Source organism: Camelus bactrianus, chromosome 9 (assembly GCF_048773025.1).
Source record: "Camelus bactrianus isolate YW-2024 breed Bactrian camel chromosome 9, ASM4877302v1, whole genome shotgun sequence".
NCBI classification, from domain to species: domain Eukaryota; kingdom Metazoa; phylum Chordata; class Mammalia; order Artiodactyla; family Camelidae; genus Camelus; species Camelus bactrianus.
Genome location: NC_133547.1, coordinates 7,048,471 through 7,303,453, shown reverse-complemented (window position 1 = coordinate 7,303,453; position 254,983 = coordinate 7,048,471). Strand labels below are relative to the sequence as shown.

The 254,983-nt window shown below is 47.4% G+C and overlaps 16 protein-coding genes, 1 long non-coding RNA gene and 1 pseudogene across 31 annotated transcripts; 10 read left to right on the top strand and 8 right to left on the bottom strand.

Annotated features, from left to right (window-relative positions):
* Positions 1 to 8,999: 8,999 nt before the first annotated feature.
* LOC141578696 (vomeronasal type-1 receptor 40-like) lies at positions 9,000 to 9,989 on the bottom strand. The gene has a single exon (XM_074370844.1). The coding sequence runs from the start codon at positions 9,987 to 9,989 to the stop codon at positions 9,000 to 9,002; it is 990 nt and encodes a 329-aa protein (XP_074226945.1).
* Positions 9,990 to 22,974: 12,985 nt separating this feature from the next.
* On the bottom strand, positions 22,975 to 23,916 carry LOC141578746 (vomeronasal type-1 receptor 3-like). The gene has a single exon (XM_074371210.1). The coding sequence runs from the start codon at positions 23,914 to 23,916 to the stop codon at positions 22,975 to 22,977; it is 942 nt and encodes a 313-aa protein (XP_074227311.1).
* Positions 23,917 to 34,422: 10,506 nt separating this feature from the next.
* LOC141578745 (vomeronasal type-1 receptor 40-like) lies at positions 34,423 to 35,370 on the top strand (annotated as a pseudogene).
* Positions 35,371 to 45,601: 10,231 nt separating this feature from the next.
* LOC141578743 (vomeronasal type-1 receptor 3-like) lies at positions 45,602 to 46,543 on the top strand. Its single transcript, XM_074371208.1, has one exon. The coding sequence runs from the start codon at positions 45,602 to 45,604 to the stop codon at positions 46,541 to 46,543; it is 942 nt and encodes a 313-aa protein (XP_074227309.1).
* A 7,839-nt stretch (positions 46,544 to 54,382) lies between these two features.
* LOC141578744 (vomeronasal type-1 receptor 4-like) lies at positions 54,383 to 55,318 on the top strand. The gene has a single exon (XM_074371209.1). It carries the CDS (start codon positions 54,383 to 54,385, stop codon positions 55,316 to 55,318), a length of 936 nt encoding a protein of 311 aa, XP_074227310.1.
* A 7,683-nt stretch (positions 55,319 to 63,001) lies between these two features.
* Positions 63,002 to 63,949, bottom strand: LOC141578742 (vomeronasal type-1 receptor 4-like). Its single transcript, XM_074371207.1, has one exon. The coding sequence runs from the start codon at positions 63,947 to 63,949 to the stop codon at positions 63,002 to 63,004; it is 948 nt and encodes a 315-aa protein (XP_074227308.1).
* Positions 63,950 to 80,710: 16,761 nt separating this feature from the next.
* On the top strand, positions 80,711 to 94,288 carry ZNF114 (zinc finger protein 114). The gene is made up of 3 exons (XM_074369320.1): positions 80,711 to 81,119; positions 88,272 to 88,398; positions 91,400 to 94,288. The coding sequence occupies exons 1-3, from the start codon at positions 81,117 to 81,119 to the stop codon at positions 92,587 to 92,589; spliced, it is 1,320 nt and encodes a 439-aa protein (XP_074225421.1). The 5' UTR covers positions 80,711 to 81,116; the 3' UTR covers positions 92,590 to 94,288.
* Positions 94,289 to 101,753: 7,465 nt separating this feature from the next.
* Positions 101,754 to 123,632, bottom strand: ODAD1 (outer dynein arm docking complex subunit 1). 6 transcript variants are annotated; one of them, XM_010946884.3, is made up of 15 exons: positions 123,428 to 123,631; positions 122,978 to 123,070; positions 121,731 to 121,830; positions 121,380 to 121,569; positions 111,499 to 111,621; positions 111,037 to 111,150; positions 107,752 to 107,819; positions 106,257 to 106,444; positions 105,933 to 106,067; positions 105,097 to 105,179; positions 104,811 to 104,979; positions 103,465 to 103,628; positions 103,272 to 103,375; positions 102,857 to 102,935; positions 101,754 to 102,783 (listed from the first exon to the last, which is right to left on the bottom strand). In XM_010946884.3, exons 2-15 carry the CDS (start codon positions 123,045 to 123,047, stop codon positions 102,235 to 102,237), a joined length of 2,136 nt encoding a protein of 711 aa, XP_010945186.2. In that variant the 5' UTR covers positions 123,048 to 123,070; positions 123,428 to 123,631; the 3' UTR covers positions 101,754 to 102,234. The 6 variants fall into 6 exon arrangements, with proteins under 6 accessions (XP_010945186.2, XP_074225413.1, XP_074225411.1 ...); XM_074369312.1 differs by having other exon boundaries at positions 104,811 to 105,179; positions 122,978 to 123,116; positions 123,428 to 123,632; XM_074369310.1 differs by having other exon boundaries at positions 104,811 to 105,179; positions 123,428 to 123,632.
* A 3,381-nt stretch (positions 123,633 to 127,013) lies between these two features.
* EMP3 (epithelial membrane protein 3 (MAM blood group)) lies at positions 127,014 to 130,898 on the top strand. Of its 3 annotated transcripts, none has more exons than XM_045510637.2 (5): positions 127,014 to 127,298; positions 128,195 to 128,389; positions 128,666 to 128,768; positions 129,655 to 129,795; positions 130,629 to 130,898. In XM_045510637.2, exons 2-5 carry the CDS (start codon positions 128,312 to 128,314, stop codon positions 130,796 to 130,798), a joined length of 492 nt encoding a protein of 163 aa, XP_045366593.1. In that variant the 5' UTR covers positions 127,014 to 127,298; positions 128,195 to 128,311; the 3' UTR covers positions 130,799 to 130,898. The 3 variants fall into 3 exon arrangements, with proteins under 3 accessions (XP_045366593.1, XP_010945187.1, XP_010945188.1); XM_010946885.3 differs by having other exon boundaries at positions 127,015 to 127,298; positions 128,297 to 128,389; XM_010946886.3 differs by having other exon boundaries at positions 127,015 to 127,298; positions 128,231 to 128,389.
* TMEM143 (transmembrane protein 143) lies at positions 130,727 to 148,995 on the bottom strand. Of its 4 annotated transcripts, none has more exons than XM_074369315.1 (8): positions 148,859 to 148,995; positions 148,261 to 148,501; positions 146,447 to 146,551; positions 139,435 to 139,629; positions 138,261 to 138,388; positions 137,041 to 137,320; positions 133,664 to 133,853; positions 130,727 to 132,962 (listed from the first exon to the last, which is right to left on the bottom strand). In XM_074369315.1, exons 1-8 carry the CDS (start codon positions 148,879 to 148,881, stop codon positions 132,754 to 132,756), a joined length of 1,371 nt encoding a protein of 456 aa, XP_074225416.1. In that variant the 5' UTR covers positions 148,882 to 148,995; the 3' UTR covers positions 130,727 to 132,753. The 4 variants fall into 4 exon arrangements, with proteins under 4 accessions (XP_074225416.1, XP_074225417.1, XP_010945189.1 ...); XM_074369316.1 differs by lacking the exon at positions 148,859 to 148,995 and adding an exon at positions 148,647 to 148,831; XM_074369317.1 differs by having other exon boundaries at positions 132,764 to 132,962; positions 133,664 to 133,791.
* Positions 148,996 to 149,071: 76 nt separating this feature from the next.
* On the top strand, positions 149,072 to 158,974 carry SYNGR4 (synaptogyrin 4). 3 transcript variants are annotated; one of them, XM_074369318.1, is made up of 5 exons: positions 149,072 to 149,317; positions 150,291 to 150,492; positions 155,965 to 156,202; positions 157,399 to 157,538; positions 157,843 to 158,974. In XM_074369318.1, the coding sequence occupies exons 2-5, from the start codon at positions 150,400 to 150,402 to the stop codon at positions 158,074 to 158,076; spliced, it is 705 nt and encodes a 234-aa protein (XP_074225419.1). In that variant the 5' UTR covers positions 149,072 to 149,317; positions 150,291 to 150,399; the 3' UTR covers positions 158,077 to 158,974. The 3 variants fall into 3 exon arrangements, with proteins under 3 accessions (XP_074225419.1, XP_074225420.1, XP_045366594.2); XM_045510638.2 differs by lacking the exon at positions 149,072 to 149,317 and adding an exon at positions 149,361 to 149,500; XM_074369319.1 differs by lacking the exon at positions 157,843 to 158,974 and having other exon boundaries at positions 157,399 to 157,830.
* Positions 158,975 to 161,223: 2,249 nt separating this feature from the next.
* Positions 161,224 to 167,143, bottom strand: KDELR1 (KDEL endoplasmic reticulum protein retention receptor 1). The gene is made up of 5 exons (XM_010946889.3): positions 166,885 to 167,143; positions 166,115 to 166,215; positions 165,783 to 165,941; positions 162,787 to 163,039; positions 161,224 to 161,508 (listed from the first exon to the last, which is right to left on the bottom strand). The coding sequence occupies exons 1-5, from the start codon at positions 166,973 to 166,975 to the stop codon at positions 161,474 to 161,476; spliced, it is 639 nt and encodes a 212-aa protein (XP_010945191.2). The 5' UTR covers positions 166,976 to 167,143; the 3' UTR covers positions 161,224 to 161,473.
* A 5,670-nt stretch (positions 167,144 to 172,813) lies between these two features.
* On the top strand, positions 172,814 to 200,495 carry GRIN2D (glutamate ionotropic receptor NMDA type subunit 2D). 2 transcript variants are annotated; one of them, XM_074369308.1, is made up of 12 exons: positions 172,814 to 173,820; positions 177,303 to 177,922; positions 181,378 to 181,492; positions 181,817 to 182,028; positions 182,289 to 182,457; positions 183,017 to 183,170; positions 185,734 to 185,859; positions 186,062 to 186,291; positions 187,509 to 187,669; positions 196,621 to 196,808; positions 196,955 to 197,187; positions 197,349 to 200,495. In XM_074369308.1, the coding sequence occupies exons 1-12, from the start codon at positions 173,356 to 173,358 to the stop codon at positions 198,672 to 198,674; spliced, it is 3,999 nt and encodes a 1,332-aa protein (XP_074225409.1). In that variant the 5' UTR covers positions 172,814 to 173,355; the 3' UTR covers positions 198,675 to 200,495. The 2 variants fall into 2 exon arrangements, with proteins under 2 accessions (XP_074225409.1, XP_074225410.1); XM_074369309.1 differs by lacking the exon at positions 172,814 to 173,820 and adding an exon at positions 173,888 to 173,965.
* LOC141578578 (uncharacterized) lies at positions 193,616 to 198,120 on the bottom strand. 2 transcript variants are annotated; one of them, XR_012508986.1, is made up of 4 exons: positions 197,985 to 198,120; positions 196,945 to 197,177; positions 196,595 to 196,798; positions 193,616 to 195,913 (listed from the first exon to the last, which is right to left on the bottom strand). It is a non-coding gene; the product is annotated as an uncharacterized LOC141578578 (long non-coding RNA). The 2 variants fall into 2 exon arrangements; XR_012508985.1 differs by having other exon boundaries at positions 196,945 to 197,242; positions 197,985 to 198,118.
* A 184-nt stretch (positions 200,496 to 200,679) lies between the features above and the next one.
* Positions 200,680 to 206,034, top strand: GRWD1 (glutamate rich WD repeat containing 1). The gene is made up of 7 exons (XM_010946890.3): positions 200,680 to 200,977; positions 201,182 to 201,299; positions 201,447 to 201,612; positions 203,417 to 203,630; positions 203,762 to 203,904; positions 204,064 to 204,261; positions 205,385 to 206,034. The coding sequence occupies exons 1-7, from the start codon at positions 200,791 to 200,793 to the stop codon at positions 205,700 to 205,702; spliced, it is 1,344 nt and encodes a 447-aa protein (XP_010945192.2). The 5' UTR covers positions 200,680 to 200,790; the 3' UTR covers positions 205,703 to 206,034.
* Positions 206,035 to 206,170: 136 nt separating this feature from the next.
* KCNJ14 (potassium inwardly rectifying channel subfamily J member 14) lies at positions 206,171 to 216,005 on the top strand. Its single transcript, XM_010946893.3, has 2 exons — positions 206,171 to 212,293; positions 214,053 to 216,005. The coding sequence occupies exons 1-2, from the start codon at positions 211,586 to 211,588 to the stop codon at positions 214,650 to 214,652; spliced, it is 1,308 nt and encodes a 435-aa protein (XP_010945195.3). The 5' UTR covers positions 206,171 to 211,585; the 3' UTR covers positions 214,653 to 216,005.
* A 2,126-nt stretch (positions 216,006 to 218,131) lies between these two features.
* On the top strand, positions 218,132 to 226,614 carry CYTH2 (cytohesin 2). The gene is made up of 12 exons (XM_074369307.1): positions 218,132 to 218,349; positions 219,186 to 219,333; positions 219,432 to 219,498; positions 220,535 to 220,653; positions 221,750 to 221,830; positions 222,281 to 222,393; positions 222,504 to 222,652; positions 223,160 to 223,271; positions 225,729 to 225,805; positions 225,939 to 226,010; positions 226,109 to 226,263; positions 226,352 to 226,614. Exons 1-12 carry the CDS (start codon positions 218,331 to 218,333, stop codon positions 226,437 to 226,439), a joined length of 1,200 nt encoding a protein of 399 aa, XP_074225408.1. The 5' UTR covers positions 218,132 to 218,330; the 3' UTR covers positions 226,440 to 226,614.
* A 4,004-nt stretch (positions 226,615 to 230,618) lies between these two features.
* Positions 230,619 to 249,562, bottom strand: LMTK3 (lemur tyrosine kinase 3). Its single transcript, XM_074369306.1, has 15 exons — positions 249,238 to 249,562; positions 248,206 to 248,339; positions 247,794 to 247,944; positions 247,216 to 247,292; positions 246,632 to 246,750; positions 243,293 to 243,380; positions 242,796 to 242,944; positions 242,261 to 242,345; positions 242,058 to 242,179; positions 241,755 to 241,904; positions 238,697 to 241,221; positions 235,379 to 235,836; positions 233,925 to 234,060; positions 233,626 to 233,763; positions 230,619 to 230,784 (listed from the first exon to the last, which is right to left on the bottom strand). The coding sequence occupies exons 1-15, from the start codon at positions 249,311 to 249,313 to the stop codon at positions 230,768 to 230,770; spliced, it is 4,425 nt and encodes a 1,474-aa protein (XP_074225407.1). The 5' UTR covers positions 249,314 to 249,562; the 3' UTR covers positions 230,619 to 230,767.
* Positions 249,563 to 254,983: the final 5,421 nt, after the last annotated feature.

Below are 254,983 nucleotides of genomic sequence, written 5' to 3'. Positions count from 1 at the left end.
GGCATATCTAAGAGTGATTGTCAAGGTTATTGAAAGCAAAATCAAGAAAAAAGATTACTTGGATTCCTATATGCCAGCCTAAAAATAGTTTTTAAGTGCAATTTAAATAGTGACACTATTAATAGAGCATAAAAATCTGTTAAACCTAGGAGTTCGTAGATGATAAACGTGTAAAACCTGTAAGAGAAAACAATGATAAAATTCGGTCTACATATGTTTAAAGCATTTTAACTGAAAATGATGTATAATAATTTGAGATAAATGGTGTTATCCATGAAAGTAGTATAATAAATGGTGTTATCTATAAAAAGAAAATGAAAGATAGAGAAGTAAAGTGAGACAAACGGATGGCTGGAAAAAGAATGAAGTGGAATTAAGAGGCAGATTTTTATCACATGTAAATAAATATCAATGAACTATAGAGAAGGAGGAGGAAACACAAAAGAAAAAAATCATAAATAAAGGGTGGTATTAGCCAACACATGGAATGTATTGAATTTTCATAAGGTTGTTAATAATAAACTGAAAAGTCAAGATACAGTGAATAAGGTTAAGTCTGAGAAGGTTTTAATTTGATGCAAAATAGAGACAATGAAACAGTACTGGGGAGCTGTAAGAGATACTAGTGAGTAACTGAAATGAAGATTGAAGAAAATTAAAGCAACGTATATGGAAGAAACGAGCGTAGAGGTGATAATTTAAGAAAGAAGATAAAGTATATTTCTATGGACAGAAAATTAACTGAAGGCTAAGTCTGGTAAATAAAAAAGGAAGTCTCTGTAAGGAAACTCAAGATGAGGACAAGGAATATTGAAAAGGTCTCTGTACCTCCTTCTCTTCTCAAGAATGAGAGACTCCGATCTTTAAGGAAAGCAGTCGGTTTCCCCAACAAAATAAGGCATCTTGGAAAGACTGGGTCTGACCTGCAAAGTCTGTATATAAAGGATGAGATGGCAGGACTTCTGCTCCCAATGAGTCACCTTGTCACCCGCTGTCTCCGTGACCTTGTTTGTTGAAAATCATCCTGATGTGCCCAGAGGAGCAACAAATCACCCCCCACCCCCAGATGCAAAATGATTCTCCTGGGAAATTTTATTAGGTTTTTCAATGAGGATTGATAATCACTATCTGAGGTTGTACATTGGCCCCAGTGGACCTTCCATCATAAAGTAAACTTTGGATCTAGAAAAGTGATCAAAGTTAGTTTTCACTTGCTTAATGGAAATCCCCATCCATTCATCAATGGAAATCGATAAAATCTGACCTGTGAGCAGCTTCTCAGAGAACATGTTCACTTTTCCACCTGTGCCTACACCTGCTGGTGTAGCTTACTTGCCCCCAGCTTTGTTGAGATACAGTTGTCACATAACATTGTGCAAGTTTAAGGTGTACAATGGGATGACTCGATACCTTGAACTACATAGGTTGGAAATGTGCAGGTCCACTTATACATGATTTTTTTTCCCACTAAATATGTACTCCAGTGGTGAATCCACTGATCCAAAAGCACAGGTACAAGGGGCTCACTGTAAAGTTACATTTCGGATTTTCAGTGGTGTGGAAGTGGCACCTCTTACCGTCACATAGTGGTAGATCAATGGATAGTGCAAAATAATTACCATAATAAAGTTAGTTAACATCTTTTTTTATATAACATAAAGAAATGGCCTATAAATTTTAATAGGGTTTTCCCCCCAGTTTTATTATGTAGAATTATTACAGTTCGACTGCACTTACACATTATATTGCATGTAAATACATATAAACAGTACGCTGCACATTCTTTTAGTTTTCATGTATGTACTAATTATTGTTTCTAAGAACAGATTAGATCTTTAGCTTTTTAAACGTACATAGTTATTGCAGGAATAAAGCCAACTACAAAATAAGAAACAACAGAATGCACTAATGCAATCATAAAGGACAGTCAGATATGCTTACACATATTCAAGAAATCAAAATAATAATTAGTTCATTTGTGTCCTTATTATTATTTTTATTATTTTTTAGATTCTTCATATAAATGATGTCAATGGCATTTTTCTTTCTCTTTCTGGCCCACTTCACTTTGAATGACAGTCTTCAGGTCCATCCATATTGCTGCCAATGGCATTATTTTACTCTTTTTTATGGCTGAGTAGTGTTCCATTGTATATACGAACTACATCTTCTTTATCCAGTAATTTGTTGATGGACATTTGGGTTGTTTCCGTGTCTTGGCTATCATAAATAGTGCTGCTCCGAACATTGGGGTGCATGTGTCTTTTTGAATTTTATTTTTCTCTGGATATATGCTCAGGAGTGGGATTGCTGGATCACGTGGTAAGTCTATTTTCAGTTTTTTAAGGAACCTGCATACTTTCCTCCATAGTGGCTGCACCAATTTATATTCCAACCAACAGTGTAGGAGGGTTCCCTTTTCTCCACACCCTCTCCAACGTCTATCATTTGTAGACTTTTCAATGATGGCCATTCTGGCTGGTGTGAAGTGATATCTCATTGTAGTTTTGATCTGCATTTCTTTGACAATTAGCGATGCTGAGCATCTTTTCACGTGCTTATTGGCCATTTGTATGTCTTCATTGGAGAGTTGCTTGCTTAGGTCTTCTGTCCATTTTTGGATTGGGTTGCTTGTTTCTTTGATATTAAGGTGTATAAGCTGTTTGTATATTTTGGAAATTAGTCCCTTGTCAGTCACACTATTTGCAAATACTTTCTCCCATTCTGTATGGTGTCTTTTTGTTTTGTTGATGGTATGCTTAGCTGTGCAAAAGCTTTTAAGTTTAATTAGATCCCATTTGTTTATCTTTGCTTTTAATTCCAATACTCCAGGAGCTGGTTCAAAAAATATATTGCTGTAATGTATGTCCATGAGCATTCTGCCTATGTTTTCCTCTTGGAGTTTTATAGTATTTGGCCTTACATTTAGGTCTTTAATCCATCTTGAGTTTATTTTTGTACATACTGTTAGGGAATGTTCTAATCGCAGTCATTTACAAGTAGCTGTCCAGTTTTCCCAGCACCAGTTATTGAAGAGACTGTCTTTTCTCCATTGTATATTCTTGCCTACTTTGTCATAGATTGATTGACCACACGTGCGAGGGTTTATTTGTGGACTTTCTATCCTGTTCCATTGATCATGTGTCTGTTTTGGTGCCAGTACCATACTGTTTTGATTACTGTAGCTTTGTAGTATAGTCTGGAGTCAGGGAGCATAATTCCCCTAGCTCCATTCTTCTTTTTCAAGGTTGTTGTGGTTATTCAAGGTCTTTTGTGTTTCCATACAAATTTTAACATTTTTTTGTTCCAGCTCTGCACAAATGTCATTGTTAACTTGATAGAGATTGCATTGAATCTGTAAATTGCCTTGGTCGTTTTGGCCATTTTAACAATATTGATTCTTCCAATCCAGGAACATGGTATATCTTTCCACTTGTTTATGTCATCTTCAATTTCCTTCATCAGTGTCTTATAGTTTTCTGCATACAAGTCTTTTGCATCCTTGGATAGGCTTATTCCCAGGTATTTTATTCTTTTTGGCATGATGGTAAATGATATCATTTCCTTAATTTCCCTTTCTGCTATGTCACTGTTAGTGTATAAAAATGCAACTGATTTCTGTATGTTAATTTTGTATCCTGCAACTTTACCATATTCATTGATGAGTTCTAGTAGTTTTCTGGTTGCTTCTATAGGGTTTTCTATGTCACCTGCAAACAGTGACAGTTTTACTTCTTTCTTTCCAATTTGGATTCCTTTTATTTTTTTTCCTTCTCTGATTGCTATGCTAAGACTTCCAAAACTATGTTGAATAAAAGTCGTGAAAGTGGGCATCCTTGTCTTGTTCCTGATCTTAGGCGGAATGCTTTCAGTTTTTTCCAATTAAGTATGATGTTAGCTGTAGGTTTGTCATATATAACCTTTATTATGTTGAAGTATGTTCCATCTATGCCCACTCTCTGGAGAGTTCTGATCATAAATGGGTGTTGAATTTTATCAAAAGCCTTTCCTGCATATATTGAGAGTATCATACGGCTTTTATTCTTCAATTTGTTAATGTGCTGTATCACGTTGATTGATACACATATATTGAAAAATCCCTGCATCCCTGGGATGAATCTGACTTGATCATGGTGTATGATCCTTTCAACGCATTGTTAGAGTCAATTTGCTAGTATTTAGTTGAGGATATTTGCATCTATATTCATAAGTGTTATTGGCCTATATTTCTCTTTATTTGTGTCCTTGTCTGGTTTTGGTATCAGGGTGATTATGGTCTCATAGAATGAGTTTGGAAGTGTTCCTCAGCAATTTTTTGGAATAGTTTCAGAAAGGTAGGTGTTAATTCTTCTCTAAATGACCTTTGAAGCCACCTGTTCTTGGACTTTTGTTTGTTGGGAGGTTTTTAATTACTGATTCACTTCAGTACTGGTAATTGGTCTATTCATATTGTCTATTTCTTCCTGGTTTAGTCTTGGCAGATTGTACCTTTCTAAGAAATTGTCCGTTTCTTCTGTGTTGTCGTAGAGTTGCTCAGAGTATCCTCTTATGATTCCTTGTATTTCTGTGGTGTCAGGTGTAACTTATCCTTTTTCATTTCTGATTTTGTTAATTTGGGCCCTCTCCCTTTTTTTTCTTGATGAGTCTCACTAAACACTTATCAGTGTTGTTTATCTTTTCCATAAACCAGCTTTTAGTTTCATTGATCTTTTCTACTGTTTTTTTTAGTCTCTATTTCATTTATTTCTGCTCTAGTCTTTATGATTTCTTTTCTTCTACTAACAAATAAAGTTAGTTAACACTTCAATCACCTCAGATAACTACCTGTTCTGTGTGTGTGTGTCTGTGTGTGTGATGAGAACATTCCAGACCTACACTGTCAATAACTCTCAAGTATACAATGCAGTGTTGTTAACTATAGTAACCATACTGTTGATTAGATTCCCAGAAATTATTCATTTTAGAAGTGGCATCTTGCATCTCTTGACCAAAATCTTCCCGTTTTTCCCCCAGTGCCCAGCCCCTGACTCCCACCTTTCTGCACTCTGTTTCTAGGACTTAGGCTATTTCTGATTCCACATCCAGGTGACATCATACAGTTTGTCTTTCACTTTCTGACTTATATCACAAAGCATAATGCCCTCAGATTCCACCCAAGTTGTCCGAAATGGCAAGTCATGTCCCAGCCATTTACAATTGCCTGACTTTATCCTGGCTTTGCCTATTAAGGTTTTTTGGTTTTGGTTTTGTTTTCATTGAACTATAGTTTCTGTACAACATGTCTATGAAGGTTTCAGCATGCTTGAGGCTAGGTAAAAATCTTTTTCAAATGAGAGAAGATTACACATGAGAAAAGATTTTAATCTTGAAGAGAAAGGGAGAACATGGTGACATTCCTTTATCACAATATCCCTATTCCTTGGGTGTCTACTTGGGCTAGACCTCATTCTATCCACACAGCGATGGTAAATGAGGCATATGCATTGCTTCTTCTCATATTGGACTGAGAAACACAAAAAGATTCTTACAATCTGAATGATAAGACATTTTCCAGAATGGAAGCAGGACCAGGCGAGGGTGGCATGGAGAACCAATGCTTGGGAGATAGAAGTGTCCCTCTACCCTGAAATGGGACAGGAAACTGTATGTCCAGCCCCAATTCATAGACACGAACTACGCACGAGGCTGGTTTGCCTGGGGAACAGGAGCCGCATCAAGATGCTGACCTTCCATTTCTGGATGCTGTTGTGGGACAGGGGATGGGATGAGATTGTGAAGATTCAGTGGAGGAAGGATGGCCAGTGACTGAGGACCCCCAAATGGCAGCGTCAACTCCACCAACACTGTGACAATATTGTCCCATCCTAACAAAGCACATCAGCAGACATGGACAAAACTCATTTGAAAGAGTTGCAAGATATCCTAATAATGTGCATTTTGTTTTTAACTCTTCCACCATTCCTGGGATTTTAGCTGGTTTTCTTTTTTCCCTACTATATCTAATAGTTCCAGGAATATCTTTCCATGCTATTTCTCTGCAGGTAGCTGCTCTTATTTTGTAAGCTAGATTTCTAAAGGTGTCTTTTTGGGTCAAGGGACAATTTTAAATTTAATCTGTTTCCATACTATCCAAAGCCTAAGGCAATGTATAGCTCCTTTACTAATTTCATCTTACAGAAACAAAGTCTCATACAAATTGTTCCTTGCATACTAGTGCCCAAGGTGAGGAATTTCTACTTTGAAGACATTGTTTTCTCTGTGTGTCAGACAGAGAAAGGCCTTTACAAAGGACGTTGTTTATGGTTTTTGTTTTATATCCAGTGATTTGAGAACCTAGAGAAGATCTTTTGGCAAATTTCAGGGAGTTTCCAATCTTTAAGAAAGTGTGTTGATAATGTTGCATTTATGTGAAGAGAGGAAACATTTTATAAGAATATTCATCAGGTCGTCTAAAGATACATAACACCCCAAAATAAGAATGGTGAACACACACACACACACACACATACATACACATATATGCAATGAAATGGTACTCAGGTGGAAAAAAAAATGAAATAACCTCATTTGCAGTACTGAGTGAAGCAAGTCAGACAGAGAAAGACAAATATTATATATCACTTATATGTGGAATCTAAAAACTAATACAAATGAACTTATTTACAAAACAGAAACAGACTCACAGACATAGAAAACAAATGTATGGTTATTAGTGGGAGAATGGGATGGAGGGATAAATTGGGAGTTTGGGATTTACAAATACTAACTACTGTATTCAAAACAGATAATCTACCTTTTATTTAGAAAAGGCTTTTTAAAAGTTGCCTTTTATACTCAAGATGCCTGAATGAATATTTGTTGATAAAAGAAGTTAGTGTTCCAATTCTCTTCTTTTGCTGTAAGGAAAACCAACATCATTTCTTACAAAGTTCTCCCATTCCCAATGATCTGAAATGATGCCTCTTTCCTATTGATTGATTTCTGCTCTTTTCTTCTATTACATTAGTAGATTTACCAAATCCTTTGCCAGGATTCCAACCTCTAAATTTTAATAAAGTTATGCTGTTTATATCTCCTACATCTCCATTGCTGTACCCAACATACAATCCAGCAATTCAACTCCTGGGTATTTATTCAAAGGGAAAAGAAACACTAATTAGGAAAGAATAGAACATCTACGTCCATTGCAGGACTACTTACTATAGCCAAATGTGGAAGTAACCTGTGTGTCCTGCAATACACGAATGGATCATGAAGGTGTGGTATATACAGTGGAATATTATTCAGTCATCAAAGAGAATGAAATTTTGGCCTTTGTGACCACGTGGATGGATCAAGAGGGTATTACGCCACGCGAAATAACTTCAGAGAAAGACAAAATTTGTATATTTTCATTTCTGGGTGGAATCTAAAAAAGAAAACAAATAAACATAATCAAAGAGAAACAAAGTCATAGATACAGAGAACAAATAGGTGTTTGCCAGAGGGGAGAGGGGTGAAGGGAGGAGAGAAGTAGGTGAGGGACATTAAGAGGTAAAAAATTTGCAATGCGCAATAAATTCACCGTAAGTATGAAATGTACAGTGTGAGGAATACGGTCAATGATGATGTAATATCTTTATTGGTGACAGATGGTGGTGATCATTTTGAAATGTATCTAAGTATTGAGTCACTCTTTTAGGGAACAGGAGCTAACATAGTGTTGTAAGTCAATTGTACTTCAAAAACAAACAAACTCATAGAAAAAGAGATCCGATTTGTGGTTACCAGAGGCACAGGTGGGTTATAGGGACAATTGGATGAAAGCTGGCAAAAGTACAAACTTCCAGTTATAAGATAAATAAGTAAGTGGGATGTAACAACATGATCAATATAACTGTGACTGTTATGTATATGTGGTCATATATATGTTACATATTAAAGTTGCTACAAAAGTAAATGCTAAGAGTTCTCACCAGAAAGAAAAACTTTCTTTTCTGCTTCTTCAATGATATATCCATATGACATGAAGGATGTTCACTAAAGTGACTGTGGTAATCAGCTCATGATGTATGTAAGTCAGACCATCATGCTGTCCACCTTAGACGTATACAGTGCTGTATGTCAATGACATCTCAATACAACTGGAATGAACAGATAAAGCAAATGCAGCCCAGAAGATGGGAAAACTGTCTTGCTAATTTTAATGAAGAATTATGGAAAATGAAGTGACACATTTAATTGAAATTGTTATATAAGGAGTAGATCTAAAACAACAAATAACTTGAGCATAGCATGAGTGGGACGATATTACAGATGGGTTTATGCAGATGTTGCAAGCACACATCTGCATTTTACTGTGCATATGGCATTAAACTCCCAACATTCCCATTCCTCTTAACCAACTTTATTTTTATAGCTCTGTTATATTCATTTATATTTTTCCTTCTACATATTTTGTTTTTTATTTTTAAAAACAGTGTATTATCTTTTAAATAGAGGTACTGGGGACTGAACTTGAGTCCTTATGCATGCTAAGCATGCCCTCCACCACTGAGCTTTACCAACCCTCCTAAATATTTATACAATCTTCTAAGCAATTATGGTTTGTTTTTCTTGTTCATGCATGTTTGCCCTGCCCCTAAATAGTGCCTGGAATATGTAAAGCATGCAATATATATTTGTTGAATAGATACATAACTTTCCATAGAGCAGTGCAGTTTCACAGAAATCTAATTCAAGTCCTAATGTAATTTGAAACTTCCCAAACCCACATTTTAAAGAGAGCAAAACCCAAGCAGATAAAGTTCATTTTAATCATAGATTTCTATTTTGTTTAGCCCAAATATTGTACTTAAACAAGTAGTCAATATGAAAATTATTAATTTCATACTTATGTACTGTTTTGCATTGTAAGACTTCATATCTGTATGTATTTTTATTTTATAGCCCCTCTCAGTTCCTGCTAGCTCCATGTCAGTGTTCAATAGCCACACAGCATTTTTTTCTCCTATAAAATATTATAGAGGTTCCTCTGCTGCCATAGGAAGTTGTGGATAACATCGTGTATTGAATGCGTTCCAAGAAAATATAATTCTCATCTTCAAAAGGGAAGAAGTCCATTTGGAAACAATCTTATTATTTCTCATCAGCACAAAAGGGCAGATGGTTGGGTAGCAGGATGAAATCATCGCAGTCATTCTCTCCAGTTGTAAATTTTTCTCAGGTGTATGAAACAAAAAGTAAGCAACAAAGTTGTCTGAGAAATAATAGAAAATAAAGCAACTTATCAGCAGAAGAATCGTGTGGGTGGCTTTGATTTCAGGAGACGACTGGGAAGAGAGGCTGGGGCTGTGAAGATGCTGGGATCTCTGGTGGTGTTTGTAGAGGCGGTTCACTGTATAGACACTAGACCACATCATGAGGACCACAAAAAGGAGGTCTCGAATTATTATGGTAGTTGTATATGCAATGAAATGGTGGTGTTCAAACTGCTTCGTTTGGCAGTAATGTGTAACATAGTCAGAATCGACAAGTGTAAAATTGTGATAGGCTTTTACAGATTTGATGAGGTGAACATAGATGAGTACGTTGAGGATCCAGAAGGAAAGGAAGGAGGGGTAAATGCTTGTGGAGATTTTAGATTTAAGCCACACCCATTTAGAATTACTGGGACTGATGGTGATAGCTTGGAAGGCACTGAGGAGACTGGTCGTACAGATGGAAAGACCCCAGGTAACTCTGTATGTGAACAAAATTGCCTTACAACTAACATCATCCAGAAAATGGCTTACTCCAAAGGATGACACAAGATGTGGTAGCAACCTGAATATGATGGCCAAGACATTTAACAAAGTCACATGAACACATATCAAATCTATTGGTTTTGTTGGCTGATTTTGATTCAAGAAGATAAACATATATAACATGAACAGCAGTGAGTTACCCATGAACCCAATACAAATTTGAAATAGGAAGAGAATCCTCCAAATCACATCACTGGAAAACATTACTAAGTTGACTTTTATATGTTATATTGTGAAGTTGACACTAGATTCTGGGAATTCGTGAGACCCTTAGATATTGAATTAGTTTTCTAAGGAAGGAAGAATTCCACTTGCTATTTGAAATGGGAGGAAAAAAGAAAATGGCAACACCATAAAAGGAAAAGCAGATTATTTCTTAAAAGATCAGTGGAACTGATACAAGTAAAAGCAGAAATTTGTAGATCGCAAACCTTCAGATGGCAAAGAAAAAAAAGTTCAAAAGTCAGTTCCTTCAAAAGAATAATATAATTAACAAACCTATGTGAGACTGTAACACTTCCCCATAGGAAGTCACAAATGGCACTTTTATAAATTATAAACATTGAAGGGCCAGCAGTGGAATTGTTACAAATATTAGAAAAATAACATGATATGCTGATCATCTATGCCAATAAATTAGGACGTTTAGAAGATTTATGGACAAAACTCTAGAGGACTTAACTTACCCCCCCCAAAAAATATTGAATCATAGAAACACACAAATGTGCAAGTTTCCTCATGATGACATTGAAAAGTGGGAGAAAGGGTTCCAAAAGGTATCTCAAAGATGGCGTCAATGTTGAAGTATTCCAAATACATCAGATACATAAAATATCTATGAACCACTGTAAAGGAGAGAGTAACGGAGAAAATTCCACTCACCACATTATGAGCTTAGCATAACTTTGGTAGCAAAAAGTAACAAAGATAAGTATAAGAAAGACAATGACAACTCCATTTCATATGCCAAATTTTAAAAGATCTATACAGAATAACTGCAAGATTATGTTCACAACGTGTAAAAAGATCAGCTATTGGACCAAAGATATATTCCCAACATAAAAGATAAATTTAAAAATTGAAACTTCATCTGCATAATTACCCACACTAGCAGACTAAAGGACCAAAAATACTTGGTCACTTCAAAGTGTACATAAGATCCTGTGATAACATTCAACATATTCAACATATATTTATGATAGAAATCTTTAGTTATTGGCAATAGAAAGGAATAACCTTACTCTGACAAAAATATCTGCAATGTGGAGAATCATATTTCAGGTTACCTAGTGAAACTTTTACATGTTTGATGGGCTCTGAGTAAAACTATCTGCACTCACCACTTCTATTTCTCATATTTTCAGATTTCATGGGCTTTACTGTAAAGAAAGAAAGAGAAATTTATAATAGTTGGAAAAAGGAAGACTTTTTAAAATTAATGACAAGTTATATAAGTTTTAAGAAGGAAAGTAATAAAATCATTGACAAAATTATTGGAATATTTAAGAGTGATTTTTAAGGTTACTGAGAGCAAAGACAGGAAAAAAATTTTTGGATTTCTATATGCCTGCATAAAAATAGTTCTCAAAAGCAAATTAGTGGTACTATTTATACAGCATAAAAATCTATTAAATCTAGGAGTTAATAGATGATTTCAAAAATGTTTAACCTGTAAGAGAAAACAATGTTTCTATGTAATTAAAACATATTAATTGAAAATGATGTATGATAATTTGAGGTAAATGGTGTTAGCTATAAAAGTAGGATAATAAATGCTGTTATCTATAAAAAGGAAATGAAAAATAGAAAAATAAATTGAGACAAACTGATGATTGGGGAAAAAATGAAGTGAACTGAGGCAGATTTTATCACATGTAAATAATTATCAACTTACTGTAGAGAATAAGGAAAAGACACAAAAGTAAAAATATAAATGGGGGTGATATTAACCAACACGTGGAATGTATTACATTTTCATAGAGTTGTTAATAATAAACTGAAAAGTTAAGATGCAATGAGTGAGGTTAAGTGTGAGAGGGTTTTAATTTGTTGCAAAATAGAGACAATGAAACAGTACTGGGGAACTGTAAGAGATACTAGTGAATAAAAGAAATGAGGAAAGATTGAAGAAAATGAAAGTAACATAGATGGAAGAAAAGAGAAGAAGGGTGATAATTTAAGAAAGAAGATAAAATATATTTTTATCATACCAAAAATTAACTGAAAGTTAAATCTCAGCAAAAAGGAAGTCTGTGTAAGGAAACTCAGGATGAGGACTAGGAATATTGAAAAGGTCTCCATACCTCCCTCTCATCTCAAGGCTGAGTGTCTCCTAACCTTCAAGAAAGCCCCGGGCTTCCCCAGCAAAGTGAGGCATCTTGGAAAGACTGGGTCTGACCTGCAAAGGCTGTATATCAGGGACAGGATGGCAGGACTTCTGCTCCCAATGGGTCACCTTGTCACCCACTGTCTGCATGACCTTGTTTATTGGGGATCATTCTGATGCACAACATCTGAGGAGCAACAAATCACCCTCCCAGATGCAAAATGATTCTCCGGGGAAACCTCTCAGGTTTGTTGATGAGGATGCAAATCACCATCTGAGGATGTCCTTTCCCCCAGTTGAACTGCATTATAAAGTAAACTTTAGAATTAAGAAAAGTGATCAAAGTTAGTTTTCACTCCGCTGATGGATTTCCCACAGGACATGATAAACTGACCTCAGAGCCGCTCTGCAGGGAGCACGTGCACTTTTCCACCTCCCTTGTGCTTCCTCTTTTAGGGCTTGTGTTTTTCTTTAACTTTCTTACACTAACATCCAGAGTCACCCTTCGGGATTTTGTGAGATGCCTCTAGCATGTGTAGTTAAGCCACAGAAAGCTTTGTAAGTTTGAGTCACAGTTTGAAATTAATATAAGATCCTATTCATCCAAGGCGAGATGATGGATCATTTAAACTGGCTATAGTAAATATGAAGGTTTTTTTCCCAACATACCCAGCTGCCATATTGGTACTTATGGGAGGATCAAATTGAAAGGAAAAAACAGCTCTTGTAATGGAATTCCTTATGTAGATGAGAAAGGGAAAAAAAGAAATAAGATGTAAAAAAAGTCCAATATAAATTCTTCTTAGCCAACCCCCAAACGATGAAATAAATCAGCTGAAGGCCAATATTCAAGGACTAACACACAACAACTGTCTTTGTCTTGCAAAATCCTCCAAAACCAGAAGTACAACTCTAGAAGAAAGTGGAGGCCAATCTGTCTTCACCAGTCCCCAAACTGTACTGATTCCTCTCAAAATGCTTACAGATACTATACAACAGCAGGCTATTGGAGCAAAGTTGTCTGATACTTAATGAAATGCCCTATACTTAATTATCCTATAGTTCATGAAAAAAATATACAAAATAGTTACCCTGAGGTTTATGATTATAGACAAATATACTCTAAAACTCCTAGCTAAAACTTACATTTTTCTTTCTCTGTCTCTTAAAGTTACAGATCTCATCCTGTCTTTGAAAGAATTACAGAATCCCACATCCCCTGAGACATCTCTCTCAATGGATAGAACACGAATCTAAAAGGGAAGAAAGGGGAAGAGACCTTTTAAACACAAACTTCTCAAAATTCTTCCCCAAACTGCCTCCTGAGAATTGTTTATCAAGGGTAAACTAAGATGAAAATTCTTCTCCACAAATAATAAAGGCTTCAGCCATCTACACAAGTTAATGTAACTTATCCTAACAGTTAGTTATAAACCAGTCACTTTTGTATGGTTCCTGATTCATCACTAAAGTTTTCAAATGAAAACTATGGGAGCTCTGTCTATATTGGTTTGTATGCATGTTTATGAATGTACATTATATATATATGGTTCTCTACTGCATATGGTATTAACCCAATTTATTTTGCAAAAGCACTGTATTTAATTGGTTTAAACAAAGAAGATTTTATAGAAAAATTCTCAAAAACTAATAAAACTAACTCGAATTATTTTTCAAGTTCATTTGATAGAGGATAATCTTTAGTAAATAAAAGCTAGTTTTAAGTTTGTTGGTTTAATTAGCATAGACATGTCTTCAGAGTTATCAACATTACATATAATGTAGAAAAAACATCTTTTATTCAACCTTGGTTTAGTGATCAAAGGAACTCATGTATTTCTCTTGCAAAGTTTGTAGTATCATGATTAACTGCTTTATTGTCTCATGAGGTTTTCATGAAGAATCTAATTATGATTGTTAGGAAAAATGAATTAAGTAGATGTAACTGAGAAGAGTTTTTAGGTAAATATTTAATGGTAATTTTTAAAATGGTATATCTATTTACATATTCTCTTAAATCCCTTTGGTAATTTATACCTTTAGAGTTTTTCAGCGTTAAATTAAATGGTGGAAATTCATTGACCGTCCAGATCATTTCCACATAACAAAAAATACTGAAACAGTAAATGCTAAACAGGTCTATGTTTACCTACTCTTGATTTCTTATTATAGAAAGAACAAGTATGGCTAATGCAAGACTTTACTCCTGTAGGAAACAAGCCCTGTGAATCATTGATACTAATTTTCTTTTAACTGTCAGAGATGTCATAAATGGTTCTAACTCTTTTGGATGGAAGATGACTCAGAGGAGAGTTTAACTTGCTTAAAATTATTATTATTATTTTTTCATGGAGGGTCTGGGGATCGAACCCAGGACCTTGTGCATGCTAAGCATGTGCTCTACCACTGAGCTATACCCTCTCTGTTGCTCAAGATTATTGGTCACTTTGGGTTACAATTTTCCATTCTCTGTTTCTTGTTCACTATATACTGTTTTCATTGAATGAACACATTGCAGTCTGCCTACAGAATAACTGATTGCCAATATTTGCTTAATGTTCTTGGAAAAAATATTTATGTCACCGATACTCCATTAGCTGTTTAAGCTCTCATCATTTTTTGTGGAGGGGAGGGAGAAGCTCAGCATTCTGACCTGGGCTTAAAAAAGTCCTCTCTCAGGACCTTTGCACCTGCTGTTCCCTCTTTCTGGAATGTTCTTCCCTGGGTATCTTTGGAGTTCCCTTTCCTTATTTCTCTAAAGGCTCTGTTGTATAACACATTCTCAGCAGGGCCTGTCACAATACCCCATCCACTACTTCATGGACCCCCACCCCACTGGTCTCCACCTCTTCTTTCTGCCCCATTTTAAAATAAAGGACATAACCAACCTATATCACTACTTCACATGTTCTCTTCTTATTAATTTGGTTCTTTTCTCCTTCCCCCAAAATGGAAGCTGTGTGAATGCAAACATCTAATGTGTTTGTTCCCTGCAGTTTTCTCTTTGATGCAAACATTGTCTAGTTTAGTGATTATTGATGAACACTTGTACTCATGAAAGATGAATGAATGAAAACAGGTACTCAATCAATGTTAATTTCTTCGGTTGTTTTTGGTGCATTTTTTGTGGGGGGTTAATTTGGTTTATTTATTTAATGGAGGTAGTGGGGATTGAACCCAGGACTTCAAGCATGCTAAGCACGTGCTCTACCACTGAGCTATACCTACTCCCCCAATATTAGTTTGGAAAACACCTCATAGCATCACTGGAGACAACTTCCAACCATGATATGGTTTTAGGCCATGGTACTACCCCACCCCAATGATACAGGATAAATACAAGGAAATTTGATGTCTAATTTTTGATCTGCTTTCCTCCCCGACCCCCACCCTCCAGTAAAAATGTTGAGGGCTTAAGCAGCTAAAAGAGTAATGGTGACATAAATATCTTTCCCAGGAACATTTAGCAAATAATGGAACTTAGGACTAGAATATTTTATAACTTTTTAAATAAAATATTTTTATTTAATTTGGAAATATTTAATATATTTATACACTCATTTTTATGTTAATTGTATTTTATAACATAAGCCAAATTATAAGTTAATTTGAGTTTAAAAATATTTAAAAGTGGGGTGGTATACCTTTGTACGACTTTAATACAAAAACTAAAGGATGAATTAGAGAAAATTCCCAAATGGTATTATTAATGATAGATCAATGTATGTAGGCTCTCCTAAAATCCCGGTCAGCACCAGGCTACTTACAGATGAGAAAAATCACAGTTCTTTTCATCTCTTTCTCCATCTAAAACAAAATCAGCCATTTTGCACCTACCTCATCTTTGACTATTTTGAGAATTCATCAGAGACATCATTCCTTTTTCATTATTGACAGGATACGGGAGGGTGTGGTAGAGGGGTCAGAAAGTTGGGAGGGAGGAAGTGGTGGTAGAAAACTTGAAAGACAAAGTCAACAGGTAAGAAATTCAGAAAGAGAAGATACGAACACCGAAGGGAGAAAATAGGCAGTTACTGAGATAAGCAAGTAAACAAGAAACACATTCTGATGGAGAAATGAGTTGCATGATCATTGACGACCAGGCTCAGGGTCACATACACAGTTATTTCATTTAATTTCTGTCACTTCCAGTTGTTGCACATATGATTTGGCAGAGTACTGAACTGTAGACAGAAGCATGTAGAGCAAAGGTGAGATTCAAAAGTAGATCATGATATTTATCTATCCAGTTTCCTCCCTTTTACTTCCACCCTCCTATATATTTGGTGTCTCCCCCCAAATTGGGTTGAGAAGTGGATCTGCAAATGAGGCTCCTTCTTGTCCATTCTTTAGCCATTGAATAAAGCCTGTGTGTCTCCCGTCTCAGCATCGGTTTTGTTACTGGCTGCACATAACCGATCAGAAAACCAAACCCTCTGGCAGAGGCAGGGAGTCTCGGCCCAGGCCACGATGCCAGTGCAGATCTCGATGACCAATTCGGTAACAAAAAGTGATTCAGGCAAGTAACTCTACTGCCAGACGTGCTGAGAGATCCATTCATTCTAGCACTCTGGGCCAGAGGAATAAGTCAAAATAACCCAATATTTATCATCATGGATCAAAATGATGCTGTAGTAATAAATCACAAAGCAGAGCAACAGTGAAAATGCAATAACTTCGGCGACCGATGTAAACTTCTACAATTCCACAAGTACATCTTTGAGGTTAAAATGTCATCCAAGTTTGATAACAAAAGACACAGAATGATGTCACCCATTGAAAGTGAAACTAAGCCTGATTTTTAACAAAATAATACAAGTTTTAAACTTGTGAGGAAAAGCAAAGGACAATAAATAAAACATTCTAGAACGGTTGGCTCTGGCATTGAGATCTATTATATAGCCTGGTGACTGTAGTTAATAATTCTGTACTGTGTACTTGAAATCTGCTGAAAGAGATCTTAAGTGTTCTCACCAAAAATAAAGGAAAAAAATAAACTATGTGAAGTGATCGATGTGTTAACTGACTTGATTGTGCTAAATCATTTTATAATGTAAATGTATATCAAATCATCCCACTGTACACTTGAAATATATTACAATTTTATCAGTCAATTATCCCAAAATGAGATAGGAAAAAAAGAATATTAAACCCTGGTGGAAAGAGAAGAGTGTGGGCCTTGCAGAGTTATGGACCATTTTCTCTTCATTGAGCTGTGCTGAATGTGTACACATGTTCCCTTTTTTTAAATTTTTTAAAAATTGAGTTTGGTCAGTTTCCTTTTTCAATTTTTCTGTCTTACGTATTATGAATGAAATACGTAACAGTAAAATCTTTGGGCTCATTTAAATCTTATTCTGTGTCTTTCAGATAAGAAATAGAGTCCACAGCAAACTACTGGTGTTATAATCTGGAGTGATGCATGTGTTGGTTGGGCTACGGTAAAACTCACTGCCCTGTCCCATGCTTGCACTTTAGGGAAAGAGGAGAAACTAAAGGCAGGAGGCACTGAACAGGCTCAGGAGGAAAAGTGGATGTGTTCTCTGAGGAGCTGCTCTGAGGTCAGACTTTACCAAGTTCTGTGGGAATTTCCATCAGCTGGGTGAAAACTAAGTTGATGACTTTCTTGGATCATGAAGTTCACTTTAGGATGTAGCTCAACTGGGAAAATGGACCCTCTCCAATGATGATTTTGCTGCTAACTGATAAACCTAATTAAGTTTCCCAGGACAATCATTTTGCACGTGGGAGGGTGATTTGTTGCTCCTCTGGGTGCCTCAGGATGATTCCCAGTAAACAAGGTCTTGGAGACAGCGGGTGTCAAGGTGACCGCCTGGGAGCAGAAATTCTGCCACCTTGTCTCTGATATATGGCCCCTGAATATACGCGCATCAGACCTGGATTCTCCCCAATGTCTCACTTTGTTGGGGAATCTGCTTTTCTTAAGGATCAGAGACACTCAGCCTTGAGAAACAGAGGGAGGTATGGAGACTTTTCCAATATCCCCATGCCCCGTCCTAAGCTTCCATACAGAGACTTCTGTTTTCTTCAGACTTAACCTCCTGTTAATTTTCTGTTACTTTATCTTCTTTCTTATATTATTGTCCCTGTTTCTCTTTCCTTCCATACATGTGGTTTTTACTTTCTTCATTCTTTGATATCTTTTGTTTTTAAGTGCATGTTATAGCTCTTCAATACTGGTTCATTGCCTCAATTATGCTTCATTTTTTTAAACTTTTTTATTGATTTATGATCATTTTACAATGTTGTGTCAAATTCCAGTGTAGAGCACAATTTTTCAATTATACGTTAACATATATATATTCATTGTTACATTTTTTTCTCTGTGAGCTACCATAAGATCTTGTGTATATTTCCCTGTACTATACAGTATAATCTTGTTTATCTATTCTACAATTTTGAAATCCCAGTCTATCTGTTCCCACCCCCCACCCCCTTGGCAACCACAAGTTTGTATTCTATGTGAGTCTATTTCTGTTTTGTATTTATGCTGTTTGTTTTGTTTGTTTGTTTGTTTTTAGATTCCACATATGAGCGATCTCATATGGTATTTTTCTTTCTCTTTCTGGCTTAACTTCACTTAGAATGACATTCTCCAGGAGCATCCATGTTGCTGCAAATGGCGTTATGCTGTTGGTTTTTATGGCTGAGTAGTATTCCATTGTATACAGACTTTTTATTTTAGAAAATATACTCTAAAAACTCCTAGCTAAAACTTACATTTTTCTTTCTCTGTCTCTTAGGGTTATAAACCTTATCCTGTCTTTCAAATGTATTACAGAGTCACACATCCTCTGAGACATTTCACTCAACAGGCAAAACATGAAAATAAAAGGAAAAAAAGGGGAAGAGACCTTTTTAAACACAAACTGCTCAAGATTTTTCTTCCCCAAATTGCCTCCTGAAAATTGCTTGTCAAGGGTAAATATAGATGAAAAGTCTTATCCGCAAATAATTAAAGGCTTCAGCCATCTACATGAGTTAATGTAACTTATCCCAACAGTTATTTATAAATCAGTGACTTTCATATTGTACCTAATTCATGACTAAAGTTTTCAAATAAAAACTATGGGAGCTCTGCCTGTGTCTGTTTGTATGTATGCCTGGGAATGTACATTTTATATTTATGGTATTTTTCTACTTCAGATAGTATTACCCAAATTATTTTGCAAAAGAGCTGTATTTAATTGGCTTAAACAAAGAAGCTCTTATAGAAAAATTCTGAAAAATATAATAAAAACTAACTCAAATATTTTTCAAGTTCATTTGATAGAGGAAAATGTTAGTAAATAAAAGCTAATATTAAGCTTGTTGGTTTAATTAACATAGACATGTCTTCAGAGTTATCAACATTACATATAATGTAGAAAAACATCTTTTATTGTACCTGGGTTTAGCATTGAAAGGAGCTCAAAGGAGTTGCAAAGCTTGTTGGCAGCAAAAAAAATTAGGATCATGATTACCTGCTTCATTGTCTCATGAGGTTTTCATGGGCAATCTTACTATGATTGTTGAGAAAAATGAATTAAATAGATGTAATTGAGAAGAGTTTTTAGGTAAGTATTTAATAATAATTTCTAAAAAGGTATGTCAACTTAAATATTCTCTTAAATCCCTTTTGTAATTTATACCCTTAGAGTTTTTCAGAGTGAAATTAAATGCTGGAAACTCATTGGAAGTTTAGATCATTTCCACATAATATTAAATACTGAAACAGTAATTGCTAAACAAGTCTAAGTTAACCTACTTTTGATTTCTTATTATGGAAAGAACGAGGATGGCTAACACAAGACTTTACTCCTGTAGAAAACAAGCCACTTGAATCTTTGATATTAATTTTTAAAAAATCATCAGAGGTGTCATAAACGGTTCTAAATCTTTTTGATGGAAGATGACTCAGAGGAGAGTTTAATTTGCTTAAGATTATTATTATTCTTATTTTTAGTGGAGGTACTGGGAATTGAACCCAGGACCTTGTGCATGCTAAGCATGGGCTCTACCACTGAGCTACAACCCCATCTACCAACACACTCAAGATGATTGATCACTTTGGGTTACGATTTTCTATTCTGTGTTGCTTGTTCACTATATATGTTTTCATTTAATGAACACATTTTGTCAGTTGACAGATTAACCAGTTGCCTGAAACTAAATTCCTATTTAACAGTGATTGAAATGGAAGTTATGAAAGAAATTGGGAACTATAAGCTGGGAAAGATTAAGCAGTATTACATTTTTATGCCCCAGTATGATGAGAAGCAGAGAATTTTCTAGATGTTTGCAGTTGACTTTATATCTAAATGTCTATGTGAGTTTGGGAAAACCATTTCCCCTGCTTTAGGCTGAGGTGTCCAAAAAGAAGAATTGGGTACAATGAAACTGAACCCTCTTAATTCACAAATCATTGGTTTTTCACCCTTGGCCTTCATGCACCCTCAAATAGGAAAAAAATATATTTATCTATGAATATAAAACTTGGTACACCTCATTCTTAATTTAAAACGTTAAAGTTGATTGAGTGGCGATTACCTGTTCAAATGGAAAATATTTAAGTGTTCATACTTTCTTCTAGTGATGATGAAAGGGGTTGGATCATCTCAGGCTTCACTCTTGAGAAATTCTACTAAGAGTGCCTTTGGAAAGTATTTTAAAATGCAACAGCTTTGAATAAATTAACACTCCTTCAATGAATGATTTTACCTAGAATAGGCTAACCAATGAGAAAATGTGTATGCATGGACATATTTACTGCCATCTGCAATGAGAATTTAGAAGTGACTGCCGGAGAGTAATGGGATGCTTAACAATTTAAGTGCCCATAGATGGATGAATGGATAAAGATGTGATGTGTACATATGCTACTTAGTCATAAAAGTCTGTTTCTTCTTCTGGATGCTGGTTCTATGGGTTTGTCCACTGGTAAAATTTATGCAGTGATATGATTTTTTGCATATGTGTTATATTATAAAATACGTTCAAGAACTTCAGTACATAGTTTGAAGGAGAGGATGCCATTTGCGTAAAACTGATTTTGTTTTGAAAATCAAGGGGAAAAATATTTCAACTCATGTTGATCAAAGTGATGAAAATCACAATGGGGAACAGGTCACTGGAGGGGTGTGGAGAGCCAGCCAGGAGGTACCACACATGCACTAAATCAGAGTAAAAATGCCAACAGAATGAAATGGGTCAGGGGGGCAGAAAGACAATCATCAAATAATAGAAGACAATTTTGTAAGTTGAAGTTCAACGGAACCACCCACCCAAGCCACACCCTGGGTGAAGTAGCAAGGAAAACACACACCCTTTCCTATGTAAGTCTTTAAACTTTATGAAAATTTATTTAAGAATCAGGTACACATTTTAAAAGTCCTTGGAGAAAATGAACCTTCTGCAAAGGAAAAGCCATCCGTTTGGTGTTAGCAATCTACTGCACCAGGGAAGCTGAAGATAGAGGGAAACTGAAGTCCTGAACAGCAGACTAAGCCCAAGAACATTTTATCTGGGCAAAGTAGAATCCATCGGCAAAAGTGAAAAAATTTATGCCAAGATTCGAAATGCGTATCACTCACACCATATCACTGAGGTCTACTTCTGATGATTTTTTTGTGACATCTATTTATTTATTTAGAAGCTTATTTGATGTACAATATTATATGTTACAGGTGTACAATATAGTGATTCACAAACTTAAAGGTTATACTCCATTTATAGTTCTTATAAAATATTGACTATATTCCCTGTCTTGTACAATGTATCCTTGTACCTTATTTTATACATAATAGTGTGTACCTCTTAATTCCCCACCCTGATCATGCCCCTCACCTCTTCCCTCTCCCCACTAGTGACCATTAGCTTGTTCTGTGTATCTGTGAGTCTGGTTTTTTTTGTTGTTGTTGTTGTTATATTCACTTCTTTGCTGTACATTTTAGATTTCCCATATAAGTGATAACATCCAGTATTTGACATGCTCTGTCAGACTCATTTCACTTAGCATAACGCACTCCAAGTGCATCAATGTTGCTGCAAAAGGCAAAATCTCTTTCATATGGTGGAGGGATTTTTCACTAAGGTCTTTAGTTGAAAATGAATTAATAGAACTGAGATCTCCAAGTAGCACAGGATGAAAATGATGGAAAATTTTGCTGTACAGGCAGTCGTGAAAATGACATCGAGTTAAAATAAATGCAGCATGGGAGGTAAGAAATATGTCCTGCTATTGTGAGCTCTCATTTTTTCTAATTTAAAACAATTTTTAATTTTAAAGCTTCCATGGGAAATGAAGGGACACATTTAATTAAATAATCATAACAGCATGCATCTAAAATGACCAACACACCAGGGTAGCGTGGGTAAGGTTGTCATTATGGGTAAACTTTTGCAGATATTGAAAGACTCACAGCTGCATTTTACTGCACATAAGGCTGCAACCCCCAGCCCTTCCCGTGCTCCTAGCCTGCTCTAATTTTTTATAGCTCTACCAACTGCACTTTTCCTAGAGTACACATTTTCTATATAGTCTCCTTAGTAATTATATTTTGCCTGAGTTCATCACTAATGCATGCCCAGCCCCTAAAGTACTGCTTGGAATACGTCAGGCATGCAATATATATATAAGTTGAATAAATACATGAATTTACCTAGAGCAGTATCATTTAATACAAATTTAATCAAATCTCAAATGTAATTTTCTAGTAGGCACATATTAAAAAGAGCAAACCAGCAGAAAATATACTATTTAAAAGATGTATAGTTGATTTACAATGTTGTGTTAGTTTCTGGTGAACAGCATAGTGACCTCCACCCCAAAGAAATTTGCCAAAGGAAGTTGTGAGTATCAGATTATCTATTGAAAGTTCCTTGAGAAAAGGTAATTCTCACCTTTGAAAGGGAAAATGTCAATTTGGAAATAATCTTATTATTTTTCATCAGCACGAAAGAGCAGATGGTTGGGTAGCAGGATGCTATTATCCCATTGATTCTCTCCAGTCTTGGGTTTTGTCTATAAAGCAAATAAAGAGTAAGGAAGTTGTTTGAGCAATAAAAGAAGCCAAAGCAACTTACCAGCAAAAGAATAGTGTGAGAGGCTTTGATCTCAGGAGCTGGCTGGGAAGAGACATTGGGGCTATGAATACACTGGGCTTTTTGGTGGTGTTTGTAGAGGAGATTCACCATGTAGATGCTGGACAACATCATGAAGACCACACAGAGGAGATCTCGAATCAAGATGACACTTAGGAATGCCATTAAATGGTGCTGTTCCAGCTGCTTAGAATGACAGTATATTTGAGCATACGCAGAACGAGCAACTGTGAAATTGTGATTGGCTTCTAAAGTTGTGGTGATGATGACATAGATGAGTGTGTTCAGGATCCAGAAGAAAAGGAAGGAGGGGTAAATGCAGGTAGAGAATTTAGATTTAAGCCTCACCCATTTAGAACGACCGGGACTGATGGTGATGGCTTGGAAGGCGCTGAGGAAAGTGGTCAGACAGATGGAAAGACCCCGGGTCACTCTGTATACGAACAAAGTTACCTTACAACCAACATCATCCAGAAAATGTCTTACTCCAAAGGATGACATAAGATCTGGAATCAGCTTGAACATGATGGTCAAAATGTTGACAAATGTCAGGTGTATGAATATTAAATCTATAGGCTTTTTCAAGGGTGACTGACTTAAGACAGTGTATATATATAAGATGAAGAGCATTGAGTTCCCCATGAATCCCACACAAATTTGAGATATAAAGAAAACCCCCAAAACTGTATCACTTGGAAACATAATCTGACTAATACTTTAGATATTTTAATTAGGTCAACTAGGCTTCAAGTGAAACAAAATAGATTATATTGTGAATTTATAAATACTTATCATGTGGAAGAACATGATAAATGATGGTTCTGTATGCGGGACGCTGGGAAGTATTCAATCCTTCTGTATTTCAGGCCAAGATGTGTCACAGCCAGAGACTCAATTCCAGAAATACTTGGGAACCTAGGTATAGAATTAGGTTTAGGATGCAGGTAGACTTCAAAATGCTCATTCAAAGTTGGGGGTTGGGGAAATTGTGACACCAGAAAAGGAATACAGCATATTCATCCTAAATAGAAACAAATGGGATTGCTAGAACGTAAGGCAGAAATTGAGAGATAATAGCCCTCCTATGGAATGAAAAGAAACTAATTGAAAAATCAGTTCCTTCTAAAGTATAATGAAATTAACAAACCTATGAGATTGTAACACTACTGAAAGGAAGGCACAGTAGCATCGGGATTAACAGTGTTGAAAAGTCAGCAGTGGAGAAGTTTCAAACATTAGAAAATACCATGATACTAGGATTATCTATGTGAATATATTTGAAAAATTAGAAGATCTAGGGACAAAACTCTAGAAGACTTAATTACCAAATAGCGATATTGGAATAAGAGAAAAACAGAAATGTGCAAGTCTCCTCATTGATGCTATTGGACAGTGGGCAAAATCATTCCAGAAGAAATCTCAAAGAATGCTACAATGGTGACATAGGACAAACATGCTAAATACAAATATGTTTTCTAATAGGGAAGAACAAATCTGTCTCCATATTATATCTCTTCCTTAAGCTCTAACGCCGTGCTCTGTTTCCCAGGCTTAGCCATGACAGTTCTGCACTTTCTGTAAAAGAATGTTGCCTAGAGGCTGAAATATACAGGATAGCTCATTCTCAAGGCTCTGACCTTTAAGGGTATAATATTTTTTTCATTCATATAGAAATAAAGAGTTGCAGAAGAGTAAATAAAATTTTGTCTTATTGGAGGTTTACAGGAACATCCTGACCTGACCTATGTGGACAGTTGCAAGAACAAAGGATGTCAACACTAAGAAGTTTGCAACAACCCAACCACACCCTCTTCCCTTTTTAGTGTAAAAGGAGCTTGAATTCTGACTTAAGGAATATAGTTCTTCAGGATGTTAGTCCTCCATCTTCTTGGTCTGCTGGCTTTTGGAATAAAGTCATTATTCCTTGTCTAAGACCTTTTCTCCTGATGTATTGGCTAGCTGTGTGGTGAGCAGAATGAGTCTGGATTTAGTAACACTATTTCAGAACCATTGCTTCACATTCCATTAATCATATTATGAGGTTTGAGTAAGCTTGGTATAGCAAAACATGACAAAGATGGACTCCAAAGACAGTTACAAGACTATTTTATGAACCCAGAAGAAAAACAATCTATCCAAAATAACTGTAAGTTGTGTCCACAGTATGTACAGAGAATCAAGTATTTGATTACAGAATTATCCCAAACATGGAAGGTAAGTTTAAGCTTTGAAACTTTACCTGTGTCATTACCCACATTAGTAGACTAAAGGAACAAAAACATACGACCACTGCAAGATACTCAGAAGACAGTGTGATAAAATTCAACCTATATTCATGATAAAAAATTTTAGTTACGTAGCAATAGAAGGAAGGAACTTACCCTGACCAAAAAAAAATTCTACATTATTAATTATGTCATAGCAAGTATTTAATATTGAAAGCCTTTCCTTTGGGGTTGCTGTGAGTAAAATGATCTGTTTGACCTCTTTTATTGCCCAAATTGGCAGATTCCAGAATGTTATAGGAAAGAAAGAAATAACATATATAATAACGAGAAACACTATCTTTTATCATGGACAAATTCTATATATTTTTGAAGGAAATTGATAGAATCAGTTTGGCTAAATTCTTAAAAATTTTAAGAGCTGATTCCAAAGCTACTGAAAGCAAAGTGGGTATAAAGATCATTTGAATATCCATATACCCGCATACAAGTAATTTTAGACTGCAGTAGAAATAATGATAACACTTAAGTAGCATAAAAACCTGTTGAACATAAGAATTAATATAAGTTAACAAAGACGCAAAATCTCTAAGAGGTAATAATATGATAAATTAGTGGAAATGTGATCAAAGCACTTTTAATGAAAACACTGATTGTATGATAACAAGATAAAAGTTATTATATATAAAAACAGAATGATGTTGGGAGAAGCAAAAGCAAGGAAAACAGATGATTACAAAAGGGGTTAACTAGTGAGACTGAGCGGCAAGTTACATCACATGTAAACAAGTATCAACCAAGGTGCACAGAACCAAGGAGAGACATGAGAAAAACACAAAGAAGGGGGGATATCAGACAAAACATAGAACATACAAATTTTTCAAAGGGCTGTTAATTGTAAACTGAGAAGTCATACAGAGCAGAAAGTGTGATATGATTTGAAAATGAAACAGAGTCTATTGAGGCAATGAAAAGGTCCTGGAAGGCTGTACCAGCTATTAATGAGTAAACAAAATGAAGGGATGTAGAAAGTAAAAGCTACATATATGAGGGAAAAAAGAAATAGAGACAATAATAGGGGAAACAGCAAAATATACTTATATTAAACAGAACACTAACATAATGTTAAATCTGAAACAAATAAAAAAGGAAGTCTCCATTAGGAAGGTTAGGATGGGGAACAGGAATAGTGAAAAGGTCTTTATACCTCCCTCTCTTCTCAAGGTTGAGTGTCACAGAATCCTTACTAAAAGCAGTAGGTTCCTCCACAAAGTGAGGTATCTTGGTAAGACTGGGACTGATGGGCAAAGGCTGTATATCAGGGATGGTACAGCAGGACTTCTGCTCCCAAATGGGTCACCTTGTCACCCGCTGTCTCCATCACTTTGTTTATTGGGGATCATCCTGACGTACCCAGAGGAGCAGCAAATCACCCTCCCAGATGCAAAATGAGTCTCCTGGTACACTTGTCAGATTTATTGATTCAGAATGCAAAACCACCATCTGAGGATGTCCTTTTTCCCCAGTGGACCTATATCATAAAGTAAACTTCAGAATCTAGAAAAGTGATCAAAATTAGTTTTCTCTTGCTGATGGATTTCTCACAAGGGTCATGTATGCATTCAACAAATATATATTGCATGCCTGATATATTCCAGTCAGTTTTTTAGGGGCGGGGCATGTGTTGCTGATGAACTCGGGCAAAATATAATTACTAAAGAGACTAGATAGAAAATCTGTACTCTAGGAAAAATAAGTGTAGGTGGTAGAGCTATAAAAAAAGTAGAGCAGGTTAGGCACACGGGGAGGGCTGGGGGTTGCAGTCTCATGTGCAGTAAAATGCAGCTGTGAGTCTTCCATCATCAGCAAAAGTTTATCCATAATAACACCTTACACTTGCTATGCTGGTGTGTTGGTCATTTTAGATGTATGCTGTTATGATCGCTTTAACAAATGTGTCCCTTCATTTTCCATGAAATCTTTAAAATTAAAAATTGCATAAAAATGAAAAAATAAGGACTCATAACAGCAGGACACTTTTCTTGTCCCCCATGCTGCATTTATTTGAACTCGATGTGATTTGCACAATTGTTTGTTCAGCACCATTTTCCATCATTTTCATCTTGTGCTATTTGCAGGTCTCAGTTTGATTTAATTCACTTTCGATTAAAGACCTTAGTGAAATACTCCTCCACCATAAAAAAGAAGGAGATTTTGCTTTTAACAGCAACATGGATGGACTTCTGCTAAGTGACATAAGTCAGAGGAAGAAGGTCAAATACTTGTATGTTATCACTTAAGTGGGGAATGTAAAAAACACGACAAAGTAGTGATTATCACAAAAAAGAAACAGACTTGCAGATACAGAGAACAAGCTAGTGGTTACCAGTGGGGAGAGGGAAGTGATGAGGGGCATGGTCGGGGTGGACAATTAAAAAGTATTAGGCATAAAATAATCAACTATTATGTATAAAATAAATGACAAGTATACACTGTACAACATGGGGAATATAGCCAATATTTTATAATAACTATAAATGAAGTATAACCTTTAAAAATTGTGAATCACTGTATAGTACACCTGTAACATAATATTGTACATAAATATTGTTCTACATAAATAAATAGATGGCACCAAAAAATCATTAAAAACAGACCTCAGTGATGTGATGTAAGTGATACGCACTTTGAAAAATTGCATCAATTTTTTTCAGGTTGTGGATGGATTCTACTTTGGCCACATACAGGATTCCTGGGCTTGTCCTTTTCTGTTCAGGACTTTAGTTACATTCATCTTCTAGCTCTCCCTGGTGCAGAAAAGAGAGCTAACGTCAGAGGGATGGATTTTCCTTTGCAGAAGTTTCACTTTCTCCAAGGGCTTCTAAAATGTGTACCTTATTCTCAGATAAACTTTCGTAAAGTTTGAAGACTTACATAGGAATGGGTGGGTGTTTTCCTTGCTACTTCATACATGGTGTGGTTGGGGTGTGCGGTTCCATTGAACTCCAACTTACGAAATTGTCTTCCATTATTTCCTGAGTATCTTTCTTCCCCCCGAGCCATTTTATCCTGCTGGAATTTTTACTCTGATTTAGTGCTTGTGTGTTCCCTCCTGGCTGGCTCTCCACACTCCTCCAGTGACCTGGTTCCAATCATGGTTTTCATCACTTTGATCAACACAGGGTGAAATTTCTCTTTTCCTTTGATTTTTAAAACCCAATCAGCTTTAAGCATTGGGCATCCTCTCCTTCAATGTATGTACTGAAGTTCTTAAACATATTTTACGTATAACAGATATGTGAAAAATCATATCATTGCATAAATTTTCCCAGTGGATAAATCCATGGAACCAGCACCCAGAAAAAGAAACAAACTATTATGACTAAGTAGTATTCTGTGTGTGTGTGTATGTATGTATGTGTGTGTGTGTGTGTATATATATATACGTATATATATATATATGTGTGTGTGTATATATATATATATATAATATATAATATATTACATATACTTATATACAAATACATGTATGCACACACACATCACATCTTCTTTATCCATTCATTATCCACGGGCTCTTAGGTTGTTACTATCCAGCAGTCACTTCTAACTTCTCATTAGAGATGCCCTGGCAGTAAATGTGTTCGTGCACACACATTTTGCTCCTTTGTTACCGTATTCTAAGTAAAATGATTGATTGAAAGAGTGTTGACTTATTTAAAACTGTTGCATTTTAGAATACTTTCCAAAGGAATTCTTAGTAGCATTCCTCAAAATTGAAGCCTCAGATGGTCCAATCCCTTTCGTCATCACCAGAAGAAAGTATAAACACTTAATTGTTTTCCAATTGGAGCAGGCAATCACCACACAGCCAACTTTAAGTTTTAAATTAAAAGCGAGGTATACCAATTTTGATGTTTATGGATAAATATATTTTTTTCCTATTTGATGGTCCAAGAAGGCCAAGGGTTAAAAAACCAAGGATTCACAAATCAAGAGGGTTCAGTCCCATTGTACCCAATTCTTTTTCAACAACTCAGCCTAAAGTAGGAGAAATGATTTTCTCAGTCACATAGACATTTAGATGTAAAGTCAACTGCAAACATGTACAAAATTCTCTGTTTCTAAACATACCAGGGCAGAAAAATGTTATAATGCCTAATCTTTCCCAGTTTGTAGTTCTGTTTCCTTTATAACGTCCATTTCAATCAGTGCTAATCAAGAACGAGTCACCAGGCAATTGGTTATTCTGTAAACTGACCACAATGTGTTCATTAAATGAAAACGCTATATACAGAACAAGACATAGAGAATGAAAATTGTAACCAGAAGTGATGGATAATCTTGAGCGTGTGGGTGGAGGGGGTTTTAGTTCAGTGGTAGATCACTTGCTTTGCATGCACAAGGTCCTGAGTTCAATCTCCAGTACCTCCATTAAAAATAATAATAATAATCTTGAGCAAATTAAATTCAACTCTGAGTTATCTTCCATCGAAAGATTTAGAACCATTTATGACACCTCTGACAATGCGTTTTTCAAAAATTAATGTCAAAGATTCATGGGGCTTGTATCCTATTAGAGTTAAGTTATGCATTAGCCATCCTTATTCTTTCTATAATAAGAAATCAAGAGTAGGTAAACTTAGATTTTGTTTAGCAATTAATTACTGTTTCAGTATTTTATATTATATGGAAAAGATCCAGTCAGTGAATTTCCACCATTTAATTTAACTTTGAAACTCTCTAAGGGTATAAATCACTAAAGGGACTTAAGAGACTACTTAGGTAGGTATATCATTTAAAAAAGTACTGTCAAAAAGTTTACCTAAACACTCTTTACCTACATCTATTTAATTCATTTTTTTCTTAACAATCATAACTAGATTCCTCATGAAAATTTCATGAGACAATAAAGCAGTTAATCATGATCTTAATTTTTTTTTTGCCAACAAACTTTGCAACAGAAACACATGAGCTTCCTTGATTGCTAAACCAAGGTAGTCTATATTATATATAATGTTGATAACTCTGAAGATGTATTTATGTTAATTAAACTAACAAGCTTAAAATTAGCTTTTATTTACTAAAGATTATCCTCTATCAAATGAACTTGAAAAACATTTGAGTTAGTTTTTATTACATTTTAAAGAATTTTTCTATAAGGACTTCTTTGTTTAAGCCATTTAAATACAATGCTTTTGCAAAATAATTTGGGTAAAACTATGTGAGGTATAAAAATACCATATATATACACTGTACATTCACAGACACACATAAAAACAGATGGACACCCAGAGCTCTCATAGTTTTCACTTGAAAACTTTACTTATGAATCAGGTACAATACAAAAGTCACTAGTTTATAAACAGCTGATGGGATAAATTACATTAACTCATTTAGACGGCTGAAGCCTTTAATATTTGTGGAGAAGACTTAATCTCTATTTGCTCTTGACAAGTAATTTTCAGGAGGCAGTTTGGGGGAGAGGAAATCTGAGCAGTTTGTGTTTAAAAAGGTCTCTTCCTCCTTTTTTTCCCTTTTAGTTTCATGTGCTACCCATTGAGAGAATCTGGGCTCCATCTCAGGGGATGTGGGACTCTGTAATACATTTCAAAGACAGGATGAGATTTATAACTTTATGAGACAGAAAAAGAAAAAAATGTAAATTTTAGCTAGGAGTTTTAGAGTATATTTGTCTATAATCATAAGTCTTAGGGTAACTGGTTTTTTTCTTGAACTCTAGGACAATTAAATAGAAGATATTTCATTAAGTATGGGACAATTCTGCTCCAATAGCCTGCTGATTTATAATATCTGTAAGCATTTTGAGAGGAATCTGTAAATTTTAGGGACTGGTGAAGATAGATTCACCTCCACTTGGCTCTAGAGTTGTACTTCTGGTTTTGGAGGATTTGGCAAGACAAAGACAGTTGTTTTCTGTTAGTCCTTGAATATTGGCCTTCAGCTGATTTACTTCTTGGGTTAAGGGAATGGTTTAAGAAGAAGAATTAATTTTTTTTTTAAACATAAAAAAGTCTGACTTCTTTTTATTCTTCTAATTTAAATGAAGAATTCCTTTAGAATAGTTGTGATACAGTTTTTCCTTTAAATTTGATCCTCCCATAAGTAGCCATATGACAACTGGGTACATGAAGATGCCTGAAAAACATTCATCATTTTCACTATTGCCAGTTTAAATGATCCATCATCTGGCCTTAGATGAATAGGATCTTATATTTATTTCGAACTGTGACTCAAAACAATAAAGCTTTTGATGGTTTAACTACACACACTAGAGGCATCTCACAAGATCCGGAAAGCTGACTCTGGAGGTTAGTCTAAGAAAGTTAAAGAAAAACACAAGCCCTAAAAGAGGAAGCACAACAAGGGAGGTAGGAAAGTCAGTGTGTTCCCTGCAGAGCAGCTCTGAGTTCAGAGTTTATCAGGTCCTGTGGGAAATCCATCAATGGAGTGAAAACTAACTTTGATCACTTTTCTTAATTCTGAAGTTTACTTTATAATGCAGTTCAACTGGGGGAAAGGACATCCTCAGATGGTGATTTGCATCCTCATCAACAAACCTGAGAGGTTTCCCAGGAGAATCATTTTGCATCTGGGGATGGGGGGTGATTTGTTGCTCCTCTGGGCGCATCAGGATGATTTTCAGCAAACAAGATCATGGAGACAGTGAGTGACAAGGTGAGCCATTGGGAGCAGAAGTCCTGCCATCCTGTCCCTGATATACAGCCTTTGCAGGTCAGACCCAGTCTTTCCAAGATGCCTCACTTTGCTAGGGGAGCTGGCTGCTTTCCTGAAGGTTGGGAGACACTCAGCCTTGAGAAGAGAGGGAGGTATGGAGAACTTTTCAATATTCCTAGTCCTCACCCTGAGTTTCCTTACAGAGACTTCCTCCCCCCACCTAGATTTAGTCTTCAGTTAATTTTCTGTTCATAGATATATACTTTATCTTCTTTCTTAAAATTTAGCTCCTACACTATTTTCTTTTGTATACATTGCTTTCATTTTCTTCAATCTTTCATCATTTCTCTTATTCACTAGTATCTCTTACAGCATCCGAGAACTGTTTCATTGTCTCTATTTTACATCAAATTGAAACCATCTCACACTTAACCTCATTCGCCGTATCTTTACTTTTCAGTTTGATTATTAACAACTTTATGAAAATTCAATACATTCCAGATGTTTGCTAATATCACCCCTTATGTATGCTTTTTTTGGTGTCTTTCCCTTATTTTCTACAGTTAGTTGATAATTAATTACATCTGATAAAATCTGCCTCAATTCTACTTCATTTTTTCCCCCAATCATTGGTTTGTCTCACTTCTATTTTTCTATTTTTCATTTCTTTTTTATAGATGACACCATTTATCATCCTACTTTTAAGGATAGCACCATTTATCTCAAATTCTCATACATCATTTTCAATTAAAATGCTTTAATTACATAGAGACATTGTTTTCTCTTATAGGTTACACTTTTTAAACTCATCTATTAACACCTAGATTTAACAGATTTTTATGCTCTATTAATAGTATCACTATTTAGATTGCACTGAAAAACTATTTTTATGCTGGTATATAGAATTCCAAATAATTTTTATCCCTGACTTTGCTCTAGGTTACCTTGAAAATTACTCTTAAATATTCCAATAATTTAATCAATGATTTTATTGGTTTTCTTCTTAAAACTTACATAACCTGTCATTAACTTTAAAAAGTCTTCCTTATTTACAATTGTAATAAATTTCTCTTCCTTTACAGTTAGTCCTACAAAACCTGAAAATATGAGAAACGGAAGTGGTGACTGCAGTTACTTGTACTCAGAGCCCATTCTCAAATGTGTAAGTCTCCCTAGGTAAACTTAAATATGATTCACAACATTGTAGATATTTTTGTCAGAGTAAGATGATTCCTTTCTATTGCTAATAACTGAAGAGTTCGATCATAAATATATATTGATTATGTTGAACATTATCACATGATCTTATGTACATATTGAAGTGACCATGTATTTTTGGTCCTTAATCTGCTAGTGTGGGTAATTATGCAGATGAAGTTTCAATTTTTAAACTCATCTTGTATGTTTGGGATACAACTTTGGTCCAATGCCTGATCTTCTTATGTACTGTGACCATACTCTTGCAGTTGTTCTGTATAGATCTTCTTGAAATCCGGCTTGTGAAATGGAGTTGTCATTGTCTTTCTCATACTTTCCTTTGTAATTTGTTGCTACCAGAGTTGTTCTAAGCTCCTAATGCGACGACTGGAATATTCTCCATTATTCTCTCCTTTGCAGTGGTTCAGAGATATTATATGTATCTGGTGTATTTGGCATTCTTCAACATAGACGCCTTCTTTGAGATACCTTCTGGAACCCTTTTCCACACTGTTCAATGTTATCATGAGAAAACTTGCACCTTTGTGTGTTTCTATGATTTCAACATAATATTTTGGTAAGTTAAGTCTTCTAGAGTTTTGCCCTTAAATCTTTTAAATGTCATAATTTACTGGCATGGACTATCAATGTATCCTATTATTTTTCTAATATTTGCAACGTCTCCACTGCTAGCATTCAATATTTTTCATCCTTTTGTCATTTGTGCCTTCCTATTGGTAAGTGTCACATAGGTTTGTCAATTATATTATTCTTTGAAGGAACTAACTTTTGACCTTCTTTTTCTTTTCCATCTGAATGTTTGCTATCTACTAATTTCTCCTTTAACTTGTATCAGTTCCAATGATCTTTTAAGAAATAATTTGCTCTTCCTTTTCTGGCGTTACCATTTTCTTTTTTCCTCCCATTTCAATTAACAAGTGGAATTCCACCTTCCTTACAAACCTAATTCTATACCTAAGGGGCTCATGAATTCCCAGAATGTAGGATCAACTTCACAATATAATTGATTTTGTTTCATTGGAAACCCGGTCGACTTCATTATAACATATAAAACATCAACATAATAATGTTTTCAAGTGATGTGATTTGGAGAATTGTCTTCCTATTTCAAATTTGTATTGGGTTCATGGGTAACTCACTGCTCTTCATGTTATATATGTATATCTTCTTAAATCAAAATCAGCCAACAAAGCCCATAGATTTGATATGTGTCCATCTGACTTTGGTCAATGTCTTGGCCATCATGTTGAGGTTGATACCACATCTTATGTCATCCTTTGAAGTAAGCCATTTTCTGGATGATGTTGGTTGTAAGGCAACTTTGTTCACATACAGAGTTACCTGGGGTCTTTCCATGTGTTCGACTGCTCTCCTCAGTGCCTTCCAAGCCATCACCATCAGTCCCAGTAATTCTAAATGGGTGTGGCTTAAATCTAAAATCTCCACGTGCATTTACCCCTCCTTCCTTTTCTTCTGGATCCTCAACATGCTCATCTATATTCAGCTCATCCGAACGGCAGAAGCCCATCACAATTTCACATTTGTTGATTCTGAGTATATTACATATTACTGCCATAAGAAGAAATTTGAACACCACTATTTAATTGCATAAACAACTACCATAATAATTCGAGACCTCCTCTTTGTGGTCCTCATGATGTGGTCCAGTGTGTACACGGTGAATCTCCTCTACAAACACCACCAAAGATCCCAGCATCTTCATAGCCTCAGCCTCTCTTCCCAGTCATCTCCTGAAATCAAAGCCACTTACACGATTCTTCTGCTGATAAGTTGCTTTATTTTATTTTATTTCTCAGACAACTTTGTTACCTACTACTTATTTCATAATTCTGAGAAAAATTTAAGAGTAGAGAGAATGACTGCAATGATTTCATCGGGCTACCCAACCATCTGCCCTTTTGTGCTGATGAAAAATAATAAGATTGTTTCCAAATGGACTTCTTCTTTTTTGAAGATGAGAATTATCTTTTCTTCAAAAACATTCAGTAGATGATGTTACATCCACAACTTCTTATGGTAACAGAGAAATCTCTATAACATTTTATAGGAGAAAAAAATGCTGTGTGGCTATTGGATACTGACATGGAGCTAGTATGAACTGGGATGTGCTGTACATTAAAATATATACAGGTATGAAAACTTACAACGCAAAAGAGTACGTAAATATGAAATTAATAATTTTCATATTGACTCCTGTTTAAGTACAATATTTGTGGTTCCATTAAATATTAATCTATGATTAAAATGAACTTTATCTGCTTCGTTTTGCTCTCTTTAAAATGTGGGTGCTACGAAGTTTTAAATTACACTGGGGATTGAATTAGATTTCTGTAAAACTGCACTGCTCTATGGAAAGTCATATATCTATTCAACAAATAGATATCGCATGCTTTACATATTCTAGGCAGTGTTTAGGGGCTGGATATACATTTGTGAACAACAAAGGCAAAATATAAGTAGTGAGGAGTTTGTATAAAATGTTTAGTGGAGTAGGTCAGGTGGTAGAGTGCATGCTTAGCACATACCAGGTCCCATACCCGAGGTCCTGGGTTCAATCCCCAGTACTTCCATTAAGAAATAATAAAATTAAAAAAAAAATTTTATAAAAAGTGTGTGCTGAAGGAAAAATATAAATGCACATGACAGAGCTATAAAAGGAGAGCAGGTTAAGAGGAGTGAGAATGCTGGGATTTAATGCCATATGCACAGTAAAATGCGGGTGTGTCTTTCCTCAACTGCATAATCCCACGTGTTATAATACCCACTTTTGCAATGCTCAGGCATTTGTTATTTTAGATCCACTCCTTCTGTAACAATTTCAATTAAATGTGTCCCTTCATTTTCCATAATTCTTCATTAAAAATATCAAGACACTTTTCCCATCTACTGGGCTGCATTGCTTTATTGTTTTTTTCCCGGTCATATTGAGACATAATTGACACACAGCGCTCTGTATGTTTAAGGTGGGCAGCGTGATGGTTTGACTTACATATTTCATGAGATGATTACCATAGTCACTTTAGCGAGCATCCTTTATTTCATATGGATATACCACTGAAGAAGTAGAGAAGAATTTTTTTCCTTGTGGTGAGAACTCAGCATTCACTCTTGTAACAATTTTCATATATAACATATATATGAACACATATATACAACAGTGCTAACTATATTGATCATGATGTATGTTACATCCCATCTACTTATTTATCTTATAACTTGAAGTTTATGCTCTGGACATCCTTCATTCAATTTCCCCTTTCCCCCAACCCCTGCCTCTGATAACCACAAATCTGATCTCTTTTCCTATGAATTGGTTTGTTTATTTTGGAAGTCCAAGTGACCTACAACATGTTAGTTCCTGTTACAGAACAGAATAATTCAATACTTTGATACATTTGAAATTGTTTGTGTGTGTGTGTGTGTGTGTGTGTGTGTGTGTGTGTGTGTGTGTATGCCACACCTTCTTGATCCATTCATGCATTGCAGGACACGTAGATTACTTCCACATTTGGCTATTGTAAATAGTCCTGCAATGAACATAGAGGCTCTATTCTTTTCTAGTGTTTCTTTTCACTTTGCATAAATACCCAGGAGTGGAAATGTTGGATTGTATGGTAGGTAAAGTAATGAAGTAGGACATATAAGCAGCATAACTTTATTAAAATTTAGAGGTTGGAACCCTGGCAAAGGATTTGGTAAATGTACTAATGTAATAGGAGAAAAGGGCAGAAATCAATCTATAGGAAAGAGGCATCATTTCAGTTCATTGGAAAAGGGAGCACTTTGTAGGAAATGATGTTGGTTTTCCTTATAGCAAAAGAACAAAATTGGAACAGTAGCTTCTTTTATCAACAAATATTCATTCAGGCATCTTGAGTATAAAAGGCATTTATAAATCCTTTAGAAAATAAAGAGTAGATCAACAATTTTATATTTTGTAGTTATTATCTGTAAATCCTGAGCTCCCAACTTATCCCTCCACCCCATTCTCCCACTAGTTGCCATACATTTGTTTTCTATGTCTGTGAGTCTGTTTCTGTTTTGTAAATAAGTTCATTTGTATTATATTTTAGATTCCACATATAAGTGATATATAATATTTGTCTTTCTCTAACTTGCTTCACTTAGTGTGATACTCTCTAGGTCCATCCATGTTACTCCAAATGACATTATTTCATACTTTTTTCCAGCTGAGTAATATTTCATTGCATATATAATAAGTGGTCACCATTCTTTTTTTTTTTAATAGACTTTTTCCTATTAGAGCATTTTCAGGTTCACAACAGAATTGAGCAGAAAATACAGAGTTCACACTTGGCCCTCCCCATTGACACAGAAATACTCCCCTACCCTCAACATCCCTCATCAATGTGGCATATTTGGTACAGTTGATGAACCAGTATCGATGTATTATTATCAACCAAAATCTATAGTTTACATTAGGGTTTACTCTTGCTGTTGTACATTCTATGGGTTTTGACAAATGCATAATGACATGTAGCCACCACTATAGTATCACAGAGAATAATTTCATTGCCCTAAAAATCCCTTGTGCTCCACCTATTCATCCCTCCTTCCCTCTACCCAAACCCTTGGAAACCACAATCTTTTTATTGGTTCTGTAGCTGTGCCTTTTCCAGAAGGTCATTTGGTTGGAATCATACAGTTTGTAGCCTTTTCAGACTGGCTTCTTTCATTTAGTAATATGTCTTTTAAGTTTCTTCCATGTCTTTCATGGCTTTTTCTTTTTACTGCACATATATTTTTAAATTTACATATATGTACTGTTCATTGTTTCTAAGAAAATTTAGTGCTTTAGCTTTTTAAACTTACATAGTTATCAAGGGAATAAAGCCAACCACAAAATAAGAATTAACTCAAAATGATACATATACCCTGCTATTAAGAGCAACATTATTTCTAACTGCCAAGATATGGGAGCATCCTAACTGCACATCAATAGTTGAATAGATAATGGAGATGCAGTATTATGCACTGTATAATGAAATACAACTCACCCATAAAAAAGGACATTTTGCCATTTGCAGCCCTTCATTCACTTTTTTTCACTTCAAAAACCAGAATTTTATAACTGGCAGAGACATTTCCATTACATCAAAAACAACAAAATACATGGAAATTAACTTAACCAAGGAGGTTATCTATACTCTGAAAAATGAAATGACACAATGAAATGGAAACATTTCTTGTGCTCTTGGATTGGAAGAATCAACACTCTCAAAATGGCCACACTACCAAAGCAATCCACAGATCCAATGAAACCCTCATCAAAACACTGATGACATTCCTCACAGAAGTAGAACAAAGAACTCCAAAATTTATAAGGAATCCCAAAAGACCCTGAACAGCCAAAGCAATTTTTGTAGGTCTCTTTTTTTTCCTCTTTCTTCTTTTTGTTCTCTTTTCTTATGATTTGATGACTAGAGAAGGTCCTTTAACATTTATTGTAAAGCTGGTTTGGTGGTGCTGAAATCTTTTAGCTTTTGTTTATCTGTGAAGCTTTTCATTTCTCCATCAAGTCTGAATGAGAGTGTCAGCCGAGGGAGGCTGATGTGGAGTTCTAGGAGGTGAGCGGCCCAAACAAAAAAAAATGCACAAGGAGTTGCCAGACAGACTTCAGCCAGAGATGCCGTGGGGTTAACAACACTTTATTGCCACAGGGAGGTGCACACCTATGATGCACCTGTCCTGCTTTTATCTGTTTTCTGTCAGCACATGCGCAGTCTGAGTTTCTTTGTTCATTAGGCTTATAGAATATCTCTAGCACCTACGTACCTCTATTTTCTTTGTTCTAAATCTTATCTAATTGACACATGCATGGAGCAATTATTTACTGCATACTATAAACATGCTCTGTAGTCATGGCCTTGGGTCCCATGGCTTTAACTCATCTCAAGGCCAGCTCACAGAGAGCCTTGCTGGATAGATATTGTTGGTTGTAAGTTTCCCCCTTGCATCATTTAAAATATATCATGCACTCCCTTCTGGCCTGTAGAGGTTCTGCTGAAAAATCAGCTGATAACCTTATGGAAGTTTCCTTGTATGTTATTCATTGCTTTTCTCTTGCTGATTTTGATATTTTCTCCTTATCCTTAATTTTTGTCAATCTGATGACTATGTGCCTTGGTGTGTTCCTCTTTGGGTTGATTCTGTGTGATACTCTGAGCTTCCAGGACTTGGGTGACTGTTTCCTTTAACAAGTTGGGGAAGTTTTTGGTTATTATCTCTCCAAAAATTTTCTCAGGTCTTTTCTCTCTCTCTTCTCTTTCTGGGAACCCTGTAATTCAAATATTAATGTGCTTCATGTTGTCCCAGAGTTCTCTTAAACTATCCTCATTCTTTTTTTTTTCTTTTTTCTTTTTTTCTGTTCTGAAGTAGTGATTTCCACTAATCTGTCTTCCAGCTCACTGATCTGTTCTTCTGCTTTATTTAGTCTATTCTTGGTTCCTTCTAGTATATTGTTCATTTCAGTGATTTTATTCTTCAACTCTGTTTGGGTATTCTTTTATTTTCCATATCTTTGCTAAAAACTTCACTCTGTGTATCTGTACTTCTATTGAGTTCTCTGAACATCTTGGCCATCATTACTTTAAACTCTTTCTCAGATAATTTACCTATCTCCTCATCACTTATTTCTTCTTCTGGGATTTTATCTTGTGCCTTGGCCTGGGAGATATTCCTTTGCTGTCTCATATCATCTATCTTTCTATGCGATTGTGGACACCTTCCATAGGCTTTGGGATTGTTGCTTTGTTATTTCTCTACCTTCCCCAGTGGATGAGTCGGGACTACAGGCTTATGCAGGTTTCCTGGCAGGAGGAGCAAGTACCTGCCCACTGCTGGGTGAAGCTTGGTCCTGGACCTCTGGTGGGTAGGGCTGTGTCTTTGTGGCTTAGGAAGTCTGAGGATAGGTATGGCTGTGTTCCCACCCTGTATGTTGTTTGGCCTGAGGCTTCCATACAGGCTGTTGGGTAGGGCTTGGCCTTTGTGCTAATGATCCAATCAAGATGTCAGCCTCCAAAACACCTCATGTAGACTAACACATCTGGAACGTCCACCATCTGCTTTTATGTCCCTTGAGTGAGCCACAGCTGTCCCCAGGAGACCCTCCAAATCCAACAGGTAGGTCTGGCCCAGGTTCCTATTAAATCACTGCCTCTGCCCTTGGACCTGGTGCACATGAGTTTCCTCGTATGCTTCCCAAGTGAATGGAGTCTCCATTTCTCCCAGTCCCATGAGCCTTCCAGAGCCAAGTCCTCCTGGCCTTCAAAACCAGATGTCCTGGGGCCTCCTCTTTCCAGTGCCAGGACCCGAGCTGGGGGGCCTGACGTGGGGCTTAGAGCTCTCACTCCTGTGGGAGGGCCTCTGCAACTTAACAAATCTTCAGCTTTAGGGTTGCTCACTGGGGGCACATGGGGCCCAATTATATGGTGATCACGCCCCACCTACTGTCCTGCTGTGGTTCCCTCTTTATGTTTCCAATTGCAGAAGATCTTTTTTGCTAGGTTCCAGTCTTTTGTCTATGGTTGTTTAGCATTCAGTTATGGTTTCATTATAATCATGAGGAGAGGCAAACTTGTGGTCCTACCACTTCACCATCTTGACCAGAACTCAGGTGGTCACCATTCTTATTTGTGGTGTTATATACCTTTAGACAAACTGATGAATATTCTCATAAAATGTTTTCTCTGTTCACATAAACTTGACATCATCAACACTATTTCTTAATGATTGGAAACTTCCCAGAATTTGCCAAAAGATCTTCTATAGGTTCTCAAATCACTGGATATAAAACAAAAACCATAAAAAACATCCTTTGTAAAGGCCCTTCTCTGTCTGACCCCTGCAAAGACACAGAAAACATGTTTTCACAATAAAAATTCCTCACCTTGGGCACTAGTGTGCAAGGAACAATTTGTATGACGCTTTGTTTCTATAAGATGATACTAGCAAAGGAGTTGTGCTTTGCCTTAGAGTTTTTGGATAGTACAGAAACACAGATTAAATTTAAAATTGTCCCTTGATCCAAAAAGCCACCTTTAGAAATCTAGTCTATAAAATAAGAGCAGCTACCTGCAGAGAAATAGCATGGAAAGATATTCCTGAACTATTATATACGGTGAGGAAAAAAGAAAACCAGCTGAAATCCTAGGAATGGTGGAAGAATTGAAAACAAAATGTGAAAATGCATATTGTGCAATATTTTGCAACTCTTTCAAATGAGTTTTGTCCACGTCTGCTGAAGTGTTTTGTTAGAATGGGACAATATTGTCACACTATTGGTGGAGTTGACTCTGACATTTGGGGGTCCTCAGTCACTGGTCATCCTTCCTCCACTGAATCTTCACAATCTCATCCCATCCCCTGCCCTACAATAGTGTCCAAAGATTGAAGGTCAGCATCATGATGTGCCCCCTCTTCCCCAGACAAACTGCCATCTCACTTAGGTCGTGTCTATGAGTTGGGACTGGACATACAGTTTCCTGTCACATTTCAGGGTAGAGGGACACTTCCATCTCCCAAGCGTTGGCTCTCCATGCCAGCCTCACGTGGTCCTGCTTCCATACTGGAAAATGTCTTATTGTTCAGACTGTAAGAATCTTTGGGTTTCTTGGTCCAATATGAGGAGAAGCAATGCATGTGCCTCATTCACAATTGCTAGCATCCTGTGTTGATGGAATGATGTCTAGTCCAAGTTGATAACCAACAAATACTCTGATAAAGGAATGTCAACACGTTCACCATTTCTCTTCAGATCAAAATCTTTTATGTGTAATCTTCTCTCATTTGAAAAAGATTTTGCCTAGCCTCAAGCATGGTGAAAGCATGTAGTTCAGCAACTATAGACATGTAGTTCAGCAACTATAATCCAATGAAAACAAAACCAAAACCAAAAATCCTTGATAGGCAAAGCCAGGATAAAATCAGACAACTGTGAACGCCTGGGCTTCTGGGTCAATGGATGTTACTAGGCTATAATTTTTTTAAAAAGTAAAACCTGCCATTTGGGACAACTTGGATGGAATCTGAGGGCATTATGCTTTGTGATATAATTCAGGGAGAGAAAGGTAAACTATGTGATGTTATTTGGGTGTGGAACTGAAAAAAGCCTAAGTCCTAGAAATGGAGTGCAGAAAGGTGGTTGTCAGGGGCTGGGCAATGGGGGGAAATGGGGAGATCCTGGTCAAAGGGTACAAAGTGCCATTTCTAAGATGAATAGTTTCTGGGAATCTAATCAACAGTATGGTTACTATAGTTAACAACACTGCATTTATACTTTAGAGTTATTGGGAATGTAGATCTAGAATGTTCTCATCACACACACACACACACACACAAGTAGTTATCTGAAGTGATCGAAATGTTACCTTACTTTACTATAATAGTCATGTTGCAATATCAGTTGATCTACAACTATGTGATGGTTAGAGGTGCCACCCGTGCACTACTGAGAATCCAAACGTAACTTTACAGTCAGCCCTTTGTACCGATGGCATTGAATCAAACCTAGACCATGTAGCGGTAGAGTACATATTTAGTGAAAAAAAAAACACACATGTATAAGTGGACCTGCACATTTCAAAGCCATGTAATTCAAGGTATCAATTCATCACATTATACAACTTAAACTTACACAAAGTTATTTGTCAACTGTATCTCAACAAGGCTGGGGGAAGTAAGCTACACCAGGAGGGGGTCCAGTAGCGGCAGGTGGAAAAGTGAACATGTTCTCTGAGAAAGTGCTCACGGGTCATATGTTATCAATTTCCACTGATAAATTGATGGGAATTTCCATCAAGCAAGTGAAAACTAAATCTGATCACTTTTCTACATTCTGAAGTTTACTTTATGATGGAAGGTCAACTGGGAAAAAAGGACATCCTCAGATGGTGGTTTTGCATCATCATCATCAATAAATCTGAGAAGTTTACCAGGAGACTCATTTTGCATCTGGGAGGGTGATTTGTTGCTCCTCTGGGTGCATCAGGGTGATCCTCAGTAAACAAGGTCATGGAGACAGCGGTTGACGAGGTGACCCATTGGGAGCAGAAGTCCTGCTGTACCATCCCTGATATACAGCCTTTGCCCATCAGTCCCAGTCTTACCAAGATACCTCACTTTGTGGAGAAACCTACTGCTTTTGCTAAGGATTCTGTGACACTCAACCTTGAGAAGAGAGGGAGGTATAAAGACCTTTTCACTATTCCTGTTCCCCATCCTAACCTTCCTAATGGAGACTTCCAAATTTTTCTGATTTAACTTTCTATTAGGTTGCTGTTTGATATAAGTATATTTTCTCATTTTCCCCTTCTATTGCCCCTAATTCTTTTTTTCTTCATATATGTTGCTTCTACTTTCTCCATTCTTTCATTTCTTTTATTCTTTAGTAGCTGTTTCATCCTTTCAGTACCTTTTCATTGCTCAATAGATCCTGTTTCATTTTCAAATCATATCACACTTTCTGCTCTGTATATTGACTTCTCAGTTTATAACTAACAACTATCTGAAAATTTTGCATGTTCTATGTTTTGTCTGATATCCCCTCTTTGTGTTTTTTTATGTCTCTCCTTGATTCTCTGCTCCTCAGTTGATACTTATTTACATGTGATTTAACTTGCCTCTCAGTATCACCACTTAAGCCCTTTCCTAATCATCTGTTTTCCTGCTTTTGTTTCTCCCAACATCATTCTGTTTTTATACATAATAACTTTTATCTCAAGTTATCATACAATCAATGTTTTCATAAAAAATTCTTAGATCCCATTTCCACTAAGTTTTCACATTTTTTCCTCTTAGAGATTTTACATCTTTGTTAACTTATATTAATTCTTATGTTCAATTGGATTTTATGCTATTTAAATGCTATCATTATTTATACTGCATTCTAAAACTAGTTGTCTGCTGGCATATAGATATCCAAATGATCTTTATATTGACTTTGCTTTCAATAGCTTTGGAATGGCTCTTAAATTTTTTAACTAATTCAGCCAAATGATTATATCAGTTTCCTCCAAAAATATATAGAATCTCTCAATGATAAAAGATAGTGTTTCTGGTTATTTTAAATGTTACTTACTTTCTGTCCTATAGCATTCTGGAATCTGCAAACTTGGGCAATACAAGAGGTCAAACAGATCATTTTACTCATATTAACCCCAAAGGAAAAGCTTTCAATATTAAATACTTGCTATGACACTATCTATGTGGAATTTTTTTTTGTCAGTGTAAGGTTCTTCCTTCTATTGCTAGATAATTAAATTTTTTTTAAATTTTATCATGAACATAGATTGAATTATATCACATTGTCTTATAACTATCTTGAAGTGGTCATATATTTTTGTCCCTTTAAGGCTAAAGCCCAGGAAACAGAGCTCAGGGTTAGAACTAAAGAAATATAATGTAGAGTCAGATTTGTTCTTCCCTATTAACAAATGTATTTGTACTTGGCATGTTTGTCATATTTCACCATTGAAGCACTCTTTGAGATTTCTTTCAGAACAATTTTACCCACTGTTCAATGGTATCATGGGGAGATGGCACATTTATGTTATTTCTTACTCCAATATCTTTATTTGGTAAGTTAAGTCTTCAAGAGTTTTGTCCCCAGATATTCTAAACTTTCAAATATGCTGGCATAGATAATTGTAGTATCACGGTACTTTCTAACATTTGCAACCTCTCCACTGCTGTCTTGTCAACACTGTTAATCCCGATGCTACTGTGCCTTCCTTTTGCTGCTGTTACAATCTCATAGGTTTGTTAATTTTATTATTCCTTTGCAGGAACTGATTTTTGAATTAGTTTTTTTTTTTTTATTCCATAGGAGGGCTATTATCTCTCAATTTCTGCTTTACCTTGTAGCAATTCCATTTGTTTTTATTTAGGATCAATATGCTCCTCCTTTTCTTGTGTCACAATTTCCCCTATCTCCATCTTTGACTGAGCAGTTTGAATTCTACCTGCATCCTAAACCTAATTCTTTACCTAGGTTCCCAAGTATTTCTGGAATTGAGTCTCTGGCAGTGACACATCTTGGCCTAAAATACAGAAGGTTTGAACATTACCCAGCCTCCTTCATACAGAACTGTCAATTACTATGTTCTCTCACAAGTTTAATTATTTAGAACTTCACAATATAACCTATTTCATTTCATCTGAAGCCTAGTTGACCTAATTAAAATATCTAAAGTATTAGTCAGATTATGTTTCCAAGTGATACAGTTTGGGGGGTCTTCTTTATATCTCAAATTTGTGTGGGATTCATGGGGAACTCAATGCTCTTCATCTTATATATGTACAGCTTCTTAATTCAGTCACCCTTGAAAAAGCCTATAGATTTAATATTCATACACCTGACATTTGTCAACATTTTGACCATCATGTTCAAGCTGATTCCAGATCTCATGTCATCCTTTGGAGTAAGACATTTTCTGGATGATGTTGGTTGTAAGGTAACTTTGTTCGTATACAGAGTGACCCGGGGTCTTTCCATCTGTACGACTGCTCTCCTCAGCGCCTTCCAAGCCATCACCATCAGTCCCAGTCAGTCTAACTGGGTGAGGCTTAAATCTAAATTCTCTACCTGCATTTACCCCTCCTTCTTTTTCTTCTGGATCATCAACACACTCATCTATGTTGACATCACCAAAATTTTAAGAGCCAACCACAATTTCACAATTGCTCCCTCTGGGTATTCTCAAATATACTGTCAATCTAAGCAGATGGAACAGCACCATTTAATGGCATTCCTAAGTGTCATCTTGATTCGAGATCTCCTCTGTGTGGTCTTCATGATGTTGTCCAGCATCTACATGGTGAATCTCCTCTACAAACACCGCCAAAGAGCCCAGCATGTTCATAGCCCCAATGTCTCTTCCCAGCCAGCTCCTGAGATCAAAGCCTCTCACACTATTCTTTTGCTGGTAAGTTGCTTTGTCTTCTTTTATTGCTTAAACAATTTCCTTACCCTTTATTTGATTTATAGACAAAATCCAAGACTGGAGAGAATGACTGGGATAATAGCATCCTGCTACCCAACCATCTGCCCATTTGTGCTGATGAAGAATAATAACATTATTTCCAAATTGACTTTTTCCCTTTTAAAGATGAGAATTAACTTTTCTCAAGGAAGTTTCAATAGATGATCTGATACTCACAACGTCCTCTGACAACAGAGAACTTTCCAGATTGATTTGTACAAGGGAAAAATGGCATTGAACAGTGAAACAGGACTAGTATAATTGAGATGAAATGTGTCAGGGAGAGAAAATTTCCCCCTCTACCTCTTTGAATTCTTGTTCCTGGGCTCATAATAAAATTGCTCCAACATAGTAAGAGGAGAAAAAAATTATTTTGTGTGCACAAAGGTGTCATAGAAATGGAAACTGGGAAAGGAAAAACCAGACAGCTTTTACACTTTTTAGACAAAGAAGCAAGAAATTTATAAGGATTTGACAAGACAGAGAAAGTGAAGTTCTAGGTGCTTCATTAGTGAAGAATTTAAACAGAGTTTGGACTTGGAGAAGTAAATTCAACAAGACACAAGGTTTGTTTATACAGGCTTCTTGGCCCCCAAGTTCTTATCTCTGGTGTAGAGAGGATCCCTTCACCTCTACATGCAGGGATTCACCTCACATGAGAGAGGTTTCCTGCTTTCAGATGGACAGAGAGAGTCAGAGTTTCCTTCTTGCATTGGCTGCTGCACAAGCAATTCAAAATAATTTATATGCCATTGTGGTGTGTATTCTGGCCTCTGTGCTGAGCCCTGCTAGTGATAAAATAAAAATACTCACAGAGCGTCAAGTATAGCTGGAATGGTAGAGCGCAGGCTTGACATGCACGAGGCCATGGTTTCAATTCCCAGTACCCTCATTTAAAAAGAGGAAATAATGATAAATAAGCAAATAGACATAATGACCTCCCCTCCAAAAATATACGTGCAGATTTTAAGTCTTAGAATCAAGAAGAAAACATGAGTATATGATTAATGATTTTCATATTGATTACTTATTTAATTATAATAATTGTGTTTTAAAAAAACACATAATAAATATATCAGTGAAACTATTTTATCTGAGAAAATGTCCTCCATATATATATAGAATGGAATAGTACTCAGCCCTAAAAAAGAATGAAATCATGCCCATTTGCAGCAAAATGGAGGGATCTACATGTTGTCACACAAAGTGAAGAAAGCTAGAAAGAGAAAGAAAAATTCCATATGATATCACTTTTATGTGGAATCTTAAGAAATGACAGAAATGAACTTATTTACAAAATGGAGTTAGACTCAGAGACAGAAAACAAACCTATGGTTAACATGGGAAAGAGGAGGGGGAGGGATAAATTAGGAGTTTGGGATTTGCAGATACAAACTACTATATCTAAAAAGATAAACCACAAGGTCCTACTGTCTAGCACAGGGAATTGGATTCAATAAGCTATAACAGAAAAGAATATGAAACAGACTGCTTGTTTATACGTATGACAGAGTCACTGTGCTCGACACTAGAAACTAATACAGCATTGTAAATCAACAATACTTCAATAAAAAAATTTAGACTATTTTATGTGCTTGTTTTGCTCTTTTTAATATGTGGCTACTAGAAAATTACATTTGGAATTTGATTAAATTTGTATTAAATGACACTGCTCTAGGTAAATTCATGTATTTATTCAACAAATATGTATCGGAAGCCTGACATATTCCAGGCAGGATTTTATTGTCTGGGCATGCATTGGTGATGAACTCAGGCAAGACAGAATTATTAAGGAGACTATATAGAACATTGTAATCTAGGAAAAGTTAAGTGCAGGTGGTAGAGCTATAAAAAATTAGAGCAGGTTAGGAGCATGGGAAGGGATGGGAGTTGAAGCATCACGTGCAGTAAAATGCAGCTGTGAGTCTTCCAGCATCTGCAAAACTTTATCAATAACAACAGCCTTACCCATGCCACCCTGGTGTGTTGGTCATTTTCGATGTATGCTGTTACGATCATTTTAATTGAATGTGTCCCTTCATTTTCCATGGAACCTTTAAAATTAAAAATTGTTTTAAATTGGAAAAAATGAGAACTCACAATAGCAGTTTTCTTGCCTCCGGTGCTGCATTTATGTTAACTCGATGTGATTTGCATGATTGTTTATCACAATTTACCATCATTTCATCCTGTGCTACTTGGAGGTCTCAGCTCCATTAATTCAGTTTCAATTAAAGACCTTAGTGAAAAACTCTTACACCATGAAAAAGAGATTTTGCCTTTTTCAGCAACATGGATGGACTTGAAGGTCCTTTTGCTAATTGAAATAAATCAGAGAAGGTCAAATACTTGTATGTTATCACTTACATGGGGAATCTAAAAAACACAAAAAAGAAATGACTACAACAACAACAACAACAACAAAAATAGGTTCACAGATACAGAGAACAAGCTAGTGGTTACTAGTGGGGAGAGGGGAGGGATGAGGGGCATTATCAGGGTGGGGAATTAAGAGGTACACACTATTATGTATAAAATAAGGTACAAGGATACATTGTACAAGACAGGGAATATAGTCAATATTTTATAAGAACTATTAATGGAGTATAACCTTTAATTTTGTGAATCGCTATATTGTACACCTGTAACATATAATATTGTGTCTATTAATCCTTTGAATAATTTCCCCATAATTCTAACATTACATGCTGGTTGGGACTCAAATATTTTTTCTGTAAGAAAAACTCCAGCTGTTTCTGAACTGCTGATTCCCTTTTTTCCTCTGAAACCTTTTCCTGCCCTTACTGGGAAATACGGCCATAATAAAATCCGTGCTATATGATCGCCTGTGTTTATTTCCCATGGCTTATCGCTAGATAACATCACCTTAATTTCTCCTGTATAATCACTATCTGTAATTCCAGTCTGTACCCAGATTCCTTGAGCAGTAAGGACAGATTTTCCTAATAGCAATCCCACAGTTTTTTCTGGCAAGGGCCCATATATTTCTGTATTAATTAATGTAGGGGCTTCCCCTGGCAATATTATCATAGACCTTTTAGCAGGCTGATCTAAGGCTGCACTGCCTCGTGTTGCGGTGGATAATCCCACGACACTGTGTGGTAAGGGGTATTGTCGGTTGTCTGAGTCTGAAAGGCAGCTTGAGCTGGATATGCTCCCTTGCTTTGAAGGGCTAGGAGCTGGCCCCTCCGGGAGTTTCCCTGCAAGGGAGTGCCATCCTCATGAACAGTGGATCTACACTGATCGGCCCAATGATTACCCTTTACGCATTTAGGACAAAGGCCAGGTGGCCTTTCTTGTTTTTGCTTAACATTATTCATTGGTTTCCTTTTAATTGGCTTTTGACATTCCTTCTTAGTATGCCCAGGAGGCCACAATTAAAGCATTTTCCCATAAACCCTTTATTTAATTTTAAATTTGCCATAGCCTGAGCCATCATATTAGCTTTAAATGACTCGGTACCTGTTAATATCATCATTTAAGGAAGCCTTGCCTTTAAAGGGCCCAATCGCCTTCTCACAGTCAGGATCGGCATTTTCACATGCAAGTAGCTGGAGAATGGTATCTGCAGCCTCAGTACTGTTTACTTGTCTTCTGATAGATTCTTGCAATTGTGCAATAAATTCAGGATAAGGTTCCTTTGGTCCCTGTATAATTTTTTGAAATGATGTAGCTGCCTGTCCATTGGATTCAGTTTTTTCCCAAGCTCTTAAATAGCATCACCTCAATTGCTCTATAGCCTGATCATCCATCAGAATCTGATCTTGGACTTGTGCCCAGGCATTGAGACCCAATAGCTGGTCAAAAGATATTGGAATGTTCCAAGCTTGGCTATCCCTTGCCGTAATTTCAGCATGGTCAAGCCACCAGGTTCCGCATTGTAAAAATTCAGAAGGAGCCAAGACGGTCTGGGCCAAAGTCTGCCAATCAATGGGAATAAGTCATGATCGTTCAGCCATAGTTTGTATGAGCCCCATAGTGAAAGGGGAATTCACTCCATCATTCTGAACTGCTTGTTTTAGTTCTTTTATCGTTCAAAGTGGAACGGTTCACGAGTAGACTCATAAATGCCATTTGGATTATTTGGATCCACTCCGGGAGCCAAACGTTCTCTCACTACGACAGGCAGAGGCACCTTAAGTGCCTCTAAGTTGCCCTGTTGTTTTGCTTCTAGAGTTCCTTGCTGTACTGTGGAGAGGGAGCTAGTTTTCACGGGTGAGATCTCTTTCATAAGAGTCTGAGGACAAGTTGTTCGTTTTGGCAATGAAACAGTAGGAGGCGGTGGCCATACATCCTCCTCCATTATTTCAGGGGCCGACGGCATAGCGGGCTCCTGAGGCATGGCCGTGGCTGCTCATGGCTGTCCCTTTCCATCAGATAGGGCATGATCAAGGGTCTCTCGGTCATCATCAGAGCTAGAAATATCAAATTCTTCAGCTGTTTGCAATGGCTCCAGAACCCATTTTATGAGACTCCATGTTGGCCAGTGAGTGGAATCTGAATTCCTTTTGCATGTAATTTCTTTAATTCTGCTCCTACCCTTTCCCAGTCCTGTAAACTTAAAGTACCTAATGTTGGAAACCAGGTACAATGTTTATCAATTAACATGAATAATTCTAGTACCCGGCCTTCACTCGTCCGGGCTCCTCCTGACGTGAAGAGCTGCCTCAATAGACAAACATATGGCTTATATTGTCCGGAGATTGGTACATTTCCCATTATAACCCTGAAAAAGTTCTCAAGACAATCCTCACTGGCAGCAGATTTTTGAGGCCTCTCACTCCTCTCAGGGTCCTGCAGCACTGCACTTTTGCTTTGCAGAAATGCCGCCCTCAGTTCAAGTCCCTGTTTGGGCGCCGCTTGCTGTGTCCAGCACAGCTCGGGACCATGTCTGAGGACGGGCGACGCAAGACTTAAGAAACAGAGAGACAAAGTAAAGAGCAAAGATGGGACCAGGGAACTCAAGATCTTGTGGATCTAGAGTGCCGAAAGCCTGGTTGACAACATATTTATTAGGCATATACAGCTCAGATAAAAATGAGATCAAAGGGGTGGGGCTTTAGATAATCCACGCGATAAGCACTAAATTCGGCTTGCTGGTTAACTGATTAATTTCAGGCCTATCCCTTCCAGGAACAATTACCCTCCTCAAGGTATGCAAAATTTCTAAATCTACGCTGTTATTGCCTCTGGGACATCTTGAGATAGCAAATAGAGTCCATAGTCCATAGCGAACTACTGGTGTTATAATCTGGAGTGTTGGTTGGGCTACGGTAAAACTCACTGCCCTGTCCCATGCTTGCACTTTAGGGAACGAGAAGGAACTAAAAGCAGGAGGCACTGAACAGGCTCAGGAGGAAAAGTGAATGTGTTCTCTGAGGAGCTGCTCTGAGGTCAGACTTTACCAAGTTCTGTGGGAATTTCCATCAGCTGGGTGAAAACTAAGTTGATGACTTTCTTGGATCATGAAGTTCACTTTAGGATGTAGCTCAACTGGGAAAATGGACCCTCTCCAATGATGATTTTGCTGCTAACTGATAAACCTAATTAAGTTTCCCAGGACAATCATTTTGCACCTGGGAGGGTGATTTGTTGCTCCTCTGGGTGCCTCAGGATGATTCCCAGTAAACAAGGTCTTGGAGACAGCGGGTGTCAAGGTGACCGCCTGGGAGCAGAAATTCTGCCACCTTGTCTCTGATATACAGCCCCTGATATATGCCCTTCAGACCTGGATTCTCCCTGATGTCTCACTTTGCTGGGGAATCTGCTTTTCTTAAGGATCAGAGATACTCAGAGAAACAGAGGGAGGTATGGAGACATTTCCAATATCCCCATGCCCTGTCCTAAGCTTCCTTACAGAGACTTCTGTTTTCTTCAGACTTAACCCCTGTTAATTTTCTGTTACTTTATCTTCTTATTTATATTATTATCCCTGTTTCTCTTTCCTTCCATACATGTGGCTTTTACTTTCTTCATTCTTTCATATCATTTGGTTTTTAGTGTGTCTTACAGCTCTCCAATACTGGTTCATTGTCTCAGTTCTGCTTCATTTTAAAACCGTATCACATTCTTCACTGTATTTTGACTTTGCAGTTTATTATTAACAACTATTTAAAAGTTCCATACACTCCATGTCTTAGCTAATATCCCCCCCTTATCTATGTTTTCATGTTTTAAATTCTCTGCACCTTAGTTGATACTTACTTATGTTTGATATAACTTGACTCTCAGTTTCACTTTATTTCTTCTCTAATTACTTGTTAATCTCATTTTTTCCCACAGCATCATTCTATTTTATAGATAACACGCTTTATCTCAAATTATCCTATGTCATTTGTATTTAAAATCTTTTCATCACAGACTAATTTATAATGTTTTTAAAAGAAGTTTTACACATTTGATATCATATCTTAATTCCTAGCTTGAATAAAATTTTATAATATTTACATGGTATCACTCTTTAAATGCATTTTTAAGTTTCTTTTTTCACTGGCATGTAGAAATCCAAGTGATTTTGATACTGACTTCCTTTCAGTAACCTTGAAAACCACTCTTTATAGAATTTAGCCAATGATTTTATTGGTTTCCTTCCTAAAATTTATATAATCTGTCAATGATAAAAGATAATGTTATTTTCTTTCCAATTCCTATACATTTTATTTTCTATCTTTAGCATAAAGTCCAGGAAATCAAACAACAAAATTACCAAAGTAGTGAAAGTAGGTAATTTTACTACAGCCAATCTCAAAGGGAAAGCTTTCAGTATTAATATTTACTATGCTATAGTTGACATCATAGATATTTTTATCAGGGTAAGAATATTCTCTTCAATTGCCATATAACTAAATTTTTTATCATAAATGTATATTAAACTTTATCACATGATCTTATGCATATATTGAAGTCATCCTACAGTTTTGTGCCTTAGTCTAGCAGTGTGGGTATTCACGTAGATGAAATTTCTAAAGTCAACCATAACTTTCATGTTTGAGATCATTATTTCACCAACTGCTTGATTTTCTTTACAGACTGTGGATGCAATTTTCCAGTTGTTTCGTATAGATTATTCTTCCTTTGGTCCATGAAATAGGCTTGTACTTGTCCATTTCACAGTATGTTTGTTAAATTTTGCTACCAAGTTTATGCTACCTTCTTAATGTGATTAATGGAATGTTATGTTCTCCCTAATTCTATCCTTAGGGGTGGCTCACAGATACTGCTCATGTCTGCTGTGTTGGACATGCTTCGCCATTGACACATTCTTTGAGAATTCTTCTGGAACAATTTTTGCTACTGTTGAAATGTATTATTAGGAGGGTTGCATATTTATTGTTTCTATTCTTCCAATATCTTTTTTTGGTAAGTTAAGTCTTCTAGAAATTTGCCCACAGATTTCTTAAATTTCCAAATGTATTGGCATAATCATAGAATCATGTTATTTGATAATACCTGCAACTTCTCCACTGCTATCCTTAAATTTTTTTAATCCTAACATAATTTGTGTATTCCTTTGGGAAACTGTTACAGTCTCACAGAAGTTGGTTGATTTTATTATTCTTGTGATGGAGCCAACGTTTGAATTTGTTTTTCCTTTCCACATGCAGTTTGCCATCTCTAAATTTCCACTTTTACCTGTATCAGTTCTACTTATTTCTTTATAGGATTAATTTGTTATTTCTTTGTTAGTATCACTGTTTTCTCCCACTGCCCCCATTTGAAGCAGCAACTTGAATTCTACCCTCTTTATAGACCTAATTCTGTGCACTACAGCTTTCAAGAAATTCCAGAATCTAATCTCTGGAAATAACACGTCTTGGCCTGGAATACAGAAGGGTTGAACACCCCAGCACCCTCTCCTCATACTGAATTTTCAAACACCATGGTCTTCCACAGGCTCCATTATTTATCATTTCAAAACAATCTATTTTGTTCCATTTGAAGCCTGGTTAACCTAAGGAAAATGTAAAAAACATTATTAAGATAATGTTTCCAAGTGATGCAATTTGGGAGTTTTTCTTAATATCTCAAATTTGTATGGGGCTCATGGGGAACTCAATCCTTTTCATATCATATGTGTGCACCTTCTTAACTCACCTGAAAAAGCCCGTAGACTTGATATTCATGCATCTGACATTGGTCAATGTTTTGACCATCATATTCAAGTTGATACCTGGCATCATGTCATCCTTTGGAGTAAAACATTTTGAGAGCGATGCTGGTTGTAAGGCAATTTTGTTCACAAACAGAGTGACCCGAGGTCTTTCCATCTGTACGACCACTCTCCTCAGTGCCTTCCAAGCCGTCATCATCAGTCCCAGTGATTCTAACTGGGCGTGGCTTAAATCTAAAGTCTCCACCTGCATTTACCCCTCCTTGCTTTTCTTCTGGATCCTCAACATGCTCATCTATAGTCACATCATCAGAACTGTAGAAGCCAAACGCAATTCCACATTTGTGGGTTCTGGGTATACTACGCCATTCTGTCAATCTGTGCAGAAGGAACAGCGCTATTCAGCGGTATTTTCGAGTGCCATGGTGATTCGAGATCTTCTTTTTGTGGTCCTCATCGTATGGTCCAGTATCTACATGGTGAATCTCCTCTACAAACACCGCCAGAGAGCCCGGCATCTTCACAGCCCCAGTCTCTCTTTCCGAACATCTCCTGAGATCAAAGCCACCCACACTATTCTTTTGCTGGTAAGTGGCTTCATTTTCTTTTATGGCTTAAACAACTTTATTACCTTTTATTTGTTTTACTTACCCAAGAAAAAGCCAAGAATGGAGAACATAATAGGGATTATTTCATCATGCTACCCCACAATCTGCCCTTTCGTGCTGATGAAAAATAAGATTTCCAGGTTTACTTCCTCTCTTTCACAGTTGAAAATGACCTTTTCTCAAAGAACATTTAGTAGATGATCTGATCCTCAGAACTTCTTACAGCAACAGAGAAGTCTCCAGAATGATTTATCCTCAGAAAAAAATGGCTATTGAACACTCAAATTTGGGCTAATGAAATTCAGATGAGGTGGAAACTTAAACTTCACAACAATTTGAAGTCTTAGACAATGAAGAAGAGTACATAAATGTGATATTAATTATTTTCATATTGGTTATTTTATTTAAATGATCACAATTATGGTTTTTCAAGCTATTTTCAAATTGAAGTGTAGTTAATTTGCAATATTGTGTTAGTTTCAGGTGTGCAGCAAAGTGATCCAGTTATATATATATATGTATACTTAAACAAATTCTTTTCTAGATTCTTTTTCATTATAGGCCATTACAAGATATTGAATGTAGTTCCTTGTGCTGTACAGTAGGACTTTGCTGTTTATCTATTTTATACAGTAGTGAGTATCTGTTCATCCCAAACTGCTAATTTATCCCCTCCTCCACTGTCCCCTTTGGTAACCGTAATTTTGTTTTCTGCATCTGTGAAGTCTATTTTGGTTTTTCAAATAAGTTCCTTTTTATCACTTTTAAAAGATTTTATGTGTAAATGATATCATGTGATATTTGTCTGTAGTAATTATGATTAAACAAAATGTGTTATAAATGTATCATTAAAACTACTTTTATCTGCTTGATTCTGCTCTTTTTAAAAATGCAGCTGGAGGAGTGCAGGTCAACCTCCGTGGTAGAGCGCCTCCTTGGTGTGTGCAAGGTCCTGGGTTCAATCCCCGGTGCCTGTGCCAAGGGGAGAAATAAAGAAGAATACATAATAAATAAAATTAAATTAAAATTTTAAAATGCAGCTGCTTGAGAGTTAAAAATTCCAATGTGATTGAATTAATTTCTATTAAACCGTGCTGTTCTAGGAAGGGTCATTTATGTATTCAATAAACATATAATTGCTTGACTTCCACAGTCCAGGCACTGTTTTAAGGGTTGGGCATATCGTGGTGACTAGCACAGGCAAATTTAATTACTGAGGAAATTATATAGAATATTTGTGGTACAGGACAAGCAGAACTGCACACGCTAGAGCCGTAAAAGGACAGCAGGTTAAGAGAATGGGGTTTACTGGGAGTTTCACCCTTGTGTACAGTAAAATGCAAGGGTTTGTGTTTCAATGTCTGCCTAAATCCAGACATAATAACCCCCTTTATGTTTTGCTCATGTATCTTATTTTGATCCAATCTTTTATGAGAATTTCAATGAAATGGGTCCCTTCATTTTCAATAATTTTCCCTTGGAAATAACAAGGTGCTTTGCTATCTGCCATGCTGGGTTTACTTTACATAGGTGTAAATTGCAATTTTTTTTCCCTCAGCCTGGCTTCTCATTGCTTTCATTTTCTGCTATTTTCAGATTTCTGTTTTATTTATTGTTGTTTTTGGTTTTGGGGGGAGAGGTAATTAGGTTTGTTTGTTTATTTATTTATTATTGTATTTCATGGAGGATCTTAGGTTGAACCTAGGACCTCATCCATGCTAAGCACGTGCTCTACGTCTGAGCCACTCTGTCGGTGGCGCGATATCATGTACATACGAACACCGTGCCGAGGGAAGCGAAGCAGTTCTCTGTTTATTGATTCTTAGAAAAGGATTTATACAGGACACGCACGGTGCCTCACATATCATCCAAGTTATAACAATGTTAATCATCTTAAGCTATGTAGGTCCCCAGGCTCCTGCAGTAAGCACAGGACGTTACATGATCAAGGATAGATTGTTTGAAAGTTCGTCACGAAACTTCATTAAGTAGGCCATCTCTCACCCAGCCGGCAGTGCCTGTCTGAGGTTGTCCTACCCTGAGGATCTTGCCAGTCACTGGCTACCCAGCCCTCCGTACTGGATACATTAAGTAGGCCATTTCTTATCCAGCCTGGGGACGTGACATTCCTCACAGCTTGTTATCAGTTCAGCCCATGGCTTATTCTCTAGAGCCTTCAGACAGGGACCTACACACTCCCCCAATTTCTTTTTTCTTTTCTTCAGTTAAGGACTTGATATGATGCAAGGGATATGTAGCTTTAAATATTTGCACGGTAAGTTTTCAGCCTGCTTGATGGACTCTACATGGTTGACACGTAGAACTCTTGGGCGGAGCCCTTTATCATTCAGGAGTTCATGTTTATTATCTTTTCCAGCTTTCCTGGGTGCAGACAAGATAGCCAACCCCAGCTTGATTGATGTTTTTCCTTTGAAGAGATGAATATTTCTCCAGGAGCTTTCAAGTTTGCATTTCATTCTTAGATAAACTGTCACAGGGCTTAAGGTCTTTATGTAGGGTTGGTGTGTGTTTCATTGCTGCTTCTACCCAGGGTGCGGTTTGGATATGCAGCTCTGATGAACGCCAAGATAGGAAATCACCTAAATGATTGTCTCTCCTCCACTGGTGCTGTCACATCCCTCTGAAATTGTTACCCCTGTGTATTCAGCACATGTGTTATTCCTCCTCACTGGGTCTCCACATCCTTCCTGTAGCTTGTCTCCAATATGGTTTTTATCTCTTTGATCACTATAATATGATATTTTTCTTTTGCCTTCATCTACCCAAACCCAACTGAGCATCAGGCATCTTCTCCTGCAAGTATCTACGAACTTTTTTCCTTCATTTTTCAATAGTATAGGCCAAAGGTTATGCCACTCCGTGAATTTCCACAATGGACCCACCCAATCTAACCAGCTGTCAGATCAAGACACAGAACATCAATGCCCCCAGAAGCCTGTTCATACCCCTCTCCCCTATCAGGACCCCTGAAGGGTATCTAAGAACTAGACTAATGACATCATCTACTGTAATCATTTTTAGGTTAAATTCCCCTCTTTATTCTATATTGTAATTTTCAGTGGTATCTGAGCCTCCTTAAATATTACCTTAGGTTTGAGTCTAGTCTAGTCTTGGTTCCACGCTGGGTATCAGCAGATCCCAGCCCACGTACAACTGACCTTGGTTTCCATTACGTTGTGTCTAGTTCTGCTCACCTGGAAATAATAAATCAGGTCGATAGACTCTAAATTTAACTCAGCAGATATGAAAGGATGTTGTCCTTTCAAAACAAACGGTGTCTTGGCAAAGTGCAGTATTTTACTTATTAATCTCAAGCAAGCCCATTTAAAGAGATTGAATTTGGCTTTCTTTTTATTTAAGAAATACGATCATAAAAATTGGAATTCCAATCATCAGAACAGAAAATCTGAATGAACAGTCTTTTGGAACTGGTTAACTCTGCATCAGTAACACAAGGCTTTCTGAGCTATGACCAAGTTCAACTGTATTAATCAGCCAGTAAGTGAGGTCTCCAGAAAAGCAGCAAAACTGCACGCAAGCAAAATAGTTTTGGGCTTATATTTTCGCAGCTCATTTAAAAAGGTTCAGACATTGCAGCTGGAAGATACTAATTGCACAGGCTTTAAAAATATAGATAATATAAACAAGACAGGTGTCTGTCTCTGCATCTGTTCCCTGCTGTTTGGGCCCTTTCACACATACATGCCCTTTAGTTTTTCCCCCTCTGCCCATTTAATAGACTGAGATTTCTTTTTATTTCAATTGAGGTATATTCAATTTGCAATGTCATGTCAATTTCTGGTGTATAGCATAGTGATTCATTTACACAAATATATGCGTGTGGCATGTGTGTGTATATATGTTCCTTCTCATATTCTTTTCCATTATAGGCCATTACTAGGTGTTGTGTATAGTTCCCTGCACTAGACAGTATGACCTTGTTGTTTATTTATTTTGTATGTAGTAATTAGTATCTACAAACCTCAAATTCCCATTTTATCCCTTCCCACCCCTTTCCCCCGGTAACCATAAGCTTGTTTTTTTCTCTATTTGTCCATCACTGTAGGAGAGATACCCCTGCATAGAGGACTGAAGGTACCTCAACTGTTCAAATTGGTAACAATCTCTTTTTCAAGGTCCTAGTTCTGTGCAACAACAGCAAAATCTAGAAAAGTTTTGGTTTCATTTAGGAGCCATCATTTGCCTGAGTTGCACCTGGAGAGAGGTGGTAAGACAGATGTACCAAATCTGGGTATAATTTCCCATCCCACCCTGATCCATTTTACCAGAAAGGAAAGTTCTGGTTCAGCCCCTTTACAAACATGTAGCTAAGAGCTTCCCTTTTTGAATCAACATCTGAAGGATGACCACAGCTCTCCCATTAAGAGAACAATTTGCTTTTGATTCTAATAGTCACAATCAGATTTATTCAAGCCTGAATTTTGTTCCAATCAACAGGCTTTGGAGAAGCACTAGGAATTGCTCAGTGAAGTCACCTAGTGACTGCTTGAGCCTGATTAGATGATAAGTTAGCAGGCTGGTCTCTTAGTTTTCATTCTAGAGACATTTCAGGATTTTCCCGATCACTGGTTTTCATCCATGCCGGACCAGGCCTTCACTGGCAAACACGAGAACTAGCTGATAGAAGTCACTTTGGTAAGATTGAACGACTATATTAATATCCTCAGCAAATCTGTAGAAATCTTCAGCTAATTCAGGAAAATATTTTGACCACGGCTGCAAGTTCCAGGTCTATGAGAAATTAAAGTTTTTAGCTTCTGCATCCTCAGAAGGCTTAAAATTTTAGAGACAGATTCAGACTAATCAGAGGAAAAGAAGGTGGGGAGGGTTTTAGAGGAAAGGGGGCATTTGGTGAGAGAATGAGTCTGGGGAAGTTGGGGGTATAATGGAGGCATTGACCCCAGAGTAGGGAATGAGAAAGGTGGTGCGGATGTGGAATCTGACCCCCCGGGAGAGAGAAGGTGGCACTGGCGGTGGAGCCTGAGATTCAGAAGCCAAGAGGAGGAGCCGGGGGTTTGGAAGCCATTTTATCTTTCTTTAATCCTTTGCCCCAGTTAATCTAAAATCTAATTTTGCAGAGAGGCAATTTTAGCTTTCTGAGAGCATTGGGAAGCCTAGCCTCCTGTCAAACACGGAATGAAGGAAACATTGGCTAATGCAAGACTTTATTTCTCTACAAAACAAACTCCATGCCTGCTTGGATTATTATTATTTTGTTAAAGAAAGCTGTCAGTGGTGTCATAAAGGGTTCGTAAGTCTTTTTGATGGAAGATGATCCTGAGGAGCGTGTACCTTGCTCAAGATTACTGATCACCTGGGATTACAGCTTTCCACTTTGTATCTCATTCAAGATCTAGTCATTTTATTTCATGAAGACATTGTAGCCAGTCTACAGGGGAACCAAGTGTCTGGAGTTTCGGTTTCTGCTTAGCACTGATTGGTTTGGAGTTTATAAAGGAAATTGGAAACTGTAAGCATAAGATTAGGCATTTTTATTCTCTAGTATGACTAGAAATGCAACATTTCATTTATGTTTGCAGCTCTAGTTATAGTTATATGGTTGCACTGATGGTTAGAGCTCGCTGTGTATCTGATGTTGAAACGAATTCATTTCTTCTACTTTAGTCTTAGGGCACAAAAAGGAGAAGTGGTTATATGCACAACACTGAACCCTCCTGATTTTCAAACCTTTAATCTCTCCCTTTGGCCTACCTGGGCTCTCAAATAGAAAAAAAGAAATCTAACCAAAAACATAAACATCGATCAACTACGCTAAAAATTGAAGAACTTAAAAATCATTGAGAGGGGTTTGTCCTGTTCAGATGGAAAAACAATTCAATCTTCAGGCTTCATTCCAGTGATGATGAAACATGTTGGACAATCTCATGCTACATTATTGAGAAGTTATGTCGTAAATGCCTCTCAAAGTTTATCCAGCAACACATCAGTTTTATATAAGTTAGTACTCTTTCTTTCCCTTTTTTTTCAATTCTTTTTTCAACTTCAGGTACTGCGGATTGAGCCCAGGATCTCATGTATGCTAAGCATGTGCTCTACCACTGAGCGATACCCCGTTCCCTATAAGTTAATAATCTTTCAATCAGTACTTCCACTTAAGATAGTCGACCCCATGAGGCAAGGTGTGAAACTGTATGCACAGAAATGTTTACACCCAGGGCACCTCTAACAAGAACTTACAAGAGACTAATCGCTGGATAGTAGTGGCGCCTATGAAACAGATTTAAGGTTTAAGCCCCATGACATATTATGCCCCATAAAATGATGACTAACCAAATGCCAAAATGTTTCCTCTGTTTGTGTTACTCTGTCTGGGAAATACTTAATATGCTTAATACAATTTTTCTATACTTTCTATTTAAAATGGCCTTATTTGAAATGATTAAAAACAAAGATTGCACTTGCCAAGACCCTGTTTGTTTGGCAAATTTGAAATATTTTGGAATCTGCTGAGTTATATTCAGATTCAATCAACCTTAGGTAACATTTCCAGGTGAGCAGAATCAGATACAATAAAATAGGAACCAAAGTTCAGGGGTTGCACGTGGTGTCAGATCTGCCGACACACACCATGGATGCACCATGGACCCAAGACACAGAATGGAGCTTGAACGTGAGCTAATATTTGGGAGGACTCAGATATAGCTATTTCGAGATGCTGTGGAATTAATGAGGACGGATTCAACCTAAAAATGATTGCAGGAGGTGGTGTTACTAGTCCAGTGAATAGATACGTTTTGGGAAGGAGACAGGAGGGGACATGTAGGGACTCGTGGGAACATCAGTGTCCTATTCCCTGATTTCAGTGCTGGTTCCACGGGAGCATCCACTCAGAAAGTTCGTGGAGTGGTGTAATTTTTGGCAAACTTGCAATACCATAAAGATAGGTGAAGAAAACCATCATTACATAACCTGAAAAAGGGAGTGACTAATGCTTAAGCTTGAATTGGGTTTGGAAGATCAAGGCAAAAGAATAATTTCAACTGGTGGTCATACATGTGCAAATGTTCCAAAAAAAAAAAAACAACTGTGCAAACTGCATCTACTTAAAGCAAATGAGGCACAGTAGGTGGGAAAAGGTCATACTATTTCTAATGAAAAATTGTTGAAAGTGGAGGGTCATATTTAATTGAAATTATCATAACAGTGTGGATCTAAAATAACAAAGACATAGGAGTTGCATGGATTGGGTTATTACTATGGATGAATTTACACAGATGTAGAAAGACGCTGTCTGCATTTCATAGTGGGTAATGAGTAAAAGTCCCAACACTCCCAAAACCCTTATCCTTCGTGAAATATTTATAGAATTGTCACAGGAACTTACTTTTTATAGCACAACATTCTCTATAATCACCCTAGTAATTATATACTGGCTGTGTTAATCACCAATGCCCGTTCAGCCCCTAACATAGTGCCTAAAATTTGCCAGGTATGGTATATCTATTTGTTGAATAGATAAATGATGTTTATGAGAGCAGAGTAGTTTAATAAAAATATAATTCAAGTCTCAATGTAATGAAAAAGTTTCTAGAAGCCACAGTTTTACAAACAGTAAAAACAAAGTACATAAATCTATCTGATGATACAATTACAGTTTGTTTAACCCAAATTGTTGTCAGGTAAACAAGTAATCAGTATAAAAAACACTTGATATTTTTGTACTCTTCTTCATGGTAAGAAGCAAATCTGTGTGTATGTTTTATTTGCAGCTCATCTCAATTCATCCTAGCCCCATTTTGAGAGCCACATGACATTTTTCCCACATGTAAATAAATCATTCTGATGACTCCTATGCTGCTGAGAAAAGTTGCTGGTATCAGATCATCTCCTAAATGCTTTTTGAGAAAAAGTAATCCTCATCTTTGAAATGGGGGAAATAATTTTGGAAATAATTTTATTATTTTTCATCAGGACAAAGGGGCAGATGGTTGGGTAGCAGGATGAAATAATCCAAATAATTCTCTCCAGTGTTGGGTTTCTCTTAGGATTATACAACAAGTAAAGAGTGATGACATTCTCTAAGAAGTAAAAGAAAACAAAGCAACTTACTAACAAAAGAATAGTGTGGGTGGCTTTGATTTCAGGAGATGACTGGGAAGAGAGGCTGAGGCTGTGAATGTGCTGGACCCTCCGGCGGTGTTTGTAGAGGAGATTCACCATGTACACACTGGAACACACAATGAGGACCACGAAGAAGAGATCTCGAATCACCATGACACATATAAATGTCTTTGAAAGGTGTTTGTCTGCCGGCTTGGATTGACAGCGTATATAAGAATGCCAAACCCCAACATATGTGACATTGCGTCTAGCTACTACAGTTTCAATGACATGGATATAGATGAGCATGTTGATGAGCCAGAAGGAAAAGAATGAGGGGTAAATACAGATGGAGATTTTAGATTTGAACCATGCCCATGTAGAATTCCTGGGACTGATGGTGATGGCTTGGAAGGCATTCAGGAAAGCAGTGGTACAGATGGAAAGACCCCGGGTCACTCTGAATGCGTACAAAGTTGCCTTACAACCAAGATCATTCAAAAAATGTCTTTCTCCAAAGGATGACATCAAATGTGGTATTAGGTTAAACAGGATGGTCAAAACATTGACCAATGTCAGGTGTATAAATATCAAATCTCTGGCATTTTTCATGTGATATTGAGTTATGAACATGCACATATATGACAGGAAAAGGAATGAGTTTCCCATGAAACCAACACAAATTTGAAACACGTCAAAAAACTGAAACATTTCATTACTTGAAAACATTCTCTTACTGATTTTAGATGTCTTAATTAGGTCCACCAAGTTTGTATGGAAACAGTGTAGAGTATATTGTGAAATTATAATGGGGCTTTGAAGAACGTAAGAACTGACAGGTTAGCTGGAGGTTAGGGTATGAAATGTCCAACTTGTTTGTATTTCAGGTCGAGGTATGACATTTTCAGAGACACATTTTGAGGAATTCCTGTGAACCATAGAGTACAGAATTAGGTTTTATAAAGAAGGTAGAATTCTATTACTAACACCAAGAATTCTAGTGTATTACCTAGGACATGTTGAGCTTATACAAAAGATGAAGTTAAATTTGCATGTTAGATGGCATTTTTCTTAAGAGTATTAGATTGCATACTGTCAGATTTTATCTGAAGCCATATGTTTCAATATTCCGACCTTTCTATGTAGAACATTATACTTCTAACACACAAAGAGAACTGTGTGTATTTGAATTTGCATTTGAACTTGTTTTGCATATTTTGTCATTTTTGATATTTTTAATATCTAAAAATTCTTTTTTTAACATTTTTTATTGAGTTATAGTCATTTTACAATGTTGTGCCAAATTCCAGTGTAGAGCACAATTTTTCAGTTCTACGTGAACATGTATATCTAAAAATTCTATTAAAGTATATTTTTGGTATTTTAAAAGACATTTGAATGCATTACACAATAGTTCAAAAACAAGTATTTAAAAACTCATCTAATACAGGATTTTCCATTTATAAACCAAAAACAGATTCATAGACATAGAAAACTTACTATAGTTACCAAAGGGGGAAGAGCAGGGAGGGATAAATTAGGGGTTGGTGATTAACAGACACACATTACTATATGTGAAATAGATAAAAAACAAAGACCTTCTGTATAGCACAGGGAGCTCTATGCAATTTCTTGTCATAATCTATAATGGAAAAGAATCTGAAAAGAAAAAACATATATGTATGTACATGTACAACTGAATCACTTTGCTGTACACCTGAATTTAACGTTGTATCAACTACACTTCAATAAAAATTTTAAAGAAAAACAATTTCCCAAATGGACCACTTTGCATTTACTGCCTACACCTTCCAGGTCAATTGCATTGTTCAGACATTTCTGGTTCTCAGAAGTGGGTGCAAAGCTGTGGCATCTGATAGGTAGAGGCCATGAATGCTGTGAAACATTCTACAATACATAGAGTTGATCCTACAACAAGCAGTCATACAGCCGTAAGTGGCAGTCATACTATGGTTGATAAACCCAGTCTAACCAATATTCCATGTATATTTCTGACTGCAACATCTACAATCCACATTGTGTTGTGAGTACTTTTTATGTGCTTCTCATAGAAGCTGGATTAGGAGGCTAGAAAGTCTATTTAGGAAGGAATGTTATAACATTCATTGAAGCTGACCTTCGAAGTCACAAGGTTATAACTTCCTCCGTGTGTATTGGACTTTGCAGTTGTTAAAGACAGGATTCTCTCTAAAATGGATCCTTCCAATTGTTGGAAGTCGTTGGCCAGTTGTTCCCACCATCTAAAACACAAATCTTCTTTACTAAATAGACTTCCAGTGAATTTGATATTTATCTCTTTCATACTGGCAAAGTCTGTTAGAACCTAAGAAGCTGCATTCTCTCCCCTCAGCTCAGCTCTGACCTCCATCCCTCCCATGGTCATGATAGTCTCATTATCTACCAGAGAGGCAGGGGGATCTACATGACTTCCTGAACATGGACGATGTGAGGAGTGTCATTCCCTCAGCGTATCACTTGTTCCTTTTTGCTGCTATGAGATGTAGGTTTTACTTGCCTTACTGCTTTGAAATTGTAATGCTTGATATGGTTGACAACCATTGGCAGTACTCTCAGTTTTAAAAATGGATCTGATCTTTAATTCTAGAGCGTGATAGTTTCAAGTTCACTTCAAGCTTATTGACTACTTATTTCCTGACCAGTTCACTGAAGAGTGACCTTTTCTCACTCCTTAATATTAACCATATTTCTGTCTCCAGAACTGTCTCCTCCCTGCTTGTGCCTTCCCTTAGCAATTTAAGCTGTTTCAGTAGATTTATCATCCAGCTCAATTTCCAAACTTCCCATGTGCATTTATGTAGTTGGAGACCCTGGATAACACACTGAGCTCTCATCCAACTGTATTCACCCTGCATTCTGCAGAGCACCTGCTTGGATAAATGGTGTTAGCTCCCACTTCACATGACTAGCAGAGTTAAAAAAAAAATCTGACAATGGAAGGTAACATGACCTGGAACCTTTTTAGTTTAATATGCACCTTGTTTGACATTCAAGAAAAGAAAATCATGAGTAGAAACACACAAAGAGAAATCATATATGACCTTGAGAAAGACAGTCATAAAAGCAGAGCAACAGCATCGTTAGATGTAGAATAAGCATGGAGGGCAATTCCAGTAAGTAAGATAATACTTTATCAGCCACATTCATTTAAGGAAATACAGTGACCAGGAACTTTTCAGAATAAGGAACTAGAGATAGGAATTAGAACTTATAGAAGGGTCAGAGGGGATGCATTCAAGTGTAGGAAAGACAATCATAGGAACAGAAGAAGTCAACGCCCACAATATCACAGAGTGCTAGCACTGCAGGGTGAGGGGATGCTGGTGGAAGGTCCAAACAGCCATGGCTATCTGGTCAAGCAGGTTGTTTTGTAAAGGGGTAACTTATGGCCATTTTGGGGAGGAAACATGGAGGAAGCTCTGCTGGATGGGAGCTTCGTGTCTGTCACTGAGTCTGAATGCCATAATATTACTGGATGAAGAGCCCCTGCTTTTCTCTTCCCTTCCTTGACTCAAGTGAGCCCACCATTGTCCAACTATATCCCAGAAACTGGCAGGGAAGGGTCTTCTGAAAGTGATGTGCTGACATCAACTTGTCAACTGGGTGCTATTTGTCTATTTGGCATCCACATCTTTCCTGCCTACTGCATAGTAAGGTGCATAGAAAAAAATCATGTTTTCAAGTAACGGGGCAAGTGTCCTGCAGAGAACTGAAAACACAAAACACCATCTGTGACACAGGATATCAACGTTCCTACATGACCATATTTGTGTGCTGGCTGTTCTTCCTAAAACTTTTGATATCTTCCAAATTAAATTCTGTTATGTACGGTTTAAAACTAATTATAGACTTTACGTTAGTTATTGGGAGAAAGGGAGAGTAGTCCAATGAAAAGGAATCACGGTGTCATTCTTGACACAAGAAACAAAGGATAGAGGGAAGGATGGGAGGAAGGAAGGGAAACACAAAAGACAGATAATTCTCTATCTATATCTCATATTTATTTCTGGAGAAAAATATTGATTTCTTTTTTTTTTTTTGACTTTTACCTTTTCTCCAATATTAACTAAAGTCTGTGAATACTATTGTACGAGCACCATTTAATGAAATGTAATTGGCGAATAATAATTATAGAGTCATTGTGAAACAGAGAGAGATAGAGAAAAAGAGAAAGTGGATCTAAAATACTAAAAAATAGATTTCATGCAAATTATGGTAGGAAAGAGAACAGAAGAAAAATAGAAGACATATGGTAAACACATAACAAAACAACAATCCAAATATATGAGCAATTACAGGAAATGAAAATGGACTAAACACTCTAAACAGAAGGCAGACAATGCAAGACTGAAAAGCACTTCTTCCAGACTACGGACTGTCTGATTCGTATTCCCATTTTAAAGAGAAAGACATAACACAGGGCAAAAGTAATAGGATGTAAAGATAAACCACGCAAGTTTTAACCAAAAGAAAGTGGAAATGACTATATGACTATCAGACAAACTAGAAATTGCCAAACTAGAATTTAAGACCATTGGCATGTGCTTTGTAAGATTTATGCCCAATGAAGAAGATAAATATTCCAAATAAAAGAAAGGAAGATGACAGCTATTATGAACAAAGCAATGAAAGCTGGTGCACAACCACTATTGGTATTGACAACACAGACTTTAAGGGAATAGAATTTGCGGATGTGTGGTAAGGCATTTCTTATTGTTTTTTAATTAAATTGCATTTTTTAATGGAGGTCCTGTGGATTGAACCCAAGCCCTTGTGCATGCTAAGCACACACTCCACCAGTGAGCTATAGAAAGCCATTTCATAACAATAAACGTTTTAAATTTAGGTGTACAAATAAATATAGTTCCAATATGTAAATGCAAATGTGCATATTATATATAAGTATATATATAAATATAAGATATAGCTAAATCCATTACTTTAGTGAGAGAATTTTAACAAAAGCCTTTTAGTAATTAACACAACCAGAAGACAAAAATTTCAGTGTAGATATAAAAATTTTGAACATGTCCATCATATTTTCAATCTAATTTGCATAGAGTAACAATTTACACCTCACTGAAAAATATCCATATTTTTTCCTCAAGCACATATGAAACACATATTAAACACAGCCATACAGTCTCCTGAAGTAGCAATCAAGTTCAAAAGTTTAATATAACAGACAAACGTACCTTAATATAATTATAAGAAGCTGTAATTAGAAGTAGAAGTAACTTTATGAGAAAAAATCCTGATATCTCAATATGATCGAAAAAAAAAGCACTTTTTCAGTAATCACTTAGAAAAAGAATCTCTGTAATGGAAAGACTAGAAAAGAAAATAGAAGCAGAGAGTTGAATAGTGGTTGCCAGGGGCTGGGGTGTGGGGAAAGTCAGGAGATACCTGTGAAGAGTCCAGAGGTTTGGCTATTCTAGATGAACAGGTTCTGGAAAGACAATGTACAGCCAGGTGACAATAGTTAAGGATACTGTATTGCATGCTTGAAAATTTCTAAATGAGTACATCTTAAATGCCCCCCCCAACACACACAAACACACACACACGTGTGCGCGTGCGCACGGAATTTTGTGAAGTGATGGACATGTTAATGAGCTTCCTGGGTGTGACTGGGGGGGGCAATTGTTTTTAACATGTATCTGCTTAGCAAAATGTGACAGTGTACACTGTAAATAGGTACAATTATTATTTGTCAATTATACTTTAAACAAGCTGAGGAAAAATGGATTGAATGTATTAGAAAAGGAAGGACAAAATGAATCCTAAAGAAGAAATAAATGGAATTGATACAGGGAAAAGCAGATACTAATAGAAATGGATCTACTATAGGAGGGAAGTCAGAAGTTACTTCCTTGAAAAGAATAATAAAATTAACAAACCCCTAGTGAGACTGGACCACTCCTCCAAAGACAAGCACAAATACTATCAGGATTTCAAATAGTCAGTGAATAAGCTAGACAGAAGCTGCAAATATTAGAAAAGAATGTGATGCCATATCAATCTGGAAATTTGGGAGATATGGACAAATACCTACAAGACTTAACTTACCAAAAAGGTATTGGTGTAATAGAAAGTCATACGTGTGCAATGCCACTTGCAATGAAGTTGAAGAGTGGGTGAAAATAATTCCATAGGGAATTCTACAGAATGCTTGATGGTGAAGTACGCCAAGCACCCCAGATACAAACATCTAGGAACAACAGCTGAAGCTAGAAAATGGGAGAACATTCCATCATGAGCTTAGCATAAGCTTGGCAGCAAAACGGAACATAGTAGGTAAAGGATGATACAAGATTATTTCATGAACCAAGTTAAAAACATTCCATACAAAATAATTGCAAAAACTGAGCCCACAATATGTAAAAAGAATGAAGTCTTTGAACAAAGAATTATCTCAAACTGGAAGGCAATTTTAACATTTGAATCTTTGGCTGTATATCTACACCACTAGAATAAAGGAACAAAAATGTATCATAGCATCAATGTATGAGAAAGAGTATATGATAAAATTCAACATATATTTATGACAGAATTTTTAGTCAGGTAGCAATAGAAAGGAATAATGGTACCTAACAAAACATTTACAATATCAACAGTAGTAAATGAAAGGTTACATTTTGAAAGCTTTCCCTTTGAGACTGGCTATGAGTAAAAATATCTGGGTGACCACTTTTATTTTTCATGCTTTCAGATTCCCTGGATTTATATTCTTAAAAAGCCAACAGTTGGAAACATTGACTCACCATTATCTTTTATCATAAAGGGATTCTAAAAATTTTAAGAAAGAAATTGATGGCTAAATTATGAGAATTTTAAAGAGCAATTTTCAAGAATCCTGAAAGCAAAGTCAGGACAAAAATCTTTTGGATTTCTATATGCCAGCATAAAGTTTATTTTAAAATACAATGTAAAGAATTATACCTGTTACATGGCATGAACATTTGTTGAACCTAGGAGTTAGTGTATGATAAAAAATGTGTAAAAACTCTAAGAAGAAATGATGTTATCAGTTAATCTGAATGTGACTGAAGCACTTGGAAATTTTTAAAAGTGTGTTATAATTTGAAATAAAGATTATTATACAAATAGAATGATGCTGGGAAAAAAACCAAAAGCAAGGATAATAGAAGATTATAAAAAAGAGAAATTAAATGAACGTGAGAAGCATGACATATCAAATGTTAAGTAAGTATCAATTAAGGTGTAGAGTATAAAGAAGAGACACAAAAGAAAAGCATAAGATAAGGGTGGATATCAGTCAATACATGGAATTGTTTGGAATTTTAAATAGTTGCTGATAATAAAGAAAAAAGTCAAAATACAATGTAGGAAGTGTGATGGATACTGTTTAAAATAAAAATATATTATTGACAATAAAAGAGTCCTAGAAAGGTGTTAAGAAATACTGAAGAAAAATAATGAAGAAACTAAAAGCAATAAATATGAGAGGAAAGAGACATAGTGACAATATTATGAGAAAGAAGATCAAACATACTCATATCAAACAGAAAATTAACAGACAATTAAATCTGAAATTCAAAAAAAATCTGTAAGGAAGTCTAGGATGGGGAAAGGGACTATTAAAAAGCTTCTGTACCTCTCTCTTCTTCTCAAAGCAGAATCCTTACTGAAAGCAGCCAGCTTCTCCAAATAAGTGATACATCTTGAAAAGACTGGGTGTGACCGGCAAAGGCTGTATATTAGGAATGGGACGGCAGGACTTCTGCTCCCAATTGGTCACCTTGTCACCCGCTGTCTCTGTGACCTTGTTTATTGGGGATCATTCTGATGCACCCAGAGGAGCAACAAATCACCCCCAACCCCCAGATGCAAAATGATTCTCCGGGGAAACCTCTCAGGTTTGTTGATGAGGATGCAAATCACCATCTGAGGATGTCCTTTTCCCCAGTTGAACTGCATTATAAAGTAAACTTTAAAATTAAGAAAAGTGATCAAAGTTAGTTTTCACTCCGCTGATGGATTTCCCACAGGACCTGATAAACTCTGAACTCAGAGCCAATCTGCAGGGAGCATGCGCACTTTTCCACCTCCCTAGTTGTGTTTCATCTTTTAGCGCTTGTGTTTTTCTTTAACTTTCTTACACTAACATCCAGAGTCACCCTTCGGGATTTTGTGAGATGCCTCTAGCATGTAGTTAAGCCATAGAAAGCTTTATTGGTTTCAGTCACTGTTTGAAATTAATATAAGATCCTATTCATCCAAGGCCAGATGATGGATCACTAAAACTGGCGATAGTGAAAACAATGAATTTATTTCAGAAATCTCAACAAATACCCAGCTGCCACATTGGTACTTACGGGAGGATAAAACTGAAAGGAAAAAACTTATAACAACTGCTCTAAAGGAATTCCTTATCTAGATGAGAAAGAAAAAAAAAAAGAAATTAGATTTTAAAAGAAGTCCAATGTAAATTATTCTTCTGAACCACGCCCCAAGAAATAGATCAGTCAAAGGCCATTATAGACCTACTGACATAAACAGCTGTCTTTGTCTTGCAAAATCCTCCAAAATCCACAAGTACAACTCTAGAACCAAGTGGAGGCCAATCTGTCTTCACCAGTCCCCAAAACTGTACTGATTCCTCTCAAAATGCTTACAGATATCATAAATCAGCAGGCTACTGGAGCAAAAGTGTCCCATTCTTAATGAAATGTCCTATACTGAATTATCCTATAGTTGATGAAATAAATATAAAAAAGTTAACCTCAGACTTTTTATTATAGACAAATAGACTTTAAAACTCCTAGCTAAATCTTGCATTTTTCATTCTCTATCTCTTAAAGTTATAAATCTCATCCTGTCTTTGAAATGCATTACACAGTCCCACATCCTCTGAGACATTTCACTCAATGGGTAGAACATGAAAGTAAAAGGGAAAAAAGGGGGAAGAGACCTTTTTAGACGCAAACTGTGCAAGATTCTTTTCCCCCAAACTGCCTCCTGAAAATTGCTTGTCAAGGGTAAATACAGATGAAAAGTCTTGTCCACAAATATTAAAGGCTCAGCCATCTACACGAGTTAATGTAACTTATCAACAGTAGTTATTTATAAACCAGTGACTTTCATATTGTACCTGACTCATGACTAAAGTTTTCAGATAAAAAACTATGGGAGCTCTGCCTGTGTGTATCTGTTTGTATGTATGTCTGTGAATGTACATTGTATATATAGGGTATTTTTCTTCTTCAGATAGTATTACCCAAATTATTTTTGCTAAAGAGCTGTATTTAATTGGCTTAAACAAAGAAGCTCTTATAGAAAAATTCTCAAAAATATAATAAAAACTAACTCAAATATTTTTCAAGTTCATTTGATAGAGGATAATCTTTTAGTAAATAAAATCTAATTTTAAGCTTTTTGGTTTTATTAGCATAGACATGTCTTCAAAGTTATCAACATTACATATAATGCGGAAAAACATCTTTTATTCTGCTTGGGTTTAGCATTCAAAGGAGCTCATGTATTTCTGTTGCAAAATTTGTCTGCAAAAAATATTAGGATTATGATTAACTGCTTAATTGTCTCATGAGGTTTTCATGAGGAATTTAATTATGATTGTTGAGAAAAATGAATTAAATAGATGTAACTGAGAACAGTTTTTAGGTAAATATTTAATGGTAATTTTTTAAATGGTATGTCCACTTAAATATTCTCTTAAATCCTTTTGGTAATTTATATCCTTAGAGTTTTTCGGAGTGAAATTAAATGGTGGAAATTCATTGAAAGTGTAGATCATTTCCACATGATATAAAATACTGAAACAGTAATTGCTAAACAAGTCTAAGTTTATCTACTCTTGATTTCTCATTGTAGAAAGAACAAGGATGGCTAAGGCAAGGCTTCACTCCTGTAGGAAACAACCCCCTTGAATCTTTGATATTAATTTTTTAAAAATTGTCAGAGGTGTCATAAATGGTTCTAAATCTTCCTGATGGAAGATGACTCAGAGGAGAGTTTACTTTGCTTAAGATTATTACTATTCTTATTTTTAATGAAGGTACTGGGAATTGAACCCAGGACCTCGTGCATGTGCTCTACCACTGAGCTACAACCCATTCCACCCACACACTCAAGATGATGATCACTTTGGGTTACAACTTTCCATTCTGTGTTGCTTGTTCACTATATATGTTTTCATTTAATGAACACATTTGGTCAGTCAACAGAATAACCAATTGCCTGGGACTAAATTCCTGCTTAGCACTGATTAAAATGGAAGTTTTAAAGGAAATCGGGATGTATAAGCTGGGAAAGATTAAGCACTATTACATTTTTATGCCCTAGTGTGATGAGAAACAGAGAATTTTGTAGATGTTTGCAGTTGACTTTATATCTAAATGTCTCTGTGACTTTGGGAAAATCATTTCCCCTATTTTAAGCTGAGTTGTCCAAAAAGAAGAATTGGGTACAATGAGACTGAACCCTCTTGATTTACAAATCCTTGGTTTTGCACCCTTGGCCTTCATGGGCCCTCAAATGGGAAAAATATATATTTATCTATGAATATAAAACTTGGTACACCTCACTCTTAATTTAAAAAGTTTAAGTTGATTGAGTGGCGATTACTTGTCCAAAATGGAAAATATTTAAGTGTTCATACTTATTTCTAGTGATGATGAAAGGGGTTGGATCATCTCAGGCTTCACTCTTGAGAAATTCTAAGAGTGCCTTTTGAAAGTATTCTAAAATGCAACAGCTTTAAATAAGTTAACACTCTTTCAATGAATAATTTTACTTAGAATACGCTAACAAAAGAGCAAAATGTGTATGCATGGACATATTAACTGCCATCTATTAATGAGAAGTTAGAAGTGACTGCTATAGAGTAATGGGGTGCTTAACAACCTACGTGCCCACGGACGGACGAATGGATAAAGATGTGATGTGTATATATGCTACTCAGCCATAAAATTCTGTTTCTTCTTCTAGGCTCTGGCTCCATGGTTCCTTACTAGAAGCAGTAGGTTTCTCCACAAAGTGAGATACCTTGGAAAGACTAAGTGTGATGGGCAAAGGCTGTATATCAGGGACCGGACGGCAGGACTTCTGCTCCCAGTGGGTCACCTTGTCACCCACTGTCTCCATGACCTTGTTTATTGAGGATCATCCTGATGTGCCCAGAAGAGCAACAAATCACCCTCCCAGAAGCAAAATGAGTCTCCTGGTAAAGTTGTCAGTTTATTGATGAGGATGCAAAATCACCATCTGAGGTGATTTTTTCCCAGTGGACCTTCCATCATAAAGTAAACTTGAGAATCTAGAAAAGTGATCAAAGTTAGTTTTCACTTGCTTGATGGAAATTCACATCAATTTATCAATGGAAATCGATAAAACCTGACCTGTGAGCAGCTTCTCAGAGAACATGTTCACTTTTCCACCTGTCCCTACACCTGCTGGTGTAGCTTACTTGCCCCCAGCCTTGTTGAGATACAGTTAACACATAACATTGTGCAAGTTTAAGGTGTACAATGGGATGACTTGATACCTTGAACTACACGGGTTTGAAATGTGCAGGTCCACGTATACATGTTTTTTTTTCCCACTAAATATGCACTTTACTGCTACACAATCTAGGGTTGGTGAATCCACTGATCCAAGACCACAGGAAGAAAGCGCTCACTGTAAAGTTACATTAGGATTTTCAGCGGTGCAGGGGTGGTACCCCTGACCAACGCATAGTTGTAGATCAACTGATAATGCAAAATGATTACTACAATACAGTTAGTTAAAATTTCAATCACCTCAGATAACTACCTGTTCTCTGTGTGTGTGTGTGTCATAAGAACATTCGAGATCTACACTCCCAATAACTCGCAAGTATACAGTGCATTATTGTTAACTATATTAACCATACTGTTGAATAGATTCCCAGAAATTATTCATTTTAGAAATAACACTTTGTACCCCTTGACCAAGATCTCCCCATTTCCCCCCAATGCCGAGCACCTGACAACCATCTTTCTGCACTGTTTCTAGGACTTAGGGTTTTTTCAGTTCCACATCCAAGTGACATCATACAGTTTGCCTTTCTCTCTCTGACTTATCTCACAAAGCATAATGCCCTCAGGTTCCATCCAAGTTGTCCCAAATAGCAGGTTTTACTTTTTTTAAAAAGTATACCTTGTAATATCCACTAACCCCAAAACCCAGCCATTCAAAATTGCCTGACTTTATTCTGGCTTTTCCTATTAAGGGTTTTTTGGTTTTGCCTTTGTCTCAATAGAACTATAGTTGCTGTACAATATGCCTATGAAGGTTTCAGCATGCTTGAGGCTAGGCAAAAATCTTTTTCAAATGAGAGAGGATTCACATGAGAAAATATTTTGACCTGGAGAGAAAGGGTGAACATGTTGACATTCCTTTATCACACTACTCCTTGGGTATCTACTTGGACTACACATCATTCCGTCCACACAGGATGCTAGCTAGCAATGATGAATAAGCCATATGCATCGCTTCTCCTCATATTGGGCGAAGAAACCCAAAGATTCTTACAGTCTGAATGATAAGACATTTTCCAGAATGGAAGCAGGACCACGTGAGGGTGGCATGGAGAGCCAACGCTTGGGAGATGGAAGTGTCCCTCTGCCCTGAAATGTGACAGGAAACTATATGTCCAGCCCCAACTCATAGACACGACCTAAGTGAGATGGTAGTTTGTCCGGGGAACAGGAGGCACATCATGATGCTGACCTTCAATCTTTGGACACTGTTGTGGGGCAGGGGATGGATGAGACTGGAAGATTCAGTGGAGGAAGGATGACCAGTGACTGAGGACCCCCAAATGGCAGAGTCAACTCCACCAACACTGTGACAATATTGTCCCATTCTAACAAAACACTTCAGCAGACATGGACAAAACTCATTTGAAAGAGTTGCAAAATACTCCACAATATGCATTTTCACATTTTGTTTTCAATTCTTCCACCATTCCTGGGATTTCAGCTGGTTTTCTTTTTTCCTCACTGTATATAATAGTTCTAGGAATATCTTTCCATGCTATTTCTCTGCAGGTAGCTGCTCTTATTTTATAGACTAGATTTCTAAAGATGTCTTTTTGGGTCAAGGGACAATTTTAAATTTAATCTGTATTTTCATACTATCCAAGGTCTAAGTCAATGTATAGCTCCTTGGCTAATTTCATCTTAGAGAAACAAAGCCTCATACAAATTGTCCCTTGTGTACTAGTGCTCAAGGTGAGGAACTTCTACTGTGAAGACATTGTTTTCTGTGTCTTTGCAGGGGTCAGACAGAGAAGGACCTTTACAAAGTTTATGGTTTCTATCTTAGATCCAGGGATTGGAGAACCTATAGAAGATCTTTTGGCATATTTCAGGGAGTTTCCAATCTTTAAGAAATTGTATTGATGATGTTGAATTTATGTGAACAGAGGAAACTTCTTATAAGAATATTCATCGGGTCATTTAAAGGTATATAAAACCCCAAAATAAGAATGGTGGCACTTGAGTTCCAGCCAGGATGACAGAGTGGTAGGACCACGAGCTTGCCTCTCCTTGCGACTAGAACAAAACCACAACTGAATGCTAAACAACCACCAAAAAAAGACTGGAAACTAGCAAAAAAAGATCTTCTGCAACCCGGAAACATAAGAGGGAACCACAGCAGGATGGTAAGTGGGGTGAGCTCACCATATAATTAAGCCCCGTACCCCCCAGATTGGGTGACCCACAAGCTGAAGATTTGTTAAGTTGCAGAGGCCCTCCCACAGGAGTGAGAGTTCTAAGCCCCACGTCAGGCTCCCCAGCTCAGGTCCCGGCATTGGGAAGAGAAGGAGACCCCAGGACATCTGGTTTTGAAGGCCAGGGGTCTTGGCTCTGGGAGCCTCACAGGACTGGGGTAAACAGAGACTCCATTCACTTGAGAAGCCTACATGGAAACTCACATGCACCACGTCCTAGGGCAGAGGCTGTGATTTCATAGGAACCTGAGCCAGGCCTGCCTGCTGGATTTGGAGGGTCTCCTGGGGACGTGGGGAATGGCTGCGGCTCACTCAGGGGGCATTAAAGTTTGTGGTGGACATTCCAGGAGTGTTAACCTCATGAGCTTTCCTGGAGGCTGACATCTTGATTGGATCATTAGCACCAAGACCCAGCCCCACCCAACAGCCTGTAGGGAAGCCTCAGGCCAAACAGCATACAGGGTGGGAACACACCCCCACCCATCAGCAGACTTCCTGAGCCACGAAGGCCTCTAGACACAGCTCTACCCACCAGATGTCCAGGACCAAGCTCCAACCAGCAGTGGGCAGGTACTGGCTCCTCCTGCCAGGAGATCTGCATAAAAGCTTCTAGTCCAGCCTCATCCACCAGGAGCAGATACTAGAAATAAGAAAATAATCCCAAAGCCTGTGGAAGGAATCCACAAACACATAGAAAGATAGATGATATGAGGCGGCAAAGGAATATCTCCCAGGCCAAGGCACAAGATAAAATCCCAGAAGAAGAAATAAGTGATGAGGAGATAGGTAATTTACCTGAGAAAGAGTTTAAAGTAATGATGGCCAAGATGTTCGGAGAACTCAAGAGGAGTATAGATGTACAGAGCAAAGTTTTTAGCAAAGAGTTGGAAAATATAAAGAATACCCAAACAGAGTTGAAGAATAAAATCACTGAAATGAACAATACACTAAAAGGAACCAAGAATAGACTAAATGAGGCAGAAGAATGGATCAGTGAGCTAGAAGACAGATTAGTGGGAATCACTACTTCAGAACAGAAAAAAGAATAAAAAGGAATGAGGGTAGTTTAAGAGAACTCTGAGACAACAAGAAGCACTCTAACAGTCGCATTACAGGAGACCTAGAAAGAGGAGAGAGAGAGAAAGGTCCCGAGAACAATTTTGGAGAGAGAATAACCAAAAACTTCCCCAACTTGGAAAAGGAAACAGTCACGCAAGTCCTGGGAGCACAGAGAGGACCACACAGAATCAACCCAAAGAGAAACACAAAAAGGCACATAGTCATCAAATTGACAATTAAGGATAAGGAGAAAATATTAAAATCAGCAAGAGAAAAGCAATGAATAACATACAAGGAAACTCCCATAACGTTATCAGCTGATTTTTCAGCAGAAACTCTAACAGCCAGAAGGGAGTGGCATGATATATTTAAAGTGAAGCAAGGGGGACACTTACAACCAACAATACTCTATCCAGCAAGGCTCTCATTCAGACTTGACGGAGAAATCAAAAGTTTCACAGATAAACAAAAGCTGAAAGATTTCAGCACCACCAAACCAGCTTTACAACAAATGTTAAAGTGTTGCCGTGTCCAAACTCTTTCTGCTCGCCACACGACAGGCCAATAAATCGGGAGACAAGGTGTTGGGGCAAGGAATAGCGACTTTATTTGGAAAGCCAGCAGACCGAGACAATGGCAGAGTAATGTCTTGGAGAACCATCCTGCTCTAGGCAGAATACAGGCTCCTTTTATACAAAAAATAAGGGAGAGGGTGTGGTTGATTGTTGTAATCTTCTTGCTGCAGGCGTTCTTTGTTCTTGCAGCCCTCCCCGTGGGCTAGGTCATGGTGTCCCGGTAAACCTCCAGCAAAACAAAGGTTTTTCTCTACCACACAAATGTTAACCTAGTGGTTATATAAAAATAGATGAAAAAACAAACTTCTTCTATATAGCACAAGGAACTGTATTCAATATCTTGTAATAATTTTTAATGAAAAAGAATATGAAAACAAATTTAAGTATGTGTTTGCATGGCTGGGACATTGCTGTACACCAGAAATTGACACATTGTAGCTGACTATGCTTCAATTTTTAAAAAAAGTCAATGGCAGGATGATCATTTGGGGGGTCTGTTGAGGAGCCGCATACAATGTGTTCAGACCAATCTCAAGAGAGGATGGGAGGCTGGGGCTTTTATTCACTGGCTGCCATCACCCCACAGTCAACTGAATCATTACTTTGCTGTAACCAGAAACTAACACAACATTGTAAATCAACTATACTTCAATATTTAAAAAAAAAAAGGGAAAATGAGTTTAGTATATATGACTATTAGATAATGTGAGTTTTAAGGTTGGGTTACCTTACTAGACATAAAGAGACATCTCACAAAAATAAATAATTTCATTGACCAGAAAGGGGTTCGGCTGAAGCAACTGGTGGGGCTGTCCTCACTCTTTCCTCCTCAGGAGGAAAAAAAAAAAGATGCAAATCAGGTCTTGCTGGAGACTGTCAAAAAATTCTATGAGTGACTCAAACAGAGGAGAAAGGCTTTAATTTCTGTTAAATTTCAGTGGTTGTACATTGTAGGGTACCCGAAGAAAAGGCGACTCCTCAATTTATAAAAGTCTTGGTTTTTTCACAGGGTCGGAGGGAATGGGGTCCATGTCCTAGTGGCTTAATATTTTGTTATCAAAACAACTTTACTGAGGAACTATGTTCAATAGCTTGTAATAACTCATAGTGAAAAAGAATATGAAAAAGAATATGCATATATATGCATAACTGAATCAGTATGCCGTGCACCAGAAACTAACACAACATTGTAAATCGACTATACTTCAATTAAAAAAAAAACTTTACTTATGTTGATGCCAATAATCAGTAAATAATCTATAGCAGGAATAGAAAAGAGTTTTATTTGAGCCAAACTGAGAACTATAGCCCAGGACACAGCCTCTCTCAGATAGCTCTGAGGAACTGTTCCAGAGAATTCTGGTTTCAGCAGTTTTATCTTAGAACAAAGAATACCAAACACGACAGGTGTACACTCCTTTAAGATTAGAAAAAAGAATCAATACACACGTAGGGGATTCAGTATGACCTTGGCTCCTGTGAAGGGCATCTTAGCATCCAAGGAGTGGGATGATTCCAAATCCCAGGAAGGGAGGCATTTAATCTATCTTTTAAAAAGACATTCTTTACTTCTGGTCAATGAACCCTTTTCTTTCATGGTTAACGCAGATGTACAATGTACGTCTGATACCCCACGAACAGGCTGTTCTAGTTAGCATCCAATTCCAGTTAAATCACGTTTAAGCCAAAGTGACTTCCCCAGATCTCAATATGTGAACATTTCTTCCATCACTTACAAAAAAGACTTCATTTTTGTCATGAACAAGTGGATCTGGAATCATGGCAAACCTGGACAGGACAGGCAGGTAAGTGGTCAAAAGAAAAGAGGCGGTGGGGAGGGGCCCAAGAGGGAGCCTGAGGACCCTCTGTTAAGTGTGTTTTGGCCATTTTTCAGCGTAGAGGAAAAGCCCTTCCTTTCCTCGGAAAGTGGCTGTCATCTCCAGAGGGTGCACAGAGCCCACAGGGAGGCGCGCTGCCCTGCAGAGATCAGCTTCCCGGGCTGGGAACCCGGCGGCGGGCGCGGGGTGGGGAGGGGGCAGGGGGCGGGGACAGTGCGAGCCGGAGGCTAGGAGGCTCTACCCGCGCTAGCAGGTCCGGCTGGCTCCAGGATCAGGAGTGTCTGGGGAGAAAGTTCTGCAGGAAATGCGAATCTGTTGGGGGTGGGGCCAGTCCCTGGGCTCCGGGAGGTTTCCCGGGGGCGGGCAAGGGTCCTGGTCTCGGGATCCCTTCCTGCTTGGCCCCTCCTCCTCCTCCTCCCCTTCCTTAAGCCGTCCATTTTGAGGAGAGGGGTCTGGAAGCAGGTACAGACTACCTGGGCTGGATGGAACTCTTGTCTTGAATCCTCCCTGGCGGGGCAGGGCGTTATTTTTATTTCTTTATTTCAGTATAATTTTTGCAGTTCCATCCCTCCCGTCTGCTGCCCTGCAACCGTCTAGTACCGGAATGAGCACTTGGGACACGTCTAGGAGCCGGTGCTGGTGAAATGGTGAGTTTGCCCGGTTGCTGCACGAGTCCACGCGCAGGGCGGGACCGGGTCGTGTTCCGGGAAGCCGGCCTGCGAAAGCCGGATTCTCTCCACCCGGGAGGGGAGGGAAGCCGCCAGCGGCCCCCCGCGTTGAGACCCAAGGAGAAGGGGCTCTCTCATCCCCGGGCGGCGACTTCGCAGGACGCTCCCGTCCCTGGGCGCCGGCCAGGAGCTAGTCGCGTGCAACGCTGGCGAGCGTTGTGTTATTTGAATCTGCAGATGGGCTGAGGTCGGTTATGGTGACCGTGAGCTGCAAAATTCGGGGCCCAGTCAGATTGATAGGATGCTCATTGGGTTCTGTTCCCCTGGAGAAAGAGCTTCGGGGTTTGAGTTGGGCCCTCTGGGCACACTCTTTTTGTGAGTTGAGACCTCAGAGGGCGGTTGTAAAAGGACAGGTTGAAGGGAAATTGACAGGGGGATGGCGGGACAAACCCTGCGGTCGGAACAAGTTGCATGTTTATCATTCGCGTTCTCCAGTGAGGTCCGCTTAACAGGACGCTCCGGGCGCGGGTGAAGATGTGTTTCATCTGCCAGATATGGGCGTTTTCCTTCTACCGGCTTGCCTGAGCTGACCCAGAATTATGTGTTCTTTTTCTTTCCACCCCCGCCCCCACGCCATTCTCCCCAGATAACGTGCCTCAGATCACCAGGGACAAAACTGGGGCCCCGGTTGTATTGGCTTGTTACTCGGGGGGAGGTGGACCCGAAAGGAACCTGACAAATAAAGGAAGGGACGGTGTCTTGATAGGATAAGGGTGGAGTTCAAGTTAAATCTAAATGAAGCCCTTCTTTAAAAGGCTCAGAGGTTAATAGCTCAGTGGTAGAGTGCATGCCTAGGTTCAATCCCCAGTACCTCTGCTTAAAAAAAGACAAAGGGGAATGACATCTCGTCTTTGGGGGAGAGTATAGCTCAAGTGGTAGGGTGCATGCTTCTCTGTCAAAGTGACTTGGATCCCCCAGGCAAGAGTGGGAGTTCCTTTCCTATTGATATGATGTCAAATATCGAATAGCAACATTTTTTAGCTTTCTTATTTTATTGAGATATAATTGATCTACAATATTGTATTAGTTTCAGGTGTACAAATAGTGATTCAAAATTTTGTATAAATTATACTTCATTTATAGTTGTTCTAAAATATTGGCTATACTGCCTGTGGTGTTCAGTATATCCTGTAGCTTATTTATTTTGAATAAATTTTGGCAGTAGTTTGTACCTCTTAACCCTCTACCCCATCTCGCCCCTCCCCACTTCCCTCTCCACACTGGTAACCAGTAGCTTGGTCTCTGGATCTGTGACTCTGTTTCTGTTTTGTTATATTCATTCGTTTTATTTTTTAGGTTGCACATATAAGTGATAACATACAGTATTTGTCTTTGTCTGTCTGACTTATTTCACTTAGTATAATAGCCTCCAGGTCCACCCATGTTGCTGCAAATGACAAATTTTCATTCTTTTTTATGGCTGAGTGGTATTCCATTGTGTGTGTACGTCTTCTTTATCCATTCATCTGTTGATGGACATCTAGGTTGCTTCCATATCTTGGCTTCAAATAGCAACATTTTTGACCGTCTTCAATTTTTAGAAGATGAAGTTTCGCAATGAATAAGAAAACAGTAAGAAAGAAACAAACCAACAACGACAACAAAAAAACTTCCTTTGACTTTGCAACTGGCTTTCTTTGGACTTTGCTATCTCCATCTGATGAATGGCTAGGCTGATTTTACATCATTTCATAGTGTGAGGGCTGCCTGTAATTTCTAGCTTGCCCAAGCATTCAATAACTTTATAATTATTTGAGTGTTACATTTCTTTTTGTTTTGTGAAAACCTTGAGTAATGGGAACTCCAAAGTAGTGAATAGAATACAAGGGGAAGTTGGGACCCAAGATACATATTTGAATTTTTTTATACCAAAGTAATACTGCTGCATCTTTCTTATAAAATGGAATCACTGTATTTAAGAAGCTGTGGGAGGGAGGGTGTAGTTCAGTGATAGTGCGTGTGCTTAGCGTGCACGAGGTCCTGGGTTCAATTCCCAGTACCTCCACTAAAATAAATAAAACGATAAATCAATAAAGATAAATACTTCCCCTCTAGAAAATAAAACAAATATACAAACAAAAAAAAAGCTGTGGGAATACAGTTCCTACTGGAAGAACGCCTGACTTCTGGCAACATCTTTGTGCTCCGAGAGACTTTTGAAATGTCGAGGCCATTAAATTTTTCAAATAGATGGAATTCCAATTTTAACTGGAAAATAAGACTTTATAGTAAAAAATCCAACCCATTGCATTGTAAGTTATTTGTCAACTGTATTTCGTTTAACCGTTTATTTTTTGAACATGTAGTAGATCAGTGTGTTTCAAAAATTGGAATGATTAGGTCAAACCTCGAACTCCTTCCTCCGTCCTGCCTTTGTTGACCCTGTTCCCAGCTCCTGGCCACCCAGAAGGAACCGCTTTTATAGGTATTTGCATACATCTTCAGGGTTCCTCATTTTCCCTCTGTTTCATAGAAATGAGCTACTTGTACAGCCTTCCACAGCTCTATAAGGGACAATTGTTACAGAGTTTTAAAGACTTGAGTGCCAAATATAACATGAGGGTCTTGTTTGGGAGACTGGCTGGGTATCTGCTTCTATAAAAGCATTACTGCTGGGACTTCGCAGTGTGATGCTGTCCGATTACATTTTTTAAGATGCCTCATGCTTTAGAGATTGCAATGCGAGTATTTAAGAATGAAATGCAAGAAGAAGAAAAAAAAAAAGAAAAATACTATGATATCTGGAGTTTTGTTTACAATAACACAACAGGAGAAGAATACGCTTTTGTACCACTAAGCTTTGGTTTGTTTGCTTTGGGTGGGAAGGTAATTAGGTTTTTCTTTCTTTTTTTTTTAATGGACATACCAGGGATTAAACCCAGGACCTCATGCCTGCTAAGTGCGCGCTCTACCACTGAGCTATACCCACCCCCTCACTGTCTTGAATTTTCTCTTAGCCTTCCTCTTGGTTTTCCCTTTTTCTCCCCCAAATTACCTTTTAAGCACTTTCAGATCTGCAATGAAAAGAAGAAAATGAATACCCAAGTAACCACAACTATTCACAATTTTTAAAAATATTTTGCTTTATTTGCTGTTTGTATGTACCGTACGTTCTCATATGCTTACACGTCTTTGCCTTGTTTGCTGTGTGTTGATGAATACGTGCTCACCTGTGTTCACCTTCCAGATCCCTGCCTTGTTTGCCTCTGTGCGAACAGGTAGTAACATAAATTCGCAGGCACAGGGGTTGTTTTCTTGTGGTGGTGGTTTTGCTTTTGCTTTTGCTGAACCACTTGAGAGATGCTTTCTGATATCATGGCACGTGTCCCCTTCTACCTGGGCGAGCCTCCCCTAAAATCTGGCACTCCCACAATGCTCTTCTCACGCTCAGGATGCACGCAGCCCCCCGCAGGCTACGGCACTCTCTCCCTCTGTTGTTTAGCAACGCTGGACCCGTTCCCAACTTTGCTGCTGGTTACACAGAACTGCCATGGTCGTTCCTGTCCAGGTGACCTGGTTTTCCTGTGGAAGAGCTTTCTTTACAACCTGGCTGCTCAAACTGCCATCCAAAGTCCTGCAAAATGGGCATTGCTGGAAACATGTTAGAAATTTCTGCTCTCAGCCTCCTTCCAGACCTGGGGAATCCAGCTCTGCACTTGACAAGATCCCCAGGTGATTCCTGTGCTTGTCAGGCTTTGAAACGGCAGTTCCACAACATATATCTTGGAGCAGAATTATTGGGTAGTAGATTTGGTGATATTCAGATTTTCAGTATAAAATACATTTTTCACAAAATGATTATATATTAATTTACATCCAAATAAGTTTTATACATAAACTTTTATATGTAAAAAAATTATAAAATTATATATTATGCTAATGATTTATTATATTTTCTCATAAGTTACATACAGATATACTATATGAATATATAATATTAATTGTATAATTACTATGTTGATATAATTATAATGTAATATGACTATATAATTATTTATATATAAATTTTATATATAATACATCCTTTAATGTTTATGAAGATATAGTTAATATATAAATATACATACCAATCTCCCTCATAGCCTCTGACTTTGTATATAGATTGTATATGTTTATATGAATACTTAATGTGTATATATTTTTAGTTTCTATTCTGATGTCTCAAATTTTAAATTTTTTTTCAAAGTACAAATACAAAATGTAAAACTCACAATACAAAATGATCTAACTACCCAAAAGAATGCATCACTAGAAATCAGGGCATCCAGGACCCCAAATATCATATCAGAAAAAAAGAAAGAAAATGATCATTCTTAACACCTGGTCAAAGTTTGAATTTCACCAGTTTCCACCAAAACTATTTCTTTCAGAGTTCAGTTTCTTTGAAGCAGGATGCAAACACATGCGTAGGTGATGCTTCTCCCTCAGATCTCATGGTGGAACGTGAACCCACTTCCCTGTGTTCAGGATATTGCGCGGCTGAAGTCACCGGGGTCTTGTGACTGCTCCCTTGTGCAGTTGAACATTAGACCTCCAGGAGTGATTGAAATCAGGGTGAACATTGTTGGGATGTTACACCTTAGGCAGTGTAAATATAATGGCTCTTGCCCCAGTGTGGGCAAGGCTAACGTCTACTGGTGGTTTTCCCACTTCTTAAAGTTGTTATTATCCAGCAAATAATGATCCAAGTGGTACACTTGTACCCTGCAGTATAAGCCCGTCCCCTTCATATTTTTACCCCCGTGTCTTGGCATCCATTGTTTTTTTTTAATCAGTTACTTCATTTGGGTTGCGAAATGATGGTCTTCAAATGTGATCATTTCTTCTAAGTGTTTATTTGGAATTCTGTAAAGTTTTCCATCCTCAGCAAGGGCTATTCAGTTACTCCCAAGTACTGTTCCTACTGGAAAGACAGAGTGAAGACTTAATTCTCTCTCTTTATTAAACAAGTTTGAGAATAAGGACTAATGCTCCTTATGGTCTCCAGTGGTGAGAAAGGCTCTCTTTTCACCCCCTCTTTGGTTTTCCCTTTCTGGGTGCCATTATGAGTTTATGTATTTTTAGTATTCAGGGTATTCCAATCAGTTGCAATTTTGTGGTTCAGAATATCCTAAACTGAGCCGTTGGAAGACTCCTGCAGCTGGCCTCTGCATCCTCTTAACACAGCGTAGGATGGTTTCTCTGCCGACTAGCACCTCAGGATATCTCAGACACACATTTTGTATTTCCTGTTCCTGCATCAGCCACTCCTCTTTCCTTCCTGCTGATTAATTCTTGTAAGCATTTTCTCTGCACCTGCTTATGTGCAGAATAATAAGGAGAAATACGTGTGTGTGTTGTGTGTGTGTGTGTGTGTGCATTTTTGTGCTATTATTTGACCATAAATTCAACATTTTTTAAACTTTTTAAATTTTTTCTTTGAATCTTTCTTCTTAAATGAAAAATCTTGCTTCCTAAAATTATGGACATAATCCCTTTGCCTGATCCTGCATATAAAATATTTATAAGAAACAGTGTCAAATATTACTTGTTGCAGTAAAGCCACTTGGTATGAAATATGATTTCCTTTCTTTTTGAACAATAGACTGTTACATATAGTCTAGAGGTTGTAGACTCCTTCAAATGAACTTTTTACTCCAAGTGGCTAACCTGTCAGCTTGATATATGCATTTATTTCATTTTCCGAATGGCTTTCTGGGTTTTTTTGTTGTTGTTGTTTGATTTTATAAATAAGATTTATTTATTTTTTATTTTTATTTTTTAATGGAGGTACTGGGGATTGAACCCAGGACCTCTACCACTGAGCTATACCCTGACACCCCCTGGTTTTCTTACTTTTGAATAACTAAATGTTACATGGTTCCCCAATAAAATCTGTACAGCAAGGTTATATTTAAACAAGTCTACTTCAGTCTCTTCCCTCCACCCTATTCCTTATGTGGTTTGCAATACATGTTCTGTGCCCTTTTTTCTTTTCATTTAAAAACACAAAATATAACCTGGAGACCACATGATATCACTTTATATGCATATGGAAAGGCTCTTCCTCATTCTTACCTGTGTGGTTCTTCATTTTGTGGCTACAGCATAGATTTTTATGCATCTTCCTTTATTGACTATTTGCGGGTGGTTTCCCATCTTTTGCTGTTATAAATAACCTTCAGTCAATAATTATGTAATTGCCAAGACAGGGAAGCAAATGAAATGTCCATCGACAGATGATTGGATAAAGAAGATGTGATATATACATACATTAGAATACTACTCAGCCATAAAAAAGAATGAAATGATGCCATTTGCAGCAACATGGATGGACCTAGAGATGATCATACTAAGTGAAGGAAATCAGGCAGAGAAAGACAAATCTCATATGATATCACTTATATGTGGAATCAAACAATGACACAAATGAACTTATTTACAAAACAGAAACAGACTCACGGACATAGAAAACAAACTTATGGTTACCAAATGGGAAGAGGGGGAGGGCTAGATTAGAAGTTGGAGATTAGCAGATACAAACTACTATATATGAAATAAACAACAAGTTCCTACTGTATAGCACAGGGAACCATATTCAATAACTTGTAATAACTTATAACAAAAAAGAATATATATATATATATATGTATAACTGAATCACTATGCTGTACACCTGAAACTAACACAACATCGTAAATCAACTCTACTTCAATAAAGATTTTTTTTTAACTCTACAAGAAAATAATAAATAAATAAAATAAATAAGTGCATACATCATTTGGCTTTTTGGCCAGGGTAGTTTAGGACTATAATCCCATGAGTGCAAATGCTGGCTCAAGGGGTGAATGCATATAAAATTTTGGTAAATTGTGCCAAATTTAGCTTCAAATTAGAGGTGGGACAACTTTATAGACAAGTTGACCTCATCATTTAACTAGTTTACGTCTTCAAAGGCTCTATTTCCAAATCAGGTCACAGGTACAGGTGCTGGCCGGGGTGGGCTGGAGGGGGCGGTTTGAGGCAGGGATTTCAACATACCTTTGGGAGGAGACACAAATCAACTCATAACAATACCCAACTGATGTTTAGGACTCGGTGACCTTCGAAGACGTGGCTGTGAACTTCACCAAGGAGGAGTGGACCCTGCTAGACCCCGCCCAGAGGAAACTCTACAGAGACGTGATACTGGAGAACTGTAGGAACCTGGCCTGCGTGGGTAAGGATGCCCATCCTGCACTTGGTCCCGGATGGGACTCGTGTGAGTCAGGCACCTCCTGTGGTCCAGGGACCAGCTGGGAATCCGGCCGGGCATTTTCAATTCCCGACACACGACGTCTGCCTTCAAGTGGCGACCATAGCATTTTTCCCACGAAACTGGAAATCTGTCCTTTGCATTAAATTTTGATTCTCTTCATGATTAGTAGCCTCTGGAGGATCCTTAGGTGGGTGAACATGGAACTCGGAGTTTTAGTGCATTCGTGAGAAAGTCACTTGCTTAGCTTCAGAACGCCTGCAAACCAAAGGGCGCGCCCACCGTTCCCCCACGTCTCCTGCTCTCCCATCTTCCAGTCACTGGGATCGCAGTTAGGCCAACCCCATCCAATCTTCTATTTGGAGCAAGAAGTGGATCTGGGAATAGAGTAGGGGAAGATCACCCCGGGGAACCAGGCAGATATGAATCCTTATGAGGAAGGATTTTACAACGTGGAAATTTTGATTGAGAATCCATTTTAGGGTGAAGGATGGTACAGCTCAGTGGTAGAGCACGTGCTTAGCATGCACAAGGTCTTGGGTTCGGTCCCCATTACCTGCATTAAAAAAAATAAGTTTTTAAAAAACCTCCCCCACTAAATAAATGTTTTTTAAAAAGAAAATTTTTTAAAACTCAGTTTCACCCACTGTGGAAAACAGCTTAACAAGTCCTCAAAAAGCTGAACATAGACTCATCACACGAGCCAGCAATTCCACTCCTTGGTATATACCCAAAGGAATTGAAAACAGGTGTTCATACACTTCAATTAAAAAATAAGAATTAAAGAAAGAAAGAAAAGAGGTGTTCAGACAGTTACGTGCACATATGTAAATAGCGCTATTTACAGTAGCCAGAAGGTGGAAACAAACCCAGTGTCCATCAACAGATGAATGGAGAAACGAAATATGCTCTAGTCACACAATGGAATATTGTTCACCATAAAAAGGAATGACGTTCTGATCCCTCACTACAACGTGGATGCACCTTGAAAGTAATATGTTAAGCGAAAGAAGAAAAACAGGAAAAGCCACATATTGTAGGATTTCATTTACATGAAATGTCCAGAAATAGGTAAATCCCTAGAAACAGAAAGTCAATCAGTAGTTGCTAGGGGCTGGAGGGAGGGGAGAAATGGGGAGTGACTGTTTAATAGGTACCAGGTTTCCTTTTAGGGGTGGGAGGTGAGGAGGAATGTCCAGAAACTAAATGGAGGTGATGGTTTTACAACTTGGTACCAAATGTCACTGAACTGTACACTTCTTGTGGGGGGAGGGGGTAATTAGGTTTGTTTATTTATTTATTGTAATAGGTACTGGGGATTGACCCCAGGACCTCATGCATGCTAAGCACACACTCTTATCACTGAGCTCTACCCTCCCCCCTTGAATTGTATATTTTAAACTGGTTAATTTGATGTTAAATGAATTTCATCTCCATAAAAAAACAATTGTTTCATCTGAAAACCAAGGCTCATCTATGTATGAGATTCTTCAGTTATGTATAGTTTTTTTTGTTTTGGGTTTTTTTTTTTTTTTTTTACTTTCAGCCTCTCAAATCTTTCTCTTTTTTTTTCCCAGAAAAAGACCTGTCCCCCTCTGCCTTAGTCATTCAGGCTGATATGACAGAATATCACACCCTGGGTGGCTGAGACAAGATACATTTATTTCTCCCATCCTGGAGGCGGGGAAGTTCAAGATCAAGGTGCTGGCAGATTCCATTGCTGATGAGGTCCCTCTTCCTGGCTTGCAGACAGCGACCTTCTCACTGTGTCCTCACAAGGCAGAGAGAGAGAGAGAGAGAGCACCCTGGTGTCTCTTCCTCTCCTTAAAAGGACACTAGTCCCATTGTGGGGTCTCATTCCACCCTCATGACCTCGCCTAAACCTAATTACTTCCTGATGGCCCCACTTGCAAATACCATCACGTTGTGGAGTGGGGGCTTCAACATATGAATTTGGGGAGGGGGAGGACATAAAGTCAGTCCATGACAGACTCTCGGTCCAAGTCTGTCACACTTAGCATTCCTGATCATACCATCAGTCTCTGAAGAACCATTTCTCAGTGACTTGCTGAGTGTGTTGAACCACTGTACTGAGCGTAGCCAAACTCCTGCTACAGCCCAAGTCCAGTGTCGCTCTCTGCTTCTCTGCTGGCTTCTTGCTTTCTTCCTTTTCACATTTTCCTCACAGGCATTGAGGGAACATTTGAAAAGAGATCCACACCACCATTTGCCTGTTTGGTCATCTCCAACCCACCTTTACTTTTCTTTTTTTTAAATGCATTTTTTTAATTGAAGTGTAGTTGATTTACAATGTTAGTTTCAGGTGTTCAGCAAAGTGATTCAGTTATTCATATATATGCATATTCTTTTAGATTCTTTTCCATTATATATTATTACAAGAAATTGCATATAGTTCCCTGTGCTATACAGTAGGACCTTGTTTATCTATTTTATATATAGTAACGTGTGTCTGTTAATCCCCAACCCCTAATTTATCCCTCCCTGCCCTTTCCCCTTTGGTAACCAATTTGTTTTCTATGTCCATGTGTCTGTTTTGGGGTAAATAGAATTTGTATCTTTTTTTTTTAAGAGTCCACATATAAGTGATATTATATATTTGTCTTTCACTGTCTAACTTTACTTAGTATGATCATCTCTAGGTCCATCCATGTTGCTGCAAATGGCATTATTTCATTCTTTTTTATGTCTGAGTAGTATTCCATTGTATGTGTGTATATGTCTGTCTGTGTGTGTGTGTGTGTATCACATCTTTATCCAGTCATCTGTCATTGGACATTTAGTTTCTTTCCATGTCTTGGCTACTGTAAATAGTGATGCTGTGAACATTGGGGTGCATGTATCTTTTCAAATTATAGTTTTCTCCAGACATATGCCCAGGAGTGGAATTGCTCAACCCGCCTTTACTTTCAACAAAGAGCTAACATTTTGTGCCACTTTATTTTAGATTGGGCAACTCGACAGAAAACCAAAGACTCAATCCTTCAGCAGGACAGCCTTGCTAAAAAGACCTTTCATGAAGTGAACAGAGCATGTCTGGCCAGCAGCAGTTCCCAGATCTCCGAGTTAGGAGGAGACTGGAAGTACCACCCAGTAGAGGAGCCGCGGGAGCAGAGGGGGCAAAAGCTGAAGCAAGTTGCAGCCTCCCACGGGAAAGGTGAGTCCCCAGGTGGAGTCTGTGAAACAAGGGACAGCTCTGAATCTGGCCCAAAGCTTATACCTTCACAGGAAGAGTCCACAAGAAAACGGACCCCCACGCATGACTCCAATATTTTGAAACAAATTCTTGTCTTAAATCAAAAAATCTATGAAAACAACGAATATGACGGAGTCTTGTGGCAAAACATCCCATTGGTTCCACGAGCAAGAACTCAGACGGAGCTGGGGTCAAACAGACGGATCGACAATCAGAACGGTGTACTTCGTTTGCGTAATGAAATGCATACGGGGGTTAGCGTTCATGAATTCATTCCACGTGGAAAAAAAGCCTTAGGTGAAGACACTTCCCTCGGGACACACATGACTCACAGGAAAGAGAAAAGTCATGACTCTCATCAGGATGAAAACAGCTTCCAAAATAACTCCCTCTGGGCTGTGCAGGTGCAACCCTGCATGGCAGAGACAAATAATGAGAATAGTCAAAGGGGAAAACCATTTGCCCGTGTTCCAAGTTCTGATTCACACAGGAGAACTTCGATGGGAGGGAAAAGCTATAAATGTGGCGATTGTGGGAAAGCCTTTGTGTATCAGGCATCCCTGAAGAGACACATGGAAATTCACACCGGAGAGAAGCCCTATGAATGTAAGGACTGTGGGAAAGCCTTCAGGTATTTCTTACACCTTAATAAACACTTAAGAAATCACATCATGAAGACCTTTGAATGTAAGGAATGTGGGAAGACCTTCAATAAGTCCTCAAACCTTAATGAACATACGAGGATTCACACTGGGGAGAAACCCTACGTATGTGAGGAATGTGGAAAAGCCTTCATTAAGTCCACAAGGCTTAATGAACACATAAGGATTCACACTGGAGAGAAACCCTACAAATGTGTGGAATGTGGAGAAGGGTACATTAGTTCTTCAAGACTTAAAAACCACCTGAAGACTCACAGTGGAGAGAGGCCCTGTGGATGATAAGGATGTGGGGAAACCTTCATTAATTTTCTCAGAAATACTGGCATAAGGAGGACATCTTGGAAGGGAGCTCAGTGAGTTCACAAACATGGAAAAGCCTTCCCTGAACTCTTGGATCCTACAGAAATGGAAGGATTCACCTGTTTTAAATTCAAAGAAACCCTGTGAAAAGAAGGTCTGTGGAATGTTTTTCATCGACATTCATCTTTAGTAGACGCCTGCCTTCACCCTGGAGAGAAACCCCATGGATCTAAGGAATATGGAAAAGCTTTCAGTGTTGTCACAACCTTACAGTCTCTATAAGCACTCACACTGCAGAGACCTCTCTGGGGAGTAAGCCATGTAGGGAAAGCCTCCTTAACGTTAAACACTCATCTGTTAACATCACTCATGAGACCACACCCCGGACAGAGACCCTCATCATGGCAGATGTGAGAAAGCTTTTAGTTCTCTCTTCACTCACAGGGCACAAGTAGGAGAGAAACGTGGTAAATGTTACAACTGCTGTCATTCTCACTGTCTTAGCCTTCGGTCGGAACTGAACTTCATTCTTTTCCATTTTTTCTTTCCTAATAAAATCCTGTGAGGTAATGACTACCCTTCTGTGGACCCTTTCAGCTCTGCTGTGTGAATTTTGATGCACAGGAGCTTCATTACAATTTGCTTACATATCACCTCACCCACACAAAGCCCTGTTTGAGCTGCATTTAATTTAGACTCGGGTTTACGAAGCTCCGTGGCACCACTACTGCCAATTTGTTGTTATGGGTCATGATTCGACTACATAATGGTCAGAGTGTGTGATCTTTATGATACTGATTGAGGAACTTGTCCCGACTTTGATTTTGGTCTCATGTGAAGATTCTGTCATTGCCCATATCCATTCTTATCTTCTTTACTAAGGGAACATAGATTTGTTTTTGTTTTTGTTTGGGGGTGGTTCCTTTTTGGGGGGTAATTAGGTTTATTTATTTATCTTAACTGAGGTACTGGCGATTGAACCCAGGACCTTGTGCATGCTGAGCACACACTCTGCTACTGAGCTCTACCCTCCCCCCTGAACTGTACTCACCCCCCTCCTTGTGGTCCCACTGTTTATGTTTTTAAATGCATTTCTCGGGCTTTATAACTGATGGTGAGCAGAGCTTATAGCCCTGGCCAATGAGGAGGGCAGAATTCACTAGTTTGGATTCCTACAGAGCTGTTGGAAAGGTCAGTGTGTCCTTTACGCTTTTTCTCTTAATCACGTTCCCTTTTCTCTCTTTCCTTGTTTCTTTCTGGAAATTGGGTGATATCCCCTGAGTTAGCACAAACAACTCCAGGATCTTTGGAATGAAGGTCATGGTCCCAGTAACACTACCCTCAAATAAAAGATTTCTCAGTCTCCAATGGCCTATTTTGCGATGTCCATGGCTGTAACTGACTGTATTTCTAGATTTATTATATGAAGTAAACCCCTAATTTTGTTAAGAAGCATTTTATAACTCAGAGTTAACTGTGAAACAATAAACTTAGTGTGTGCCCAGCTTTTTGTAATTTCTTCTGTGTATTTCAAAATACTATACATTCTTTGGTGGTGGGTGGGCTCAGAGTTCAGTATTTGGATGGTCAATCTTAAGAGTGTTTTGCAATCTCTTACAAATAAAATTTTTTACTCACTGAACAAGTTTATAATAAAATAACCCATTCTAAAAGTTGATTATCAAAATCATCTAGTTTTGTCAATTCTTGTTTAATGTATTTGGAGACAATGTTATTAGTTGCATAGGAGTTTGGGCATTTCCTTTATCAAAGGTATCTATGTTTTAACCATCTTTTCTACTAACAGTAATTTTTTGTTCATTTATGTAATAAAGGTGAAAGTTTATGTGCCTCTTACTATGAGCATGTACTTACATATATCACCTTATTACTCACCACCATTCCACAGATGAACACTTTTAGCATCTTTTTTTATAAATGAGGAGACTAACACTTAGAAATAAGGAAAATTGTTAATGTTAAATGGCTTCTTTTGAGTTTCAAAGCAATGAATTGTCAAGTTCAGTGTTCACTACATATGTTAGTTTCCTTTTGCTGCTATAACAAAATATCATAAACATACTGGCTTCAAACAGCACAAAATTATCTTACATTTCTGGTAGTCAGAAGTCCAAAATGGGTCTCATTGGGCTAAAACTAAGGTGTCCACGGGGCTATGTTTTCTGGAGCTTCTAGAGGAAAATCCATGTTCTTGCCTTTTCTAGCTTCTTGAGGCTGCTGGCATTCCTCGGTTTGTGGCCCCTTCCTTCATCTTCAAAACCAGCAACAGTGGTTGAGTCCTCAAATCACATCCCTCTGATAGTCCCCCTCCTGTTAAGAGTCCTTCCTCTTCCATTTATAAGGACTCTTGTGATTACATTGGCCCCATTTTGGTAATCCAGAATCATCCTCCCTCTCAAGATCAGCTGATTAGCAACCTTAATTCCGCCTGCAGCCTTAATTCCCTTTTGCCATGTAGGGTAACATATTCACAGGTTCAAGAGCTTAGAGGGTGGACATCTTTGGGGGCCATTCTCCCATCCAGTACATACATGAAAGATCAAACTTAGTAACTGACCAAAATAAAAGCTTTAACACTAAGTTATTTAGGCTTTCAAGACTGCTACTATTAATTGGATGCATTTTCCTGAGCATCTCCTTTGGCTGTGAGCTGTGATAGACTCTGGAGCTAGATCAGGTCAGCAAATTTTTCTCTAAAGAGCCGAAGAGTATTTTAGGCTTTGCCAGCCCTATAGTCGCTTGTGTCCACTGCTCCACTCCGCCATTACAAGCCAAAGCAGCCACAGACAACGTGTAAGCAAGTGAATGTGGCTGAGTTCCAGTGCAATCTATTTACAATGAGATTTGAATTTCATATAATTTTCACATATCATGAGATATTCTTCTTTTGATTATTTTTTCCCAGCCATTTAAAAATGTAAAACCATCCTTAGCTCCTAGGCCAGGCCTGATTTGGCCCAGAGGCCAGAATTTGCTGACCCCTGGCCTCAAGGAAAGAACAAAACAAGCCTTTAACTCCTAGCATCTGCATTCTTGTGGAGAAGACAAAAATATATAGAAGTATGGCTCTCTCTATCCTGATTTTTTCCTTTTTTCTTCTCAATTTTTAAAAAATTAGAAAATATGGAGTACAAAATTTACAAATATTAACTAGTATATATAAAAATAGATTTAAAAAAACAACTTTCTTCTGTATAGGACAGAGAACTATAGTTAATATCTTGTAGTAACCTATAATGAAAAAAACATGAAAAGGAATATATGTATGTATATGAATGAAACATGCTGTACACCAGAAATTGACATGTTGTAACTGACTATATGTCAATTAACAAAAAAAAGAAAGAAAAAATATGGCTACCTAAAATTATGTGAAAAGGTACATATACAGTTAAAAGTAAAGTGATTCCTCACATACCCAGCAACCCCCAAGAGGAAAACACTATCTTACAGTTTAGATAATTCATTTCCTTGCTCTTTTTTTTTTTTTTTTTGCATATATAGTTGAGTTTTACCCAGGTGGACTTTAGTAGCAAAAAACCATGTAGCAAGTAAAGCACTCTATAATACTTTCCAGAAAAAACTTCCACTTTAGACTTGAGATATTCAATATATATGTCATCCAGGCACCTGGTCTCACATTTTCTTTTTTCATTATTGAGGTATAGTTGACTTATAATATTATATTAGCTTCAGGTGTACAACATAATGATTCGATATTGTTACAGATTATACTCAATTTAAAGTTATAAAAGATCAGCTATATTCCCTGGGCTGGACAATATATCCCATAGCTTATTTATTTTATACATAGTAGTTTGGACTTCTTAATCCCCTTCCTCTACCTTGCCCCTTCCCTCTTCCATCTCCCTACTGGTAACCACTAGTTAGTTCTCTATATCCAAGAGTCTGTTTCTCTTTTGTTTTGTTCATTCATTTGTTTTACTTTAGATTCCACCTATAAGTGATAACATACAGTAGTTGTTTTTCTTTGTCTGACTTATTTTACTAAGCGTAGTACCCTCCGGGTCCACCCATGATGTTGCAAATGGCAAATATTAATTCTTTTTTATGACTATTGTATATAAATGCCACATCTCTATCTATTCATCTATTGATGGACATTTATGTTGCTTTCTTTTGCTCATTTTTACATTTACCACCTAAATCCCTAAGTATCATGTTTTCTGTTTTTTGCTGATTTGTATACTATGTCTGATGGCATCCCATTGAATATTTCTTTGTGTCTTGCTTCTTTCAGAGAAAGAAAGATTAACCCAAGTGCATTGCAGGTAACATTTGATCTTTCATTTTCACTGCCCTGTAGGTTATTTTTCAGTTAAATTCATTTTAGAGACACTTGTGATATTTCTCATTGTAAATAATACAAACATTGCTGCTGAAACTGATTTTGCAAAGGTGGGTATGTGTAAAAGTCACAATTAAGGTGGAATGGCTGGGTTGGAGGATCTGCATATGTTCAGTACAAAAATATTTCAGACAAAATAAGATTGCATGATTCCATCTATATGGAATTTCCAGAAAAAGCAAATCTTTAGAGACAGAAAACTGATCAGTGTTTGTATGGAGTTGGAGGTGGGACAGGAAATTGACTGCAAGCTGGCAAGATGGAACTTTGGGGGATCATGGGAATGATCTAAAACTGGAATATAGTGATGATTGCACAACTCTGTAAATCTGTGAAAAATCATTGAATTGTACACTGCCGATGGGTGGATTTTACTGTCTGTAAGTCGCACTTTAATGAATCTGTGGAGGAAGAAATGAGGCAAGGAGAGAAATATATATATAAATTTAAATATATAAATAAATATATATATATCACAGGTTCTTTTGGGAGCCTGCAGCTGTGTGGCACCCAAAAGCTCTGCTAAGTTCAGCTTCTGGCGTTTGGGGAAGACCTGGGACCAAGAGACCCACCCTGTGGGTGAGAAGACTCTCCAGCTTGGCCCTTTCGCCCTCGGCCCCGCAGACTGCGTTTCCCAGATGCACTGCTTTGTCCTAGAATCTGGGTGCGTTCAGGCTCCTCCTCACTAGCCCCAGACCATGCAGGGGAAACTGGGTCCACTCGCAACTCGAGGGAGCGCTGTGCAGAGGAAAAGGACCCTGGCTGGGAGTGAGAACCCCTGGACTCAAATGTGGGGGTGGAAAATGTGACTTTGGGGGTTCCCTCCTCCACCCCATGCCCTGATCTCAGTTCCTGCATCTGTAAAATGCGAATTTTAAACACTTGGTTTAACAAACTTATCAGGCCTTTTTTATTTACAAATCTCAACTCATTTAATGCTCACGACAACCCTATGAAGTGGGTGATATTTGTCTCATTTTATAGCAGGGGAAACAGGCACAGAGAAGCTAAGCAAGCTGCCTGAGCTCACACAGCCGGCAGGACTCGCCCAGCGTTGTCTCGAAGCAGACTAGGTGAGGAGGACTCTTTGTACTGGCTGGGTCGTGAATTTGGCATCTTGTCTGTCCTCCCCCTCCGGGATGTGAGCTCAGGGAGGGAGGACTTCGTCCTGCTCACAGAGGCGTTTAATAAATATTGTGGAATGAAGGGGATGCCTGGATATCTGAAGATGGCCACATCCCTTCTTGACTGCCTGAGCCCTCCTGCTGCGCTCTGCTAAGGGAGCTCTATTCCTGGTCAGGGCTTATCGTTCTAGTAAACTGGATCCTCGGGGCGAGAGGGAACCCGAAGGAAATCCCGGGCTTGCGCCTTCCGAGTAGAAGAGAGAGAACCCACTTACGGCGGGGCACTGGCGCCACCTGGCGGCGGAGTCCTGGTGAGACCGAGCCACCGGGAGACCGGGAACGTTTGCTTTGTCAGGCGAAGTGGAATCTGCATCAGAAAGGGAGTTGATATCGGGTATATTAATGGGCAGTTGTCTGAATCACTGCTGTCTACCAGTGGCTTCCAAACTTTTCTGACCATGATGCACAGCAAGAAATCATTTCACATCCACATAGTTTCACAAAATACCACCCTGTACTGCATGATGTTTTTTATTCTACTCTATTCCTGTTTTTAAGTGTTGGAGTCCCTTAAATTGACTTCCTGACTCTCTAATGAATCTTCGCTGATACTCTAGGATAGTGTTTTCCAGTGTCCTAGAGTATGTCCTTTTATTTTTTCAGCTGACACAGATTACGATGGAGAAAAAGTTAGCACCAGACCACACCCCCAGTGATGCTTCTCTACCACGTTGTGCAGCCTCCAGGATTTTCCCCCAGCTCTGACTTCAAGATGAACTGGGCTCAGAGAGGTGAAGGCACTTGTCCAAAGCCACACAGGTTGTATGTGATAGTCCCAATTTCTGCCTCACTCTTGAAGGAGAAAAATCACTAAATGCTCCAAATTGCATTGCTATTGAGTACAATTTCATTTAGTCCTTTCTCCATTTTGCCAGTAAGATTGAGCTACACTGGTCTGCTGTTTTCTTATATTGTTTAATGTAAATTACATTCTCAAGCTCAGGCTTGAAAATGCAAGTCTTCCTATGTAACAAAATGAACCTGAGATGGCCATAAAGAGTCTGTGCTGAGGTGACAATCAGTTGCACTGCCAGCATTATTACCAAAAACTGGCAGCACCATTCACCACCACCATCACCACCATCACCATTATCATCACCATCATCACCACCATCATCACTTACCACCATCATCACCACCACCATCATCACTACCATCACCATCATCACCACCACCATCATCATCATCACTATCATCACCACATCCCCTTCTCTGTCACCATCAGCATCACCATCATGACCATCATCACCAATGTCACCAAAGTCACCACTTTATCACCACCACCATCCCCACTATGGCCATCACTGACATCACAACCATCACCATCACCATCACCATCACCACCACCATCACCGCCACCCTCACCACAACAATCACCCCCACCTCAAAGCAGGTATCAGGGGACCACTCTTTGTCTCCTAGCTACAGCCTTGGTCCAGCAAGCCTGCGTTCTCCATCCCTCTCTCCATCCTGGGCCATAGGGATGTGATGACATAACATCAAGGGAAGTGCTGTCCTGCTTGGGAACCAAGAGGATTCTGGGTCTGATTGTCCAACTTCTCTTTAAGTGGCCTCAGATGTCTTCTGAGCTTGCTGGCACAGGATGGACCATCTATAAATGGTGAGCCCAGCCCCCGGACCAGGGGATAGCAGAGGAGGGTCCTGGACCCTGGGGGTGGCTGAGAGTTGAGGTGAGGCTGAATGCCTCCTGTCACGGGGGTCTGTGAAACCACTTTGGGGGAGAAAGGCTTGGATTCTCTCAGCCTATTTTCCTGTCTTAGGAGAGAAAGAGGAGGATATCACTCAGAGATGGCAAAGTTTTTTATGGAATCTCCACACTGTTTTCCATAGTGGCTGCACCAATTTACATTCTCACCAACAGTGTAGGAGGGTTCGCTTTTCTTCACGCCCTCTCCAGCATTTATCGTTTGTGGACTTTTGAATGATGGCCATTCTGGCTGGTGTGAGGTGATACCTCATTGTAGTTTTGATTTGTATTTCTCTAATAATTAGTGATACTGAGCATCTTTTCATGTGCCTATTGGCCATCTGGATGTCTTCTTTGGAGAAATGTCATAGAGCCTTCTTTTTAATCAGGATTCCTTACTGGTACCAAACAGGTTGCTCTTCCTGTTCTTTTTCTTGTTAAAGGTTTAAAATTGTTGAGACCCTAAGCTTTGCACATTGGAAACTGAGCCTTGTGCTGTTAAAATGTTAAGGCAATTTCAATGTTTAAAAGGTCTGGAAGTTCTTCCAAAGTTCAAGGCCGCTTCGTTTCAGTCAGCAGCGGGAGTCTTCTGGAGGAAGTTACAGGAGGGTGGGGTCTAGGGAGGGATGATTACTGGGGACGAGGCACCGGAGGAGGGGCAGGCCCTGAGTGCTGGGCAGCACAGGCCAGCTCACAAGGACTGATCTGAGCATTGGGATCAATTCCACATTAGGTTCACAGGGGTGGGTTGAAATCAGTCATGCTGGGAGACAGTATTTACACAACAGAAGTGGGCAAACACTACAAGTCAAGGGTTGTTTGTTTTTCCTGAAGAGCGGGTTGTTAAACAGGAAAGGCCTCACCAGACTGTAGGGTCAGATGAAGCCAGAGGAAGCCTGGACCATCTGAATAGGGAGAAACATGCCCTTAATTTTCATCTTCATCCTCGTCATTCTCATAACCACAGGGACTTTTGAGCACTGACTACAGGCCAGATATTGGTCTACGGCTTTGCATGTATCAATTCATTTTATCCTCACAAAAAGCCGCTTTGAGGTAGGTACTGTCGTCAACCCATTTTAAAGGAAATGAGGCCAAGAGTATTATCTTCTTGTATTGGGAAGGTGGATGATGGGTTATCTGTTTGGGTTGGGTTGGATTCCATTTTGACAGGGCCTCAGACATGACTCAATGACAGGGAGGCATCATCCATGGTGTTAATCCCTCTTCAACCAAACCCACCCCCAGGAAAGGGACAGACTCTGCTTTATCTCTGGGACTCTCTGGCAGGCATTAGGACCATCCAGAAACATCCTTCTCTTCTTCTAAACACACAGGAAGATCGCACTTCTCATCCTCCTTTGAAGTCAGGGAAGGCCAAGTAACTTGCTTCGTTCAAAAATGTGAGTGGAAGCAGTATGTATCGTATGCAGGTAGAAGCTTTAAGAGTCATTGCAGCTTTGCCATTTTCTCTCTGAGCACCACAGGGACTGGTGACATTCCAGATAGATGCTGTTCCATCAGCACGGGTCACAAGGATGATGTGAAACAGAGCTCTTAGCTGACCCACAATGGACTAGTAACACCTAGGAGGAATAAACCTTTGTTGCATTAGGTCGCTGAGATTCTGGGGTTGCTTGTTACTGCAACATAACTCAGCCTGTTCTGACTGATACAGTTCCCAGTTTCAGTAGAGCCTAAAACATGGAAGTCTCCAAAATAAGAGTGAACTAATGAATGAATGAATGAATGGAAGGGAATAGGGACAGGGTCATAGATTTTCCCCTGGGCCAGAGGTAGAGGAAAAGCAGCCATGTCTCAATCCTGCTCTCTCACACATAGGCTTGTAACCAGGCTGGGGTAGAAGTCAGGCTCTGAGCTTTATTTCCTTTGGTCACAGCTCATGTTGACCCCAACATCTCTGCCCTGATTCTTCCCCCACTTCTCACTCCTGGGGGCTCTGGAGGAGCTACAGAGATAGGGACATGAGATGCAAGGAGGGCCAGGGAGATGGAGGCGCAGAGAGGGAATTAGAAATGGGGAAACTGAAACAGGAGGCAGGGGAATAATCAGAGAGGTGAGACAAGACAGCATCACCCTGAGTGGGAAACCAAGAAACTAGGAGATTAGGAAACAGCAAGGGAAAGGAGGGGAGGAAAGAGAGGGGGACCAGGAGACAGATGAGGAGGAGCAGATGGACACAGATCCAGGGAAACAGTGAAAAGGAGGTGGAGGCAGTTCTCCAGGAACTGGGTGAGAAAGATGGAGGGTCTCAGGAAGAACTGGGAGGCAGAGACACTGCAGGCCCTGCCAGGAGCCAGGGTGGGGGCAGGGCACCCCTACTAGTTGCTCTGGGAGTCCTTGCTGATAGTGGAGCCTGGGCCTGTGCTGGAGGCAGGGCCAGTGCTCGAGATTTGGCCTCTGCTGGACCCAAAGCCTCCACTCAATTCTGACTCAGGGCCTCTGCTCTCTGTGCCTCCAAAGCTCTCCTGGCCTCTGCTGGACCCCAAGTATCCAGTGGACCCCAGGTAGCCACTAGAGCTGGGGGGTCTGAGGGTCACACGGCCCCTAGTCGAGCTCTGGCTGGTCATCAGTCTCCCGGTGGCGCTGGTGGAGTCAAAGGTCACGTGGCCCACACTGGAGCTTGCGTCCCCAAAGGTGACGTGGCCGACATTGGAGCTGGTGGCACGGCCTCCACTGGACACCAGGATGCCGCTAGTCCTGTGGCTCCTGACAGACCCGGGGACAATGCTGGGGCTCTTGGGCAGCAGGGGGTTGCTGGAGCTGGCCTTCTGGGTGCTGGAGAAGTTCATGGTTGGAGTGATATCCACCTTCACGGCCTCGGCCAGTTCCTTCAAGTTATGCTCCCTCGCCTGCTCTCGGATCTCCAGCTGTGGGGGAAGAGGGTTAGGGTCCCCAAGGAGCCCGGGCTCCTGCCCCGCACCCGTGGGTATCCGTGCTCACCGACTTCACCACTTGGCTCAGCAGCTCCTCCTTGCTCAGAGGATACTCATCTTTGGTCTCAAAGCCTGGGGGGTCCTCCCTAAAGTGGGGGGAAGATAGGAAGGGGCTATTCTCCCACCCCTCAAGAGGCGGATGGCTCCTCATCACTAGACCCAGAGACCCTCAGCCGCACACAGAGATCTGGCCAGCCCTGAGCACCCTTCAGCCTTCTGGTCTACCCAGTGCCCCATAGCATCCCTGGAGCCCTTACTCCTGGTTCCTGCAAAGCACCCACTCCATCTTCTACTCCAAGCCCCCCAGAGCCACACTGATCCTCTAATCCCCAAGAGCCCCCCACCAAAACCCTCCTTCCCATATGTCCCCTCTGTCCCCGTGGAATCTCCCTCTTCCCCCTCCCTCTTGCTCTCTGACTCACAGATTGTCGGGGGGCTGAGGTGGGGCCACTTTCTTCGGAAGATCCTCAGGGCTCTGACCCAGCACCAGGAGGGTAGCGTTAGGCAAGCTGGTGGCATGATAGTTCTGGAGGACAGATAAGCCAGCGGTCTGCTCAGACCCATCTCCAAGGCTCTGGTTCCCTGTCCCCCCCTCAGTGCCCTCTGCATCCCGACCTGGCTTTCCAGGAAGGCCTGCACTGTCAGAAGCTCCACCAGCCGCTTCTCGATGAGGCCCAGGAAGAGGCCTATGTCCCGGTCTCTCATGTGGGTCTTGACCCCCAGGAGGTCGTTGATGATGGTATTGTCACACTGGGCCCTGGTGAAGACGCGCTGGATATCTGGGGTCAGAGGGGGCCGGCTGTCATGGACCTGGTGCCCACTAGCTGGAAGCCCTCTCCTCTCCTCAAGTCCCTGCAACCTGGGCTGGGGAGGTGGCAAGCGAGGCTCAAAGATGGAAAGGGACTTGCACGAGCTCAGCCAGCCAGCCAGCCAGTGGGAGGGCATCGCTGTGTGCCTGGCCAGGGGCTCGGGACCACAGCAGGCAAAATGAGAGAGGGGTCAAAGAAAAACCTAACAAGGGCACCTCCACTCGGAGGGACTTTTTCACACGGCTCAGAAAAACCTGACTTCCACCCAACCCAGCGAGTCCACGGCCCAGAATGTGTTTCTCCTCCCGGAACACTCAGGCGCATGCTCCGTGGGAGAAGTCGGAGGAAATTCATGGCAGCACCGTGACCCGTTCGTGACCGGCGCTCACCGTGGGCCCCTGCATGGCACATTTGCATTCAGGTAGCGGGTTATGGTCAATGAGACAGAAGGCATCTATGACCCTGACAAAAATCTGCACCCAACCATACGGCATCCCCACCACCCGACCCTGTGCGGCCTCAGCCTGGGCTCCAGGCTCAGAGTTTCCTCCTGGGGTCCCTCCCTGACCATCCCCCAAGACTGCGCACACCCAGCTCAGGGTCATCCCCCAAAACTGGCTTCCCACTTCACCCTCACCAGGCCAGACCCCCGCGTGCCTCAGCCCCAATAGTCTGTCAGTCCAGTACCTCTGGGCTCCACTCTCCTCTCCATCCACATTCCCCTCCCTCCTCTCCACCACCGTCTTCTGCTCACGACCCTCCTGTGGCTCCCCAGCACCTCCAGGACAAAGCCCCAGTGCCTCAGCCTGGCATCCCTTTAGCACAGGCCTTCTTCAACCCCCACCCACGCGCTTACATTCCCCTCTCTGCACAAAGAATCTGTATTCCTTGAATGCACCTCCAGGCCTTGGTCCCACTTGCTGGGAACATCCCCTCTCCCCAGTTTTTCAGATAAATACTTATCCCTCAAAACCAGCCTCAAGTACCACTGCTCCCCGGAAGCCTTTTAAGGATGAATGGATGATGGATGTAGGATGGGTGGTTGGATGGATACGGGACAGACGGACAAGGGAGTGCACAAAGTCTCCGCGGCTCGGCTCCCGGCCTGCTCATCACTTCCTCCCAGATGAAGAAGCTGGGGCGGGTGCTCACCTGTCTTGAGCTTCTCCAGCTGCCCTCGAAAGTCCTGGAAGCGGGCCTCCAGGTTCTCGGCCTCCGAGTGCGCCTCGTCCACGCGCTGCTGCAGCTCAGCCCGCTGCTGCTCTCGCTGCGAGCGCTGGTCCTCCCCGCTGCCGCGCCCCCTCACCAAGGCCTCCTGCATCTGCGCGGGCAGGGGCGCGACGCTGGGCCCAGCTCGGGAGGAGCGCTGACGCGGGGAGAGGAGACCGGGAGGGAGGAGGAGCGCGTGGGGCTTGGGGAGGGGGCGGGTTTCGCTCACCAACTTGATCTCCTCCTGCAGGTGCTCCAGCTCCGAGTTCTGCTCATTGATGAAGGTGAACTCCGCGAAGTTCCGCTCCTCCACTGAGGGCGCGTGGGGAAAGGCAGGGTCCAGAGAGACACACGGGGACAGACACACACAGAAAGGCAGAGAAAGAGATGTTGAGAAAGACGTCAAAGAGAGAGAGAGAGACGGAGAAGGAGAGGCAGATAAAGGCACAGGGGACACAGAAATAGAGCAAGTCAGAGCGAGAGAGAGAGGGACAGAGAAAGTGCCAGAAATACCAACAGAGCCACAGAGAAGGAGAGAAGCGAGGGAAAGAAAACGGTAAGGGTGGGTAAAGAGAGAACAGGACAGCAACAGGGACACGGAGAGAGAAACACAGAAGGAGAGGGGAAGGTTTGGAAGGTGACCGGCAGCCCCGAATGAGGGCGGCGGAGGAGGGAGGAACCGGGAAGGGGAGATGGGGAGGCGGGAAGGCAGACACGCCAGTGAAATTCGACAGAAAGAAAAAGGCGGAGACACACTCCTTGAGGACAGAGAGAGGCCGACAGGTGGAGACCAACACAGCAGGAAGGTGTCAGAAGGCCCGAGACAGGGGCGGGAGAGACTGGGGAGGAGGATACTCGCACACGCGGAGGGGAGGGGAGACAGGACCAGAGGCAGGGCGGACGGCATGAGGCGAGGAGGGCGGAGCGGACTCCAGCGCAGGTGGAGTCCCCAGGGCCGAAGCGGAGGCCTCGTTGACCGTGACCCAGCACAGTGCGCACTGGACGCCGGGGAGAGTTGGGGGCCTCCCCCTCCGTGCCCCACCACTTTCCGCCCCAGCTACTCACACTCCAGGTACTTCTCCACCAGCACGTCCGGATCGCTCTCCCCGGTCAGCTGGGAGAGTCTTTTCAAGGCGTCCTCGTAGCGAAGCACCAGCTTCTCCTGGGACGTCTTCCGGTAGCCTTCGGCCACCTCCCAGGCTGGGGAGGACAGGGCGCTGCGGAAGGCGTCCGGGGCGGCCACCAGCCCGGGAGGACCGGGGCCGCGCAGACCCCGCCCCTTCCAGCTCCGCCCCCTCCGCCGCCGCCCGCTGGGGGACGCGGAGCGCGCAGCCCTGCCTCTCCCGCCGGGGCCTGCGCGGGGCGGAGGTCGCGCGGCCCAGGCCTCACCCCGCTTCTCGCGCTTCTCCACGATGGCAGGATCCAGCTGCCGGTCTCCGTTCTTGAGCTTGAGGAAGCAGTGCAGCTGCTCCAAGCGACCCATCTGCCGCTGCAAGAGCTGCACCTCCGACTCGTTCTGGGCCACCTCCTTCTCTGCCCTCTCCCGCAGCATGCCTATCTTGGTCTTCGCCTCCTCCCTGGGAGGGATAGTGGGTTAGAGCGGGGCCAGGGAGATTGGAGGTTGGATTTGGGGTCAACCAGGAGCCTAGGGAGGGGCGGGGTCATCCAGAGGTCATTGGAAGGGTGGGGTCAGCCTGGGGTCACAGAAACGGGCAGAGTCAGGCTGCAGTTACTCTGAGGTCACAAAAGGCAGAAAATTGTCTAGGTTCCTAGAGGTGGGTCAGGATGGGGTGAGGGAGCAGAGTCAGGGCTGAGGGGAGAGGGGGTGATAGGTCATGTAAGGGACTGATGGTTTTGCCCACAAAGGGGGCACTGCTGCAGTGCCCGGGGCACTGGGGAAGCCTGGGCATTCTTATGTGACTTGTGGAACAGGAGGCAAGATGGTAATGATGGCACAGGTAGAGTATACTCAGACCCCCAAGGTAGCCCCAGGTGATAAGGTAATTGTGCCGGAGTTTGGGGCGGTGTGGCTGGGAAGATAAGAGGCTTGGATCACTAAGTGGCGCACTTAGATGACATCACTGGCACTTGGGCACATGCCCTGTTAGGAGACTAGGGACATCCGAGAAGCCTCACTCACTGAAACTCCCCTAGCCTGCTCCACTGAAGATGGAGCTTTTAAGCTTTTAAATGTCGTGCAGTCAACTGTGAACTCAGAATGCCCCAAGGCTACTTCACAAGTCGGGGGGTCATTCAGTTGGGAGAACAGCAGGCCAGTCCCCTCAGGTCCCTGCCCATGGACCATCCCAGTCCCCCTCCACACCTTTGCCAACCTTGGTTGCCTCCACTCAGAGCACTAGCATCCTGCTCTATTCAGGTTCCTTTGAGGCTCACTCAGGTCAATCCTCCTGGGTGGGAGGCCTCCCTGGCACCCACCAGCCCCAGTCCCCAGTGACCCCTCCAGCCTCTGATGGCAGCCCCTGAGAGATTGGGACTCAAAGTTCTTTCTGTGCCTTGGGATCCATGCCAACAGAGGGACAGGGAAGAGGGTACCCAACTTCCTGAGAGCCAGGCCCTACAGTGGGCCATGAATCCCCACAGCGGCCCGTGAGGTAGATACCATTATTACTGCCATGTCACAGTGGAGGAAACTGAGGCTCAGAGAGGGGAAAACACCTTCCTAGGTCATCCAGCAAGGAAGCACTCAAGGAGAGGGACTTTGCCCAAAGAACTGGGAAATCAGAGGGAGAGAATGGGGCACCTTATGGAAAAAAAAGTAGATCCTGGTGATCTATTTCTTGAGTTTGGAAACTTCCCATCACTAAGAAAAGGCACATCCTGAGTTACCTAGGCCTCCACCCCAGGATGCACCCCAGGGCCCTACCTGACAGTGTAGGCAGAGGTGGAGGAGACCATGAGGGTGCTGACCGTGTCCCGCAGGAGCTGGATCTCCTGCCAAGAGAACAAAACAGATGCCACTTGGAACATCTTCATCACTGGAGGACTTTTCTTGAGGCCTCGCCTTTCCCCAATAAGAAGTGGGGCTCCTTCGAAACATGGACCTTCCCTAATTAGTGGCAACCCTTGAAAGGGGTTTTAAAGAGGTCCTTCCAAGTGAAAGGAAAGCCAGACTGATGAGCAGGAGTCCAGTGAAACATCCAACCCAGAATATTCCTAAGAGCGCCAACCTAACTTTGGGGGAGGGGTCAGAAATTTGTGTGAATTTCATAATGGTGACCACGCTGATCTGTATGCTAGTTCTACGGAAGTGTCTTTGCAGAGTTATGGGTAAAAGGGTTCTTTCAGAAGAAAGAAGGGAGGAAGTTATATATATATATAAAATATATAATTATATATATATATAAAATATATAATTATATATATAATATATAAATAAATATATATGTATAAATAAAATACGTTATGTATTATATATTTTATACACGTACATAAGGGGTATATGTGTATTGATGTATATACACACATATATACACACATACATATATAATTAGTGTAATTATATTATATTATATTATATTATATTATATTATAATATATTATATTATATTAGTGTAATGTACATATACACATATATGTGCATATAAGTACGCAAGCACACACACTTTTGCAACAAGAAACCCAGGATAAATACTCAGAAACTATGGGAGCTGAATGGGAACCAAAATGGAAGAAATGATGAGGAAATGATGTTTCTACCATTTGGAATAGTTTTGATTCAGGACCACTATTAATGGTTTATCAATTCATAAAGAAAATTAAATCAACAAAGATAAGGGAAGGAAGTAAATGAACCTAAATGTATTTCAAACAAACATAACCACAAAGAAGAAAAAAAAATAGGAACTGGGAGGAGGGTGTAGCTCAGTGGTAGAGCACATGCTTAGCATGCATGAGGTCCTGGGTTCAATGCCCAGAATCTCATGAAAATAAATAAGCCTAATTATCCCCCCCAAAAAAACAATAAAAATTTAAAAATAGGAACAAATCCCAGTGACTTCTGAATACAATTTGAAGATAGATAGATAGATAGATAGATAGTAGATACCCACGCCCTCAGAGGACAAAACAATCTGCAAACAAATCATGAACTCCGTTTCTAGGTTCGGGGGGTGGTAGTACAGCTGTAGCAATTCTGACCCTCTCGTGGGTTTTGAGGACTGAGCAAATGAATACGTGCATCAGTGCTGTTGGGAGTCAGAGTTCCCCCAAGGGGAGAAAAGAAAGATAAAATGGTGAATGTTCGGGAATAACCCAGCGCTGCTGGATTGGAATGAGAAGTACCAACATGAAGTCATGATTTTAAACTATCTGTTTCCTAGCTCTCTCCAGAGAAGGGGCGTCATGGCAACAACACCCCCATGGCAATGAGGACTCTTACTGCCTGTAGCTTGGTTTCTCACCACCAATCCACACTAGGAAGAACCAGGACTCCTTGGATAAATGCTAACTCGGGTGTTGAGGCAGAATGAGGACAAGATAACCTGAACTATCTTCCTGTGCCAGAAAGTAAGGAAGTGCTCAAAAACAAGCAAGCAAACAAACAAAATGATGGGCTTGTCAAAAGGACACAGAAGCCAGCTTGAGGCGGCTCCCACCAACCAAATCTGGGACAGTTTGAGCATCAAGATGAACAGTGACCACTATGGGTTATAACGTATAGAATAAAGTAAGAATCCATGAATGCTTACTGATAACAAATATACAGGGGAGAATGAGAAGCTCTTCCTTAAGTAAAATGCCATCACATAAAGGAAGGAGAAATGGTCGAGTTAGAAAAATCACCATCTGGCAGCCATTACAGTAATAATTATTCAGGCAAGAAACATTAACGGATGCTAAAATCACTGAGTGACAGGGCGTCAGGGAACAGGATATTTACATAGTCTCAAAGAATCTCCCTGGACTTATTCATTACAAAGAGGAAAACTATACTGGAGAAGTACGGCTAACCAAGAGATTGAGGTCAATGTCGCTGGTTATGGGGCACCTGACGTTACGTGGCCGATACAATGCCTGCAAACGAGACAATACCGTCCAAAATGCACAACCTGAAGCTAATCACGAAGAAAGATCAGATAAACCCATCCGTTATGTTAAAGAGAGACTCACAGCTCGCCCTCTCCCACAAATACACCAAGAATTACATCTAAGACCCATGAATCGCACAGAACACCTACTGAACTCTGGTAGAGTGTCTCTTGCTTCGAAATACAGGATTCTCACAAAATCCAATAAATAACAAATTCATACTGTATAGCACAGGGAACTATATTCAATACCTTGGAGTAAATTACAGTGAAAAAGAACATGAAAACGAATATATGTATGTTCATGTATGACTGAAGCATTATGCTGTACACCAGAAATTGACACATTATAAACTGACTATACTTCAATAAAAATATTTTTTAAAATAATAATAAGAAGAAGGGCCCAGGGACTGTTCCAGATGAACGGAGCCAGGAAAACCAAATGCAGTGTGGGATCCTGCCCTGCAGCTGGGAGCAGGATAATCAAATTAGGTACAAAGGACGTCACTCGGACAATCACAAGATTTAAATATGGACTATTTAGGATTGGAACAACGTAAAACGTCCTGACTGGCGGAAGGGTGCCGTGTTTACATAAGAAAATGGTCTTGTGCTTAGCAAAGCCACACTGAAGTTCTTAGAAGCGCAATGTCTGCATCGTACTCTCAAATGGTTCGGCAGTCATAATAATAAATTATTTTCAGCAAAAATAATTATACAGAGAGAGAGTCAATGTGGTAAATTATCCATGTAGGAGAAGAATATATAGTTAATTGTACTATTCTTGCACCTTTTCTGCAAATCTGGAATTATTTCAAAGTAAAACTTAGAGAGAGAGAGAGGGAGGGAGGTGAGAGGGAGGTGGAGGGAGAAAGGGAGGGCTTTTCAAAGGACTTCAAAGGTTACTGAGAAACCCATGGAATGTAAATGGTCTGGCCTGCTCCTTGGTTGCCTGGGGTGATAACGCTCAAAGTGACAACTCTGCTTTCTGCAAATCTAAACGAGGCTGCTTTCTTGTTGGAGGCATCCTGGAACATTCTCCAAGCGTCTGTTCCCTGTACTTGAGGCAGGGTGACTCTCGAATCCTCCAAGGGGTCCGGGGCTCCCAGGCCACTGACCTTCTGCAGCTTGCGGTCCACATTGAGATAGCGGTTTCTCTCGATCCTCAGGATATCCAGCTCCTCCCGCAAGGTCGCATTGCGCACCAGCTGGATGTCAACGCGACAGGTAACCTGGTGGGGTGTGGGAGAAGACGCCAAGAGTCTGTCTAAGGCCTGGCCTGCCTCCCTCCGCCACACTCAGCCGAGGAGGGGGTGCTTGTAAGAGATGGGGCCCATTCCCAATTTGGGGACCCTGAGAGCACTGCCACCCCCCGAGGACACCAGCATCAGTCTCTTTTCCTTGGGGACCCTCCATCCCTCCAAGACCTTGTCTCCTGACGCCCCACAGGGAGCCCTGGGTTTTAGGCCTGCCTGCATCTAGGAATCTGGTCCACCATTTCTGAAACTTGACCCCATGCTCAGTTCTTCCCCCAGACCCCAGAGTTCACGCCTGGAGACATACAAGAGGCTGACCCTCACCCTGTTCAACTGGTCTTCCAGGACCTTGATCCTTCGCTGGATCTTGCCCTTCTGATCCAGCATGCATCCCGGGGCCCTGACACCTTTACCATAGGCAAAGATCCGGGTCTCCCACTCCTGGATCTGGAGAAAAGAGGGTGGTACCTGTTTGTTGGCTGAATGTAGGAGAGATTGAGGGACCGAGGGAGGAGATGAGTGGGAAGGTGAGTAACTGAGTGTGGTGACACCTGCTGTCCCTGTGGCCCCAGCCAACTGTTAAGACCCTTCCTCTGTGGTCAGTACCCAACCTCCCGTGTGGATCGGGCTTCCAACCATAACCAGTCGCCCTGCCAACCACAAGACCCAGGTCGAGACCATTCTTTTCGAGATGAGCGTGTGACCCAAGCTGAGCTAGTGTGAATCCTTCCCTGGAATTTGGGAGAAAGGCGTGGGCTGGATGGATGGGGTGCCACGCCCAGTAGACAAAGTGGAGACGAGGGACCAAGAGATGGTGAGAAGGAGCCCTGATGCCATTAGAGTCCCCAGGGCCACTTACGCCAGGAACCAGCTTCTACCCCACCCTTCTCACTTCTGTATTTGTCTCTAGTTAGACCTCCAAGTAACTTGGAAGCTTCATGAGGGAGGATTTGTGTCCTTTTTGTGCTTGACACAGAGTCGGTGCTCAACACACGTGCAGACTAAGTGAATAAGTGAATTGCTTGATACCGTGTTTCCCAATACGTGCGCCATTCTGGGTTGAATTGCACCCCCCAAAAACGCACAGGTTGGAGTGCTAATCCTCAGTACCTCAGAATGTGACCTTATTTGGAGACAGGGTTTTGACAGAAGTCATCAAGTTAAAATGAGGTCATGGGGTTGGGACCTAATCCTCCATGGCTGGTATCTCTATGAAAAGGAGAAATTTGCACACACAGATCTGCAGATGGGGAGAATGCCGTGGGAAGAGGAAGGCAGATGTGGAATCTAAAAGATACTACAAACCAGTGAATATAACCAAAAAGCAGCAGACTCACAGATAGAGAACAAGCTAGTGATGACCAGTGGGAGGGGCCAATTTGGGGCGGGGGAGAGAGAGGTACAAATGACTGGGTGTGAGACAGGCTGTACAACACACGGGGAATAGAGCCAATATTTTGTAATAACTGTAAATGGAATGTAACCTTTAAAAAAATGTATTAAATTTTTATTTAAAAGACAAGAAAAAAAAAAGATGAAGGCAGAAATTGGAGGGAGGCTTCTACAAGCCAAAAAATGCCACAGATGGCCAGGAAACCACCAGAAGCTGGGTGGGAGGGCTGGAATAGATTCTCCCTCACACCCTCAGAAAGGACCAACCCTGCCGACATCATGATTTCGGACTTCTGTCCTCCAGAACTGGGAGACAATACATTTCTGTGGCACAAGCCACCCCAGGAAATGAATACATGCACCAAGGCTCCCCGGAGCTTTGCAGCAAACTCAAACAGGGCACTGCAGGGATATTTTAAAATTTGAGGAAGACATAGGCATTGTCAGACGCCTCATGAACTAGGAGCTCAAGGTTGTTCCCAGGTTCGATGTGAGATGGTGCTAGATCCCTGTGGAGAATGTCACTCCTTTTGAAACTGAGTTTTTAGCAGTTGCTGCTATAAAAATCAAACTCCCCAAAATGGTACCATTGGAGGAAATTGGGCAAAGTGTATGTGGAATCTCCCCAGATTACTCCTTCAACTGCATGTGAATCTACAATTACCCCAGCACAACTTTCAAAAAAAAAAAAAAAAAAGCAAGTACTGCACAGAAATTGGTATAGAATGAGGATGGTGAGTCCAATCTGACTCCAAGGTCTGAAAAGTTGCATGGTGCCCAGCAAGCACAAACATCCCACGGGTAATTGCGGTTTTTAAGAATGAAATACAACGTTTCAATTTATGTACATTAGTTTTGCAAGGTTCCTAGGTTGTTAAAATGCAAACACTTGCTGGGTTGTCTGGTCCAAACTGTTAAATAGAGCTGTGCACTGCTAAAGAGTAGTGCAATCCCGGAGCCCCCTTGGGCAGCTTTTCAGAGCTGGTCGTTAGATTTTCAGGAATCACATGAGATAAATTGTTGGTAGCTTGAAATTGACCATTGTATTAGTTTTCCATTTCTGCAGAAAAACTACAGTCATCCTTCAGTCACCACAGGAGATTGTCTCCAGGACTCGCCTCAAATACCAAAATCCAAGGATTCTCAAGTCTCTTATATAAAATGGTGTAGTATTTGCATATAACCTATGCACCTCCTGTATACTTTAAATCATCTCTAGGTTACTTATAATACCTAATACTGTGTAAATACCAAGTAAATAGTTGTAAATACACTGTAAGTGCTTCGTAAATAGTCCGTCCTGCAAATTTCAGTTTTGCCTTTTGGAACTTTCTGGATTTTTTTTTAATATTTTCTATCTCCAATTGGTTGAATCCACAGATATAGAACCTGTAGATATGGAGGGCCAACTTGTTCCACAAACTTGGTGGCTTGAAATAACCCCCATTTATTATCGGGAAGTTTCCACAAATCAGGAATGTGGCACAGGTCAGCCGGATCCTCCGATCAGGGCTCACAAAGCTGCAGTCAAGGTGGCAGCCAGGACTGAGGTCTCATCGGGGACTCATCATGTGGCTGTTGGCAGAATTCAGTTCCTTGAGGCTGCAGGACTGATGCTCTCGGCTCCTAGGAGCTCCAGGAAATTCCTTGCCATGTGGCACTCCTCCAGGCTCCTGCACGGCAGTCTTATATAGCATAACCCAATCAAGGAGAGGACTAGAAGCTAGTCACAGGTTCCGCCCATATGGGGGGGTAGTGGATTCTACCACTGGGGGTCACGTTAGGGTACGTTCACCAGAGCCAAGATCAGAGTATTGATGTTATGAAAATCAGAAGATGCTACTAAATCAGGGCACTTCCCTGCTGCTAACTGCTGGTTTCCCAGCAAGCCTCTGACTCTCTAACTAGACTTTGTTTTCATATGGTGAGGGTAGGAAATTTTTTTTCTCAGCTTTGTTGAGGAATAAGTGACATACAATAAAACTGCACATATTTAAAGTATGCAATTTTGTATGTTTGACATAATCAAGATAGTGAACATATCAATCATCCCAAAAGTCTCCTTGTGCCTCTCTGTCGCTCCTCTCCCCACTTCCTTCCCGCAGCCCCCGCCCCCAGGCAGTCCTCCATGTATTTTCTGTCACTGTAGGTCAGTTTGCATTTTTGAGTTTTATATTAATGGAATCACAAATATACACTCTTTTTTTGAAGAAAAGGGTTTGGCTTCTTTCACTCATAACAATTATTCTGAGCTTCGTCCACATTGTTGGTGTATCAACAGCCCATTCCTTTTTATTGCTGAGTAGTGTTCCATTGCATGGATGTACCACAGTTTGTATCCACTCACCAGTGGGTGGACCCTTGGATTGTTTCTGTTCTGAATTTTACAAACAAAGCTGTTATGAATATTCATGGACAATTTGTTGTATAAACATGTGCTTTCTTTTCTCCTGGGTAAACACCTAGGAGTGAAAATGTCTGAATCATATGGTAGGGGGACATTTCATTTTTTAGTAATGGCCAAACTGTTTTCCAAAGTGGTTGTACCACTGATGTTCCCACTAGCAGGGTGTGAGAGTTCCGGGTTCTCCACATCTTCACCAACACTTGGTATGGTCAACCTCTTAAATTTGAGCCATTCTAAGAAGTGTACAGAAGTATCCTGTGATTTTAATTTGATTCTCCTGATGACTAATACTGTTGAGCATGTTTCATGTGCTACTGCCATCTTATATATATTTGGTGAAGTGTTTGCTCAAGTCTTTTTCCTATTAGGTCATTTTTTTTCTCATTGAGTTTAAAACTTCTTAACATATTCTGGGGTTTCTTTGTTAGATTTAGGCTTTGTAAATATTGTCTCCCAAAATGAGGCTGGTCTTTTCTTTCTCTAAACAATATCTTTCAAAGAGGAGAAGTTTTTAAATTTTACAGAATCCAGTTTATCAATTTGTCCTTGTTGGGACCATGCTTTTGGTGCTGCACCTAAGAAATCTTAGCCTAACCCAAGCTACAAAGATATTCTTTTCTTCTATGCTTCTCTCTAGAAGTTTTAGAGTTTTAGGTTTTGCACTTAGGTCTATGATATTTTACACCTTTTTTTCCTTTTAAAAAAGATGTTATTGTGCACAGAAAAGTGCATATATCAGGTAGGTACAGTTTATCATTTATCTTAAAAGTGAACATGTTGGAACCACCACCCAGGTCAACAACTAGAATACTGACAGCACTGCATATGTCTCCCTCTCATCACTACCAACTTCCCCTCCATACAGGTACCACTCTCCTGCCTGTGTTAGTCCCCACTGCTGCTGTAACAAAATACCACAAATTTACTGCCTTAAGAGAAAATAAATTTACAATCTTACAGTTCTGGAGGTCAGAAGTCAGTTTCACTGGGTGTCAGCCAGGCCGCATTCCTCCTGGAGGATCCAGAGGAAAATTCATTCCTTGCCTTTTCTAGTTTCTAGATGTTGGAGTCCTTGACTTGTGGCCACTCCAACCTCTGCTTCTGTTGTTACATCAACTCGCTCCGTAATCACATCATCTTCTCTGAGTCTGAGCTTCTTGCCCTCTCTTACAAGGATTCTTGTAAGTACATTGGGCCCATTGAGACAATCCAGGATAGCACACCCATCTCAAAATCTGCAGTCACATCCGCAAGGTCTCTTGCCATGTAAAGTAACGTGCTCACAGGTTCCAGAGATGAGGACACAGACATCTTTGGGGAGTCATTAATCTGTTTGCTATACTTCCTCAAGAGAAGTTCTTTTCTTTACCATTTTGTCACCCATGTATAAACCCCCTAAATGAAAGTTTGTCTTGGCCTGATTTTGAATTTTATATAAATGAAATAATGCTGCCTGTATATTTTATGTCTTGCTTCCTTCAAATGTTTGTGAGATTCATCCATGCTGCTGTAATTGTCATTTTTATTGCTGTATACTCTTTCATTATAAGAACATACCACAATTTATTTAGTCATTCAAATACTGATGGACATTTGGGTTGTTTCCCATTTGGAGCTAGCTAATGTGAATAATACTTTTATCAACGCTCTTTTCATGAATCCCAGTTCCAGGCTATATACTCAGAAGTGGAACCGCTGGGTGGGAGGAGGGTTTCTGATAAATCTAAACCGTTTTCTACTGGGAGATGACTTTGGTTTACTTCCATTCAACACTGTTTCCATGGAAACATACTGGGTTAAGGTAAATACAGAATGCCAGCTGTGTTCCCAGGCAACGATGTTTATTGTAAAAATGGCCCCTGATTGGTGAACCAGATCAGACTAGAAGGGTTGTGAGTGGACCCATAGACCCCAAAAGCCTACATGACCAAGACTGAATAGAAAACTGGCTCTTCTGTAGGGTGTTTTTTTATAACTAAGTATGTTCCTGGTGGGATCTTAGAAGCTGCCCTCATGATCTGGTACAAGAGGTGGCTCCCGCTGTATATGAAAGTGCCCTATGCCCGGGTGGGCAACACCCACCCACCCACCCATGTGGTATCGTCCAACTGAAGATGCTGAGAAACAGGCCTGGGCCACTCAGGGAAGATGTATTTGATGCTGTCGTGCAAAGATGCTGTTGTTTCTTGTCTTCTGTCCTTCAGAGGTAAGCGAACCTGGTGCCAAGGGGTAGTCTATTGAATCCTGTGGCTATGAACGTCAGGTGGAACCGAAGACTGCCTCTGGTGGCCATGTGGAGTGGATGCAACCCTAGATCACGGGGTATGTCTATCTTCAAATTTAATAGGTAGTAGAGAAAAAAAAAAAAACTTTTCAGAATACTTTAGACAATATATACTCCCACCAACTGGTGGGGGCTTCTGAACCAACAGTTCATAATAGTTCCCACTGCGCCTTCTCTTCCCAGCATTTGGTATATTTGGACACTAGTTGTTGAAAATCCGGTGAGTGTTTAATGATAGCTCATTGTGGCTTGCATTTGCCTTTCTTTGCTTACTGATGAGTGACAATTCCTACATTTAGTGGACATCTGAATCTCTTATTTGGCAATGTGCCCACTCGAGTCCTTTGACTATTTCAAAATTGAACTGACTCTTTAATGGTTTGTAGACGTTTCTTGTATGTTCTTGACACTAGCCTTTTGTCAGCTATGTCTTGCAAATAACCTTCCTGTTCTGTGACATAGTTTGCACACTCTTTATGGTTCTTTTGATGAATTAGGAGTTGCTAATTTTAAAGTCATGGAATGTATCAATCCTTTCCTTTAAAAGTGGAAATTTTTCTAACTTATTTAAGAAACCCTTTCCCACGTTCACAAATTTAGATCTTGGATCCATCTGGAATTAGTTTGGGGTACAGTGAGAAGGAAGGGTCTGACTTCATCTTACAGTGTGGATATCCAATTTTCACAACACCGTGATTAGAATCCTCCTTTTCCCATTTCCTGAAGTCATATATCAAGTGTCCTCATATGCATAGGTCTCATTCAGGGCTCTCTGTTCTGCCCCACTGTCCCATTTGATTAGCCCTGCACCAATTATGAGAGCTTTATAATAAATATTGATAATTGATCAAATAAATCTTTCCACAGTGTTCTTCTTTTAAGTAAATCTTAGTCATCTTGTTCATTGCACTGCTATAGAAACCTTAGAATACGTTTGTCCAGTTCATCTATTAAAAATAAAAAACTTTTAGTATTTTGATTGGGATTACATTGATACTAGAAATCAATTTGGAGACATGACATTTTACAACACTAACTCTTCCAATCCATGAATAGGTTATATTTCTACATTTATTAAATTCTTCCTTAATATCCCTCAATAAACTCTTACAATTTACTCCATAGAGGTCTTGCACACTTTTCAATAGACTTCTTCTTAGGTACTTCTTTTGGCAATTATAAATTTGTCTTATTTTATTTTCTAATAGTTATTGCTAATATAAGGAAATATCATTGACTTTGTATCCAGCCACATTGTTAAAACATCTTGTTAATTATAGGTTAGCTTTAGATTCTTTTGGATCTTTTATGTACGCAAATATATCATCTACAAATACTGACAATTTCATTTCTTCCTTTCCAGTCTTTCTTTTTTTTCCCTGTCTTTAAATTGCTTTGTTTTTCTTTTCCTTGCCATATTGCTCCAGATAGGACCTCCAATACAATGTTAAATAGAAGTAGTTGTAGCTGACATCTTCATATTGCTACTGATCTCAAGAATTTTTTTTTCATGTTTCACTAACAAATATGATGTCTGCTGTAGATGTTTTTTTAAAACTTTTTTTATTGAGTTACAGTCATTTTACAATGTTGTGTCTGCTGTAGATGTTTCATAGTTGCCCTTTATCAGATTTGGGAAATCCCCTCTTATTCCTGGCTTTCTAAGAGTTTTTAACATGAATAGATGCTGAATTTTATCAAAAATGTTTATACCTACATAGATTGTTGCCATGAACTGGCACAAGTCCAAGGACTGTCTGTTCATCAGTCTCTGATGTGATAGGTTCAGAAAATGAGAGTAAGCATTTAGAAACAGTGTTCTTGGGTGCTGTTGAATCACATAGCAAGTCACACAAGACACAAGCCTTACAAAGGTACCAGACAATAACAGATTGGAAGTTTTAAAAGTTGATCCTTCAACACATATGGTTTGAGAAACACTATGGCTAACTTTACATTTTTCTTTGCCAGAAAATATGTATTCTGCTTTGTCATTCTTGGATGATATTTTCACTGGGTATAGAATTCTAAGTTGATAGATTTTTCTCTTAGGACAGTCAAGTTTTAATGTCATGCACTATTTTCTAACTTCTAATGTTTCTTTTGAGAAATCAGCTGTCAATCTAACTGTGGCTCCTTTGAAAAAAATGCTTTTTAAATTTTTTCTGGCTCCTTTTTTAATTTCCCTATGTCCTGTGTAAGTGTGGCTCTTTTATTCATCCTGTTTTGGAATCTAAGGCATCCTTGAATCTGTCGATTTGGTCTTTCACTGGCTCTTGAAAGTTCTCAAATGTTATCCTGTCACACACTACATCTGTCCCGTTCTCTTTCTGTTCTGAAACGTTTGTTACTCATCTATTAACCCTTCTCACTAGGCCTGCCATTCTCTTAACCACCCGTCCATGTTTCCCATCTTTTTGTCTCTCTGTGTGAGATTCTGGATGATTTCTTCTGAGCAAATCCTTTCTTCAGCTTTCATTGGCTTACTGTCTGTCTCCCCAGTAGAATGTCAACTGCTCTCATGCAGTATGTTTCGGTCACTGTTGTGTTTTCAGCACCTAGAGCAGCACTTGGCACTCAACAAAATTTGTTGAATGAATGAATATCACCAGACAGCTACATCCTTTCTTGACCTCATGAGGAAATTTACATAGCTGTATTCTGAGGACCCCACCTGACCTACAACTCTCCATAATCAGGTTTCTTAGATGGAGTCAAGATAATAAAATCATCCCACTTGGACCTGTCTCTGGTGAGTTTCCATCCAAGACTAAAGGAAAACCAACTCAAGCAGCCAGCACCCACTAAGCCACTGTACTACCATGAAACAGCCAAAATTCTGACAGGTGTGAATCAGACAGAATTCAGCTTACAAAAGGTGGCTCGGGGTGATATTGATTGCTGAACAAACAGACTGACTGAAAGTCACATGTAATAAAACTACAGAACATGTGGTAGAACAGAAAAATATCCCCCTCCTCCTGCCCAGATGTCCACATCGGAATCCCTGGAACCTGTGAACCTGTGGCCTTCAATGGCAAAAAGAACTTCACAGATGTGATAAAGCCAAGGATCTTGAGTGGGGGAGATTATCCTGGATTGTCTGGGTGAGCCCAGTATCATAACAGAGGTTCTTATAAGTGAAAAAGGGAGGCAGGAGAGTCAGATTCAGAGAAGAGATGATAAAGGCATCAGAGTGATGCAGCATGAGTCGCTGCTGGCTAAGAAGACACAGAAAGGAGCCATAGACCAAGGAACGCAGGCAGCTTCCAGAAGCTGGAAAAGGCCAGGAAAATAATTCTCCCCTGAAGCCTCCTGAAGGAACACAGTCCTGCTGACACCTTGATTTTAGCCCAGTGAGACCCCCACCTTCGGACTTCTGTCCCCCAGCACTGTAGGATCATTGATGTGTATTATTTTAAGCCAGCAAGTTTGTGGTAATTTCTTCTAGCAGCAATAGCAAACTAATATGGACCACCAAGATAACTAACTTTCAGACCCCTCTGTGTGATCCATCAGTGTGCAAGGAAGCTTTTGGTCTAGGCAAGCTACTTTTTAAAATGAAGAGTAGACCAGAAAATAGCAGGATGGAGCCCACACAGAAAAAAGTAAGTATCATTTGGGGAAATTTTGTTTCAGCTATATATGTGTGTGTGCGTGTTTACATCCATTTGCATCTGTGTGTGTATGCACTGTGTCAGGATGACTCATGGTCCTAAAAACTGAGAACACTGGGCCTAGAAAAGTCAAGGTTTCTAAGGTCAGATAACAAGGTCTGCTGCATTATCAGCATCCTCTTTTTGTGGATGAAGAAACTAGGGCCCAGAGAGGTAAAGACTTGGCCATCATGGCACAGCTCTGATGTAGCAGGCCCAGGATTCTCATGCAGGCTTCACTGATTCCAGAAAGTGAATCTTTTTCTCCTAACAGTACCAGCTCCATTTTTGAATATGCGAGACTGTGCTAAGCACTAAATACTCATATTCCTACCAGAGTCTGAGCACAGCTCCCCCAGGTGGATACTTTCAGTAACCCCACTTTTCAGATGAGGAAGTGAAGGCTCAAAGAGGTTCTGACACTTGCCCCTAAGTAGGAATTACAGAGTCTTGACTCAGAACCCACCTGTCTGTCCAGGGCTCTGGTTTGCTCCTGCAGATCCTTGACCTCAGCCTGTACCTGGACCCGGCACTTGAGCAGGTGACCCATGTTCTCCAACTTTTCGCTGTCCCGCAGCCGCTTGACCTGGCTCTGGGCAACGCTGATCTGCACCTGCAGTTTGTCCCGCACCCCCTCCAGGCGCCGGATCTCCTCGCTGCCCAGACAGGGAGAGGGGAAGCCAGAAAGGGGCAGAGCTCAGCATCACTAAAGTCCAGGCAAACTAGGCCTGCCCTCCCGGCTCAGACCCAGGAGTCAGCCCCCCAACCTCCTTAAAAGCCCCCTCCCCAGCTCCAGGGACCCAGGCGCATGGCTCACAGTTGCTTGTTGATACGCTGGTGGACTTCCTTGCTGTAGGCTCGCCTTTCACCCTCCATCACTTTGCACTGTCGCTGCAGTCTGCTCAGCTCCCAGTCCACTGGGATGGGACCCGGCAAGGGACTCAACGGGAATCCAGGCCCCAGCCCCTCCCTTCCCAAGACCTAGGAATTCTGGCTCCCTTAGGGTCTCACAAACTGCAACTTAACCTCAGACCCAGGCTCCAACACCACTCTAGGGCTGCATCTCAGGTCCTGTATCCCTCATTCCTTCATACCCCCTGTACCCCATGCTGACCTCCACATTTTCCCCCTAAATCCACTCCTACCTCGGGTTTGGGCATACATCTGTTTCCCCACTAGAGGGCACTCCTGGGAGGCCTCACAGTCCTTAGGGACCAGAAGGGCAAGACCTAGAACTTGGCAAAGCTGAGATCAAGTGTAGGGACTCCAAGGGACACCATTCTTATCCCCTCCCTCCACTTCAGCCCCACCACCCAGCAGTCCTCAGACCCATCCTCCCACCTCCTCACTTCCAGCCCATCCCCTTGGCTCGGGCCTCATCCTCCCTGGCCTGGACCACCACCCAGCCTCTTCACCAACTTCCTGGCCTCTCCTCATGGCCCCAGAGAGTCCTTGCTACACCCAGATCTGACCCTGTCACAGGCCTCCCCTGGTGCTCCAGCACCATCCCCAGGGCAAAGTCCCAGCCCCTCAGCCTGGCATTCAAGCCCCACAAGACCTGACCCTACCCACCTCTCCAGACTTGTCCACCAGCTCCCCATCTCCCACAGCCCAGTGGTTCTCAAACAGGAGCAATTCTGCCCTTTAAGGACATCTGGCAATGTCTGGAGGCATTTTTGATTGTCACGATGTGGGGGCAGGTTGGGGGTGTTACTGACACGTAGTGGGTAGTGGCCAGGGATGGTTAAGCATCCTCCAACTCACAGAATTATCAGACCCCAAGTGTCAACTGTATGGAAGTTGAGAGATCCTGCCCCAGCCACATGCTGTTCTCTCTGCAGAAACACTTCCCTTCCTTCTCCTGTTGGTCATTCCTAGGAGGAGTTCTGGGCCCCACTCAAACCTCTCCTGGCCATCCCTCTCCCCCATATTGGCCCATCCATCTGCCCACTAGAGGGCTCTTCTGGAATGCCTCCCCCTCCCCAGTGCCCACTGTACAGGGCCTCAAACAGGGGGAAATCAAGGAAAAGAATGAGTGAAATAGAGAAAGAATGTATGAATTACCCATGCCCTCCAGGAAGGCCTCGCTTCCGTCCTCGGAGCGAGTGCTTCCAGCAGAGAGTCCCAAACGCATCTTGGCCAAAGAGTGTGGGGCTCCTGTAGAGGCAACGCAGGACCCCTTCAGATAGAGAGCAGGAGAGGGCTAGGAGGAGAGAGGCAACGAACAGTGAGGGACTAGGAGTTAGAAGAGGGTGACTCCGGAACCAGCTCTGGCCTCTCTTTGAGTCTCAGTTCCTTCGGTGAGTTGGAGGGGGACACTCTCAGGCCTCTCCCAACGCCCCTCCCAAACTTCCACCTCTCACATTCTGTCTTGCGTCGCGGCTGTGACTCTGGCGCGGGGGACAGATATATCCTCTAGGCTCTCGGTATCTCCGAGGCGGGGCTGTTTGGGGAAGGGATCACAAAAGAGGGGGAACCTCCGGCCAGCTGAGAAGAGCGAGGCCCGGTCCCTACCTGCTGGAGTGCTTGACCTGTCCTTGGTGCTCCAAGCTCACTGTTGTGGTCTGGTTACTGGGGAGATAAGGGGCCAATGAGGTCTCAGGACAGAGGCTGGGGAGGGACCAAGGCCGCCGAGGAAAGCAGTGGGAGGGGAGGTTAGGGAGGAGGGACCAAGGAGGCCGAGAGTAGACTTGCGGGGATCTCGGATACTGTGAATAGATGAGCAAGGGAAGCTCTGCGAGGGGCGGGGCTAGAGGGCTGCGGGGGGCGGGGCTGCGGGGGCCTTCGAGGGGCGGGGGTAGGAGGGCCTTCAGGGCGGAGCTGTAGAGGACTATGACGGGCGGAGCTGAAAGTGCTTATGAGGAGAGGGACTGGGTGGGCCTGCGGGGTGCGGGGGCTTCAAGGCTTATGAGGGAAGAGCTCGGAGATTTGCAAAGGGCAGAGCTGGAGTGTCTGAGAGGGTTGGGGTTGGGGGCCCTAGGGAAGCCCTGGACCCTGATACCCGTCCAGGGCGGGGCTTCGGAGCCTTGAAAGGGGAGGGGCACGGGTACATGTAAAGGGCGGGACTGCGGACTTTATGAGGGGTGGGGCTTCAGGGTCTGGTGAGGGGCGTGGTTGGGAGAACACGTGAGGACCCAGCTAGGAGGGCGCTGGAAGGACGCGGATTCTCCAGACTTGTGGGACCGGGGCTAATTAGGAGGCACTGAAGCTCTGAGAGCCTGGGGAAGGAGGTCAAGATAGTCTATTTGGAGAGCACGGGATTGTGAGGGGAGAGCTGTGTGTTTCCAGGTGGGGGAAGCAGTAGCTGAAAGAGCCCGTGGAGACAGGGCTGGGAGGGAACCATCTGCAAGACTCTGGAACTGGGCCGAGGTCCTTTGGGACGGGGCGCGAGAACTGCTTGTCTTAAGCTGACTAAGACCACGTTATTTTGAGGATTCATTAGCAGGGAGGCGGTGACGATGCCGGGAATTGTCGGGGGAGGCGCTCACCACTGCCTCAGGTCCTCCAAGCGGCTCATGACGCATGCGCGGCCAACGGCCTCTGAAGAGGCGGCCAAAAACCCTCAGCCGCCTGAGGTCCGCGCACTGAGGCGGAAGTGGGCGTGGTCTAGGGCGCTCCGTGCCGCCCTCGCTCTCCGGCCACGCCCTTCGTTGCCACACCCCCTGGCTCTGCAGGGCACGCCCCTTGACAGAGGGCTGCTGCCCACGTGGGCCTCCACAGAGCGGGCTAGCAGTAGGCAGCGTTCCCTGCAGGCTGGGTGTGTCCGACGCCTGCGGTTTCCTGTGGGAGGAAGCGGCCCGCAGGCGCTCAGCTCGTAGTTTAGGAGGCCCAGGAAGGGGAGATACCGCCACAGCCCTCTGGTCCCTTGAATTCTCGCCTTTCTACAGGGCCCTAGCATGAGGGACCGCCCCACCACCACCCCTCACCGGAACATCCCCAGGACATCCAACTCCGGCGCTGATTCCACTCAGGGAACTTAACTGAATCCTAGCCTGTTCTTCACTTATCCCGCTCAAATTTCCGTCTCCCTCGTCCCTGGTTCCCAGACTCCTCCCGGGACCCAGGTCTGGTCCCCTCTGCCTCCATGAAATCATATAATCTCCAGCCCCTCATTTTTTCCCCAGTGACCCAAACTTGCTAACTTACTTGTGGAACTGAGTTCAGACCTCCGGTCTCTGTCCTTCTCAAAAGTATAAGATGAAGCAACTTACTCCCCACCCCCAGGGATCTTCATTTTGTACTCCCTACGTTTTAGCCTTGAGATCCACTGAGTCCAAGAATTTGCCCTTTCCCCTAATCCTAGAGACCTTTATCTAGAGTCTCCCAGTACTGAATCCACTCAGGGACACAATGTCTGGTATTAATAAGCACATACAACTGTACTTACTGTGTACCAGACACTTCTCTAAGAACTGCTCCATAACACTTTTACAATTATCCCTATTTTACAAATAAACTGGGTCAGATTCATAACTCGCCCCAAATCACAGCTAATGAGTAAAATGGCTTCGAACTGAATCCAGCCAGTGTGTCTAGAGCCTGTGCTACACTGGTACCCCAGCTTCCCGAGCACCCACCCAGTCACTGAACTGCCCTTCCCTCACCGCTTCGGTGAGTCCAAAAGACCAACCACTCTCCCTTCCCCTAGCTCTGGCCCCATCACATACCCAGACATCCCATTGTCCAGTTCCCTTCCCTTTCAGGGACCCCGGATTTCAGTTCTCCAGCTCTTAATTCCACATCAGGACCCCAGACACCTGGTTCCCTGTCCTTCACTTTTCAACAGTACTCAACCCTGCAGAGAGACCCAAGTGCATAGTGGTCATCACCCCCACACACACACCCTGATTCAATAACCCAAGAAATAATAATAATAATAATAACAACAACAACAACTAACATGAAGTCCTGGTACTGCATTTTTGTTCCTCAATGGCTTCCCACTGCACTTAGAAGAAAACCCAAACTCCTTTTCTAGGCTTCAAGAGCCCTCTTTGGTTTCCCTTCCTACCACTCCTTCTCACGCCCTGTCTTCCAGCCACACTGGCCCTTCTGTCTGTTCCCTGAACAACCTGAGCTTGTTCTCAAAGGCTTGGGCACTACCTCTCCCCTCCCAGCATTCAAATCACTCCTATCTTCAAGTCTCAGCTCAGATGTTACCTCTTCAGAGAGACCTTGCCTGATGACCCTTTCAGAGTAGCCTCCCATCAATTAAAAAAAAATTTTTTTTTTAAGAACAGTCTCCAATCATATCAATGTCCCTGTATTTTAGTTCCTTCAAAGCACTTATCACTATCTGAAATTTCTCTTCTTCATTGATGTTTTGTCTTGATTGTCTGGCTGTGTCCCTTGATTAGAAGTTAAGTCCACAAGAATAGCAGGGCTTCCCTCTGTTTCTTCATTATGAACTCCTGGTTCATAAGAGATGGTCAATAAATGATGAAGAAAGGAATGCATGTGTTAGGTGTGTCCATGTACTGGTTTTAACTTACTCATTAGAGTAAGTGTCAGAATTGTTATTATCGGTGTTAGTATATTGTCAGGATTATTAGTGTTATTGTACCCACCTCATAGATTAGGAAACTGGGGCTCAGAAGTTGATCAACTTGGTCCAGGTTCCCCAGGCAGGAAATGGAAGCACTGGGCTTCTTAACTTCCACCTCCTGCCCCCTTCTAGAGTTCTACACTTCTCCATTTCCCATCCCCTGACCACCAGCAGCCCTCAGCCCCACTCCACACCTCAGAAATCTGGCCTCCTCCCTCAGTCTCCCATCCCTCTGAGTATCCGGTCCTAAGCCCCATCAAGGAAAGCAGACAGAGGTCCCAGGACAAGACCCCGAGCAGAGGCCTGAGAATCGGATCATCTCACCGCCGCTGCTGGCCCCACCCGTGGGCCCCAGCTCTGTTCCCTTCCTTCCAAGGGTGGTTCATCTCAACCGCGGGAGGGAGCCCCAGAAGATGCCTGTCTGGGGGTAGTGGGTGGGGGCCCGAAGAATGAGGAAGCCAAGTGCCAGGGCCCTCCCTCTGGCTACAGACCTCAGCTGGGTGCGGTGAGGGTGGGTATAAAAGGGTCAGTATATATTGAAAGGATTAGAGAAATAGAAGCCAGGAGAGTGAGAAGAGGGAGAGGAAGGAGGCGTAAACAGCGAGGACAAGAGAGAGACCAAAGCGGCAGGACAGAGAAAGAGAGAGGGAGAGAGAAAGGGAGAAAGGGTTCCAGGGTTGGAGGGGAGAAAGAGCGAGGGAGGCAGAGGGGAGAGCGAGGGAGGGAGGAAGGCGGCGAGAGAGGCGGGGGCCGAGAGAGGGTGGAAGGAGGGAGAAGGGCGGGGCACAGAGGCCTGAGCGAGGGACCAGACTCCAACTCTGACTTTTTCCGCCGCTCTCGGTAAGTTTCCAATCCGTTATTCGGACTGGGATTTCCTTCTTTAGTTGTGTGTGCAGCACTGGAAAGGAGACCCCCAGCCCAGGAGAGACTACCCCTACCCCAGCTCTCAGACCCCTTGACAATCCTTGTAATTTAAGAAGTGATTTCTTCGCACTTGGCATGGGAACTTGGGAAGGGGTGGGGCTTGGCAAGATTTTAGGGTTTCCAGCAGAGCCCCCTACCCAAAAGATCCCTGCAATTTTTTTCCCACGGCTGTCCACTCTCCCTTGAAGACCCTGAGGACAGGATTTTTCGTTGCGAACAATCAAAGTCTGGGGACCCTCCAGCACCCCCCCACCCCCACCCTCTCGGGACTCTAAAGAGTCATGGGAGGCTGGCTCCTGCTTCTTGGGTCTCTCCCCACCCGCAAGAGATCTTGTCCATTTTCCCCACAAGATGTCCAGCAGACACTAGTCTGGCGGCAGGGTTGGGTGGGGATCTCGTGGGCATAGGCAAGGGCTGGGGTTTCCCTGGTGCTTGGAGACAGGAGGAGGTGAGATGAGTCACCCGATGACTCACCGGGTCCCCCTTCCTCCCCCCACCTCAGGAGAGGAGTGGGGTGAGTCAAGGATGCCCATCTCTGGGGGCAGCCCCCAGCTTCCGATGAATCTGAAAGGGTGGCAATATGAATTTTCATATCCTGGCTCATACGTGCCCAGGGACAGGGCTCTGAGATGATGGGAGCCACATTGCTAGTCCTACTCCTTCCTGGACCCAATAGTCTATCTCTTGCCCTCTCCGGTCTCTGGGGAATTCAGGAGCCTGGGCCCCCAGCCCCCTCCTCCTCGAGACCCAAGAGTCTGGTCCCAGCCTCCTTCAGACCAGGAGTCCAGGCCCCTAGCCCTCTTTTTCATTAGACCAGGGAATCTGGACTCAGCCCTCTTCTCTGCCAGGATTCAGGCATCTCACCGGCCCTGTGCCAACTTCTTGAAGTGACCATCCTCTACATCCCCACCCAGGCTTCCACCACGGCCATGTCACTCCTCTTGCTGGTGGTCTCTGCCCTTCACATCCTTATTCTCATCCTGCTTTTTGTGGCCACTTTGGACAAGGTAAGCCTACTTGGAATCGCGGGGCCTCCTTTTCTGCAAAGATTCTCAACAAGTTCCTCCTCTAAAGTCACTCTGGCCCCACCCCCTTTCTCTAGCATTTACCCTTCTGAGCTCTGCCTCCACCCTACCCTTTCCCCTAACAAGACCGCCTCTCCTACTTTCCTCCTAAATCCATCCTTTCTCCAGTCCAGCTCCTTCCTCCTTCAGAGTACCTCACCCTTTTCCTAACCCTTCCCAGTCACCCTAACTTTGCCCCTCTTCCTCTGTCCATCTCAGTCCTGGTGGACCCTCCCCGGGAAGGAGTCCCTGAATCTCTGGTATGACTGCACATGGAACAATGACAACAAAACGTGGGCCTGCAGTAACGTCAGCGAGAATGGTGAGGGGTGAGGGGCACTGGGGCTGATCTGCAAAAGGGAGGGGTAACCCCAAGTCTCCTCCTGGGACCAAGGATTGGGGGCCCCCAAAGTTTTGAGTGCATGGGTCTCGGTCTCAATGCTGGGTGACTGAGGCTGTTGTATGATGACCCACCTATCTGGATGGTAGGGGGAAATATGCTCATGTTCTAAAGAGGTTGGTTTGAAAGCACCCCTCCCTATGATTCAGGAATGGAGATCGCATGCTATAGGTTTAAGGAATGGGGGAAAAGCTAAGATTCCGAGAAGATAGGATTATGTTTCCACAGTTCTAAGAAGACATGACAGGTGTTCTGAATGGATGGCTGGGACCAATTTGTCCAAGTTCCAAAGGGGTGGACCACATTAAGATTCTAAAGGGGTGAGGCTGAATCCTTCCAAGGTTCTAATGAAGCGAGACTAGAAGCATCTGAGTTCTAAAACGGCAGAGCTGTTATCTATCAATATTTCTAAGTGAAAGAAGGTGAAAATTATATGCTTTTCCCCTAAAAGCAAAGTAAGAGTTTCTGCTCTTATTTCTATAAAATGTTGTACTTAAGGTATCCAATGCAACAAGGCAAGAAAAAGAAATAAAAGGCATAATGCTGGGAAAGGAAGAAGTAAAAGTTTCTCTATTCCCTGTGGACATGTTTATGTAGAAAATTCTAAAGAATCTGCAAACAGCTTCTAGAACTGATGAGGGAATTTAGGAAAGTTACAGGAATCAAGGTTGACATGAGTGATATTACTTAGTATCTGAGGTTATATGGCCCTAAATGGAAGAAGGGTTGGAGGGGGGCAATGATGAGCAAGCAGGTGCAGCTGGAACTCTGGACCTGTGTGACTTCCACCTCTATCTCCTTTTTGCAGGCTGGCTGAAGGCGGTGCAGATCCTCATGGTGCTTTCCCTCATCCTCTGCTGTCTGTCCTTCATCCTGTTCATGTTCCAACTCTACACCATGCGGCGAGGAGGGCTCTTCTATGCCACTGGCCTCTGCCAGCTTTGCACCAGTGAGCACTGTTCCCTGGGAATTGAAGGGAAGGGAGGGGGGCCTGTGGGGATGCTGGGGGCCCTGAGAATGGACAGATACTGAAAGAAAACAATTCTCAACAACCCAAGGACCACCTAAAGTGCCTCCTTTAGCTGCCTCTCTGTCCCAGCAACTTACGGGAGTTGTAGTTTTCAGTGACTCGATGGTGGTTTGTGGTGTGTGTGTCTGAGTCATGGGGGAACTGGAACTCAGGGCTTCAAGAAGCCAGGGCTGGGGAAGTGGATGTGGACAAATAATTTAGATCCCAGAAATGGAGGGGGGCAGCAGGGATAGGTAGCTAATTAATATCCCAGGAGAGAACTCTAAGTTATAATAGTAGTGGTCTTATAATGTCAGCCAGCTGCTCTTTCTTGTGGACGTACCGTGTATCACACACGTCAGGGAGTTTTACGTACTTTTAAGTTTTTTGATTTCCGGTGCAAAGAGCTAAGTTAATCACAGTCCTCAATTTGGGGGACGTTACCTTTCTAGGTTTCCTTTTGTTCTGTTAATTCACTACTTCTGTGCTTGGTTTGTAGAAGAGCACTCAAAAATACTCCTTAGTTGTGTGGATGAGTAGATATTATCGTCCCATTTAATGGATGAGTAAAGGGGACGCAAAGATATTAACTAATCTGCCCAAGGCCACGCTGCAGTAGCCCCGTTGGACGGCGCTGTGGGTGCGAACCACAACTCCCAGCAGACAGCGGTGCTGCGCACTCGCCCTCCCGCGGCTTCTTTGCCCCGTGGGTTGTTGGGAAATGCAGTCTTCTTGGGGGTCCTGAGTGACGTGTGGTTCCCGTCTCCCCGCAGGCGTGGCAGTGTTTACTGGGGCGCTGATCTACGCCATTCACGCCAAGGAGATCCTGGCAGAGCGTCCGTCGGGGGGCAGCTTCGGTTACTGCTTCGCCCTGGCCTGGGTGGCCTTCCCCCTCGCCCTGGCCAGCGGCATTATCTACATTCACCTGCGGAAGCGGGAGTGAGGACCGCGCGTCCCCTCACCTCCGCAGCCGGCTCCCAGCCCCGCAGCCTCTCCCCGAAGCCCCTGCCCTGGCTCCAGAAAATAAAACCGTCTAACCACCAGTTCTGCCTTTGCCTCCTTCCTTCCTCCTGCCGGGACCCAGGCCGTTCACGCCTGATGCCCCCATCACCAGCAGCTCTGCCCTCAGAATATCCAGGCCCCCTCCCGTCCCTTCTAACTCGGGACACAGGAGCTCAGCGTCCCGGCTGCCTTTCCCTTTCCACAGATTAAGGCCCCAGGTCCTCCTGTCTCAAGACTCAAGATTCTTTCCAAGTCTAAACCATTAGGAACCTCTGGGTAAGAGCCAGGAGTCTGAGTCTCCATGTCATCTCTCCTTGGTCCAGGGCCTCTCTCGCTCAACCAAGCAGGTTCTAGATCCTTAAGCCTCTTTTTGCTCCCTCTGACCCCTCCTCTGAGAAGATACTCCCATTTCCCTCTTGGAACCAAACCCTCTACTCCCCCACCAAATTCTCTGCACAAATACTGCCTCTAGTCCATATGACACCTTAGTAAAACTTAGATGACATCCCCTTTCTCCTGGCTTACTCAACCCCATATCAAGATACACGGGGAGGGGAGGGTATAGCCCAAGTGGTAGACGGCATGCTAAGCATGCATGAGGTTCTGGGTTCAATCCCCAGTACCTCCCCGCAAAAATAACTAAATAAACCTAAACCTCCCCCACCAAAAACCAAAATACATGAGTGAAGGGGAGAGGCCAGATTTCACGCCAATCCATCCCCTGCCTGTGTGCCTTAGTGCCATGAACAATTTGCCTTATCTCCTGTCTTCAGAAAACCAGTCTTTTGGGGAATGAGGGCCTCTAAGATCCTTCTCTGTGATCCACAGACAATTTCACCAACTACAAACCCAGTCTCTCTAGGACTACAGCTTTCTCTGCCCAAGACCCACCCAAATGCACTTCCCCAACACTTAGAATCTTCTTTCCAGGATTCTGATGACTTCCTTCTCTGCAACCCCTGCAACTATACCCTACTCACCCAGATTTATTCAACATGATTTATTCCTTTGGGAGAGGGGACAGCGGGAGACATCGATAGATCAGTAAATATTGCACAGGCCACTGGTGGAGGCAAGATCCAGGCCGAGGTAGTTTCTGTAGGAAGGGTGAGGGACTTGGGCAGGGAAGTCACCTGAGTTTTGTTTTGGGGGCCTGAGTGGACCTGAGCCTTGGGGTGAAGATGGTCTCTGATTCCTACTGGCCCACAGCTTTCTGCCTGGGACAAAGCTCCCCACCCCTTCAGCCTGGACCAGCTGATAAGTATTTGATCAAATGGCCTGCCTTATAAGTAGCGGCAATTGGTAGAAAGATCAAGTCTCCGTTAGAAATTCTGATTGGTTGCTTGACACAGGGACAACCGGCTGCCCAAGGTTGGTAGTGCCCGGCAGCTGTCATTGGCGGGTTGCCAGAGAACCGAGCTAAACGGCTCTCATTGGCTGCGGGTTAAAGCTCCGCCTCGGTGAAGAGGATGGGCAGTTTTGCCCCGTGCGGGTGCGGGGTAAAAAGACAGTGACAGATAGCCTCGGGAGGGCTCAGTTTAACAACTGTGCCTGGTGGTTTGCAGCGATTAACAGCTGTGATTGGCTGACCCTCCCTCCTCAGCCAAACCACGTTTAGATGTTTATGGTGGGGGTGAGACTAAGAGATGGAACAGGCGCTGAGCCAAAAAGCTTTGATTGGCCGCTCATCGGAAGAAGGGACCTAGCAACGGCGGGCTGCCTCGATGCGCGGCTTTGTTTAAGAAAACAGCGTAACGGAAGTGGCGGTCGCCAGGGAGTACTTCGAAGGCGGGGAGGGGCAAAGCCAAGTAGCCATGATTGACAGCTCGTCATGGAGGAAGCGGGGCTTAGTTCCCGACCAGGTGGCTGGGCGGGGATGGGCAAGAGAGGTTTCTGTCAGGGGTTGTCACTGCTGGGTGTGGCCTTGGGGGAAGTGATAGCAGCCAATGAGTCTAGTTTGGGGAAACCCGGGGGCGGGTACATCCCGATGTTGGGGGTCAGGGCTTGCAGGTGGGCCAGGGCCCGAGTTCCGTTGAAGGCCACGTCACAGCCTGACTGGGCCAGGAGCCAGTTCTCCACCTCCGACTGGAGCCACTGGGAGGTCTCTGTAGGGGGAAAGGCAGGTGTTGTGAGGCTGTCAGACAGACCCGAAAGGACTGGGGGAGGACGACAGGGCAAGGAGTCCGAGGGTTCTGGGTTTGGGAGAAGCCTAGGGGTCGGACAAGTGTAAGAGGGGAGTCGGACAAAGCCTAGAAGACTCGGTTTTGGGGCTCTCATCTGGGGACAAGCCAGGGACCCTTGTTCAGGGAAGGGTCCCGTTGGGAAGGGACCACCTGGGGCTTACACAGGGAAGGGTAAGGGTCTCTTGGAGGCAGTATTTGGGTTCACATATAGGAAGGAGCTGGTGGGGAGTGGAGAGCATGCCACAACAGGAGTCTGATCCAAGACTCTTGCCAAGGTTGAGGTTAGGAGAGGGAGGTCACCCCAGGGAAGGATCATGTCCACCAAGATCAGGAGCTAAGTCAGAGGTCCGGTCTACTGAACCAATTTCACCAGCGCGAGCTGAAAGTGGGAGGCAGACAACGGGGGTCGGGTGTCTCACTGTGGCAGGGCCACTTGGGACTACGGGGAGTCTCGACCCTGTAGGGGCAGGGTGGAGTTTGTTCAGGCGGAGCCACGTCGGAGGCCAGCCACATTGGCCTGGGGCGTGGCTCTTGGGGGAGGAGCTGCAAATGACGGGGTAGGTGGGGCCTAGCGAGGGCGGGCCCATAAAGGGGGCGGGGCCACCTGGCTCCGCGAGTCCTACCTTCCGGCCGGTTGCGGGACCCCCGGGGCCGCCGGGCCAGGAAGCTGTGGGCCAGCAGCGCCTCCTTGGCGTGCTCGTCCTGCGCTCGCAGGGCCAGGGCGCTGAGCAGCTCGGAGTTGTTGGACGTGCTGCGGTAGTAGAGCATATGCGCCAGCTCCAGCGCATGCGCGCTGCGCCGCTGTCCAAACATCTGCAGGCGGGACGAGATCCGGCAGGGGCCGGGCAGCGCTGGGACTCCACTTCCCCACCCATACACACACCCCTGGGTCAGTCACACTGGCGCCGCCCTTCCGGAGGACTCCCGGGCCCTCACCAGGCCTATTCAGTTCAGATCCCCAGGTCAGGGGACCAGGTATTTGGATTTTTATCCCCCACGCTCTCGCCCCAGTGACTCCGCAGCCGCTGCCCTGGTTTGCTCATCTGAGCCACATATTAATAGCTTTATTAAGGATTTCCGGACCATATGAGTTTTAGCCTGGAAACTTTGTGTTACAAAGGTTTTTTTAAGTCCTTATCGTTTAGATACATACTAAAGTATTAACAGATATGCGTAGGATTCAAAATAATAGTAATCTAAATGGTGGGAGAGTGGTAGGTCGTTAGATGAAAACTGACTGCTGCTAATTGTTGATGCTGGGTGCTGGCTACAGGGGTGCTCACCATACTATTACATTTCTGCATTTGTTTGAACTTTTCCATAATTAAAAACAAGATTTTAAACATTAAATTGTAAAGAGAAATGTTAACAGATGACAAATACTGGAAGAGCCACTTTCAGGGAAGAAGAGGGGAGGAGCAGGTCTGGGGCCCTGCTGGATACTGGCTGCCCCCTTTCTCCAACCTTATGGTCCCTAAGGAGGGAAATGAAAGCCCACCAGTGCCCTCTGGGGCTCACATTCAAAACGTCTGTCCAGATTCCTCCTCTCACCCACAAAATGAGCTGAAGACTGCTGGGTCCTACAGCCTGCAGGCCTGGGTGCCCGTCCAACTCTGTCCCCTCCAGCTGTGAGACAGTGGTTAAGACCTAAATCCTCGGGTAGTGCTGTGAATGGAGGCAGATAACAGAAGTGCTCTAGATGCTAATAAAACACTTGGCACAGAGCCTGGCCCATAACAAGCATTTAAACATTGGCTATGATTGAATATTTCTCTACACCCCGGGCTGGAGGCTCCCCTTTAAACATAAGCGTTTTCTGCCTATAGAGCATCACCCATCTTACACGGAGACCTAAGGTGAAATGCCTCTGAAGTTAACACACCCGTGGAAAATTGCTGAAATGGCCTGCACAGTACCGATGACACGCTCTGTTGTGGACTGTACTCTCTCCTTACAAGGCCAGCACAGTCGGTTTATGTCCCCGCTTTGGAACGAATCGCCATTTCTTTGGTTGAAGGCAAGATGTAGGAATTGCATGCATTCAGGATGAGTATAAAAAATATCTTGGGTTTTGTGCCTGTTTCTGCCAAGCTTATAGAGTTGAATTCTCACAGGTTAAGGAAGCGGGTCATGTGATTCCATGGCACACAGATGAGGCCAGAACTCTCCCTGGAGAGGGCTCACCATTGGCCACCTGGATGTTCCCTTCAACACTCGTGGTGGCCCACGCTGAGTGCCCTGTCCCTCTTCACTCAACCCCTCAGTCCACTCCTCCTTCCTCCCCTGGGTTCTGTACCTGGGGTGATGCCACCATCTACTCAATCACAGGCCAGACCCCTGGCACAGACCCCACCACCTTCCCAGCAGCCTGTCAGTCTCCAGCCCCCTCCTCCTGCCTTGACTCTCTGCCTTTTCCCCTCCTCTCCAAAGCACCTAGTGCAACGCCCAGCCTCCTCCTGGCCTCAGTCTCCCCCTTCCAGTCTGTCCTGACACAGCCTGACCCTGCTCCTCCCCTGCTCACAGCCCTCCCATGGCTCCCTAGTGCCCTCAAAGAGTCCGACCTCCACGGCCTGGCCCCTGAGGATTTCTCCCACTCACCTGCTCCTCCCCTCTGAACACAGTCCATGCTGAATGAGCCAATTTACCATGAACATTCCCCTGAGCCCACCCTGCTCTCTCGGGCTCCTGAGCCTTGGAACAGGCCAAGTCACCTTTAGTCTGTTCCTGGCTAACATTCATTGCCTCAGCATCAAGGTTCAGCCACCCTCTGGGGCCTCACTTCTCCCCCCTGCACCCCAGATTCCAGCCCTGTGAGACCTCCAAGCTGTGCTCACCCAGCCCCTTCTCCACCAGGCTCAATCCCTGGCTTTCAAACCTTCCCTCCAATCCCACCCGAGCCCTGGGCCTAGGCAGGAGTTTCTCCCCCTCCCCACAACCCTTCACCCTCTCAGCCAGCGCAGCCTGGTTGTTATCTGTGGGATTTATTACCAGGCCTCCTAGGAGCCCACCGGGATGGCTGCAACAGCTTGAAAACCAATGAACCAGCAAGTGAACGATCGGGTCCAACAGACGCCTCACACCAGTCCACACCCCAGGGGCCAGTGCCAGCCCTGGGGGAGTATCAGTAAAAGGCAGTCCCTCAAGGCCCACTCAGCCTCAAGATAGAGCTCACGGCTCAGGGAGCAAAGCACAAGTTGGGTGTCAGCCCCACCTGTCCCCTCGGCCATGAACCCTTGGATGGTGAATAACCTGCACGACTGTACGAGGCAGCCCTGCACTCATGTGTAGCAGAATCAGGAAGGCAGATTGTTAAAAATACAGCTTCCAGGGCCCTAGGCCCAAAGTTTCCAACTCAGTCCACAGGGGCTAGAACACAGGGGCCGCGTTTATAAAATAGCTCCCCTGGGAGGGTAGGGAAAGCGCAGTGGCAGAGCACGTTCTTAGAGTGCATGAGGTCCTGGGTTCAATCCCCAGTACCTCCATTAAAGAAAAGAAAGAAGGAAAGAAAAACAGCCCCCCTAGTGTTAATGACACCTGGCCAGGACGGGGAGGCCCAGACACAGGGAACAAGAGCCCTGTTCTCAGCAGTATAATTCATTTAATCCCGAGTTAGGTCCCATTGTCATCCAGTTTCCAGATGTGGGAGCTGAGGCACAGAGAGGTTAAGCGGCTTGTTCAAGGTCACACAGCTAGAAGACAGTCAAGCTAGATTCAAACCCAGGAAATCTGGTTCTAGAACACACATCATTCACCACGTCAAGTGTCTGTCAAAGCAGGCGCCCAGTGAGTGGCCGTGAACACCTGTGTAGCACCTGCCACGTGCCAGCACTGCACCCAGTGCCCTTCACAGAGGCACTCATTTCATCCTCACAGCAGGTCTCGCCATCCGGCCCATTTCCCAGATGAGGAAACTGAAGCACAGAGAGATAGGACAGCCTGACCTCCTGGCTGCACACCAAGGAAAAGGGACCCGGGAGGCTTGGCGGGGTGGCCCACTTACCTTGGAGGCCCGCAGGCCCATGAAGGCCGCAAAGAACAGCAGCAGCAGGGAGGTGGCCATCTTGAAGTCAGAGAGCACGACCATGCCCACATTGACAAAGAAGACCACACCTGAGACGACCAGCGTGAAATTGAGCAGGGCACGCTGCAGGGTGGACGTGCGCACCTTCAGCTCGGGCAGCAGCTGCTCCAGGCCCTCCAACGGTGTGTCCTTGAAACTCTTCAGCACCAAGTGCCCCTGCTTTGTCCGGGCTGCTAGCACCACCCGCTTAAAGTATCTCCTGATGGACAGAGATGGAGGGGCGAGGGTAGTCAGGACCGCCCTGGGAAGCCCCCTCCGGCCCCAGGGCACTCTCTCTGGCTCTGCAGTCACACCATCATTTTAAAACCTACTTAACAATGGTTGGAGGAAAGTCAGAAATAAGTTTTGTGTCCAACAATAGGGGATCAGTTACATAATGCAATTCCCTATCATTGGACACATAGGTTTGCATCTTGATTTTATGGACTTAATAAATGAGAGTTGAAGAAGATTCCTTAGTTAATTTTCAAAATCAAATTCTAGATATATTTCAGAGTATCTGTTCAGTGCCAGGAGTGCTATGTAGCTCTGGAGAGACAAGAAAATGAGTCAGTTGCTGCCTTTGCAGAGCTTATAGTCCAGTGGGAGAAACAGATAATTAAGCAGTCTGCAAGTATAAATATCTCCCTGGCATAGATTCCTGGAAGTGGAATTACTGGTTTAAGGGATATGAGGGGCTTTTTGTCTTTGGTTTTTGTTTTGTTTTTGGATTTGTGACCCTATTTGATAAACTGATTTCCAGAAGGACTGGGTGATACACAGGCCCACTGGCCGACTCTGAGAAGATCTGGCTGTCTTGACCCTACTCTGGATTTGAATATCCTCTGTTAAAAATATGATGTTCATCAGAATCCCAGCTGCTCCACTTTTTCAGAATGTGGCCTTCCCTCTCTGAGTCTCAGTTTTCCTCATCTGGAAAATGGAGAGAAATGGAGAGAAATGTTCCTAACCTTTCTCTTCCCCTGGGAATTGTAGTTCTTACTTCTTGGGAAGGAAAGGTAGTATTGATTTACCCCTCCCCCTTTCTCGACTTCCCACCCAGGTCCCAGACACCCAGATCCAGACACTGACCTGTCAGTCCCCTCTCGACTCTAACCTGGCTCCCTCTTGCTGCAGCTGGGGAACAAGGGTCGCCTCACCTCTCTGCGGGGGGCGACTTGAAGAAGCCACGCTTGGAGCCCACGCTGGACTTACGGGGCATCTGCCCAACTCGCTGGCCCAGGGCCCAGAAATGCATGTAGATATACTGATCCAAATTTATTGTCACCTGTCAAGGGGGAGGAAGGAAGCAGAGGCAGCTGAGTATAACCTGGGATGTGAGTGCAGGATATTAGAATTAGATGCTTCTCCCCACAAGGATTTCCCCAGCCACCCCTAACTTGCCTTCCCAGGCTTATCATCACCCTGTGTCATTACCCTGCCATGCCAGGGCAGCCATGTATGGTTGTTCATGCTGTACATTGCACAAGGGCACCCCATCCAAGATGGCACCATTCACATCATAGGCATCTTTACTACCATATTTCTGAGAATCTAAGATGCTACTGATTTTAAAATACTGTATTATTTTATGAAATAATAAAAACAGTTTATTTCCCCAGCTAAGAGGGAAAATATATTGCCAATTAAACTATGTCACACCACCACTTATAAGTCACAACCCAATTTCAGAGATGATAACTTTGGAAGATTTTAGTAGTTTTATCATAATTTTGTTGACTTTAACAATGAGTGTTTTGGATTATCTATGATAGTCAGCTTCCATATCTGCAGGTTTCACATCCAGTGATTCAACCAACTACGGGATGGAAAATATATATTCTTTAAATTCCAGAAAGTTCCAGAAAGCAAAACTGGAATTTGCTGTGTACCAGCAACTATTTTACATAATATTTACATTGTATTGGGTATTATAAGTAATCTAGAGATGATTTAAAGAATACTGGGGGATATGCATAGATTATAAGCAAATACTATGCCATTTTATATAAGGGACTTGAATATCCTTGGATTTTTTATATCCACAGGGGTCTTGGAACCAATCCGCTCCCATACCAAAGGACAACTGTATTACAGTTCTCTGGCAGATGGTGATAAAGTCCCTAGTCCTAACAAGATCTGTTTCTTATGATACTTTTCCTACAGATGTCAGTGAAGTAAACTGAGAAAGATGTGACTTTTTCTTCAAAGGCGCCACGTGGACTGGTGCCCTGTGTTCAAGACTGCAACTCCCAGCAGCCTCTGCCTCCCAAAGGCGCCACCCCTGCCCCAAGGCCTTCAGGGAGTTTTGGTTCTCCTCTGGAAGACAGGCACCTGGACCTCATCTTGAGGGTGATGGACCACCAGAGCGTAGGCCATGGCGTCCTCGGAGAGCAGGGAGAAGTTGGCCTGAGCCAGCAGGGGTTCCAAAGCCTGAAGCACTTCCTGCTCTTTGGACAGACGCTGGGAGTCGGTAAGTGAAGGCTGGTCAAGGGTCTCCCTGTCAGGGTTGATGGGGTCATACAAGGCCTGAGGAGAGAGTCAGAGAGAAGAAAAATGGGCTATGTCATAGCCTGAGGGATTATGGGTACACATAAGGATGTTCCTGGCCCCATCCTTTAAATAATGTGGGACCCCCAGGCTTGATTCTGGGCTCTCTTCCCTTCTCTCTCCTGGAGCTCACTCTAAGTTGCCTCTCCATTCGCGCCTTTAAACACTGTCTCTGTGCATATAACTACCCAGCTCACGTCTCCAGCTCGGACCTCTCCTCCAAGTTCTGGACCTAAAATCCATTTCCAGTGCATGATTCTGTCCTCCCCTTCTCCAATGGAAATAGAGGTGAAAGCAGCATAGGGCTGCCCAGATAGACTACATTTCCCAGCCTCCCTTGAGGCTAGGTGTGGCCCAGATAATTCATCCTAGTTCTGCCTACAACCCAGTTTTGACCCCACAAGGGTGAAGACAATGCCCTTAGGCGATGGCAGAGTACCAAGATGGAAGGACCCTGGGCCCCAGCCTAATCTCATGTGAAACAGAGCCACCTGTCCACCCTGGCCCACTTGCCACAAGGCCGTGAAGTGGAAGGGAAAGAATCCTCCACCTTCTTTAAACCATTGCATTGTGGGGCCTGCTTGTTACAGCAGCTAAGCCTTTACAGTAACTGATACAAACTCTCTACTTGACATTTCTTTTGGGATGTCACGGTCACCCTCAAATCCAACATGTCAAGCCCATAAGATCACATCCTCCCATCCCCGTCTTCCAACAAAATAACCATTTTAGGTTTCCCCTCCCAAATGTATTCATTCCAACCATCCCTGGCCTCTCCCCTGAGCATCAGACTCTCATATCCCATTATGTCTTTGGCATCTCCCATTGGGTGTCTAATGGTATCTCATATCTAACAAGGCCCCAGGAGAATGCCTCCTCCTCCCCTGGCCCAGTCCTCTCCTTTCAGGAAGTGGTACTATCACCTATTCACATGCTCTGATCAGAAACCACATCCTTGATTCCTTTCTTATCCTCGCTCCCATATCTAATCCTTTAGCAAATTCATTTGCCAAAACTCGGAATCGCTCTTGCCTCCATCTTCCCCTCCTGCCGCCTTCTCATTCCTGCCACCTTCACCTGTCACCTCACTTCCAAACCAGTCTCCACCCAGCTGTCACAAAGAGCTTATTGAGATTATAAACGGATCCCACACCCTGTCTCTCCAATGGCTTCCCACTGCATTTGGAATAAAATCCAGGCGCTTTCTAAAGGAACTTCAAGGTCCCTACATAACTGCTCACTGCCTTGCCCACCTCAGCTTACACACCCACCACTCCCCCCTCGAAAACTTGTCAGATGAATGAATGAATGAACAAACAAATAAATGAAAGAGCAAGCTTCCGGGTGGCTTGCCTATTTGCTCACAGAGAGATGGAGTTTCAGGGTGACACGTGACTTGTCCCAGACTATACAGCAAGCCACAGAGGGAAATCACCCCTCGGTAAAACCAGCCCATACACACAACCCTCTGTGTGTCTCTCAGGAGAGGCAGCCTTAAGGAAAAACTCGTGGAGATCAGGTGCGGCTTTGAAGTGGGAGGAATGACGCGGACAAAGGTTTGGAGGCAACTGAGCCAGCACAGCTGGGTGATGCGGGAGAAATACGAGCCTAGCAAATCCTCATCTAAACTACCTCCAGAGCTGGGTCATGCTGGCAGAGGATGAGACTGGAGCCCAAAGCTAAGGCCTGTGCCCAGGTCCTTAGCCAGGTCTTGGACTCACAGAATGACCTTGAATATTCCATTCCTGGGGCTGAGCTGCAGTTTGAGAGTGAAGGGATCTCAGAGCTGGAGGACAGCAAAATCTACATCCGTCAGACATCCCCTGCAAGCCAGATTCTCTTCTGGGAACTTCACATCCACCTGGGGCTTCAAGCCAGAAACCTGGACCTCGCAGGTGACCCCTGATGCTCCCTCCCCTCACATGATAAATCACAGTCACACTGATTCCACCTCCAAATCAGATCACTGCTTCACCCAGCTCTTTCCTCCCACCAGCCCTGCCCCATCCACACCATCACCGCCTTCTCCTGCCTGGATGAGTGGTCTCCCCAAGTCCCCTCCCCTCCCTCCTCTGCCAAACGGTTCTCCACATAGCAGCCAGGCAGGTCTCACCCAACAGTAACAACAATAGTGATAAATGAAAATGGCAACTTACATAGCACTTATTACGTGTCAGGCGCTGCTTGAAGGATGTTATCCACATTTGCACAGTGTGCCTCATTTATAGTTGTGGCAACTGAGGCTCAGAGAGGTTAAGTAACAGGCCAAGGTCACACAGCCAGGAAGTTGGATATCAGGAATCACACATCCAATCAATCTCCTACTAAGACACTTCCCAGGCTCTTACGGCCCTCAGGAAGGAGGACCATGCTCCATACTACAGCCTGCAAGGCCTCCCAGGGCCTGACACCACAACCCTCTTTGGTTGTGGTGTCAGCCACCACACTGGCTTTAGTTCCTCCAGGCACAAGGACTTTGCATATGCTGTTGGGACACTTTCCCTGCCCCTCTTCCTGCCTTCTTCCCTTTCCCCAACTGAATTCCTGCTCCTCCATCATATTCCTGCTCCCTTATCACAAAAAGCCTTCCTCCACTCCCTAGGCTGAGCAGGGCTGCCCGGTGCAGTTGGGCAGGATGTGCACTGCATGAATGTGCCAGACCTAAGAGGTACCATTGTAGATGCTATAGATCTAGACATTTATCATCACAGTCACCCTTTCATAGGGACATAAAGGGTACAGAGCAGCACCGTCCAAAAGAACTTCCTGCAGTGATGAAAACATCTAGATCTGCACTGTCCACTGGGACGCCTCTGGCCGCAGATGGCAACAGAGCACTTGAAACCTGGTGGAGGCAACTGAGGAATGGAATTTAAACTGTTATTTAATTTCAATTCTTCCCAATTTCAACAGCCATGTGTACATAGGGACTGTCATATTAGACCACCCCAGGCTTGGGAAAGGAGCACCTTTTTCTAATTTGTACACAGACCCTGGGGCAGACACCGAGGTCAGTTTGGACATCTGCTCAGACACTGGCCTTCACAGTCTGAATTCATCCAAGCACTGGGGGAGAGCATCTGCCTCAGGGCTGTCCCCACCACCCAAATTCCGCTCCCTGAGGGCAGGGGGCAGGCTCGAGTTCTCTCCTCGGTGAAGCCGCAGCACCTGCACGGGACTGGGCACAAACATCTGCTGAAAGGATGAACGATGTCATCGGGTCTTTGTGGCAGGTGTTACTATTTCCTATCCTCGAGCATTCCCCTGGGGACCACACATGGCATCTGTCTACTGAGGACCCCCAGACTTCTAACTCTACTCTGACGTCTTTCCTAGGCTCCAGACACACAGCCAAGAGCCTATTCCACACTTTCGTGAAGATGTCCAACGGGCCTCTGGAGGCTTCCACACGGGCATCCAATGGGCCTCCTCTCAGACCTGCTGTGCCCCGCCTTGGGGTCCCGAGACTCCTCCCAAGAGCTGCTCCTTTTGCCACCTTATGCATCTCAAAAGAGGCCAAGTCCACACTTCCAGGTGCTCGAGCCCAAAGCCTCAGGTCATCCTGGACCTCTCTCTTTCTCATACATCCAACCCACCAGCAAGTCCTGATTGTCCTGCATTCAAAATCCATCCAGAACCTGACTTCTCATCCTCTGGGCTGTTGGGGTGGCCTCAGCCCTGGTCTCCCTGCTCCCATCCTCACCCCCTAGTCTGTTCCCCACACAGCCACCAGAGGGCGCCCACTGTAACCTAAGTCAGCTCATGCTTTTTTTTCTCTGCTCAGAACCCTGTGGTGGCCCACACCTCACTCAGAGTCAAAGCAAAGTCCTCACTGTGTCCCACAAGGCCCTGCAGTATCTGGCCCGGGGTGCCCTCTCTGTGCTCCTCTCCAGCCCTCTCCCCCTCACTCAGCCTCCTTGCTGTTCCTCCCACACACCATGCACACTCCTGCCACAGGGCCTTTGCACTTACTCTTCCCACAGATCTCCACATGGCTCCCTCTCGCCTCCTTTGGGTCTCGCCTCCTTTGCGTTACCTGCTCAAAGTTCACCCCCTCAGTGAGGCCCTCCCTGACTACCCTACCTAAAATGGCAAAGACACTTCTACTTTCTTTTTCTCCTTACTTAGGGTTTCCAGATGTAGCCCAGAAGAAATGAAATACAGGACACCAAGTTAAATCAGATTTTCAAATCAACAACAAATAATTTTTCAGTTTAAGTAGGTCCTATACAATAGTTGAGGATTGTACTGCATGGAACGTAATTATACTTTAAAAAAAACTATTCAGAGCATATCTGAAAGTCAAATTTCACTGGGTTTAGAGGGTTGAATAGGTGTCTCCTCTAAATTCTTGCCCCCTGGAAACTCAGAATATGACCTCATTTGGAAAGAGGGTCTAATGGCAGGTGTCATTCAGGTAAGGCTCAAGATGAGATCATACTGGATTAGGGTGGCCCTCAATCCAATGACAGTGTCCTTATAAGAGACAGAAAAGGACACACAGACAAGAAGGTGATGTGGAAGATGGAAATAGAGACTGGAGTGATGTGTTAAATGTTTATATAATAACATTTTTTTAATAACAAAAAAAAACCACACACACATACACACACACTCTTCTCAGGTGCCCCAGAGAAGAGCTTGGAGGTGGGCAGACAGGGGCACAAATCCTAGCTCTGCCACTTGGGACCCACAGGATCTTGGGCACACCCGGGTCCTCTTGGAGCCTCAGTCTCTGTCTCTGCAAGTGGGGCTGATGTCAGCTGCTCCTCCAGGCCGCTGGAAGGCGCTGATGAGCCTGACATAGGGGGCTGTTGCTGCCACTCATCAAAGCAAAGGGGGAGCTGGGAGGGGCGGGGCAGTGTGCAGTAAAGGGTGAACTCAGCAGGCCTGGGTTGTCTAAATCCAGCACATTCCAAAGAACTGGCCCTTGCCTGGCTCCTGGGAGGGAGCCTCTAAGCCCTTGGACTAACCTGCCTGGTAAGAGTGTCTTGGTTTACGGATGGGGGGGGCGACTTGGGACACATCTGATGGTCTATGCTAACAATGTGATTTACGGTGGGGCCTTGTGCCACAGGGTATCAGCTTGACCTCCAGAGGGGCTGGAGACTGAGGTCAGCCACTCGGGCAGTCCGTCTTACCTCCACGACCAAACCTCAATAAAAACCTTGGAAACCAAGGCCCCGGTGAGCTTCCCTGGTGGGTGATGCTCTGTGCGTGTTGTCACATCGTTGGGGAAAGCTGTTCCCATGACTCTGCTGGCAGAGGACAACCAGAAGCTCTCGCTCCGCCCCCTCGCCTTTTTCCTTTGCGATTTGATTTGCTATCCTTTTGCTGTAATAAACAACTACTGTGAGCGTAACGGCTTTTCTGAGCTCTGTAAGTCCCTGGAGAAAAATCAATGAATCTGTGGGTGTTCTTGGGGACCCCAACACAGGATCCCAGGATAAGGAGGATGCTGAGAATTTGGCTTCCTGACATCGCTCTTCTCTGGAGTTCCACTTCTCTCTGGCTGCTCCTGGTCCATCCCTCTTACTGGTTCCAGTTCCCCTTCTTGACCTCAAGACTGACACTCCCCAGGGCTCAGCAAATACCCCTGGTGGTCTCCTGTGGTACCTTCTAGATCCTCCCAGGATTTTTTCTTAGCCCAGACCCCTTGACCTCCAGACTGTGGGCATTCTAGTCCATCTCTCTACCTGGCTGTCCAATAGGCAGCTCAGATTCCTAAGTCCGAGACTGTGCCCTCCATCTTCCCCGCAGATCTGTCTCCCGCCCCCGCTGTCTTCTGCATCTTCGTAAGTGGCAGCTGGAGGCGCCCCCTGACTCCTGGCTTTCCCTCAAGGCCCTGCGCACACGGCCGAAAGCAGATGCCTTCCAACCATTATCAGCGTCTGCCCACTTTTCACCACTTCCACTGCTATTTCTCTTGTCAGAGCTGCCATTACCTCTCACCTGGACAAATTTAATAGACTCTTTAATAGATCTCCCTGCCTCTGAGAGCCTGTTCCCCACAGGGCAGCCAGAAGGATCATGTTAACACATAAATCAGCTCATGACCCTCTGCTCTGAGACCTCCTGCAGCTCCCAGCTCCCTTAGCACGAAAGCCAAGCCCTCACCATGGCCCGCAGTCCGGGCACAATTTGCCCCCACTCCCGCTCTGCTCTCAGCCCTCATCTCCTGCCCTCTCCCCTTCCAGCCAGTGGTCCCACTGATGTTCCCCCAACACTTCGGGGATCTCTCTCACTTCAGGGCCTTTGCACTTGCTCTTCTCTCTGCCTGGAATATCCTTCCCCAGACACTTGCTATCAGGCTTGCAGTGTCTCTGTACTCAGGTCTTAACTCACCTGTCACCTCCTTAGGGAAGCCTTCCCTGACTACCCTGTCTAAAATAGGCCCCCATCTGGTCCCTCTCTATCCTGCCTCAATCTCTTTTTCCTTGTTCTTCATAGCACTTAGCACTCCTGGGTATCATATTTTATATGTATTGACTTATCATCTCCCCACATGAATTCCACAAGGGCGTGGCTTCATCTGTCTGTTCGCTGCTTCATCCCAAGTGCTTAATACTTTCACTTTTTAATTTCAAAATTACTGGTTTTTTTTCTTTTTTCATGGAGGTACTGGGGATTGAACCCAGGACCTCGTGCATACTAAGCATGTGCTCTACCACTGAGCTAACCCATCCCCCATCCCCAGTGCTTAGAACTGGGGCCAAGCTCCCAGGAGGTGCTCAGAGAATTTTTGCTTAATAAACAGGCAAACAAGGACAACAGGCACCCCCCACCCCGTGCTCACCTGCAGCTGGGCCAGGATGTGATGGTAATGGAACAAGGTACAGAAGTCCACATGGGCGGCAAACTCCTCCAAAGCCACTTTATCCGCAGGACTGGAATGGAACTCCTGTAACCTCAGGAAGCAAAACTTCTCTTTAGGCCTCTCCCTTCTTCCTTAGGGGGAGGAATTCTTTCCCGGGCAGCCCTAACAGACAATCAGAGCTCTGAGCTCTTTAAAATGTTGTGATTCGTTGTGCTTTTTGGGGGGGTGGGGTGGGCACTGATCAGTTTTACTGACCAAGAAACTGACGTAGCCTCAGAGAATGAAAAAGGGATGGCTTACAGAGCTAGACATTCAAGTTCCCGCTTTGACATTTACTGGCCGGCATTGACACAATGCTTATTGTGTGCCAGGCACTGTTTGCCAGCATGATATCATCCCCCATAGGATGCAAGGAGGCTGATGGAATTATAACCCTCATTACTCAGAGGGGACCCTGAGGTTCAGGAAAGTCACTTACTGAGGACCACACTGTCTCTGTAAAGAGAAACTTGAGACTCCAATCTGGGCCTGTCTGACTCCAGAGCACGCATATTTAACCACTTTTTTATATTTCCTACCTCGGTGCCCTGGGTGAATGTCATCAACTCTCTGAGCCTGTTTCCTTATTGGCAACAGAGGCTCACAACCTCTTTCTCAAAAAAGCAACGGTGAGAATTTGATGTGATTATGTGTGCCTGTATACATACCTCTGTGTTCATGTGTGTGTGTATCTATCTGTGTGTGTGGTTAAAGTCCAGCATAGGACTTAGTCTCTACAGAGGTATTTAATTAATAATCTTAAAAATTTTTTATTTATTTATTTATTTTTAATGGAGGTCCTGGGGATTGAACCCAGGACCTCATACATGCTAAGCATGTGTCCTACCACTGAGCTGTTTCCCTCCCTCTAGTCAATAAGTATTAAATGAATGAATGATAATCCAGAATAGTCACAAGGGTCATAGTAGCTTAAGCTTGGGAGCAGGGCCAGGACTAAGCAGATGCAAGTGAAGCAACTAAGGTGCAAAATTTAAAGAAGGCGCTCACTCTTACAGTCACGCAAGTGCCTACTTGCTTCACCCTAGTTGCTGCCCTGCTCTGGAATTAGACTACTTCGGTTCAAATCTGGGCCACTAGTCATGACCTTGGGTGAGTCACTTTCCTTCTCCTGCTTCAGTTACCTCATTTGTAAAATGGGCATGATGGTTGTACCTCTTTTATTGGATTGTTCAATAATTCAAGAATACATGGAAAATGCCTAGCACAGTGCCATGTAGTAAGAGCTCAAATAGTGTGATATAATTATAATGACAGCTGCGTAGCTATAATTATTAGGTAGTAGCAATAGTAATGATGAGGATGATTATTATACCCATTTTGCAGAGGAAAAAACCAGGCCCCAGCAAGTGCTTGTTCTAGCCTCCAGTACAAGCTAGAGGCTGGAGGGGGAAGGGTATATATAGCTCAAGTGGTAGAGCGCATGCTCAGCACCCAAGAGATCAGGGGTTCAATCCCCAGTACCTCCTCCAAGCAGAAATAAATGATGAAACCTAATTACCTCCCCCTCATAAAACAAGCTAGAGGCTGAAATTGCTGCTGCATCTGCATCTCAGAGGTCTGTCCCCTGCATTCCAACTCACGCCACGCCCACTTGGGGGGGGCCGGTGACGTGAACGCGAACTACAACTCCCAGTGGGCGCCAGGGCAGCCTTCTATAGCATGAAGCGCTATACTGCCGCGAGGCTTGCCGGGAGTCGTAGTCCCCAGGCTCTTGGACCCGGGGCGGGCGGTACCTGTATCAGGAGGCGGAGCAGCTGCTCCTTGGAGAACGGGATGAACCGCTCGCGGTACTGCTGGGACCAGTCGCGGGGTTGCGTGGGGTTCCACATCCTGCGGTACTCCCCCATCTTGGCCGCCAGCGATGACAGGGCCCGGGGGTGCCCAAGGACCGTGGGCAACAGGGGCCATACTCGGACCCTGGATCCCCAGACCCCCCGGGTCACATGCAGCATAGCCAGACCCTTTCCCCGGAGCCTAAACGAGGGAAATAGGGCTGAGGTCAAAGGTCATTTGGCGGACAAGCGCCCTCTCCACCTCCAGGTCCCAACAGTTTCTACCCCAGGATGGGCTCAGAGCCCATCCACCAGCCTCGTAGGCCCTCCTGCCCGTCCCCTCTCACACTGTTCAGTTGGCCTGGGTCCCTGGCAGAGGTCAGAGTTCTTAGGTCTAGGGGCGTTTTGCGGGTCCCTGAAGCCCTGTGGTGGTACAACTGGTCTCTGAAGGGTCTAGGCGGCAGGTGGATCTTAAGAGCATAGGAGATGCTCAGAAGAATACAGAGGGGTTGCAGAGCCGCCCTCCCCCGGCCATGCAGCCCTTGACCCTTTCCCTCACCTTAGCCAACGCTCGACTGTCATTGAGCCTCCTGCGCATGTGCAGAAAAGCGTCCTGGGCCTCCGAAGTTCGGCTTCAGTTCGCAGTAAGACGCATGCGCAAAGCCTGGGTCATTGAGCAGGTCCTATTCTAATGCCCTGTCCCGACTGCGCATGTGCAACCTTCTTGCGCCACACCCTTTCCTAGGGCTCAGCGCAGGCGCTGCAGAAGTATCTCCTTGTCCACTAGCCTTAAAGGAAAAGGGGCGGGGCGGGCGCGAGACTCCCGGGACGGCTGGGCGGGGCAGACCTCCCGCGCGCAGTCCGCCAACGGCGGGCGGGCCAACGTCCGCTGAGGCCACGCCCTGGCTCGTGTCCCCTCCCAAGTAGGCGGGGAAATAAATGGGCGGGGCTTTGGCGCAGCCAATCATCTGTGGAGGAAGGAAAAGGCGGGAAAAAGAGGAACCAAAAGAAGGCTGAGGTAGCGTCAGGGACCAAGCAGGGAGGGTGGGCGGAAGGAAGAGTAGGCCTCCAGGTGACGCGGACCGGGCCTCCACAGTAGGGGTGACTCTTTGTCAGGCAGCATAATCCCCAAGCCTCACCGCCCTCGAGCCCCACCACCCCCATTCCACGTCCTTAAAGGGAAGACTCCATTCCTCTGAAGGTAACTTAGTGCCAGGGGCACGGCCTCCTCATTCTGAGGCGACAGCTCAGCTCGGAGCCCATGTTTCCCACACATCTGAGGTCCAGACCTGCCACTTGAGGAAATGTACTTTGATGAAGATGGAGCTGAATTTCTAAGCGGGGGCCCTGATTCTTAAGGAAATCACCCCAAATCACAAGGACAGCCTAAAATCTACCTGGAGATGCCTGGTGTCTCCATTGTGGGTGCTGTCACCCCAAAACCTGAAAGGGATCCCCTGATTCAGACCTCCTAGTGTTTCTAATCTCCATTCCAGCACCCCTGGTCCCTCGAAAATTCCTCTAACACTGTCCTTAAAATGGGACCTCTGGCTCTTGGGTCAAGGAAATCACCCCAACATCCTACCCCTTCTCCCTGGCCTGGAATCCCCTCGCCCTGCACCTCCACCTCTCAGGCTCTGGCCCCCTCACCCCACAGCCTGCATTCCTGACTCCTGGGACCCCCCAGCAGCCCCCTCACCCTGCACCCTTACTTCTAGAATTCTCAGAAGACCCTCACCCTGCACCCCAAGCATCATGGGACCATCAGCCATCCTTTTACTCTGTGCCCCATCTCTAGGACCCCCAGCAGCCCCTTCACCCCATGCACCGGCTCCTAAGGACCCTGGCAGACCCCTCCCCCTGACATAACCCAATTCCTGGGACCCCCCCCAGAACCCCCATCCCATGTCCCCTACTCCTAGGACCCCTGGCAGCCCCTTTACCCCATCCCTTGGACTCTAACCATCATCCCTTTCCCTCTTATCTTGCAGCAGCCGAGCCCCCAGATTGGGCCTGGAGCCTCCGGACGGCGGTGCCCAGCAGGCAGCACCCAGCATCCCTGCCCCGGCCTCCGGGGATCGGGGAAGCAGAGCAGCTGCCATGCACATCCCAGAAAGCCTCCAGGACCTGGCCGACAGTGAAGCTGTGCAGTTTCTCAAGAGGCTAAAGACGATCACTCGGATCTTCGCAGGGGTGAGGCCCTCCTGTGGCCCGGCTGCCCCGTGGGTGACCGGAAACAGGAGTTCTCACCTCTCAGACCCAGTGCAGAGGGAGTGGGGGTATAAAAGGGGTCCGATGGGGAGAACAAGGCAAAAGGGAGCTTGTAACTGAAGGCAATTTTTACTGAACATCTAATCATAAGCCCTGCGCTATTCTAAGCACTTATCAACTCTCTTGGGAAGAAATGACCCTTCAGAGTGGGTGCTGTGAGCCCCAGTTTTGAGATAAGAAAACTGAGGATCAGAGAAAGTTAAATAATTTTTTAAAAGGCTATGCTGGCCAGTGGGGTAGCCACAGGCCACATAGTGGCTATACTAATTTAAACCAATTAAAATAAAACATTCTGTGCCTCAGTCACAGTGGCCACATTTCAGGTACCCAACAACCACTGTGGCTGGTGGCTCTCACACTGGACGGTAAGGATCTACAACATTTCCATCAAGGTGGAAAGTTCCATTGGACAGCATTGACTAAGGTCACAGAGTAAGAGGCGAAGCAGGGATTCAAACTGGGGTCTGTGAGATGCCAGAGCCCATTCATTTTCCACCTCTCAGACAATGGACCCAGAGAGGAGCAGGGGCTGGGAGCTCTGGGAAGAAAGAGATACACAGAGGTAGGAAGAAAATATGTAACACAGACCTAAGATATCAGGGCCTGGGTGGGCACTGGGTGGGCACTGTGTCGGCCACGGTGCCAAGCGAGGCCTACACCTGCATTCATTTCATCATTACCACATTCCCAAAGAGTCAAGATGCCTGGGGTCAAATCCTCATTCAACCCCAGACTTTGCTGTGTGACCAAGCCAATGACTGCCCCTCTCTGGACCTCAGTACATGAGGGGTTAGAGTGGTGACTCTGGGCTTTATGCTGTGCTGGCTCCCTTGCCCTCCCTTGACAGAGTTGGGAACTGAGGCCCAGGGAGAAGATGAGATGTGATCAGAGTCTGGGGCATAGGAGGGGTACCCTGGACTGAACCTAGGGTCCTAATCCAGGATGGATCAGGCCCAGCTGAGCATCTTAGTCTAGCCCCATGCTGTCCATGTAGAGCGACATTCTCCACTTCTTGCCTGGGTCACTCCTGGTGTTATTATCAGCAGCACCACTTTTCATTCTCAAAAGTGCCCCGTTTTTTTTGTTTTAGATTTTTTGGTGGTGGGTAATTAGGCTTATTTATATAATTTTTTTTAATGGAGGTACTAGGGATTGAACCCAGGACCTCAAGCATGCTAAGCACGTGCTCTACCACTGAGCTATCCACCCTCCACAAGAGCCCTGTCTTATTTGATAACTTCCCAGGTCACCCAAGGTCTGTGTGACCTTGAGCAAGTGACTTGATTTCTCTGAACCTCTCTACCCTCCTGTGTCTAGTCCTTCCTGCTCACCAAGAAAGACTGTTGTGAACATCATACAAATTAATGCCCCTAAACTGATGAGCGTGGGCCTGACCAGTCGTAATCTTTTCTCAAATAGCAATTATTATTGGGACAAACCATGACCTGGAATGGAGGAGAGAGAGGGGTGTAGGGGGCAAAGGGTGGTGGGGACTTGCGTCCACTGTCGTCTCATCCAGGGGAAGAGGGGACTTAGGAATTCCACATCCCAATTCCAAGTCCCTCCCTGGGGCCGGCTCTTCCGCTCCTTACCACGACGCTGTGATGTGGGTGTTATCACACTCGTTGGACCTAAAGGGGAAACTGAGGCTCACAGAGGTTGAGGGACTTGTCCAAGGACATCAGCCAGCCAGCGAGCCAGTCAAAAGATACTTCTGATGCTTCAGAAAGAAGGGCGGGTGGCCAGGGAGGAGGAGGCCCAGCTGGTGTGGACTGGAGTCAGGAAGGGTTGGGGGAGGGCCGCCAACCGGGCCAGACGTTCCAGTCACGGACTTTGCCTGCTGCCTCCATTCTCCCGCCCGCCAGCCCTCTCCTCCAGCCCCCCTGGCCCGGCTCCTCGGTAGGGAGTCTCTGGGCAGCTGGTGCTCTTGTCCTTCTCACGGCCGCCTGCCAGCTGGTGCCTTAACCGATGAATCTTTGCTCCCTCCCTGGGGACAGGATGGGAAGGGTGTGGAAGGAGGTTGGACTCAGGCTTCAGAGGGCGAGAGGTCCCCTCAGCCCAGATGAGTTCCCGCTCCTTGCATCTCCAGGGTGCCCTGGGCTGGCGCTGCCGCCCAAGGTTCTCGGGGTCAGTGGACAGCCGGCCCATGGGCCTGGAAGGCAGGAGGGCTGGATTCCAATCCCCACTCCCTGCCTCCACCGCTGACTGACCTTTAGAGGACACCTCCCCTCTCTGGGCCAGATGTGAGGATGAATCTCAAGGCCAGGCACCCCCCCTTCCCCACAGAGGCAGACTGGGAAACTGAGTCTCCAGGAGGGGAGCGATCTATCTGCCCAAGGCCACACAGCTGGTGGAGTCAGAAGCGTCTGGCTCTTTCCACGGCACCATAATGTCTTCGATTTATCACCTGTGAAACAACAATGAATTAGTAACCTGTCTCACACCGGGTTGGCCTGAGGCTTCAGGGAGGCAGCGCCCGTCACGAATACAGGCTCAGAAATGATCAATGGGCCTTCCCGTCCTTGACCTGGCTCTGCCTCTGACCAGCAGGGCAAGATGCTCCCCTTCCACAGACTCAGCTCCTCAGCCCCGAATAGGGGATGGATGTAAACACCCTCACTTAATATTATGGTGCCGGACAAAAAGGGGGACTAGTGATTATTATTATTAATTTGGTGTGGGTTTGTTTTTTGGTTTTTAGTTTTTTTGGTGGGGAAGGTAATTAGGTTTATTTTATTTATATGTTTGTTTTATTTTAATGGCGGTACTGGGGATTGAACCCAGGACCTCATGCATGCTAAGCACACGCTCTACCACCAAGCTACACCCTCCCCCTTCCCCTGTCTTTTCTCGGTTATTTTTGTTCAGAGAAAGCAATTAAGGCAAAGGAGAGTTGAAGATGAACAGAGGCCGAGTTTAGGGGTCAGTCCTTTGCCTCCCACGTTCCCCCTTCCGAAGGGCAGGGCCAGAGCAAAACAGGAGAGCCAAAGTCATTCACTCTTTCAACGCGTGTGCTGAGGTCCATTCTGGTGCTGGGGGCCAGGCATGGAGAGAAGGGTCCCAGCTGGACCCTGTCCAGGAGGAGTTCAACTTCTGATGAATTCCCTTTCCCTTGCCTACTCCCTCCCTCCGGTCCCCAACGCCACCGCATCCAATCAATTACCAAGTCCAATTTTATGTCCTAAATGTCACCAGATTCCCCAGAGCTCCAGCCTCAGCGTTTCTTTCCGGACCCTCCCACCAATCTCCTCTCTGAGCTGTCATGGCCCTCCCATCCATCGTAGCTCAGGAGATTGTCTCTAACTCCCGGGTCTGAACCAGGTCATCCTGTGCTCAGAACCCTTCCACTCATAAAGTAAAGCCCCAATTAGGACTTTAACTTTCCATGGCTCCCAAGTCCAGGCTCCTTGGTCTGGTGTCCAAAGCCTCCGAGGGTCTGGCTCCCACCCAAGTTTCCAGCCTCACCTCCCACCAGCTCCCTCAGATGGGATTTCTCTCCAGCCCCTGAAGGAGCTTCACTCTGAGGCAACTAGTTTTTTGTACACATGGTTCGCGCTGCCTGGAATGCCCTTACTCCCATATGCCTGGAAAACCTCTCATTCTTTAAGGTCCAGTTCAGAGCTCACCTTAACTTCCTCCTAAATTCTTCCCCCTGACTTTGGTGCCTGCTCAAACCAGGACTCTCCCCGACTGCAGGCCCCAATCTCCTCCCCAGCCTGCAGTCTTACCCACTCTGGTCCATCTCTACATGGCCCCAGAGGGGTCTTCAAACACCCAGAGCTGCCCCTGCCCTGCTCACAGCCCTTCCGTGGCTCCCTACTGACCCCTAGACAGCATCCAGTCTTGTAGCCTTCTTCATCCTGCCATGTTCCTTACAGGCACTGCCTCATCCAGGAAGACTTCCTGGACCAGTTCCCATCCCTCACAATGTACACACAGGGGTTTCTTCCACATCCGGGGTGGCCTTTGCCACACTTCATTGTGACTGTCTGAAACCAATAATTGGGCCTCAGATTGTCTCTGAATCACAGTGATAGGGACCACTGCCCTCAAGGCGTCGGGTCCAGCCAGAGGCCGTATATACAGCCAGGGCTTAAGGCGGACTCAAGAGCCAGGCAGCTTGGGTTCAGATCCAGGCCCTGCCCCTTACTTGCTGACTAACTTTGGGCAGTTGCTCATACTCTCTGTGCCTCAGTTCCACTACCTAAAAAAACAGGGCTGTTCATAGTGCCCACCTCCTAGGGTGGTGTAAGGATGACATGGGCTAGGGCACGTGGGGCAAGTACATCAGTAGTTTAATAAATAAACCGGGTAAAAGACAAGGGTAGGCGGGGACAGCGTGCTCTGGTGTGCTGTGCGCAGCGTGGCGGATTCGGGGGTCGGTACCGTCTCAGTGAGGCTGTATTTGCTTTAAAAAAAAAAAATCTTGAAACAAGATTAATATTTGTTAGGGACTGAATGTTTGTCACAGTCCTCTCTGCACTTTTCTGTGCCTTTTTAAAAATTTTATTGTGGTATAATTTCTGTACAGTAGACTACACATATTTCAGATGTATAATTGGACGAATTTTGATAGACGTCTACACCTATGAAACCACCACCACAATCGAGATATCTAACACTCCCATCACTCCCCAAGAGGTGCAAATTTCAAACTCTCAGTTTATCCCTTCCCAGCTTCTTTTCTGTGTCTTTGGAATATTGCACACACACACACAAATTTTTTTAATTGAAGTATAGTTGATTTACAATGTTGTGTTAGTTTCTGGTGTACAGCATAGTGATCCAAAAAAAGGTATTTTTAATGGAGAGAAATGAGCTAAGCCTGAGGGAGGAGGAGGAAGTTGTAGGCAGAGGGAAGAGCTTGGAGGCAGAGAGAATCAATAGGAGAGCAAATCCATATTGCCCTGTCTTCCTAGGTCCCGGGCACTGTGCTAAGCACTTCATGTTGGTACTTCGGTTTGGTAGCGTGTCCCCGTGTGGGATGGCAGAAGGGGAGAGTGACTGGGGAGAGATGAGGGGCTGGGACTCTGTCCTGATGGGTCCTGGGAGCCATGGGATGGGGAGCTGTTGAGCCAGGAGGGGCGGGGTGCGGAAAGACACCTCTGGGGCCATGTAGGGGACACAGGCTGAAAGGGCAAGACTTGGAGGCAGCGAGGCCAGGGAGGAGGCTGGGGCAAGCGCCCAGGGGAGAGGACGAGGCCTGAGTGGAGGGGTGACAGAAGGGATGGAGCTTGGAGGCTCTGAGGATGTGACAGGGAGGGAGGGGCCAAAACCACCCAGTGGGTGTACAGCCTGGCTGGCCCAGTGATGGGGAGCCTGGGGGGAGGAGTGGGTTCCGGGAGATGCTGAGCTCCGCTCCCGCCCCTGGGAACCCCGCTCCCACACCCACAGGTCTTCTCTCTCATCGTCTTCTCCTCCCTACTGACCGACGGCTACCAGAACAAAACCGAGTCTTCGCAGCTCCACTGCGTCCTCAACAGCAACAACACAGCCTGCAGCTTCGCTGTGGGGGCCGGCCTCCTGGCCTTCCTCAGCTGCCTGGCCTTCCTCGCCCTGGACGCCCATGAGAGCTGCATCGCCAACACCCGCTTCAAGACGGCCTTCCAGCTCCTGGACTTCATCCTGGCTAGTGAGCCTCACCCCGCTCCCGGGCAGGGCCCACCCACAGCTGCCCGACTCCAGCTCCCAGCACCCCTCCCCCCGGGTCCCCAGGGCCCCATGACACTGCCCTCGACCACCCAGCTGGCCTCTGACTGTCCTCCACACTGTGTCCTCCCTGGGGAATTACTGCCTACCCCTTACACTCAGTGTCACGGTCACCTCTTCTGACCCCCAGGCTAATTCTAGAAGCCGCTCTTCTGCATAGCTTTTTCCTCCCAGTCACCTCCCTTCTTCACAAAATTTCTTGAAAATCCACCAGTGGCTGGAGGAAGGGTACAGACCCGAGTTTGAAATCTCGCCTCAGGCGCCTCCTTGCTCAGTGAGCTGGAATGGGTCTCCTCCTCACAGAAGCTGGGATGAAAACCCCCACTTCCAGGGCTTTTCTGAGGATGAAAGGAGAGAAGGGACTGTAGTAATGTTGACATTTACCAGGCACATCCCACAGGGCAGGCAGAGTCGAGGGCTCCATGTGCCCCATCTCATTTCTTTCTGAGAACCACCCGAGGAGGTAAGTCCTATTCAGATCCCCATTTTACAGAGGAGCAAACTGAGGCTTGAGGAGGGTAGGGAATTGGGCACACAGCTGCGAAGCCCAGATCCAGGCTTCCGAGCCCAGCCTGGCCTCCTAACCAAGGCCAAGCACCTTAGCTAGAGCCCAGCACATAGTAAGTGCCAAATTAATGCACATCCCTTTCCCTCAGGCCCCAGGCTCCTTTCTCTCCTCTTCCACACCTGCCCAGTTCCTGCGTCTCCAGGCTGGGAGGGCCCGTAAAGATCACTGAGTCCAGTGCTGTCCAAGAGAACTTTCTGTGACAGTGGGAATGTCCCCAGTGAGGGAGCCACCAGCCGCGTGGGGCTACTGAGCACCTGCAGAGTGGCCAGTGCCACCAAGGAGCTGAGTTTTTTTAAATTCTATTTTAATTGATTGAAAATGTTAATTGATTGAAATGTGAAAAGCCTCAAGTGGCTGGTGACCTCTGTCATGGACAGCGCTGCTCCACGCCAGGGTGCTTTAGAGAGGGCTGGTGGGGAGAGGCCTCAGTGAGACCCCAGGCCCCACCCACCACCCCCAAGTCCCCCTTTCCACACTTCAACCACACCCCCTGAGCGTGCTCTCTCTCCACCCCTCCCCACCGCCTCTCTTCTCTCCTGCAACCCCCCTAGTCCTCTGGGCAGGCATCTGGTTTGTGGGATTCTGCTTCCTGGCCAACCAGTGGCAGCATTCGCAGCCCAGACAATTCCTCTTGGGGAGCAGCAGCGCCAAGGCCGCCATCACCTTCACTTTCTTCTCCGTTCTCGTCTGGGTGAGGATGAGCCCTGCTCCCCAGGCACCCTCTGCAGGGCAAGGGGGTAAGAGGGCTGGAATGTTCCCGCTCTCACCCAGCTCCCTGGGCCTCCGCCAGCCCCTTCTGTGACTTTGGGCAAACCAGGAAGAAGGCGCCCCTTCCTCTGAGCAGACACAGCCCAGCTTTAGGTGACATGCTGGTGCCCTCATCCAGTGAGCTGTGGACACAGCCGTCCTCCCCACCAGGCCAGCCTCCAGCCCCAGTCCCTCTCCTCCCTCGCCCTGCCTGAGCCAGCCTTCAGCTCACCCTCCTCTGCCCACAGGTTTTCCAGGCCTACCTGGCCCTCCAGGACCTCCAGAATGACGCTCTAGTCCCCTACAAGCGCTCCCTGGATGAGGGAAGCGTGGTGCTGACCTCCCTCTCCCCACCGTCGGCTGCCAGCCCGGTCAGCACGCCCCCCACGGGCCCCCACGGCCTGAGCTATGCCAACTCTGCCCTGCCCCCCTATCTGACCACTCCGAAGGCCCCCCGCCTCGCTATGATGCCCGACAACTAGACAGCCTCACCCACATCAGTAAAGAGATAATCCTCCCTCCAGAAGGGTTTCTGAAAACAGCCCTCTGTCCTCCTGTCTGTTCCTCTCTGGTCCCTCTAGTGGCCGGGGATAGGGGGAAATCCAATAGGGTCTTCTCAGGGGTGTCTGCAGCGTGTCCCATTTCCCTACTGCCCCCCGGATTCTCCACCCGGGCAGCCCCTTGACAGTGGCAGATGAGAGCCAGTGGCAGGAAGGAAACACTTTTGGGCCTATTACACCGTGAGCCCTTTTCTCCTTGCACTGGCCACGGGAGGGAGGCACGAGGTGGCCCCCTTTACAGCTGAGGATGCTCAAGTTCAGAGAGAAGATGCTACTGCCCGCAGAGAGGGCTGACACTGGGACCCGCCCTGTCGCTGAGCCAGGGCCCCACGCCCTTAAACTCACCCCAGGGACAAGGGACCCAACTCAAAACCATGCTGTGTGAGGAGTCGTTTAAGGAACAGGGAACGGCAAGTCCGTGACCGAGATGAGGGGAGATCCTTGTCTTCAAATATCTGAAAGACAGTCTTGGGGAAAAGGAAGGAATTGTATTCCAGAACCCCAAAACTAAAGGGGCCACCAGCATCCAGCACCACAGGCCCGGGGTGTCTAGAGCAGCGCTGTCCAATAGAAATCGAGCGTGAGCCGCAGGGGGCTGACTTTAACTTATCCACCTCCCCCATGAACAAAAGTAGAACAAAACAAGTCAAATGAATGTTTATTTTATTTTACCCAATATACCCCAAATAGTATCATTTCATCATGTCATCAGTATAAAAACCACGAGCCAGGTATCCTACATTCTCGCACACTCAGTTTTTTAAATTCTTCCCCATCTTTTACAAGGTGACGCCTCAGTTTGGGCTAGCCACATTTCAAGCGCTGATGGTCACGTAGCTAAAGGCTACCATATTGGACACTGCAGCTCTAGAACCTTCTGCTTTTTCTAGAACAACCGGAAATCTGTTTCTTTTGATGTGGATTGGTTGACAGTGAATACCAAAAAAAAAAAAAAGCTGAATGTTACATGGGCCGAACAAAACACACCCGCCCAAGGGCCATGGGGGAACCTGAGAAGCAATCATTCACAAACTGGACAAAGGGGTATGTGCCATGGAGAGTCAAATATGGGCTCCGTGGTCCCTTTTTTGGTTTCCTGTGTGGCAGACCCCATGCTCAGTGCTGAGGGTGCAGAAATAAACAGGATGTGGTCCCCATGCGCATCTGGAGAGAACAGCCACGGTGCAGTGGAGTGGGCAGTGTTCCGGGCTGGGAAACGGGAGGACTCGGAGCTCTGGTCCTCACTCTGTCACCAGCTGGATCACCTGGGACAGGTCACTTAATTTCTCTGGGCCTGAGTTGGGCTGGCAGTCAAACCAGAGACTTGGACCAGATTTAGATTGATAGTTTGCAGGTTGCGTTCAGAGAGGTGCCCTTCCAACCCTAAATCAACCCAAGCAGCCTAGTTCCAGCATTTTCCATATCAGGCTTCTGGGCAAATTCCTCTAAACAGAAAGAGAAAAGAAAGGAGAGAAAGGGAGGAAGGAAGGAGGGAAGAAGGGAAAGAAGGAAGGACAGTTGAAAAACCCCATAGCAGTGGCTGAACACATGGGCTCTGGCAGCAGGAAAACCGGGCAGGTGCGAACCCCAACTCTGCCACTCGCCCCACTAAGCCTCTCTCCTCCTCCGCAGTGAGGGCGCTGTGAGGGTCCCATGAGCTCCCCTCCTGCAACATACATTGCCTTGTGTTTCCAAAATGCTCTCAAAATGCCAGCTACCCGCCTCCTGAAGCTCCCAGAGCCGTCCTACAGGACAGCTGGAGGCGGTTAAGGAAGGTCTAGGCAGACATCTAGGGGATCTGTCTAGATCAGGGGGCAAAACTCCAAAAGCTTACAAGGGCCAGGCAAGTAACACGAGTGAAGGAAACAGGCCAGGTGTGAAGCCAAACTGGAGGGAAACGGAAAAGGTCTGACTTTCCTTTGACCTCCACAAAACAAAAACAAAACCCGACAGCGTCAGCCCATAATCGATGGTAACAACACTTCAGCCAAGTCCTGGGGACTTTGGGGAACTGTGGTGGGGAGGGGTGCAAAGCTCGCATCCCAGCTATTCACTCCAGCCATCTGCTGCCACCCAGAAACGAGGACCCGGCATTGTCAGATTGATGGATTTTTTTTTTTTTTTCAAAAGAAGCCAGAAACCCTGGTTTGAATGTGAAAATCTGGTTTTTAAAGGCTGGCAACCAATTCCTTTTTTTTAAAGAAAACTTAAAGGAGCTCAACAAAATGCAAAATGATGGGGGACGGCGGATGCCCCCGGATGACTTTCAAATCACAGGTTCTAGAAGGTCCTCCACAACCCTGAGATTACAGAGAATTGTCAGGGCAGTTTTGTGCTAAGATAAGAAGAATCTCTGGATTTTTTTAAATTTCTCCAAAACCTCTTCCCCAGTGGAGTCCTGAGGAGTCGGGGTGCAGCTCAGAGTCTTGGGGAGCCCCCGTTTCTTATCTTCCTGCTCCTCCCAGGCCCGGGTCTCCTGTAGATGATGCGTGGGATAGAGCAGAGGCAGAGAGAGGGGCTGGGGTGGCGGGTGGGGGGACCCCACAAACACCAGAGAGAGAGCAAGGAGTAGCAAAAGAGAGGCATCATTTTCCTCTGTTTATTTCAAGAGAACAAAGAATCAACCATCAATTCTGTACAAAAACGTGGCGGCAGAGCTGTGGTGACCCTCGGGCCAGCCCCCTGCCCACGTCCACCTAAATTGCCAAAAAAAAAACCAAAAAAAAAAAACAAAAACCGAGGACAAGACCCCAAAACCCAAACTCTGGGAAAAAATTATTATGAAAAATCAGGGGAGACCTCCCCTCCCCACCTCCCCCTCCCCAATGCAGAAGTTTGGGGGACACAGAGTGTTGTGCCACGGTGGGAGGTCCGGCAGGTAGGTGTCTGCCAATTTAGTGTTTGGCAACCAGTGGAGCTGGCGGGGTAGGATCTGGAAGGGAGCCAGGGAACTCGCGGGAGGGAAAAGATCTCCAGCCTTGTCCGGCCCCACGGGACACTCGAAAACAGTTTATAAAAATCGGGGCCAGAGAGTAGAAGAGAAAGGAGTCATCAGAATCAAAAACTACATAGTGGAAAGATTTGTGGTTTTTTTTCTTCTTTTCTAAAAGGCAAAAAACTACAAACAGCCCAGGTCCTGAGTTCCCCAAGACTTGGGTCCTCCACCGCCCCCTGAAACTCGGCAGGAGGGGGCTGGGGAGCGGGGAGAGGTTGGTTCTTTAAAAAATCACCCCTGGCTGGGAAGGCGCTTCGTTTTCCGTGGCCTTCCTCTGCCTCTCGCCGCCGCTGCCACCGAGGAGAGGGATGGCGAGGACCAGGGCTAGGCTGGCAAACTCAGCTTCTTCCCCTTCAGGACTGTCAGGAGAGAGAGGGGGGCGGGCATCACCATGGGGCCCCTGCAGAGGGGCCGACCTCCCACACCCACAGCAGGGGCTTGGATGCTGGGCTGGGCAGAGATGCAAGAGGGTCAGCCCGAGGGCTCCACCTGTCAACTGGGGGCATCAGCCTGAACTCTGAGGGGTGGGGCGAGGGACCCTGCTCCAGCCTAGGGGCTGAGCCACAGAACCCCAGAGGAGGCCCCATTTCTTCTAAGGCTGGCTGCCCCTCTTCCATCCTGGAAGGACTCTGAGGGCTGGAGGCCTTGGATCTCGAAGGACGCTGGGGTCAGAGGGTCTAGCCAGGCTGGTCAGGTGAGACCACCCTCTCCTGCCCTCCCAGCCTTAATCCTGAGCAGCCGTGGCAGCCTCTAGGCCTCTATCCTCCTGTCCTCTCCTCCCTTCACACTGACTCCTGATTGCAAGTCTTTGCTTTAACCATCTCTTGTAGGAGGCCTCCCCCGACCACACCCTTCCAAGGAAAGTCACCCCCTCACCCTCCACAATTGGTCACTAACATCCCTGATTTCCTTCGGTCACTGCCCTTCTCACTATTTGCAATCGTCTCTTTTTACTTGTTCATTTCACCATCTCCCCCAACTAGAATACGAATGGAGGGGAGGGCCTCAGCCATCTTTTTCCCTACGGTTGTATCCCCAGAGCCCAGCCCTGGCCAGGGACACAGAAAGTGCTCAATAAATGTGTTGGTTGAATGAATGAATGAATGAATGAATGTTGGAGGCCTGACTCCCTGAGGATGAAGACAGAGATCAGTCAGCAGAGACAGTGTCCTCCCTTCTCTGAGCACCGCTGGGGCTGGGGAGATGGGAATTCTGGCTTTGTTACGGGTGTGATGGAAACACTATGGATCTGGAACCTCAGGGCAGGAAAAGGGTTTATGACAAATCCCAAGAAAGGAAAAGTCAGAAGCCACCCCTGCCCCTTCTTTGTCCTGTCTCTTCCTCCACCAAACGCCCAGAGCTGGGGACAGGGACGCCTGGTCTCTGTAAAGGGAGACAGCACTGTTCACAAGAAGGCAGCCCCTGCCACATGGGGGCCGAGAAGAGTGACTTCTTGGTCCTTAGGGAGGCAAGGGCTGGAGGTCTGAATTCCTCAGAGGGCCCAGGTCCCCAGAAACTGGGAGAGGAAGCCCTCCCTCGAGTGGTACAGGGCTGGTGAGTTGGAGCCTGGGGCCCCCAGGAGGGTGGGAACTGGAGAAGGAGTGGGCTCCCTTCCAGTTGGCGCCCCAGCTGGCTACCTTTGGTGATGTAGAGGTAGAAGAAATCGCAGTAGAGGACCGTCTGGACCAGGCCTGCCACGATGGCGATGAGGTCGAAGAAGCCCTCAAAGTGGTAGCGCCAGATCCAGTTGAAGAGATAGAGCGTGCGGTAGACGCCCAGCGCAAACAAGTAGTGGCTGGTGATGGTCTCCGCCTCGCCCGTCTTGCTCACCATGAACAGCTGTGGCAGGATGGCCACTGACTCCAGGTAGATGGAGAAGGTCCAGAGGATCTGCAGGGAGGTCAGAGAGTGGGATGAGGCAGGAGGGGAATGAGGGCAGAAGGGAAGGGGAGGACGGCGGGCATCGTGGTTACAGGTGCAGTGATGTTGATGAGAGAACAGGTTCAGCGATGCCCACTGGGCACTCACTGCCTGCAGAACTGCTCTACCCGTCTCATGCGTGTTCTCTCATTTAATCCTCACAATGACCCCTTATTATTAGCATCCTCTTCTACAGAGGAGGAAACTGAGGCCCCGAGAGGGTAAGAGACTTGCCCAGGGCTACGTGGCTAGTTAGCAGCTGAGCTGGGATTTGAACTAAGGCTTCAGAGCCCGCGTTCATGAGCCCTCTGCAATTACGCCTCTCCCAACAGTGGACCTTGACTCTGAGACTTCCCTCTATGAGACCTTGGGCAGGAGACCCAGATTCTTGGAGCCTCTGTTTCCTTATCTCTAAAATGGGGATGATTTTTTTCTGCCCTGGTAGGGGCGACATTCAAATTCGTGAGCAGGACAGGGCATCAGAGGAAGGAGAAGCGGCAGCAACTGCAGACATCTGTCTGTCCTTTTTCAGTCCTCAGCTCCCTGAAAGTCCCACCTGGGACGGCTTGTGGTCTACAGACCCACCGAAACCTCCCCTCAGAGAATGAGGCCAGCTGGCAGGTGTACTTCCTCCTGGGGCGTTTAGGTTTGTGGGAGGGGCGTGGGGAACATCAGGACGTATTCATAAGAACTCACGTGTATACAGCATTCACTACATCCAAGGCACCGCTCTAACGGGTATTAACTGGCTTCTGCCTTCACCCTACAAGGACGTCCTACTGTTACCCCCCTCATACAGATGAGGAGACTGAGGCCCACAGGATCAGGAACTCATCCAAGGCCACACAGCCAAGATGTAGGTAGAAACAGATTCCTCCCTGGGAAGCTGGCCTTCCGAGTTGGCTCCCATAATCCTTCAGAATCCACCAATGAGGCTCTTAGGTCAGGTTAGTTGAGGCTCTCTGGAAATATACCCACTAAATTGATGAGTACCCACTTGATTGTTAGCTTTAGACTAGAATCATGACATAAGAGGAAATAGAAGGTCTATGGCATTTTCCTTTATTTATTCGTGACATCTGAATTTTTAAATTTCGTTTCCTTCTATAATGAAAAAAATACCTTTTTAGCATGTAGCAATTAATAGCATAGGGTTGAAAGCAGGTGGACTTGGGTTCAAATCCTGTGAGGTCTCCCCTCTGAGCCTCACCTTAGTCCTCCAAGAAACAGGGAGGAGGAGGTCTGCTTCCCCAGGTGGCCAAGGGGTCCCACAGGATGATGACGGATTTGGAATGGCCAGCATGGAGCCGGACACAGAGTTGGTGCCAATACTTTGCACAAGTGACCTCCCCCCTCTGAAGGAGGGAATCACAAAAGCTGGAGTCAAGAGGCCTAGGTTTTAGCCTGGCCTCCTCCACCTGGAGTAAGCCCGACTGCCTTCCCACCAGCCTCAGTTTCCCCCATCTGCAAAATGGGCCCGCCTCAGATGCGTGCTCTGCCCAAGGTGGTGGTGATGATGACAAGTTTGCAAAGTCCAGGCCCTGAAGCCAGGCCTGAAGTTCCCACCACAGCATAGGGCAGCCTCCCTCTGATATTTCTGGGACCCATGGGCCAAAGTCATCCTCAGTCAGATCTGTCTGGCCTGTTGGGTGTTTTTAGACATCTATTTGGAATCTGTAGCCACAGCTGTCAAATGAGATCTCCCAGGAAAACACCTGAACTGTGGCTTCTGTTGAAAACATCAGCATGTCTGGCCACTCAGGGCCAGCTTCTTAGAGGGCAGGAGTGGTCCTGGGGGAGGAAAGACCACTCTGAGTTTGACTCCTGCCAAGCCCCAGGGGTGAGGAAATTGCAGACTTAGCACAAGCTCTCTCAAAATTCCTCCCAGGAGTCTCTGTAGGGCACACCAAAAGGCCATGCAGTTAAAAACCACTACAGCCAATGTTTAGGGGTTAAAGTATCCACGTGGTCCTCAACGCTGCAGTCACTAACAAACGCTGACAGCACCTCCTACCTACCTCCAGATACTGTGCTTTACCAATATTAACCCCTCATTAGAACCTATGAAGTAGGCATTGATTATCCCCATTTTACAGATGAGGAAACTGAGGCACAAAGAAATTACATGACTCGCCCAAAGTCCCACAGCTGCTAAGCAGGCTTCGAATCCCGGCCCTCAGGTTCTGGAGTCTTGATATTTAATTTAGCCACTAGGCAATACTGTCTAATCTCAGTAAATCCTCACAATGACCTGATCTCAACTTTACACTTAGAGAAACTGAGGTACACAGAAATCAAGCCCCATGCCCAAAGTCATGCTAATAGAAAGTAGCAGATCTGGGATCAAAATCCAACTGGCCTGGTCCCCCAGAGCCCCTGTTTCAAATTCCTGACCTCTTCATTAGGCTGATGACCTTGGATGTGCCACTTTGACTCCTTAAGCCTCAGTTTCCTCGTCGGTACAATGGGGCTGCTCTGAAAGGCAATACATTAACGTACATGACATGCTCAGAGCAGCGTCCTGCATGTAGTGAGTGCTGCTGCTGGTACATGAACATCACCTGACTCCAGAGTCCATGTTTGGAACTTTCTGTCCTAAAATAAGGAAGTCTCAGCCAACTCTATAGAGGGAAGACTTTGAGTGGGTCCACTGTCAATAGCCATTCTCCCACAGCCTGTCCAACAACAACAGGGACCCTGCCAGGTAGCCTACCTCTAGAGGAGTAAAGTCATGGTTGACCAAGAACGCCAGGATGGCCGTGGGAACAACAAGGAACTCCACCCGGAACGTGTCGTGGTTCCCATCGTAAGTGGCTTTGAACTTGCTGTAAATCATCCAGACTGTGGTGAAAGAGCAGGCTATGTAGACCACCTACAACGGGGAGGATGGAGAGGGCGCTTCAGCTGGAATCTCGGGGCCCCAGTAGGCTTAATGCAGGAGTCCGGACCCTCAGACCCAGGACCCCCGGCCCCAGCCCCTCCTCCCTTGCACCTGCACCTGACTCCTGGCTCAGGAGGACCCAGCCGGTGTGCTAGAGCCTTTACCTTCATGCACGTGTTGTAGAGTGAGATGTAGTTGGTGAAGAGGTCCAGGTAGCGGGCAGTGAACACCACAGCAAACAGGACCTGGCTCTTTCCCGAAATCCCTGTGGTCCAGAGAGATGGGGTGGAGGGAGGCTGGAGGTGGGCTGCATGGGCAGTAAACCAAGGCCCGGGGCCTGGGAAGAGCCTGGGAACGGCTCTGGAGTGCAGCTGTCCCTCGAGGCCTCCTGGGCCGCCCGCCTGGGCCGGGCCCTTTCCCACGGTCTACAGCCAGGGGGCAGCCCGGCCCTGAAGCTACTCCAGCCCGAGGCTCTGTCCCAGGCTAGGCCTCACAGCCACCCCCGGCCCCCTCAGGGTCCTCCCACAGTCCGGACCCAAGGCGGGGCCTCGCGAGGACCCCACTTGACCTCAGCCCTCCAGAACAGGCTGCCGATCTCCCGCTCCCTTTCTGGCGGCCACAGTCCACGTCACCAACTCCCAGCCACCTCCCTGACTGCCACAGCTCTCTGTTCCCAGCCCCAGGAACCCCAAGGCCACCCAGATAGGGGCCAGAGGAGGCTGAATTGAGTTCCTGGACCCACCCCCACCAAACTGTATGCATCCCTGGTCGGGGAAATGAGCTGACCCCCTGGTGACCCCAGATCTGGAAAAGGGGATCCCCAGTAAGCAGCGGCTGGGAGGGACCCGTTCCCCTAGTGCCTCCAAACCCTTCCCCGAGTCCTAGGATGTCCCCTGCACTCTCCCCTCTTCTCCGGCCCCGGTGGGCGTCTCACCGGCACACGAGCGGGACTTCCAGATTTTAAGCAGAAGCAAGATGATGGCTAGGAGGTGGGAGAGGTCTCCCAGGAATCGGAAGAGATTCATGGTTGGGGGGAACTGGCAGGGCTGGGCGGGAGGGAGGGAGGCTGGCGTGGGGCTGCCTCCCGGGGCTGCTGTTCTGGCCGGGCGGCTGGGCTGGGAGGTGGGGCGGGAGAGGCGCCCTCGGGTGGGCTCCGCTCTGGGGAGGGGGCTCTGGGAGGGGGGCGCCGAGGCCGGAGCCGGTGGCCGAGCTGGAGATAGGAAGAGGGAGGAGGGCGGGAGGGGGAGGGGTCCTGTAGGGAGGCTCCGCCCCCGAGGGCGGAGTCCCGGCTCTCGGGCGCCCCCTACCACCCACTTCTCAGAGTTGGCGCCGAATATACCCGCCAAGGCTGCCTCCTAGGAACTTGTGGGGTCGCTGGGATCTGAAACTCCCGAATCCGGCACCTGTCCCTCCAAGCAGTCTGTGCCTCTGTAAAGGCTGCAACCCAGCCGCCCAGTCTCTGCCCTTGACAGAGACTCAGAAGGCCGGTCTCTGAGCTTTAAAAATCCTAAACAGGGACCCAGGGGCTGGTCTTTCAGGGGCCTCCAGCTCCAATCCACCCAAAAGGCAAGAAAGCCCCTCCCTCAGACCCAGGAGTCTGGGCCCCAGCACCTTCATCCTCCAGGACTTAGGAGTCCAGGCCCCACTCCCTCCTCCCTCAGACCCAAAAGTATGGCTCCCTTCCTTGGGACTTAGGGTCCCATCCAACGATCTTGCGTCTCAAGCATCCTAGATCCGTGAATCTAGATGCACAATCCATTCCTCTCTCTGGGACCCACGAATTCAGGCCCCCAGACTCTTCCTTTTCAGAAATGACACTTTCACTCCTGCTCTCCCAGACTCTGGAGTCAGTAGTCCACAGCCCTGGCTCCAGTCCCCAGTCCAGAACAACCTCCTCACAGGTGCATGCGCTCTCTCTCTCTCTCTCTCTCTCTCTCCTTCTCTCTCCCTCTCTCCCTCTCTCTCTCCCTCTCTCTCTCTCTGCCCTGCGCCACACTCCACCCCAGCACTTTATAGAAGTGCAGGGCCTAGCCTCTAGCAGGAAGGGCAGGAGCCAGGCAGCTGGCCTTGAGGGACCCTCCAGGGACCAGGCTGTGTCTAGGAGGGGGCACACACTGCTTTCCTCTTGGATGTTTGAGTACCCATTGGTGATGGACATCAGGGTCTCTCAATAAAATAAGGGGTACAGCGGTACAGAGGTATTGACCTCCTCCAAGTGCTGGATGGACTGGGTGTCTGAGGGTGACACCCATGAGTCTTGGACTTGTGGGCCTCTGAGTGTGGTTTGTGCCAGGGGGTCAGTTTGTCTGAATGCCTAACAGGGACTCAGGCCTGGAGGAGGGGGCCTGGATTACTGTGTACCAATGGAGAAGGGAGCAAGAGGCTAGGACTCCTAGGTCTGGGGGAGGAGGGGGCCAGGTACCCAAGTCTGAGGTCTGAGCAAGAAGGGGTCTGGGGGCTTGAACTCCTGGGTTCTGAAGGAGAAGCGAGCTGAGGACTTGAATTTCTGGGTCTAAGAGAGGAGGGGGCTCGGAGCCTGGACTCCTGGCTTCATGATGGAGATCTAGTTTGCAGACCTGGCTTTCCCAGGCAACAGAAGCCAAAAGATGGGTCCTGGCATGGTGGAGACTGAAGTCTGGGAATGGCCTCCTGCTTCAGGAGCCTCAAAGTGGGGAGTGGGCAGAGGGCAGCAGCCCGTGGGCCCTGGGGTCCAGGTCCAAAGTCAGTGTTTTAATGCTGGGTTCTGAGTCCCTGCCTGCCTCTCGCCCCATCCTCCCTTTTTTATTTGCAGCCCCTTACTCTCTTGCTCCGAGAGGAAGGCAGCGGCTGGGAGCCGGGGGTAGGGGGCGGCCCCCTCCCCAGCCCTGGCAGGAGGAGGGGTCCCCAGGGAGGCCAAGAAGGGGGGCTGTGGGTCTCCCGGCAGGGGCGGACGGGGACTGAATGTTAATCGCATCCCGAGTGAGTGTGTGTGTGTGCGAGAACAGAGCGAGTGTGCGAGTCCCTCCCGCTTCGGCTCCTCCAAGCCGTGGCCGCCGCCACCACCCTCCGCCCGCAGCCTCCCTCAGCCACCGGTGCCCAGCTCGGGGGTGTCGGCCTGGGTGGGTCTGCCTGGCCCCCAGGGGTCTCTCGAGCGTCTGCCATCTGCCCGGTGAGGATCTGTGTGTGCCTGGGTGTCTAGGGCTGGGCTGGTGGAGGGGGGGTGTGTCTGTAAGGGCTGCGGCGGCTGAGGGAGGGAGGGAGGGGTCTGTCTGTCTGTCTCGACTCTGAGCCGCCTGCCTAGATGTCTCGGGTCCCCCAGTTTCTTCCCCTTCAGCCCCCCAAACCCGGATGGATGCTGTATACCTGGGCTCTGTGCCTCCTGCCTGCGTCCGGCCGGGCGTCTGGCGTCCACGGCTGCCTGTGTCCTCCTGTCTGTACGGACAGCCCCTGACAGCAGTGGCAGCCCCCCCCCCACCATTGGACCCCTTCTGTGTGTGTGTGTGTGTGTGTGTCCCTCCTCAAGCTCCGGGGGTGTTGAGGGGGAATCCCAGGGAAGTGAGGCGGTGCGTGTGTGCATGTGTGTATGTGTGTTTCTGCCTGTGTTTGAGAGTGGGGGCGCAGGGGGGTCTGGAGGTGGCGAAGGGAGGAAGGGGCAAGCAGTCTTGTTCCCCAGCCAGGCAGTCTCCCGCCGCTCACACGCACACACACACCAGCCACCGGCTTCAGAGGTGACCCAGACAGACAGACAGACACAAGCGCGGGGAGGTGGGGAGCTGAGGGCACAAAGGGGGGGGGGATTGCGAATGAGCCAGGGAGAGGCGGGACCGGACACATGGACGGGGGGGAGGAGCCGGGGCTGAAGCGGCAGAGGGGGGCACCCCGGGTGGGCGGAGGGGGGATCCCCACGGGGTCGGGGCGGCGAGAGGACACCCCGACAGCCTCCGCAATGTCCGGGGCCCAACTTCCAGCGCAACATGTGTAGCAGCGTCCTCGCCTAGCCAGGGTGGCAGCAACCTTGGGGGACAGACAGGGCAGGACAGACCGAAGAAGAGGAGGGAGAGCCGGAGCCAGGGACAGGCAGGAGGTCCCCGCCGCCACCGCCGCCGCCGCCGCCTCTGCCGCCGCCGCCCCAGGGCCTGGCACCCCCGGCGGCTCCCTGAGCCCTCCGCCGAATCTTCGGGTCGCTGGACTCCGGTTCCTTTCCTGGCCACCCTGTCATCCCCCCCCCAGATCAGGGTCATGAAAAGGTAAGGCTGGGGTAGGGAATGCAGGGGTGGGGGTGGGAACGTGCACCCCCAGATCTAGGACAGAGAAAGTTGGCCAGGGGCCTCAGGGAAAAGGGGGGATTGAATGGTGAACAGGGGTCTTTACCCGCCCCCAGCTGACTTACCTCTTGGGGGTTCTCTGCCCCTCAGCCCTTTTTTTGAGGTCTCTATACCTCAGACCTCCTAACCCCCCATTTCTGACACTTTGATCCCTCTCCCCAGCCACATACACCTGACACCCCATCTCTCTCTATAACCCCATCTCTCCATCTCACCTTCCCTCTGCACCCCTCTGCCTGCATCAGTCTCCCCCCTCAGCTGGTCCTCCTCCCTCTCTCCTCTCCATCTCCCCTCCCTCCTCAACTGCAAGTCAGCTATTAATACCCTGGCCAAGGACCTTGAGAGCATCCAGGCCCTGGCACCCCTTGCCTTAAGCTACCATCCCTTCCTCAAGGTTCTGGAATCCCCTTCCAGTCTCTTCCAAGCATCAGGATTAGGGTGGGGAGAGAACGGGGTTGCGGGGGGTGGTCAACAGGACTCCGTCTGCAGCACGACGCGAGGAGGGGGGTGGGCTGTTGATCAAAGTGGCCTCTTCTGTGATGGACTAGGGGGAGTGATGGAGACAGGGACACCCCAGGAATCTCTGGCACCCTCCTCAGCTGGGGGACAGGCTGTACTGTGCACAGGACCTGAGTGGGGTGACTCGGGGAGGCTGGAAGCTGGCAGGTTGTCCAGGATGCTGGGACAGATGGGGCTTGAGACAAAAAGGGGTCCTTAAGAGAGGAGAGGGCTATGGGCTTGGATTCCTAGGTCCTGGCCATAGAGGAGGCTGGGCACCTGGATCCCTGAGTCTGGGGCAGGAGAAGCTGGGACTCCTGGGTCCTGGAAAAGGACGGAACTGAGCACCCGGACTGCTGGGTCCTCGGGAGGGAGGGGGCCGGAGAGCAGGACTCCGAATCTATGGGAGAAGTTGGAGGGTAGGGCTTCTGTGTCTGAGGGAGGAGGGGGCTGGGGGCTCAGTCTCCTGAGTCCCTGACAAGGCAGGGGATGGGGGTCTGGACTCTTTGGTCCCGTGGGCATGGAAGTGGGGAGAGTGAGACTCATAGGGAGGTGGAGATTGGAGGCCTGGATGATGTGATCCTGAAGGTGTAGATTTTGGGGGCTGGAACGCCAGTCCCCTAGGGGCTGGGGATGTCGCTTCTCTGTCCCTGGAGGGGTGGGAGACTGGCCTCCCAAATCCCTCATGGGAGAAAACTGGGTGTCCAGCTTCCTGAGAAGGGTGGGGCTGGAGCTGCTCTTCTGGGTTCCAGCAGGGAGCAGGACCTTGGGGTCCCCAAGGCCAGAGGCTGGGCAGGAGTTGGTCTGAGAGAGGCAGGGGAGGGGCTGAGGGGTGATCAGCCATAGGGATGGGAGAGGAGAATGAGTGTTATCCTGGGGAGGGGGGGCACCAGGCCACAGCTGTGGGTTATTTTGGGGCAGAGGGGGGCTATTCTGAGCACTGATTGAGCCAGCTGCTTGGGGAAGGGCAGAGGAGAGGAGGGGCGAGGGGGAGCCAGGATTTGGGCATGCTAGGAGCCCCCACCCCCACCCCTGGGGAGATAGTGGCCCAGGGTCCCTGGGAAGCCTAGGGGGTGTAGGGGGCAAGGCCACAAGGCAGGGGAGGGGGTGTGGGCCTTTCCCCTACCCTGGCTGTCTGTGGGGTGGATGGAGGCCTGTGCTACCATGGCAACCAGACAGGAGCCTGATTGACAGTCAAGAGTGAACCCTGCCCTGTCTGGACCCTCACCCCTTCAAGAAGCCCCTTCTGCAGGCTATAATCTCTCTCTCAGAACCAGGAGTCCAGGCCTCCGGTGCCCTCCTCTCCCTCAGACCCAGGAGCCAGGAGTCTGGGCTCCCAGCCCGACCACCCCAGGCAGCTAGTATTCAACAGGGGACACAAGAAGAGACGCTGTATTGCCTCTAATTTACTAAATTGCTCTGGGCTGGAAGCCAGGGACCCCCTCACCGCCCCCACCCCAGCTCTCCACAGCTGTGCCCCCCAACCCCATAGCCCAGCATGGGTTGTGACTCTGTAGCTCTCATTGACAACAGGACGGAGACAGGAGTAAGGGGCCAAAAAGGGGTTAGGGGTTGTGGTCAAGTTCAGGGGTAAGATCATGGGGACATTTTTCTCTCTGTGGGATGCCCCACTAATTTCTTTTTCTCTCTGTTTCTCTCCCCCCACACACCTGACCCCTTTTCCCTTTCTCTTTTTTGTTCCCCCTCACTTTTTCTTCCTTTTATTTTTGATCCCTCCTGCCACTCGCCTTCCCGGCCTTCCTTTCATGTCTGTGCTGGGTACCTCTCTGGTGGGGGTCTTGATCTTTGCCTTGCCTCGCTATTTCTGTCTTACTGTGTTTTCTGTCTGCTCTGCCCGCCTCCTCCCTCCATCTCGAATTCTGCCTGTTTCTCCATCTCTTGTGTATGCATGTCTCTTGGTGGCCGTGGGGTCTCTGTCTCCCTCTTCCTGGGTTTCTTTCCATCTCCCTCTTTCTGTCCAACTTTCTCATTTCTCTTATCTCTCCCACCTCCCTTCGTCTATCTCTGCATCTCTCCTGCCTCTCACTCCCTATTTTTCACTCCGTCTTATCTCTCTCGGCCTCGTCTCCCTGTCTCTGTTCCTCTGAGCCTCTCTATCCCTATTTCTCCTTCCATCTCTCTCGTTATCCCTTGTCACTCTCTCCCTGACCATCTCTCTGAGGCGGTTTTCGTCTCTTCCTATCTTCTGGGTCTCTCTCTGCTCTTCTGATCCCATCTCTGTGGGTCTTTATCCCATCTGTCCTTTTTTATTGTCCTCCCCCTTCCTACCTTGTCTCTTCTCGCTGCCTCTGTTTCTCCTCTGTCCTCATTACCCACCTCCACTCTTCCTGTGTCTCTGTCTACCTCTGTACCTGTCTGTGTCTCTCCCTCTATCACGCCAACCTTTCTCCTCCCTATCTCTGCGTCTCTCCCTCCTTGTATCTCTCTCTGTTATCTTGTCTCCCTGTCTCTGTCTTTCCACCTCTGCGTCTCTCATTTGTGCCTCTGCTCCTGCTGTCTCTTCGTCTCTCTGCCCCACCCTCCTCTGTGTCCCTCCGCGGGCGCCCGCGCGCTCAGAGGCCGCCCGGCAGGGCCCGCAGGCGATGCGCGGCGCCGGTGGCCCCCGCGGCCCTCGGGGCCCCGCTAAGATGCTGCTGCTGCTGGCGCTGGCCTGCGCCAGCCCGTTCCCGGAGGAGGTGCCGGGACCGGGCGGGGTCGGCGGGCCTGGCGGGGGTCCCGGCGGGGCGCGACCGCTCAACGTAGCGCTCGTGTTCTCGGGGCCCGCGTACGCGACCGAGGCGGCGCGCCTGGGCCCGGCCGTGGCGGCGGCCGTGCGCAGCCCGGGCCTGGACGTGCGGCCGGTGGCGCTGGTGCTCAACGGCTCGGACCCACGCAGCCTCGTGCTGCAGCTCTGCGACCTGCTGTCGGGGCTGCGCGTGCACGGCGTCGTCTTCGAGGACGACTCGCGCGCGCCCGCCGTCGCACCCATCCTCGACTTCCTGTCGGCGCAGACCTCGCTGCCCATCGTGGCCGTGCACGGCGGCGCCGCGCTCGTGCTCACGCCCAAGGTGCGCGCGACCCGCGGACGGGGCGGGGCCAGATGCAAGGGGGCGGGGCGGGGACCTCATGCGTGGGCGGGGCTGTAAGGGCGGGGCCAGTCCCGAGAGTCAGCAGTGGGGAAGCCGTGAGGACCGACGTAAGGGTCAGGCCTAGGTAAGAGGAGGGGCTGACTTGCAGTGGCGTGTCTAGAGTGAAAGGGGTCTGCCCAGGAATCACCTAGAAGCAGGGTCTGAGATGATCAGGGTATGAGAGTTGAGACACTGCGGGAGAAGTGAATCAGGGGAGGGGGTGGAATCTAGGAAAGAGGTGGGGCCGGCCGGCGAGGAACGGAGATTGGGAACTAGAAGGGTCAGGTCTGAGAGGGCGAGATGAGGGAGTGGTGGGCTCTAGGATCAGCGAGGGTGGAGTCAGTTGAAAAGCAATGAGGTTCAGAAAGGGGTGAGGTCTAGAGAGGAGGCGGGAGCCAGGAAAGAAGGGACTGGGACCAGTAAAGAGGGGTATCAAGTCCTGAGGGACAGAGAGGGGCCCGGCCAGCTGAGCATGGAGTCTAGAGGTCAACGTAGGACGGAGCCATCCGGCGAAAGGCGTCGTTAGCGAGAGGTGGGCTAGGGATGCGTAGCAGCAAGAAAGTGGGGCGAGGCCAGTCAAGGAAGGATTCAGTCAAGGAAGGGGCGGACTAGCTGGTGAAGGGAGAGGCCAGGGAGGGCAAGGCCTACGCTCTGTACTAAAAAGGCGGAGTCTAGAGAGGAAGACGGCGGGGAAGTGAGGTTTGGTTAGGGGTACCCAGCAGCAAGAATCCAGAACGTGGGCCTGGGAAGATGAAGGCCCATAGTGGAGGCAGGCCCAGCCAATGAGAGGTCAAAGCCAGGAGCCTGCGGGCAAGGCCGGGGCAGAGGTTGGAGCTGGCTGTGGCCTGGAAAGAGACCGGCCTCCCAAGAGCACAGAAGGGGCCAGCTGGAGTGGACGTCTGGCAGGGAAGGGCAGAATTTGAGCAAACCTGGTGTGCGGACTGAGAAGCAGAAAAGATCAGCTAAGAGGAGGTGTCTGAGAAGGGGCGGGGCCTAGTCAGAGGTGGAGCCAGTGTAACAGAAGTGGGACTCGCCCGAGGATGGGACCACCTGAGTGGGAGGAGCCTAAGTCTTCACCAGTTCCCTGCTGTGAGGGCAGGCTGCTTTGTGATCACTATTGCATGTTGGGACTCGTAGTTCTCTAATGTCCAGCGCTCTCTGGAAAAGACCTCTGTCCAACTTTCTTCTTCTCTTTGGTATGGGGTTGTCCAGATATTTGTAGGCAGATCACCTGCGACGTGAACTTATTACTGGCTGCCACCTCCATGGCATACAGAGAGACATGGTCCCTTGTGCCTGCACTGCTGCTGAGGAGTGTGTGTCTCTCTGTTTCATTGTCGGCTGGGCACTGTGGCCCGCTCAGTGCACACCCGTTGCCTTCTGGGAAATGTAGTCCCCTCGGTGTCTCTAAATGGAGGAAAGAGTAGTCCTCACAGCTCCATCTGTGCCCCCAGTGAATGCTGGGAACGTGGTCCCCTGAGCTCACCTCCACCTGCCAAGAGTGAAGGCCTCTCAGGTTTCCCATGGCATGCTGGGAGACCTCATCCTCTCAGAACAACTGCCCTAATTGGTGCGCGTATAACCGCATGCCTAGGGAGAAATTCCACTTGCTCATCTCATTGCATTACTGGAAGATTTATTGAGGACTGATTCTCTGCCAGGGCTGTTTTAGGCTGTGGAGAATACAGTTGTAAAAGGTTAAAAAAGGAAAAGAAAAAAAAAAAAAAAAGACCAGGTCCCCACAATTTTGGACCTTGCCTTTCTAATGAGGAGACAGGCAAAACAAGTAACAGAGAATGAAATCTGTCCTGGAGGAGAGGTAATGACCCAGGATGTGCTTTCAATAGATGGCAGTCAGGGGAGGCCTCCCTGAGAGGGTAAGGCTAAGCTGGATCTGAGGACTGAGGGAACGTGGCAGTGGCGGGGGGGGGGGGGGAGTCCAGCATGGAGGAGCTGGGGGAAAAGTGTCCCCGACAAAGCCAACTGGGAAGGGTAAAGCCCCTGAAGCCAGAGGGAACCTCAGGTGTTTGAGGAAGAGCAAAGAGGTGAAGGTGGCAGGTGATGAGGTCAGAGAGATAACAAGGGCCAGGTCATGTGGGGCCTCGTGGGCCCCAGCGAGGACTTTGGCTTTGACTCTGAGATAGAATAATTGGAAGGTTTTCAACCAAGGAGGGAGGTGATCCAATTAATATTTTGAAAGGATCGCTCTGGCTGCTATCTGGAGAATGAAAGTTGTGAGAAAGGAAGTAGAGATGGGTTAGGGAGCTGTTGTTGTCTAGGCAAGAGAGTGCTAACAAGGACGGCCGGGGCGGGGATGGTAGTTAGAAGTGAATAGCTGGGGTTGTGTTTTGGATAGAAAGCTGAGAAGCCTTGGAGATGGCCTAAATGCTAGCCTGAAGGCTGTCCAATAGAATTTTCTGCCACGATGAAGATGGTCTTCATCTGCTCTGTCAAGTCTGATAGCCGTTAGCCATGTGTGGCTGTTGAGCCCTCGACGTGTAGTTAGTACAACCAGGGAACTAAATTTTATTTAGCTTTAATTAATTTTAATTGGAATAGCCATGGGTGGTTAGTAGCTACCATATTGGAGAGCTCAGGAGACAGTATTTAAACCCATGGATTTGGATGAGATCACCAGGAAGAGAGGATAGAGAAGACTAGGGCACTCCCATGTTTAGATGCTGACTGAGAAAGAGTCCAGCAGAGGAAACAGAGAAGGAGGGGACAGGCAGGTAGGAGGAAAATCAGAGAAGGGCAAGTCTGCTTGGCAAAGCCTCTTCCAGTTGGGAGAGACAGTCCCTTCAGCATCCTCATTGCCTGCTGGGAGACATAGTCTCTCTCAGTGGATGCTGGGAACTGTAGTTCTTTCCAGGGATGCTGAGGGTGTTCATCATGGTCATGTTAGCTGCTGTAACAGAAAGAAAAGAACCCCAAGAATGTTGTTTCTCACTCATATAAAATCCAAACAGATGTTCCTGATAGGAGGTGGCTTTCCTCCAAGCGATGACTCAGGGACTCAGGGTACTCCGTCTTGTGGCTCTGTAACCCCCTGGGACTTCAGGGTTCTCCTCTGGGGCTGGTGAATCTGCCGTCAGACAGGGAAAAGTAAGGTGCCTGGGATGAGGAGAGTTTTTAGGGATGAGCCTAAAACTCAGTCACGTGGCTAAACTTAACCAAGGTCTAGCTCTGTGCCCCAGCAAAAATAGGCATCTCCTTTGGTGAACAGCTAGTCAGTCTGCCATGTCAAGAGCTGGGAGCTGCAAAGTTTGGCCATTGGGAGCCATGATGCCCTTATCAGTTGCTGGGAGATGAGGTCCCCTTTGGACCCTCCGGAAACTGTCAGCAGCTGAAGGTCCCTGATTGACTGCAGGGAGCTGCGGTCTCCACGTGAGGAGTCCTGACTTCCTCCGCTTTCCCTACAGGAGAAAGGTTCCACCTTCCTGCAGCTGGGCTCATCCACAGAACAGCAGCTTCAGGTCATCTTTGAGGTGCTGGAGGAATACGACTGGACGTCCTTTGTAGCCGTGACCACGCGTGCTCCCGGCCACCGGGCCTTTCTGTCCTACATCGAGGTGCTGACTGATGGCAGCATGGTGGGCTGGGAGCACCGCGGGGCATTGACCCTGGACCCTGGGGCTGGCGAGGCCGTGCTGGGTGCCCAGCTCCGCAGCGTCAGCGCCCAGATTCGCTTGCTCTTCTGCGCCCGCGAGGAGGCGGAGCCCGTGTTCCGGGCAGCAGAGGAGGCTGGCCTCACTGGGCCTGGCTACGTCTGGTTCATGGTGGGGCCCCAGCTGGCTGGAGGAGGGGGCTCGGGCGCCCCTGGGGAGCCCCTTCTTCTGCCAGGAGGCGCCCCACTGCCTGCGGGGCTGTTTGCAGTGCGCTCGGCAGGCTGGCGGGATGACCTGGCCCGGCGTGTGGCAGCTGGCGTGGCCGTCGTGGCCAGAGGTGCCCAAGCCCTGCTGCGTGACTATGGCTTCCTGCCCGAACTTGGCCATGACTGTCGTGCCCAAAACCGCACCCACCGAGGGGAGAGTCTACACAGGTGAGTGGGGCTGGGGTGGGAGGGCCGTGAGAAGACTCCAGGGCCTGACTACCTGGGATACTCACTGCCTGCATGGCCTCAAATGGTTCACATCCTCTCTCAGAGCCTCAGTCTTATTTTCTGTAAAATGGGTGTCATCGGGTCTCCTTTCTGGGGTTAAATCAGATTATCTGGGGGGAAAAAGCACCTGAGATACAGTGAGTGTCTGACTCCGTGATTTTAGGATGCACATCTTTGCAGAGTTGAATGTCTTTGTCTTATAGTTGATAGCTTATCATGGTTTCACGGGCAGCACTTTTTTTCCTTTGGGGTCCAGAAAAATAGTGACACATCTTCCAGTTGACAGCATCTTAGATTTGATTAAATACCGCAGTTAGAGTAGGAACTGAACTTCAGTAACCAAAAACCCCAGCAATCCAATGTCCCAAACAAGGCAGAAGTTTGTTCCTCTCTGACTTAACAATCCAGAGATGCGAGGTCCAGGTTATCAGGAGACTCAGGTCTCTTCCACTTTGTTGCTCTGTTATCTCCTTTCTGCACAGTCAAAGCTGGGTCCTAGAGCACATCTAAATTCTAGCTCAGGAGAAGGGGAAAGAGAGGAAGAGGAGAGCAAGCAATTTCCTTTAGGGCCAGTGAGCCAGAAGAGACAAGTCTTACATCCCATTGGTGAGAACGTAGTCACTTGACAGGGCTGACTTATTGCTTGTTTACAGCCACATCCATGCAGATTGGCTCGATGTCGATTCTGATTGGCTAGTGTCTATGCTGTACCGATTGTTACAGTTTGAATATTACCCTGCCCATGGCCTGGGCTAGCTGCAAGGGAGACTGGGGAATGTTGGCTCTAGCTGGACAGGTGTGTGCCAGCTTACACACTATTGTTTGAGAAGAGGACAATGGAGTTTGGTGGGAAACAGCATCTCCACTCTAGGAAGCTTTGGGAGTGAGAACTTGATGAGTTTGGTGATAGAACAGTGGGTGGAGAGATCTTTCATCCTGAAATAAGGATGAGCTTAGCTTGGGAAGAGGTGACGGGTGGGGAAGAATAGCCTAAGGGAGGAGAATTGAGAAATGGTGAGTTGGAAATCAGGATCCAGGGGCAAGAGGGTGAAAACAGCATCCCTCGTTCATAAATACTTACTAAGCGCCCGCTAGGAACGAGGGCTCCTGCTGAGCTCTGGGAACAGAGAGATGAATAAGGCTGTAGACTTCTCTTTAAAGAACACAGGGTCCTGTAGGGGTAGCGGACAGGGATGGGATAATGACAACGCAGCACGACACTTGCAATGATGGAGGTTGCACGGGCTTTGTGGGAGCACTGGGGAGAGTACAGCTAAGCCAGGACATTTTTGGTTGCAAGAAGCAGAGTCTCATTCAAGTTTCCTCAGGGAAAAAGGGGTTTATGGGAAAGATAAACATGCACAGAAACTCAGACATCAAGAATTGAGGCCAAACCTGGGGACCAGCTACTCTTTCAAATCTTTCTGATTCGCTCTGCTTCTCACCCCACCCCTTGCTCTCTCTCTCTCCCTCTCCGTCATCTCTGTCATTATCACCATCTCCATCATCATCACCATCATCATTTCCATCATCATCTCCATCATCATCACCATCATCATTTCCATCATCATCTCCATCATCATCACCATCTCCATCACCACCTCCATCTCTAGCTCATGCTTGCCACTCCCAGAGGCTGTCCAGTTCTTCTCTTACCACTACTTACCCAGAATTTCTGCTCCCTCATAATACACATTATGTCAGCCCATCCTGTCCACCACCCATCCCTCCAAATCTCACAGCTAACTCCCTCCCAGGAGAGAAAATTGTATTGGCCCCAATCAACCTTCCAAACTAGGCAAGGCAAGTCATGAGTCAGCCTGTGGAGACAGGGAGGTTTCCAGGAGGAAGAGCTATCTAAGCTGAGACCTGAAGGATGCATTGCTCATTCATTCACTGAAAAGCCCTTTATCAAGAGTCTCCTATGTGCCAAGGGTATAATGTTGAACAAGGCCCCCACTCTCACAGACCTTACAATTTCACAGGCAAGGCAGTGAACAAGAAAAGAAAGAAAAAATATCAGCAGGTAATAACTTCTGAGATGAAAATAAAGCAGGTAGAACATGATAAGAAATGCTAATGGGGCTAGGTTAGGTGAGGTTGTCAGGAAAGGCCTCTCCGAGCAGGTGAAATTTGGAGGTTAAAAAAAAATTGGATAAGGAGAAAGAGCCAACTATCAGAAGAGCTGAGTGAAGAGAAGAGACAGCGAACAACAGGGGCAAAGGCCCTGGGGCTGGAATCACCTGCTTGGGAGCCAGTGTTTCTGGAGCACAGTAGGCAAGTGGGCAGGGGATAACTCGGGGATGGAGTGTCACCCAGGACCCAGATCACACAGGTCAGTTCGGCCAGGTTAGGAGTTTAGATTTGATTATAAGAGCAGTTGGGGGTCCACCAGAAATAGATATTTCAGGCAGGGGGAAGAGCATTGTGCACAAGCCCGGAGGGGAGAAAACCTTGGGCAGGCTGGTGGGCCCATGATAGCTCGGGGTGGATGAAGGCAGGAGAATAAGGGGTTGGAGGGGATGAGGCTGGGGAGATAGACGATGCCAGGTTGGGAGGCTGGGACTTTGTTCCAGGGCACTGGGGAGCCATGGATGGGCTGTGAGCAGAGGAAAGGTGGAGTAAGTTTGGGGTGTAGGAAGACCCCTCTAGGATGGGGTGGGGACAGACTGGAGGGGAGAGACTGGAGGCTGGAGGCCAGATAGTCCAGGCTGGGGTGGTGGTTCAGGAGGGCTGAGGGGATAGAGAGGAGGGGATGGGGCAGAGACATCCCAGAGGCAGAAAGAATGGGGCTTGGGGAACTAACGGTCTGGATGGGGTATAGCGAGGGGGCAAGGATGGCAGCTGAGGGTCTGGCTTAGTGCCCAGGGCAATGCAGCAGGCACAATACAGGGTGCCATTGTAAAGATACCTGTCCAGAGAGTCCAGGGACACACCTAGGGCTTCTTTCCAGAAGGAGGCACACATGAGCTAAGATTGGAACACCTAAGACACCTAAGAACTGATCAGGATGAGGAGGGACAGAATAAGCACCTAGAAAGGCCTAGAGATAGGCAAGCACTTGGTATGTTTGGGAGACACCTTGCATTCAGTGCTAGTGGGGCACAAAAAGGGCTTGGGTGGAAAGAGTTTGAGGGTGGGAAGTGATCAGAGATGGGGCAGCAGAGGCAGACAGAGCCCCTAGAACCTCAAACCCAGGCTGGGGGGCTGGGGGGCACTGGGCTGCCTAGGGAGAGTGCCTAGCGGAGAAGAGGTGTACTGGGGTATTCAAGAACTTGGAGGAGAGATTTTGAACTGGGGGCTGGGGTGGATCAGTAGAAAGGGGGCTTTCTCTGCCTGCAGCTGCCAAGGGCCAGGCCAGGTCCCCATTTGTCCCCTCCCTTCCTCCCGGGCAGGTACTTCATGAACATTACCTGGGATAACCGGGATTATTCCTTCAATGAAGACGGCTTCCTGGTGAACCCCTCCCTGGTAGTCATCTCCCTCACCAGAGACAGGACTTGGGAGGTGGTGAGTCCCAGCCCCGACCTCAGGCAGGGGAGAGGGGCTGGACTCCTGGGTCCTGGCAGAGGTGGGCTCTGGCCTCCGAGGGAGGAAGGGGCTGGGAGCTTGGACTTTTAGGTCATAAGGGGAAAAACTGGGAATCCCAGACTCCTGGGTCTGCAGGAGGAAAGGACTTCTGGGTCCTTCTGAGGGGAGGGGGATGAGGCCCAGACTCTTGGATCTCAGGGAGAAGGAGCTGGGAGTTCAGGGCTCTGAGGAAGGAGGGCCATGAAGATCAGAACATTCTGGAAAGTCCCCTCAGGAAGCCTGAATCCCCTGCTCTTGGCTAAGGTGGGCAGCTGGGAGCAGCAGACTCTCCGCCTCAAGTACCCGCTGTGGTCCCGCTACGGCCGCTTCCTGCAGCCGGTGGATGACACGCAGCACCTCACGGTGGCCACGCTGGAGGAGAGGCCCTTCGTCATTGTGGAGCCCGCCGACCCCATCAGTGGCACTTGCATCCGAGATTCCGTCCCCTGCCGGAGCCAGCTCAACCGCACCCACAGGTGACAGCCCGGGATCCAGCAGTTGCCGCTTGAAAACTTTCCCTTGAAGCCCAGTCGTGCTGGTCCCAGCCCCCTCCTCCCTTGGGACCCAGAATTCACAAAGCCCTCCAGCTTGGTGACCTTGGACAAGTCACGGAACTCCTTTGTGCTTCAGTTTCCCCAGAAAGCAGTACCCACCATAGTTTTAGCTACTGCTTGTCCCTCCCTCCATAAGGCAGGCGAGGGTCCCCAACGTCCCCAAGCCTGCTCGCTCCCCGCAGCCCTCCGCCGGACGCCCCCCGCCCCGAAAAGCGGTGCTGCAAGGGCTTCTGCATCGACATTCTGAAGCGGCTGGCGCAGACCATCGGCTTCAGCTATGACCTCTACCTGGTCACGAACGGCAAGCATGGGAAGAAGATCGACGGCGTCTGGAACGGCATGATCGGGGAGGTGAGGTGGGCAGGGACAGGGCGGGGACTGTGCCAGGACAGGCTGGGGGGCGGAGTCGGGGCCCAGTCTGGGCTGGGTCCAGGCGCAGGTGTCAAGAGGCAGGTCTGAGGGGGCGGGACCAGGAGGGGAGAACTGAGACCGGAGGGGTGTGGCCAAAGGTGGGAGCGACTAGATTTTAAGGGGCGGGGCCACGATAAGGACCTGCCTTAGCGGAGGGGCGTGGCCAGGAGGAGGGGCCTACAGATGGAGGAGGCGGGGATAGGAGGTGGAGCTACTCGGAGAAGGGGGCGGGGCCGGGAAGATGGATCCCCAAACCTTCAGAGGCTTGATTGGGGAGCAGGACACGGCCCGAGGCCAGTTCTTCCCACTGCTGTTCTTGACTCTCACCGCCAGCTTTCCTGCCCCACTCTGCCTGCATCCCGCTCATCCACGCCACCAACCTCCTAGCTCTTTCTCTCACCCTGTCACTGGTTTCCTGGGGCCCGTCTTTGCCCGCCGCCAGCCTCTATCCTATTCCAGACAGCCTGGTTCCCTCACTCCCTCCTCGCATTCACCCTAGGTGTTCTACCAGCGCGCAGACATGGCCATTGGTTCTCTCACCATCAATGAGGAGCGATCCGAGATCGTGGATTTCTCCGTTCCCTTCGTGGAGACGGGCATCAGCGTCATGGTGGCGCGTAGCAATGGCACTGTGTCCCCCTCAGCCTTCCTCGGTGAGCCGGGGCCCCGGGATGGCAAGGCAGGGACGGTATTGCCTGTACCGGCAGGGTGACTTTGGTGAAGTGACATCACTTCTAGGCCTCAGTTCCCTAATCTGTAGAATGGGAGAAGTAATTTCCCCCACCAGAAGCAATTTTACCATGAAACTAAGAAAGGAGTTTCAGGAGCCTTCTCTTACAAGCCTTTCTTTCAGAGGCTTCTCTTACAGCCTCTACAAGGCCCTGTACCTGGTCTTGTATTCACAATTTTGTATTACTTTTTCTTAAAGAGAACCCTCCACATTGTATAAGCAGTAGGCCCCACAAAACCCATTTTCCCCTATGAGATGAGGAACAGATTAGCATGGGAACAGCACATGGTAAATGCTTAATTCACCCATCAGTGTTAACTGAGCAGCTACTATGTGCCAGGCTCTGAGCTGCACACAAAACCCTGCCCTCTAAGAGCTCTCAGCTGGCCTCAGGGGGGAGACTGAAAAAAAATGTCTTAAAGGGATACACGGACAAGATCATTTCAGATGGTGGTAAATACTATGAGAAATTAAGGCGGGGGATGAGGTGGAGAGGAATAGGATTGGTGCTGCCATGGGTGGACAGGCAGTCCTACATAAATCTGTCTGGAAAAGCATTCCAGGCAGAGGGGACAGTCAAGGCAAAGGCCCCAAGTTGGGAACGTTTGTGATGTATTTGTGAAATATGGGGAGACTTGTGTGACTCCTGGCAGGGGGCAGTGAGTGAGCATGAGAGGGGTGGGCAGTGAGGGCCAAGAGGCAATCGGTTAGCATATCACACAGGGCCTTGGTCACTTTCATAGGAAGGTTGGGTTTTAATCTTATTGCAATGACAAGACTTTTAGCTACAGATGGTGGTGCAGGGATATACTATCAGATTTAGGCTTTTAAAATATCCCACTGGCAGCTCTGCTGCGGCAGGGGGCCTGTGAGAAGGCTACTGCAGAGGTCCGTGCAGAGTGAGGATGGGGTGCGGGATACAAAGATGGCAGTGTGGGTGAGACAAGTAAACAGGCTTAGGATGCAGTGGAAAGCTGACATCCGATGGGGTTGGTGGCTTTGCAATGGATTGAGTAGAGATCTTATTTACTGAGCTTGGAGAAGACAAAAGGCAAAGTGTATATCAGGCCAAGGGCAGCATCAGCAGTTCATGTCCATTCACTCTTTTTCTCTGAAGTCTGAGCAAAGCTCCTGGGGGATGGGGAGGGGCTGGGAGGAAAGGGACATCCCTTCCTTGGTGTTTGGTTTTCTGTATATTTCCCCAGTGATGTCTCTGGTGGCCTCCTCTTTGCACCAAGGTCTCTGCAGGGCACCCAGAGACACACCACGTGGGGCCCCTGCCTTCAGCAAGGGAGTGACAAGGTCATGTTTATGCCCCACCACGTGGCCTAGTGGAGGTGACAGGCATGTCCCCAGATGCTGCAGTGACAGTCCAGGGTAATGACCCTGCTGTGACAGGGGCAGCCCTGGCTGCTTGCACTTGGCCCAGGAGGTCAAATCCTGGGTACTGATCTCAAGGATGGTGACTTGGGTTTATGGTCAGTGAACTCCTGGAGGCAGTGTGAGGAGGGGAATGCACGAACTCGAATTTGTCTGATAGACAGGTCAGGGTGGTGCCTCTGGCAGGGGAGCTATTGAGAAGGGCGCAGAGAGGGTGTGGCTTGCTCGGGAACTGTGAGTCCCAGGTGGTTAAAGCAATGGGTTCTTGAGAGAATGATGAGGCCAGAGAAGGGGTTGGAAGCCAGGCTGAGGGATGGGGATTTTGTCCTGTGGGTACTGGGGAGCCATGGAGGGCTGTGAGCAGGGGAGAGGTCAGGTCATCTCTGGGTGTAGAAAGAGCCTCTTATGGCTGTGGTGGGGGAAGGGCTGGAGAGGAGAGAATGGGGAGATGGTCTGGGGGGACAGGATGAGGCCTGAGCTGTGTTGGCAGAGAGAATGGAGAGGAAAGGCCAAGGTAGGGGGTGGGGGGAGGCCAGGAGGATGGGGCTGGGAACTGACAGGATGCTGGGGAGGGGGAAGGAGAAAGGGGGTGAGGATGGCAAACGATGGTGGGGAGGGGTGCAGGAAATCTGAATCTTGATTGGATGGGTAGTGAAGTTCCCAGGATGGGGAGCCTGGGAGTCGATGCTGGGATCAGAGTGGGACGAGGTGGGGGGCAGGTTATAGCTTAGTGGTAGAGCGTGTGCTTAGCATGCAGGAGGTCCTGAGTTCAATCCCCAGTACCTCCATTAAAAATAAATGAATAAACCGAATTACCATCCTCCCCCCGCTCCCCGAGAATCAGGTCTGGGGCTCGGGAATCATATTTAGGATCTAGTTTCTATTTGGTTGTTGAAATCACAGAAATGGTTGCAATGACTGTCTTTGAGAGAGACTGTCCCCTCAGGGGTCTGGGTGGGCAGTGAGTTTGTCCACAAGATGGGGAACCTGGGAAGGGGGCAGAGTAGGACAAGGCCAGATGATCTCAGCTGTACTTTGTTCGCATGTCTGTGGGCCCCCAATCCTTGGCTTGGCTGAGTCATAACCAGACACCCCCTTGCCCCCAGAGCCCTACAGCCCTGCCGTGTGGGTGATGATGTTTGTCATGTGCCTCACTGTGGTCGCTGTCACTGTTTTCATCTTTGAGTACCTCAGTCCCGTCGGCTACAACCGCAGCCTGGCCACGGGCAAACGTGAGTCCGTCCCCTTTCTCCATCACCCTACCTCGAGTGCCTGGACCATAGTAGAACTACATTTCCCAAAAGCCCCTGGGAGAGAGCTATGGCCTCTTGAGGTGGCAGAGGCCTCAGGGCCCACTGGGAATTGTAGTTCTTTCTGCTCCCTCATTGAGCAGAAGGGATTTGGGGTCCATGACCCCCTCCTGGCCCCCTGCAGGCCCTGGTGGCTCAACTTTCACTATTGGGAAATCCATCTGGCTGCTCTGGGCCCTGGTGTTCAATAACTCGGTACCTGTGGAGAACCCCCGGGGGACCACCAGCAAAATCATGGTGCTGGTGTGGGCTTTCTTCGCCGTCATCTTCCTCGCCAGCTACACAGCCAACCTGGCCGCCTTCATGATCCAGGAGGAGTATGTGGACACCGTGTCTGGGCTCAGTGACCGAAAGGTGTGTGTGTTTGGGGAGGGAGGGAATTGGCTGGGGTTGGAGGTGGCAGAGCTTGGCAAGTGGGAGGTCAGAGGGGGATTCCTGAGAGTCTCTTTCCAGAAAGAATGGTAGAATGGAATATTCTGGAGGAAAAAGGTTATGTTAAACAATGAACTATTTAAACATTCCAAGGAGAAGAGAATGTCCCCAAATGTTCTAGGGGCAGTAGTACCTAATGGGATATTCTAGACCAGTGCTCTCTCAAACTGTGATGAAGGACTAATTTTTCCAATTTCTAATCCAGCAGAGACAAATGCTCTTGCAAAATAAAACAGAAAGGAATAGCTGAAAAAATAAAATAAAATTTAAAACAAAGACATGCAAAATTCAAACCCCAATTTTTATTTTTTAGGTTCAACAGACATAAAATTACTCTGTCAAATAGCTTTAAATGTTCACTCCCTCAGTTTCTGTACTAAACTCATCACGGATCGCAGTTTGTTCAGGGACCAGTGATCTGTACAGCACATTTTAAGACTAATGTGGTTAACTGGGTGTCATGAACTATTAGAAAGTTGAGAAACCAATTCAATGGATGACAACGAGCATTTTTTTAAATAACATAGAGTAGAAAATATGTTTGCATCTTCTGTAAGTTTTATGAAACTTTAGTTTTAGTCATATATACACCTGACATTGAGCCAGCACATACCTGTCTGGCTATGTCTGTTGTTAAAATAGTGACCTATTTCTGCATAGGCTGGTAACTAGCAACTGCCCGCGGTCCCCCACCACACCAGCCCCCACACCTGGGACAGCTTATGATCCGGCAAGTTAAGGGTCGATGCCCAGCACATCAGGGCCCACTGGGACCCTTCTGGAGCTTTGTTGCTGGTGTCTTTTCTTTTCTTCTCTTTTCTGTTCTTTGCCAGTGTCTTTTCTGATTGGACCATGATCAAGCCATGCTGGGTGTTAAATATTTTAATATTTCACCTGATTGTGGGTGCACGTGTATATGTGTACATGCCTGCATACATGTGTACAAATACCTGCGGGTGTATGTGCTGGGTGAAGAGTAGTGCTTACTACTCTGGGTAACAGTGAGCAAGTTTGAGAAACATTTCTGGACTGGGGTGTCTGCCAGTTGGCGAGTGTCCCCCAGAATCAAGGTTGAGGGAATCCTCGACCCAGATGCCCTCCAGTGGGGGGTGCCCTAATAACTCCCCATTCTGCCCCAGTTTCAGCGGCCCCAGGAGCAGTACCCACCCCTGAAGTTTGGGACGGTGCCCAACGGGTCCACAGAGAAGAACATCCGTAGCAACTACCCCGACATGCACAGCTACATGGTGCGCTACAACCAGCCCCGCGTAGAGGAAGCGCTCACTCAGCTCAAGGCAGGGTCAGCGCAGACGGGGGGCCGGGAGGGCGAGGGGGGGCTGTGGGGGCTCTGAGGAGGCTTGGAGATGGCAAGGGGTCAGGGATTGTTCATCAGCCCAGGGTGGGTCAGTTGGAGGGCAGAGGTCATTGAGGGTGGGAATGAACTCCGCCTTCCAGGAGTAGGATTCTTATGATGTTTTCAGGCATCTAGTGTTATGGATTCTGGGGCCAGACTGCCAGGGTTTGGATCCTGGCTTTGTCCTTTCTTGGCTGTGTGACCTTGGGCAAGTTACTCAACCTCTCTGAGCCTCAGTTGCCTCCTTTGTAAAATGGGAATAAGAGAACCCACCTCATAAGTTTTTTATAAGAATTGTTGTAGTTATTATTACGAACTCTCCCCTCTCCCTCCTTATTATTTTGACACGTTCCCTCCAGCATGTTTTCTAGAGCAGAGCTGGGGAGCCACATATTCAATTTAAACATATGCAGTAGCCACACTAAAAGAAACAGGTAATATTAATTCTAATGGTGTATTGTCTTTAACCCAATAACTCCAAGATATTACCATTCAATATGTAAGGTAAAAATTAGTGAGATATTTCCATTTTTTGGCGAGGGACGGGGGGATATTTTGTACGTTATAATCACAGCACATCTCAGTTCAGACTCATCACGTTTCAAGAGCTCAAAACAGCCACAGTGGCTTGTAGCTACTGAATCGGGAGACCCAGGTCTACATCATCCAAACGCAAAAAGTTTCATAATGAACGTTATGAACATGAGACATGAAAGGACTCTGTCCACCTCCCCACCCCCACTAGGACTTTTTTACTTCCTTACTCACCCCTAGTGTATCCTCCCCAGCCAGCCAGCTGACTCATCTCTCCCCCTTTCCCTCCTCAACCCCCCTCCAGGAAGGCCCCTGGGAATTCCAGATCCGCTCCCTCTTTTCTGCAAAGTAGGGCGGCTTTCCCTGATGGCTCTGTTCACCCATCCCTACTTCTCCAGCACAAAGCGCCCATCTTTGGGAGGCAGGGGAATTGCCCTCCTCTTTTACTTCTACAGGCGTCCCTCACATTCCCAGTCTATTTCATTCTCATGATTGGAAAACAAGAATTCCAAGACTCGGGGAGGGCTAAGACCCCATGTCCCAAATCTCCTTGGTTCCTGAGTTTTGGAGAGCAGTGAGAGTGTGGCCAGCAAGGGAGACACATGCCCCATCTCAAAACATGAACCCAAATCTACCCTGTCTCTGAGTTTAGAGAACAAGGGATATCTGTATTTTTCTTTCCATCCAAATATCAGCCACAATCCCAGTCCTTCATAAGTAAAAATAGCTCGAGGCTTCATCCTGTGCTTTTTTATATTGATTTTTTTTTAGCTATAACAGGGGGCGGAGGGTAGAGCTCAGTGGTAGAGCTCATGCTTAGGTCCTGGATTCAATTCCCAGTACCTCCATTAACATAAACAAACAAACAGAACTAATTTCCTCCCCCAACCCAAAAAATTAATTAAAAAAGAGATATAACAACATACACAGATCTTAAGTGTGAAGTTCATCCATCATCTATACCTTCAGGTGAGCACACCCAGATTCAGGTATAGAAAATTTCCAGTTCCCCTCTGCCCCTCTAATCACCATAGCTTATCCCTGGAAATTAGTTTTGCCTGGTTTTGAGTATCACATAAACAAAAGCAAATAGTATATCTCATAGTTTTTGTGTCTAGCTTGCTTTGCCCAACACTACGACCAGGTTTGGTCATTACCGCATTCCACTGGGTACACCATTGTGGAAATATATCAGAATTCTTCCATTCTATTGTTGGCAAACATTTGGGTTGTTTCCAAGGTTTGGCTGTGGTGAAGAGTCTACTATGAACAGTCTTGTACAAGTGTTTGGAGGACGTACACCTTCATTTTTCTTGGGCAAATTCCCACGGGTAGAAATGCTGGCTCATAGGGAGGTGTGTGTTCAGCTTCCAAAGATAGTGCCAGACATTTTCCTAAGTGGTTGTACCAATTTATCCTCTCCTCCGTGGTGTAGGAAAGTTCCATCTGTCCCATATCTTTGCCAAGGTTTGGTGTCATTCTCGTATCTTTTTCATTTGTTATAGTGTTTATTATACATCAAGTTCTGTTCAAACTCTTCATTATTCGTTTTCTGGGGCTGACAAAACTGCACCATCCCACAGCTCTGGGGGCTGGAAGTCCTCCTGGTTCCTTCTGAGGTCTGTAAGGAGAGGATCTGTCCCAGGTTTCCCTTCTTGGCTTCACAGATGGCCCTCTTCTTCCTGTGTCTTTTCACATCTTCCTCCCTTTGTGCATGTCTCTGTATCCAAACTCCCTTTTTCTTTGGAGGGGGTAGGGATGGGTAATTAGGTTTATTTATTTATCTTTTTTTTTTTAATTGAGATACTGGGGATTGAACCCAGGACCTCCTGCATGCTAAGCATGCACTTTACCATCTGAGCTATACCCTCCCCACACACGCACACTCCCCCCTTTTTTTAATAAGAACACCATTCCTATTGGATTAGGGTCTACCCTAATAATGCCATTTTAACTTAATCACCACTGTAAAAGACCCGATCTCCAACTAAGATCATATTCTGAGGCACTGGGGTAGGACTTCAATATGTGAATGTTGGGGAATGCAGTTCAACCCATAACACTTTGTAGGTGAATATTATCATTCCCATTTTATAGATGAGGAGACTGAGGCTCAACAAGATCCTAGAGTTATGGAAAGGCAGAGCTGGGATCTGAGCCCTGGCAGTCTGAGCCTAAGCCTAACCTCCCAACAACTACCCTACATTAACGTCACTCACACAGTGAGAAACCCGGAGTCACCCTCCTTGAGCCCCTCCCCAGAAGCTTTGTGGATTCACAAAGGATGCCCCTGTACCTCACTGACACCACTTGCTCGGATTTCCTGCTTTTGCTGAATTTGTTTTCTCCCCAATATTCCTTTTTACATTTTTCCCTAATATTCAGTTCAATTTTTACCAGAGTTGTACATCCACATAGTTTGGAGAGTCAAATACTAGATTGTTTAAACGACGAAAACCACCAACAGTCATCCCCCATCTGCCTATCCTCTGTGTCTCCCACCCTAGAGGAATCTGCTTTCACCTCATTTATTGTATCATTTTTCTACTTATCTCTCTGTCTCTAAATATCATATTTCTATGGCAACCTCTTGACTTTTCAATTTTAGTTATTTTCCATTCACTTCTCACTGTGGAGGACACATAAACTCATACTCATTTAAATTACTCCAGCCTCCCACGTTGTGATTCTGGCTAGATGAATGTGCAGTGTTTACTTGTTATGACTGTATAAATGCTCCCATAGATGCCACAAGTAGTAAACCATGATTACTTTCCTCTCCTACACAATTCTTTAGTTTTTCCTGGAGTTAATATTGTCTTTTTGTTTTTTTCACTTGCACAGTAACTGAGTTTTCTTTGTGCTTGACTAATTCAAACCCAAATTCTCCACTAACTATATGAATCTCTCCTTTGCATATTCAGATGCATCAGGTACTCCATTCATTTCATCTCATGATAGAAGTTTCTCATGTGGCCTTCTGGCCTCCTCCATTCTGGTACATGTTCACCCTCTTGATCCCTTCACCAGCCGCCTGGTTTGCATCCTGTTGTATCCCAATTCTTATTCTTCCTGGGTTTTGCTCCTTTTTTCTTTTGAGCTTCCTAACAAAGGCACCTGGGAGATAACATTTTGGAGACATTGCATACAGATGTGAAAACATCTCTACTCTTAATGGGCCATCTGGCTGGGTATAAAATTCTGGGCTGGAAATCATTTTCCTTCAGAATTTTGAAGGCATCACTCCATTGTCTCTTCCTCCTCCTCCTCCTCCTTCTTTTTTTTTTTTTTAAGTGGGAGTAATTAGCTTTACTTATTTTTAGAGGAGGCTCTGGAGATTGAACCTAGGAACTCCTGCAAGTTAAGCATGCATTCTATCGCTTGAGCTATACCCTCCCCCCAGTCTTCTAATTCCAGTGTTACTGTTGAGAAATCCAAAGTCATTCTGATTCCTAAACCCGGTGTGTGACCTCTTTTTCTTTTCCTTGTCCTCAGTGTGCTGACAATGATCAGCAATGTGTCTTCATCTATTTGCATCACTGGACCTTTCGGTCATATCCTGAGGTCATTCATTCTGGGAAATTTTCTCGAATTCTTTCAATTACAATTTCCCTCCTCCTTTCACTTCTCTGTTCTTTCTCTCTAGAGCTCTTATTAACCTGATATTGGGCTTCCTGGACTGTCCATTTCTTTTATTCTCTCTCTTATTTTTCCAACTGTTTGACTTTCTGTTCTCTCCCTGGGAGATTTTCTTAATATTATTTTCTACTCTTGCATTATGCTTTTTCATTTCTGCTAGTATATTTTTAATTTCTAAGAACTCTTTTTTGATCTCTGAATTTTTATTATATTTTGTAAATTTTATAGTATTATTCTGTAGTATCCTACTTTATAAATCCTATTTGTGGTTCAAAGTTACAGTATCTTTTTTAAAAAAAAAAATTTTAGAGGAAGGAGGTAATTAAATTTATTTATTTATTTATTTATTTATATTTTTTTTTAACAGAGGTACTGGGGATTGAACCTAGGACCTTGCGCATGCTAAGCATGCATCCTACCACTGAGCTATACCCTCCCCCACCAATGTTGCAGCATCTTGTCTTGTTTCTCTGATAATATTGATGATAGTGGTTGTTGTTGCTGTTGTTTTACATTTTCTCCTCTCTGCATAATCTGTTTCCCTCAAGTCCCCCCTCCCTCCTCTTTGTTTCGTTTTTATCTGTCTTGTCAGAGGCTTTATCTGATGGCCAGTAATCTTTGGTAGTCTGTTCATATTTGGGAGTAGGGGTCCAAAACTCTGGAAGTGGTGGGCCTGAGAGCATTTGAGCAGGGTTGTAGACTATGAACTTCACTGTAGGATGCTCTGTCTGGACCACTTTTGTTGGGGAATTCCCAATGTCAGTATTTTTCAGTGTCTTTTCCTGGGTTGGTCATATATATATATGTACATATATGTATGCATATAAATATATGTTTTTAATTTATAGAGGACCAAAGAAGAAAACAAATTATGAATCATGATCTCCCTGACAAAATACCCCTAATGATTTGAACGTTAAAAGGCATTCATTCATTCACTCATTCATCCAATAAATGTTTATTAAGGTCTTGCACCAGGCGCTGGGCTAAGCACTGAGGGTAAAGCAGTGAGCACATCAAATCTCTGCTGTCCTGGTGCTTCCATTCTAGCCTGGAAGACGGACACATGTGTGTCTAGAGCAGCCCTCTCCAATAGCTCTTTCTGTGGAATATTCTAGATCTGTGAGGTCCAATATGGCTGCCAACAGCACGTGATCACTTGAAATGTGGTTGGTATGACTAAGGGACTGAATTAATCTTAATTAAAATTTGAATTCAAATAGCTACCTGTGGCTAGTGGTTACCACCGTGGACAACACTAGAAAATTCCATCCTTTTAAAAAAAAAAGAAAGAAAGAAAGAAAGAAAATCCCATCCTTACAGAGAATTACGAGGGAATCGGCAGCCTCCCATGGCTTTGGCTGGCTCACACGCCAAACGTGGGCTTACCCTACCGCTGAGGGCAAGCAACCTCCCAGGAAGAAAAAGGAAATGCGTCTCTTAAAAAGAAATAAAGAAACACAGCTTCTCCTCCCAGGCTGTTCTAGAAGCCCATTCTGTGAGGGAAGTTCAATTTCTCACTCTCAGAGAAGGGGCAAAAGAGGAAACATGAGGTCCCCTTTCCCTAAAGTCAGCATTATTTTTCATCCCTTTCAGATCAATTAAACCATGTAGGCACACACGTCATCACTCACTCCTTACCAAAGGCACACACTGTTCTCTTGCTTATTCCGCGGAGGAAAACCTCTTGGCATCTTTTCCATATTAATGAGATCTTACCCTTCAGCACCAGTGACCGGTCCACAGAATGCTCCCCTTGAGCCAGCCTGAATTCATTCATTCGACCCCTTTCTATTAAGCACCTGTTGTGTGCCAGGAGCTGTTCCTGACCCTGCGAAGTGAACCACACAAACAAGGTCTGCTCCCTCATGGAACTTAAACTGCGTCAGTGGGACAGAGGGGAGATGAATGGTAAATGTATTAACTAAGAATATTTTATAGTTACAAGGAGGTAATTGCTATGGACAAAAACAGGACAGAGTGAATGAGTTTGGGAGACCTTGGAAGGAGGCTACAGGCTGCAGTATTAAATAGGTTCTCAGGAAGGTGTGTGTGTGTGTGTGTTTTTTTTTCTTCACTTTTTGACCCATGAGTTATTTTATTATTTTTTTTAATTGAAGTATAGTTAGTTTACAATGTTGTGTGAATTTCTGGTGTACAGCATAGTGATTCAGTTATACATACATATATACATATATATTCCTTTTCATGTTCTTTTTCGTTAGAGGCTATTACAGGATATTGAATATAGTTTCCTGTGCTAGATAGTAGGACCTTGCTGTTTATCTTCCCCAACCACACTTCTGCACACAGGAAGGTGTCTACTGAGCAACACTTGAAGGAGGGGAGGGGACCAGCCAGGCTGGTCTCTGGGGGAAGGATGATCCAGCAGAGGGAGCAGCCAGTGCAAAGGCCCTGAGGCAGGAGCATGTTGGCACCATTCAGGAACTGCATGACTGTGGCTGGAGCAGACTTAGTGAGGGACACATGTGTGGGAGATGAGGCAAGGAGGGACATGGGGGTGTTTGGTGGCACAGAGCCTCATATCATGAGTGAAGTGGACACCAGCGGAGGGCAGTGAGCTGGGGAGGGGCAGGAGCTGACAGGGCGGGAATTTTCATTTTTCCCAAACAAAGACTATAGGACATGGTTGAGTTTTACTAGAGATTTAGGGACAATGAGGGTATAGGAAGTAGAAGGTGGGGAGAGGGAGGCAGGCATTATATCCCAGAATCACACAAAGGATTACATTAAAAGCAGACTCTTTGATCCCCTCTACCTGAAAGTCCCATTCACCTTTCCACCACTGGAAGCCTTGACTTTTGGCTTTCTCTACATGCCTCTCAGGTCTCTCCACCCACATCTCTCCCTTGGGCCCCACCCCCCACCACACCGCAACCTCCATTTTATCCTAATCCCCAGCACCTCCCTCCCTCCTCCTTGGCCTGACTCTGGAAACTCCGAGTTCTTCCCGCTTAAACCCTGGGGAACAATTCACCTCTTGCCCTTAAGGGCATTTTCCTAAACAAAGAGACACCCGGAGAGAAATTACAGTTTGCCTACAAGGCAGCAGTGCCCGCAGGCAGTGCGGTATTTTTCTTGCCTATAGACCATGTAGGTTTCCAGATGTCAGCTGGGCTCTCCTGGCCTGTTAGGATCTGTAGAAAATGAATTCAAACCCCGTTCTCCAACCACAGGTGGTGAGTGCCCTCCCCACGTCTTCTGCTCATTCACTGGAGCTTTGAATTCTTTGTTCCACCCCAAGTTTTTGCTTCTGCTGGATCCATTCAATTTGGGGAATCCTCTCTCTGTCTCCCCATTTGAGGTGCAAGGACTAATTCTGTCCTTTTCCTTAATTTCTATGCAGCCAACTCTGCACCCACCGTGCACACGTGGCACAACACGTGGCACAACAAAACTCCAGGTGATGTATTCTTGTCAGGAAGAGCTTTTGCCGTCTCTTCAACCCAGAGTCCAGCCACATGCCTTGAAGTTCTCTTGTTTTCCTCAGACCTGTGCTGTCTGATACTATTTAAATTAATTAAAATTAAATACAATTTAAAGTTCCGTCCCTTGGTCACAATGGTCACATTTCAAGTGCTCAAGAGGCTGGTGGCTGTGCAGGCAGAACATTTCCATCCTCCCAGAATGTTCGTTTGGACAGTGCTGGACTAGACAAGACAGGGACCTCCCTCTTAGGACTAGTCTGGTGTCCACAGTTGAGATGACCAAAATTTCACCCCCAAAATGACTACGGAGCTATAGTCTATATAAGATTCCAGGACTAATTGTTTTTTTTTCTCATTAATACATTCTGGACATCTTCATGTGTCAGATCATAAGCACTTTTGAAAATAGAATAGTTCCACAGTGTGTAAGTTACAGATGTTTGGATTCCTTCCTTCCTTCTTTCATTTATTGTGCAGATATTTACAACCACCTTGTAGGTATCAGGACCTGCTGGGTCACAGCCTGGAATGTGATCATCTTGGACCCAGCTCTAGTGAGGCTTGTGGTCTAGGGGAAGAGGTTGCAATTAATGAAATCATCACAGAAATAAATGTCAAACGGCGGCAGTTGTGAAGGAAATGACATGTAGCAAGTGCCACCATGTATTCATCTGTGAGAACCACTCATTCCACATCCCTCCTTGTCTTCCCATTAAAGTGTAGAAATTAAAGCCTAGAGGAATACCCCAAGCCAATTAAGATGCGTGTCTGGTCCCGTGTTTCCCTGTCTGAATAATGGAGACAATAGTTTCTACCTCATAGGGATGTTCAGAGAATTGAGTTACTCTAGTAGATAGAACAATGCCTGGCACAATATAAGTCATCGTTAGCGTATTATTATTTGTACGATTCTGCTTTCTGAGCTTCAGTCCTCCTCTTTAAAATAGAGGAGTGTATAGGACCTTCTTTGGAAGGTTCCTGTGAGGACTGAACACGAAGTTATTTCATTGACAGTCACAGCTAACATTTCTCCTGTACTTACTTTGCTCCAAGGACTAGCTAACCTTTGCAATAACCTTGGAAGGGAGGTGTTGCTGCCATCCCCATTCTACAGATGTTTAAACTGAGGCACAGAGAGGTGCCTTGACTTGCTGAAAAGTTCACTACTTAGTGGGAATTGGGAGCAGTTGGAGGTTAGGAGTTAGAGGGATTCTGAGTTGGGCCACTCGGGCATCTGGGTGGGACTTACTCTGCCCCTCACGCCCCTGCCCACAGGAAGCTGGACGCCTTCATCTATGACGCGGCTGTGCTCAACTACATGGCCCGCAAGGATGAGGGCTGCAAGCTTGTTACCATCGGCTCCGGCAAGGTCTTTGCCACCACGGGCTATGGCATCGCCCTGCACAAGGGTTCCCGCTGGAAGCGACCCATCGACCTGGCACTGCTGCAGTTCCTGGGGGATGGTGCGGTTGCTGGCAGGGATGCCCACCCGGGAAGGGAGGGCAAGACCCCTGGGGCCTGGGGAAGGAGGGGATGAGACTCCCTTATCAGAGAGGAGGGTCCTCAGAGGGTGCCCAAGGAAGGTGACCGCCCATCCACCTTTCTTCAGATGAGATCGAGATGCTGGAGCGGCTGTGGCTCTCTGGGATCTGCCACAATGACAAAATCGAGGTCATGAGCAGCAAGCTGGACATCGACAACATGGCGGGCGTCTTCTACATGCTCCTGGTGGCCATGGGCCTCTCCCTGCTGGTCTTCGCCTGGGAGCACCTGGTGTACTGGCGCCTGCGGCATTGCCTGGGGCCCAGCCACCGCATGGATTTCCTGCTGGCCTTCTCCAGGGTATGGGGGAGAGAGGGAAGTGGAAGGGGAGGTGAGGGGATACAGGCAGGGATGCCTAGAATTGAAAGAGAAATGGGTGCGGGACAGGAGGGAGGGACCGAGGGAAGGCAGGTGGTCCAGAGCTTCCGGGGCTGACCCTGCTTCTCCCGCGCCCCTCGCAGGGCATGTACAGCTGCTGCAGCGCGGAGGCTGCCCCGCCGCCAGCCAAGCCCCCGCCGCCGCCGCAGCCGCTGCCCAGCCCAGCTTACCCCACGGCGCGGCCGGCGCCCGGGCCGGCGCCCTTCGTGCCCCGCGAGCGCGCAGCCGTGGACCGCTGGCGCCGCGCCAAAGGTGCAGGGCCGCCGGGGGGCGCGGGCTTGGCTGACGGCTTCCACCGCTACTACGGCCCCATCGAGCCGCAGGGCCTGGGCGTAGGTGAGGCGCGCTCAGCGCCCCGGGGCGCGACCGGGCGTCCGCTGTCCCCGCCGTCCGTGCAGCCCCCGCAGAAGCCACCTCCCTCCTACTTCGCCATCGTGCGCGACAAGGAGCCAGCGGAGCCCCCCGCTGGCGCCTTCACCGGCTTCCCGTCGCCGCCTGCGCCCCCTGCCGCGGCGGCCGCCGCCGTCGGGCCGCCTCTCTGCCGCCTGGCCTTCGAGGACGAGAGCCCCCCGGCGCCCACGCGCTGGCCGCGCTCCGACCCAGAGAGCCAGCCCCTGCTGGGGCCCGGCACGGGGGGCGCGGGCGGCGCGGGGGGCGCGGGCGGTGGAGCCCAGGCCGCGCCTCCCCCGTGCCGCGCCGCGCCGCCTCCCTGCCCTTACCTCGACCTCGAGCCGTCGCCGTCGGACTCAGAGGACTCGGAGAGCCTGGGCGGCGCGTCGCTGGGCGGCCTGGAGCCCTGGTGGTTCGCCGATTTCCCCTACCCGTATGCCGAGCGCCTCGGGCCGCCGCCGGGCCGCTACTGGTCGGTTGACAAGCTTGGGGGCTGGCGCGCCGGCAGCTGGGACTACCTGCCCCCGCGCAGCGGCCCCGCCGCCTGGCACTGTCGCCACTGCGCCAGCCTGGAGCTACTGCCGCCACCGCGCCATCTCAGCTGCTCGCACGACGGCCTGGACGGCGGCTGGTGGGCTCCACCGCCCCCGCCCTGGGCTGCGGGGCCCCCTCCCCGGCGCCGGGCCCGCTGCGGGTGCCCGCGGCCGCACCCTCACCGCCCGCGGGCCTCGCACCGGGCGCCCGCCGCTCCACACCACCACCGGCACCGGCGCTCCGCAGGGGGCTGGAACCTCCCGCCGCCCGCGCCCACCTCGCGATCGCTCGAGGACCTCAGCTCCTGCCCCCGTGCGGCTCCCGCGCGCAGGCTCACCGGGCCCTCCCGCCACTCGCGCAGATGCCCGCACGCCGCGCACTGGGGGCCGCCGCTGCCCGCCGCGCCCCACCGGAGACACCGGGGCGGGGACCTGGGTACCCGCCGGGGCTCAGCGCACTTCTCCAGCCTTGAGTCCGAGGTATGACGCGGCCCGGGGAGGGGGGCCCGCCGCCCCCTCGGTCAGCGCAGGCCACAGCCCGAGGAGGCTTGCGGGGTGGACAGGACCCGCGTGGTTTGGGAAGGAAGAAAATGGAACTGGCCGGACCCCGCCTGGAGCAGCGTCCTGCGCCCCTCTCTACGGGGGCGCCGTGAGCCGGAGGGGATCTGGTCCCCCAAATCTCACCCAGCTTGAGAGCGAGGGGGTGGGGGTCTCGGAGCCCACTGGACTTTTTTTTAAACCCGACAAGGGCTTTTTAACGTCACCAGATGGGGCGCGAGGTGGTGGGGGCCAAGCCATGCCCGCGCCCCACGCCCGCGCCCCACCCCCACGCCCGGGGCCGTGGCCCCCACATCACTGTGCAGCTCCCCGGCTCCAGCCACGCCTCCGGGGAAGCCCGTTTTTAATCTTTCATCCATCGGACTCAAAACTGTGAGACGAGTTCGCCAAACTGTGACCCCAGACCTTGGCCCCGCCACACAGAAACCCCTGACCCCAGACTGTGACTTCCGACCCCCTAAAAATGGTCATCCGACCCCAGACTGTGACCCCTGACCCCAAACTGTGACCCGAGCCCCAGACTGCCCCGACCAGACTGTGACCCTTGACGTCAAACCGTGACATCCCCTCCTCCTTTTCCACCCTCAGTAGCTTTTCCTTCTCTTGACCTAGGACACGCCCCCAACGGAAGCCCCGACTCCCTGCCCCAGAGTTGATCCCAACCTCCATCAGGCCAAAACTTCCCACTCTGTCACACATCACCAACAGCCCCAGGTGCCACGAACCACATCCTCTCCAAATCCAACCCTTATTTGTGACCCTTCAGTGATGACCCAGTAAGACCCCCAAAAGCCTTCTCTTCCCAGATCTCCAGCCGGGTCTGGAGCTGGGTTGTGGAGGGGAGGGTCTGGGAGTCCACAATCACCACCAACCTCCCTTCCCCCTCTCCTGTTCCACATTGCAGTGTTTGGAATAAACCACGTTTTTATGCCTCCTCAATCCAAGTGTGAGCTCCATGTCTGTCTCTTAGTCCCCTTCAAACTTCTCTGGAGGTACTCAAAACTGAGAAAAGTCCCACAGAGGAAGAGGGGACAGAAAAAGAATTTGAGCAAGAACAGAGACCCTGGAGGGAGGTGGGAGGTAAAGACCCAGAAACAGGTGGTGAGAAAAGACCCTGAGAAGGGGTGGGGGCGGAAAGAGAAGGGGGGACAGAGAGTTCAAGAAAGGCCTAGGCTCAAAACATTCTAGGATTGAGTCTAGGGTCCCATTTCTATGGCAACAGGCAACGAGGCTTGCTGGGTTCTTTATAGTCTGTTCATGCAAGCGAGGAGAGTGTCTGTTACATCCCAGCCAATCCACATATCTCTGATGCCGTTAACCTCACCAATGCGAATCTATTTCTAACATTTCATTACGCCAACCAGCCAAACCTCTGGTGCTGATGGGCGATAAAAAGAGCGGAAGCACTTATAATAGCTGCCCCCAGAGTGTGGACTTTCTGATTAAGTGCTTGCTGACCTTAGCTGCAGTGTGAACGCCTGGTTAGGCAACTGACTGCCCCTAGAGGGTAGATTCAACCGACTAATTTACATAGTATCATCCTGCCTACACTTAAGCATTTTGAAGTAAATTAAAGCCTTCATAACAAGGAGGGGAGAAGAAACAGGCTTTATGGGTCCTCGGGGAGCAGAAACCCAGTCTCCTAGCCAGTAAAAGCTCTTATTTGCATACACGAATAATTAAGTGGAAAGAAAGCACTGGGAGTCAAAGGTGGAAGATGGAGTCGGGGCTTGGAACGCCTCCAGTTGATGGAGCGAACAGGAGTCCTGCAGAACTACAACTCCCAGGAGGCCTTGCCGCTGCTCTGCGGAAGAGCGCCCCAAAGTCATGGGGAGGGTGTACTTGCTGCGGAACCGCAGGCTTCGATAGCCAGGCCAGGACGCTGTTACCTTAGTTTTCCTTCACCCTCCTCCCCGTCGCCCTCTCTAATTGGTGAACCAGGAAGTTTCCAGGGTAACTGCGCAGTAGGGCGCGTCTCATAAGAAGGCAAGCGCAACCCGGAAATGACGCTCTTACCTCGCGCCTGCGGCGAGAGAGTTCGAAGATGGCGACGCGCAAGGGTCGGCGGCGCACGTGTGAAACCGGGGAACCTATGGAGGCCGAGTCCCACGACGCAGGGTCCGAGGGCAGGGCTCAGGTCTACCTGCCCGGCCGGGGACCGCCGCTGCGGGAAGGAGAGGAGCTGGTCATGGACGAGGAAGCCTACGTGCTGTACCACCGAGCACAGACTGGTAGGGCTGGGCACCCGGACTCCTGAGTCCTGAGGAAGGAGGGAAATGGAATCCTGGGTCCTGAGGGGAGCTGGTTCTGAGCCTTTAACTTAACAGGCTCTCTAAAAGAGAAGACTGGGGACTAAGAGGGTTGACATCACACTCGAGAGGGTTGAGATTCCTCTATCCCATCCTAGTTTTCCAACCCCTCCCTCCATTCCCCAGGCTCCCCCTGTCTCAGCTTCGACATAGTCCGAGATAACCTGGGAGACAATCGGACTGAGCTTCCTCTTACACTTTACCTGTGTGCTGGAACCCAAGCGGAGAGCGCCCAAAGCAACAGGTGAGTAAGAACTGAGGCTTTCGCAGGACTAGACGTCTGAGCCTCCAGCTCCTCCTTCCTCGAGACCTAGAAGTTGTGGTTTCCAGCCTCTCTTCCCTTCTGAGGATCCTGGCATCTAGTGCCTCATTCATCCCACACTTCCCCCAGATTGATGGTGCTTCGGATGCATAATCTGCATGGGACGAAGCCTCCACCATCTGAGGGCAGTGATGAAGAGGACGAGGAGGAGGACGATGAAGAGGATGAAGAAGAGAGGAAGCCTCAGCTGGAGCTGGCTATGGTGCCCCATTATGGCGGCATCAACAGAGTTCGGGTAAACACAGCCCGGGGAGCCTGCCCTACATTCTCTGGAGCACAGCCCCACATCCATACCCTTCAGCTTTTAGAAAAGCACCTGGCATATAGTTTTATATATTAGTTTATAAATGTCTTAACTATTATGAGCATTGTCACTAGGTGCTAGATGCCACGGGGATATTTTTTAATCTTATTTTTTCTTTGTAAATGGTGATAGTTACAGAACTTCCCTGGTGGGGCTGATGTGAGGATAAAATGGAGTAACGTACATTTCAATAGCCGAAGTTATTTTAGGTATTTAGGAACAGCACTTGGCTGTAACATGAGATATGTGTTTTCCATTATTGCTCTGGGAGTGTTCTGGGCTGTGGGGTTACTTCTGTGCTTCAGAGTTACTGTCCCTTCTGATCAGGTTGATGTGAGAATTAAAGGCGGTGCTGTACTCGGAGCAGTGTTTGACCTGTACACAGTTCTTGCTCTGAGTTTCCATTAGAGTATTACCATGTTTCAGGACTTGTTCTAGACTCTAGGGATTTCACAGGAAGCAAAAGGTCTCTGGCTGTTTGAAACTCACATGCCAGGTGGGGCGGGAACAAGAAACTTAAGTGTCTGTGTGTATATCAAAAGATACTGAGTGTTGTGGAGAAAAATGAAGCAAGGGAAAGGAGTTAGGGTCTTTCAGGGTGGGGTTGCTATGTTCAATAGTGTGGTCCAGGGAGCATTCACCAATAAGGTGCCATTTGAACAGAGACCCACAGGAAATGAGGGAGTGAGGCAAGGATACCTGTGGGAAGAGGTTTGCCAACACGGGAATAACAAGTGCAAAGGCCCTGGGGCGAACTTGGCATGTTGGAGGAGTTTTGAGGGAAGCTGGGGAGAACAGTACTGAATGGATGAGGGGAGAGCAACACAGTTTGGCAGGTGGCCATGGAGAAGACAGATCTTTAGGGCCTTGTAGGCTATTACAAAGACTAGGCTTTTGCTTGGGGTGGAAGTGGGAGCTGTTGGAGGGTTAAAAGCAGAAGACAGACTGGATCTGACTTGTGTTTTAAAGGGATCCCTGTGACTGCTGTATTGAGAGTAGACCGCAGGGAGGCCAGGGCAGAAGGATGGAGACCTGTGAGCAGGAGGCCAGTACAGGAACGCAGGGAAGGGTGACTTCAGCAGTAGCCTGAGTGACGGCAGCAGAGGTACCGAGAAGGGTTTGGAAGTGGTGCATTCTGAGTGGCCCTAGCATAGATGGTGGGCCTGAGGAAGGAGAGACAAGTCAGGAATGAGTCGCACAGTTTGAGGCTGAAGTGGGGACCTCCAGGGAGAAGTAGGTTGCAGTGGGTGATTAGGAACTTGGATTTGGTCTTGTGCAGTCTGAGTGGTCAGTTCAATGTGAGTCTGGAGTTAAGGAGAGAGGTCAGGGCTGGGGGCTACTGGAATGGGATCTCCTAAGGAGCCAACGTACAGAGGCAGAGAGACCTGAAGACAAGGCCTGCGACCCGGTTACAGAGGGTTAGAGGGTTCCAGAGACCAGGAGTCTGAACACACTTTGGGGGGCTGGTGGAATTACAGCCTTGATTCCCCGGAGTCTGGAAGGAGTTTTGTTCTGCCACAGCCACCATTGTCTCTCCCGCAGGGTGGGGAATTGTCCCACGTGCCAGGCTGGTCTCTTGGGCTGTGATTCTGTTCCTGAAAAGGTTTCTGGGAGTTGTAGTCCAAGCCCGAGGCTGGGAGGGGGGTCTGAGGAGCCGCAGTTCTGATTCTTGGGGATGCTATGGTCACCATACTGAGCCTTCTCTCTCATCCCTCCCCTCCCCCCCTCCCTGTAGGTGTCATGGCTGGGTGAGGAGCCTGTGGCCGGGGTCTGGTCAGAGAAGGGCCAGGTGGAGGTGTTTGCACTGCGGCGGCTTCTGCAGGTGGTGGATGACCCCCAGGCCATGGCGACTTTCCTCCGGGATGAGCAGGCCCGCGTGAAGCCCATCTTTGCCTTCTCTGGCCACATGGGCGAGGGCTTTGCCCTCGACTGGTCCCCTCGAGTTCCCGGTGAGTCCCTGGGGTGTGCAGTTGGTCCTGGGTGGTGGGAGGGAGCTGGGTTTACAGCAGGGGTGGGTGCTAAGACAGGAGTGAGCTGTTGGCCAGGTGGACAAGGCGGGGTTCCTGCCTCTCTTCCCCAGGGCGCCTGCTGACAGGTGACTGTCAGAAGAACATCCACCTCTGGACGCCTACAGACGGTGGCTCCTGGCACGTGGACCAGCGACCATTTGTGGGCCACACGCGCTCCGTGGAGGACCTGCAGTGGTCCCCGACCGAGGACACAGTGAGGGAGGGCTGGGGGTCTGGACTCGAGCATCTTGGGGGAGGAGGGGCTGGGGTCAGGTCCTGATGAGGGGGTCTCTAAAAGAGAGGGCAGCCCACCACTAGTCCCGGGTTTTCAGGGTGGGGTACACCAGGGTCACTCAGAGCCCGCCTTGTCCAGGTGTTTGCCTCCTGCTCAGCTGATGCCTCCATTCGCATCTGGGACATTCGGGCAGCACCCAGCAAGGCCTGCATGCTCACCACCGCCACTGCCCACGACGGGGACGCCAATGTCATCAGCTGGAGCCGCCGGGAGCCCTTCCTGCTCAGCGGTGGGGATGACGGAGCCCTCAAGGTCTGGGACCTGCGGCAGTTCAAGGTATTGTCCCCGCTGGACACCTGGGAGGGAGAAGCACCTGCCCCCAGCAGCCACTAGGATTCCTGGGGTTTCCCTCCTTAGGTGGTTCATACACCAGAGCTGGGAAGTCCCTTTGATTAGGGGCCCAACCCCTTCAGGGTCCAGATGAGGAAAGAGGCTGAGCGAGCAAGAGGAAGGCTTGGGGCTGGCATGGGCTCGCCCACTCTGCCAGCTGGAGAACTGACAAGGGAAGGAAGGGGCCGGGCGGCGGCATAGAGTACAACTCCCATCTGCCCGTTGGGGAGCGGTGCTGCCAGCCGTAGTGCTGCCCAGGGGTGCCAGGGCTTCAGGAGATTGCAGTTTTTCTTTCAGTGGATGTTACAGTATCAGCTGAGAATCAGGGCCCAGCTCACTCATTTTGGGCGAGGACACTGAGGCACAGAAAGGACAGGAGCAGATATGTTACCACCCAGCTGAGAGCTGACTTTGTAGAGCTGGGGGGTGCTCTGGGCAGGAGAAATTGTAGCTTCTGGCATTGCTCCCCATCTCCCCCGAGACAAAGCCATAACGTCGTGCACCTCTGTGCCTTTCTGGGATCATCTTTTTTCTCCCTCCAACGTAATGAGTTCTATAGAAGTAGCCCTGGGGAAGCTTCCAGCAATGCACCAAGGCAGGGGCATGGCCAGGTCACGTGGCCAAGTTGCTTGGCCACTGGAACTTTGGAACCATTTCTCCAAATTAGACTCTGATCTCCACCCACAGGCTTTGCTGTAAAAGTGCTGTTCTTTGCATCAGCTCTCTCTGGAGCCCAGGGGCCATGCTTCTGCCTGCTTTAAGGCCTTTACAAGGGGAACTACACCTTCCTTTTAAAGGAAAGGAAACTGAGGCACAACCTGGAGGAGCAAGGGTGGGGATTTGGGGACCTGGAGCTGGGAGGGGCTTCTTTGCAGGTGAGACCACAACTCCCAGCAGCCTCTGGGACATCACACCTTTATGACCAGCTGCACTCTGCCCTCTGTCCCTTTCAGAGACTCTGGGTCTGTGGGGGCTTAAGGAGTGGCTCCCTGGTTGAACCCTAAAGCTGGAGGGCTGGGGGGGCTCTACCAGAAGGGGCTCAGAGGCCCTGACTCCCATCTTCCCATAGTCTGGCTCCCCGGTGGCCACCTTCAAGCAGCACGTGGCCCCTGTGACCTCTGTCGAGTGGCACCCCCAGGACAGTGGGGTCTTTGCAGCCTCGGGCGCAGACAACCAGATCACGCAGTGGGACCTGGCAGTGGAGCGGGACCCCGAGGCGGGTGACACGGAGACTGACGCCGGGCTGGCGGACCTGCCGCAGCAGCTGCTGTTCGTGCACCAGGGCGAAACAGACCTGAAGGAGCTGCACTGGCACCCGCAGTGCCCAGGGGTGCTGGTCAGCACTGCGCTCTCGGGCTTCACCGTCTTCCGCACCATCAGTGTCTGAGGCTGGCCCAGCGTTGTACGGCCTGGCCTTCCACTTGGGAACTGGAGCTGAAGTTCATTCCCCTGAAAGGGACTCATTCAGACCTGTTGGCCCGCCCCTTCCTGCGAGGACGCAGTCTGGCCCTTTGGCCGCCATGATGGACTCTGCCTGACTTAGTTTTCTTTGAAAGGACTTGGTTTGGTCTGGTGGCCCCTCTTGCCAAAGGATGTGGTTTGACCCATGGCTCTCAAAAGCTAGGACTTGGTTTGCTCCAAGGATTCCTCCAACCAAAGGCCTTAGTTTGAGCTGTGCCTTATAAAACCCCTGGGTTTGGCTCCAGTGACCACCTGTCAGAGACTCTGTTGGCTTTTTTCCCTGGTGGGGCCGGGTTGTTGTGGATATTTTGTCTTGACCCTTTGACCTCTCTGCCACTGGTTCCCCCCAGGGAACTTGAGAGCTTTACAGTGGCTAGACCAGATTTGAGGGGTGGCTTCCTCCAGCCGAACTGGGTTTGCCCCCTCCTGCAGCTGGCTTTTGGCCAGGACTTCCCGAGGAGAGGCTGCGTGGGGCTTTCCCTCCCAAAGGCAGGCGGTGCGCGGGGAGGAAGGTCAGGGGCTGCTGAGAGGCCGTAAAGGACCAGCACGAGGCCTGAAGTGTGTGAGACTCATCCTTCTGCCGCTGCTGCCCTATGAGGGGAGGGGAGAGGGAGGCAGGACCCGGCACCCGGCTGTCCCTAGGCCATTGGGTCCCCGCCCTGTGCCGTCCATCCCACACCCCATTGGGTGCTATCTGGCTCTGCCGTCCCTAAATTTTATTCTATCTGGAAATCACCCCAGGTCTCTGGAGGGGTATCTCACTTGTTCCCCCAAACTTTGTAAGACTTCATCTCGGGGGAACCAGGGAGCCCTGTCTCTCTTGTCTTCCCACCACTGTTCTCATTATCACTCTCTCACCATTTCTTTGTTCCCTCATCTGTGTCCCCATCTTCCTGTGTCTCCTGGCCCCCAGGCTCTGTCTTCCTCCCCCTCCCGTGTCTCCTCTGCCACAGTCTCCAGCCTGCTTGGGCCACGGCCCAGCCGCCCTGCCTGGCCCTCCTCCCTGGCTCCCCCTCTGCGGCTCTGAGCTGGCCCCACCTCCTGCCCCCCCCTTGGGCCAGGCCTCTGATCCGCCTGTGGACACCGAGGTCTATTGCCTGGCACAAGGCCCCTGGGGCCGAGGACAGACCGCAGCGCCTCAGCACCCCCAGAGGCAGCCCCTCAGCCTGAGCAGAGGAGCCCCCGGCAGCAGGCATGGGGGTGGGCTGCCCCACCAGGTAAGTACTCCACGCAGAGCCCCCAGGCCAGGGTCCCCTCCCGCCTCCTTGCCTGCCATCTTCCTTTCTGGGGCATCTGCCCCAACACCCCCACCCCATCCTCACTGTTCCCCCCTCAGAGGGTTCTATCTCACCCTCAGTGACAGATCCCAGCCCCAGAATAATCCCCCCCCCCCCAGGTCTGGTGCCCCCAACTCTGAGCTCATCTCCATTTTCTGCCCTTTTTCACTCCACCCCTCCATGCTCCTTCATCTTGTCCCACCTCTGTCTCCCATCTGCCTGTCTTCATGGCTCCTGTCTTTCCAGTTCCTAAGATCATCTCCACTTCTCTTGGCCCAGCTGCTCCTGGTCTTCCTGTTTCTTTTCTGTCCCCTCTGGGTTCCCGAGACACCCGTGGGGTCTCCGTCTCCCCCTCTTTCTCAGGCTGCCTCACTCCACCTGCCCTCTGCTGCCATCTCTGAGCCTCTGTACTCTTGTTTTCCTTCAGCCTCCACCCCTATCTCCCTTCCTGTCAATCTCTGCCCTCCAACCTGTTGCCCAGACCCCACTGGTGAGTTGGGGGTCGTGGGGGGACCAGCCAGGGTCTCAGGGAGAGTGGGAAAGTGCTGTGAGGGGGTGGGGCGGGGCTTCTTGGCCCCAGATTAAACAGTGACTTTGACACGAAGTTGATGCACCTTAAGCCCTGCGCCGCCTTAATATGGAAACATTAAGCTGCTCTCCCAGGTCAGGGGGAGGCGGGGGGGGGGGAGGACTTCAGGCACTGGATCCTCTTCCCTCGTGTCTTGCCGTGGCTGCTGGGAGGTGTGTGCCCCGCGAGCTGGGCCATGTTGGACTCAGACGGGACCCCCTAGAGGTGAAGGCCCCTGTCCACTTTCGGAAATGGACGAGGTCACGTCTGCCTCACAGGGCTGAGGGGCCCCAGGAGGATTTAGGAAAGCGGAGTCCTGGGTTGGAAAGTCTGAGGACCCAAACCGGCACCTCCATCCCCAGTACTCTGCTGGTCTGGCCAGTTCTCTGAGCCACTCCCCCACCTGTGAATCGGGGCGATGACCTTGACCTCCCAGCATCCTGAGCAGCCAAGGTGAGCAGCGGGGTCTGATGGAGCCCAGCAGGCAGTCTGTGGGCATCTGGTGAGCTCTGCATTGTAGGTGCTTGGGAAGCCTGAGCAGGCAATTCGGTTGCCTGTAGTCCACTCTGCCACTCAGGCTTTGGCACCGAGAAGGCTGAGTGGGAGTCCAAGGTTTGCCGCTCCTTGGCTAAGGGACCGGGGACAAGAGATGGACCTCAGCTCTTCAGTTGGCTTTACTGTGAGAAGCCAAGTTCCGACATGCAAACGTTGTGGTCAGAGATGGGTGGGTGGGTGTAAGGGCCCCAACCCCCTGCCCCTACTCTGTCACCTGGTGGTCCCTGAGGGGTGCTAGTGCACAGTGGGGACTTCTGGGCAGGAAGGGGCTATAAATGGAGAGGTCAGAGCCTGGATTCTGACCTCATACCTGCCCCCTTCAATGACCAGCCTCAGTTTCCCCTTTTTAAAGAACAATCTCTAATGCCCAGAGTAGCTGAGGATGAAAAGAAGAGAGTTGGGGCACATCATGGATGCTAAACACAGCCAGGCCCCGTCCTCTCTGACCTGAGCCTCAGCTTTGACTCTCTAGAATGGGCCTAATAAGCACCCATGTGGTGGGGCTGTCTGGGTTCAGGTGCAGACCTCTGAGCAGGGGTCAGGGGAGGGGGAGGGTACCAGTTGGTGTTGAACTTGACATCACCTAACAGCCCTCTCCTTGGAGTGAGTGCCCCCAGCCCTGCCAAGAAGCCAATAATCTCCAGAGCCTGGTCCAGGGGGCCCATTGTACATAGGTGCTTGATAAATACTGACAGAACTGATATGCAAAATGTTGGGAGGGTGGTCCTTGTTTTTTTTTTTAACGGAGGTATTGGGGATTGAACCCAGGACTTTGTGGATGCTAAGTACCCACTCTACCACTGAGCTATACCCACCTCCCCATATGCAAAATACTTAACCCCCTACCCCAGACAGGTCCTGGAAGTCCCCGCCTCACAGTGCCAGATGTTAACCCTGCAGCTGCTGGAGGACAATGAGGTCTGCAGGTCCATGCCTAGTCCCTTCCCTCCTCCTCTCCTCCCCACCACTCTGCCCAGGGTTCAGCTGCTTAAGATTCCCTCCATTTCTCAGATGAGGGAACTGAGACTCAGGAAGGGATGTGACTTGCCACCAGTCACACAGCTAGTTAAGTGCCTGAGCTGGGATTCAAACTTGAACAGCCTGATGCAAAAGCCTGAGGTCTTAGATCGCTGCTCCTTTCAAGGTTGTTTTTTTTTAATCCCCATTCCACAGATGAGCAAACTGAAGAGGAAGCCAGTGGTCCCAGGGCACACAGTGGGTCAGCAACTGACCGAGGACTGGGTCCTGGGTCTCTATGTCTGGAAGACCTTCCTGACCTTGGAGAAGTCCAGTTTCCCCATTTTACAGCTGAGGAAACTGAGGCTCAGGAAGGCTGGCCCAAGATCTGAGGGTCAGGGCTAAGCCTGGGTCTTCCTGGAGGCTTTGGGGGGGGGGGGGGGGTTTGTAACAGCTTCATTAAAATATAATTCACAGACCCTAGACTTCATAGAGGAAAATGTACAATTCAGTCTTTTTTAGTATAATCAGAGTTATACCACTATCACCATATTCAACTTTAGAACATTTTCATCCCCTCAATAAGAAACCCCATTCCGCTGGCTGTCACTCCCCAAGCCCCCATCTCCCCATCCTCCCCACAACTAGTCTACTTTCTCAATTTATAGATTTGCCCATTCTGGATATTTTATATAAATGAAATTATACAGTACATGGTCTTTTGTGATTGGCTTTCACTTAGCATGATGTTTTCAAGTTTCATCCATGTTGTAGCACCTATCACTTCATTTTTTAAAAATTGCTGGGTAGTATTCCATTGTGTGGCTCTACCACGTTATATTATCCATTCATCGGCTAATGGATATTTGGGTTGTTTCCATCATTTTTTGGCTATTGTGAATAATGCTATGATCATCTGTATACCGTGTTTGTGTGGACACTTGTTTTTATTTCTCTTGGGTAGATACCTGGGAGTGGAATTGCTGGGTTATCTGGTAACTCTATGTTTAACCACTTAAGGGACTGTTAGACTGTTTTCCACACCAGCTGTACAAGTTTACATCCACCAGTAGCGTGGGAGGGTGCCAGTTTTTCCACATCCTTGTTAATGCTTTTTGGGTTTTTTGTTTTTTCTAATTTTTATAGCTATCCTAAGTGGGTATGAAGTAGTGTCTCATTGTGGTTTTGATTTGCATGTCCCCGCTGGCACAATGATGTCAATTATCTTTTCACGTGTTCAGTGACTGTATAGTTGACCCCTGAATGGCACGGAAATTAGGAGTGCCCACCCTCTGCACAGTCGAAAATCTTAGTATAACCCTAGAGTTGGTCCTCTGTATCTGTGGTTCTGAATCCAAGGATTCAACCAACCAGGGACTATGTCATACTACAGTAGTATTTATTGAAGAAAAAAAAATTGCATATGAGTGGACCCATGATGTTTAAACTCAGGTTCAAGGGTCAAATGTATATCTTTTTAGAAGAAATGTCTATTCAGATCCTTTGCCCATTTTAAAATTTGGTGGGTTTTTTTGGTTTGTTGTTGTTGTTGTTATAAGGGCTCTCTGTTTTAGAAAGTTTCTTAGATATAATTTGCAACTACTGTTTCCCATTAGTGAGCTGTCTTTTCACTTTCCTGTTAGTGTCCTTTGAAGCACAAGACTTTTTTTTTAATAAATTATTTTTTAAGCTTTTTTTGGGGGGGTGGGGGGAGGTCATTAAGTTTATTTGCTTTTTAGTGGAGGTACTGCGGTTCAAACCCAGGACCCTGTGCATGCCAAGCATGCACTCTACCACTAACCTATTTCCATCCCCCAAGAGGTTTTCATTTTGACAAAGTTTAAGTTACCTTTTTTCCCACCTTTTGTTTCTTGTACTTTCTGAGCTTTTGAACCACAGGTGACCTCAGAGCCTGGGCTCATCTCTGCGCTGCCTCCACGCTGAGCAGTAGTTACCATTAGTCTTTATGAGCATAGACTCTGGAGCTGGATGCTAGCACTCAAATCCCAGCTTATTGAGCCGTGACCTTGGGCAAGTTAAATAAACGTTCTGTACTTGGGTTTCCTCATCTGTAAAATGGGGATAATGATGCCTACATTGCTGTGAGGCTCAAATATGTAAATTCACATAAAGTGCACTGTATAAATGTCTGCTCTAATTACTGTAGTGCCTGCTGTAACCCAGTATTGTTACGGCTGTAGTTTTGTTGCTGTCATTGCTACAGGTAACTCCTACAGTATCATCATCATTGTTGTTGATGCTGTACTGTTCTGATTTTTCCATCCATTTGCCAGATGAAGCCACTAAGGCCCAGGGAGCATGCCTGGCCAATAAGCCCACCCATTCTTAGCACCCTAGACTTGGTGGCATCCCTGGCATGCGCATTTCTTGTTCCCGCAGGTTCGGGGCGCCCGCCCCCCGCTAGGCCAAGTGGAGGGGGTGTCCCCACCCAATGGGCCTAGCCAGGGCCCTGAGCCGCCTGAGCGGCGCCCTGGAGTCGGGGGACGACCGGCCGGGCGATGAGGAGGAAGCCGGACCGGGGCTGTGCCGCAACGGGTGGGCGCCCGCGCCGTCGCCGGTGGGGCGGCGCCGCGGGCGCTTCGTCAAGAAGGACGGGCACTGCAACGTGCGCTTCGTGAACCTGGGCGGCCAGGGCGCGCGCTACCTGAGCGACCTGTTCACCACGTGCGTGGACGTGCGCTGGCGCTGGATGTGCCTGCTCTTCTCCTGCTCCTTCCTCGCCTCCTGGCTGCTCTTTGGCTTGGCCTTCTGGCTCATCGCCTCCCTGCACGGCGACCTGGCCGCCCCGCCGCCGCCCGCGCCCTGCTTCTCGCAGGTGGCCAGCTTCCTGGCTGCCTTCCTGTTCGCGCTGGAGACGCAGACGTCCATCGGCTATGGCGTGCGCAGCGTCACCGAGGAGTGCCCGGCCGCCGTGGCCGCCGTGGTGCTGCAGTGCATCGCCGGCTGCGTGCTGGACGCCTTCGTCGTGGGCGCCGTCATGGCCAAGATGGCCAAACCCAAGAAGCGCAACGAGACGCTGGTCTTCAGCGAGAACGCCGTCGTGGCGCTGCGCGACCGCCGCCTCTGCCTGATGTGGCGCGTCGGCAACCTCCGCCGCAGCCACCTTGTCGAGGCCCACGTGCGGGCCCAGCTTCTGCAGGTGCGGGGCCACCCAGTCGCGGAAGGCCACGCCCCCCGGAGGGCGGGCGGGGCCCCTTCCAGGGGTTCGGGAGCCCCGGAAGATGGTGGGAATTGTAGGTCTAAAGGGCAGGTGTGCGTCGAGCCTGGAGGGGACCTGGACTACAATTCCCAGCAGTCTCTTGGGCAGAGACCCTCCCGCCCGCCTTGAGGGCTGAGGATGGTTCCCGGAGCCGTCCTAGGAGATGTAAATCCGAGAGAGAGGTCTCTGATCATTTCTTCCCGGAGGCCTAGATTTGAGACAGATTTTGAGGCAGAAAGAGCTTCCTGGGGCTTGAGGCTGGGCGCCCTATGGAATTGTGGAAACTCCAGACCTGGCCTGTAAAGGATCTGAACTACAATTCCCAGAAGCCTCAGTGGGCAGGGGAAGTGCCCACCTGGGATGGACTGAGGAGGCCTGGTAGTTTTGTGAGTGGTGTAAACCACAGCTCAGCTTTACAATTCCCAGCCGGCACTGTGGTACAGAGAGGGGCCTGTGACTGAGGCCAGGCCCCTTGGGCTTGTGAGAGATGTAGGCCTGAGGATGGGGTACCGCTCACACCTGCAGAGCTATGCAACACGGGGGATTCTCCATGGCCTCTGGGCATGCAGTCCTGCAGCATTTGTGGGAGACTTCATTTCCCACCTCAGTGGCCCAAGACTCTCCCACCAGCCTCCTCCTCAAAGAAGTACAGGACAGGGGTTGGAAAACTCTTGAATTTTAGCTTCTCACCAAAAAAAACCCAAAACAAACAAAAAACTACAATTCCCATTGGCCCCTGGGGCAGCGGCTCCCTGATGAAGGTACCTTAGTATTTCTAGAATTGTGGTCAAACTGCCCAAATTGTGGGGCAGTGGCTGACCTTACCCAAGTAAAGACACTTAAGAACCCTGGGCTGAGGATGGACTTGGGTGAGAGGAAGGACGGTTGGTGGTGAGAATTACAACTCCCAGCAGCCTCCAGGAGACAGTTGGAAGAGAATAGGTCCCCACAACCCACTTCTGTGGGTTAAGACACAAGGATTCAGGACCAGGAGGGACATGGTCTCTCCCAGAAGTCTGTGGAGCGCTGACATGGCCTGGGAGGTGGTTATGGAACCGGTGAGTAGGTGGGGTGAAACTGCTAATACCTGGCCTGCGGTTAGGCCCCCACCCTACACAAATGCACAGATGAACAAGGGAATGGAGGTAGTTGGGTTAGGGGTAGGGGGTGGATAGCCCAGGGGCTAGCCTAAGGCATCCAATGGGATGGTGGACCTAGATTGTCATCCTGGTTTATTTTTCTCTGGCCTTATATTGAAAACCATTTTTCTATCCCTCTCCTCCAATTGCTGGTTGGATGTCATTCTTATCTTCTGTTGTCTCTTTAATTCCATCTCTGCCTTGCCGATTTCTGTGGCTCTATGCCAATGTCACTCTGTCGCTCTCTTTTTCTCTCCCCTGTCTTTCTCTTTCTTGGGTTTCTTTCCCCAAACCCTCTCTGAGTCTCTGTCCCTTTCTCTGTATCCCTGGGTCTCTGTCTCTCTTTTCTCTGGGCCTCCATTCTCCTCTCCCTGGACCTCCCCTCCCTCTCTCTGGGTCTCTGTCTTCCTCTCTTTCTGGGTCCATGTACTCATCCCACCTCCACCCCTGTGGGTCTCTGCTTACCTCTGCATTCTCTGTTTCCTCCTCTTGCTGTCTCCATCTCCATTTATCTCTGTGCTCCCTGCTGTCTGTCTTTGGCTGTTTGCCTTTTGCTGCAGCCTCGAGTGACCCCGGAGGGTGAGTACATACCGCTGGACCACCAGGATGTGGATGTGGGCTTCGATGGTGGCACTGATCGAATCTTCCTTGTATCTCCAATCACCATCGTGCACGAGATTGACTCCGCCAGTCCTCTCTATGAACTAGGACGGGCTGAGCTGGCCCGAGCTGACTTTGAGCTAGTGGTCATTCTCGAGGGCATGGTTGAGGCCACAGCTATGACCACACAGTGTCGTTCTTCCTACCTCCCTGGTGAGCTGCTCTGGGGCCATCGTTTTGAGCCGGTCCTCTTCCAGCGTGGCTCCCAGTATGAGGTCGACTATCGCCACTTCCATCGCACTTACGAGGTCCCGGGGACACCCGTCTGCAGCGCCAAGGAGCTGGACGAACGGGCAGAGCAGGCTTCCCACAGCCCCAAGTCGGGCTTCCCTGGTTCTCTGGCAGCATTTTGTTATGAGAATGAACTTGCTCTAAGCTGTTGCCAGGAGGAAGATGAGGAAGAGGAGGCCACGGAGGGGGATAGGGCAGAGACAGAAGAAGATGGGGCTGCCAGCCCCCGAGTACTCACACCAACCCTGGCATTGACCTTGCCGCCATGATGCAAGCTGATGTCTCCCTATTTGTACCCCCTTCCCAGAGGTAGCAAGACGGAGAGATTGGGCCCTCTCCTGGGCTGGGGTCAGGTGTTTCCTAAGACCAACAGGCCTACTGGGTAAATTATTAGCTGGTGATGTTCTGCCATGCCTAGTGGACCTACCATGGATGTACTGGACCTTCATTCCTCTGAGTTCTGTGCTCCCTCCTGGGACCCCTTTGTCAGCCCAGTTCCTGAGTCTCACCAGAGATGAGGGATCCAGAATTCTGGACCACCCAAGAGGCAAGGACTGGCAATTCTAGATTCCTCCATATGGCTGGTTAGGTTTGTTGAGCAGGATCTTGAAACAATGGTATAGACTGCCTCTGGGGGAGGAAGTCTGCGGTGCTCAAGCAACAATGGAGATCAAGAATTTGTTGGTCTGAATTGACCTAAGATTCAAGGAACTGTTGCTTCTCGACTCAGCCAACCATGTAGCAAATCATTGTTTCTAGACTACCTAAGGAGGGAAAGTTATGGAATGCCCCAAGAATTCTTGATTGACCAATGACAAAGAATATTGACTGCAAGTCAAGAGAAGATTTTGTGGGTCCAGAAAACCCCAAAGTTGAGATTCTGTGAATCTAGATTAACCACAGAGGCAAGTACTGGTGAATCTAGAACAGCTTTGACCGGAGAGTTGGACGAATCCAGAAACGAAAGAGAGAGGTTTCTAGAATGCATGAAACAATGGAGAGTCTGTGGGTCTAGAGGGACTAAAGTGGCAGATTTGGGAGTGCTTGATGTAACTTCAGACCACTGGCTATAGGACCGCAAACCAAGGGGCTATCAGTGCTTCTGAATGATCCACAGGTTTTGTGTCTTTTTTAAGTGCCATTCTAGAAAGTCCAAAAGAATCAGATTGCTCTAGATTGATCACAGAGTCAAGGAAGGAGTGGCGATTCTAGGTGTCTGAGACTTGCTGGTTCCACTTTGCCCAGTGAAGTTCGGGATGCAGTCCGTGAGGATACATGACTTCTTTGTGGTTCTGTAATGCCAAAATAAATCAAGGCTCCAGGGATCGAGAGTTGTCCATTATCAAAACCTGGAAGTTCTAATCAGCTCCTAGAACTTGGCAGTTCGAGGAGGTGGACTCGGAATTTGACAGGCAGCATTGCTGGGCTGGCCTGGGAGGTGAGGGCCCCGCCGAGACCCTGTGGGTAACAGAGTTAGTTATTGGGCAAGGGAAGGGAGAGCCCTAAGGCTGGTGAGTCTACGATGCTCTGGAATCCTCCACCTAGTGATGTGTGTCTGTTTCTTAAAGATGTTATACATATGTGTATTATATATATATAATATAAATAAAGATATCTATCTATTTTTTCCTGTGGTTCCTAGAGAAGGGTTAGAAATGAGCTTGAGCTACGTGGAATGGCATCCTTTACAAAGATCCAGGAAGCTTTGCTCTAAACCCCAAGTCTACCTCAACTGACTATGTGACTTTCAGCAAATCACTCCCCTCTCCTCGCCTCAGTCTTCCCATTTGCAAAAATGGGACATTGGAACTCGAAATTCTCTAAAAGCCTTTCCACTTGGATGATTCCTCACTTCACTGAGGATGGGATGGAGGTGAGGGTCCTGGAGGTTCCCCAGTTCTCCCTGGTGCTGTAATGCATGATCTTCTGGGGGAAACTGGGACGAGAGATGCTCTGAGAGGGCAGGTTGGGACTTGAATGTCTGAATGACAGGGCAGGCTGAGGACCAGAATCACCTCCTCTCTGGTCCAGCATAGAGAGCAGAAGATGGAGGAGGTATCTCTGAATATCAGGGGATGTATGTGTTTACGGGGAGACTTATCCCCCAGATTAAATCACCGGGAGCCCTAGAGGTGTGTCTGTGAGTGTGCTTTTGGGGTACGGGTCCTCGGGTCTGGCTCTGGCCCATGTGGCTATCTATCTAAGTGCCCAGCAGGCTAGGAGCCAGCCGCAGAAGGAGCCAGGTCCAGGAAGGACACGTTCCCATCCCTGTGTCCCAGGATTGAGGACAGGCACTGTCATTGCCCATCAGCCTGCCCCAGTGCTGCATAAGTCCAGGTCCCCCCTTCTGACTTCCCCACCTCCCTTTATCCTTCAGAATCCCCACATAATAACCGGATGGGATTAATTAGCTGGCTGCTCCCCCAGCACAGGGTGGCCAGGGTAGGTACTGGGGGCAACGGAAACACAGGCATGAAGAAGGATGTTAAGTTGGAGGGGAAGGGATACGAAAAGAATTCTGTTTGGAATGCGAGGGAGTAGGGGCAGGGCTGGTGCAGCCTGGGTTTCCAGCGGGGAGGGCAGGGCTTGAGCCATTCATAAAGGTCACTGAGGGGATTAGGAGGCTCCATGTCTAATCTGTCAGCTTAACCAGGTCCTGGCCCCGAATCTGTCCCCACCTGCCTAGCTCAGGGACAGCGAATGAGGACCAGGCCAAGACACCATCTCAGACTCAATCAACCTGACCGTGATGGGGGTGCCCAGCTTCTCCATCTGAGCCAGGCCCCTGCACCCACTTTGCCCGCAAGGAATGGGAAGGAGAGGCGGGGGAGGGGAAAGGGCCTCAGGATACCCAGAGGAGGGAGGAGTTTAAGAGCAATAGTATGAGAGGAGGGGGAAGTTAAGTGAGGTGAGTCAGAGGAGGGAAAAGACCTTGAGAAGGGAGAAGGAATCAGAGGTGGGAGGATGCGGAGGAAAGGGGAGTTGTCCTACAGGGAAAGGATGCTAAAATAAGGGGAGGAGTTTTGAGGAGAATGGGAGGAGACAGAGGCAGCCGGTGCCAGGAAGGAGGAGCCTGTGCTTTCACTCTATTTGGCCTTCCCCTATAGTCCCATTCTCCACGACAGCTACTAAAAAGCATAGCATTTGAAAGAAAGAATAAGTCTTTTGTTTCACCACTTCTTGACGCTGAAGAGGCTGAGGTGAATGAGGAGGTCATGGGAGGGGATAGGGAAAGGATCTGGAGATTGGAGGGGCCAGTAGCCGAAGGAAGAGAACCAAAAGAAAGGTTAGCCAAAGCTGCTCGCGGTTGCGTGGCAACCACTGCGGTCTAAAGCCAGCTGGGCCTGCTAGAAGGTGTGGCTCACGAAAACAACCGATAGTTGTGGCCCCACCCCCTGGCAACAAGCCAGACAAAGTACCGCCCCCTAGCAACGTATTACTAGAGGCGGGGCTTGGTTGAACCAGTAGCTTAGTGCCCAGAGCCTTTGCGCAGGCGTAGTCCTCTCTGCTTGAGCATAGTCCCACCTCCAAGCAAATTCTTTCCGAGGAGAGCAGCCAGCCAAGTGCCTTCTTTAGTTTCGGAGGTGGGGCCCGGACCCCTGCCCGCACTCCGATTGGCTCCACAGACCGTCTACCTCAGGCCGGACACAGCTACGTCTACTCTTTGTGTGCCTATTGGCCCTGGAGGGCGAGCCCGTCGGTCTCGGAGGCGGAGCAGACGAGAGGGGCCGCCGTGGATTGGACGGTGTCAAAACGAGGGGCGGACCCTACTGGCGGGGCGGTTGGGAGGCGAAGGGAGAGTCTTTTCAGCGCTGAGGATTGGCGCTGAGGAGGCGGCGGTGGCTCCCGGGGCGTTTGAGCGGGCTCACCCGAGCCCGCGGGCCAACGCGGATCCAGGCCCTACCGGCGGGACCGCCCCGGACTCCCCGCGGGCCTTCCTAGCCGCCATGGAGGACGGTGTCTATGGTAAGTCGGGGAGGGGCGGGGACGGCTGGGAGCGGATGGAGGGTTTCGTCCCGAACGTTCTACTGCGAGCGTTCCTCCGGGTGCGCGCCTCACGGAGCCGTTCGGCCCTATTGTCGCCTAGCTTTTGTGGGGCTCGGGACGGGCTTCCGGCAGGTCCTAAGAGCGGGGCGTTCCAGGCCATTGTTTGGGCCGAGCCTGTTTCCGGTGGCGGCGGGAGGGGGTGGGATGGAGAGGCGGAGGCGAGGCTGGGGCGGAACCATTCCCTCTGGAGGGGCCGGGCTAGCCCAGTGCCTGCTGGGATCGGGGAGGGGGGCTTCTGCGGGCGGTGGGGTGGGGAGAAATCTTGGGGGCTACAGAGATCCCGCTAAGGCGGAGGGCTTCCATGCCCCGCCCCCTACCCCAAGTTGCAAGCTGTCATCAGCTTCCCCTGCCATAGTTACTTTCCATGGACCAAGGAGTCAGGACACCCAGGCCCCCAGCTACCTCGCCAAGAATGGAGGCAGAAAACCAAGGCTTCAGCTCCCTTTCAAGTAATGAGCCCAGCAGTTCAAGCTTCCAGCCCTTTTAACTCCCCAGACATGAGTCCAGGCTCCCAGTCCCTTTCTCCCCAAGGACTAAACAGTCTAGATTCTCGGCCCTTCCTCCCCTAAACTGAGGAATCTAGGTCCCCAACCTTTTATTCCAGCAGACAGAAGGCTGGACCCTCTCATCCTCATCCTCTCCCTGAACCTAGGAGTTCTGCCCACCCCACCCCCCAGCCATATGCTTCCCTAGATTCAGAAATGCAGGCTCCCAGTCCCCAGAACTGAACTCCAACCCGTGTCCTCCTCCCCCAGAGCCCCCGGACCTGACTCCAGAGGAGCGGATGGAGCTGGAGAACATCCGACGGCGGAAGCAGGAGCTGCTGGTGGAGATCCAGCGCCTGCGGGAGGAGCTCAGCGAAGCCATGAGCGAGGTGGAGGGTCTGGAGGCCAATGAGGGCAGGTGAGGGCTGGGGCAGGGAACCTGGGGGTCATGGGGCCCGACTGGGACGAGGGATGCCCAGGCAGTGACCCTCCACCCTCTACTCTCTGCCCCTGCAGCAAGACATTGCAACGGAACCGGAAGATGGCAATGGGCAGGAAGAAGTTCAACATGGACCCCAAAAAGGTGCTTGGGGCCACAGGGCTGGGATCAGCCAGGCAGATATTTAGACAGTGGAGTCTGGCTCATCCAGGTTCCAGAAGTGTGGTGGTTAAAGGTCTGCCTTTGGTAGACAGACTTGGTCCTTATCCCTGGATTCAGATACTGGCTGTGCATTTGTTCCCTGACCCCTAACCAAATGCTCCAGCCTCCTGACCTTTGCTTGTGCTAGTTCCTCTGTCCAAGAGGTCCTCTTCTCTTTTTTGCTCATATTTCTGGATCCATTTCTGTTGTCACCGGGAATCCCCAGGAGGAGCTAGACTGAGTCTTGTAGGGACCATGGACAGTGACATGTACAAAGGAGGGTTGACAAGTGCCATGACAGAGAGAGGTTCCAGGGCTGTGGACTCTCAGAGGAGGGAACCTGGTACCATCAGGGAGGGCTTCCTAGAGGAGGGGATATTAAGGTCAGGTTTGAAGGATGAATTACTGTTCACCAGGTGGAGAAAAGATGTTTGTTCATTCATTCATTGATTTTATACCCATTTTCTGAGGCCTCCCTTGGGCCTGCCCCTCTGCTAGGCAATGTCGGGGACCCAGAGGAGAGTTTGACCCTGCCTTGCCCTCAGGGAGTCCCTAGACATGGATCCCGCCATCCAGAGTGAGATTTAGCCACAGTGAGGTCCTTGTGGCATCGGGAGAATCAGAGAAAGCCCTAGTCCAGCCTGAGGCTTGGCCCTGCTAACAATTTCCCACTTTATTCCTCTTGCCCAAAGCAATTGTAGTTTGTTCAGTCATTCAGCAAACATTCATGGGGCTCCCGTTCCTTGCCAGACCCTGCTCCCAGGGCTGGAATTAACCAGGCAAAGGCAGACAGAACAGGAGGTACAAAGGCTATGAGGTGGGAGGGGTGGTCTGTAAGGCCCCAGGAGTAGCCTGAAAAGGAAACCTGGCTCTGCTCTGGTGAGAGTGAGGGTGGGTTTGGATGCCAAGGTTCCTGAGGACTTGGGAGAGAGTGGCTCCCTGAGCACACCAGCGCTGAGACTCAACCCCCGCCCACCAGGGGATCCAGTTCTTGGTGGAGAATGAACTCTTGCAGAACACACCAGAGGAGATCGCCCGTTTCCTGTACAAGGGCGAGGGCCTGAACAAGACGGCCATCGGAGACTACCTGGGGGAAAGGTGAGACCCCTCACCTCCGCAGCCCCTGCTGGATCTCTCCCCTCAGTTCCCCGCATGCAGCGCCTACTCTCAGGCTGCCGGCTCCTCCTAAGGAGAGGCCCTGATAGACCAGCCTTGTGACTGGACGACGACACAGGGAGCTGACACTGGCGTCTAGGGGAGTCTGGGACCTTCTGAGGAACCTGGGGACGTGAGCATCTAGGGGGCATGGGGACCATCCATTTATGTCTGGGAACAGTGGAGCACATCTGCAAGTGTCGTGGGAGCGTGGGAACCTGTGTAGACAGTGGCATGCTTAGGGGCAGTGTAGACAGCTAGGGAGCATGGGGGTCCTCACTGGACATCTGGGAGCATGAGGACCACCTGTGAATGTCGGAATGTGAGGACCCTGTAGACGTCTGAGGTGCATGGGGACCTGTGACGTCTGGAAAACCTGGGGACCATCTGGGAGCACCTGGGGTGTGTGGAGACCATCTGAACACCTGGGTGCACAGGACTATCCGAGGATGTCTGGGATGTTTAGGGATTGTGTGGACATCTTGGGTGTGTGGAACTTTCTGAACATCTGAGGTGCATAGAGGCTGTTTGTGGACATGTAGGGTGTATGGGAACTATCTCGGGGGTGCGGGGATCATCTGTAGGTGTCTGGGGATCGTCTGTGGACATCTGGAGTGCATGGAGATGGTCTGGATGTCTGGAATTGTAGGGATGGTTTAGTGGATATCTGGGGTGCCTGGGGACTGTCTGTGAACAGCTGGGGGATGGGGGCCATCTCTGGCCATCTGTGGAACCTGGGGGTCATCGGAGAGGTGATGGCCCACAGAGACGTGTTTGCTATGTTTCTCCCAGCTGCAGAGGTCCAGGCACACCAGGGTTCTTGTAGCAGATGGTCCCCCCAAGAGTGTTCCGATTATCCCCACCCTGGTGCCAGGCCTGTGATGGGGGTCTGGCCAAAACTTCTATCTACTACAGCGGCAGCTGCTGTGCAGAAGAAGGGGTGCAGCCTCCCCAGTGCTTTGCCTATTGCCTCCTCTCCTCCCCGCCCGCCACCTCCCCAGACCCCTTCCTGTGCATGACTTTGTCCCTGTCCTCCCAGGGAAGAGCTGAATCTGGCGGTGCTCCATGCCTTTGTGGATCTGCATGAGTTCACTGACCTCAATCTGGTGCAGGCCCTCAGGTGAGAGGGATGGGGTTGGAAGGGCAGGAAGGTATCTGTCAGGGCTTTCTGTACAAAACCAAACAAAAACAAACAGAAATTAGAGAATTGATTGCCTTACACAACACCAGAGTCCACAGTAGGGCCTCCTTCCGGCATAGCTGTATCCAGGTGCTCAAATGGTGTCAGAAGATCAACTTTCCCTATTGTGGAGATAGACATTGGCATTGCTCCGTGCAGACCCTCCTCCCACAGGATAGCAGAAGCTCCGAGCCAACCCTCAGAGCTGTTCAATCTTAGTAGAAAGAAGTTGTTTCCATACAAATCCCACCAAAAGTCTTATGGTCAATGCTCATTGGTCAGATTGGCCACAGACTCAGACCTCTTATTGGCCAGTTCCTATCCCAGGGACTGAGAATGGAGGGGGTTCTGCCAGTCCTGAAGTTCACATCCGTCCCCTCTCTAACCCAGGCAATTTCTCTGGAGTTTCCGCCTCCCTGGAGAGGCACAGAAGATTGACCGGATGATGGAAGCCTTTGCCCAGCGCTACTGCCTGTGCAACCCTGGGGTTTTCCAGTCCACAGGTGGGGGCTCAGACTCCCGGGGCCTGGGGAGGAGGGAGCCGGGGGCTTGACCTCCTGGGTCCTGGGGGGCCCACACCCCCTTGTCGTCACCATCTGCCTGTCCGGTGCAGACACGTGCTACGTGCTGTCTTTCGCCGTGATCATGCTGAACACCAGCCTGCACAACCCCAACGTCCGGGACAAGCCGGGCCTGGAGCGCTTCGTGGCCATGAACCGGGGCATCAACGAGGGCGGGGACCTGCCTGAGGAGCTGCTCAGGGTCAGGCCCTGCCTTCCCCTCCCCCCGGCCCCCCAGCCCTGTCCCTCTTCCTTCCAGCTGCAGACCCTCCTCCCTGCGGGTCTCCAAGTGCTTAAGCTGTCCACTTGGCATCACTGCCTCTCCCTTGATGATGCCAGCCTGTCGGTTTCTTTTCTCTGTGTCTCTGCCTGCCTGTCCTTGTCTCTCTGCTTCTCTTTTCTATCTCTCTCTGCTCTCTGACTCTTTGGGGTCTTGATCTGTCCCGTTCAGCTGTTTGTCTGTCTCAGCACTTAGCTCTTCTAGCGTCTGTGTTGCTGCATCTTTCTTTCCTCCTCTTCTTGGGGCTCCCTCCACTCTTCTGCCTTCTGCTTCCCTTTCCTCCCCGGACTCCTCCCTCCCTCCCTGGGCCGGAGGATCTGTGGTCTCATTGGCTCCTCAGCTGCTGGGAGAGTACCCCCCCACCCCCGCCAAGTAGCCCCAGGAGGGTCCCAGGAGCCTGGAGTTGCTGACCATGCCTTCGCCCCTTAGAACCTCTACGACAGCATCCGAAATGAGCCCTTCAAGATTCCCGAGGATGATGGGAACGATCTGACCCACACCTTCTTCAACCCGGACCGGGAGGGCTGGCTCCTTAAGCTGGGTACGTCCCCCCTGACTCTGCTGGCTACCTCTGCAGGGGTCAGCGAGTGGGCCTGGGCTCTGGACTCAGCTTTTGCACATATCCACTGTGTGACCTTAGGCCAGTAATTCAACCTCTCTGAACCTCAGCTTCCACATCTGAAAAGGAGATCAGGCCTGCATGTCATGCCCAAGCCCAGGACCTGTCATGTTTTCGGTGCTCCCTAACTCCTTCCATTGGTCCCCATACATTTCTGGAGCCAGGCCCTGGTCCAGGCACTGAGGCCACAGTCAAGAACCAGATAGCACAGGCCCCATGGGGAAGGGGGGATGCTTTCAGCTGCAGTTAACAGAAAAACAGCCTGGGGGAGGGGACGCCTGGGAGGCCATGACCTCACTTGGCAGGAACTCCCAGGGGTCGGGGCAGGGCCCAGTGTGAGGGTCTTGCATCTGCCATCTGCCGCCACGGTCTGTTGTCACCTCATCAGTCCAGTAGCATGGTGTCTGTTCCAGAGGTGTCACACCTCGCCAGACATCAACCATAGGCAGAAAAGAGCCCACAGAAATGAGAAGACTGGTCTTAGAACGCTCCGTGGGCTCCTCAGCTGGTTGGATTGGTCCCCAGTGGGGAGGGGAAGCAGCATGGCTGCTGTCGATGAATGGGTCGGGTGAGGGCCAGTCCACCTAAACACGTGGCCCCATCAAACTCAGGGCCAGTGAGCAGAGGTCCTGCGGGTGCCCCTTCCATGCAGGTATCTGAGGACTGGAGTGGTTCTCAGCGCTGACTGCCAGGGAAAGTCATCTGGGAGCTTGGAAAACCGCAATGGCCAGGCCGCCAATTCGGGCAGTCAGGAACTGTGGGGCAGGACAGGCCATTAGTCATGTTGAAAGCTCCCTGGGGGGCGGTTCCAGTGCATGGCCAAGGTTGAGAGCCTCTGGCTTGCAGCCAAGCCTTGTAATAGATGCCACTGGAGGGTTAGCAGTGGCTATTTAACAGAGAAGCAGTGAGTAGCTACTCCAGGGAGACAGAATCTGGCAAGGACTTACAGTCTCAAGCAGACAGTGGAGGCAGCCCGGATGGTGGGAAGGTCCAGAGGAAGCTTCCAGCCAGGGCTTTGCTTCCTTCAGGTCTCATCATCCACCAGAGTCAGGCTCCCCGCAGCACCACCCAGCCCCCTGTGGAATTGCCTGCATCAGCTCCAAGGGAAGGAGGCAGGTCTGGGGGAAATCTAGATTCTTCAAGGCCAAATAGTGCCCCTGGCAGTGAGTGGGCGGGAAAGGAAAGCAGGAAGGGCAGCTTTATTGGGAGCTGGTTCCCCTCCAAACCACTCCCATCGGCAGGAATCCTCATTTCTTGGATGAGGAAATGGAGGCTCAGTCACTGTCCAGCAGCCACAGGGCAGAGGTGTCCTTGGCCCCAGATCTCTGACCAGAGCGCATCACAAGGTTGTTAGAAAAAGGCACCTCTTGAAACACTGAAGTACAGGAAACGGAGTCTGCGGTGGTGGTTATAGTCACAAAGATGGTTAATAAAAGCCATTCTTATGGTTGCTATTTAATCTTTCCGGGACCACAAGGAACCCAGAAGCAGGTCACTTTGAAGGAGGAAGGTGTGGGGCCGAGTGGGTCTCCAGACTGGAGTCCAGAGAGGGCAAGAGGTTGTCCTAAGGTCACACAGCCACTTTGTACTGGTGTTGATATGAGTCCCCACACCCACCTTGGCCCCAGGAGTGGGGTTTTGTCTTCTGCCTGTGGAGGTGACCTCCAGATAGAGACATCTTCACCATGGCAACCGAGGGCCCTCCTGGCCTGGGATACGTCCTGGGGGTTGGGCTGGAGCCAAGCACTGACTCCAGGAGGGGCTCCCAGCTGCTGTGGTGGGGCTCAGCATCCCTGGCCTCCCCGGGAGGGAGGGGGTCCAGCCATTCCTCCCTCATGTGGATGTAACTGGTTTTCTTCCCTCTCTCTCCCTCCCTCCCTCTCTGCGCATTTCTCTTCGCTCTTTCTGTCTCTGTCCCACCCCCCTGTGCATCCCTTCCCTCCCCCTCCCTGTGGCTCTGGGGGGACACCCCCTTCTTTCGCCTCCCTTCTCCTCGCCTGGTCCTGCCTGCTTTCTCGCTGTCTGCCCCAGGAGGTAGGTACACAGCCTGTCCTTGCTCCCTGACACAGCACAAGGGGCGGGGAGGCGGCTGCCCTGGCCTGGGGCCCACAGGAGGGGGCAGGGGGCTCAGACTCCCGGCCCAGGTCAACACAGGCTTAGAAAGTGTAGAGCCCCCCCGCCTGGGGTGGATGGTTCCCGGGGCTCAGACATGCCTGTCCCCTGTCCCCATGCTTATCTGTCTCTTCCCACGTACCGCTTGGTCCTAGGCCCTGATAGCGCCACCTTTCCTGCACTCACCCTGTCTCTCACCACCTCCCCACCCTCCCAGAGGCCCTGTCCCCCTGTTGAGCCCAGGCCCCCTCCCCCCTTCCCTTCCAGGGGGCCGGGTGAAGACGTGGAAGCGGCGCTGGTTTATCCTCACGGACAACTGCCTCTACTATTTTGAATACACAACGGTGAGGGCGGGGTGGGCGGGGTTGGGTGGAAGAGCAGGGGCGGGGCTGGGATGGGGGCCTGGACTCCCGAGTCCCAGGGAGGAGGGGGCCTGTGGTGAGGATTTGCAAGTCTGAGTCTGACTTGTCTTCTCAGGACAAGGAGCCCCGAGGAATCATCCCACTGGAGAATCTGAGCATCCGCGAGGTGGACGACCCCCGGAAACCAGTAAGACCCTCTCTGTACCCGGTGCTGCCACGGGGGGGGGGGGGTAGGGGCGCCTCTGGCCCCAGGGCTGGCTCTTCCTCGCTGTCCTTGTTCTCCAGAACTGCTTCGAGCTGTATATCCCCAATAACAAGGGGCAGCTTATCAAAGCCTGCAAAACAGAGGCAGACGGCCGGGTGGTGGAGGGGAACCACATGGTGTACCGGATCTCGGCCCCCACACAGGAGGAGAAGGACGAGTGGATCAAGTCCATCCAGTGAGCCTGGGTCCCAGAGTCCTCGGGGAGGTGGGGGTGAGGGGCTCACACTCCTCAGCCCTCATCCTGGGATCCGCCCCTTCCACAGGGCAGCTGTGAGTGTGGACCCCTTCTATGAGATGTTGGCAGCCAGGAAGAAGCGGATTTCTGTCAAGAAGAAGCAGGAGCAGCCCTGACCCCCGGCCCCCAACTCCATTATTTATTATGGAGCTGCCCCACCCGGGTGGCCGGACCACCGGGCCCTGGGGCTGCAGATCCCGGTCCCCGTTTGGAAGATTCACCACCTCTAGCTCCTCCCTCGTTATTTGTAATTAACACGCTGTTGGTAATCTTATTAATTATTTAACCACTCGCGGCCTGCAGACCCCCTCATTTCTTGGGGTTGACGGACCCAGCCAGGCAGCCGCATCTGTGACCTCGGCCAGGAGCGTGGATTGTCGGTAGCTCTCATAGCGCATGAGGAAAGGGCGCTGTCCGAGCCTGGAGCCCCACGGGGGCCTCTCTGGGACAGCTCACTTCTGGTTTCACTGCTAGCCTGCAGGGAGAGAGTGAAGGGTGAATAGCGTGGCCAGAGTTAGCAGTGAGTTAGAGCTGCGTGGCCCTGAGGATGTAGGCAGGTAGAGGTTCCCGGACGATGTGTAACATTCATTCTAGACATTACTGGACAGCCAGGAGCCAGGCAGATGCTCGTCCCACCTTTGCCCTCCTGGGCTTGGGGGCTTTGAGGGAGAACTGGAGAGCTGGAAGGACTCTGAAGGGGACCTGCTCTGGCAGGGTGTAGGATGAATCTGGAAAGAAGGGAAAAGGCCCAGGTACTGAGTACAGTGAGTGGGAAGGCCTTGCTGATGGGGCTGGGCAAGAGGTCAGTGCTGTGGAAAATGGGCTGGGACCATGTAGATGGGGCAGGGCTTTGGGGCCAGGAGGACAGGCCTCTGGCCAGTTGAACTGCATTTCTCAGCCACCGGAGGATTATTCTCCTTTGGAGACATTTCGCACCAAGCAGGGATAGTGCTGAGAAACTGCATTTTTACTCCTTCCCCAGGATTCCGGAGGTCTCCAGAAGTGTAAGGACTGCCTTCTTTAGGGGTGAAAACTTGGGAGGTGTGGTACTCCTGAGCCCCAGATTCAGGCCTGTCCTCCCTTCCAGCATGGGGCGTGCATGATGTCCCCAAAGAACAAAGGTGCATGGATCCCAAGAAGGGTGTTGGGAGACCCTGTGTCCCTCTCCTGTGGCCAGATCTGTAGCTGAGGAGGCTTTAGTACAAGAAACCACAACTCCAGGCAGGTCCAGGACCAAGACCGCGCTGGAAGGGAAACCTGTGGCCCTGGGACACGCCAGAACCGCAGTTATTCCTGCCTGCTGTGTTCTGTGTCCCCGAGGGCCAAACCCCTGATTGCTCCCAGTGGAGTGGGGAGGATCCCGAATCTCAGGCCTTGGTCCCAGCCCCACCCTTGGCCACCAAGTCCATCCGCAGGTGTGAAGGCTCCTTAGCGCTGTAACACTCCCCTCCCTCCTGTGAGACTGCAGACTACAATTCCGGGTGAGCTGTGGCGTCGGCCACCCCGCTGGCAGGAGAGCCATTTTGGAGGCCTCCTGGGAGATGAAGTTTCTCAGGTTTCCCTTAGCCTGATCCTGCGCCCTTCCACAGGTTGGGAAACAAGGTCCTTGGACCCCTGGGGCTGATGGAAAGTGGGGTTTCCAAAGGAGGAAATGGAATTCCTAACTCCTCCCAAAGTTTCTGTAGAAGTGGAGCCATCCACCCAAGGTCAGGGGAAATGAGGTCCCTGTATCAGTAGAGGGTCCCACCACTATCTCACCCTGTGTTGCTTTCCATGGAACAAACCCACAGGTACTGAGTGCCTCCTGTGGGGAAGGAGCTGACCCAGTGGAGATGCCTGGGAAGGGCAGAGGGGGAACAGCATGTGTGGAGGCAGGAAAAGGCATGGTGTACTGGAGTAACACAGCAGTGCCTCTTTGGTGGTGAGGGAGAGGGAGTGGGGGTGACAGGAAATGAAGGGGACGCCTGGGCCTGATCATTTGGGGTGTGGACAGCCATGCTAGGATTTTGGATGTATTCTTAGCTGACGGGAAGCCATCCAAGGGCATGAAGCAGGAGAGTGATGTATTTGGATTGAGGTTGTAGGCGGGACCTCTGGCTGCTGCAGGAGAGCGATCTGAAGGTGAGCAGGGGCTGGGTAAGTTAGGAGGCCGTGCTGTCATCCTGGTGTAACGGGTGGAGGTGAAGAGACCTGGACCCGCCTGAGTCATTTTGGAAGAGGAGCCAGCAGGACCTGCTGCGGGCTGGGTCACCTCTGGGATTCTGGCTCGAGCAACTGGTGACCAGCAATGTCATCAACTGAGCTGGCTGAAAAGGGAATTCATGGGGGGAGAAAACCAGTGGTCCTGTTTTGGCCAAATTAAGCTGGAGATGCCTGTGGAACATTCAGATCAGACTCCTGCCACCTCAAAATTGTCTTTCACTGTTGCCCCCAGTCTGTCCTTTAAGGATTGAGAATTCTGGCTTCCAGCCCCATCCTCTCCCAGGACCCCATACTCACAACCCCTTTGTTACAGATTGAATTGTGTCCCCCCACGAATCCATAGATGGAAATCCTAACCTGTGGTACCTCAGAATTTGATCTTATTTCAAAATAGGATCATTGCAGATATAATTAGTTAAGATGAGGTCATTACTGTGGGCCCTAATCCAATTTGATCAGTGTCCTTATACAAAGGAACATTTTGGACACAGAGACAAACAAGGGGAGAACGCCGTGTGACATGATCAGGGTGATGCTTCTACAAGCCAAGGAGCACCCCAGATGGCCAGCAGCCCACCGGAAGCTGGGAGATACACCTGGAACAGAAGCTCCCTCACAGCCCTTGGGAGGAACCAACGCTGCCAACACCAAGATCTTGGACTTCCAGCCTCCAGAACTGTGAGCCAATAAATATCTGTGGTTTAAGCCACCCAATTTGTGGGATTTTGTTACAGCAGCCAGAGTGAACAAACACACCCCTTCTCCCTCAGACCCAGGAGCCTAACCTAGCTGGGTTCCATGCACCGCCCACCCTGGGCAGACGTGTTCTGAGATCAGTTGGAGAACCACCCGAACTCCCGGCAGTGGCAGTAGTGGAAAGAGGCAAAACCTAATCCTCTGCCTCTCCCTCCATCCCCCACAACTTACATGTGACCCGAATGCCTTCATCACCTTAATTCCTAAGCCAAGAGTCCACAGCATCCCAGCTGGGTCCCCACTCCTGACCCCTTCCCTCCTTCATCCAAACTGCATCCCTCAAATACACAAAGGAATCTGGCTTCCAAGGTGATGGGGGACAGGTTGAAGCCAGGAGGTGAGATGCAAAGACAGACCCAATCAGAGCAAAGAAAAGACAGATGGAGTCAGAATCAGTCAAGAGCCCAGGACAAATCGGGGAAAAAGAAATCGAAGCAAAAACCCATGGCAGAAAGAAATCATAGAGACAGGAAGGCTATGGGGAGACACAGACAAGGAGGAAAAAAGTAGAGACAGGGAGAAACTCAAAGAAATAGAAATAGAATCAGATGGGAAGAAAGGCTGAGAGAAAGACACAGATGGAGAGATGGGAAAACATAAAGACAGGTAGACGAGAACTGGGGTGAGTGAAACAGGGAACTAAAGAAACAAAAAGAAAGAAATTTGAATGGAGAGATTCGGTCAGGGAGATGGGTGGTCACATGGAGAAACAGGTAAACTGAGGCACAGTCACGACGGGCAGGGAGATAGATCCTCTTGAACTATAAGTTGAGGCCACAGCAGAAGTCGGTGATGCCAGCACAAGACACAGAGCTGGGATCCGAGAAGCAGAGAGGCCAGGGACTCACTGCTACACGGCCGTTCTGCCCTTCTGAGCCTTGATGATCCCATCTGTCAAGTGGGGTTGTGAGGACGGCCGTGCCTCCTGGACGGCACCTGACCCCTGCATCCACCCCTCTTTGCCTCCTGAAACACACACGCACCCCGCGTTCCTCCAAAAAGTTGTTTTTGTCTTTTTTAAATAATGTGAAAATGCCACGCGAAGGTTTGAACCAGAGGCCCCTCCAGGGGCCGGTCCAGGGTGGGGAAGGAGAGACGCGAGATGGGGGGGGCCAGGTCCCCGAAGCCTGCGGCCCCTGTCTGGGGCTGGGGGTGGGTGAGGAGGGGCCTCCGCTGTGCAGAGGGGCTCCAGGCCCAAAAGAGTTCAGTTCAGTTCCGAGAAAGGCGGCTCTCCAGGGAGGGGCGAGGGGCTTCCTGCCTCATTTGGCACCGAGGGGGTCGGGGGGGTCAGGGGAGCCGTCCGGGGGGCTGGGGGGCGGGGGGCCTGGGCCTCCCGTTTGGCACATGGTGGGGGAGGGGGAGGGCCCAGCCTCAGGGGCCTCCCCGGAGGTGGTGTCTGTGGTGGTGGCAGTGGCTCCGTCGTCCACAGAGGATTCTACTCTCAACCCCTCTTCTTGGGGTGCAGGGGGGTCGGGTCTTCGGGGAATCAGTTCTCCACGGGGCCTGAGGATGGAGGGAATGGAGAGAGGAGTGGAATTACTGGATGGAAAGGCTTATGGCTTCTGGCTCACGGGAGTGAAAACAAAGCCCTCACCATGGCCCACAAGGCCCCACACAATGCTCTGGCCCTTTTCTGTCCTCATTTACTCCCTCTCCCAACTCACTGTGCTCCAGTCACACTGATCTTCCTTGATGGTCCTCCCTACGTTCCAAGCACAGTCCTACCCCAGGGCCTTTGGTATGCCCTTAGCCCTTTTCAGAGAACTCAGGCCTCTGTTGCCATGGCCCCTCCCTAGGGGCCTTCTCTGGCTCTTCTCAGTCAACCAGTAGTCACCCTCACCTCTCCCATTCCACCCCATCACTCTGTCTCATTGCACTATATTTATTTTCCTTCACGTTTCTCCCCTGGGACAATCTCAGTCAGCTTCCTGTCTGCTTGTCCCTCTAGAATGGAAGATCAGAGAGGACAGGACATTTGGTCACTGCTGCATCCCCAGCATCCAGCCCTGACCCTGCACAAAACGCCATGACCCTCCCATGACCCCTTTTCTCTTAGGGGAAGGAGAGCCCCCAACCCATTCCACAGATCCAGAAAACCAAGGCCTGTGCGGGGGAGGCTCTTGCCGAGGGCTACGCCCTGGGCGCCCTCCCTCTCCACCTTGCACTTGTCACCTAGGTGGGCTGGGTCAAGTCACTGTCCTCCCTCCTTGTCCCTGAGCCTCAGTTTCCCTCTCCTTAAATGGGGAGCATGCCCCTCGTGTCCTTTTCAAAGGAGCAGGGAACTCTGGGATACGGGGCATCACTTAGCACCCAGGGAACATGTGTGAAGTGGGCAGAGCCATGCTGAGCACAGGAGTCCAACGAAGAAAAGAGGCCCCCACACCACGGTCTCGGAAAACAGGCTCAGTAGCATCCCAGCCCAGCTGCAGTGGGGATTTGCAGTTTTACACCGTCCCTCTCCTCTCCTGGTGATTAAAGGTGAAGTCATCTCCGACTGCTGGCCCTGCCGGCCTCAGTCCTGACTCACCACTGGGCCAGCGTCCCCACTCCTTGGAACCCACCTTGCCCTGTCCTCAAGGAGGCTTCAGAGAAGAACTCTGGGACGAAGTGACATTTGGGGTAAAATCTGAGGATGTTGCCAAGTGAAGAGTCAGCCCTCAGCCTATGACTCTCTGCATGGACTCTCACCCTGGCCTCTTCCCCAACCTCCCTGCCTCCGTTGACCCTCACGTGGCCCCCAGAAGTCTTCTTATACCCAGCGCCGATGCTGCCCCTCCCCTGCTCACAATCCTCCCTCTGCTCTCCAGTGCTCCCAGGACAAAGCTCCGCCCCTCAGCCCACCTTCACGCCCTACATGGTCTGACCTGCTCTCTATCACTTTGTCCCCAGCCCCATCCGCCCCACTCTCCAAGTAACCCGCAGACACACCCACTTCCCTTCTGTTCCAGGAACTGGCCAAGCTCTCTCCTGCCTCAGGCCCTCGATGCAAGCTGTTCCATCTGCTAGCATGCTGTCCCCTTCCCCTTCACCTAGTTAACAACAACCAACCCTTCAAGTCCCTAGTTAAATGACACTTCCACCACCAAGGAGACAAAGCCCTTTCCTCTTGTCATCTGCTTTCTCAGTAACCATGACTTCGCAGTTACTCATTTACTGGGGGACTGTGGGGTCAGTGCCGTGGGTGGGGCAGAGTGGGACTCACTGATCTTGCCCAGTCCAGAAGCCCCAATGCCCAGCTCAGCCAATGCTCAATAAGCATCTATTTTTTTTTTTTTTAGGTTTTTCTTTTAATGGAGGTACTGGGGAGTTGAACCCAGAACCTTGTGCATGCTAAGCATGCACTCTACCACTGAGCTGTACTGCAATAATCATCTATTTTATTAAGTGCAGTAACAGCTACCAGTTAGAGACCAGGCTCCTTGCTGCGTGCATGGAAAGGATTAAGCCATTTAATCCCCTTAAAGTCTTATGAATTAGATCCTGGTATCATCCCCATTCTAACAGAAACTGAGGAACAGAGAGGGAAAGCAATTTGCCCTAGGTCACACAGCCAAGAAGTGGCAGGGCCAGCACCTGGACTCAGGTACAATGTGGTTGTGGTTGGAGCAGGAATGGAACCTGCCCTGCAAAGGGCCAGTTAGCTCTGTCATCAAGGAACACCTCCACTTGCCTGGCCCAGTGCAAGCCCTGTGTCCAGGGGCGTTCTCCCCAGGTGGTAGTGAAGATTAGTGATACGGCATACATAAAACTGTACAAGAAAGGAAGCTGACAGATGTTGACTACTGGAGAGGGCCAGGCAGCCAGGGTTTACATCCAGGTTCCTCATTCTTCTCTGTGCCTCAGTTTTCTCTTCTGTGAAATGGGGGTGAGACTAGAATCCACCCCATGCGCTCATAGGCTTAAATGGGTTAAGATGCATCAGGCACATTCTAGGGTCTGTTACTGGTAGTAGCAGCACCATTGTTGTACCACTGTGGGGCTCCTTGGCCATGTCCGCTCTTCTCTGGTTCGGACTAACTCATTTTGAGCCCCTTGGTGTCCTCTCTCTCCCTGTCTGTCTCCGATCAACTGTGCCCCCAAAAGGAGCTGGGATCAGGACTCTTAGCCCAGAGATGGGGCAAAGATGGGCAAGACTTGGAGGGTTGGGAAATTGAGTCTTGGAGCCCATCTGATGGACATCGCTTGGTCTGAGCTGGTTCCGGAGTTAGGTGGGGTTTCATTGGTGAGCTGGAACATTGACTGAGAGAAGGGGAAGGGAGAAACTGGGAGAGGCAGGGAAATTCAGAGATGGGGACAGAGAGATTGGCAGAGGTGAGGCAGGGCCGAGAGTCTGAAGCACGATACCTGCGGGTCGGGCGTCGGGGGCCCGGGCGGGGGGCCCCGGGGTCTCCAGCGCAGGCGAGACGGAGAAGCGGGAGAAGCACAGGGGGGGGCCTGGCGGGGGGAGGAGGGGGAAATCCTCCGCCCACTCGAAACTGCCTCCTAGGGTTGTGGGGTGAGGGGGAAAAGGAGAGGACGGGTCAGACCCTCAGTCACTTCTTCAGCCCCCCAACTTCACCTCCTGCCCTCCAACCCCGGCCCTCCACAAGCCACGCCTCTGTCAATAGACTCCGCCCCCAACGCTGCCCTGCCCCGCCCCTCACCAAAGCCGCTGTCGTTGTTGGGAAACCCATCTCCGGGGGTGGCGGGGTGGGGAGGCGTCGGGGGCGCTGGAGGCGTTGACTGGTCCGTGTCCCCCTCGGGGGGGCCCTGGACACTCAGCTCGTTGGTTGGCGTCTCCTGTGAAGGTGAGGGGGCGGCGAAATGTCACATCCCACTCACTGCATCCCAACAAGTAACAAACCCTGCTAATATTTCTGGGGCTTCAGGTATCCCAATTTACAATCGCTCTCTCTGGAGGTCCCCTAATCTGCCTTGGAAGCCTCAAGCCAGCTTTAACCCCACCCCGGCCTGAGGCGCCTCCCCCGACTATGGAGTACCGTCCACAGCTAAGCATTCTACGGAAGGAATTCTCTCCCTGCTCCTTAAGGCGCTGCCTCCACGGAAGCCCCTAACCCAGGACTATCTCCGGAAGCCCGACCTCTATGACATTTACCTATGTCTCAGATCTCGGCCGCAGGCGTTCAAGTGCGGGCCCCAGAACTACATGCTTCTATGGTCCTCAAAACCCCTACCCGATCCTGAGCACCTCCCAAACCTCCTGCAAGCCCCTAAGCCCCGCCCTCTGAAGTGGCCCCGCTTGAGCCGTCCAAGCCCCGCCCCTTTGTTTCAGAGGCCTAGGCTCCAGCTCGTGACCCTGTTCCCACTCGTCTTAGGAGCATGCCCCGCCCCAGGTTCACCTAGACATGGCCCCAGTCCACAAGCACCGCACTGCCCTCTGTTTTGCTCTTCAGCATTATCCTCCCAGGCTAGTTACTCTTAACACAATCCTCAATTCATCTCTCTAAGCCCCGCCCCAGTTCATTAGCTCGGTCCCATCCCTGAACCCACTCCTGCACTTATCAACACTACAAGCCGTATGTTTTAAACCCCACCTACAGCTTCTGCATCGCCTGCCCCTAGTGGGTAAGATCCGCTCCATCCTGAGTCGGCCCCTCAACCTCTACGTCGATAGAGCGCTGGTGGACAAATCCCGCCCCGAGATTCAGTATACTCTGCCTCCACCTACAGACCACGCCCCAATCCTCTCACTTTCTCCTTAGCCTCTCCTGGCTCCGCTCTGACTACTATATAGGTAGCCCGCTTTCCCTCCAGGCCCCTCCTCCAGGCCCCTCCTCAACCCTGCAGCACCCACCCCATCACAGACCTCTCGCCATCTTCACCCCTTGCTCCACTTCTGCCTCTGGGCTCGGGTCTTCCTCCCGGCTCCGCCCATCCAAGGCCCCGACCTCATACTCTGGGACTCATCCCGACCTCCAAGTCCCACGCTCTTCCGTCTCTCCCCAGACCCCGCCCCCACCTGAGGAGCGGCTTTCCTCCAGTGCCTGCCCCATTCCCAGGACCCGCCCTCACCCTGCAGACCCCGCCCCCAATCTAGGCGCGGTCTTCGTCCAGGCCCCGCCCCCAGGGTCCTGCGCACCCCTCCGTGGCCACGCACCTGGTCGAAGAGGTAGACGGTCACGTCCCCGTGGAAGGAGACCATCTTGCGCTTCCTCTCCAGCTCGCTGTCCTCGGGCTCGTCGGCCCCGCGCGGAGACTTGAGCAGCCCCCGCAATGGGCGGGCCGCGTCCGCGTCGGCGCTGCTCACCACGACCGGTACCGGGGCTGCCCGCGCTCTCCCGGGGCCCCGGGGCCCCGGCGCCGCCGCCGCCGCCGCCGCCGCCGCCGCCGCCGCCGCCGCCGCCGCGCCCGCCGCCTCCTCGTCCTCCTCCTCCTCCTCGTCCTCGTCCTCGTCCTCCCCGTCCTCCTCCGCCGGCCCCGGCGACCCCGCCCCGCCGGCATCCCCGCCAGCCGCCCCGGCGTCCGCGCCCTCCCACGGGGGCCGCCGCGGGCCCGGCCCCGGGAACGGAGTGAGCGTGAGCGGCGGCAGCGCCAGCGAAAGCCGCGAGAGTTTGGCTGCGAGGGGGAGAGACGTGGTGAGCCCCAGTTCTTGGGGAAACTGAGGCATGCCCTCCCGCCTAGCTGTGTGTCCTTGAGTAATCTTAGACACAGTCTGGGCCTATTTCCATCCTTGTGAACCGCCAGTCTGCACTGGGGTTCTCCAAGCAGTGTGGGAGAGCTCTTCCCTCTACTCCAGTGCTTAACCCCATGGCTCCCCAGTACCCACAGCACAGAGCTCCAGCTTCTCCCATGGCCCACCAGGCCCGAGTGCCCTGGCTCTGCTGACCTCTCTGGGCTCTGTCCCTACCTCATCCTGGCTTGACCTCAAGCTGGTCACATGGGTCACATCCCCATTCCTCCCACCTCTGAGCCTTTGCACAGGCTGTTCCCTCTGCCTAGAACTTCCTTTTGTAACTCAAGTCCTATTCATCTTCCAGCTCTGTCTGGTCTTTCAAAGCCTTCAGAGATCTCCCAGGAGGTCAGGCCAGACCACCTGCTCTGCACCCCACAGCACCAAGCACTACTCTACTTCCGAGTAGATGATCTCAGTATAGAACTATAATTCTATGGCAACCTGATTAATGTTTGCCTTGCCATAGAACAGAGGCTGAGTCAGGCTCATTCTGGCTGCATCCCCAAGCCCCAAGCCCCCAAAGTACTCAGTCAATATTTGTGGGATTAATGAATGAATATTCCGGGCTATATGATGTTGACCAAGGTACTTTACATCTCTGGTCTATGACTGTCAGATAAAACTGGTGTGTCTAAGCATCTTCAGGCCTTTTCCCTGCCCTAAGACTCAGTGATCTCAGCCTGCTGGGAGGGAAGGACTTCAGGACTCTGGAAAAGGAAACCTCACTTCAAATTCCAAGCCTACCCTGCTCTCTTGCTGTGTGTCCCTGGGCAGACAGATCCACATCTCTGAGTCTCTGTTTCCTCACTGGTAAAAGGACAGGGGACACTCATTCCTCCATTACTCGGTAAGTGAACTGTGTGCCAGGCCCTGTTGGTGATGGTGGGGATGAGAGGAGGGGCAGGGCAGGGAGAAAGATGAATGTGGACAGGGTCTCTCTCCTCACCTCATTCACTCTACTCCAACTTCACTGACCTGCTATTCACTGAACATGCCAAATTAGTGCTCATCTCAGTGTCCTCTACCTGCAACATCCTTCTCCCAGATGTTCACCTGGCTCACTTCCTTCAAGTCTGCTCAAAAGTCATCTCCTCAATGAAGCCTCCCCTGACCACCCATCTCAAAGTGATGGGGGGGGACTTTATCAGGGGCTATGGACACCCAGAGGAAGGACAGGGTGACATCTTTTAGAAATCAGGAAGGATTCCCAGAGAAGGGGAAATTCGAGTGGAGTCATGAAGGATGAGTAGGAGTTCATCGGGTTAAAAAAAAAAAAAAAGGTCGGTTGTTCTCAGCCTCTTCTCATCCAACAACACCAATACTCCTCTGAAGCATCTTAGCTGCTCATCCCCTGACATTTTCATGCTGCCTGGGGTCTTTCCTGACACAGCTGGTTGCAAACTCCCCACAATAATCTGGAGGAAATGGTAGTGTTCCAATACCATGGGCTTTGAGGAAGGAAGTTTCTCTCCTCAGTCCCCTTCCTGACCTTTCCCTCCTGAGCCTCACGCTCCTCTGGCAAATGGAGATGATACCAATTCCCTCAAGTGTGGTTGTGAAGTTGCCAAAATAAAACAGGGCCTGGCCATTTATAGCTTTCATACAGATATTTGAGGAAATCAGGCCTCAGGGTGATTCCGCTGGAACCACAGTCCCTATGTCTACATCTAAACAGGGGCCATTTATCTTTATTCTTCATTTATCTTCTCTTAAATTGTCCCCTCTCTATGACAAAAAAATTCCCGTATTCCTATCAAAACTCAGCTTCGAGAGGAGGGAGGTGGGTATAGTTCAATGGTAGAGCACATGCTTAGCATGCAGGAGGTCCTGGATTCAATCCCCAGTACCTCCATGAAAAATGATAATAATAACAAAGAACTATAAAATTATTTTAAAAAACAAAAACAAAAACAAAAACCACCTCGGTTTTGAGAAAAGACATTTCTACGGCTTTCAGGCTATCAGTACCATGGTGGGCAGGGTAAGATCTCAGGCCCCCTGTGTCCCAGTGTTGGGCAGTTCAGGGCCTGGCATATGGGAGGCCTGACACATTGCACAGATGTCCCAGCTTGTTGGAAAGTTGAAACCAGTGATCACACACTGGCAGCCTAGCCCACAGAGAGGCTTCGATTGAATTGGTTTCAACCAGGAAAACACCCAGAACTCTGGTTTCAGGGCAGGTAGTGGCAGATTTGGCAACATGCAGTGGGCATTCCTGACTGAAGCTGAGAAGTGGCTGCATTTCCTCCCCATCTCCCACCCCGCCCCTCCCAGTTCTCATTCATTCATTCATTCATTCATTCCCCCCTCTCATTCATTCTCTTGTACTGTCTGGCACCCATGGGCATCTGAGTTTGAGACCCTCCTCCACCATCTAAGTGAACTGTGGTAATAACAGCAGATGCTTACGAGTGCCAGGTGCTAAGCCAAAGGCTTTGGAAGTCCTAACTCATTTAACCCTCACAACAACCCTATTAGGTAGATGCTATCCTTTCAACCATTTTTGGCAGGTGGGAAACCAAGGCATAGAGAAGTATGGTCATTCGTCCCAAGTCACAGAGCTAGGAAGGGGATGAGCAAGGATCTGAGCCCAGGTGGTTCGGCTCCACAGTCTGCCCTAGTCACTGCCAGGCTAACCGGTCTGGTACCCGGGAGCCTGAGCTTCTCCACTGCATCTATGTCTTGGAAGGGACTGGACCTCAGCCCACAACCATGCTCCCCTGCTCCCAGCAGCCCACTTACCTTTGATCTGCTCGCTGTTCCCCTGAGGGGGTCCCAAGTCCAAGAACAGTCGTGGCATCTCGGGGCCCTTCCTCTCGGGCTTGGGGGGGTCCCCGTCTCCGCTGGGTGCCGTGTCTCCGGTGGCTCTGCTGTCTGGGACCCCGGGCTCTCCCTCGGGGGACACCTCCGGCCTGGCTCTCTGGGGCGCTGGCTCCGGTCTCCTCGGCTGTGCCTCCAGTGGCGGTGGAGGCAGCTGTGGCCTCGTGCTGTCGACCCATCCGGCCTTTGCGTCCACGCCGCTTCCGAGGCCGCCGCCGGGGGCCATCCCCATGCCCACTGGGGCTCGGCCCCCACTCCCGAGGTCCAGCCTCCCAGCCCCTGGGGCTCTCGGTGCCCCCCCAGTCTCGGGGGCTCTCCTCTCCGTCCCGGGTTCCGGCACCCCGCTCCTGGGGGCTGGGCCAGTGGGGCCAGGGGCTGTCTCCCCGCCGTTCAGGGCCAAGGCCATGGCGCCGGGTGCCCGGGCTCTCTCCAGCGAGGTCTCTGGGGCTGGCTCCCCGGTCGTGGGGGCTGGACCCCCACTCTCGGGCATCTTCTCCCAGGGCCCTGGGGCTCTCCAAGGCCCAGTCTCTGGCAGCCTCTCCATGTTCCTGGGGAGTCTCAGGCCCCCATTCTCTGAACCCTTCTCCTCGATCTTTGGGGGTGTCAGGCCCCCATTCACCAGCACTCTCTCTTCTCTCTCTGGGGACCCCGGGTCCCCATTCTCCAGCATTTTCTCCTCCCTCCTTGGGGGTGGCAGCTCCCCATTCTCCAGCACTTTCTCCGGCACTGTCTCTTCTTTCTCTGGGGACCCCGGGCCCCCATTCTCCGCCACCTTCTCCTCTCTCTGTCCCCCGTTCTCCAGCACTGTCACCCCATTCACGGGGAGGCTCAGGCCCTCGTTCGGGCTTGGGGCTTTCTTCACGCTGTCCAGGGCTGTGGGGTCCCTGCTGGGGCCCGGGGCTTTCTCTCGGTTCCCGGGGCCTCTCCCCGCCTTCCTGGGCCCCATCTCGCGGGCGGTTGCCCCCTTCTCCCCCAGGAGGTTCCTTGTCACGTCCTCCTGCAGGGACATCAGCAGCTGCTCGGTGCTCACTTGAACTACGAAGGTCGGCTTCTCCCGGGCCCCCAGGAGCGGGAGGGGACCCGGGTCTGGGGGTGGCCGGGGCGCTCCCGGGTCGGGGGGCTCGGGGGGAGCCCGTGGTCGAGGGACCCCTTCCTCCTCTGCTGGTCCCCCGCCTGGGAAGGCTCCCTCGGGGGAAAAAGGGGTCTCGGTCTCGTAGCCGCTGTCCCCCGGCTTGGGGCCCGGAGACGACAGGCCTGAGCCAGGACTGGCCACGGCCGAGGGGGGGTCGGGGGACACGGCCGGGTCGGCGGGGGCCCGGGGAGGTGGCGGCGGGGGGGGGGGAGCGGGAGGTGGCCCCCGCCCGGGGTACTGGGGCGCTGCTGCCCCCATGAGGGGGTCCAGAAACTCGGGGGGGGCCGAGGCGGGGGGGTTTAGGGGCAGGTCGGCCAGGGAACCCCGCTCTGCCCTCAAAGACGAGTCGTCCTCTGGGGGATGAGGGCAGCCAAGAGCAGGGTGGCCCCCCCAGCCAGCGACAGCGTCCCCCCGCTCCAGGGGCAGGCAGGAACAGGCCCCCTCGCGGCTGCACAGGGGACAGGGTAGGGGGCCCCGACGGCTGGGGCCACCCCCAAGGCTGCTGCTGTCTTCCCCCGGGGAGCTGCCTTCCTCTTCCTCCTCTTCTTCTTCGGCCCATGGGGCAGTCCCCCGCTCCCCCAGCACCTCGGCAGGGTCTCCTGCTAGGGTCTCCCCGGCACCCCGGCCCTCGGGGTCCCAGCCACTCAGGAGGAAGCTGCCGGATGCTGAGGACTGGGCCGGGAAGGGCCGGGCTGCAGGGAAGAGGGGGGAAGCCCAGGTCTCGGACACCAGCTGGGGGACCTCGGAGGGGGCTTGGGGGGCTTGGGGGGCAGGCACTCCTGGGTCCAAGGGGTCCCAGTCATTGGGGAAGAGGGGCTCTGGGGGGGAGCCATGCTCCTCGAGGCGGATGTAGTATTCGCTGCTCACAGAGGGGCTGCGGGCGCTGATGACCGGCAGCACACTGGGCGTGGACAGCGCCTCATAGAAAGGGTTGGAGGGGTTGGCATGGGGGGCTGGGGGAGCGGACGCCGGCTGCCAGGTGGGAGCTCCCCCGCCCCGACCGGCCCCCCTCCGCGCCTTCTCCCACAGGCACTCAAGGTTGAGGCCACGGCTACTCTCGGTGACCGTGAGCACGTCATCAGGGTCAGCCCCAGGGAAGCCATCCAGAAGGGGGAACGGCGAGGAGAGGGTCCCTGGGCGGGGGGCGCTGTGCTGCGGGGGCCAGGGCCAGGGGAAGGGACCATCTCGGGGTGGGGGTGGCGGTGGCGGGGGCCTTGGGGGCCGCTCAGAGAGCAGGTAGGTGAGCTGCAGTTGTAGATCAGAGGCCGAAGGGCGCTGGGCAGGTGGCCGCCAGCAGGACTGCAGGATGTCATACCTGGCGGAGAGGGAGGAGGCAAGAGTGAGGAAAGCAGAGTCCCAGCGGGGTAGAGGGGTCACTGGGGGCGGGCAGAGACCAGGAGAAAGTCTGGGGCTGAGACTCAGAGGAGGACCAAGACCCGGGGGCGGGCAGAAACTCAGGGAGGGGGAGACAGAGACCCAGAGAGGGGAACAGAGCCCCAGACAGACGGGGGACAGAGTCCTAGAAAAAAGACAGCAAGGCAAATGTGAGATGATGGTCGACATGGCCTTCCTGTTTGGGCTATGAGTTCTGGAATCACAGACAAGCAAGCAGCAAGGGTGTTCTACGGTTGGAGAAACTAGGTTAAAACACCAGCGCTGCCACCCCATACCTCAGTTTCCCCATTCCAAGTGGCAGATTCTGGCAGAAGGTGGGGACGTCCCAGCTCCACACTCGGGGTGGCAGCGAGTGGTGCATGCAACTGTAGTGGGTGTGTGAAAAGAGCTGGGAGATTCTGGGAACATCCTGGGGTGGGAGGTGGAAGGTCAGGGGTCAGGCCCCATCCTCACCAGTAGTCCGCATAGGGCAGCTTGAGCCTTGGCCGGGCCAGCTTGACATGCTGCTGACGGACGACGAAGGCAAGGACCTCCTCGTCTGAGAGATGGCGGTAGGGCTGCGCCCCAAACTCAAACAGCTCCCATAGGGTCACCCCTAGGGACCTGTGGGGAGCAGAGGGCAGAAAGAGGTCAGAGGCCCACCCTGACTGATTTGGGGGCCGCCCCGCTGGGCCTCAGTTTTCCCCAAACGTAGAACTTGTGACCCTTCCGTCTTCCTTGCCCTCCTTGGCACCCCCACGGCCCGGGCCTCCTCACCAGATGTTGCTTTCACGGCTCTGGTCCACCACCATGAAGGTCCCGTGCAGCTCCCCGAGGAGCTCGGGCGCTGCCCAGCGCAGCGGGATCCACAGGCGCTCGGGGGTCAGGTAGTAGTCCTCCTGGGGGGCAGATCGGGATGGGGTCAAGCGGGCCGGGGCACCCCTCGCCGTCCCCCTGCCCTGATGGAGGGCAGTCCCCACCTTGTAGTTGCTGTGGGCCAGCCCGTAGTCTCCGATGCGCACGGTGAGGTCGGAGGTCAGCAGGCAGTTGCGCAGGGCCAGGTCGCTGCGGGCGGGAGAGGTGGGTGAGGTAAGGGGCAGCCCGGCCCCCACGCCTAGACTCCGCCTACTTTCCGCACTCCTCCCCACCTCCCCTGATTCCTCCGCCCACTCCAGGCCTCCTCGTCTCGAGGCTACCCCTCCTCTACGGACTCCTCCGTCCCTGACTCCGCCCCTTCCTGGCTCCTCCCCCTCTCCGGACTCCTCCTCTTCTTCTGTGACCTCCCCCTCCTCCCCCCTCCCCCTCTCTCCTAACTACTCCCTCTCCTTTTCTGACCACGCCCCTCCCCCCGACCCTCCCAGGTTTCCCCACCTTTTGTGTCTCGCACTCAGGCCTCCCTCCTTCCTTGAGCCCCCTCCTCTGTAGCCTCACCTCCTACCCCGAGAGCCTCGCCTCCTTTCCCTAAGTAGTCCCTCCCCCTCGCCCGGACTCCTCCTATGGCTCCCGAGCTGCCACCTGTGCACGTAGTTGTGGGAGTGGAGATGTGCCAGCCCGCGGGCGATCTCCAGGCCCATCCTCTGCAGGGTCCGCAGGTCTCGAGGGGGCAGCTCAGGGGACAGGCCCTCGGGGGGCCGCTGGGCCCTGAGGTAGCGCTTCAGGTCCCCCTGGGAGAGAGGGCAGGGAGGGGTCAGCACCCCACCCCCTCCCAGGCACCCCTACATCCAGCCAATCCGGTACGAGATGGGGGCGTCCTTTGCACTCAATGGGCAGACCCTCCGGGCCTCAGTTTCCCCTGCTGCTTAGAAGCGCATAATAACAGACCGCCCGCAGATGCTAGTGCAGTGAGCCACCTGGGGAGCGAGTGCGCATCTACAGGAATGGTAGCGCCTGTCACAGGTGTCGCGATGATGATGATGTTATTGTCATAGATTCCTAGGAATTGCCCTCAGTCCTCACCCCGTCCAGCCACCTGCCCCTCGCCCTGCTCCCCCCTCCCCCCCCCAGACCCTCACCAGTTGACAGAACTCCATAATCAGCAGAAAGGGCAGTGTCTCCACGCAGACGCCCAGGCACTGGAGGACGTTGGGGTGCTGTAGGCTCCTGCAGGGGTCGGGGGTTGGCTGGGTCAGGAAACGGCCCCTTCCATCCCACGCCAGCCTCCCAGCAAGACCAGGCTGTTGCTTCAACCTCTTTGGTCTCAGTTCCTGCACTTGAGATTCTTCCCCCCTCCCCCCTCCTACCTTCCCCACATCCCCATCTCAGGGCGCCCCACTGTCTCCCAGTTTCCGGGCCAGACCCCCGGGGACCTCCCTGAGCCTCCTTCTGGCTCACCATTCCCTCAGTCTTTCTTTCTGCCCCTTGACTCTTTCCCCTTCCCCCGGCTTCTCCACAGCCCCGGCTTAAGCCTCCTCCTCACCTCCTGAACTCTCTTCTCAGCCTCCTCCCAGCCTCACTGCCTCCAGTCTCTCCCTTTCAATCTGTCCCTGACCTGCTGTCCACCTGTTCACAACCCTTCATGGCTCCCCAGTGCCCTGGGACAGAGCCTGGCTCATTCCTTGTTCTTTCTTGCTCCTCCGGCTGGCCTCACTGCCTTCCCCAGCGTCACTCTCCACACCCGTGTACATCTCCCCAGACTCACAGGTGCCTGTGTGGGCTCCAGGCCTTTGCATGTACACGTCTTTCTGTGGAGAACACTCTCCTCTCATCCAAGTCCTACTCATCCCTCAGGCCTCAGTTTCAACATCATTTCCTCAAGAAATGTCACTGCCCCCTGACCCCAACACTGGATGATGCCGGTCCTTTATCCTCAAACTCTGGGCAAGGGTCAGACTTGGGGGTTTGAATCCTTGAAAGCCTTTCCCAGGTGTGTAACCTCGCAGAAGTCATTTCACCTCTCCCTGCCTCAGTTTTCCATAACATGGGGACCGTCACTGTAACTCCCTCATACAGTTGTGGGGAAGAACTGAAGGGCATCAGAGAAAAGAGCTGGCACACAGTGGAAGCTCCTCGCTACTACTGCTGTTTTATTTGAGCGTTGTAACATATTGTTTGATTTTCTTAGTGCCCTGCATTTCAACTGCATTCTCCTGCCTCGCCGCCTTTGCACCTTCTGTTCCCTTTGCCTGGAACACGCTTCTCACAATGCTTTGCGTGACTGAGTCCTCCCAGTCAGCCCCGCCTCCCCCACAACCCGGCCGAAGCTTCCCCTTTCTCTTATCACATTCTGCCTTATTTCCTCAAGGCACTTGCCAGCCTCTGATATTTTCTTGTTAGAGTTTATTTCTTCAACTGCTTACGTATTGTGTATCCCCTCCACTAGGTGGTGAGTCCTACTAGGACAAGGATTTGGGGCTTTGGGTTCCTGTGGCCATGTCCCCAGTGCCTAGACTAGTAGGTGCTCGGTAAAAATCTGCGGAGTGAAGGATTTTACCCTGATACGGGGCCCCGGGGACTGTGGGAAGATTAAAATATTTGGGGCTTGCAGCCCAGAGCCTGGCTTAGGGTAGGTATGCCAGAAATTATTGTTCCACTGGGGCTGGGGGGGGTAGGGGGGGAGGCCGGGGCCCCTTGTGTGTTTTGGGGGCCAGTGTTCAGGACCCAGCTACCCATCGCCTGTGTTTCAACGTTCTCCACCTGGGGGAACAGCGCCTCCTGCTCTTGCCTGGTAGAAGACTCATGAGACAAAGTGTTCCTAAAGCCCTGGGCATGTGCTGGGGCTTGAAAAATGGCTGGAGTTCACGACATGGGCAGGACTTAGGATGGCAGATGCAGAGGGAAGCTTGGATCCACTGTGCACCTACTAATCTGAGCCAAGGCTGGCCACTTTGTTAGCAAGTCCCCCTAACAACCCAGCTAGGCAGGATGATGTTTCCCATTTGATCCAGAGGCAAATGGAGGCTCAGAGACATGAAGTCACTTGCCTGGGTTCACACAGCAGAGTTGGGATTTGCTCTCAGGTCTCTGGCTCACTTACCAAACATCTACCAAGGGCTGATTTGTGCCTGGGTGACAAGATGGGCCCCGAGCTGCCAGTATAGTCCTGCCCTCTCCAACTGAACTTTCTGTGAAGGTGGGAATGTTCTAGATCTGGGCGGTCTAACATGGGAGCCGCTGGCCATATATGGTCACTGAGCTCTTGAAAGGTGGCAAGGATAGCTGAGGAAAGACATTTGTAACTTGATTTCGCAGTATTTAAGATAAATTTAAATAGCCATAAGTGGCTAGTGGTTGCCAGCACAGGTCTAGAGAGAGACAGGCCAGTAAGCAGGTAAACAGGTGACATCATGACAAATAGGATACATGGGACAAAGAAATCACACAAGTTGACGTGATGGAGCATCCCTGGGCCCTCCTTAGGTGGGAGTGTGTGTGTGTGTGCGCGTAAGGGAAGGCCTTTCTGAGCTGACACTCAAGGAGGGGAAGGGACCCGACCCTCCGAAGCTGGGGGGTGGGTGAGCAGGAGTGATACTCTAGATGGATGGGACAGCAGGGACAGAGGTCCTGAGGCAGGAAAGAGGCTGATATGTGAGAGGGTCAGTGAGAAGACCAGGGTGGCTGGGGCAAGGGGGTCAGTGGCAGGAGAGAGAAGTGGGACTTTGTCCTGTGGGCCACAGGAAGCCCTGGGAGGTTTTAGAGGAAGGGGCTGATAATGTCTTGGGGAAAACTCACTCTGACAACCATCTGCTAAGAAGTCCCTGTGTACACACCCTTCCCATGACAGAGCACTCACTAACCCTCAGGGCATTGATGCAGCAATTTTTTACGTAGTCCTTGTCTAGAAGCCCTTAGAGTGGAGGGGGGACCAGGCATTGGAGGGACAGGGTCCTGCCTTCCTGGACCTCCCAGTCCAATGAGGGCAGGGGTTGGGGGACAAAAAATCCCTCAGTGGCCATGCTGGGCAACCACTCGGGGCCCTGGTCTGTGATTCTGATTCTACCTTTGCTCACCCACAAGCAGAGGCCTGAGGAGGAAACCACTGCGATGTACCCAGTGCCTGACACAGGACCCTCGTGCATCCTCTCAGCTCCCCTCTATATGAGGATGCTATGACTTCCTGGACTCACTTTCCAGATGAAGATACTGAGGTTCAGAGTGGAGAAGGGCAGGCCTCTGGCTCTTTCCCCTCACCTTCATCACACTGCCTTCATATCCCTGACTCTGACTCCAGGAAGAACCCGAGTGTCAGGGAGAGAGATCTTTTGGACTGATAGCACAGCCAGGAAGAGGAAGATTTAGGATTCGAACCCAGGTTTCGCCCCACACTGTACTCCTCCCACTTGCAAATGTTACCTCCATGAGGTACAAGATATCTGGGGCTTCAGGGCCCAGGTTTCACCAAGAAGTCCCTATACCTGTATGGCTGTGCTTCCGAGATGAACTTGCGCTGCTCCAGGGGCCCCGCACTGGCTCGGAGCTCCTTCACCACCACCTGGGCTGGGGTGTAGTCGGAGAAAATTTCTCCCAGGATCACCTGATCAAGGGGGATCCAGGAATCAGTGCCTGCGTTCTCCCCAGCCCCGTCCCAGGGACCACCTCCATCCCACCGTCAGGCTCCCAACTTCCCCCTCCTTCCCAGACTCTCCTTTCATATCCCACCACCCTCGTTCCCCACCAGATGCAGGGTGAGAGACTCACAGGCCCAGAGTCCGATGGACGCAGGGACGGGTGGAAGGATGGACAGACGGACGCGTGGAGAGCCGGATGGCGAGGCGGAGTGGTCAATGGAGTGAGAAGGGAGGAGCTGACCGACAGATGTGGGGGGATGGGGTGGGTGGGCGCCAGTGAGAGGTGGACAGAGGGGAGGGCGATGGGTGGGCTGAGGGGGCAGGAGAAGGAGGCAGGGGACAGATGAGAAGTGGTGGGGATGGGGGATGGACACAGAAGCATTGCCCTGGATTGTATGGACACCCCACCTCCCACCCCAAACCCCACTCACCTTCCCAAACCAGCCACTCCCAATCTCTTGTAGGTAGCTGAGGTGCTGGCGGCTAAGGCCCAGGGGGGTGGTCATGTCTAGGGGTGGGGGAGCAGAAGGGGGAAGCCCCTGAGCCTCTCTCCCCTCCCAAGTGCCTCCAACACCCCTCAACTCAGTGGAGACGGGAGTCAAAGCAGACACCAATCTCTTTTCATTGGCTGCCCCCAACATTCCACGATAGGATCTCAGTCTCCTTACTGGCTGCCCACAAAGTTCTACTGTCCAATCTGGTCCTTCCCTTTGGCGTCCCAAGATCCTATGACATGACTTCAGCCTGCTGCTGGCTGCCTCTAAGACCAAGATCTAGGCTGACCTCGCCACTGATTGCCCCACAAGAATCCCTAAATCTGGTTTTGGATTAAGCAATGGGTCCCACCAAGATGATCTCTGACTTCCTATAGGATGCCAAGGGCTCCTAGCCCTGCCTTTCCCCTTGGCTGCCCGGGGCCTCTGCTCCCTGTTCCCTGAGGGAAGACTCTCAGGGCCCTCCGCCCCATCCTGTGGGACCATGGGCTCCCGGTCAGGGTGTGGGGCAGTACCTGAGTGTGATGGCTGCGGGGCAGGCATCGGCAGGGAGACCTCCGCCAGCGGGAGAATGTAGACGTCAGGCAGTGACTGTGAGGAGGAGGTCTCCTCGGCCGGGGGAGTATACTCCCCGGAGCAATCCTCCCCTTCGGGGTTCTCAAACTCCTGGGGCCGGGAGGGGGGAGGGGAGGGAGACCACAGGGCTGAGACACGCCATTGTCCTTCCCATCAGTGTGTATCCCCATCTTTCTCACACTGTCCCCCAGTCCCAGCCCAGTTTCTATCCCAGGGTTCTGGATGTTGCTGTAGCTTCAGGCCTGAAGGGCTCTCAGACTCGCTGCCCTGCTCCCCCTCCTACCACCTGGGCTGAGGGAAAGGCCTCACTGGTGTCTCCCTCCCCACCTTGATCCCCCTCATACACCTCACCTTGAAGCCGACATCGCCCCGTTTGCAGCACAGACAGGTGAGGAGGAGGAAGATGAAGGCCAGCAGGCCTGAACAGGAAATGAGGACCACCGCGTAGGGAGGAGCCAGAGGGGCCCGGCCCAGGGCAAATCCATCTGTGGGCACAGGGCTGGGCTGCGGTCCCGGCTTCAAGCCTCTGGTCCCCCGACTCCATGCCCCTCCCGGCCCAGCTAGGCTTAACTACAACCCCCATGATGCTCTGCAACCAGGGGCCCCCTTGGCAGAGGAGCCGGGTGGCCTAGGGCATTGTGGGAGTTGTAGTTCGGGGCCTTCTCAAGTGGTCGGGTTGGGGGTGGGGTCCCACCTCTAGCCCCAAGCTGGAACCCCCCCCCCAACTCGCCATCACCTCACTCCCAGGCTTGGATGAATTCCAGTGAGGACTGAGGGAAGGAGGAGTAATAGTGGAGCGTGGAGCTCTCAGAATTTAAAATACGCTCCCACAACAGCCTTCTTTCCCCCTATTTGGGGAAGAGGATGAGCCCCCAGCTGCAGGCTGGGAGAAGATTCTTGCCCCGTGCTGGAACCTCCTAGTTAAGGGGGTTGAGGCCTGTCTCTTTAGGGACGCTGGGAGCACACACACGTCCTCTGTCCCCAGCCCAAGCCTCCAGAAGGAAACTCCGCAAGCCTTGAGTCTCCCCCAAAGCTAGAGACAGCCTCCTCTGCTATGTGCCCCTTAGAAATAGTATTCCTCCCCTCTGCTCCCAATTTTCCCAGAGGCCCTGTCCTTCCCCGGGTCCCTGCACACACCTGCAAACACTCATGCGTGTGCACACACATGTTGCCCAAACGGACCCCCTCCCCACCCAGCCCCCAGCCTTCCTCCCACAGGCCCTGCTGACAGAGACACAGTCTCCGCGGCTCCCCAGGCCCCATCTCGGCTGCGGGAAGACGCCACACAGGTGATGGAGCCGGAGCCCCGCAGACAGACCCCTGGGCAGGCCAGGGTTGGGGTGGGGGAGGCCGCTGGACTGCCGGATGGCCGGACAGACTCACCAGGGTGGGCCGGGGACGCCAGGCAGCTGGAGGCGGAGACGGCCGCGAGGAGGATGAGGGCGCCGGGGGCAGGCATCTTGTCGAGGATGGAAGGGAGGTGGAGATGGTGGCGGCTGGGGAGGAGGGGGGGGCGGGCCCTCAGCCCCCAGCCATGGGGACCCGCGCGACCCTGACCTCCCCCCGGCCCAGGAGAGGGGCAGGAGACTCAGGACAGGGGGAGGGAGGGGCTGCTTACTGGCTCAGGTACCCCCCTCCCCCTCTTTGAAGGGACAGACAGATGAAGGGATGGAGAGGCGGACAGAGGAGAGGAGCTGGGGAGCCGGGGTTGCTGGGGTGGGGGGGGAGAGGGTAGGATTTGGGGGGGGGAGAATGAGGGCCCCGCCCCCGAGGGCAGCCAGGATTGGGGGAGCAGAGAGCCTGTCAGAGGAAGGGTGGGAGGAGGGAGGATGGAGCGTCGTCATGGCAACTGGCTCCCCAGTAGCATTGGCTTCCAGGAGGGAGGGGAGGGGGAGGGACAGACAGGGACCAGCAGACCCTTGTGTTGGGGGGGCACAGGGCCCACAGTGCCTGGCCCGGACATTGCTGTGACTTGCCACCAGCATGGACACGTGTGCTTCACGCCAAGATACAGATGTCAGGCAGGCATATGCAGCCCACACATGGCTGACACACGTCGCAGAGACCCTCACAGACAAGCACATCACATACAAAGGTGGACAGCTATCGGCAGACGGGGACACGTACACGTCACACACAAAGACGCAGGGATGATGGGCTGCACTAAGAACGCAGAGGCAGGCCAGCCCCCGGCACAGATGCACCCGGCCACGCAGGAACGTCAATGCATCACAAAGACCCACACATGCCACAGACAAAGTAAAGCCCCAAATCCACAGACACGCACGCCACAGACAAAGATCCATGCAGACACCACGGTGACATCCCAAGGCACACAGTCACCAACAGAGACATTCCACAGACAAATGAGCAACAAAGAAGACCCACAGACACACACAACACATACACAGATAAACACAGACACGCACATCACACAAGTACACAGACATCATTTGCATGAGACACATAACGTATACTAACTTAGACACAAGTATCATAGGCACAAATATACACAGACACACAGCAGATACACGGAGGGACATGCACATCACATACACAAATACACACAAACACATACAATATACATCTATATATTTACAAATATATAAAAAATACACACATCTCTCACCCAAACACACATTTCACCAACATGAATACACAGAGACACGTCACATACACAGGTACACATGTACAAAAACAGGTCATACATCAATATAGACACACAATACATTCAAAGAATATACAAAGTTACACAAATCACATACAAAAATGCACATAAAATTACTGATACATGCATGTCACACACATCTATGCAGTCACACATACATACAGAAACACACGCAACATAGGCACACACATTGAACACACAGATACACAAAGACACATCGCATACCTAAACACTCGTGGACACATACACGACAGATGTACACACATTTCACACGAAGTTACAAGGACACATTACCCCACCGTAGTCACATATCAGATGCACAAATACACACAGGCATACAGGACACATACAAAGATACACACAGACACATGCATCACAGATACCCACAATTCCAATGAGGTTACACAGCCATTACACAACCAAAGGCACCTGATTCTTACAAAAGATAACATGGTCATTGTTTATTTAATTTATTTATTCTTTTGAGCTTTTACTCCGCGCAAGGCATTGTCCTCAGCGCTTTACACATACTACTTTTAAATCCTTACAACTGCCTTCTGAGACAGCTTCTTTTCATCATTCCCATCGTACAGATGAGGAAATTGAGGCACAGCGAGGTGCAGACATCTGCCCCAAGGCACACAGCCGGGAAGTGGCCAAGGGGGTACTGAGCTCGGTCTGTCAGGGACACAGACAAAACAGACAAGGACGCACACATCACGTGCCAGGCCGCCGCCGTCTCGGGGTCGCCCTCCCCCTCCCACCCCCGCACGGCACCCGGAGCTGCAGACACACCGGAAGCACGGACTCCCACCCTACGCGGACGTCTCCGTGGTCCGTGAGCCCCTGCGATGCGTCCCTCCCGGGTGAGGCTGGGCCGGAGCTGCGCATCCCAGGCGCAGCCTCACAACACACCGCGGAGGCGACCCAGACAACCCTTCCAAGCACAGCCCACACCGCTCCCGCCCCTGGCCCCCAGCGTGGGCCCAGGATCCCCTGGGTCCAAATCGCGCAGCCAGCACACTGGTACAGGCGACCCCATTGGAGAGGGAGGGGGAGGTGGGGGAGGAGAAGGAAGCTGTCTCTGAGGGGGGGCTCGTTCGAGAAACTGAGGCAGGTTCATCACGCCAGGAGGGGTGGGAGGAAAGGTGTGCCGGGACCATGGCTGCAGGGTAGGTTGACCATATATATATAGGTAGAGAGAACGGAACTGGGGGCTGGGGGTGGTGAGGAAAGGTGCAATTATCTGCCCGGGTGGCTGAAGGACACAGAACCTGGCGGAAGCAGAGGCTTATGGGAAATGTAGTCCCAGCCCTGAGACTTGTGGGAAATGGAGTTCTGGTTCATCCAGAGGGAGGAAGCCGCGGGTGGGTGATGGTAGCAGGATCCTGGTCTCCGCTGCCTGGGTCTTTGGAAATGGTGTGGACAGGATTCTTGAGTCCTAGAGACGGGCACAGGCGGGGATGCAGGCCTAACTCTGTTCCTGGCTTTCTGTTCATTCACTCAACAAACATTTATTAATTCCACTATGTGCTTAGCCAAGCCCTTTGCTGGAATTTTGGGGGCGCAGCACGGAACAAGTCAAACCCATTCTCTACCCTTGTTGGGGAGGATGTGTGTCGCAGGAACTTACAGAAAGTCTCTAGAGTTTTTCAAACAGTGAGCCATTACTGAGGTCTGACATCAAGCTTTCAGGTTGAGACCAGAGTTTTTTGAAAAACAACATAGAATAATCTAGAATATGAAGGGAAAATACAATGTAGGGAACTTTTATTTCTGACAGGTCCCTTATCTGAAACCCTGAGGGCAGATATATTATGGATTTTGTAATTTTTAGATTTTAACAAGGCCATAAGAATATATACTGTATATTCTGAACAGCCCCAGTGTGGTCTGGGGCAGCCTGGCTGGCGTATTTCTAAGGTGAAATGTATGGACAGTCCCAGTAAGAGGGATAAATAATTCAAGACTGTGACTCTGTTTAGGTCACGTTCTGCCTCCAAACCTATGATAAAACTTTTTGTTTACGGCGCTTTTTTGATTTCCAAACTGTGGGCCTGTATGTCAGTAGGTTCTCAAAGTGTCCCCTAGGGGTCCCCGAGACCCTGTCAGGGGATAACGGAAGTCAAAATTCTTCTCCTACTAACTCTGAGATGTTACCTGTTTTTTTCACTCTCCTTCTCTCATGAGCGTCCACTGGAATTTTCCAGAAGCTACACAGCGTGCAATATCATGACTAAACACAGAAGCAGCTACAAGGGTCCAGCTGTGTTCTGTTGACCCAGATAGTAAAGAGATTTGCAAAATGATAAAACCAATGCTCTAAACTTTTTTTGTTTGGGAAAGTCATTATATTTCATAAAATAGGTTTCTATGTTAACTGCAATGGGTTTGTTATTATTTTTAAATACATTAATAAACAAATATTTTTAAATGTATCAGTTAATTTCTAATGTGGTAAATATAGGTAGACATAATTTTTAAGAGTGTAAAGTCTTAAGAAATGTTGCTTGTGTAAATATATATGACCTAGTCACAATATTTATCTAGTATGTGTATATACATATATATATATATTTTTTTTTTCCTTATGGGTAACAGTAAAAACTGAAACAAGAAATTACAAAGTATTAGCTGAAATAGTATCTGAGAGACAGGGACATGAAACTCAGGCCCTGTGGGAATTAGCCAGAGGAAACAAGAGGGAATAGTGTGTTTGGGCAGAGGGAACTGCGCAGGCAGAGGAAGGTAGGAAGTGTCTGTTGAGGGCAGGGCAATGAGCACAAATATTTAGTTTGCTCTCATTACATGTCAGGCACTGATGCTCACCCACCCTCGTGGGGCCCTGCCTAAGGTGGAGGCAGCCACTGGGCAAAATGTCACAGGAACGGACATGCAACTTCAAACCATACTAAATGCAATAAGAAAGAAGTTGAGGGAGGAGTCAAGGAAGGCTTTTCTTGGAAGGTGACATTAAAGCCCAGATCTGTGAGGGGAAAGAAAGAGGTAGGGGAAAGCAAGGCAAAGAGGACTGGTGCAGAGGGAATGGCCCTGGGGATGGCTCTGAGGCTGGATAGCCCTTGGGGCATCAAGAAGTAAATAGGAGGCTGGTGTGGTTGGGTCTGAATGGGCAGGAAGTGGGGACATGTGTTACATCAGAGAGGTGAGCAGGGGCTGGCTAGGTGAGCCAAGCATGGTGAGAATTTGGATTTATTCTCAGCCAATGAGGAACTATCCAGGAGTTCTACTCTGAGGAGGTTGCAGCCCCCTGATTGTGTGAACAAAGGAAGAGCCTTGGGCCGGAATGGTAAACAAGTTATAAAAGGCTGCAGACTCAGAGGTGAGAAGGCTGGTTAGCCAAGGATGGGTAAGATCCCCAGAGGGGGGCAACCTAAGACAGGCACAGCCGCCTGAGTCAGAAAGAATGTCATCAAGCAGCTGTTTTCCTATATGTTCTGCCTGATACAGTGTAAGTCCCACTGGCTCCATGACGAGTGTAATCTATTAAAAATATCAAAGGATCTTAAGATCCTGACCTTAAAACAATCTGTGCGTCTAGGGGGTCATAAAATGTCATACCATAGTTAAACATTTTCCATACTTGTTCTCTTTTGCTTTATAAGCCTGTGTAGTTTAATAAACTTTTAGAGTAGCCATCAGCTCTGTCCGCATATGGGGTGTGTGTGTGTACATTGATATTGCGACGCCAACGTTTGGTGACCCCGACGTGATATCAACTTGGCGGCATTTCATACATGTGAGTATTCAGGGGAATTTTCTTTTCAGCCAGTCAGGCCCGCCGTGATTTACCATGGCTCAGCAACTGACCGTGCAACAGAGGTTATATTTTAAAAATTTGCAACAGCTCTTAAAAGCTATTTCCGTTTCGCTTTCTCCGACGGATCTACGAAATTTATTGTTAGCAATTGCCAAACATTGCCCTTGGTTATGGTAATGCTCTGGCTACAAAAATGGAGCCATTGGGAAACTTGAAACGGGGCATTCTCCCCAGTGCCCCGAAAAAACAAATATAGGGAGCAATGGTCAACAACAACAACGACCACAGCGCCTGTCAGTCCTCGATCTGTTTCAGCCTCCCCTGGGAGCGCTGGAATAGATCTGATGACTGTCAACGATGGAATTTTAAATGATGCTGAAAAAGCTTATCTTCTGCCCACTGGAGTATGGGGTCCCTTACCCTTTTCTTACTTTGGTCTGTTATTGGGACGATCTAGCACCGGGTTAAAAGGACTTACTGTTCTCCCCAGGGTAATAGACAATGATTACACAGGAGAAATTAAGATTATGATCCGTTCCTCCTCTTATTACATTATACCAGCTTATACATGTATTGCTCAGCTAATTTTAATTCCTTATCTAAAACCCCAATATTTTGAGAAAGAACAAAGAGGCCAGCAAGCTTTCGGACATTCTGCACAGCAGGCCTTCTGGATACAATCA

Bases quoted from the DNA above. Each gene is read 5' to 3' on its own strand.
- LOC141578696 (XM_074370844.1), bottom strand. From the start codon at position 9,989: ATGTTTTCCAGTGATGTGATTTGGAGGATTCTCTTCCTATTTCAAATT.
- LOC141578746 (XM_074371210.1), bottom strand. From the start codon at position 23,916: ATGTTTCCAAGTGATACAGTTTTGGGGGTTTTCTTTATATCTCAAATT.
- LOC141578743 (XM_074371208.1), top strand. From the start codon at position 45,602: ATGTTTCCAAGTGATACAGTTTGGGGGGTCTTCTTTATATCTCAAATT.
- LOC141578744 (XM_074371209.1), top strand. From the start codon at position 54,383: ATGTTTCCAAGTGATGCAATTTGGGAGTTTTTCTTAATATCTCAAATT.
- LOC141578742 (XM_074371207.1), bottom strand. From the start codon at position 63,949: ATGTTTTCAAGTAATGAAATGTTTCAGTTTTTTGACGTGTTTCAAATT.
- ZNF114 (XM_074369320.1), top strand. The intron at 88,399-91,399 runs GTAAGGATGCCC...ACTTTATTTTAG, and splicing joins TAGGAACCTGGCCTGCGTGG to ATTGGGCAACTCGACAGAAA.
- ODAD1 (XM_074369311.1), bottom strand. From the start codon at position 123,047: ATGCGTTTGGGACTCTCTGCTGGAAGCACTCGCTCCGAGGACGGAAGC. The intron at 121,570-121,730 runs GTGAGCCATGCG...CTGTCTGGGCAG, and splicing joins CAGCGTATCAACAAGCAACT to CGAGGAGATCCGGCGCCTGG. The intron at 102,784-102,856 runs GTGAGCACGGAT...CTTCCCCCACAG, and splicing joins TGAGCCAAGTGGTGAAGTCG to CTGGAGATCCGAGAGCAGGC.
- EMP3 (XM_045510637.2), top strand. From the start codon at position 128,312: ATGTCACTCCTCTTGCTGGTGGTCTCTGCCCTTCACATCCTTATTCTC. The intron at 128,769-129,654 runs GTGAGGGGTGAG...TCCTTTTTGCAG, and splicing joins CAGTAACGTCAGCGAGAATG to GCTGGCTGAAGGCGGTGCAG. The intron at 129,796-130,628 runs GTGAGCACTGTT...GTCTCCCCGCAG, and splicing joins CCTCTGCCAGCTTTGCACCA to GCGTGGCAGTGTTTACTGGG.
- TMEM143 (XM_074369315.1), bottom strand. From the start codon at position 148,881: ATGACAGTCGAGCGTTGGCTAAG. The intron at 137,321-138,260 runs GTGAGGCGACCC...TCTGTCCATCAG, and splicing joins AAGTCGCCCCCCGCAGAGAG to GAGATACTTTAAGCGGGTGG. The intron at 133,854-137,040 runs GTAAGTGGGCCA...TCCCGCCTGCAG, and splicing joins TGGGCCTGCGGGCCTCCAAG to ATGTTTGGACAGCGGCGCAG.
- SYNGR4 (XM_074369318.1), top strand. From the start codon at position 150,400: ATGCACATCCCAGAAAGCCTCCAGGACCTGGCCGACAGTGAAGCTGTG. The intron at 150,493-155,964 runs GTGAGGCCCTCC...CCACACCCACAG, and splicing joins TCACTCGGATCTTCGCAGGG to GTCTTCTCTCTCATCGTCTT. The intron at 157,539-157,842 runs GTGAGGATGAGC...CTCTGCCCACAG, and splicing joins TCTTCTCCGTTCTCGTCTGG to GTTTTCCAGGCCTACCTGGC.
- KDELR1 (XM_010946889.3), bottom strand. From the start codon at position 166,975: ATGAATCTCTTCCGATTCCTGGGAGACCTCTCCCACCTCCTAGCCATC. The intron at 163,040-165,782 runs GTAGGCTACCTG...ACCTCCCTGCAG, and splicing joins ATGACTTTACTCCTCTAGAG to ATCCTCTGGACCTTCTCCAT. The intron at 161,509-162,786 runs GTAGCCAGCTGG...CTCTCCTGACAG, and splicing joins CTACCTCTACATCACCAAAG to TCCTGAAGGGGAAGAAGCTG.
- GRIN2D (XM_074369308.1), top strand. From the start codon at position 173,356: ATGCGCGGCGCCGGTGGCCCCCGCGGCCCTCGGGGCCCCGCTAAGATG. The intron at 177,923-181,377 runs GTGAGTGGGGCT...CCTCCCGGGCAG, and splicing joins CGAGGGGAGAGTCTACACAG to GTACTTCATGAACATTACCT. The intron at 186,292-187,508 runs GTGTGTGTGTTT...ATTCTGCCCCAG, and splicing joins CTGGGCTCAGTGACCGAAAG to TTTCAGCGGCCCCAGGAGCA.
- GRWD1 (XM_010946890.3), top strand. From the start codon at position 200,791: ATGGCGACGCGCAAGGGTCGGCGGCGCACGTGTGAAACCGGGGAACCT. The intron at 200,978-201,181 runs GTAGGGCTGGGC...TCCATTCCCCAG, and splicing joins GTACCACCGAGCACAGACTG to GCTCCCCCTGTCTCAGCTTC. The intron at 203,905-204,063 runs GTGAGGGAGGGC...CGCCTTGTCCAG, and splicing joins GGTCCCCGACCGAGGACACA to GTGTTTGCCTCCTGCTCAGC.
- KCNJ14 (XM_010946893.3), top strand. From the start codon at position 211,586: ATGGGCCTAGCCAGGGCCCTGAGCCGCCTGAGCGGCGCCCTGGAGTCG. The intron at 212,294-214,052 runs GTGCGGGGCCAC...CTTTTGCTGCAG, and splicing joins TGCGGGCCCAGCTTCTGCAG to CCTCGAGTGACCCCGGAGGG.
- CYTH2 (XM_074369307.1), top strand. The intron at 223,272-225,728 runs GTACGTCCCCCC...CTTCCCTTCCAG, and splicing joins GGGCTGGCTCCTTAAGCTGG to GGGGCCGGGTGAAGACGTGG. The intron at 226,011-226,108 runs GTAAGACCCTCT...CTTGTTCTCCAG, and splicing joins TGGACGACCCCCGGAAACCA to AACTGCTTCGAGCTGTATAT.
- LMTK3 (XM_074369306.1), bottom strand. From the start codon at position 249,313: ATGCCTGCCCCCGGCGCCCTCATCCTCCTCGCGGCCGTCTCCGCCTCC. The intron at 246,751-247,215 runs GTGAGTGGGGTT...CCCCTTGATCAG, and splicing joins GGAGTGGCTGGTTTGGGAAG to GTGATCCTGGGAGAAATTTT. The intron at 234,061-235,378 runs GTGCGTGGCCAC...TCACCTTCACAG, and splicing joins CCGTCTACCTCTTCGACCAG to GAGACGCCAACCAACGAGCT.